This window comes from Corapipo altera, unplaced genomic scaffold (assembly GCF_003945725.1).
Source record: "Corapipo altera isolate COAL_440 unplaced genomic scaffold, ASM394572v1 44, whole genome shotgun sequence".
Taxonomy (NCBI): Eukaryota; Metazoa; Chordata; class Aves; order Passeriformes; family Pipridae; genus Corapipo; species Corapipo altera.
The window spans coordinates 8,084,718-8,373,075 of NW_020884880.1; the positions used below are offsets into that span (position 1 = coordinate 8,084,718).

General features: G+C 38.9%; 6 protein-coding genes and 3 long non-coding RNA genes across 10 annotated transcripts; 4 read left to right on the plus strand and 5 right to left on the minus strand.

Annotated features, from left to right (window-relative positions):
• The first annotated feature begins 1,742 nt into the window (after positions 1-1,742).
• LOC113945158 lies at positions 1,743-14,716 on the plus strand. Its single transcript, XR_003526968.1, has 3 exons — positions 1,743-2,010; positions 2,078-2,164; positions 13,496-14,716. It is a non-coding gene; the product is annotated as an uncharacterized LOC113945158 (long non-coding RNA).
• Positions 14,717-16,517: 1,801 nt separating this feature from the next.
• Positions 16,518-17,931, minus strand: LOC113945157. Its single transcript, XR_003526967.1, has 2 exons — positions 17,725-17,931; positions 16,518-16,808 (listed from the first exon to the last, which is right to left on the minus strand). It is a non-coding gene; the product is annotated as an uncharacterized LOC113945157 (long non-coding RNA).
• A 119-nt stretch (positions 17,932-18,050) lies between these two features.
• LRRC72 (leucine rich repeat containing 72) lies at positions 18,051-36,630 on the plus strand. The gene is made up of 9 exons (XM_027639006.1): positions 18,051-18,145; positions 19,768-19,841; positions 23,142-23,211; positions 25,654-25,735; positions 26,947-27,060; positions 31,242-31,331; positions 33,268-33,432; positions 34,614-34,641; positions 36,164-36,630. Exons 1-9 carry the CDS (start codon positions 18,113-18,115, stop codon positions 36,327-36,329), a joined length of 822 nt encoding a protein of 273 aa, XP_027494807.1. The 5' UTR covers positions 18,051-18,112; the 3' UTR covers positions 36,330-36,630.
• A 1,028-nt stretch (positions 36,631-37,658) lies between these two features.
• Positions 37,659-58,740, minus strand: ANKMY2 (ankyrin repeat and MYND domain containing 2). Its single transcript, XM_027639003.1, has 10 exons — positions 58,554-58,740; positions 55,288-55,352; positions 48,660-48,798; positions 46,745-46,843; positions 44,509-44,669; positions 43,426-43,640; positions 42,111-42,246; positions 40,211-40,339; positions 39,677-39,818; positions 37,659-39,197 (listed from the first exon to the last, which is right to left on the minus strand). Exons 1-10 carry the CDS (start codon positions 58,618-58,620, stop codon positions 38,974-38,976), a joined length of 1,377 nt encoding a protein of 458 aa, XP_027494804.1. The 5' UTR covers positions 58,621-58,740; the 3' UTR covers positions 37,659-38,973.
• Positions 58,741-58,962: 222 nt separating this feature from the next.
• On the plus strand, positions 58,963-113,391 carry BZW2 (basic leucine zipper and W2 domains 2). 2 transcript variants are annotated; one of them, XM_027639005.1, is made up of 12 exons: positions 58,963-59,095; positions 77,168-77,232; positions 83,570-83,746; positions 84,857-84,960; positions 88,286-88,351; positions 94,897-95,032; positions 97,933-98,042; positions 99,702-99,872; positions 100,342-100,488; positions 104,581-104,719; positions 111,180-111,302; positions 112,934-113,391. In XM_027639005.1, the coding sequence occupies exons 2-12, from the start codon at positions 77,175-77,177 to the stop codon at positions 112,960-112,962; spliced, it is 1,260 nt and encodes a 419-aa protein (XP_027494806.1). In that variant the 5' UTR covers positions 58,963-59,095; positions 77,168-77,174; the 3' UTR covers positions 112,963-113,391. The 2 variants fall into 2 exon arrangements, with proteins under 2 accessions (XP_027494806.1, XP_027494805.1); XM_027639004.1 differs by lacking the exon at positions 58,963-59,095 and adding an exon at positions 59,610-59,680.
• Positions 113,392-114,091: 700 nt separating this feature from the next.
• On the minus strand, positions 114,092-124,388 carry LOC113945156. The gene is made up of 2 exons (XR_003526966.1): positions 124,275-124,388; positions 114,092-122,018 (listed from the first exon to the last, which is right to left on the minus strand). It is a non-coding gene; the product is annotated as an uncharacterized LOC113945156 (long non-coding RNA).
• Positions 124,389-130,325: 5,937 nt separating this feature from the next.
• Positions 130,326-148,163, plus strand: TSPAN13 (tetraspanin 13). Its single transcript, XM_027639008.1, has 6 exons — positions 130,326-130,452; positions 143,315-143,482; positions 144,507-144,587; positions 145,454-145,567; positions 145,880-145,990; positions 147,149-148,163. The coding sequence occupies exons 1-6, from the start codon at positions 130,390-130,392 to the stop codon at positions 147,221-147,223; spliced, it is 612 nt and encodes a 203-aa protein (XP_027494809.1). The 5' UTR covers positions 130,326-130,389; the 3' UTR covers positions 147,224-148,163.
• A 4,356-nt stretch (positions 148,164-152,519) lies between these two features.
• AGR2 (anterior gradient 2, protein disulphide isomerase family member) lies at positions 152,520-157,709 on the minus strand. The gene is made up of 8 exons (XM_027639010.1): positions 157,608-157,709; positions 155,875-156,012; positions 155,542-155,605; positions 155,407-155,459; positions 154,402-154,475; positions 153,956-154,019; positions 153,454-153,537; positions 152,520-152,847 (listed from the first exon to the last, which is right to left on the minus strand). The coding sequence occupies exons 2-8, from the start codon at positions 156,002-156,004 to the stop codon at positions 152,798-152,800; spliced, it is 519 nt and encodes a 172-aa protein (XP_027494811.1). The 5' UTR covers positions 156,005-156,012; positions 157,608-157,709; the 3' UTR covers positions 152,520-152,797.
• A 26,668-nt stretch (positions 157,710-184,377) lies between these two features.
• On the minus strand, positions 184,378-193,371 carry AGR3 (anterior gradient 3, protein disulphide isomerase family member). Its single transcript, XM_027639388.1, has 8 exons — positions 193,334-193,371; positions 190,968-191,100; positions 188,794-188,857; positions 187,475-187,527; positions 186,748-186,824; positions 186,427-186,490; positions 185,341-185,424; positions 184,378-184,562 (listed from the first exon to the last, which is right to left on the minus strand). Exons 2-8 carry the CDS (start codon positions 191,071-191,073, stop codon positions 184,513-184,515), a joined length of 498 nt encoding a protein of 165 aa, XP_027495189.1. The 5' UTR covers positions 191,074-191,100; positions 193,334-193,371; the 3' UTR covers positions 184,378-184,512.
• Between the last annotated feature and the right edge of the window lie 94,987 nt (positions 193,372-288,358).

A 288,358-nucleotide genomic window follows, 5' to 3' on the forward strand; every position in this document is an offset into this window, starting at 1 on the left:
TCTTCTATCAGCTGGACATTTATCTGAAAAAGACAGTCATTAAAGCAAGGCGCTATTTTTCTTAGAGTCTAAGAATCTGAGACTATGAAAGCCACAAAAATTGATGCAAATAATTAATTCTAAAGACTACAGATATGGCAAAATACTTGACATACACAAGAAAAGTATTCAGATGTTATTTGTTACTCTTTTTTCATTGGAAGACCAAACAGAGCATGGCTCCAATTTTGCTTCATTTCCCAAAGCTTTTTTTTTTTTTTTGAGATTGGAAGGGGAGGTTGCTAGGTGATTTTATACAATACATCCAGGTTCTTTTGTACTGAACTTCATTACCTGTATTTGACTAAAGAACGTGTTTCAGAAAGACACTGAAATGTGAAGGAAGACTTCAGCAGATGCAAAATCCATCTCTTCTGCTAATTTGGACATTCACCCTTGCAATTAAGAATATATCTCTTATCTGCAGCCTGATGGTTTGGGCTTTCATTTTCTGGCCGCAAAAAGACTTCTCAGCCATTATACTACCTAGCACTTCCCTTGTAAAGGTACAGGCCCACTAGGTTTCAGTGACCTCTTAAACATTCTTTTATTTCTCTCTCATTTATCACTGTTCAGCCTCTCAGATAATACCAAGCTACTCCACTGAACACAAAGGAGTTATTTTTGTCCCTAAGCATACGGCATGAGGCCTGCTATACACAGAGTACAAAATATCAAGGCATTCATGACAAAAATCTAATGTAAGAACAGTGCTGTCAAATTCTTGGCAGTGTCAGAGTGAAGAATACCTTGATAAAAAACAGTTATATCCGTGCCTACCTTTTGAAAGCTTTGCTTCACCATGCAAATAGATACCTCTAGAAAATTATTTAGTTAAGGTGGACTCCCCTTGCCTCTAATAACAAGAAGTAGGTCTGTTTCAGGCTGATTGCTAATTTTTCATTGAATACTGATAATTTGTACCTCTGCACAGTCCATTTATGGGTTCTCTCTAGAAACATCTCAGAGTAGAAAAATCAGATTCGTTAGACTGATCTCATTGAAATGTACTGGTTTATGTATAAGAACATTGTTTTTGGTTCTAAAGCTGTACACAAATGGGAACTTGGTGCTCTCAGAGATATGAAACAAATATGTTCCTAGAACTTGTGAGATGAAAGTTGGTGCCATTTAATGTGAACTGGGAGCAAGGTTATGTCTTCAGGAGAGTACTGTGATTTCACACCAATATTTCCACCCCCTAGATGTCTATTTCTTTTGTATTTTATCAGGGCAAACTCATGAATCTGCAGAAGGCCTTAGCAATTACATTGATACCCCACATAACAGCAGAATGCTACAGTCCAGGTGCATACCAAGGAATAAATGCAGTGAATGCAGACATTTTAAAACACTGAAAGGTACATATAGTTGCTCCTCCTGTTTCATAAGTGCTGTAGAAGTCACTGAGAAGTAAAAAACAACAAACTTTTACTAATAAACAAGGATTAAACACAAAGATTGGAAAATAATCAGAAAATCGGAGATGGAATACAGTGAATCAAAAGGTGGAGCATAGTATTAAATAAGGTGCTAAATATCTTCATGTCATCATTAATCACTTTTATATAAAATTATGAGCTCTACCTCAACCATTTCATAAAAACCTATGACTTAAAGCCAAAAGAAGCCCGAGTTCTTGGGTTTATTGGTTTGGGTTTATTATTTCTTTGTGTAACTGTAACTGTTCTAGGCCAGTTCTCTACATAGGAGGTCACTCACCACAAATCACAGTGCTTGAGAAGAGGCTAAAAGATGGATGAGGCCAAGACACAAAACTGTGCTGAGAAATGTCTGCTGGGAAAAGGACTAATATGCGCAGGGCAGGAGCAGAGGGAGCCATGGAACCATGAAACCACCTCCTGAACTGTGATAGCTCTAGAATCTACCTCCTCATCCAAAATAGATGGAAAGGCACACCAGGAAAAGAAACACTGATGCTTTTCAAAGTTAATGAAATCAATCACAAATGTGAGTGTGGAATCTACATTGTATGTAGTCAACCTTTCTTTACCTGTGACAATGTATCTTCCAACAGAGAAATTGCCCTTTAGAAGCAGTTCTCATTATGCAGAGAAAAGAGGAAACAGCAAAGGAGAATATCTTGGTGAGAGCAGTAGCAAAGGTGAGGGGAAAAGTTTGAAAACCTGTGTAAGTTTTATTAAAACGTTGATCGCTGTAGTTCTTGCTGACTCAGCAGATGTGGTTAGGCACATGGTACAACTGAGAATCAGACCGCTGATTTAAGACCCAGCTTTAGACTCCTCATTTTGAAAAAGTTTTGGAAATGTTGGCTTAAATATCAAGAATTTATGAAGCAGTTTGTACAGCCTATTGCAATGAGCTCCTCCAGTTTAGTTGACACATACATAATGAACAACACACTAGAGGAACCATAGATTCTATTTTTATTTCTATTTGTTTTTTCCTATCTTACTATTTTGCTAGTAGAGAATTTAAAGTGATACCGTATTCTTTCATAAACACAGAACCAGGTTGCACTCAAATACACACCTATAGCCACATTCAGTACAGAAGCTTAAATTCTCATCTTCTGGATTTCTGTGAGATTTTTTTAGTCTGTCACATTTCCTTTCCCTATTGTTACTACAGCCTCCATGGGGTACCATAAGTGAAGATTCACCAGAATGCTCCATTGTAAGATCTTTCTTTTGTGCTGGCTTTTGTCCTGGCAGGAGATAAACCATCTCCTTCACTCTGTCTGGGACACAGATGGGTATGGGCAACATTCTTCCACTATTGAGTCATTAATCAAAAGGATCTATTTTTCCACTTTTTAGTGGCCTCCCTTTTTCAAAATTTTGTCATTGAGTAGACAGTTGAACATTTTCTATTTATATAAGCCTGATCTTTTCCTAAGCCAGCTTGAATTAATTAATTTAGTGTCAATATTCTCTAAACCACGCAGATTTTCTACAGTTTCAATAAAATACGGGCACTTGAGAGTTTCCTGCCTCCATTGCTCATTGAAAGATAAAAATGGGCAAAATGTAATTCATCAATAAAGAGCACTGTTTACCACCTTTTTTCCCAGATATGGCAGTTTGATAAAATGCAAAATTTTTCCTTGAGCATTCAAATATCGAAAAATGTTTGTGAGTTTCAAAACTCTGGTGTCAGTATTTGTGAAATAGACATACAACCCTTCCTCATTCATTCAGGTGGATCCAAAGGGCACCACCACATGGTGGATAAATGTAGTGAAAGCATATGTTTATATTTGCAAACAAGTTCTTCTTTTTTTTCTTTGTTCTATAAAATTCATTTTTGCCTACATATCTTACAGTTTCCCTAGGCTTATCCATTCTTATGCTAAAGGAAAGTTAGAAGTACTATTCTAATCAAAATCCTTCACAAGCACAGCCTCTAAGTAACCCAGACTGTCAAAGACCTCTGTGCATAAAGTACTGAAATGTAACTAATTTTGAGTGTTGTTGATCCCCATGGCAGCATTTAACCACTGACATTTTAGCCTGTGCTTCTTCAGTATTTATCATGCTTTTATACACATCACAAAGCAATCTCAAAGCATAGGAACCAGGTATGAGATTGAACTAGAAGATATGCTCCAAAAGCACACCTTATGTTCTCCAGCATAGGACCAGGCTAGAAACACCTTCCTGAAATGTGGAATGTGGATGTTAAGTTCTCAGCACTAACCTTTTCATGTCACAAATCCCTTTCCATTAGCCTGCACTACTTAACTAATGTAGACATCATCCATGTGGCTCATCTGAACCTACTTACAGAGCAGAGACTACTTTGATGGGCTTTGCAAATCTGACTGGAAATTTCAGTCCATCCAGCAAAGTGAACTACAAATGGGAAACAAAACTGGGGCAGGCTCCTCTGTGCTTGAGAATTTGTTGCATGTACCTCAGGTGTGCAATGTAGTAGCTAAGTAAAAAGCCCTGGATCAAAACTTTTCTTCTTAGTCAAACTGAGTCTGGAATAATTAACTTCCAGAATATGCCTTTTTTTTTTTTTTTAACCCTTGGTGTGATAGGATGAATGTTTTGAGAGATTTCCCTAGAAGCAGGATATTCTACTGAATTTCCTAGCAGCAACAAAAGAATTTTGAAGAATTTTGAAGACAGCATTATTGATAATGCATGTTATACATTTTTGTAGCAAATGTGGGTAGAGTCCTTCCCAAATCTTTGTTCGCGAAGCCTAGTCATGATGATGATGTTTTACATTTACCTGAAAAATGTATTTTGTCTGCTATATTTTTATTTCTCATTAAGCACACAAATAGAGAGATAGGGTGTCTTTTTAAATTAAAAAAATGGAGACAGAATCGCATCTGTGTATAATTACAGCTGAAAACTTGCAGATCTATTGTGAGGTCATTCTCAACAAAACCTCACACAATCACCCCCTTTTTATGGCAACAAACAAGTTTAATAGCCTGAACTTTTCCACATCATATATGTAAAATAAAGTGGCATGTTAGGAATTATCAGCACCACTGTATTTCTAATGAGCTATAATACATTTCTGTATGCTGGTTTCTAGGTTAAGCTTGGCTGTAAATTTGTAAGCACATGCAACCATGTAGTACTTTCCCCTTATATGATACAATAAAGAATCTTAAAATACATAAGCTGTATATTTAAAACAAAGTAACCACAAATTCTTACAATTCAGAAAGCAACAATATTCCTGTAAAGGGAGGACATAATTTACAGAAATTACTTTTACTAGGCACACCCAGTTTTGACTTTTATGAGGCCCAGATAAGTAACATGGATTTCTTAAGTTATTTTAACAACAAATTGAACTATTCAAGCTTTACATTCACTTTTAATATTAATAATGCCTATCAGATTGATGCTTGCACTTACATCAAGCTCTTAATTTCATTTTAAGAATATAAGACAGGTTTTACTGGGTCAGACCAATGGCATATCCAGGCAAGTTTTCTGTCTCCAGCAGTGGCAATAGGAGAAGCTGTTCAGAGACTAACAAACCGAGCTGTTCTCAGGGATCCGTTCCTCTTTCTCTTCCCGCAGTACCCCACTGTTGTGTCAGGGTGGCAAGAGGTGCATCCTCACCCTATCGCGATATTGTCCATCTGTTTGTCTGATCCCTTTTGGAACCTCCTGACACAGTTTGCCCCTGAAATTCCATGTGATAGCAAGTGCCAGAAGTCCACTACTTTGTGTTTAAATAAATGCTTTTTAGATTTATTTTAAGCTGATGTTCTATTATTTTCCAGTTCTCATATTATAGAATAGAGTGAACAGAAGTTCTGCCTCTACCTCATCTATTGATTTTCATGACTTTGTAACCCTTCATCACTTTTCTTTCCAGCCTTCTCCTTTCATGGTTGAAGACTCACAAACTTTTTTGTCTCTCCACATAAGGTAGCTGCTCAACTGCATAATCATTAAAGTTCCCTTTAGAGTTACATGTTTTTACCCAGAATGCCAAGGCATTTTTAAATTTTTTTTGAGAGCTTCTCAGTAACTTTGGGATTCAACTGCCATACTGGTGAAAAGAAAACTGAAGCTTTTGATAGTATCGATCTAATTGTTACTTTTCTAGTACGACAGGTAAATGCCCTATTGTTTATTCGTAGAGGTTTTAAAAAATTACTTTGGGAGAATATAATTTGATTTTCCTCCTTACTCAATTCAACCTACTATTTTATACATAACTATTCATTAACTTAAAATATAATATTTTGAAGAGTACCTCATTTTTGCCGTAGCAGGCTAATAGATTTAGCAGTGCTTCAGTAATATTTACACTTTCCTCGAATACGCTATTTGCTTATTCCTTTATGCATTTATCTATATCTACAGCTCTTTTAATTATGTTAGGCTCTCCTGGAATGTCTTTAAAGTGTTGCTCAGAGACTTGGCATCATGTATATTCATTACCTTCTCTGACACTCAGTATTTCTTCTGCTCTAGCAACTTAGGCTGAACACAGGTGTTGAAAACTTTTGCTTTCATTTGAGCGGTGTTGTGTTCCACCTTGTCTGTTAGAGATTGAATTTTGCATTAGTAACTGGTATTATGTACAAGCACAGAAGCCTATGGCCACAGGTAGCTATCTTTTTTTCTCCCAGGAGAAAAATACAAGCATTGTGCTGACTGTTAGTGATTTATAGAACACAAAGGCCTCATTCATTCTCATTTTAAGGTCATCGCTGTGTGATCTTCTTTGAACAACTTGCAGATAAACATCAAGAAGGCCTCATGAATAACAATGACTAAACTGTCAAGGCAGTAATAGTATGATTGAAGAGAGCATCCTCTAAATGCAACATATACTCAGGAATGTGGAGAAAACTTCCATGTCTTACAGCTGCAATAAAATGGGAAGTGCATTTTTAATATAAAGGTGAAGTGGAATACTAATTGGAATCAAGCCTTAAACGAATGGCTTATTTAGCCAAAAAGAGAGGGGGGTTGCATTTTGAATATAGCAGAGTGATGTGCAGGAAGCTCAGAGAATACAGTATCTTTCTCTGGCTCCTTTGTTCCTCTGTGGGAGGGAACTTTATAGCATTCAAGAAAATTCCTTGATGGTGCTGCTGTTTCATATGAGCATATTGACAGGATGCACAGTTTGGCACAGTTGTCTATTTCTGATCTGAATTACAAATACCAGTGGTGGCAAAGATTCAAACTGACCTATACTGGTGGAATAATTCAAGTAATTATTCAGGGAATTGTAGTGCAAACACATTTAGTTCTTTAGGTCTGGAGTTCAAAATGCCGCAAAAATCTCACGGTATGCTGCACAGTCATGAGTTCCATGCTGCACACGTAGATTAATGATGTGGTGAGGTATCTCATGAGACTGAGACAAGAGACATACAACAAGGTTCTAAGGAGTGATAAACTCGGTTTATTTAATTCCTAAATAAATTTCATAGATGTGGGACACGTGAAAATTGGATGGTAAAGATTCCCATGCCCAGATCAACTAGGAATGTCATGTATACTAATTAAGCAAACAGAAACAAGAAAATAGTTTGTATGTATTTTTGAGGTGCATACAATTCACATTTATACAGGTTTCCAGTCTCAGTGCCAGATAAGCCTAGTCATAAAGGATAATTGATTGGTTTTATGCACCATTGCACAGTGTCTAAAGGCATTCATAATCTATGGTTGATTGCATTTTGAATATTGCCAAAATGAATACAATCCCCTCACTGTTGAACAAGATCATAATATTTATATTGATAATTGAGAACCTTGAATAATTCATAGTCCCATCTTGTCTTTTCTATAAAATTAGGACTCTTTTATGTCTGAAATCAAAACCAGTCTAAATAGTTAGGATTTTGACAGCATTTTTCAATTAAAATTGTTTATTTGCTTAAGTTTTTTCTTTGTCCTATAAAGATGAAAATACATTCTCATTCTCATTTTGGACTTGGATTCAATTCAACCTCCAAGTTTTTTTATATGTTCTTATAGTAAGCTATCTGCTCTCACAAAATGAAATATTAAGGAAGTTCTTAGTTTGTGAAGCTGAGAGAACAAAACAATGTTTCCATTTTAAAATTCTTTCAAAAGTTAGTATTAAATACAAAGACATCTTTCAAGAAGAGTGACCACATTCATTTTGACAAAGCACAGGCTGAGGGAAGAGTATGTTCCTGTCTGAAAAATGTCCTGCTTTTCAGACAAGATTTGGAATAAAAAGTTATTTAAATATTTCTGATGGAACATGGAAACAATCACTATATCCTGTGAGTGTCCCACTCAAGCAAGAACGCAGGATCACTTTTAACGTACCAATTTTCAGGCACTTGAAAAATTATTCTCAGGCTCAAACTTCACTGCATGTGTGAACAGCACTTTTAAACTGCAGTGTTTTAAAAGTCTTAAAAACTATTTTATTAAAGTATCTTTCAATCCACTTTCTTTTTTTCCCCTTCCAATTGCAGAAAGCCCTGATATTTGGGCTTCAAGATGAGAGTCAGTAGATCTTAATTTTATTTCCATCACTGCTGTTCTGTGCTTTTAAAATTCTGTGCTTTGAATTCTGCATTGATAAAAATAAATTTTTTAGTATAAAGCTTCAGGATTTATTGATTAAAGTATCTATTCACACAAACCAATGATAATAATTTTGGTTGCTGGGCTCACAATAAAAAGTTCTAAGGTATCTAGATATCCTAGAACAAATTTGACACCTAAAACCCCTAAGTGGAATAGGTTCACCATTGCAGTATATCCAGCGAACAAGCAGTTACATTTTGCTCATGGAAGACTTTGAAAGAAATTCCTGACACAAATCTGACAGAGGAGCAATTTTGGGTCTTCTGTACTCCCTGGATTTGGGGTGTAGAAGATTTTCTCAGAAGAAAATATACACAGAAAGACTGATGGAACTGGCATGTTGTGCTGATGCTGGACAGTCTTTGTGACAAGGAGAGTCCCTTTGAGTAGTGTGCCCTTGCCCAAAAGTTACCTGTGGATGTTTCCTTCATTCTTTACAGGCAGAGGAAAAGAGCACTGGGCTGCTTTGGGCACCTAACAGATGTCACAGCTGCAAATTGCATTTTCTATTGGCTAGATCAGTTTACAATCTGCCCTGCAAACTGATTTCAATTAATTCCCTTCTAGACAGCTAATTTTTCCAGCATGGCAAGTTCAATTACGAATTTCTGTAAGTGAGAGGGTTTCCAGAAGTCAGGCAAAGCAATACTAAGTTTTATAACTCAGGGTCCCTTTTGAATGTAGGTAAAAGTCTTCTGCTTTTGAGCATTAGATAAAAAGAAGATAATCTTCCCTCTGAGAAGAATGCCAGTGAAGCAAGGCAATTTAGGGATTGTTAAGACAGGGGTGCTTATTTCTGGTGGGTTTGATCTTATCCTTATGTCTCTATTACTTAATTTTTTTCTTGCTTCTTGTCTACTCTTCCTCACTATCCTTGTGATACAAAATGACATGGGCTATTCAGTAAAAGTGATAATGTATCACCGATGTAGATGAGTCTGCTGAGAGTCAGGGTATAGCCCAACGGTGAAGTCCTGAAGGGCACCAGAGCACTGAGGATAGAGGTGACACACCATGATGTTGTCAGGAGGCTGCAAAGGCACTTGTTCATGCTGACTGTTCTGCGAGGGCCGTGAGGTCTGCCTGCCTTGCTGAGGTGGATGAGGATGCTTTGAGGTTGTGGAACACCATTTTGGAATTTTACTGTGGGATGTCTCGGGTGCCAGTTCCAAATACTATTTGTATCACTTTTGAAGTTCTGTGAGAATTCTGCAGAACTGCCTTCTACCTTTGTTGAAGATATTTCCAAAACAATAACTGGGACTCCTTTGGTTCTTTTAGGCAGTATGGGAGAAGATCAGAGAAAATTATTCAGGATGCACTGTTTAATTTTAGCACACACATTGTATGCCAGTTGTTTATGTATGTGGTTAGCACAGCAATATAGGGGAGTGGGGGGAAAACCAACAAAAATCCCAAACCAGAAAGCCAGTTGCAATGAAAGGCAGTTCAGCTTGTTCTTGTTTGTGGTGGGGTTTTTGCTGGTAATTATTTTGGAAAAAACCCAGTACTTAACTACAATCTCATCTACTCTGGAGTCAAATATTCGGCACTGCTTACTAGTGACCTAGCACTAGCAATAAAAGGCATAAGTTTTACTGGCAGTTATTAATGTTCTAATAATATGTGGTTTAGTCTGTTCTGAGAGTTAAGATGGTACTGTATAAAAAGCTTGCAGATACATATCCAGCTCCAGCAAATTCCCAGCAATGCACTGACAAACACAGGAAATCTTGTAGAAAACTATCCCAGTGTAGACTAGGCAATATTTTATTCCTGTCCTTGTTCAACAAAATATTTTAAACACATGAAATGCTTTGTTTCAAAGTAGCATTTTTGAAATCCAAAAGTTCAGCTGTTGCAATTCTTCTTTCCACTCTAAAGTTACTTAAGTTTCCTGGATCTCTAGAACTTCTTAAAAATGTTCAGTTTTAACAAACAGTAATATTTTTTAGGTAAAAATCTTCTTATCACTTTGAATGAGCTCAAATAAACAAAAGCTGTGCATGTGTGTGTGACTAGAATTTTTTTTATTGCATTATACATATACTTTTTAATAGAAGTTTTTTCCTACTTAGCAATAAGAAGCCACACAAAACATGGACTTCCTTGTGTCAGTAAGCTTTAACTAACCAAATCTGTTCCCTCAAGGCAAACAATCAGGTAGCTCTGACACTTGCAGCTACTAGAAACATTCATCTAAGAAGAAATCAAACTGGTGGAAGCCAGAGGAAATATAAATACAGTAAATGGATTGAAAATACTTCATCTGGTGCTTACAGATTGTGCAATCATGAAACATTTTGCTAATAACCCTCCTAGAACTCACTAAAAGTTAGCTTACTGTGGGGTTAGAGCAATTATAAAATATAACAAGAGGACAAAATAAGAGGAGAAAGCAGTATTATGGATTAAAGCTGTGTTTATGCATCAAACTATAGAAAGGTAGAACAGTACTCTAAGATGATAATTCCTTTTAAGGTCTGGTGGTATACACATCTAGCATTTTTTTAAAAAAAAGTTTTCTGTAGAAGTGGAAATGGGCTCTATTCATATGTGATTTTGTAACACTGCATCTTTTTAAAAAGAAATTGCAAACTCATCCTGACAGACAAAAAGTCAAATTCTCAAAGGACCACTGTACTTAGAAGTCCAAGTAGTTCTCTTTATAATCCATGTTATTCAAACAATTCCTCTGCATTTGACAGTTTCGAAGAGTCTACACTGGATTCAAACTGTGCTCTGCTTTGGTGACTGTTACTTGTTCGAGTTCTCCACCACTTTTACAAATATACTCTCAAGTATCTTCCTCCCCAGTACAGTTTTGTGACCTTGAACTCATATCTTTGTTAGTCATTGGCCTAAATAATGCCAATCCATATCAGTACACTTACCATACCTCTACATATCATTGCATGAAAACACTACGGGGCATAAGAAAACTTTCATCTAAATTTATTAAACTGTCAGTGAAGTCATCATGCCTACCAGCTGTAGAAAAACATCTGAAGTAAGTCACAACTGACTCAGTAGTTTGTAAGAATCTTGAAGTTCATGAAGATGCTTTTCAAGCAACTTCCTCTGCTTTCTACCATTCAATGTTACCTGCTCCCTTCTTCTCCAACATGACAGCAAGAAGGAAGAAACAGAATCAGAAACAGTTGTGATTATGCTATTTTCATTCTGCTGCTAAATGTCAGTAACAACTAATTTATGAATGTGATTACATGAACATAAGAGAAAAACAGTGGACTTGATTCAGAAGGTCTGTTCCAAGCTTCGAGCCTATTTTCTGTGCAGGACAGTACTGTAATGGTGGCTTTTGCTATGTACAAAAAGAGGTCACTGAGAATTAATCCATTAATTGCCTTTTATACGCTGCTACAGTGTCCAGATGTCTTTTGATCCTAGCTCTTTTACACGCTTAGCTACTTTTTAGCACCTTTAACTCAGGTACAGAACTGAGTATTTGGTAATAATTATAAAATAAGAATAGTCATCATAGTAACATAGTGTATAAGTAATTCATTCACACAGCCTAGGTCAGTAGACCTTTGATAGACTAAACAAAAGCTACATGATCTCAATATATCGAATCAGTGAGGCAGATGAGTCAGGGTTTTTCCCAGGGCAGAAGGCATGAAGAAACAATTTCAGTGCCCAGTAGCCAAAAAACATAATGTATCCCATTTTCAGATTAGGATGCGTGATTAGTATTACATAAATAAAGAATTTTTATATAATTCAGATAATAATTTTAAGAGTTCTGGTATTGAGATTGCACTCCTTTTCCCTTTAATGAATGTAGATGCAAGTTCTTACATGTATAAATTCAAACTCTTCTTCAAACTTCAGTTTTATTTTGTACTGCATGTAATCATTTGCATCTATTTAATATTACACTATGAATTCACTACAGGATATGTATTTGCCATGTTATATCTTCACAGTATTATCTGACCAATTAAGTTATTACACTTGCTGCTGTCACTGGGAATGCCTATGCTCTCTGAACCCATTTCCTGAACACTTCTGGTTCCACAGGTAGTGTTCAGGGGCCAGCAATGGACACAGGCCCTCCAAACCTCAATGTAGTTCATTCAGATCTGCTTTTGTGCATCTCTGTGTGGCAGAGTTTTGCACCATATAAACACAGCCCCACTGCCAATATATTAAGAAGACAGAATAGCAGAAGTTTACATCTGAAAATTACTTTGGCAGCCATGAAAATTAAAATGAAAAGTTAAGGGCTTTTTTCAGTATCTGCAGGTTATAAAAGCAGCCCAGTGACAAAAAATTCTTTGAATTAATAGGGACACTGCCATCAGTCATTGGTAAGAACAGTATTGACTTCTATTTATAGAGAGCTCTGCAGACATTATTCTTCTAGAAAACAGTTATTACTTACAGGTTAAGGTAATCAACTTTGTTAGAAAGCAGTATTAAAAGTTTTAAACATGCACAATATGTTTTTATGAAAAATACTAACAATGTTAGTAACTTGATTTCAAGTTTTGAATACAGAAGATTTACTCATGTGACTAACAGTGATACTTTTATTGTAACTTCTCTATTAAAATATCTTCCCATTAAGCCTCAGGCATTCCAAGCTTGCACATTACAGAGAACCAAAAATTCCAGTTATCATGTTCTGGATAGCATATGTGATCATAGCAAGGGAGATATTTATTTTATATATAGGATAGATACAAACCATTGTGGAAGTACACATACAAGATTTTGAAAGATTAGGGTGTAAATTTCTGAGACTAGAGTAACAGGATCACTTGACATAATGATGTTGTTTACAAAATTTTGTTTACATACCCATAGCAGAGCTGCAGCACACAATAATTTCTTTCCTGACTGATGATCAGACTTGGAAGTCAATCTGCAGGAATACCCCAGCAGGCAGAATGGCCAGAGAACAAAGTTAAGAGTTGGCTGTGTTGAAATGAAAGATATGTCCAAATTGTGCTCATAGAAACATAAGACAGTATTTATATATATCTTGGAACTCCTCTCCAGCAGGCCTGTCACATTTTTGGTGGTGGTGGTCTTTATTCTCCAGGATAGTATTCAGTTGTCAACTCAGAGTGAAGCTGGATTAGAACAAGGTAGTTCATCCATATGATGCAGTCTGCTGGGAGAATTTTGCCATAGGTTGCATCTGGACTATTTTATCTTCTTCCCTAACACTTACTATTGTGTATAATATATTAATTTATATTACACATAATACTAGAAGAACTAAATAAAGTTTCTGAGGCAGGAGCCTAACCATTCCAGTTAATCACTACCTTCAAACTGAAAATAGTCAGAATTGTTTGGATATAGGATCAAGTTTGTATTATTTATTGGAAAAGAAGCAGTCTCCCAAAAGTCTGCTCCTGAACCTGTTACAGGGTCACTGGGATGTCGTCAGTGCCATCCACAAGATTAATAGCATGAGCGAGAGAAGCGATTCAAATTCCTGAATGTTTCAGACAGTGTGGAGTATTTGAAACATCTGCACAGGGCTTGCAGCTACTGGACCTACAGGAGAACTGCACTCCTCTGGAGGAATAGCTGGAATGCAGGTGGGATATCCTACTGATCTTTCCTCAGGCTTCTGCGTTTCACCTGATAAACACTGATAACATATTTCCGCTTACAAGAAGAAAAGAGGAAATATGCATTTATCTACAATATTTTTCATTTCACTTTCCAAGTGAAATTTATTTAACAACCTCAAAAGCAAGTTAATTGTACTAATGTCTAAGTATCATTACTATAACAGAGCAATTTTAAATTTGTCCTAGATAATGCGGTTTTTGATGGATGTTCTGTAAGTATGCAGAACTGCATAAACATGTGAGATGGAAAATAATTCTGTAGTAGGATCTACTTTTTTGGGGGAGTTGGACTAGATGAGCTCCAGAATTCCCTTCCAACATAAATTAGTTGATTTTATAAAATAAAGATGCAGTTTTTAAAAACACCTTCTGTGAAAAAGCCATACAGCACAGTACCTTTGATGAGAAGTATTTAATCACAGGAGATAATAAAGAACTCTGTGATCACCCTACTGTAATGTTGTATATTGTATCAATTTCTAAAAAAAAAAAAAAAAAAATGAGTGCAATCTTACTACTTTATTTTTCACTGTTAAATATTTTTCTTCTTACAGTAAATAAATGCGCTCTAAAAATGTAGGTTTTGTCAGGGAGATGCACTGAAACTCACTCAACATTAAATTGAGGTCAATAAGACTACAAAGACGAGATTAATGTGCAAGTAGTTTAAATCTTCTGTATGAAAATGAAAATAGATCTTACTTAAAATATTTGGGACATTGCATGAAAGAAAAATCTCTACTTGTATATTGAGAAATGGAGACCTTCAAAAAGGTAATTTTTAGAAATCATACAGACTTGCAAAACAGAAATTGAATATAAACCCTGAAAAATACAGAGCAATTCTAATATCATAGCCAAAAAAAAATTGAATTCTGAAGATAATAAACTTTGGTATTTAAAAATATCATGTTAGACATTGGTTTTAGCATGTTCCTTTGTTCCATCTTTTGAAGCCATTTGAACAACAGGTTAAGTTACAAAGAGCTATTGTGCTATCAGTTTTCCAGTAAAGCCTTGTCCAAATCATTGGGAAGTAAAAGAATGGCAGAATGGTTTAGCGCATCACCTCATTATTGTCCAAGTTTCACTTGCTAGACTGTGATAAACCTCTTAGGTATTTTCCCCAGAGAGGATGGAGAATGTGGGTGACTGAACTAGAGAGCATCCAATAAGACAGGTTATGTTTTAAACCAGGTTTAATCTGAATTTTACTATCCAAACCAAATCCATGTTTCTATAATGTGGTCTCTAAAGTGATACAACGACAATCTCCTGTACCCTTGGTGTGTGGTTGAAGCATGGACATACCAGGAGGCCTCCAAAGTCAGGAAGAAAAGGTGTCACTCTATGAGCCAGATGAACTCCCCAAGGCATCTGTAACCTGGTGGTTTACAAAAGTAAGAATCTCCTGTTCTGCCCTATCCCCTTTGTCAGTAAAAACAGATCTATCTGTGCTTTCCCCTATTTTCATGTTCTGTTATCAAATACTATAAAGTTGCAACTGTGTATCCTTATATAAGAACATTAAGTATTTTTACTACATAAATATAAGGAGAACTTTTTGGAAAAACATGTACAGCAAGTCAGTCATTATTCTGGGTAACCTGAAGGATGTGTGATCATTTCACAGAAATTGGAAGGGACCCATAAGGATCATCAAGTCCAACTCTTACATAAGTGGCCCATAAGGGGATCAAACCCACGACCTTGGTGTTATTAGCACCATGCTCAAACCAACTGAGCTAATCTCATTTGATCATTTATGGACAGTAATCCAGGAACAGGACTAAATAGGTGACAGATTATGTATTTTGGAAACAAAAAACAACACCAAGCTAGTGTAAAATATGGTGATCGTTCAGTCTGAACAAAAAAAAATACTCGTTTTCTGCTCAAGTTCCTTTAAACTTGGTGGGCATTTAAAGTATCAATTTGCAGATGCAGAAAGAAAAAGATATTAAATTTACTGAATTTTAAAGTCTCCATTTAAAGTCTCCATCCAGACTAAGTCTGTAGTTACCAGTTAAAAGAGATAAGCACCTCAAACCCCCAAAACATATCTGAACAAATCTCAACCTTTGTATGTCCCACCTCTGTGACAGAACACACAAAATACTTTCCAGAGGTTCCCTCCCTCTCTCTCCCCATACTTTATTACTGAATTTGCCTGTCCTATCATGTTAATTGGACTAGTTGATATGTCACTGTTATTATCAAAGTTTTCTTTAATAATCATCTTGTCTTTTGCAATTCTAAAATGATAGATCTGTCTTGTTGATTGAAAACACTGAACTTGAATGTAGAATGAAAAAAATACGGATCTCTGTACCAGTTTCTTCTTCTCCACTGATTTCCTCTTTTTATGATTTTAAATACCCTAGAGATATTTTTAGAAGGTAAAATAAGGTATTAAAGACATTTCTGTTGTCAGTTTTATCCCTTTATGATGTCTAGTCTTTCTTAGTTGAGGTTTCTATTTGTTTAAAGCTACCTAGCTGAAATGGAAGCCACCCACATAATTTTTCCAAGAAAATTAAATATTTGCGATGTAATACTTGTACTGTAGCTCCATTCCTCCATTATACATATTACATCTAGCTTCAGTGGTCTGAACAAGCAAAGGCATGCACATAATTAATTCCATGAGGGACAGCTTATTCATACTTTTGCACACACAACTCTTGCTCTTTGTGTATCAGTTGCATATAATTTACAATGACTATTTCTGCTAACGAGTACTCAGTGTAAATTAAATTCTAAATAAAGCCCCAAGTTTTCAGACATATTTTTGTTGTTGCTTGATCAAACATTTTCTATTGTCCTACATGCACATGAGTGCGTGCACACACACATACTGGAAATGGCTTTTTCTATTCTTCAGCTTGTGCTATGCAGTAAAATGGTTATATAAATAGCAACATGGCAACAGTTCCTTGCACATGTGGATGTCATAAACATTTTGTGTTCCTTTACAGCCAAATTCAATTCAAGGCGCTGTCGCAGCAGTGGGCCTCCTCCAGGAGCCGGCACGGGAGAGGGTCTCTCAGGCACCAAGGTGATTTGCAAGTTTCAAGGGAGTAACACATACGGTGTGGATTAGCTGTAAATTAAACACACAAGTGTTTTCTTTATAAGTGACATATATATAGGAAGAATTTCTTCACATAAAGGGTGATTAGACATTGGAATGGACTGCCAGCGAGGTGGTGGAGTCACTATCCCTGGAGGTCTTTAAGGAAAGACTGGATGTGACACTTAGTGCCATGGTCTAGTTGACATGGTGGTGTTGGATCACAGGTTGGACTTGATGATCTCATAGGTCTTTTCCAACCTAATTGATTCTTTGATTCTGTGATTCCAGGGGCATGATGACAGGTCTTGTTCCCCTCAGCCCTGCCCCACCCTCACCCACCATGCAGCTCGCACTCCTTTCCCACACATATACATAAATGCACACAGGATCTGTGCTTTAAACCAACCAACCAACCAACCAACCAACCAAAAAAAAAAACCCCAAAACAACCAACAACCAACCAACCATAGGAATGTTGTTTTTTAAAAAAAAAAAAAAAAAAAAAAAAAAAAAAAGGCACCCTTTTTCAGGATTGTGAGTAAATATGACCCAAGGGGCTTCCCAGAGGTATCCCAATTCCCTCTCAGCTGTTGCCCCCCAAGGCCTTGCATCAGCCCACCCTGGACACCTTCCTGAGCCCCAGCTCCCTGCAGAGGTGCCCCTCGCTCACTATGGAGCTCCTTCCCACCAGCACAAAGCCCTGCCTTGATTAATGCCCAGGCTTGGGCTCCCATTTCAGTGTTATACCATTTCTACTGTGTCCAGTTCTGGGCCCCTCAATTCAGGAACAACATTGGCATGCTGGAGCGTGTCCAGAGAGGGGCAATAAAAGTTGGTGAAAGGTCTGGAGCACATGTCCTATGAGGAGCAGCTGAGGGAGGTGAGGTTGTTTGGCCTAGAGAACAGGAGGCTCAGGGGTGACCTTATCACTCTCTGCAACTACCTGAAAGGAGGGAGTAGCCAGGTGAGGGTCGGACTCTTCTTCCAGGCAAACAGTGACAGGACAAGAGGACAGTCTTCAGCTCCCCAAAGGGAGGTTTACATTGGATATTATAAAGAATTTCTTCACAGAAAGGGTGATTAAACACTGGAATGGACTGCCCAGGGAGGTGGTGGAGCCACTGTCCCTGGAGATTTTTAAGGAAAGTCTGGATGTGGCACTTAGTGACACAGTCTAGTTGACATGGTGGTGTTTGGTCATAGGTTGGACTCCATGACCTCAGAGGTCTTTTCCAACCAAACTGACTCTTTGATTCTGTTATTCCTGCCCACCCTCGCCCACCCCGCGCCTCGCGCTCCTTCCCCGCGGCCGCCCAGGACGGGGCTCTAAGATGGCGGCGGCTCCCGCTGCCGCCGGCGGGCAGGTGAGCGGGGCGGCCTCTCCCTTCCCTTCCCTCCCCCCGCGCCGGCTGCACCGCTCCCCCGGCTGCCGGCCGGACTGGTGGCCACCCCTGGCACGGCCCCTCGCAGCCCGCCCGGCCCGGGAGCACCCCCGCCCTCCCGGTCTGCCGAGGGGGGAGAAGCGGGGAGATTTCTGCACCGCCACCACACCCCCGAAGCGAGGCGTGCTCGGTCCTCCCGCGGCGGCGGAAGAGGCTCGGCTCCCCCGACCGCCCTGGGCGGCAGCGGGCGCGGCTCCTCTGAGCGAGCCGGTCCGATCCTTCTCGGGCACCGCGGCACCACGGAGGTCTGCAGCCCCGCCGGGGCCGCCGGCTGCTGGGGCGGAGAGCGGGAATGACCGGGAAAGGGCTCTAGGGTGGGGAGAGGATGAGATCTCACGTAACGCAGTATGGAAAATACAAATCTTGGGGCACAGCCTTCCTGACTTGTCGAACTCAGAACCCGGGATCTGTGCTGTCTGGAGTAGGTGTGCGTTCCCCATTGGCACTCCACTCTCGCCATCGGTCTGTCCCTCTGTGCCGGGGACGGACATCAGCACGCTTGGGGTGTCGCTTTTCTCCAGAGGAAAACGAGCTGCTTCTCTCCAGAGAACACTTAGTGTTCCCTAGGCAGATTTTGCCCATGTAGACAGAAAACTACAGCTATTTGTCCCAGGTTTTCCCCCTCTGTGACAGCTGCAGTTTGGGAGCCATACCGAGTGCTGGGCAGATGGGCACTGTCCCACACCCGCTCTGTGGAACAAGTGGGCTGTGTGGAGTCCCGGGAGTGCTTGGCTGCTTCAGCTCAGAAAGTCCCACAGGTCCCCCTCCTTTGCAAGTTAATCTGTGTATATTCAGCATGCCCAGAACACACTGGAGTGGTTGTGCAGCCAATACAGGCCATTCTCGACACGCCTGTTGGTGTTCCCAAGGCGTTTTATGTTTGTAAAGTTGTATCAGTTTTGCGGTTTAAACAATAGTGATCCTAATGATGTTGGGCATAATAGCTCATGTAGAAAACTCTTTTCTTCTGATACACATTTTACTTTTTATCAGACACTAGTAACAGAGATCCATAATTCTCTTGTTAATGAGTTTCACTGCTTTTACAAATTACGACACATCAGTAATATACTCTGAAAATAAAAATTGTGTCTGCGTTTTTCAGCGTTTAATGTACAAGCAGTATACTGGATGCATAATTTTAGAATGTCATGCATATAGTAAAGTTGCATAGAATGAAGCTGCAACTGTATTGCAAAGTAAACAGTTTCATGTTTATCACATGTATGGGTTTGGCTGACCTGAGTGAGAAGCCTGTCAACAGTCAACATACATTACTTTCTCACTTCACGTCTATCAACTATGATTCTCCATAGGAAAAGAAAATGAGTGTAAGTCTAGCATAATTGTTGGACTATTTTTATCAATTTAAAATAGAGATTGCCAATTTAATATCTTTATCTCAGACTATATTACAGTTTGCAAGGTGCTGTGATATATTCTTTTTGCTGTGCATATTACTTTAAACACCAAATTTGCATATGTTGTAGTGAATCCATAATGATGCAGTATATTATACTGACAAATGTACTGTATACTGTTAGGCAATAGAAAACCAGCTGAAGATCTGCGGCTTTAAGAGCAATGGGGATGTTGTAGGATTGTATCTGGCTAGACAGTAAGTAAAATATGTTTCTCCTTTTGACTTTAGAGCACACAGTAAATTGTAACCTTTCATAGTGCTTTCTGTATCAGGTACTTTCTGAACATCATTTATATGTGAAATATCAGTAAAATGTATTTGTACCTAGTCCATACACGTTGTGAATGAAGAAATGGTGAAGGTACAGTAAGACATACAGCAGAGCTGTTCTCACAGTGAAGCAGTTACCTGCCTCAGCTCTAGATACACGATCCATCTCCAGCAATCCAGAGTTGCTCCAGGATCTGTGAGTTCACAGAGTTCTGCATAAACTTCTACCACAGGAGCAGAGGAATGAGGCTTGATGGCTAATCTCTGCCTGTTCTAACTGGCTCGTAAGGCTGGGTGGAAGGAATATCAAGAAGGCAAATGCAGAGTCTAAAGACTGCCAAATTTTTGACCTCCCTGAAGAAATCTGTTAACTGCAACAGCAAAACTCATTGGTAGCACCTTCGAAATTACCTGCATCTCTACTGTTAAGAACTGAAGGGAGGGCAGGGCAACATGAAGCGAATACAAGCACAAGAATGCTTGTTTTGGGCAGGCAGTACTGATCACAGAACTGATCTCCTCTTAGAGCTTTATGAAATAGCTTGAGATGTAGGGCAGATGAGAAAAAGAAGCCATGCTGAAGGAAAGCAAAGCTTTCATGAACCTGTGGGTGATCTAGGTTGATAGAGGTGTATATTATAGTATGAACATGCTGAGAGGCTACCATTGAGGGATGGATGCATGACAGGACATACTTCAAAGTTTTTGGAAGGCGTGCTTTGAATTTCTGGCCAGGGCATAATTCCAAGTGCTGCATACCTGTTTGCAGCCTCACGACTGCATCTACTGTTCGTAAGGCTGATATCATATATAGGGAACTAGTGCAGTTTAATAGTTCCGGGACAAGGTTTTCAAAGTCCCTGGGTCCAACGAATGAGGAAAAATAAAAGGTATTATGGAATTTCAACGTTGTCTAGCTTGTTTTTAGTGGAAATCAGGTGGTATTGAAAATCTAAATGTGTCCACTACTGTGTTTGAATTCCTTATCACATCTCTTGATTTACACTGGGAAGGTATTTGATGCTTTGTGAAAAGTAAACTTAAAGCATGTAGTTACTGTCATATTTCTTTTAAATAAGCATTTTAGAAAGAAGAAAACATAAAAATTAAGGGAGAAGTTTAAATAACGAAAAAATTACAAGATACATATATATATCCTAAACAAGACAATAAAATTACTATAATGCGTATGCGTAAGAGAATTAAGACTGTGTATACAGTCTTATTAGGCACATTTTTTGATTTTAAATGCTTGAATGTATGCACTCACTGGCCATATTTTTTGGTATAAATAAAAAGAAATGTTCAGATGGCAGATATAGAAGTGATCTGTCTTCCCATGAAACCATTTTGAGACAGATGATGCAAGATGACTTCTTTGATGATTGGATAGAAGTGAACTTTTATTCTATACCAACTTATATAAATTTGAACTACAGCCAAACTCAGTATCAGATCATGCCTCCTTAACTGTTGGTTTGACATATTTTTCTGCTGGCTGAAATAGGAAAGTGAAAAAAATAATAATTAAAGTCAATCAAATAAGAGGGAATGAGTTTATATTTTTAAAACACTGCTCTTAAAGAGACATGAAACAGTGTAAATTTGGACACTGAAAGCTGTCATCCTAAGAAAACTGATTAACTCAGCAGTAGGTAGAAAAAGAGTGCTGCAGGCCAAAAAGGATCAGCTTATAAAAGACATACAAAGTTTGGAAGGCATCTAGAAAGGGACAGGCTCTTTTAAAAATGTTAGAGGAATTAAGCTCTACCTGGGGCAAATTAAATGCCTTAAATACTACCAAAAAAAAACAGATCAAGGCTTGGAGATAGTCAAAATGAGGCTGTTAGTAGACAGGGAGTAAAACCAATTAAAATGTAAACCTGTAAACTAGGTATAGAATGGGAGTGACAAAGAATATGAGGAAATTTTGGCTTTGCTTCCTGAAAAGTAGTGCAGGGGTTTACAGGAGAATTAGATAGTAGCTCTGTAAGAGTTCTGTATGTCCTGTCAACAGTCATCTGCCTGTCTGTGCCACTTGCAGTAATATCTTTTCTGGTTATTTGTGACAATAGACACAAAAGTATGTATTTGGAGGGTTAGTTTTTATGAATTATCTGAAGAAGCTAAATAAAGTGTTTAATGAAGTAACAGCATGGGGTAATCTGAGTTTCAGAAATAAAGGACACTAAAGGTACAGCACCTCAACTTTGCAGGGTTTTCTTTTGACAGATTTTTTATTTTCAAATGCAAGATCAAAAAAGGCATCCACCCCTTTGTCTATACCTGGAGGGTGTGTTGAAAAAAACAAACAAAAAAACCCAACATGGGAAGCTAGAGACTAGGCTTCACAGCTGGAAAAAAACCCATGATTTTAGGCTGATGATGTGAGGTTAATTTTTATCAGTTCTGTTCGTCCTTTCTGAAACACTGATCCCAGTCTTGCAATACATTAAAATCCACAAGGAAATTTTTATTATGTCAATTAAAATTTGTAATATAAAGGTAATCTACAATTATTCTAGTGGAAATTAAGAATATTTATTTAAAACAATGAAAAATCAAGAGGAGCAATTAGTGAAAATTACTCAGCAGCTCAGTAATATTCTGTGTAATTTGTTATTTATAGTAACTAGCAAGCTCAAAGCGCTAGATACACAATTAAACAAAAAGCCCTACTGGCTCATGGGAGATAGTTTCAGCCTTAGTGGATCTACTAAGTTTATGTGATAGCAGGAGAAGAGTGAGAAAAGGGCAAAAGATTTCACAATATGCACTAATATGAAAAATAACAAGAGATGTGCATTGATGTGCTCGGTGTCTGGCTTCTGTTGGCTTCTTTGGCACTGTGGCTGGACAATCCCCACTGCATCTTCAAAGCAACTTTCTTTTTAGATTTGTGTCCCCAGGGTGCCAAATTTCTCCTCCTGTGTTCTGAGCAGGATTTCCAAAATGCAAAGTACATGGCACTCAGACTCCCTGAGAAAATAAATGCTATTCTGGAAAAGCAATTAATTTATCACTTATTTTTGTTGCTTGCAAGTGTGTAGAATGCTTACACTGTCTCTGCCATCTTGTTCTTTTTGTCTTTCTCTGATATAACTTCTAAGGAGTGTACCTTTTTAGTTCTTGTGTAATATTATTTATAAAAAAATTAAACTGTTTGTAAAATTATTAAGCACTCTTGTTAAGAAATTTGTTACTCTTTTTCTTTTCTTCCACCAGAGGACTAAGAAGTATCCCAAGTCTCTCACAGTTTAATAGGTTAAAGTATTTGTGGCTTAACAACAATAAGGTAATAAGATATTCATTTAAAGAGCAGAACAGTGCATCTATACTCCCCGATTATTATTTTTTAATTTTTTTCTAGCATAAAGCATTATATAATTGTCAAGCTAATAAATTATTTTTAATTTCCAGGCATATTTAACTGTGAACTGTGAAAAGATTTTTTTTTTTAACATCCCAGAGTTTAAGCTAATATATTTTCCTTTAGATTCACATCAGATTTATAAACTGTGTTTATTTAAGAAGCTGAGTTTCTGTGCTAATTCCTTAGCAATAAAAAGAAAGCAGTTCCCCATGTAGCTGGTGTACCCTGCCCAGCAGAGCGGCAGCTCTTGGAACAGACCGAGGGGTGATGTGGCGATAGAACAGGAGGGGGCGGCAGGAAACGCGTAGCTCGTTTCATGCCCTTGCAGACATGCAGAGTTTATTTCCTGCCAGGATGGTGGTCGAAGTGAGGCACCCTCATGCACAAAAGGCAGACATACAACTCTTTGAAATGAGCTTCTCCCTGTGCACGGGAAGCGGCACTGGAATGCTTGGGATGATGGGGTCTCTGCTGCTGTTACACAGGTCGTTGTGTCACCTGAACTTGTTGGACTTACGAGATTTCCAGGCGAGTGGTTAGAGTGGGACCACATGAATTTCTCATGTTTCCAATGGAGTGTATGACCCTAAACCAGTAACACAAGCCACATGCCTTACTTTCTCCTTCTGTGCAAAGCCAGATTATAATATTTATTCTATCCCGTATGGGTTTTGAGACAATGCTCTGTCAAAATCTCGCGACAATACAGTTTCCAGCCAATTGTTACACAAAATCATCTCCTTGACCAGTAGAATTATCTGATTTAGAAATCTCCATATCCATAGCCAACCATTATTAAGTGGTTGAATTGAATCTAAACTTTCCCCATTAGCCACTGGTAATTAAAAAGCAAGAAAAATAATAAAACTCCAAGAATTCTAACCTGCTTTTAACTGTCTTACTTTACAGTAGTTTACATGACTTTCAGAGTGAGCTCAACTTCTTAAAACACCAGAGTTGCTTGCTCAGGTAAATAAGTAGACCTGTGAGCAGCAGGAAAAATCAATTTACATTCCATGTCTCTTTGGAGTGTATGTATATCTGCTGCCCCAGGCTAACATCAATTATATGGCATCTTATATCAACTTCATCAAAAGATCTGTGGTTATCCAACTATTTTCAAAAAAAGCAAAAGTATAGATACATTAAAAGATTGAACACAGGTATAATAAGTCTTTTCCTTGTATTTCTAGAGGACGCTAAAGAATAAGAAGAAATGGCCTGATGACTAAGCAGAACTAATCTTGCTGACCATAAAAGATTAAATCAATCTGATTTTTGCCCAGATCTCAGGTTTTTACCTAAGCAGTAACAAAGAGCATTCTTCTGTTTTTCTATATAACTTGTGTGGAATAGCCACTCTGTGGCTTTTCTTAGGAGAAGTGTCACTTAAATGCTGTAATAGAGGAAGCGTGTTTTTCTGTGTTCAATAGTTTTATCACAAAAAAAGTAAATTTCAGGTGACCCTAAAATCTGTACTCGTCAAAGACAGGGAAACACTGCTATACAAGTGAGTGGAAAAACCTCTGCTTTATGCTCTTCCTTCCAGTGTTCAGATACTGTTGATGCACAGAGCAAAGCACATTTGTTTTAGAGTCAGGGGCACAATTCAAAGACATTCTCCCAGTAACAAATTTGCATATGTAAATTCAGAATTCAAAGTAGTGTCAGGAATAAAATTCTGCTTGTTGTTCTTGCATTTAAGCTATAGGATAAAAACTTGGGCACCCATTAGTACTCCCTATTCTCAGCGATGGTAATGGTCAGCTTGTTCTCTCATTGCAGATACTTTACCTTGCACTGGAGGCACTGAGCTCCAGGAAAGGGGATGTGATTTCATAGGGACCAGAGAAGACTTTTTATGGGAATGCACCCATGCATTTTGGTTTTTTTTCTGTAATTGTACTTGATTCTCTAAATCTGATTAAATGACATTTTGGGAAATTTAGAACAAGGTCAAGGAATAACTAGATGCTGGGTTTATTCTAAGGATATATTTCAGGAATATCCTTAAACCAACAAAGAATTATTATGTCCTACAAGGGTCTCCTAACAATAAAAATTATTTCCAATGTGAATAGAAGGAAGAGAAAATGTGAAGGCCAGTCATTCAAGGAAATTTGTTTCCAAATAAAAATATTAAATTTGTAGCTAAAAAAATTAGGTATGGCTGTACTGCATGTGTTTGATGTGTAATTAGTATTTCTAATGAAGGTTCAGCTGTCAAAAGAATCCTTAAACCAAGTCTTAACCAGAAATATAAGAAACTACCTGTAGTTATGCAGTTTTCAAGAGACCATGTTTGTAATTCTCCAATATTACATTTAGATTGACATATAATTGTTTGCCTAACTCTAATTTCAGATACAAGATTTAAATTTCTTGATCAAAAACTATTGCTTGACTGAACTCTACCTCAACAATAATGAACTGACAGATATATCAGGTACCAATATTCCCTTTTTAGGTTGTTGAGCAGAGGCCTATACTTTCTTTTCTGTATACTGGCATTAAAATTTATACAACTTGATGATAGCAAGTAACTTACTGGTTGAAAGCTCCTATATATGCATAACAATACATGTTAATTATTAGATATTTAATTGTTCCGGGATACTTGAGTGGCAATAAGGTGATATGCTTATCCTGGTTCTAAGGGATGAAATGTCACTCACTTTATGTCAGGCAATTGTAAAATATTTTTGATCTTACATGCACATATTGCATATTGAGAATTTATAACCAGAAGTATTTTGCAAAGTTAATGCCAAACTTATTTTATTTCAAAATTTGCATTTGTCTTATACTTCTATTTCAGTTTTGCTTGCTGTTGTAAATGAAAGTGGCTGTACCAGACTCATGAATTTGTGGACAAAGAGGCCAAAATATAATAAATTTCTGTATATTTTAGACATTTTAAATGTTAATACTTTATTTTTCTCTGTCCCTATAAAATGCAGGGATTAATGATGTTGATTAGTTTCTGTGAGATTTTGAAAAAAATTAATCTTTGAAATACAAACATGGATAAAAGAGACAATACAGATGATAACAAAACATGGTTAAACAGAAGGGTGTCCTTTATAGGGAAACGTGGGTAGGAAACACTGTATAGATTCTGGAAAACGTGGTGTCCAATCCTGATATGGTGTAAGAATGTGAACAAATAGCCTGGGACAGCCACAACAATATTTTGTAATAACTTTTTAATATGTCAGTAATTACTTGAAACTGAACTATGTTCTAAGGAATTCACTATTTACTATTTGAGAGGCAAAGGTGATATATTATTGTGAGGCAAAGGTAATATTAGGTCAAGGTAAAAGGAAGTGAATTAACCAGGGATTACTGGGATATAGGAGTAAGGAAGGGAGGAAGAAGAGAGTTTGCAGTTGATGCTGATTTGTTAGTGCAAGGGTAATGTGGGCAAATGGAAAGAACTGGAATGAAAAAAAGTTAGGCCTGGGTTTAAAAGATGTGATTAGAAATATGAAAGGGATATTCAATATCTCTAATTTTTTTTAAATTAATATCTCATGCAGTGTGTTACCAAAAGGCAAGCATAGATAGATATTGTGTGCAGCATAACAAAATAATTATCTAATAGAAGCAGCCTGTTATGGTGAGAACGATTAATTATTTTTCATTTCATTTCAGGTGCTTTGAAACACTTATGTTCGTTACAGATTCTGTTTCTTCACAACAACGAGTTAAAGAAACTTGGCAAAACAGTGAAGGAATTGAAAGGAATGATAAGCTTGCATACTCTAAGTAATACCTTATTTTTATTCTGCAGAACAGCGACCAATAGCTTTTTAGTTTCTTATCGGGATGTTTCTTGCCTGTTTCTGCATCATTTGTCAATAGCTTTTGAATCTAATTAGAAATTTCAACCAAATTTGACAAATCTGAAGAAAGAGATCTCTAGGACATGAAAATTCCACAAAGAGTACCTCAACTGAGAAAAACCTGCTAAGTGAGTTCAGAAGTTAACTCTTTTTGGCTGCTGCCTAGCCAATATCCTGGATGAATAGCTTGGAGGGTGTCAAGCAGTTTACTGCTGCCTCTTTGTAAGGGAACATGGGAGTGAGATTATCATAGAGGTAGAGTTGAAAAATAGATGTTATTGTTGCTGGGAGTGTAAATGATAGGTTAAAGAACCCAAATTCCTGCCTCCTTAATTCTGTTGCTTATAGAACTCCCTTTCTGCATCTTTTTGGCAGACTGTGGATTTCTAGAATCTAAGAATAAGTACCCTTCGGTATTCTTCACAACAATGTCTGTTAAGTGGCATATTTTCTGATGCACTGGCTGGAAGTGAAAACAGTGCCATCTCTGAAATTTCAAATTAAGTTACACAAGACAGTGTTGATGCCACTAAGTTACAATGTAAGAAGTAGCCTCCAGGGAAAGTAGGATTATATGCTAATAAGATACTGAACATGAAAATGTAAGCAGTGTTTTCTGTGGTTCCTAAAGGAATGTCAACATAGGCCATGACAGACACTCAGTACTTGGAGAAAACAGGAAACAATTTTCACGCCTTAGTGACGGCTAAGGAGGTGAATGTCACCAGGCCATAACACCTCCCTAAGCATTCAGAAAACTGAGTGTCTGATTGTGGGAAAGGAAAATATGACTTAAAAAGTACACTTTTAATTGAACTTGACACTGGGCCAAAACTAAGAGACAAATCAAGTGTTTAGGAAGACAACGTGTCAGCCAAATTATAGTAATTTTTTTCATTATATGCAACATAGAAAAAATAGTCCATTTAAGAATGCAGTTGTTTGAAGTGATTAAGCAAAGTCTGGACAGACATCCTATGTATGAATGGTGCAGTCACTTGAATTTAATGTTAGCCCTACAAATTAATAAGGAGCTTCAACAAGCACAGGAAGTTTGTTGTACTTGTTGCAACCATCTGTGGGAAATACATAGCAGATAGTTAAAGTGCTGCTGAGTTATTATGAATGGCAGTCACAAAGGCATAGTGAAAACTGGGTGCAAATTGGACTGGCCACCACCACAGAAAAGGAAGTGTTTGAAAGAACAATCAAACAATAGATAGAATATACCAATCTACCCTAATTAAAAAAAAAGTTCAAAGATTTGTACCAGAGTAAACAGTAACAGTGGAAGAAGCTTAATAACCTTAATAACCATAACTTTAAAGTTATTTCTTCTTGACCTTTGCAGTCATGAAAAAATCATTAATGTGTTTGTTTCAAGGAGATTTCATAATAATGAGTTCTCAAGTTACCAGTACTCTATTTGTTTAATAAAATGTAGTCACATTGAAGTAAATTACATCAGTTATTTACAAATGAACAAAATAAATTTTAAAAGTCATATTCTATATATCATATTACCATATAATTTCTATGACTCCTTGCAATATTAAGAAATATGAAATGGGTGCAGAATTTGCATTGTGTAGCTTTGAAAAGGGCTGTGCCGGTAACTAACTTTTATAAAACAAAACCAGTGACAGTTCTCACTGTTATGAGGTAGATCTTTTTTATAGCCAGACAATCTCATTTAAGAAAAAAACAAACACTTGCTAGCCTTCAGCTGAGCTCCTGGATACTTAACAAGATTTTATGATTTTGTAGCTCTTGGGGACAACAGAACTATTAAAACACACTATTATTGTTCACTTCAGGAGTAGCATCCAGCTGGCAAAATGTTGCATTTCTCTTCTTGAAGGCTCTCTTGTGACTTTTAGCCACTGCCCTGCACTGGATGTGTAGCAGAACACCATCCTTCCCCAGGCCTTTAGGGAAGACACTCAGCTTTGAAAGATTTACTGCACATGTTGCTCACAACTGCAGCCTTTGGGAGATACAGAGGGTTTCTTTATGGGCTCACCTCACATCTCCCTTTTGGAATCCAAGATTTTTGTTACATACTCTGTAAATTGTCTCAACTGATTTATTGTACTCAGCTGTTAACATCCTGCTGCTAGACCTCAGAAAACTGTGTTCTTCGCTATGTTTCTGCCCCGTGTGGCATAGGCACACTGTTTTCCTACACTCCAAATAGAGAAAACAGATAAAACTGTGGAGGAAGAAAGCATTATCCCTCATTTGTAGAAGTAAAACTGCATGACCTTGACAAGAAAGTAGATAGCTGAGCCAGGAATTAATCCCAGATGTTTTGTAAAACAAGACCATCTTGATCTGTACAATGGTTGGATTTACTGTAAAAATAAGCAGTAAAAAAATTCACATTCTCTAAAAAAACCCTACAAATCAGTGTTGATGAGGAGAGACATGATCCAAGTAGCATCCAGATTCACAAGTGGTTAGTATCAGCCCTGGTTTGTGCCTTGGAAAAATCTCTTTTTAATCTTTATTCCATTCCACTACCAAACATACCTACTTTTAGAGATCTTTCTGAAACATTTTTATCTCTGGAATGCTATTGCATATTTTCTTGTCTCAAGAACAGAATTATCACATATATGCATAATATTCTTTCTGATCAACACTTTCTGGAAAAAAAAATAACTATATACTACTTTGTTCAGTAAAAATGGAACTTTCTTTTGCTGCCACCTTGTGGGATTCTTACTAATTTCAAGTCAGTGACCTATAAAAATTTGTTTAAGAATTAAAATATTTTAAGTTCTCCTCTAAACACGTGAAGAGGTGTTTTCTGTGCAGGAGATAGCAAAAATGCCTGTTCCAGCCTTACTGCATCCTCAAAATAACTGCTAAATCGCATCGAGCACTGAGCTCCCTTCAGCAATCAGACTTGTCCTGAAGAACATGAAATGGCATCTTGTAGTTTAGAAATCCATTTGGAATATTTTCAGACTTTTTTCTTCTTCTACTATCTCTTATTTGCTTCTGTAATACCATCTTCCCCCCCCCCCCAACTGCTAAAATTACATGTAACAGGATTTTTTACCCTAGAGTGAGTATTAGCTACTCAAAAAGAGAAAAGCAGATCCGTGTAGCAGAAGTTTGTCAGAATTGTATCAGAATTGTCAAAATCATTAAGATTTTTTTTTTCTCTCCTCTGATCTCAAGGTGGCAGCATCCTGATTATTTTTACTGTCTTAGAAGAACAGCATTTGTGAAAGGAGAAAAATAGAATTATTATGTCTTTCATTTGGGAAAAAAGCCCCACCCAGCAACACTTGTTTGTTTGTTTGTTAGCTGATCTGGGAATGAGCCAGTTTCTATTTTAATCGACCCTAGATATCACTGTCATGAAATAAACTAATTTGGCATTCAGCTAGGTAAGTGTTCCACATTTGGCAAAGCAGCAGCACGGGATTGATACCTGTCTCTGTGTTGCAAAGGTTTGGCTGTACAGGTAAAGTGAACCTGAACATAAGCATTGTAGTCAAGTTGCTAATGGGCTTTTGCAGCTTAGTGTCTCAAGGTAAGCTAATGGGGACCCAGGTTCTGAAGAACTTAGATCGCATTAAACATTTTGCTCTTAAATTTCTTGAGTTTTCAAACTCATCATCTGTCAAAACACCACAAGACTGAGTATTTGCATTTTATATTGTGTCTATGGGATAAAGCACCTTTATATCAGCTCTTATGTCTTACCTTTAAGCTGTCACACTTAAAAGACCACTGTTATTTAAAATAGGCATCATACCCAAGAAAATCAAAGGCAAGCAGCTAATGTGTTTTTTTTATGTATATCTTAAAAAATAGAAAAATACCTCAAAGGTTTGGAGTGCACGATGACACCTTTACTCAGTTCTTGCCTGTGTTGTTTTGCATGAAGTCCATGTTTAGTTATTTCATGCCTGTAAAGAGACTGTGCTTCTTTTGCCCAGCATAAGAACAATTTGAATTGATAATATTTTGTACAAAATCTTTGGTTCCTAGTGATCTTTAATTTTCCTGCCTTGCAAAGCTTTTGTTCTTTTGCTGGGTTTGGTTTTTTTTGTGACACTGTTTGTTTTTTCTATATACATTTTGCAGACCTATTCCAAAACCCTCTGGCATATGATCCAGACTACCGGCTTTATGTCATATACATCCTTCCTTCAGTTCAGCTCCTTGACAGGAAGTGTAAGGATTGCTTTCCTCTTCTCACAAAGCATTGACAGTTGCTTTTGATTTTAATCAGTTTGGAAAAACGGGTGAAATTATCTTGCCTGTTCTTTTACATGCATTTTTTGATATAGCAAAAGATCTAATGAGCAGATACCCATTTTTTGCAAGATTTGTCAAGTAAACAGAGTTTGCATGGCATAAACAGTTTACTTTGTCAAAGGCTTTTGATTTCTGTCGTCTTAAACTGTGTATGCTTTTCTCATATCTTGGTCTATTTGGATAAAAACCTGTGCTTAGAAACATGTACCTACATTTGTGCATTCTCACTGGCATATTCACATGGGTGAGCATGTTTACTTAGGTATGGATAATATCCTCAGCTATCTACATGTTTCTGTACAGTTTAAATATGCACATTTCTTGATGAGGAAGATTCAGACCATGCTTTCAAATATAAATATTCATAAATCATCACGGGCTCTTTCACAGATTGCCTATTGTAAATTCAGCAGAAAAAAATGTCTTAAGAAAAGCCAGATGTGAAATCAGTGAATCCATAAAATGTCACAATGAACCCAGAAAATCGCCTTTTGTGATTTTTGCCTCTGGTGTTTGGAAAGCTATTTGATTGGCAAGTGGGCTGAAAATTACTCGAGAGCCCTGAGAAAGGGGTTGATTCCTGCCCCAGCTCTACCTTATAAGGAAAAACAGGGCCATCTTGAAAACCTGCTCCCAGCCTCTAAGGGAATCAGGACATAGGACTTGAGCAAGGCAGATGCAGGACATCTGCAGGTGCTGGAAGACTGTGCAGCTCTGTCATGAAGGAAAGATGGTGGATGGGCCACAGGATGTGGCAGGGGTTGATGAGGAGCTGCTGGATCTGACCATGTGGCCATTTGCTTACCCTGTCATTTTGCACTGGTGCCTCCAATCTCAAGTATTTGGTCTCGTGTTACAGCTGTGCTTAACACGTCTGTCAGACTGTGTTACTAATGATCACTTTAGACTGGGGAGTGATGAATGAAGCTTAATGTTCTGAAAAATATGTGTTGCATTTACATGTCTAGAAACACTTCCGTAAAACTTCCTGGACTTAATCTCTAAATACAGTTCTACTGTAATCAGTCCTGGATTAAGACTTGCAATTATTTGTATCAAGCTGCCTCCTGGACTTCCCACTTAGTGAACTATTTCTCTAACATTACAAAGCTTCTTCACCATCTGTGGAACATTACCACAGCACAGTCCTGGCTGTCGCCTTTACACAAGACATGTGCTCACACTTCTGTTACCTTCAGGCATGACTACTGCAGTTCCTTTCTAATTGGTCCCCTAGACACTATGACTCCAAAACTTCCCTGCATTCAAAATGCTTCTGCCAGTTACTTGTTCTAAAGCTTTAGCTCACTTCTGTTCCATAGCTGAAGTACTGGATTAGTATAAAGTTCACATAATTGAAGTTACTATCCCCGATTTTATTTAACAGCCTTAAACTATTTGTTTAAAATTTAAAGTTATTTTTAATTAAAGTGCAAACCAGGAAAATTTCAAGCTTTTTTCTTGATTGCATTCCTAGAGTTTTCTCTGTAATTGACCAATGGGAATTGAACTGGCCTTAAACCAGGATTTGATTTTGCTATTCATAAAGAAACTTCCAAATCTACTGACTTCTGCAGTAGATCTCATTTAAGTAGTATGAAAAGTCTGGCTTTTTAGTTTCTTGGTTTAAAACTTGTCATCCTACTGCACTCAAAAGAAAATATTTTATTGTACAGGGCTTCACCCTAAAGCCTTGGAAAGTATCATTCCGTGTTCCCATTTTGAATTGTTGTGAAATGATGTAACTTACACTGCTATTGTTACAAAAGTCTGCACAGAAAAAAAGTGTATCACCTTTTGCATGCTGCCTTTTCAATTGGTAGAAAACATTTTTTTTATATCCCCTTAACAGTAGTTACACAAAGAGAAAGGGAATCAGCATTTCATCTTTATAACCCTGAAAGGTCTCTGCTCGTGCAGTCTATAGCTTTTGGGAAGAGAGTAAAGACACCCCTGGGGACTCCAGTGGGATCCAGAAGATGCATTCACCCAGCCAGAAGACTGATAATGCCCTCAGGTATTTATAATAATAGAAGGAAAAGCAGACATTTTTAGGTGATTAGAATTAGAAACGGGTTTTTTTCATTCATCTGATAAGAAGTTGCTGGTTTTAGTAATAGAATAAAAATGCATCAGGAACTCAGCCAAATTGCTTCATAAAGTAGTAGTAGCAGCAACAGGAAAAAAATGACTTCTTACACTGACAGTTTTGAGGCAAATAAGTTCTAGTCACTCCCTGTAGTTACAGAATTACCTTTAAAGATAGATGAACAAACAACATTTTTTCCCCAGTATGTGTCTTGCGAGTGTTTGGTTTTACTTTTATTTAACTTAAAACATCTCAATACACATCTAGGCCAGTGACAGCACATAGACTTTTGATGCCCTCTAGTGCTTTTATAAAATAATCTCTCAAAGAAAGTATTTTTTTCTAGTGCCTAGTTTTATTGTGCCTAGTTTTTATTTTATTGCGCCTGGTTTTATGAGTAGATTCCTTTTTGTGTTTTCAAAGCTGAGAATATTTTAATGATGTCTTAAAATAGCATATAAGGCAATTTTTAGAGTTCTTATAACATTCAGATCTCGAAGACAGCATGACCTGGGCACAAGAAAGCAGGTGAATACCACCAGGAACCTTGTGACTTGTACCATATCACACTCCAGAACAAACCTTGAAATCTTGTCTGCTTTTTTGATGTTTTAAAGATAAAAAAACCAATATTGTGCATAGATGAAATCATAGCATTTTAAAAAGTAGTGTAGATGAAGTTTGGAAAGTAATAAAATACCTGCAAGTTTTTTTAAATGTATATATCACAATATTAAAGCTGAAAGCAATATATTTAACAGTAATTTTGGAGAGGTTGAGAAAAGGAGGATAGTTTGATAATATATAATTTATTTGTTTTGCTGATGATTATCAAAGTAGGCATACTATGCAATCATTCACTTATGGAGAGAGTGGCATCATTTTCTGTGAAAATAAAAAAGCCTGGAAATGTATGTCTATGGGGAATAAGAGAGCTACATAAACTTAAAAAAATTCTGACAGGTATTTGCTTCCACAGTACTTTAATAAAATATGATCTTAAACATTTCAAATAATCTGCTAGTTTTCAATTAATTTGAACAAGCAAATTAGGATCAGGATGGTAGTGGTACGGCCATTAATGTCTTAATTTGAACTTTTTGTTATAGGTTGTGAATTTGGAGATAACACAAATAAGTAAGTCATTTTTTTGATTTATTTTCCTTTTGCATCTCTGAAGCATTTACTGAATTTCCTCTTCTTGTGCCTAAAAAATACCCTAACCAGAGAAAACATCCAGCAAAAATGAGCTTTTCAGAGAAATTTCAGGCCTTTGTATTTAATATAGTTGCAACTCTATACTATTGTGATGAGACAGCCTACCCGCTGGTGTCTGAAATTTAATATTGAAAGGTATTCCACATTTGGAAGTGGGTACATACAACTGCCATTTATTTGTAAGATCAAATACTGATCACTAGAAAAAACATGCTCTAAGTATTAGAGCATCAGAATATCTGTTCTATATTATGGCCCAGAAAACATTCCCCTGAGTGGCTGTTCAAGAATACATACTCTCTGAAAAACATTGTGACTTGAAGAATGAAACTTTTTTAGTCTGTACTTGATTTTTTTTTTATTCTTTTCAGTTTCAAAATCATGGAAATAAATGCAAAACTTACCTCGGTTATCTTTGTCTTGATTGAGGCAGGAGAAAGGTTGCATTTTGATGTGATGACATTGTAGATGCAATCTTTATAAGAGTAAATTTACAAACTTTAGATGTCAGGCTTGGTTTTACTTTCTAGCTTTACATATGAAAAGATTTGAAAAACGCATTAAAGGACATAATAAAACCCTACATATCCTATGTATCCTCTGACAGTACTGCGTACAGCTATTTAAAATCAAGCTAATTTGTGTTGAAAGAGTAATTCTTACCTGCCTCCAGTGGAGTTAGCTGTCCTCATTGGTAGAATGGATGTACGGCTTTCTGGAGTCTTATTTATGTACATGATGAAACTTTGCAAGGTGCCTTTTCATGACCAAGTGCTTTAAACTCGGTGGAGATGGTCCTGTGGTTCGTATTAGGTGTGTGTCACTACTGGTACACCTCTAGGAAGTAAGTTCTTTTAAGATTTAATATTGTATCTGAGTTGGAAGGTTTTGGTCTAACACAAAGTCCTTCTCAATCCTACATTGATGCGCATCTGCCGCTTTCCTCTCCCAGACTACAGCTGTGGCAGGATACATGAACAACACAAGCCCACAGTGTTCTGGATTCAGAACCTGCAGAATGAAGATTTGCCTGAGGGCTAGTTAAAAGACACACAGCAAAATAAATTTATGTGCATTTGCATTAATCAGTATCAAATTGCTTGAATCATGCCCACTGAATCAGAGTATTAAAAGTATACAATTCTAATTGTAGTGGGAAAAAAATTGAAAAATATTATTTTGCTTTAAGTTTACTATAAATGTATTTTAAATAATTTATACCTAATTTTTCCCCATTAGAATCCTGTGATTCTAACCTTTTCTCATTTTGTTTTGCTTTCTGAAATTTGGTAAAAGAAGAAAACCTTCTGAAAATTTTAAATCCTCACTGTTAGTGTCATCATGACTGCCAACTTCACTTTCTACACTGTGTGTTGTTTATTAGTTCCAAAGTAGTTTGGAAACATTCAGATAATGGACATTTGCTGTGTTCTTTTTGCAGAGTACCATTTGAGAACCTCGAAGATGCGGTTTTAGTACGGGCCATGACAAGATCTCTAACAGAATTTTCCTCTGTGGACTGGAACAAGGTCGCTACCTGTCAAGAAAGACGTCTTCAAAATAAAGCAGAAGAACCCCTCGAGAAGCTGACAGTCCAATTTAGATGAGTCCTTTCTTCCTTAAGAAAAAAACAAGTCCTCTCTCTAGTGTGGAGCCCCAGAAGTAACAAGTTCATGACAACATGCATCAAATTAAATGAATTTCCAGAAAAAAACTGTGTAATACAATGATGAATTAACATAACAAATGATAAACGTCAATGATACAATAAAAGTGGCTTGAAATGCAATTCTTACCATACTTTTGTTATCAGAAAGTGCTAAAGCTAAACTGCATGCTAATTTTTAAGAAACTAAGGAGAAATACTTTCATTGCTTATAGTTTCTGCTTATTGTGTTCTCTAACAGTAATTTGCCTTCTTCCATCAAAATAAAGATATGAGGAAGCAACCATTAAGCTCTTCTCATTTCTGAGAGGGATTAAAGTTTCAATTTGATAATTTGTGTGCTGCATGAATGTGCTGGAAACTCTCAGTTACATGAGGATACTCATTTGATCCCAATACAGTGGATCCACAAGCTCTTAACCATACTGATATCTCTCTCTTGTCTGTGGCTGCTGATTCTCTCCCGGGATGCAGGCCTGTGCTCACTTGTCATTCTGGAGAGACAGGACTTGCCCAGGACACTGCCCCAAGACTGTCACACAGTGCTGGAGCATTACACCTGACACTTTTGGCTTTTAAACCTGTTACCACTAAGGAAGCCAGTGGGAAGTGTGTATATAGATGGAAAATAATACATTTCCACACATATTTATCCCTCCATTCTGCCAAAGGCTTAAAGTCAGTGATGCCTTTTAACATATCAAAGGCCTTCTTCAGCCTGTGACTTGTCTTCTGAGTCCATCCTTCTCTCCTAGGTTACCACAGAGCCACAGGACAGTCTAAGTTGGCAGGGACCTCTGGAGCTTATCCAGTCCAACCCTCCTGCTGAAAGCAGGTTAGAGATGAGGTTGTCTGGTGGCCTGTCAAGGGCTATCAAATATTTTCTGTGAGCAAGGCACCACCACTGAGAGAATGAAAGCAGGATTTGTGCTGTGGATTTTAGCACACTTCCAAAACCCTGAACCTTTTGCCCTGAAGGGCTGGCATTTTCAGAGAAACCTAGAAGAGCAACACATTCCTGCGGGCCCCAAATGCTATGTGTGGAACAGGGAACCAGGAGCACTTCTGCATTCCCAGACCCAAGAGTGGATGGTGACTACAGCATGAGTCCAGATCCAAGTTCCAGGTAGGCATCTCTTGCTTGCCAATTGTCATGAACTTAAACTTGCACACTCAAGCTACGGGAGGCCTCTGAATGTCACATTGGAATGTCACCGTGTGTGCCAACAGGTGTTACAGACCCAGTAAACAGAACTGTCACATAGCCCCCTTCTTTTAAAAAATTTCCCTTTATTCTTCACAATCTACTAATCCTTGAAATTAAAACACAGGTACGTTCCCTGCACAGATGCATTTATGTATCCTCACTTGTACAGTTTTCAGGATATTAAACAAAAACTTTCAACATATTAAATAGTAAAAAAATTAATAGCTTTTTCCCTCTGTTTTGAGGATGGTCCTTACTCCTCCAATTAGAAGAATATTGCCATGTTCAAAACACCAGTTATTCAGCCAACAATAAGACAGTCTCCAATTTTGCCATCCTTATGCAGCAAGTGATATTTTCAGTTGTGGCATTCCCACTGATTTCATGAGACACGGTAATAAATCTGAGTGAAAAGCATAGTTAAGGGAAGCTATTTTCTAGATCTGGTATTTAGCTGAAAGCCAAAGTGAAATCCCAGCTGTATCAATGCATACATGAATTTCCCCATCCGTGACCAGGTTCAACATGAAAAATATTAAGCATTTTTTACATTTGTGAAATGATTCATTAAGAATTCATAAACAACATCTGTGTACTCTAAGGTATCTTTACCTGAAAACTGATTTAGAAACCATTAATCTCGTCAGTCAAAATACTTTGAGTCATTCTGGTCTTCCCTTCATTAGACTTTGGAATATTTCTGACCAAACCAATAGTGAAATAATACTGTTGAAACACAAATTTCACCATCAGCTTGAGACACCTGAAACAGCAGTTTCATTTACTACAATTTCCACAAAATAGACACTATTATTGTGCTCTCGCTAGCCAAAAATATTTACAGTAATGCCATGAAAAGTTGAGAGTTCAGACGAGTATCTTCAGAAGCTTAACTGCTACTGAATGCCTTCAGATAAAGCTTCATAAAGTGGAGAAAAAAGGCAATTTAACAGTTGGCTTCCCAGTGCTTTAAACTACAGATCTATGTACTTGCAGGAAAAAATATTTAAATTACAATTAAAATAAATTTTAGGTTCTGAAAACATGAATAATCCAAATCAAATGATTTTCATTTTTCACTAAGTGGTTCATTAACAAGAGATACTCATAGAATTTCACTAGGCTTACTGCTGGTATACATACAGATGGATCTATGCCACTCTAGTTTTTAGCAGATAATAAATACCTATTTTGACAATTTACAACAGAATCTGGAGTATTCATAGACAAAGTAGCCAGTATTTCATCTCACGATGAACAGAGACATTCTGTCTTTCAAAGGAAGTCTTGCATAAGCCATGATCTAAGAACTCAGACATGGTCAGCATAAAAAATGTTTAGTACCCTTGAGAATCCTCGGTCCCTTCCTACCCTCTTCTTACTCCTCAGAATCTTGAATTTTCTGAAGATTAATGTCAGCTAAGCCAGTCTCACTTTCCAGTGGACTTTCAGGGTGCAGGGCGAGTGCCTCCATCTCTTTGGTAATTTCAGGTTCTTCTGTTCGGTCAGTAGGATTATTTGGATCAACTTCTTTTGTAGGATCTGGACCAGGATCTGACTGTTGTTCACTTGTAGAACTACTCTCTACTAGTTGCATTTCATCTAAGCAAAAGAGAAATCACACAATTAATAAACACTGAACTCATTTGCAAGCAAACATTTTTATTACTGAGGAACAATAAACACTAGGAAACTTTGCATCAATTACAGATTATTAATTTAACCAAGCTTCATGGAAAACAGACCCAAAACACTAAAGTTCTGCTTAAGTTGGTATAAGGTTACTCTAACTTCTGCATGAGCTTGACTAAAGACCTGGATTTTGAAACAGTGCAGTGTAATTCAGAATGTTTTAGTTGTAGAATTCTGTGTAAGTGTAGCGTTAAAAAACAGGTTTAGAATGTACACAGTATATTTGTAAATTGAAGACCTGAATCTCAACAAATGCAGGCTTGCTGTTATGTTACATCAAAGATTTTTCTTCCAACCTCAGCTGTTATACTTTTAAGACCTGTTAAACTGCTCTTTGTCGAGCAAATTAATGCACAATTAGTTTCTGCAAGCAAACTACAGATTCTAACCTTTCTTTTGCTTCTTTTCCTGTTTCCTTTTCTCTTTGGCAGCTTCTAGTTCTTGTTTCTCATGAATTTCCTTCAGGGTCTTGCAGACTTTTTTGTGCGTAAACCAGTGTATTTTCTGGCAGTTCTGGTCACAGTACATCACCTGAAAATTACCAGAGTTATCAATTAATTTTCATGTACTAAGAAAATATACAATATTCTTGCGTTTCTTAGTGCACCAAGTTAAATCTCACTTATGGGTATTTTTAAGCAAATTGTAAGGTCATATAGAGTGATTCTAACCTATTTAAGAATCTATAAAGAACAGTTTGCTTTACTAACTCTAAACATACAGAAATTTTACTCTTTCTTCATTCTTAAGCATACACACTTGGAAATCCAAGTACTCCTACTCATGAATTTCAAGTATCTTTCCCAGATACTTGAACATTTTCAGTGCAGACACATATGCCACTCTTCCTAAGTCTACATAGTAAATAGGGAACCATTCAAAATTCTTAGCACCTCAATGGCACTATTTTTTTGGATTCTTACCATTTTACACACTGAACATCTTTTGTCTGCTCCCTTTCCCCCACAAGTTGTACAGAACTCAGCATCCACAAAACCCACTTGGCCAGTAATCGCTTGTGTAAGTACAGAAAAAGCTGTAGGGTCAGAACCCTGAAAGACAAGACAAGAGGTGGTAATGAGATTAAAAACCAGCACTGTTGCAAAGAGGGACATGCAAGGGAAAAGCAAAATGACTGCGCAAGCTTCCGTCTCACTGAAGCTGCTGCAGCAGCAAGAACATAAAACTAAATCACAGAACTTCAACTAACATGCACAACTAAACGTTTGTATCATTAGATAAACTTCTGTATGTGAAGTTAACTTAAGCCCTCAGCTTCTCTAGAATTTACTCTGTAACTTATAAATTATACTATTAATTAATTCGGTATTCTTTACACACTGTCACCCACTTGTAGATCCTATGAAGCAGATTTTTGCAGATCAGCCTGTGCTGGCACATACAATGATGTTTCACTTATCACTGATATACTGTTGGGCTCAGTGCACTCAGATGCTACAGATCAAATGGTCAGAACTTGAAATGTTCAAAACAATTATTTGCATATTACTGTTTAGATGTTATTTGCAATTCTTCCCATGCAATGCAAGCAGTAAGATTTAGTATATTTTATTGGTAACCATAAATTAAGACTATTCTTTTGGACAATAATGTAAACATTAGAGAAAAAAAATGACAAGTTGCTCCAGCTCTAAGTAAATCCTTAAACTGTTAGACTACCACGGAATATGCACAGTCGCAACTCCTGCGACAACACTGAGACACCCAGACTGAGTCCAACGTGCACTGAGAAAGGTCAAAGGCTTCCCCACAAATAAAAGTTATAGCATCTCCTCCTTTCCAGTTCTACATAATGGACAGAAATCCAATGGAATAAACAATCACTTTTTTAAAGGCAGAAAAGACTGCAAGCTCTCCTAAGAAAAAAGGGATAGGAAGGAAAATGTTTACTCTAAAGCAAGTCGTAATGCATCACGATGCCTTATGTTTTCACACTGTGTTCCTGGCTTGGACAAACAATAGAGATTGCACTAAATATCAGGACATTTTAGCAGACCTGCAGCCACTTAAAATGGAGGCTATTTTTAATTCACCCAACATAATCCAAACATGTCGCAAAATTGTTCCACTTCCCCAGCATTTGTGGATACAAAATCTCACTCTCAGAAACCAGAAAGAACATGCTTGAAAAAAAGAATGCTAACTCTTGAAAAATTTATTACAAAGTAATAAATAGTACTATAATGAAGTGTGTTAGCAAGGGCATATGAGGAAAACTTAAGATTTTTTTACTTGTAATTTTGATTTCCTAATTTAGATATACATGTCGCTGTACATTGCATCATCCTGCCTCTCTCTGTGATAAAAGGAGACTCACAGAATGTTTTTTTCTTTTTCTACCATCATGTATTACCGACTTTTTGTGTACAATGGAACTAATGAATGCATTAAATCTAGGAAATTATTCAATCTTAAACTGAATTTAGACATTGTGAAAAAGAGTGCAAGATAAGCTTCATTTATGTCTGAATCTACAATTCCTAAAAGCAAACTGGTGGAGAAAAACTGAACAGATGTCCCAGGAAAGAAAAAAAAAAAGCTCTGAGACAAGAAACAAATTGCTTCAGTTTTCTTTAAAAGCTGAGGTGTTTAAGCATTCGTTATGGGCACGTACCAGTCAAAGTATTTTAGAGCATTTTCCTGCAATATGTAAATCAAACTCCAGTTAGCCACAAAGTTCAGGGACATCAAAAACCTGTGCTTAATATAACACATTGCAGAAGCTGAGAACAGGAAGATGGTTCAAACTGAATTTACTATGCAAGTTGTTTAGAAAGCCTTTTCTTGATAGGAAAAACTTACTATTTCAACAGGAGCAATACTTCTCACAAGCTGCTGGAGCAATGTAGCTTCACAGTAAGGAAACTTTCGGATGCTTTCTCGAATTAGCTTCTCTTGATACACAGGGAAACCATCTTTATCTCTCCCTTTTAAGAGACTAAATTTTTAAAAACCCAAGTAAAATAAGAAATCACATAGTAAATATTCAAGAACAAACACACAGCATGCTGTACTCTGCCCGCTTTCAAATTATACAGAAGAACTATAATTCAAAATTAATTGGCACTTTCATACATAAAGGTGTTCAATGCAAATGAAATTACTTTTCTTCTAATGCACAATCATTATGAAATACACAATTAATAAATGTATGCTCTGCAACCACAACTTAGTAATTCAACTACACAGAGAAAAATAGTCATGTACAAGTAGACTAGGATCTACATCTACTAAAATATCAAAATGCTTTGTGGTGTTTAAAAATAAGCATTGTAAGAATAAACACTGACAAATACACAATACATAAAAATGCAAAGTCTGCCTTACTTATGTTTAATAACATATTAAATACCTCTGTATTTATCTGGTTTGCTCCTACTTTTTTATATGGATCACTAATAAACTATTTGATTTCACTACATCAAAGCTGACTTCCTAATTTATATTAAGTATCACACAGGATTTCAGTAAAAATCCACAGAATTCTATGGGGAATGTGATCCTTCTAAAAGCCAGGTCACTTACTTTGATATTTAAGATCAAGCAGCTAGTTTTGTAACTGAGTAGATTCTGAAGATCTGTCTAAGTGATTTAAGAGTCCGAGCCTCTGGATCCAGTCTGTGGGATTTGCAGTTCTCCACTGCTTCAGTGGAGAACTGCAAATGCAATGCTTAAGTGGAGAAGCTTAATTTTTTTTGAAAAAAATTTCACCCTGTATGACTGCTGGAGAGCAAGATGGTACAAGAAATGTTTCCAGATGATCCAAATCAGACATTGAGAAATTCTATTTTCAAGCCTATCACTCCCCTTTTTCTCCATCACAAGTTGCTGCCTGCTGCTTCATAGTGTGTATGTGAATGCCAAGCTCTAACCAGTTCCAGCAGAGAGTTGAAACTCTAGGAATGTTTCCTTTGTACCTAGGAAAGGACAGTGTCGCTTCAGACAGAAAAAAGGGAGTCAGTGCCACCCTGAAGTAAATGAAGCTGGGATTATTTCAAAATTTATTTGGCATAGCCTTTATCCAAGGCAATCCAATCTATTATTGCAGCTCTTTTTTCTGGTGTCTGTAAAGCTGGTGTGCATATGTGCCTTCAGACCTCTCTGTAGAAATACACACCTTTTAATAAATCCATCTAGTTTATCCTCTCGCTCTTTTAAAAATGTAATACATTTCTGGAAGATGCAACTGATGTAGTGCATTTTCATAGCAAGTACTTCATTCATATCTTTCTGCTTCATACATTTCTCACAAATGAGATCCAGAACCCTGTAACATTTCTGCAGTGCTTCTACTTCGGCCAACAGAGGGTTCTCTTTTACTAGCAACACGATCTAGGAGAGAGATTGAAGAAAATGTAATCCAGTTAAGAATGAATATTTTTAAACTTGTGCATTAGCATTAAAGCTTATACAGCTCATTGTAGCTAAATTTCAGTGTAGTTTCTAATATCCTTCTACTTCCTTCTTAGGCAGTCTTCCCTTTCTTTTTTCAGTCATTGTTTAGTATTATTATTCAGTATACTGTAATTCACAGGAGAAAAGAAGAGGAAACTGTATGCTCCACTCACTAAATGAGCTACCTATCGCTATGTACCACAGACACCTGGTTGAAAACTACTGACAAATTCCAGACTTTGAATGGCAAGCCCGAGGAACCTGTATTTGAATTTAGGTGTATTCATTTCTCTAAATTACACTGGAGGAGCAAACCAAAAAAACATTATTTTCAGCAAATGCCCTGCAAAGTAAAAATAAATGTTCTCTTGCACATACTTTCAGAAACAGCAGCAGTGGTAAGATGTTACTATGGCAAACCAGTGATGAAGGTAGGAAAATACATGCTGAGAAAAGCATTGTGAGAACAATGAGATTTTGTTAAGACAGGATATTGTTCTATATTTTCACTTCAAGTGGGGCTAGGAAAAAAAGCCAAAAAAGAAAGCTATTTATGGTTATTGATGTAAGAAACTCTCCACTTAAAGGTGTTAGTTCAAGATTCTCATGTATACAAACACTGAAATAGCCTAATTTTTTAATCACATCTAAATGTTGAACCTGATTCTTCCTCATTTTCAGAAGCATGTGAATTAGTGGATAATGCTTTTGATCTCAGATGGACTATCAGAAGAGCTGAATGCTTCCTGACACAAAGAAACAGCTCCCATGCCAACAAACACATACAATTTACATATTACTCCACCTTAACAGGATGCATGTTGGTAGTAGTAATAATTTTATGCAGAGGGCCAGCTAATTTTACTGGCAGTTTTGGTTCTTTATCTAAGCCTTGTGGTTTAGTATAGTAGTCCAGCCTTTCACGTGGAAAGAAGTTGTTGATGACGGTCACACAGTCATGTTGACCTAAAGGCACACAAGAAAAAAAATCACCAGTGAAATAATAACCAAAAAAGATACTTAAATCCAAATCTGATAGAAGCAATATAAGTGAGAATTACCCACAAAGGAGCTTTGCATGACATACTTTGCACTGAAAACAGGCAACTCTTGTCATGATTTCGTGTGTAGATTTAATGTTCAGTAAGTCTAACCTACCGACTCCCAGCAGGGAGTGCCCTCATGAAAATTCATTTTGAAAACTCTATCTCCTTCCTGCATCCTCTTTACCTGGTAAGCCAAAAATTAAGAGAACAGGTATTTCTCCTCCAAGACTACTACACTAGTAGTCTCATACTGGTGTTAAAATTTTTCAAGAGAAGTTCCTCCACTTTGTACTTTTAAAAATTAATGACGTTTGCATTGAGACTTGTAAGTTTTCAGACCTGAAACAGATAGTAGTGTATTAATCTAAAGTGAGAGAAGGTATAAGAACAAAACATGCTTAAAATTTACCAAAACTAAAAGGACTGTGATGAAAGTAACAAGATGAGAAAGGTTACACCCTCTTGTTTTCTACTTCTGACAATATGATGGATTACTTGGCTATAGGGAAAGTAAAACTTATCTTCTTTAGTTCAGGACTACATTCTTTAAATTGACTGATTTGTCTTGGCAATAATCCTATAATCAGTACAAGACACAGCCAACCAAATTACAGCATTTAAATCCTCCACTGTTTTAGAAGAGACAGTTCTGAGCTAATAGAGCACAGTGTAAGACAAATGACAGGGGAAAAAGTATCCTCACTTCTCACACACAGATAGATGAATTAGTGTTGATTGGGCAGAGAATAAAAAACCAACAGTAATAGATTCCAATATTCAGACTTTTACAAAGTGGTATATCTCAGTATGCCTGAAAATATTTATTCTACCTTGGTGACATGATGAGATTTTAAACAAGAACTCTCCAAAATTACGTTGGAGATAATATTCCCCACTCACTAATAACTCCATACAGCATCACATTGGAAAAGATTTTCCAAATCCAAAGTAATAGAAGTAAACTTCTCTGACACATTAAGTGAATAGTTAAGGTTTTGTTGCTCAAATCTCAAGTGAGCAACCCCATCCTTTTCCTTTTTTTACAAGAACAGAATGAGATAAGATGGAAATTGAAATTTAGCACTAAATCACTAGTCAAGGAAGTAAATCTGAATAGCAAGACAGGCTTTTGAATCCAGAACACCTAATGGACTAGCAAGGTTCTAAAGCATTTAAACACCACGAGAAGGTTGTGTTTGGAAGAAAATACAGGTCTTCATTTTTGGGAAGGTCACCTGGACAGCAATAGCTGTATCACTAAAATGACTCCACTTTGCCTAGTAATATTTTATCAATTTTCCTTGCTAGAAGTAGAAAAAGAGTGAAACATTAATCCAGGAATCTCCTAGTACTGTCAAGGTGAGTAAAAAAAGTAAAAAGGATTTATAAAAACAAGAAAAAAAGACAAGAAAAAGAAACATAACAACAGAAAAAAAAGCCTGTTGCATCTTTTGTTGGGGATAACACTGTATATTGGAATGGGAAATCTTTTATCTTGTTCTAGTGAAGTTCAGGTCAATAAGCAGTGACTACCTCAGAACAGGTTCCAAGACCTCTCCCAGATGCCGAGGGAGAAGGGCAGGTAGTGGCTTCCTACCAGCACACAGCATGCTAGTGGCATAGCTCAGATGAGAGTTCCTAAAGTCATGCTTTCCCACAAAGTAAGCTCCAATTAGGCACTTTGTACTGCACTTCAGACACTTCCAATGTTACCAGCTTCCTCTTACTATTTCCAAAGTGGCAACACTGCAAAAACTTACACACTCAAACAGCAGCATGTGTTCTCACAGGTAAGATCATCTGTGTTTTTATGAAACCAAGCATGGGAATAGAACACAAATTGACTCTTACAGGATGAGATGTGGAAAAAAAAGGTCAACAACTGTGTCAGTTCAGAACAGGTCATTAAAAAATGTTTCTTCAACAAAACGCATCAGAATCTAACATTTTTCTTTCTTTAGGAATTTAGGAAATGATAACAGATTTTCACCTTACCCACAAAAGCAGCCATCTGAGCTGCTGTCCTTCCCACAGAGTTGACAACATCAGTTTCTGCTCCAGCCTCTAACATCATCCAGGTGATTTCTTTATTTCCTGAATTTGCAGGGAAGATATGGGGAATGAGTGACACAAATCAGAACTTATAATTCTTTTTGCTTTAGAAAAACATGGACTGAATTTCTTAAAGACTGGGCATAACAGTGAGGGAAATGAATGTTCTTAATGTCATTATTTTAAGACTGGATTAAGAGAAAGGCACGGTGGTTATTTATGGTTCCAGAGGGTATAACTCTGCTCCCTGTAATGCACATTCAGCTCCCCATGGAGCTTATGGGACTCATATGCAGGTAGCTACACTAGAGCTTGGTCCCTCTGGATACCAGTATAAAAGCAAATTCTGCTAATCTAGTTTGACAGTTCAACTACATTTGCTATTCTAAGAAGAAAAACAAATTCAGGATTATGATGTAGCAGGAGCACAGAGAAGAGAACAGATTGTTCCTTTCTCCACAGTGGGAACTGTGTGTTCAGACTGGGCTAAATACCAAGTAAAATGAAGCTAAAATTTGATGGGAAGATTAGATGACTTAATTGGTGCCCTTCAGAGACTAATAAGGACACTTGCCACCACTCCTGTTGGTTCTGCTTTCAAAGGTATTCTTACTGTATCAGTTTTAATGCGGCTGCTAAGTACAGAAAAGTGAATGTAAAAAGTGGGTGGTGGATGAAAATGAATGTTTCTGGTTTAAAAACAAAGTCATTGCGTCAGTAGTGCTCATGTACCTCATGTACTCACAGACAACAGACCTTAAAGTCAACATTCAGAAGTGTTCACACGCAGGATGACAGGTTAAAAGCTTAGCTGTGAGAAAATGGGAAAAGTCCAGCATTTTCCATAAAGCTGCAGTCATTTAACAACCTCCAAGTGTTTGTTCTCATCTGTCTTCTGCAGCTCTGATATTGCTCAATGCCACAGAACACTGAAATTTCCCAAATCTTTTTACCAAAGTTTCAGCAGAAAAGCAATCTGATCATCCACTTAGGGTTCAGATAAACACATAAGCCTTTCTTTCTTTTATACTTAAGATAGAAGAAAGCAGTTTAAACTCTACCTTCTAACAAATCTTACTTCCTTAGAATCTCCTTTTTGGGAAGAGATAAGCGGCCTAGTAAAGAAGATACTTAAAATAACCTAATATTCCCGAATCTAATCATTTCCCCAGAAGGAACAATGTTTTAATGTACTGTCTTTTTCCCACTCAAGGAAATAACTGTTCCTGTCATCAGGGAAAAAGGAGGAAAGCTGCAAACCACCACTTGAGACAGGAGAAGATACGTACAGCTATAAGCACTCTCATGAGAAGAAAAAATAATGCAAGAGGAGAGGGAAAACAAATGTGGGAAAAAATGTTATTGAAACTTACTAAATACATTTTTAAAAGCCCACAAGATAATTGCAAAACTAATGTAGGAGAAAGATAAAATTTGAAAAATACTGGATTGATTTGAGAAGTCTCAAATATTACTAAAAGCTATGGATTTGTAGTGCTAATAAGGCAGTCTGGTGCAGCAGCTTTTTCAATGTAACACAGTGTAAGTAAACCAAATTTATCCCACTGCACAAGAAGACTGTCACAGAAAACTGAATTTTGGGATCTGTAAAAACAGGACAAAGTAAAGATAGACTGGATGCCTCAAAATGCAGAAAAGCATCAACTTTTATATGAGTCTGAACAGTAGTTCTCCTGTTTCACAGTCCTCCTGATTCTACTGGTCCTGACATATTGCCATGGTTCACATAAGTAACAGTAAACCTGAATAATAAAAACATATCAATATTTCCCTTTGAATTATTAATTTAAGGCAGACAGACATAAAAATCAGTGACCCAAGTTTAGCAAGAAGTTACCTGAAAGTCCAGCAAACATCAGGGCAGTGTATCCATGCTCATGTTCATTGCAGTTCACATCAGCTCCGTGTCGCAAGAGCAACCTGCACATGTCCACCTTCCCCTTGTAGGCTGCGTGCATCAGAGGGGTCATGCCATGCTGGCAAAGCAAAGTGCAAGCAAGTAACACATAAAGAAGAATGTTACATCTCTTGATCTTCATACCATTGATAATTTTTACTTGTACAGGCATGTTCAGTATAACTAATAAAGCCTCGCATAATATTTAAGTTACAAAAACACTCACAAAATCTTCATAAAAATATATGGTTAGCAGATTTTCCACTTCCAAATCACTTTTCTGATTATGCTGTGCTATAGATTTGAAAACAGACCAGTGTTGAATAAATGAAAACCATTTACTGCCAATTTCTCATTGGCCTTTTGTGTAAGATATTAGTGTTAAAGACAACTAATGCTTCTGCTAGCAGAAAAAGCTTGTTTTAGAAAACTTGTTACGTTCAGACATGATTTCCTTCTTCCCTTGCTGCTGCTTATACGATAAGCAACAAGAAAATTAGGAATAGGCTGTTGTTGTTTTAAACATTACAAAGATCTGCAGTTTCTGAAACCCATCTTGCTCATCTTTAGTCAAGATTACTGGTAATTGTGCTATCCTCCTCTCTCCCACTTCTCCACCCTTGTGGTTTTGTGTGCACAATCAGCCAGAGCTCTGAAAGCCCTTGTGCAGATACACAGCTCTCACTGGACTTTAATAACCAAGTCTCAAACCTTGCTGTTGATCAACTGCCCTGGTACCAAAACGGATTTACTTCAGCAGGGCAGGCACTGAGGTTTTATTGGAGTTGTGCTGGTGTAATTATAAATGTAAACCTGGGCAAACCTCTGGGGAAATTTTCAGAACTAGGGTGAACTGTGAGTGCAGGCTCTCTCCCTCTCCAGGGGCAGGGAGAAGCACATTTCTGTTTGAGAAAATTGCATGACATTCCATTTTTAGAATTTAATACACTTTTTCCAATATGCTGTTTATTTTCACATGACATTGAGTCAGGATTCATGTTATCAACCAAGACACACTAATTGCCCAAGAACACTCCAAAACTGAATACATGGGAGTGTGCTTTAGTTTGTTCCTAAAGGAAATCAGAACGGTATTTTGTTCCTTTTTTGCCACTCAAGGCTGTGTACATGAATGCACTCATGTACAGCTCTGTAAATGCATGGTAATGTGATACTTACTCTGAAATAATGTAATTGTCAGTTTGAGCCTTAATAAATTCCTTGTTTCAATTTACAATAGCATAAAACTACTGTAAATAGTTTTAATAAATAATAAATAATAATAAAGTAAACTGAGTTTACTTTATCAGTATAATTTTCAAAAAATTTCTAAAGGTGATAGAAATTGGGAAAGTTAGAACAATTTTGAAGTATTATATTTTGATTATTCTCCATCCTAACTGTAAACAGTAAAAAGTGATTACTTGATGTTTCATATTCTAGCAACCCAAATATTTTGGTAAACTGCAATATAAACTGCCACTAAAGAAACAAAAGACCTGAAGAGATCACTCCACGAACATGAAAAAAACTGGTTTTGCTAGGTTCCACTTGGGATGCCACAAATGTTAAGCAAAGACTTTTTGTCCCAATATATAAAATATATTACATTCATTATGTTACCTCAACAGCAATTTTTAGGGGCCAATCCCATAAAAATGGGAGTCACAGCACGGATTCGCCTCCTTTAGCAGCACAGAAAGGCACTGCTGTAAGGGGATACGAACACAATATGGTTTTCAATGGGAGAAGGAATGTTTAGAAAACAGTTACTTAAGTTTGGTTATATCTCGAATGCCAGTTGTTTCAATTAAGATCTGAAGATTATAGGACAAAGGAAGGAATTGGGTTTGGTTTTGATCATCCCCTCCTCCCAGAAAACTTTTTTTATAATACTTTGATTCAATTTTGGAAGTGTCAGGCTGTGGTGTGGATCAAAAAAACCATATCAAGTAGAAAATACGTGTACAGTTAATAGAAAATTGGATTTAAAGTCACACTAATATCAGCTTTGCACATTCACGGCAAACAAAATAGGGTCAGGCTAGACACATGCTTATCTGAAAAAGCTCAGTGTCCTCTATTATATCCCTACACAGAAACTGAAATGACTGCAAATATTTTTCTCATCCTGAATGTCAAAGACAGGTCCAGCAACAGTATGTTTTCTCACAGATGGCATTGGGATTGTCAATACAACATACTTATACCACAAAACTAGCAGATGGTTTATTAAGCATAGAGATGAAACAAATTATTTATTGTTCCACTACGGAACATCAGATGAAGAATTCTAACAGCTACTATGTAACATTTTTCTGACCAAGAATCTGGCCTTTTAACCTCATTCCCTAGGACAAGAAGGAATCCTTCCTAGTTTCTAGTTTGTTTTGCAGGGATGTTACATGGTAACATCTCCAATCTTCCGCAGGGCTTACGATTTGGAAGGCAGTCAACAGTCACATGCACAAATAATTTTAGCTACAGCTAAGTATGAACTAATTAGAATATGAAATATTCTGTTCAGTGTCGATAATAGCTTTAGTTCTTCTCCTTTAGAGTCATTCTGCTCAACTGTTGGTTTCACATCTGTAATGCATTTCATTCCTCTGATGACCTTTCAGTTCACCTGAAAGTGATGAAAAGCTAAAATCTACATCAGTCACCGATGTGAACTGAAACCAGATAATTCTTAATAGCTGTTGAATTTTCTTTGGCTTGCATATTTTGAAGTAGGATGTGAAAACCACCAAAAGACAAAACTCTCCTCAATGAAGGCCTAGGATCTGGGCATTTTCTGCCAGCATAGGATGTTCATGCTGGAACAGTAAAATACATTAACTGAAGAACCCTCTGCTGAACATAATCAGTACAAGTAAAGCTACACATATCTCAGGCACTAATAAGCAGGCTGCTGCTGTAATTCCCGGGAAGTGTTCAGTTCTGTAATTAGCATATAGAAGGGGATGTTTCTAAAAGATGTATTACAGAACTGAACAGCCGAATTACCAAACTAGAGGCAAAAAGTAAAGCTGCTAATGCCAGATGATAGTTCTGTCTATAAGAAGATTATGAATGACCTTATAACTATTTTAAATACAGAAAAATTGTGAAGCCTTTTCAGGTCAAGTCTCTCTGCTTGATCTGCAGAAAATAGGGCACTGTAGTACTACAGTGCTCCTTTGCAGCCTTGACTACCAACATGACCAGAGGAAACTCATGGCTAGAAAGCCCATGTGCTTCCTCTAGCCTGCCTTTCTGCATATAAGCTGAAATATCTTGGCCACACACTGCAAATGGACGGAGTTAAGTCAGCAAATTGCCAACATGAAATCACAACACTATTTACAAGCTCTGCCCTCTCAGGGGAAACAAAAGTTCTGAATACTTTCTTCCACACTAAGTTTCCAAATTAGCAACCACTCCATGTAAAAGAGGACAATAAAATGACTAAGTGGTGTGCATTTAAATAAAATATACTGGTATTTATTCTGCATTCATTTCCATAGCCCATCTATTGGTCCTAATGTTTTAGGAAACCTGAGCTTAAATGGCCCTGAAGTTTTAAAGTTGCCAAGCTGTTAAAGACTAGTTTTGTGAAACAGCTATTATATTTCTTTGCTTTCATAAAGACAGTGATTAAGCCTAAATACCTTCCCTTTCTTCATTTACCTAAATGTAGAAAGAAACAACAACAGAAAAAATTATTTGGTCAGAAAGGGTGCTGACAAAAAACAGGACTGTATCTAATGGATATCTCCAGCCTTCAGGAAGATGGGCATCTGTGAAAACTCATTTGAATAAATGATCTTATTCTGCGTTCAAGTGACTTACTGCTGCCAGCAGAGCTCTGCAGATAGCAGGAGGTGAAGGGTGAATGAGTCTTGGCATAAGGAAAAGCAAGTAGACTTAGAGTAACTTTTTATTTTTAAATACAAATACCAACAGCAGAAGCAATACTGAAATACTGCGCCCAGCTCATGCCTACATTTTTGAAGTAAGAAGCTGAAACAACTGGAAAGGATTTGGAAAAGAACCACAATTTTAGCTCAATTGCTGCAGAAACATAACTTTAGGCAAGATACTTAAAAGGTCAATGCATCTGGAAGATGTTAAAATGTGTCTTGGTACTTGTCTAAAGGTACATAGAGAAAAGACAATTGATTGTCAGTAGTTTTTAATCTAGAAGAAAGCAGATCCAAGCAGTTAGAACATACGGTCAAACCAAAAATGAAAGGAACAGCTTATGTGTATATTTTTTTAACACTAGGAAGTGCAATATGTAACAGCCTGCTTCTGGATGTGCTGTGAATTCCTGAGCCTGTGGAAATTATTAAATTGTGATTGCATGCTTGCTGTACAACTAGAAGAGAGAATTACATTAAAGCTGTGCTCATTCTGTGGATTCTCTCACTTATAAAGGACTTTAGGGATGGAAATGAGTTCCCAGCTGAATTGTGCTCCCATTTCAATACCTAAGCACTCCATGTTCAGGGCTGTTTCCTTACGTCCTAACATTAGTAAAATAAGTAAGAATAGTAATATAAATAATAACATGAATTTCAGGATAAACAACTAAGGCAACAGAGAAAAAAAGTAAGACCTGATGCACTGAGAGAAGTCTCCAGTTGTGGTGATGTTGAATAATAGATGAAGGTAATGCTTAACTGGGATTTCACACACTTACTTTTGTATAGATATTTGAATAACACATTGGAGCAAAAATGGCTTATAATAGAAAAATTCTAAAAGTTGAGGTAAGATGACTGATGGATTTAAGAATCCTAAACAAATCTGAACTCTTTCCTGTTCAACATGCATGATTACATACCACTCTTGGGAATAAAAATGCGATGGCAGGAAGTCCCTTGCATAAACATTCAAAGTGTTATGTGCCTTGTATTTAGTCAGATGTTAGCATTAGGCAAGTATTGTTAATACAATTTCTTCCTTAACAACAGCTCTGAGCATAACTCAGTTATGGTTTCTATTAATAAACCATATCATCTTGACAGTAATCCTGTATGGTGCACTAATACTGCAGTCAGCAATTCACTACAGGAAAATCTTACCATAAAGCACACTTGCAAACATACTTACATTGTATCTGGGGTTCCTGAAGTTCACTGTAAAGCTTAGTGTGACGAGTTTGTCAGAAGCTTATTAGAATTTATGTAGTGGTAATTACAGTTTAAATATTTAACTGTTATTTAAGAGCATTCAGAAAATGGATCTGTTGGCAGCACAAAAAAGGCTAACAACATTCCATGGAGATATCTGGTAGATGAAGGGGCAATTTTCCTCCATTCAGAATTCAAGGGACCACATTTACAATACCCTGTCCAATTCTGGGTCTACCAGTGCAACAAAGACATGTATAAACAGCAGTAAATTCAACAGAGTACCACCAACACACGGCAGGAACTCAAGCACTTGTGTGGTGAAGAGGGGCTGAGGGAGCTGGGTTTACCCAGCCTGGAGAAGAGAGGGCTTTGATGGAGCCCAGGAGCAGCCTGCCAGAGCCAGCAGGGAGGTCATTGAGAAGACAAACCCTTCTGTTATGGTGGCAGGAGGGCAAAAGACACTGAGCCTAAGTTGAGGTTCTGACATAAGGGAAACACATTTTCACCAGAAGCACAGTAAGGCAGTGGAACAAGTTGCCCAGAAACACTGTGCAGTCTCCATCCTTGGAGGTTTACAAGGCCAGACAGGACAAAGTTCAGAGCAACCTCATCTGACCTCGGAGCTGAAGCTGCTCTGAGCCAGAGGTTGAACTAGAGACCTTCTGAGCTCCCTTCTAGCATGAATGTTCCAGTGATCCTATGAAATTATAAAATTGTGAAAAAAAACCACAAATTGACACTTAAATTAAGAAATTACACATGGATTTAACATGCATGGTGGGGAATTACAGTTTTGCTTGCATGTTACACTTCTTATTAGTGCTGCACACTTCAGAAAAACACTGTAAAAAGAAAAAGAAGAGGAAACATATGAACATCCCACAAGGCTCCTTTCCCCAGGACCTTACTCTCATCATCAGGAAACACTTAAGTGTTTTATCTTCTACATGTCCATCACACCTGCCTCTGAAAAGATTGTGTTTTCCACTTTTGATCTAGCTATTCACCCTCCCAGTATGTTTACGGTTTAGCAAAGACGGGGTTTTGGGTGATGAGATCAAGCACAAGATGGGGGCAGGTATTCTTTATCCCCACTGTCTGCTGCAGAGGAACTACAGGTTGGTGGAGGTGACAAGAAGCCAGGGAGCACCCCTATGTTCTTGCTGCAGTATTTATCTTGCCTTACAGACACCAAAGTTCATGCTGGAAATTGAGAGAAAATACAAACAGTGTAGTACTTTAAGTAACACTAATCTTTAAACTTTCTTAAAAAAAACAAACAGTAAGAACTCCTCAAAGGCTCATTATTCAGCTGCAGTCTGGTAATATCTTCAGAACAACTCTGACTTCTACGAGTCTGTACAGCAATGATATTTAACAGGAAGGCCTTCAGACCCAGTATTTTCCTTGCTAAACTCAGCATAATGCTTGTAGTTTTGCTGTACCTCATCCAAGCAATTGACACGGACATTCTTGCTGCCCAGTAGTCTTCCAGCCTCATCGGTGTTTCCTTAAATTTAAAAAGACAGAGATAGAAAGGGGAGTGAGAAATAGAATAAACTGAGAATCAAGAGGAAAGTTGTCATTTACATTCCTCATTAGAATCGAAATCTTTGCAGATTAACCACGTGGGATGTAGATCAACCACCAGTAAATCAACTGCACTTAGTGAAGAGGCTTAGGAATAAACAGTGTTCTGTTCTGGAAGTTAAAAGGCAAGAAGTCACAACATTAAGGAGAAGTCAGAGAGCATGCACTAGAAATAAACATCCATTTTTTTTGAAGTAACTGATCTACACACACACAAGAACAGGACACTAATACATCTCTTCATAAACAGCACCAGAATAATTCTGAATGAGTACAATGATGCTGAGCATTTCAACACACTTTGAACTTTGACTTCTTCTGGAGCATCCTATGCCTGAAAGAGTTATCTAAGTTCTCACAAAAGGGAATTATCTCATTTATAAGACTTTCTGGTCTGAATGAAACATGCTTCATCATTTACTCGCATCATCTTTCCTGTTTAAATTTGAAATTTGCAACATACCACTTCCCAGGTCCACAAAAGTGGAAGGAATTTGCTTTTGGTAATAGAGAATAGAGGTGGAAAGGACAAGGGCAAAAGTAGCTTGATCGTTGACATTTCTAAAAATTGCCAAATACATAAATAGACTGAAGTCTGGAAAAAAACATGTAAGGAAAAACAGGCCATAACTTTGTATTTTCAATTTGCTACAAGAATCTTTTTGGTTAAGCCACAGGTCTGTGAACCTGATTTAAAGCCCATTGAAGGACAATTCACTTAATATCAATGCAGCTTCTACAAGCATTCAAACAAATAGAAATGAAAGAACATTCAAAGACTCTGAGAGTTTGGGGAGTTAAATCTATTGCAAATTAACAGAAACTTCTGATCACTGAATCAATCGCAAGCACAACTCTTTCAGCAGTGATGTGCTTAATAAAAATGAGCATTGCACCCCTCATTTTAATGACAGGATTCATGCTTGTCTTCACTATATCACAAGGAGGTGCTCTTCCAGCAAATTTTCAGCAAAGTAGCTCTTGGAACTTCAGTTTTGGCCAAAAACCCCATTACAAATACTACAAATAATTTTTTTTCACTAAGCTTTTGGTGTGGTTTAACAATACTACAGGTTTCTTTCTTCCTTTATTGTTAATTTAGGGAAAAAAAATAATCACCTGAATAATCTCACACACTTGATAAAGACCCAGTCAGGGAACTGTCAACCAGCCTACTCCCCCAGATATATATATTCTAAACACTGGGAAACTTCTTAAGACCTGGAGAAATTTTCAGAAAAGCATCCCAGCAAAAGAACGAACATCAGTAAGAGCAAGTCTTAAAGGGGTGATCTTCAAGTAAATTTCAATACAAGCAAAGCAAAGTTGCATTTACAAGTTCAGAGTTCTCAAACACTGAAGGATTTCCAAACATGACACTGAACTGCTGGAAGTCAGACTTCCAGAACTGTGTAGAGCTACAAGTTGGAGCCAGGCTGCTCATGGTGGTGCATGGTAAGAGGCCAACAGACAACAGGCAGAAGTTGAGATAAAAGGAAGCTTAAGACTGGATACATGCAAAAACATTTTCACTACAAGCCCAGTAAAGCAGAACAGGTTGTCCAGAGACACTGTGCAGTCTCCATCCTCGGAATTTTTCAAGGCCTGATAGGATAAAGTCCTGAGCAATCTCATTTGACCTCACTGTCAATGTGTTTGGAGCAGGAGGTTGGCCTAGAGACTCCTGAGGTTCCTTCCAACCTGATTCATCCTGTGACTGTAATCATAAGCAATCAGGTAAGTTAGATGGAAGTGCCTGCAAGACGAAAGCCTGAAACTCTAATTAAAGTGTCTGATTAAAATCAGACTGATTTTGATTCACAATAAATTCATTCCTGGCTGACCTATGCCTATGTCTCTGACACAGAGCAACATTTTAATATAGCTGAGAGTGAAGCCCCAAAACTAAAAATAAAACTTCTTAAGGGTTCAATTTGACTGAAAACTACATATAGAAATGCATGGGACACATCAAGTGTTTTTAGTTTACCTCTGATTAATGATCACTAGTCATGATTTTCAAAATGCCATTTGGAGTATAACTATTTAGACAGGGCTGTGGAATTCATGTTGCTGGACCAGGACACCCAAGTGTAGCAGCAAGCATGACAGAAAGCCCCCCAATAAGCATGTGTGCCACACAGTGCAGTGAAACCACGACACTTGTGTGAAATGCAAAACCAAAGAATCACAGAATGGGTTAGGTTGGATGGGATCACAGAGGGTCATCTGGTCCAATCTCCCTGCTCAAGCAGGGTCATCTTGGAGCACATTGCACAGGATTGTGTCCAGATGGTTCTTGAATATCTCCAGGAAGGGAGACTCCACAACCACACTGGGCAACCTGTTCCAGTGCTCGGTCACCTGCACAGTAAGGAAGTTCTTCCTCATGTTCAGGTGAAACTTCCTGTGCATCAGTTTCTGCCTATTACCTTTTGTCCTATTCTGGGCACCACTGAGAAGAGCCTGGCCCCAACCTCTTGACACCTTCCCTTCAGATACTTTAGACATTGATGAGATCCCCTCTCCTCCCTCTAAGAGAAGAGTAATAAAATAGTATAAGGGATAAGAGGTGCACAACACCCTGGACAAGCTGAGTTCTGTTAATTTAAGAACTACCTGTCTGCAAGGACATCCTGCTCTGGCAACCACACATCGGGAAAACCGTACAGAGGACCAGAGGAACGGATTACTCCCAAGAAAACTTTTTGTTTGTTTTTAGCAGAGCACATTAACACCAAGCATTACGTAAATGTCAACAGACATTAGTAATAAGACATAAGCTTTCCCTGGCAGAGTTAGACCCGCCCAGCTGAGCTTCTCCAGCCCCACTGCACCGCACCGCGCCCCCGCTGCATTCCCTGGGTGACACGGGCCTGCCTGAGAGAGAAGTGGACCAAGGGAACAGTCCTCTTGCAGGCAAGGAGAAGGGTGGCGGGGTCCGAAGCCGGCAAGGCAGGCGAGGCCCGGAGCGGTGACCCCAGCGCGGAGAGGCCCGGGCCGGAGCGGGGGCAGCGCGGCCGGTAACGGGGCCTCACGCGAGAGCCTCCCGGGGCACGGCCGGCGGGGCCAGCGGAGCTGCGGCCCAGGGCCGCGAGTGGCGAGGGCCGGGCGGGCTCACCTGTGGCGATCACTGCCAGCAAGTCCTTCTCCTCCGGGCTCAGGTCGCCCTTCCTGGGGGGAGCCATCGCGCACAGCAAGGCGGGACGGGCCCCGACGGTGCCGGCAGCGCCTCCCGCGCCCCCGCCCGCGGCACCGCCCCCTCCCCGCTCCTCGCGGTGCCTTCCGCCCGCAGCCCCGCCCTGCCGGGGCCGGCCCTGGGGCGAACCATTCCCGCCTAGGCATGGGGGGCACTGCGTGCGGACCGCTCCCCTCCGCCGGCCGCCCCTCTCGGCGTTGCCGCTGAGAAGGACCACTCCGCTCTTTTCCGTCATTTTCAAATTGAGAAACGCGTTTTGGTTTTCTTTCGTCTCCCTTTTTTGGCTTCCGCGCGTCTTCCCCTCCGTTTCTCCCCCCCCGGGGAGGTGCCGGGAGTGGTGCGGGCGGGCGGAGGCGCCCGTGTGTCAATGTGTCCGTCCTTCACTCCTCCATTGTCTCTCGCCGTCGCTGCCGCCGCCGCGCTCGCTCGCCCTCCCCGCCCCGGACCGCGCAACCACCCGACAGGTGCGGCCGGGAAGGGAGAGCGCCAGGCGGGGGCCGCGCCGGAGCCCCGCGGCGGCGCTGCCCGGGCGGCCGCGGCTGCGGTGGGGCAGCTGCGGTGGGGCAGCTCCGGGCGGACGGGCGGGCGCGGCGGCCATGGCGGGGCAGGGCGGGCGGCGGCACAGCCCCAGTGCCGGGGCAGGTCCGCAGGTCTGGAAACGCCGCCGTCCGCGGGTGTGCGGGGCCCCCGCACGGGCGGCGCCGGGTCCGCTGCGGGAGGGTGGCGGTGCGCGGTCTGGTGCCCGCCGGCTCTTCCCTCCGCGATCCTGCTTTTCTGCCTATTTATGGCATCGGATTGTGGGGTAGAGGTTGTTTTTTTCCAAGGCAGGAAAAGCGGTTTGTTCGGCTAAAGCGGCCGAGTGGAGCCGTGGCTCTGCCGCGGCATCGTGTCTCCGGGAGGAAGCGGGCGTTGATGGATCGGGAGGGGAAGTAACGAGCTCGGGGTGTTCAGAGCGGTGCCTTTTGTTGGCGCCTTTCTAAAATTAAACTGTCGGTGGAAAAATGATCTTTGTTACGGATCCAACTTTCCACTCCTCCAGTTGAAGCTCGGTAGGCACTAGGACGATCCTGCAGATCTCCAAGGGACGGAGGCTGAGGTTTAACATCCGTGGTTTCTGCCTGTGTTTGTACCAGAGGGAAAGGCTGGACCCTGATACTTGGTGCTGACTTTTTGCCCTCCTTTGCCCTACTCTTCAGTGTATATTTTTTTGTACCCTTTCTTTTAAAGAACACATTTTTTTCCTGTAACTAAATTTTGAAGGCATAGCTTTGTCAGCAAGCTGATTTTTTTTCTTTCCTTAGTACTTGCAGGTCATCTCATGGTTACTTAGGTATTGGAATTTCTTTCTCAAATACTAATCTTGCTCTGTATTTTGACATCTGTTAATGGCTTGACTGACTTTCAGAAATGGTGAAGACCCATTGTTTGCTTCTTGGGGAAAAGCATGCTCTCTGAGTGTAGTGGATATTCATAACTATTTGGGTACAAACCCAAAATGCGATACACTTCTATTTTAACAAAACAGCAAAATTATGTTTTCATGATTTTAAAAATCGTGGAAATACAGGAGCATACCACCATCTAGTTTTACTTACATCAACAAGTGCAAATCACATAGATTGCTTTGAAGTTCATATTATTACAGATTCCCTTGAGGGGTTTTTTTGTGGCAAAACAAAAATGCCTCTAAATACCCCCAAAGCATTGCCTAAAAGCAAAAGTGCTTTTAATATTCTGATCCAGAAAAATATCCTATGTGGTGCTAACAGAATTCTGTCACTGGCTCAACATGAAGGCTGAAATAAGGGTTTAAGTGCTCTTTTGTTGGTTCACAGCAGGGTGTGACTTTTACCTGCTGTGAACAAATTTTGTGATATTACAGTGCACTGATAATGTCTGTGACACTATTAAATAACAAGTGCCTTCAAACTTCCTTTCATATTCCAGAAAAAATCCCCAAAACCTGTTAGGCATGCAACGTACAAAAGTATGCATATTATATTCCCTTTTTTTAAATATGAAAATGTTAGTACTGTCATTGCACCCTAGCTTGCAGAGTGAACAGACAATCAGTTTTTCCTTGACAGTGTCACTGGAGCTCACTTGGTGAGTAAGGCTGCAGGAGTGCTTCGTCTGCAAGGGTAATAAAATAACACTAGTTAAAAATGTTGCTCGCTCTTACCTGTGGAAGGACTGTATGACCTTCAATCCTGTAATATGCAGGCGTTTCACAGTCTTCAGTTCATCCTTGTGAGATTGTGATGAGGTAATAAAGTGGTGTTGCCTCCATTTTGTGAACATAATCTGAAGCATGGAGGCAACAAGTGATTTTTTTTCAAGGCAGTGTAGAGAGCGAGTGTCAGGGCAGGCAACTGGAACGTGAAAATGTAGGTTTTGTACCTTTGTTTCTTGTCCCTTAATGCGTTTTCTTTTATCTGCTGCATCTGTTTGTTTTACACATTTAAGTTGTGGGTACTACTGTTTGGTAATTAATCATTTACGTTTTGGGTATTACAGAGGGAGAAGGAAACGTTAACCTCATTGTGACTGAGGATATTTTTTGATTTAAAAAGATAAGTGTTCATATTAAAAATTCCTTATTTCCTTATCAGGTGATACATGAGATACATGTGATTTGTGAAAGCAGGGACCGGTGGGGACATTTTTCCCCAGTGGTTTGCTGGTTCTAGTGCATGCAGATGTGTTAGTGGGGATTTGTGATGGCTATTGTTAACAGTGTATAGGTGGTCCTAAATGCCTGACACTTTCTGCAGTTGTTGAGAGCAACATTCATGCAAGAAAATAACAAGTATTTCTTTAATTAAGGAACATTTGTTTTTGGTAAATGTACAAAACAGTAAGCTTTTTCTTGGATCAAGCTGGGGGAGAAGACTGTCCTGTGCCCTGGAGAGTGCACCATGAAATGCTCAGTCTTTGGACACAGAAGAGAGGAAAATGAAATGCTCAACTGGTTTCACTGGTTTTAAGCTGTTTTCTCTGAAATGACCACTTGTGTCATTCACTTGTGTCTTGGAGGCTTGCTAGAATTATGGCTGTGTACTCTGCTGCTCTGCTAATGGTAGCAGGGGTCAAATATCCTATAGCCTCTCTCTGTGCCTGGGCCTGTCAGGATCAGAAACTTGGTCTGACTCACTACATTTTTTTCTAGGGGAAAATAAAATAATAGGTCAAACAAGTACTCATATTTCTGTGACTTATTCTTCTAGCTTACTTCTCACTGGTTCAAGTGCTAGGGATTTCCTCAACAAAACATGGTCTTTTTGTTTACCTTTATATTTGATAGCCTGTGGTAAGTTTTTTGAATTTAGGTAAATTGTGTGTATGCAGCATCCCGTGATTATAACTTTCACAATTGCTTGAAAGAGGACCCCTTTTTACTTGTTTTTGGACTTAGTACTTCATGGTTTCCTTTGATCCCCCAACCTCCAGTTCCTGTTTCGGGAGACAATGAGTCCTGTTCACCCTTGACATGCAGTCATGCCTTGACAGAGCTGTGTTATCCCTGCCATTGTCTTTTGTGAATTTGAAGTCGTAGGACTATTTAGTCATTCCTATGTAAAAGCCATTTCATATGGTTGCCAAATGTGTTTTTGTGAAATGGTTCTGTCTCCTGCATGGCCTGGGCTATAGGAAATATCCTTCGAGTGGAGCTGAGCTTTGCAGACAGACCCCCACTGGGTTTTGGTCCTGCTGTCTCCAGTCCTTATAATTATATCCTGGCCAAAGTTAAGAGGATCTAATAGGATTATTCATTTAGATCAATTCAAGTTCATGCAAGTTCAAGGGTTTTTTATTGCTAGAAACATCCTCTGTTTTTAAATCTCAGATCTCACAAATAGCAATCTGTGGATAGGTTGCTTCCCCCCTCCCCACCCAGTTGATTGGCATTGTATGACTTTGGCTTCCTTAAGTATTTTTGTTTTATTTTACGTGGAGTTTTTTTCAGTTTTCATCTAATTTTGGATCTCAGCACAGCCACTTGATGTGATCTGTCAGCATTGCTCAGGCGTGTTTGTACCTGAAGGTAGACTATAAAAAGACCACAAAAGAATAACTGAAACTTGGGGGAGCACCAATGCATGTTGGAACACAATTGGTATAACCACAATAGCTATACACAAGGTATTCCCATAGCTAAGATGCATACTGAGACATGGATAGGCATCCTCATCTGCTACCTATTCCCTGGGGGACCTTGCACGAAGTTAGGTTTTCTTTACACTCTGCAAAATCTGAGTTATTGTTATGTCAGATGGAGAAGTTTTGTATGGAGATCACTTACAGTTATTGCAGACTCATAGTAGCAGACTAGCAAGATTATTGCTTTTAGTCAGCCTGTAAGAAGGATGGATTGCCTCTGGTGAGAATTAGGAGTGAGTACAAACAGGAAATACTAGACACAGTCTGGGACAGAGAGGTTGGCCAGGGGTACAGGAAGGAAGCGTCTCCTGTGATGTCCTGAATCTCAAGGAGTTACACCCTTCTACAACTCTTTCAACTACCGCAGGCAGAGCAATTAAATGTGACTTTGGAGTTGTACTTCTTTGTAATAACCACTGTTTCATGTGTTTTCCTTAAATGTGTTTTCATGCAGAAAAAGAAGTCTAAGCGGTTCAACGGTTTGTAATTTGCAAGCTAAAGTAATCCTTTCATTTTGGATTTTGTTTCCATAAATAAAATCCTCTAGTTCTCCAGAAATGTTTTTAAGAGGGAAGATTCATTCAGTGCATTCAAGATAAATGTTAGTCGTTTTTCTTCTGATAAGACACAGGGTTGAAATCTCGGGAAAACACTACTGAACGTTAACAGCTACAGGGCTTGTCATTTATTTTCACTATCATTTTATTCCTTGAATGATAGAAAATTAGCAAAACAAAGTATACTATTTGTTTTAAATGCTCAAGGAGTCAACCCTCTAGAAAGAAGAGGGGATGGTGAGTTTCTTTTCAGTCTACAACCTTCTCTGTATGCAGCAATATTGATATGACTTTGGTATGAGTCTTTTTGCTGCACCTCTCCGAGGTCTGTTTTGTCAAATCACTTCTGTCTTAGGTCTGCTTTGATTGCATTGTCTTAATGTGTGCTTTCCTGTGACTGAGACCTGAGGATCCCAAAATCGTCAGCCAGTGCTATTGGAGCCCAGTTTTGTGCTGTTGAATACCATATTCTGCCAAGATGTTTGTGGGTTTTTTCACCTGCATTTCATGTGAAAAGAGGCCCCAGTCAGTGTGTCCCCAGGGCCATGTGAATCTTTGACTCTGCCCTTGAGATTTATCGTCCTGCACATCAGTCTCAGCTCCCTGCACAGCACGTGGAAACACCTGCTTCTTCAGTGCTCAAGCACGTGCTCAAGGTCTTTTGCCAGGTTTTGGGTTTAGCTGTCTTGTTTTGTGGAGCTTTATTAGAAGGCTTCTTGAATTAGAGAACAGAAAGCATAATTCTCTAGAGGAGTCAAGGGAAGGGCTTTATTTTTTCAGTTTTATTCCCATTAAAATGTTTATTGGTGTATGCTAAAAAAAATGCCTTTTTCCAAATGTGCCCTGCCATCAGTATGTCAATTTATTTGCATTGCTGTTGTGCCTCCAAGATCCTTCATGATGATATTGGACTGTTTAGTGACCTACACTGCAAAATCATCAAGATATTAGACTGTCAGGTCTCTCCTGTGAGGAAGTTGGGTGATTCTTGAACGTTTATTTGTAACCAGTGGTCCCCAGCTCCCTGAAGCCAAATGTGTCAAACCAAGGCATTTCATGGGTAGCCTGTTTGATGCTAGGATTAGCTTAGTAGTTTAGTGCCTTTCCTAAGTTGTATTTTGTTTCCTGGGTATAGGAAGGCCTGATTCTGTCCTCGTTTTCCTTTGTCCTGTCAGTTTAAACAGTTGTTGACCTTTTCAGTGGGTATCAGCTCTGCAAAAGCAGTGTTATAGTATGAGGAGACATACCATAACAAAAAGCCCTCTGAAGCTGAGGGAGAGCAAAATGTTGGTGATGGGAACAAGAGCACTGTCTTCCTAGTGCCACATTCCCCATTTATTATTTTCAATGTACTTTTTCATTATTTGTTTGTAATCCCAGTATAAGTTACTCAATTCCTGTTGAAAAGTAGGCTATTACATTACTGAATAAACTACCTTAATTCGTGTCCTTAGCAATTGGTTAATAAAGGCCCATATCAACATATTCTTAATCTGAAATATCAACTTTATTTTTGAAGCGTTGTTTTGAAGCAAAAAAACCCCCACCTATTGCAAAGCCCCCAATTGAAAGTCATACTGAATATCTGCTCTCTTCTAGAATTAAGAAAAAATTAATTTAGGTTGACACTTCTGCTACCTTTGCATTTGTATCCTCCATTAGCTAAGAACATATGACAGTTAAACTCTCCAGAGAGTATCGAACTAGGAAGAGCAGCATTTGAGGTGGGATGCAAAGGCATTGGTCTGCATGGTCTTCAGCAGTCAGTTCATTGACTTGGAGAGTTTGGCTGTGTCCATGATTGAACAGCTCTACATTTTGGGATTTCGCATGAATTCACTTTTTAAAATTAGAATTTTTTTTATTTTCCTCATTTTATGATAGATGCAGTAACTGTTAACAATTTTTTGGTTGTTAAAGAGCTTCTGTTCCTTTTAAAAGGAGAGGCAGCATAGAACTGAAAGGTGTGTGCCCCTTTTTCACTGGAAGTTCATGTATTTTGTAGAATGTTTTTCTAGATCCGCATTCAAGAGCCCCAGGTTGACTGGCATGTCCTTCTGAAGCCTCAGAGAGACCAGGCAAACCTTTCGTTATGGTTTCTCAGTTCAGAAAAAAACAACCTTTAGTTGTCTCATTAGTAAACGTTTTAAATTCTTCATATCTTGCATCCTCATAGGAAGTGAGTTGTAGAAATCTAATGTAGCTTTTATTGGTGTTCTTGCTCTCTTTTATGTAGATGTATACGCATACACCTACAAATACACATTCCGTGGAACCTTTATTGAGTTATCTGCAGAAGTAGGTTGCTGATATTGGTCTTTTCAGTGCATGAACAGTGATGCTGTAAACAAGGAAATAGATTTCCCTGTTAATAGTGTCAAATAGCATTGTGCCAAGCTGACATTGATATAGTCCAAACAACCACAAAGTGCACAAGTGCTTCCTCTGAAGGAAGCCAGGCTATTTGGCATAGTGATGTTTTATGCCCTTTAAAAAAGATACTAAACCTATTCCAGTTAGAAATCCATAACTCCTGCAGTAATGTTGGCTTCAGAAACTGAGTTGGATGTTGGTGGGTGGCTGTGGTCTTACACTGAGCCTATTCTCACAGCATATTTGGGCTACTCTGGATTTTGAAACTTCTCAGCCAACAATGAAAATTCTGTGAATCGTTTCAGAAAGATAAACAAGCAGGTCTACTGAATTAACTATAGAACTGAATAATATACCAATAGTAATTGCCTTATGGTTAATTTTGGGTGGGTAACTAAACTCTTAACTCTGCCTGAGATGTTTATAGGCATCATTGACTTTCACACAGATGGCCAATCTGCAGGTGTGAAGTTTGATCTGGTTCAGATATCTAAAAAGTGCCTAAAGCTGAAGCTGTGAAGTTGTTCACCCATTTCTCTCTAAGATGGGCAAGCAGAATATTTTAGACTAGCTATTTTCTGGAAATGTTTATGTTTCTCCTCATGGTGAAAAGAGGCAAGGATTGCAGGGTCAGGCTGAGATGTCTGTTACCGTTCATTTTCAAAGCTAGGTCAAATGCATCTCATTTTTGGGTTCTGACAGTTGGCTGTTTGTTTGAGGAAAGTGGATATGGGTTTTGGCTTAGCTGATTGCCTTGTGAAATCATGGACAGTGAAATAGGAAGAGATCCTCAAACCCAATAGTATCAATTAAATTGCTGGGTTTTGCATTGAACTGAGCTGACTGACTGCTGTCCGTGCTTCCATTACCAGTGTGTGGGCACAACGTGCTGCAGTGTATCCAGCACTGCCAGCTGGTGGGATTTGCTGCCCCTGTGATGGAGTGGGGTAAAATATTATATACCTACTCTGGTCTACATCTGGGTGAAACAGATGTCTCAATAACTTCTAGCTTCTTGTGATGTGATTATGCTGTTAGGAGATGATGCTAATACTGGAAAATAGATACAAATTATTGACACAACTGGCTAGTTACTCTATTTTTTTTCTAGCTCACATCATTTGCATTGCTTCTTTATTTGACTTCCTTTCATGGCAGTGTTTCTTAATTCTGAGATTTTGGCTACCTGTGTATATAAATTATTTTTGAGAACTGAGTTTTCATCTGAGTGCAATTATTATCAAAATTGCTTATAACTTTTTGAGAAGCAAAACTATTGTGATGCATTCATAATAGCCATTGTTTGAAATGTTGTGTTTATAGATAGACTGTGAATTCTTTAGGTTTAGTTTGGCGGAATTAAAAGTCTTCTGAGTCTGGATTACCAACAAAGAACATATTCTTGGGTTTATGCATTTATATTTTTGGATAAGTGTTGCATTTAATGTCAATTATGTCTAGATAAAGTGTGGAAAAAGATCAAGAAAAGTGAAGTTGAATTGTTAAAAGAGAGAAGATGTGGTGCTTTGAGCACTTCTGCGACTGTGTCTGTGCATGGTGTACCAAAATAAGGGAAACATGACTGCTTAGCATTTGAGTCTTTCATTACCAAACCAAGACTGATCTCCCAGTTCTGATACGTGAGTAATGTCAGAGTCCAGTACTCTCTGATCAGCAAATTTTAGATATTCCACATGTGGAAGGTGTGATGTTCAATATCTAATTTCCTCATCTGGAAATAGTTGATATTACATGGGATCTATGATTTAGCACAGTAATACAGATAATGCCGAAAACATAATACAGTTGTAAATGTAGCAAAGTAAAGCAATTGCAATGCACAATTCAATCATAATATCAATGTGGTTGCTATTATCGGTCTCTATGGTGCTCACTGGGCATTCGCAATCATTGGGAAGAAATATTGGTGGGTTGAATCACAATATTCTGTACAGACTGGCTCAAAACTTTTTGTTTTCATCACTGAAGATAACTAGTTTGAATGTTTTCTCTCATCTTAGAAGAAGCAACCTGAAGTCCTCCTACAGAACTGGTAGTGCAACAAGCTGACCCAGGACAGTCCTCTTGGGATTTTTGTTTTACTTCTCTTCCTCACCTGGCCTTACTCAGTTGCCACCCAGCTCTGAGTGCTGTTGCCGTAATACACCCAAGTGGAGTATGCTGTCATGGGCGAGTAATGCTTGTCTTGTGTGTTTGTGGATTTAAGAGAGCGCCTTCTCATGCCAAAGCTTGGCTTACTGGGAGAAATTTGCCTTTGGTCTAGAGTTTCGTCTCTGAAAGTGGCCTGAAGTATTGGGTAGATGTGAAGATAAAACAAAACAAAAGAATGGGGAGAAAGGAGAATGTGGTGGTATGAATTTCTGCATTTCTTTCTTTCATGCCCTTGTCAAACCCACAGCAATTTTCAAACTTAGAAGGTTTTATCATCCCTGTTTTTAATAGTCGTGGCAGACTTTTCTTCCATGAATTAATCTAAGAGCTTCCAGGCCTCCACACAGAGGTGAAGTGCCTTTCTGAAGTAAACCTGAGAGCACCAGGTATGTGAGCTGCCAAGCAGTGGGTAGGATAGTGAGTGCCCTCTCTCTGTGTGCTCAGTCTGTAATAGTTATTTTTCTGACTCACCTAAAAAGTAGTCGATTTTGTAGGCACCGCATGCCATATACTGTTGGGTGGGCTTTGTTTCTTGTTTTTCCCAACACCTATTGGATATGAATCAGTATCTGTTGCCATAGAATTCTCTTAGCTTGATCTGAGAGGAATTGTGCCCATGACTACCTAGAAAATAATTGCTGGTTGAAGCAGTCTGAGCACTGACTGCTTTATTCCTCACTCCAGGAACTAGTGTGTTCTGTCAAAATGTTCAACCTGCTCTGAGGAGGAAGCAGCAGCTGCAGGGAACATGGTATTGCTTTTGGGATGCAGAGTGGTACAAGTCAGTTATGGACTCTTTTTTTTGTCCCAGTGAATGCTGCTAACAGCATAATTGGTGTTAGCTGGTATCTTTGGAATACTTGACATGGTGCAAAGCATTGTGCCCTTTGTACCATCTCTTTGTGCCAGAAAGATCAGAATTCAGATATCTGGAAGTTAATTCAGTTTTCTGCTGGTAAAAAACTGTGCGTTACCTTGGTGAACTCCTTGCACCATGCTTTGAAGAAATAATTAGGGAGGTCTAAACTGAAACTTGCTTTAATGCTTATAGCAGTTGTTCTGTCAAAGCCAAGGCCTTCACCACTTGCAAGTGTGTAGGAGGTGCTGCTATTAATACATCCCTCCTCCAATTACTGTATTTAGTTCATGAAATAATAAACTGTTAGCAACTGGGAGGCATTGCTTTCTGGAGAATGCAGAGATTGTATTTATTTATTTTTATTTTTTAAGCTTAACCTTTGTAATTTTGAAGGCAGTTTTGGGTTTTCAGGTGCTGCAGTGCTGTGTCCTTCTGCTCTTCCTGCAGTGGCCTTTATTACTGAACTGTTTTGTATTGTCTTGTATCTGACAAAATTCACCGCTTGGAATGAAGCTTCTCTGGTAATTCTTTTGACATGTCTTCTTCCAAATACTTGTGTATATTGGTTTATTGGAGACCTGGTTCAAGGGGACCCTATAAAGCAACTCCATTAATGATTTTTTGCAGGTGTACTGTGAACAGTGGCTGCTGCAGTTTCTTTGCCAAACATTAATGAAGGCTTGAGCTAAGTTGCAGCAGTACCTTTATAAAAATGTTTTTGCGGAATTTCAACTATACCATTTTTCCTGTAGTGAAATCATCTCTACTGCAATTACTGAGACAATAATTCTTTTCAGGATAAACAGGGCATCCAATGTCCCTCTGAATTCAAGAATCCTGTTCTAACATTTACACAGTCCATTGAAAGTGTAAATGTATAAGGTACCTTGTATAAGGAAAAAACCTTGTTAGCTTTGGAAGAGTATTGTCTTCCTCTTGTTTTCTCAGTTTACCTGACCCGGATCTCTGCCAATCCTTTTTATCTCCTTTTTCTAAGAGGTTTTCCCATTGCCAAGGCATGCAAGCTTGGAGTTGGATGACTAGCCATCACCTTAAAATGATTGTTAATTGGATATGAATTGATCTGTAGCAATACCCCATCTCCATTATCTCAGCCTACTCCAGTTAAGAGCACAGCGCCTAAGAGAGCTCTCAGCAGTGAGAAAAGCTCCTACTAATACCTTGTCCTTGAAGAATTACATCTAATTCCTCCTCTTCAGTTGCTGAAAGAAACCTTGTTACTGAAAGACAACATTATGTGTATCAGCCTGAGCGTGTGATTATTTTCTTGACTTGTATTTCTACCTGTCAATTGTTAAGATTTTTTTTCTCTGTTTTTTTTCTTTCTCTGACTTTGCCATGACTAATGCATTTTTCATATGGTTACTAGTTACAACTCAGAGAAGTCCTTTGTCTTGGTACTTCAGTTTACAGTTCTCTTGACATTGTGAAGTGCATCTGGAGTGCTTCAGGAGTGTTATTCATCTGAGCCACTTCTGTAGAAATTTTTGGTTAATGACATAAAAAGTACCCAATCTCCTGAAATAGGTGCAGTGAGGTGAATCTCTAATGCAGTGTGTGATTGTGCATTCATTGATGGCAGTGGGAAGTGGGGTTTTTTGACTGTTTTTCAAGAAACGTCTTCCTACGCATCCCAGTTTAGCAGTTAGGTGATGTGATTTATGGTGCAAACTTTGGTGAGTCTGTCTTCTTGTTTTTTTTCTCGGCTTAGAATCGTGGAAAAGACCTGTAAGATCATTGAGTCCAGCTATTAACCCAGCACAGCCATGGCCATCACTAAACCATGTCCTTAAGTGCCACATGCACACGTGTTTTAAATACCTCCAGGGATGGTGACTCCACCACTTCCCTGGGCAGCCTATGCCAATACTTCACAACCCTTTCAGTGAAGAAATTTTTCCTAATATTCAATTTAAACCTCCCCTGGCACAACTTAAGTGCATTTCCTCTTGTCCTGCCACTTATTACTTGGAAGGAGAGACTAGGCCCCGCCTGGCTACAACCTACCGAGGTAGCTGCAAAGAGCAGTAAGGTCTTCCCTCAGCCTCCTTTTCTTCAAGATAACTACTCCCAGGCTGCCTGCACAATTCTTGGCTGGAGAATCTTGCATGAGCATAGGTTTTTATTTTTTATTTAACGCGTAGTAAGTTTCATTGTCTTTAGGTATTTGTTTGTACTTCCTGCAGAATGAAACCAATTCCACTTGTTTCATGTCTTTGTTTTCTCTCTCCCACTAGGCATACTAATAAAGAACTAGTACTTTTATTGCAGTAGATACTTTTTACTGTGGACAAACACTGTTCTGTGATGAAAAAATAAACATTTTAAAAAAATTAAGTGCCTTGAATGCTTCTAGAAGGCTCATTTGGGAAAGGCAGGGCATTCAGTGTGTGTTGAAAACCTGCTACAACACTGTCTTAAGATTATGTACATGATAGCCACTGGTGACTAGGGCATACTTACAAGTATGCAATCAAAGGTATTTTCAGTGGTAAATATGTGGATTAGCAATATGCTTATTTCTTGTAAATATTAAAACACAAGGTTGCTTGTATTTACCCTGCACATCCTTACATGACTGCTTAGTCCCTACATGTTGCTGTTGAGGCCATTTGTGCAATAAAATCAGTGAGGGAATTTTAATGTGGTGAGAGCCTGGCTCCGGCTTTATTGTGCCTAGTGAATGGCACCTTAGGAATAAAGATTTTATAAACATTGTAACTGGGGGCAAAACAGCAAGATAAACCTTGTGGCTGCCAGTGTTGCCCTTCCTGGTGATTTGTGCCATGGTTGGCGTTACAGACCTCCAGCTTATCAGTGACTTCTTAAAAAAAACTCCTATGTTTTAGGAACAGGGGGCAAGAGTCAGAAAGTACTGATGAAATGGCACGAGTCAACCTGCACAGAGAAAATCTGCTGTGTCTCACTAAGTGTAGGTGCTTGGTCTTGCCATCTCCCCAGATGTGCAGTGAAGGAGAGGAGAGGTAGCTTCTTAACACCACTCTGGTCCTGTTCTGAGCACTTGGGATCCTGGGAAGCAGAAAATAGAGCTGCTTATTTTCTTCTTTTTCAACAGTATCAAAGTGAGCTTTTAGCAGGAGATAGGGAATGTTGGAACTACTCTTCACGTTGTGGGCTAGCCATTGTACTGTCTCGACTATGGCAATAAAGCACTTTTCCTTCACACTGACCAATCCTGGGAAATGTTGGGAGCTGAGGTGGATTTCAGAGCTTTATGAGGGTGCAAAAAACTGTATTAAAGCAGAAGATGCTTCACAGCTGTCTCAGCAGTGAACACTGCAGCAACAATGTAGGCTGCGTGACCAATGTGCAGTGGGATCACTTGCCGCACCGGGGTGTTGGGAAGTGCTTGTGGAAAAAGAGGACTGTAAGAGTCCCCAGAGGGACTTGGTGTCCCAGTGGAAAGTGGGAAGCCTGATGAGGATTTGGCGAGAACTGGTGGCTGCATTGCTTCCGCTCTGTCTTGTCGTCCCCTCACGTCGCCTTGTTCCTCTGTGCTGGTAATGATTTAAATGGTTTCCACCTACGGATTTTGTTAGCTCATAATCTGGCTGCCTGCTGCCTTCCCAGAGAGCAGAGGCGGCTGCTGGCTGTGTGCTGACATGCTTCCTCTCCAGCAGAAGTGCAGGGGCAGCTCTTCCTCCATGCTACTCAAGTTTGGTCATTTGCTCTTAATGCAACTTCTTGCCTTGCTGCTGGAAGAAGAGGAAAACCCTCTTTACGTAGAAGTGGAACTGTGAGAGGATGAAAATGCCCAGTAACATTGGTGGATGAAAAAGACCAAATAAAGCCTTTTAAAGTCCTTTTTAAAGTCCAGTAAAGTCCTAGATAGTCTTTGGAGAAAAAAAAAATCGCCCTTGATTTGTAGGTTGGGGTGTTTCCTTCATAGCAACTCTCCCCATCTATGCTTCTATTTTATTTGACTTTGCGATGAGTGCCCCTGTCTTACATGATATCTCAACAAGGAAAGGAGATGGAAATAATTCCTGCCAAGCATCTGTTCCTGTGAAAGCTGGTGGTGCTGTGTTGGTGGTACTCTGGCAGCTCTCTCCATCACCCTGTCAGTCAAATGCCATGGGTGCCAGTCCCCACAGCAGCAGCGTCCTGTGGAGCATTGCTGCCAAAGCCACCCCTCCGCTGGGCCACCCAAAAGGTCACTGCTTGCCCCCATGGGCTGTTTTTGGTACTCTGTGTACATGGAGCCATAAAATCTTGGTAAAGACTTTTTTAACGAACTGTTGTTCTTATGTTGTCTGGGATTGATTTCCCTCTCTCCATACCTAGGGCAGTGGAGTTTCGCTGCTGTGAAACAGTTGTTCCTGAATTCATCTGAGCATGTTAATGTTTGAAGAATCTCAGGTGATTCTGAGATTTTGGTTAAAGGAAGTATAAAATGATGCTTAGAAAAATCATGTTGCTTTGAATAAAGGTTTTCAGTATTTTTCTTAAATTTGTGCAATATGTTTCCAAGAACAAGTGCTTCCAGTATTTTAGCATGGTAGAAACTTCAGCCTTACCAAGGTTTTAAATAATTCAGGAGTTAATCATCATAAGAATTTCCCTGTGGTATGGATAAAAGACTGCATTTTTCTAACTTGTTAAGCAAGTTCATCCTTGCTGAAGTTCTAAAGTAACTTCTACAATCTGTTGCGGGTTGTTTAAATTAATTTTATTAATTAATCCTGGATTTATTAATTAAAACTGTTACAGTTTTTATTAATTGTGTGAGAAGGATTGGTGGATTAAAGCAACTACTGTATAATACGTGTCTAGTTGTCTACAACTGTAGATGTCCTTCCATTTTATTTTAACTGTTTAGGGTCTTTAGCATGTAAGTGAGGAGCAGCAATAGAGAAAGCTGAGCCTGTGGACTTCAAGCAGTTTCAGGAGAATGTACCAGCTCACCAACTTATGTATTTTTAAAGTATGAATCTGTTTTATACAAGCCTGTTAACAAGAGTGGGAGTGGAATCTGGGAGACTTTTAAGTCATGCATTTTTTATTTTCTGATGAATTTTGTAGCTGTAAGTTAGCAATTAGCAGGCTTAGACATTTGTGGTTTGTGTGAAAAATGAGCCGTTTTCCACAGTCCACACGGGAGTATGTTGCCTGGTTCCGTACTGCTCTCTGACATCTGCTTGAGTATCGAGCATAAATCAAGAGTAAAGCTTCCATTGCTGAGCCTCTCCCGTGTTCTGTAGAAGAGTGGAGTCTGTGAAAGGAATGAGCTCTCATTTTCACACTTGCTCCTTTTCCTGCTGACAATTCATATGCGTCCTGGAGGATGCTGGGCTGCAAGATCCAAGTTTAACTAGTGGTTCGGGTTTTCTTTTGGAGGCTATTTCCTTTGTACCTCTCTCTGTCCTTAAGTTTTTTATTCTGTAACCATTATGATTTTTCTAGCTGCCATTTCAAAATTTGCTATTGGCTTTAGCCTGCCCAGATGCTGTACCTTTTAGAATGGAGAATATGTGTAATAGTTCAAGGCCTTGTGATTTCAAGGTTTTACAGCAACAAGACACCTGGCTGCACTCTGATGCAATCAAATGTGCTGTGCAAGTTTATATGCTGCCACTCTGAATTTACAATCTTCAGCCATTACTTTTGTCCTGTTGTTGGTGTGCTCTTGATTTAAAAAAAAAAGTAAAAAAAAAAATCCAGGCATCTGTTGTGGTGGCAACAGCACTTTAAAGTCTCATTTGCAGGAGCTGCTGCTATTTGTATTATAGATACATCCTGGGCTGTCATATAGATCACTGGGTTGGTTTTACACAGCCTCATGCTGCCATTTCTTGATGAAAGATCCTGGGCCAGTGCTTGAGGCAGTGCCTTATAAAGCCAGACCCTCACTGTAGCAGATTAGAGCACAGTGCATGTAAAGCTAAATATAGAAGAAGGCATATCCTGTCTTCCTAGTAATTAACTATTAAAGAGTCTCTTCTGTTGTACCGAACCTCTAGTCATTAAATCTGCCACAAGTGGTGAGTTTTACTTTAACAACTTCTTTTTTTTTAAATCTTGTTCCCATCTGTCTTAAAGGACACACTTTATATTCCCAGGGAACAGTCATGTTCGATAGTCATGCTTCAGGTGTATGCAGCTCTTGCAGTTTAAAAATACACTGCATCAAAGGGAAGGAGAAGACTGGTGCTAAAAACTTAGCATATGCATTTCTGCCTTTTATAGAAACTGGGAAACTGTACCAATATGGCTGCATCGAAGGCTTTTGTGTGTTCATTAAGGAAATGGGCACTGTGAATCCCAGCCTGATGGCATGTTTGTGCTCGGGAAGATCTGTGACAAGCAGATTAATGCTTACCTGCTGTGTTGCTTGCTTGACACTTTCTTTCCAAACCTCATGGGCTTCTGCCATCTCTTGGGCATTTTCAGACCCAGAACAAGGCATAAGATGTCCAGGCCAAGTATAAAAACAAATCGGAAATGCCTGGGTGAATGTTATAGATGAGTCTCTTTACAAGTACCTGAAGGTCAGAAAGACAAACCAGACAAGTATGTCAAATCTAGCCTGCCACTGGCTAAAGGCTGGGCTATTGCTTATCCCTATAGACTGCTGGATTATCTGCCTAATTAACTTGGAAAGCACCTCCTGTTCTCTGCCACTGAGACAGCTCAGGAGGGGAAAAAGCCTTTCGGGTTCTACTGTGAAGAGAGGCTTGGGTCCTACAGCACTTTAAAAGATCCCGTGATATCATGGTTTGCCATGTTTAACTCTCTTTGCAGATGAGCAAATCATTTTTCCAGGAGGCCATTTAGTGTTGCAGTTGTTTTGAAATGCTCCTTGGTCTGTTAAAACTCCAGCTTTAAACCTCAGCAATAAATGTGAACTTCTCAGTTTAACTGCTTGTTATATCTTTGTGTTTTTATGACTTGCAGGAAGCAAACCCAGTCTTGACTCTGAACTTTACTGGCTATTTCCAGTGCATGTGGGCAGTTTTTGACTGTGGATAAGTGATGAACCTACACTAGAAAGCAGTAGTTTGCCAGGTTGACAATTTGAAATGCTGCAGAAGTGGGCACCTAGGGGTGCTGCAACTAGAAAGGGAAGTCTGGCAAATAGTAACACGTTGTATAGCTGAAGCATTGTTAACAGAGTTAAATGAACTTTCAGGGGTAGAAAGAGCATTACTTGGATAGTAACATGTGATTGATGGAGTCTTTCCAGCCGTGGAGCTTGAATTTCTTTTCATTCATAGTAGGAAGAAATATTGGAAATGTGTGTACTTTTAAACTAGACCTGAAGAGTCTACAATGAAGAAATAGAAATAATACAGATTTTTTAAGAACTAAAGTTATTAGAAGAACATGCTCAAAGTCTTGCATGGGAAGGCTTAATTCTGGATGAGCAAATCATATAAAACAGTGTCCTGATGACCTGCAGAGTGTGAAATAGGTGACCTCTAAGTTTCAGGGCTGGCTCTTGCTGTTGGCAGGACAGGGGGATGACCTGTGATGATTTCTGCATGCAGCAAAGCTGCCTTTTATTCGCTGCTGTTTGCATTCAGCTGTCGGTTTAGCTGTTCTTTGTGGAAGCTGTGTCTGTGTGATTAAACTGACTATATCCAAAGCTGAAAAATAGTTTTGTTTTCTTTAGATAAAATGGCATTAATATATGAGCACTTCCCAAAGTTTTTGTCATTGTGTGTCGAGACTCACCATTAAGGTCTGAAGTTGTACAAGCCCAATATTTTTTACGGTTACATGATATGCCATGTAGATCCTTAACTGTATATTTATGCACAAAGTTGATGGAGCAAGGGATTTGTTTATCTTTTATTATTTCTACAAAACCCACCTGCTTTTAAGAACTAAATGTTATTAAGAATTTGATTGGGATTTGATGATTAAAACGTTGTAATTATGGTTAGACCACAAAGTCACATCTTTAGCAGGACAATATGTAGCCCTGGGATCGATCTGCCTGCTGAACATTCCTGAGGGTGAGACCTGTGCCATGATGAGCCCCACCAGGATGGTTCTCAGACTTTTGCCCCAGTGGCTTCTGTGCCCACAGCATCCCCATGAGCTGGGTGGGCAGTGGTGCTGTACCCCTGCCACAGGAGTAAGGGCAGCGGCTCCATCACCTTCCTGTCCAGGTTTGAACCTTCAGGGTTTTTTACAGAGATGCCAAGAGCCAGGTTTTGGCAGAAGCACATCTTGTCAAAGTCATTTTTGGATTGTAGTGCTCTTCATCTTTAAGATAATGTGAATTACTTTTTGAATATGCATCAAGAACTCTCTTGCCCTTTCACGTGTTGGGATTTTACTACAGTGAGTGTTTATTTTGCCTTTAGATTAAACTGTTGTCTGTAAATGCCAGAGTAAAAATATTTTTCCTTTTTTTCTTTCTCCAGAAATTTTATGAATAAGAATCAGAAGCCGGTGCTAACAGGCCAGCGGTTCAAAACTAGGAAGAGGGGTAGGTTGCATTGCATTTCTTACTTTATTTTCCTGTTTGTTAAAATGACTGCAAACAGGGCAGGTGGAATAGTTTAAAGTTCAATAACGTTGAAGTTTTTCTCTCCTTCTTTTCAGTCATGTCAAGATTGCAGATGTTATGTTTAACTAAGCTCTATGAATTTTATTATTTTCACTGTGTATCCTAGGACTTTATTTAAAATTTGTGTTTCTTAGCTATGAGGTCTTGTGGAAGCCTCAGTTAAAAATGGAATTCTGAGTTTACAGTATATCTACAGATAAGGATGAAAATTTATTAGATGTTTGTTTTGATTTTTCTTAAAATTTTTTTTCAAGTAAGAAAGCAAAATATGAGCTTTTATTTAAAGACTGTGTAAAGAAAATTATCTGACTTTTTGGGGTTTGATTTTTGGTTTTTATTTCTTTGACTCAAATCAATGCTATGTCTATGAATGAGCCTTTCATATCTAGAAAGGAATTCTCTCACCTTCCTTCTCCCTGAGATGGTCAGATCGTCTCACTGGCCCTACTTTCTGTAACAACAGAGGTGAGAAAGCTCCTTTTTCAGAAATACTTCTTTCTACTGTTTAGTGTAGTCTTTTTTTATTGTTAAAATAAAGCAATTAGCATTGTATGAGTCCCATTTTACCCACTGTGATACTGATTTTCTGTAAACATGACCAACACTCTTTCCTTATGTACAATAAGCATCAATTTTTAAAAAAAGCTGTATGGTGCTAATTATACTGGTTATCCAGGTATTCTGTCCAGTGAGTGTGGTCCTAACATGTTTGGTGATACTATACTCGGAGTTCATTTGTCATGTTTTAGGTGGCTGAGATTAATGCCCAACAGTTTGAGGCAGAAAGCAAAAATATGTGTAATAAATTAATTTATTTTCCCCCCACCAAAAAAATGTCTAGTTTATGAAAAAAAAGCTCAGATTTTTTACTGGTATAACAGCAGATTATTATAGCAGACACAGATGAGGATCCTGTCTGTCATGAAACAGATTTTTTCCATCTTGACTTCCCTGTTTCTAATCAAAAGCTAACACCTGGTCTTAATCTCTTGTGACAGAAAATGTAAATAAGAGCATTTTTCTTAGTGTAGTTCAGAGAAACAAAAAGAGTTGGTAACCTTTCTTAGAAAATTGCAAATTCTATCACGAATCTGAAGAGCTGAATGAGTGAGTACCGTGAGATCTAGGATGATCACGAAGCTTAGAAGAGAATTGCAAAATAATTTGATGTCAGTCATGATAAAAAGCAGTGCCAGCTTTGTCATCTTTACTTCCTTGCACCCAGCACTTCTTCAGTTTGTTTGACTGATGAAGTGTCTTAAATGGAAAGTGTATTTTTTATGGTGCATATACAATGTTTGTAAGTATAACTCATTAAAAAAGAAACCAGTATTGTTTGTAATTAAATGTCACGATGTTCCAGTAATTAGTGGGAATAACTTTCCATCAACATGGTGCAGAGCATTATTCCATAGGAGCTGTACACTGCGTTAATTAGCAACCACATAGACATAGCTGGAGGAGTGGAATTAACAATCCCTAAAAAATACATCTGTCGGATTCACCAGTGAAAGCAATGAGACATACACACTTCTGGATTGATGCCATGTATTTTTCAGTCTAGGTCAGTCAATTGTGGTACATGTTATTTGATAAAATTGTCTCAGAAAATGTCCTCTTTCTCATGAAGACTTTCGGCCCGTGTTTTGCACTGTGGCATAATTTGGTCTTTGACTCCTGTTTAATACAAGCAGTAATTAGAGTAAATAGAGAGATCTGATTTGTATTTCAGTGCCTGTCTCTTGGATTGCTATTACAGTGATTGGGAGTGGCACTAGATAACTTGTTGACTACATGGAAGAAGTAAGAGACATGGTGTGGGGTCTGAAAGACTGAGGGGTGGGTTTTTGGTTAGTTTTTTTCAGAGAAGTTACTTAAACAGAATTGTGGATATTAAATAGCTTTAATATAGAAATTTTAATATGCAAACATTTCTTTTTGTGCTCAAAGCATAAAATCTCTTCTTCAAACACAGTGGGATCCTGGTTGCCTTAATATTTGAATATCCTGCTTAGAAAATTGTAGTTACTTGTTTCTTTCTAGAAGCAGAGGGCTTGAAGAAGAGAGATGGTTTCCAAGTACGTTTATTCCCCTCTGCACATACTTTTTGTATCCCAGCAGCGTCACAGACTGTTACGTCTTGGACTTAGACTAGAAGATAGATTAGGCCATTTTTGGTGACTTACAGTATATCTGGGGATCCCAAAATGTCGCCCAGGTAGGACAGAGTGCAGTAGCTGTGGTTTGACCATATTTCAGTTGTCAGAGACTGTTCTGTTGTGTGTAACAGGCAGGCAGGTAGCGGGGTCTGAAGTGCACAAATGCTGCAGGCAGTGTGCTGGTTGAGAGACGACTGTGTGTTTTTACCAATTGACTTGTGTCCCATGATAGTCCTTTTTCCCTTCTGCAGCTCCCTGGAGCACTGCCGTATGGGGAGACAGTGAGGTGTGACACTGCAGTCAGGCAGCTAATAAAATTAATTGCCTATATGAACTCTTATCACTGGTCAGGTAGCTGTGACTGGTCTCTGATTGTGAACAACTTCTGAGCTTTTAGAGACCAAAAGAGGAAGAGTACAATGTTTTTTTCTTTAAAGTTTGAAAGTGTCTAAAACGTTTTTGAGAGAGGACTATGAAGGAGGAGCTTGTAAATCCCACTCTTTCCAGTTCTGTTAGTTGACCAAATAAAAGGAATAAGCCTTGTCTCCACCATATGTAGTGGCAGACATGAAAATTGCTTAAAAAAGATTTGAAGGAAGAATGGTGTTGTTAAAGGAAGAACCTTGCAAGGGAGAGAGGCATCTCGCAGTTCCACATCAAGGTTTTAGCGATTTAGGCAAAGAAAGTAGTTTTGTTAGTTTTCAGTATAGTTTCTGTACTTGTTGAATACTGCTGTTTTGGTGACCATCAGCAGTAGTGGTATCTGGGCAGTACTTGTGTTTATGGAGCAGATACATGGGATGCAGACTGCATTGACTGCCTGCATGCGTGCAGAGTAATGTCTTTGTGTGTTCTGATGGAAGAGCAAGAAATAGGAGTAGCAAAAATGTTGGTAGGTAGAAAGGAAAAATTTATGTATCCAGACAATTGACAAATACTTGAAAGACAAAAAGCTTCACAAAGCATTAACAGGAACAAACAGTGCACGTTGTTTGAAGTAAGCTGACAGGCAATACCTGATACCTAAGTTTATTCCTATGATATAGATAATATAGGATTGATATATGCTAAAAAAATGGCACAAAATAAGCTAAGCAAAATGATGCATAACACTTTCAGAAAGAAAATTATCTAGTAAAAAGTCAATATTAACACCTTTACATTAATATGAAGTAAGAAGAGGGTCCAAACAAGGCATCTGTTTTTTCCCACAGAAATACATTTGTGGGCCTCCTGTTGAGTAGTTAAAATTCATTCTTAAGGAGAGGGGTATAAATGTACTTTGTGATTTTCTTAGAAGCAGAAGAAAGGATATAAGGATCTGGGAACATGGTGAAAATTAAAAGCTGTGTATAGCACTGCGTCACTGGATATTGTGTGCATCACATCTGCAAGCTACACCTGCCTCTGCTAGCCTGTGATTGGAGCTGTGCTTGTTTAGTAATTGTGCTTCTGACAGCTCAACATACTGTCACCCCTTCTAGATGATGGCTTCTTATTCACCCTCTTGTACAACATCAGCATATTCCTCTTCAGTACATTAGCTTGGTAGGAAAATGTTTCAGTAAAATTATAAATAATTTTTCATGCAATGAGTTCTCCTCCCGTGTCAAATTTTTAGATTGTGATAGACAAGAAAATAGTAGGGTACTACAGATGAGAGGAGGACTTCTGGGGCAGGAGAAGAATATATAAAAGAGTTAAGAAATATTAATCATGGTGTTTGTATTTGTACTGAGCATTGTGTACCTATGATACCAAGCATATAACACCTTTCAGTTTAAATATGAACATCTTAAATTTTTAGACAAAATACATTTGAAAAGGTAAAACAGGATTATTTTTTTAACTCCTCTCTTAAGACTGAACTGTATTCTTGTTGGTTGATATATCATTGAGCTTTTTTTTTTTTTACTTATTTGATAATGCAGAAGAGAATAATTATACTCAAATACTTGTTTAAGGGTGGAACTGTATTTCTTCTGAGCAAATAAAACTGCCTGAAGTACACATACTGGAGTACTTACACTTCAGTAAAAGACTGATTTGCTTGTGGGTTGGTTGGTTGCTTTGTTCTTTGTTTTGGGTTGTTTTTTGTACTTCAAGTTGGAAGAGAGCTGCAATTGAGTATTTTGTAGTAGATCTGATTGTTCATATGGGATTCCAGTAGTATGCTTCTCTGTAGGCATTTCCCCAGAGCAAAGGTACATTCCTCCATTTCCCCCCTCAACCCTGTCTGGATTGTCTACCACGAGCATACCCTGCAGATATGAGAGGTGGTTGCTTTAATGGCAGACTCTAGATTTTAGCTGAAGTCAAGGTAACACAGCTGAGAGCCAGAATGTCTCCAAGATCTGGTGTGAAGTAGAAGCCTGAGAAGAAGTCATTTGCACTCCAGAGAAGGGGCATATTAAGTAGTGTATTGGATTATGAGAGCGTGGAGAGGAGAATCTAGGCTGGCACTGTGGTTGTGTGCATCACTTCAGGATAAGCTGGTTTCATGAGCATATATATGGATGTCCATGGAGTTGAGTAATCCTCAGCTTTGATCTGAGGATGTCAGTTTAGAGGATGGGGAAGCAGTCCACAGGGAGATGGGAAGTAGACTTAGTAAGTCACTAGAAGCTAGACATAGCAGGGGATTTCTGGAAAATAAAGGGACACTTCAGTTTTCCAGTGTTTCATGCTTGACAGGCAGCCTTTGAACTGCAGTTGGCTATGTGCTGCCAGGCTCCTTGAAAGGACAGGTTGACTAGTCACCTGAGCTTCCCAGTGGCCTGAGACACTTCAGTGGAAGGGACTGCTTTGTGCCTTCCAGGTATGATTGTTATGGAGGAAGGGGATGCATTGAAAGTGGTGGAGAATGTGCAAGTGACGTACTGAAGATGGTAGAATGAGCACACCCCAAGTATGAGCAGGGGAACAAGGAGAGAGAAAGTCTTTTGTGTATTAGAAATAAAAAAATTATTTAAAGTAGGAGTTATGCGGAAAATAGTTATTGCCATGAGACTACTGTCGCAGGAGGGGAGAGATTGGGGAAGAAAGGCTATTAGAAAGCAAGGTCTCTTAACTAAACCTCATTTATCTTAGTATGTAAAAATCTCTGGATTGATTCTCTGGATATAGTATTTGCAGGTTTTTCAAGAACTTGTATCAATATTTGTGTCAGCAGGTGATAACAAACCTGGATTTTGAGTGCACAGACCAGTTTGCAGTTCTATTTTTGAAGTTCAGTTGTTTTGACAGTAACAGGCATTTCATATGTGCCCTTATATAAAGCCAGGGCCTGTTTTCTTAAGAAGCTTCAAGTGGTAAGCTATTAACAGCCTGCAGAAAAGGGAACAGGAGGTGTGGGTAAGTCTACGTAGATTTATCTGGAAGTTGCAGTTATGTCTCTTGTGAGTAATGACATTGACATAGGGCTTTGTCTGTACCTTAATAGAGTGCAACAAGGGACAGCTGTAGAAAATGCAATGTGAGCGCTGTGTTTCTGTGTTCCTAGTGCTGCTTAGATCTGTGAATATGAAAGATAAATTCTTGGTTACACTGTGTTGCCTGGTCCTAAATGTTTATGCAAAACCTAGTTTTGTTAGTACCTTGGTCTCTTTTCCTGAAGACTTGTCTTTTTGAAAACATTTTAGCTGTATGACCATAGTTATTTAAAGAAAAATAACAAGAAATGAAAAATTGAGTGTTCCTACAGTGACATTATGTACGCATAGCTGACATTCCCTTCACTCTGCTCTCAGATTTAGCAATGCACAGTGATACACACGTGATAATACCTTCAAGAAGAGAAGTAAGAGTATGAAGTTTGAAAACAATTTCAGTAGTTGCTTTTCCTTTCCTTTATTTATTTATTGTGATATGTTTGTGTGTGTTTTGGTCTTGGGAGATGCGGAAGAGAGCTAAGCAAGGGTAAACACTGAAGAATTTCCAGAGGCAGTACAAGCAAAACAAAGAAACTTTTGTTGTCTTGACCAGAATAAGAAGAATATATTTAAGTGCTGTGATCATTTCTGTTGCTGGCTGATACAGAATTTTAACAGTTTAAAAACTGGTTCTCTCCTTTTCTTTCTCTCCTATCTCTGTTTCAGATGAAAAGGAGAAATTTGAACCCACAGTCTTCAGGGATACAATTGTCCAAGGCCTCAATGAAGCTGGGAATGACCTGGAGGCTATAGCCAAGTTTCTGGATGCAGCAGGCTCACGGCTTGATTATCGCCGCTATGCTGACACACTCTTTGATATTTTGGTAGCTGGCAGCATGTTAGGTAACCTGCAGAATATCTGACAGAGAATTTTGATGCTTGCTTCTTTTAAGATTCTGTCTTCCTCTACAGTGGAAATTATAACCTGTATTACAATTTCACTTGTCTAGACACTGCTTGCATCTCGTATCATAGCACTGTTTGTTGTTTGTCATGCAGTAGCACCTCGGCACTTGATGGATACTGCTCTGAGTAGCAGTATCTGAGCTAAACCAGCATATAATTGCAACAATGAAAATGAGAGATACACTAACTAGGGGGAACAGAGGGACCTATTAGCATAAAAAGGCTAATACAGCACTCCAGCTGTTGCAAATACAGCACTCCAGCTGTTGCAAATCTTCCTTTGTAGATGTTGCAACAAAGGCTAGCTGAGAGGAGAAGTGAAGGATAATGAGGAGTGCTTTATGGATGTTCATGGGACATTTCTCCCAGGTATCAGTGGGAACTTTGGCAAAAATGTGCCTTTCACCTTCCTCTGTATTTTGAATAAGTTAGCTCCTTTTACTGGTCATGTTGGTTTGATTCCTGCTTCCTGGTCTTTGGTATGTAAGAAGAAAAGATGTCTTTGTAAGATTTGAGGTAATGCAAGAAACAAAAGCTAGTGGAAATACCTAGGTAAAAAACTCTCAACAAAATAAGCTAGTGTTTTGAATGTTTACATGAGCCTGCTAAGCATTAAAGGAATTAGTAGGATGTTCCAAGTCCTCAAATTACTAAGAGTGCTAATACTTTTCTCTTTGGAAAGGATTTTCATTGGTATTTAAAGCAGTAGTTGAAATATGCACAAGGGTCATCCTCCAGCCCATGCTTATTTGATCACTCTCAGTGTTCTCAAAACCCAGTGAGATGTGAGAGAACTGAATCGCTCAGTCCTGTGAGGTCTGTGTGATCTGAGGTGCAGCATACTGGCCAGGTGTACCTTCTGTCAGATGCCACCATAGCTTAGCAAACCTTGGTCTCTCTCTGTTCCTCCTTTTCTCCTTCCAGCTCTTACTCTGGCCTTTTGCTTTAGTGTTACTAACATAAGACTGACCAGACTTATTAAGTGTTGCATATAGAACATCCTCTAAAGTAAGAAATCGTTTCTTGCCTTTTTTCCCTTTCTTCTAGCTCCTGGAGGCACACGCATAGATGACAATGATAAGACCAAGATGACCAACCACTGTGTATTTTTTGCAGATGAAGATCATGATGCCATCCGAAATTATGCTCAGGTCAGTTATGGCATAGTTGATTACTGTTTTCCATTTGTGTATCAAAAGGGATTACAGTGGAACATGTGCAGACTGTCTAGGCTGCAGTAGGCTAGTTATAGGCCACTTGAAAAATCTAGTTAATCAGTAATCTATCCTAACCTATACATTTTAGATAAAAAAATAGGATGTCTAAGATAATCCTATCACAGTTGGCAATGCTTTCTTTTACAGAAAGCAGTTTTGCTTATCTCAGTCTGCTGTTGTTTGAGTCTATTTCTGGACACCACCCTTTTTATTTTTGTTGACCTTTTCTGTATGCAGACTGAAAGATTTGTATGAATGTATTTTTAGAAACAAATGAACTGAATCAGAAATACAGCCTGTATCAGCAACAGTGTGGCCAGCAGGATGAGGGCATTGATCATTCCCCTATACTTGGCACTGGTGAGGCCACATCTCAAATCCTGTGTTTAGTTTTGGGCCCCTCGCTGCAAGAAAGACATTGAGGTGCCAGAGCATGTCCAGAGAAGGGCAAATGCAGCTGTTGAAGGGTTTGGAGCACAGGTCTTATGAGGAGTGGGTGAAGGAGCTGGGGCTGTTTAGCCTGAAGAAAATGAGGCTCAGAGGTGACCTTTATCACTCTCTACAACTGCCTGACAGGAGGTTGTAGCAAGATGGGGCCTGGTCTCTTCTGCCAAGTAATAAAGGGCAGGGCAAGAGGAAATGGCTTCGTGTTGAGCCAGGGGAGGTTAAAACTGGATATTAGGAAAAATTTCTTCACTGAAGGGGTTGTGAAGCATTGGAATAGGTTGCCCAGGGAAGTGGTGGAGTCACCATCCATGGAGGTATTTAAAAGATGGGTAGACATGGTGCCTTAGGGACATGGTTTAGTGGGACTTGGCAGTGCTGGGTTAGCAGTTGGGCTTGATAATCTTAAAGGTATTTTCCAGCTTAAAGAATTCTGTGAAATATAAAAGTGACAAAAAGTGAAAAGCTCATGCCTCCAACCTTTAGTTGTATATTTAGTTAGGAACTGGGCATATATTCCAAGAACTTTCATTTCTCCTACATATGTGATATATGGTTTCGTCTTGCAGGAATAAGGCTTGCACAAATAGGCCTATGTGAAATTAACACAAAAAAGCAATGAAGCCTCAAACATTCTTGATAAGAAGCTAACTCCTTAATGGAAGATAATGATTATATGAGAAAGTACAGTAAGAATTCTATGGAAAATTCAAATCCACCGTTCAGTTCTGGATACAGGAAGGGTGGCATAAAAATGCAATACCATTGCAACTCCCATATGTCAGAAATCTTTCATTAATTAATATCTTTATCTTCTAAAATAACTAATTATTATTGGAATGCTGGAGACAGCAAGTAGAAGCATAAACACCACTGTCCCTGCTAAGGTGTCTAGAGTGTCAAGCTGCTGGAAAGGTGCTTGGTTGATTTAAGGGTGCTGGGATCAAAATCTGCATCAGTAACAAATGTTTGTTTAATAGCAGAAAGCTCCTTTAAAAACACATCTCTGATAATCTAAAGAAGTGAAATATACTTATTTTTGGAAAAAGGGTCAATATTTCTTGTACATCAGCTTTATAATTTCTTGAAACAGGGTATTCTGCTTCAGGAAAATCCATGTTACTTGTAAAAGCATTGATTCTGTCTCCTTGAATTTTAATATTTTAATGATTTTGTAACAAAAATTGGCAGTACCAGTCCTCCAAGAAGAAATTTAACTTTAAAGTAGAAGCTTGCATACTGGAAAATGAAAAAGAAGGCTTTACTTCAGGATTTGAAGCAGTGGAACTTTCAGTGTATTCTCTGCATTTCAAACCAAAAGCCAGCAAAATAAGTCAACATTTTGTAATTAATGCCTGAAGAGATGTGTGCCAGGTTTTTTTCCATGCATAATAGAAAATAGAGTTCTTGTGCTATTATCAAAAAGTGGAGTTAGTCTAAACTAGTGTTTAGAACTTCCTTATCTAGAAGATACCTATAAGGTAATTTCTTACTCTGGCTCCCAAATGAACCAGTAGCATGTTTTTTTTGTGGATTTAGTCATGGAAACCATTAGAAGAGTGAAAAGTGATCAAATAAAAAGACTAAAGCTAATGCTGATATTTTAGCAGATTATATGCGTATCAAGCACACTTCTGTCATTTACAGGGACTTAAGAAAATATACAAACTTTTGTTTGGAAATATGAACAAGGAAGAAGCTTACATTTTCATCTTACACCTTATTTTATTAGAATTTTTTGTCTCTCTGTTTCTCAGCATAGCCACAACTTGATTTTTCACTTGTTCTGAGCCAGAATACTTCCATTTAGGATGTTAGGATGTATTTTCTGTTCTGAAAAGTGATCTGAAATATTCTAAGCTTGATTCCCCCCCATCCATGACATTATGTGGCAATAATGTCATTTGTTCTCCACATAAACCCTATTACTTGTGACAGTGAGTCATATGTTTTGTGCCTTTGTACGGTAGTGCGAGCAATTATTTGTTTATTTGATTTCTTATCTCTTCCTTCTTCACCTTTAATGCACTTTGCACCTGTGCTGCTGCTGGTTTCATAATCTGTGGTCACACGATGGGAAACAAATGGTGAAAACTGGAGAACAAGTGTTTCCAATAACATAATTGTTGTAAAAGCTTTGTTGAACGTTCTTCCTCTTTCCTTGGCAGGAGCGTGTTTTGTTGTAAACATTTATGCTAGTTGATTTGCAAAGATGTTGCACCTGCTGAAGATGCTCAGCATCCTGACTGCCTCACTCCATCAGGCTCAGCTGACAACTTCCCCAGAGCTGCACTACCAGGGGAAGGGTGCAGAGTTAACCTTCTCCTCCTCTCCCTTGCTTTTGATCTATGGATAGGATGAAAAGTAGAATAGGAATAAAATTCTGAGAAATGCGAAAAGAAGGCTTTCAAACTGCAGTAAATTCCCTGACTCAAGTATCACTCTGTGAAGCAAGAATCTCAAAACTTGTGTTTTTCCGTTTGTGGACAAACTGATAGAGACAAATGTTTCATGGTCTCCATGAGGCAGACAATGCAATAGATAACTGCAGAAATACCATTCTGCAAGCTGCTTATTTCCTGGAAACACGTCTAAAGAAAACTGTGCAGTGGAATATAAGAATGTGAGAAGCCAGCAGTGCTTTCTACATTTCCTTTCCTGCTGTGGAGATAGTTAAAAGAAAAAAATGTCACAGATTAGTCAAAGATAGGCTTTATGGATTCAGTAGTGGCAGTCTTGTTTCCTTTGCCTTTTCTTGTAAAGAAAGATGGCTGCAATTGTTACACTTTTTAAATCAATCTGTGTTTCTCTTTAGGTCTTCAATAAACTTATCAGGAGATACAAATATCTGGAGAAAGCATTTGAAGATGAAATCAAAAAGGTAATGATGATGGCAGTCTTTCTTGGAATGTTAATATTTTTTACCCTATTTCTTATATAATTGTTCATGTACAAATGTGGCACTGTTAGGTGTCTTATTTAGCTCTACTGGAAAAGAGGATGGAATCTACAGGAGGCAGCTTTACTCTGCAAATTTAGCTCTTTGGGAATACTGCAGGCAGCACTTGATGTAGAGTATTTCTGAATTAATGATTCTTTTAGCTGCTCTGACCAAAGTCACCTTCCTATTCCAGGTTTTTTGTGCACAACTTTGGGGTATAGTTGTTAAAGAGAGGTGGTGTTACTGTCCTGCTGATAGAAAAGCTCTCTTTGTTTTTTTCCAAAGAATAAATGCAAATCTGCTGTGCAGACTGTCACTTGATGTATGAGTTTTAAACCACTCCTGCTTTGTGGAATGCATCCTAACCACCAGTTTTTTGTATTCGAGACCAGAGATATGTGCAAGAGAAAGTCCTCACCACTGGCAGTGTGCTGTTAGATTTGGCTGTTAGACTGTAGTGGATGTTTGTGGATATTGCTTTGTTTTGTGATACTGAATTGTAAAGAGACAGGAGAAGCCAGGGTAGAAGTGTTTGAAAAACAAAATACAGATTTCTTTTGTCTATTGTGAGTTCCTAGTAACAGATATAAATATCTTTTTCTAGTGGCCTGAAGGAGTAATAAACAGTGTACTGTGCTGTAACTTAACCAGCATGCTGATAATGGCAAAACCTGTCCTGTGACTAAAATACCATGTTTGTTAAATGTAAAGGTATGGTTTTCGTACTATTTAGACATTAGAAAGATTGCTGCAAGGGTCAAATAAGGGCATGCCTGGAGCATGATGCCTCACCACCACCTCTTGTGGCTGAATGAATTTGGCTCTGATTTATGCATTCTTTCTCATATAGGAAATTATTTTTACACTTGTGGCCAGCATGCCTATCAACTGATGCTGATTGCTCAGTACATCATTCTAAAGACCTAAATTTACCTCTATCCCCACACAAATCTAATGTTCCTGCTGTTAATTACTATAATCACTGACATGAGAAGCGCTGACTCACAGCATTCAAGTTTCAGAGCGTGTTCAGCATATTAAGCAACTACCATGTCAATTCAAGCCGCCTCCTCTCTCTTCTGTAACTTGTTTTTGGTTTTAAAACCTCTAAGTTTAAAATTTCACTTTGCACACTTAGTGACAAGATGAGACTGTGGTTAATGTATAATAATTTAACTCTTCAGCTGAGGAACAAGCGCCTCTGATGTGAAGTTTAGCCATATGCCAGCTTAAAAGACAGCAGTATGACTGGAGCCATGCCACTCATTTAAAGCCATTAGAAACATTCTAGCCATGGCAGCACAGGGTTGGGTGGGCTTGTTCACCTTGCAGACTGCCTTTTATGTACATGCTTTTTTTGTAGTTGTCAGTGTCTGATTGCATCTTGTATGACAAATCACAAGATGAGGTTTGCATAGTGGTCCTAGGCTGAGGGGAAATTTTTCCATCAGCCCTTCCATCACCATCCATGGCACTGGTGCAAATCTTGGTGTGGCTCCTGGGGGTTGCCGGGTGCACTCTCTTCCTTAGTTAATGCAGTTTATTAGAGAACTAGAACCTAAGAAGGTGATTGTAAAGGTGTTTGGGCCTGTGTATTGCACCTGCACTGCTATTGCCCTTAAAACCCTTGAGACTATTTTTAGGTGCCTTTCGTTTACCTTCTCTCTCCCCCCACTTGTGGGAACCCACCAAGTGACTGTATTCTCATTGATGAGTCTGCTGAGTTTTTAACTAGTTAATCCTTTAATCCCTGTGTGCTGTAATTTGTGCAGGAGTAACTGCCCATAGAGGGCCAGAAGATAGGTACATTCGTATTTTTAGAAGGTGTTTCTGCAAGATCAAGTAGTTCAAAGATTGCTGCAGTTAGTGGTGGTTAGAAATGCAAGAGAGTGACTCCTTGATGTTTTTTTCATGGGTCACTGTCCCAGCAATGAAAGTGATTTTTCTGGCATACTCATTAGGCAGATAGAGCACTTGGGGGAAAAGTAGCTCTTCTTGCAGAAAAAGGCATGCTAAAAAACCAGGGCAATACCAGCAATTTCACTCTAAAGAAGCAGATGGTGTCAGTGGGACTTCTCTTTCAAGAGAGATTATCTTAAATGGCAGTATTTGCACAAGTATTTGTCTTCTAGGTCATAACTTTGCCAGTAGGACATTATTTTCAAGCATCTTTCCCCTTTTGGTCTGCTTCTAGCTTTCAGATGTTTTATTTCTTAATTCCCAAAATTACCAGTTATTCTTTTTTCTAATGCCGCAAGCAAACCATATCTCTAAAGTCTTACATCTAAATTATTTTGTGCAAGTGATTTCAACAGAAGACAAATGCATTTAAATACATTGCTGTTTTTTGATGTAGGCAGCTTAAGTTCATATGAGCGCTGCCCAGTGTACTGGCAGACCTATGACAACATTTTGCAATAATTTCAGTAAAATTCTCAGTTCCAAATTTATGTTCATCTTTCTTTACATATGTACTTCTGTTTAGGTCAGTGGTTGAGTAACGCAATATTAGCTGTATGTATAGTGTCTTTGCAAGTATATAGGTTCTATATAGATTTTTTTATTATCAAAATTGGGATAAAGTACAGGTAAGTTTATTTTTGGTCTTAACAGTGGTAAATATTACTGAGTCATGTGAGGACGTTGAAAGTAGTGAGAGATGTTGTGATGTCCTTTATTCGTGTTCCTGTTTTCCTGATGAAAGAACCGTAAATCAGGCTAAGAATTAGGAAATAGGAGGGAGAATAACCTTCTGAGATCAAATGGGGAGTAAACAGAGGTGCTTTAAGTCAGCGAAATGAAAGGCAAGAATCAGTCTACAGAAATCTGTTGTTATGTTACCTGCCTTCTCTACTGCTGACAATTCAGTGCTGTCTATAGATGTGACCGACTGTCAGCAACAGACCAGTTCAGATAATGAAGATATAAAAAGACACCACGCTCCCTGTGTTGGTAGTGTTCCTTAATTTTCACTATTAAGACAGATCACAGGAGGAGAGCGGAAGTTTTTCCTGCGTGCTTTTTAATGTTGCATGTGTGTCTTAACTTGTACATATCTTTTATGCCCAAAATTTGCACTTAAAAGACAAAAATAGCACGGAACAGCACATTAGGTCTGGCCTTGTACATATTAGGTATTCTGAACTCCCACTTACGCAGGTAGGAGTTCTTATAGCTATAATAGAAATACAAAATTGTGAGCCAGAATTGCGCTTTTTATGCCTGCAATCAGTCTATATCTCTAATGAAAGCAGTAATGTCCGTGCTTGGCTAACAGCAGGGAAGCATCAGCTTGGGGAATGTTCTATGGGTGGTTGGGTACTATTCTGAAATGACTTGGACATTTTGTGACCTCCCTGCTGAGGTTTGTAATCGTGATGGTAAAAGAAGAGCTCTTAAATAATCAGCAATAAAAATCTGAAATAACAACTTTGGACTGAGATTTTTGTTCCTTTTGATGTTTTTAAAATGGGTTTATGAAAGGTTTTGTTTCTTTCTATTACCCAGTCTCCCCCTAAATTAGACTATGTTTCACAATTGCTTGAAAATATAGAATAATTGCCTTAAGTAGCAGAAAATTACAAGTCAAAGTTTGAGCCGCTTTTAAGAAACAGTAGTAAAACAAAAATTATGCTAGTAGCACTAACAATACTTTAGGTAGTGAGAGATGTGTAGAAGATGAGGGTGCTGCTTAAAACCTACTGCAGTGGGATACACCAGAAACCACATTCATGCTAAGAGACTTGCAAGGAGCACATTTCAGAGGACAGGGAAGAAGATAAGGCTGCAAACTGCATAGATATGTGATTTCAGACCTTCTAAAACATTTGAACAAATACAGATTTCTCAAAAATAGACTTGATAAATTTTTGAATGTCCTTCTCATAAACTCTGTCTCCATCTTGGACTGTGTAACTCTGGTTTTGCAGATGGATTTCCTGACATCATTGCTTTCCTGACTCAAATCTGGCATGAATGGGTATAACTGTGCATGACCTACACATTACTGGCCAAACCTAATGAAGGTTACAGCTCAGAAGCATGTCAAAACCCAGTCTGTCATGGTAAAGTAGTCAGTGTGGCCAGTTTCTATCAAAATCCTTATCTACTGCTTATATAGAAGCAAAAGAAAAAAGAGTTAAGTAGGCTACACAGAAATCTGACACTTGTTTGTTAACAGTCTTGGTACTTACAGCAAAGAGCAAAAGGTCTAATTCTGATTTTTTTTCTTGTGCGGATCTCAGTTTAGTACAGTGTTGTTGATAAAGCTTGTATAAAGAAAGTTTTAAATCCCCAGGCTTCCATTTTACTCTGGGTTTATATTACAATTCTGTAAAAATATTTTCAATCCTCCCTTTAAATGTGGCCCTGGGGTTCCTTTACCTGCACCATTTATATACATCAGTTAGTTACTGCATTTGGAAATACAGTGCACCACTTGTTTCTCATTCATATATTTAGAAATAATAATTCCATTCTTCTGCATCTGAAATTTTTGTATATTTTTTGGTTGAGTCACAGTTTGTTGAAATAAACTTAACACCTTGAGATTTTATAGTTTCATAATATTTCTTTTAAGCTAAAAGTGCGTGTTGCAGTGAGTTGGCTGAAGCCCACTAAAAAAAATCCCAAATGATTTGTCTGTGGCTGAATCATTCAAGCCTGTGTAAGCTGTAATTTAAAGCTGATGTTATTACGTAAGTAGTGCTGTATGAATGAGGTCTTTTTCAGTTCTGTTCTCTGATACAGAGCAGAACTATTCATAAAACACTGCATGAGTTTTAATAACTTCATTAATTATCTAGATTTTTAAAACATCAGTGCATTCAGAAAGCTTATAGTTAATAAGCTGCTTAGATATCTTGGAGAAGATCTCTCCTGACTATGGTAACAAACAAGCACAAGTACATGTGTGGTATTCTGTCCTTTTGTATGGGTGGAATCTGGTAATTAAGAAATATGTGTAATGTGGAAACCTGGTGGGAATTTTCCATCAAAACAAGCTGTTTTGTTTAGATTGCATCTGTTGCTCATTTGGAAAAGGAAAAAGGGTATCATGACAGCAGAAGGTCATGACAGCCTTTTGAAGGGGTATCATTTCTTCTTTCTAATGAAGAAGAAAATTAATTTCTTTTTAACTCCAGAAAATCGTATTTGCAGTATTTCTTTTTTCTCTTCTTTTTTTCCTTTCTTTTTTTGTGGTGGTGGTAAATTTGTAAGCCAGCATCTGATGGAGTCAGCAGCCTTTTGCACTGAATGAAGATGTCCTTTGTTGTATCATCTCCTTTTACCCATCATCTATATTGCGATTGCTTAACAATAATGCCATTGACAAAATCTCATTTTGCATGACTTTTTTTCTGATGTAAAGGAAAAGGTGTAATGTACTTCATCAGTATGCTCTCAAGTCATTCATCTTAACATATGAAATTGGGATTTTAAAAATAGGGGCTTAATTGCCATTTTTAGACTTTTAAGAGGTGTAGATGTAGTTTAGATCTTGTAGCACTTCAGACAATGAGATTTGCAATTTTTTTCCCAACCTGTTTGTTTCTCTTGTAATTAGTGGTGGGAATGGTAAGAAGGTCTTAAAGCAGCTTGTGTTCCTATCTGTCCTTTGTCAGCTTTATTGAGAATGTCTGAACTTGAAATATATATCTTATTTTAGCCAGTAAAAAATCTGTTGTAATTGTGCTGTGTTCCCTTCCCCAAAAGAAAAACAGGAAACTTTCTCATCCTTTTATTGTTCCCATGAGCGACAGTTTTTGAAAGCTAGAAAATGAACTGCAACTCTGTGTGGCTTGGCTGGAACTCTGAGGATGTGAATAGGCAGGCTCCTGGCTGTGATTTCTGTGCATCTCAAGCCTGTAGCAAGCACTTTTATCTTTACACATATATATGTATATTTGGAGAAGAACGGGTGTTTTCTACCTGACTGTATTCCATATAGAATCATAGAATGGTTTGGGTTGGAAGGGACCTTCAAGATCATGCAGTTCCAACCCCCCTGCCATGGGCAGGGACACCGTCCACTAGACCATGTTGCTCAGAGCCACATCCAACCTGGCCTTGAATACTTCCAGGGATGAGACATCTACAACTTCTCTAGGCACCCTGTTCCAGTGCCTCACCACTCTCACAGTAGAGAATTTCTTCCTAATATCTAATCCAACCCCCATTCTCAGTTTGAAGCCATTCCCCCTTGTCCTGTCACTTCATGCTCTTGTAAATAGTCAGTAGTCTCTCTTCATCTTTTTTGTAGGCTCACTTCAGGTGTTGGCTTGTGTCCTTACAGAAAGTAAAATTACAGGGGGTCAGTGAAGTGGCACTGCTGTGCTTCAGGATAGATTTTGATGTGATTGCTATTATTTGTAGTGGGACTTTTGAGAAATAAAAAAATTGTATTGTTAATATTCATCTCTACCTGTTATCATTGCCTGTGCCTCAAATATATATCTTCTTTTTTTTCCTTCTCTGACCCACAGCTCCTGCTATTTCTTAAAGCCTTTACTGAGACAGAGCAGACAAAACTGGCAATGCTTTCTGGCATCCTGTTAGCCAATGGGACTCTTCCTGCTACAATTTTAACAAGCCTCTTCACTGACAATATAGTCAAAGAAGGTAATTTTCTGTACATTTTTTATTACATTAGCTTTTTTATAAATGTATTTTGTTGCAACATAATATATATGTTGCAATAAAATGAAAGTTAGAAACTTGTGACTGTACAACAGAAATCAGTATTTCAAAGCAGAAGCATATACAGACAGCAATGGCCAACTTACTTTGTGGAATCCAGTAAGAGGACAGTCAAACATAGAAAAAAGCAACAAATAGCAAAAACAAACCCCGAAGGATTTATGTTTTTATGGAAGTCATAGTTGTGCATGCCAAATTATAGAATGTATGTATTATTGTGATACTATAAAGATGTGAAGTATAACATCTATCCCAGAGATATGTCTGCTAGCATTTTTTCAAGCATTGCCAGTATCTTCTGCATGGGAGTGGGAAGTGGGACAGGGAGCACGTGCAGGCTAATGGGATATTGCAGAAGAAAAAAAATCAGTCCCTCGTTTTGCCTTCATACTAGTAGTGATCAGTGATTGCTAAACTTTCCATGGACTTGTATTTACCATATGCTGAATAAATGTTCTTCAGTCTTAGGGTATAATGCATTTTCGAGATTACTTTTTTGAGGATTTTTGTTATATATTTGTAGCCATCCACGTTGGAATCCTGATTTTCCAACTGCTAGCTCAACAATTTCTTTCTCTGACAGTTACTGACTACCTGACATAATTGCAAATGTACTTTCAGTGTGGAACAGTTTTTGCGTCCCTTTTTTTGGTTTTGTTAAAGAGTTATGTATTATCTAAAATGTATTCTAACTTTCATTCAAAAAAAAATTATTCTAACTTCATGTTCTCATTTGCAGCATGCTAACCATTATATTTGTTTTCTAAATGCTGCAGAAAGAAAAGCCACAGCTGCAGCTTTGCTCTGTCATCATTCACAGCTTTTGGAATCAGCATTAAACTAGGAAAAAATCAAACAAAAGCACTAATCTATGTTTTAGGGTGATTGTCTGCAATGTTTTTAAATTAAAGTCTTCCTAGTTATGGGAAGACAATAGCCATCTGAAAATTCAAATTTTTAAAAATCATGTAAATTTTTATGTTTTAAATTTAATATTTTAGGAATACAATTCTTATTTGCATTATGAACTTAAGTTTCTAGGAGCCCTCAACTTTTATTAGGAGCTTACATACACTTTTAGTTCTTGGTTTATATGTACTAAAAATGTACCTGTGACAGCATTTGAGGAAAGATTGTTCAGTCAGTGTCCTGGAATAGATATTGTATGGAAGAATAATTAAAGATGCAAAGATAATTGAAAAATGAGAAGAAGAGCAAGGCAAAACACGTAAATCACATATTAACAAACTTGAAGCTTTCTTTGATTTACAAAAAAACAATACTGCAGGCAATTAAGGTTAAAACACACAAGGAAACAATGAGGTGAGCTGAGAGAGTTGTTGTTCAGCTTGATAATTGTAACACTGGCAAAGAATTGGCTGGAAGTGAGACAAGGGTAGACTGTTCAGACAGGAGAGCTAACAGATCGGAGCGCAAATACCTAATTTATTTTCAGATTACCCTATTTCAGTGTTGTCGTTACTTTTACTGTCATATATAGATGGAAAACAAGGATGTCCTTTGTGGGTTGCTGACATATTTGTAGCAGAGACAGAGAAAGGTCTAGGCCATGGTGGAACCTCATCAGGGTTAAGTGTACCCTTCTTGTCACCCATGCTGGAAAAACAATGCAAATGCAAGGAGCAGCTAATGGCATTAATCAATAAAATAAATGACTGAAGTTACTTTCTGCAAATAGGGAAAAAAAATTAAAAAGAGAAGAGCTGTTTAAAAGCAAAGACAGTTGGCAATACATTCATAGAGTATAGGAACTGGTCAGTGATAAATTTGGGCAGTAAATTAGAAGCACGTTTGAAAATATGTGGGTAGTGAAGCCCTAGAACAACCTCAAATACTGATACTGGCATAAAACTTACTTTGTTTTAAGCTGAAACTTGAAAAAGTGTTTAAGACATGTATTAGGACAGTGCTTGGTGACAGAGACCATTCCATTCAATTCTGATATTTGGCACATAACATATTGGATATTCTGAAGTGTGTTTGCAGGTGGAAGCTATTCCTAAGTCACCTATTGGTTGACCAGGTTTGTGAGTGTTGGTTGGTACGAGTGTAATACAGAGGAGCATAACTGACCTGCAAGAGACCTTCCTCAAGGATGAGCTGGGAGACCTTTCAGCTGCCTTCAGCTCTCTGCACTTGTTGCTTGCAGACAAGAAGCTGGAGCAGAGCTGTGGTGGTGCAGCTCTATGAAATAGGAGATATGAGCCTGATGGTTTATTAGCTCCCCTGCTAGTGGAGGTTTGATGTAATACACAAAATACTAACTTGTGCCCTGAGGAAGGAGTTTTTCCACTTAAAATAGTATTTGTGGCTGGTCCTACCAGCTACTAAATGCCTCCTAGGAGGACATAGTACAATCAGTCACCTTGAAGTTCCAAAATTTTTTAACCCTATTCCAGGGCTTGCTAAAAAACCGTTTGAAAATCTGTTTTTTCAGTTCTTATTCCTGACTATCCTTTATTGTTTTGTGCCATCATTTCCTAACTGATTTAATGCCTAATTTTCCTTTTGCATTCGACTCAGTCTGTGAATTGAGAATATAGGAAAAATAATTGCAAAGAAAATCTTTGAACAATTGAATGGAGATGGGTGATACAGAATGAAAAGATTTTCAATCTCGCATACTTCAGAAAATTAGTATTACATTAAAAAAAAATAAGCATTTCAGCTCTATGTGTTTGGTCCTGTAGTCATAGATGCATTTTCATTCCATAGTCTTGTAACTTTTTTGTAACCTTATAATTCTTATAGTCAACTCTGATTCATGTTGAAAATCGCTGAAACATGCTTTTCTCAAACAGGGATTGCAGCCTCTTTTGCTGTAAAGCTTTTTAAAGCATGGATGGCAGAGAAAGATGCCAATTCTGTTACCTCTGCTTTAAGAAAAGCCAACCTTGATAAGAGATTGCTAGTAAGTACAATATATTTTCAATAAGCTTTATCTCTCCCAGGGAAAAAGAAGGAAATAAAATGCAGATGGTAGTTTGCTGTAAGCATGTTAACTCCCCCTCAGACTCTGTTAGAGTTTTTAAAATATTTTGAATCACAGCAATATTGTTATGGCTGTAGCATTGATACAGGTTCAGGAATATTAAATATCACATGTTTTTACATTCTGTCTATTTTTCCTGTAGTCAAGTGCCTTCTGAGAGACTGTATATATGGGGCTTGGGGATTAATTAAATGGGTTTTTTCCTAACTACTGCTAAGAAAACACAGCAACCACACATCTCAACCATCAGGGCATGAGAAGTTGGGTTTTTTTAATATATTTTCCTTTTGTAAGTGATAAATAAAATATAAAGGATTATGATTAGAATGTAAGTTTCTGAAGCAACAGTGTTTAAATAGTATGGTGAACGCACAGTAAGCTAATTTTCTGCAGCACTAGCCATCTGGGTAGCATAAATGATCCTACAGTGTTTGCAGCAGACCTAGTAGGTGCAGTGCAGGAAGGCTTTCAGCCTTTGGACTCAAAACCTGCATTCTGGGTTTGCAGCAAGGTATTGAGAGAATATATGAATATGTAGCAATGGCATGTGCCTTTCTCTCACAGTGTCTTTCTGAAGATCAGTAGGGTTTTTTTAAACCTCTAAAAGATTGCTGCTGCTATAATCCAATCAAATACACATCCTGTGTAGCACTGCCTGGAGACTCAGCAGTATTTCCTGTTTCTGCTTCAATAATTTATAATTAAGCAAGTATCTTTCAAAAGTGAAGCAGCATTCCAGACCCCTTCATGTCTGATGTATTTGATTTTAAGAGTCCAAGTCATAAATAATTTGCTATTAAGCTGAGAACTGGGCTAATTACGCTGTTTATTAGAGAGCGATGAAAAGCAAACTACATCTTATTTGTATTTCAAACTTGACTGACTAAAACTTTCAGCTGTTGACTCTTATTATGGTGCTATATTAAACAACTATAAATCAGATGATGTTACCTAGCATAGATGCCTTCATAAAACTGTTGTCTTAATCTCATGAGTCAGTAAGTAAACAGATGGAGGGTCTCTAGCTTCTTTGTTAAAAAAAATGTGCCATCCATCCCACAGATCATTGTTAAGACACCAAGAACTGGGTGGTAAATAAATGCTGTTGAATCCTTGCCAATATGGGGCATTTGCTATAGCAATTTTTAAGAATAATTTTAACTTTTCTAAGTAGCTGGACTTTCATAAATCGACAGTGTCTCTGAATGAGAAATACGTACAGGAGTTAATGTTAACAGTACATAGTGGATTTTGCGATTTTTGTTAAATGATGCATCAGTGGTAGGCCAGGGTACTTAGGCCACTTATTGAATATTACTGAGCATATTTTTCTTTTGAGATAAATGTGTGGACTCACTGGGAGGGCATGGTAAACATGCTGTGCATTCCCTCCACTATAATGAAACATAGCAATATGAATGAAGTGTTGACTTTTCCAGTGTGGATACAAGCATTCACTTTTTTTTTAAGTGCAGTACCAGGTTGTTCCCACTGTTCATTCTGAAAAAATGTTTCTTCCATTCTGTCAAGAGTCATAGTTGGTTATTTGTTTAACAGAGAGCATTCCTGTCTTTTTAGGAACTCTTTCCAGCCAACCGGCAGAATGTGGACCATTTTGCCAAGTATTTTACTGAAGCAGGTCTAAAAGAACTCTCAGATTTCCTTAGAGTTCAGCAGTCACTGGGGACTCGTAAAGAACTTCAAAAAGAACTACAAGAACGTCTCTCTCAGGAATGCCCAATTAAAGAGGTAAAAGTGGTTTTTTATAACTTCTGTTTATATAATCATAACCAAAGACTTAAATCAACACTAGGTAGAGATGAACACATTTCCTCTGTTTTCCTCATAGATTTCCTCTGTTTTTATTTAAATTATTTTAATTTATTCATCTGTTCATTCTGTGCTTAAGGCTAAAGCAACAAAATATCCTATGGACTTACAAATGCAGCAGATTATGGGGTGGGTTCTTTTTTTTTTCCATTCCCTTATGCTTGAGAAAGTATTTCCTTTAGCTGCATTAACTGTTAGATTGGAGGGGAGGGACAAAACTTGTAGTCATGTTACAGTAATGTCATGCTAAATTCTTCCTTTTTATTATTCTTGTTCTGATTTCTTTCTTATTACTTCTACACCATGGTGTCACTTTTAAATGACTGCAAGTATTTGGAAAGTCAGCAATTTCTGGTTCATTGGAAATGTCGCTTATTCCCTGCTCCAGGTAGTGCTTTATGTAAAAGAGGAAATGAAAAGAAATGAGCTGCCAGAGCCAGCAGTGATCGGTCTCCTCTGGACCTGTGTCATGAATGCTGTGGAATGGAACAAGAAAGAGGAGCTGGTTGCAGAGCAGGCCCTCAAACATCTGAAGGTGCGTGCATGGCAAGGAAGTTGTGAATTAACGATACATCCTATGGCTGTCAAGTTTTTACCTGTTTAAGTCCAGGAGATGTAGAGTTTTGAAGTATGATGCTGAGCACACCAAGCATTGTGTGTAGTCTGACTTCAGTCAAATGAATGCAAACCTGAGGTAGTTCAGATCACTGAGTGCCCTGAGGCATTCAGTGCAGAGGGCCAGCGGAACTGAGGTGATCACAGCCTGAGCACCTCTCTGTTGTGCACTGGGACAATGCTAAGCAAGTGCTGGGATTCAGCCTGCTCAGATCTGACTATTAAGCCTGCAGGAGCTGCCTTTGCAATGTCTTTGCCAGAAGCAAAGACATTTTGGGAGCATGGTGAGGTGGCATCTGTGCTGGCTTTGCACAGAGCTGGTTAGATCCAGGCAGGAATGCTGAGGCCAGAATCTGTGCAATGGTTGTTGCCATTTGGATACTCAGCAACTTGTCAACTAATGAGCCAGAAGCTGGCTTGGGACTGTGTACACTGTTTAGTGTTGTTACTCTCTGATCCAGGTACTGTCCTTGTGGATGAGGGAATAACCAACTGCATGTTGATACAAAAACTGTCAAGAACTTGAAGTAGAAAAAAAACCCCAAACCAAAAACAAATGCAGAGTCATTGCCATCATTGGTATTCCTCATCTAAGTCTGAAGGAATTGTGCAGTGCAAGACACTTGAGCTGAGAACAGAGGCAGAGAGGCTTTTCAGCAGAATCACTCCTTTTAAGCTGGTAAACCATGACCAAGAGAATACTCCCTCATAGCCAGGGCTGTAAAGATTTGCTCTAGGACAAAAGCAATCTGGTCTTTATTGTTTATGGTAAAATAGATCTTTGTTTTTCATATTGGATGTCTCTCCATACTTGGGAGTTCCCACATTGGTTTAGCTCCTACTACTGCTGTCCTTTCATCTGAATTTGGTTTCCCAATCAGTTATCCTAGAAATGTAGTCACTTGGGATATTGTGTAGTCTTTGATGGTAAGATTGAATGCCTTGAAGTTTTCTCAAGTGACCCAAATAGCAGTAGAGATGAGATAGTTTCTGGAAGGAGGAGACGTTGTTTTTCTTGTTCTTTTGATGTAAAAATTGATTATATCTCTTTGAGTTGTAACAAAGTATCCATTGAGATTTATTTTCTAGTGCTGCAGGGCAAATTAAGAAACACTTTCTGGAGTATTTGAACACTGGGAAAAGAGAAACATAGCTGGCTTTGTGCAAATATTGTTGACTGGATGTTTAGTCCTGTGCATCTCACTGACCCAAGCCATCAGCTTTATATGTACTCTCACTGAATTAGGTAAGGCATCTTGCCTAAGATAGGCAACTTTCTAGCTACATCCACTTTCTAAAAACACAGGATGAATTTGTATGGGGTATTTACTATTTGCACTTACAGGTAAGATTTTAATGGAAGCAGTAGAAATAAAAATTTAAACTTTGATAGCTGCTTCTTTTGCAGTTCAGTGTTCAAAATTAAGAGCATTTGTTTCACATCCTTCCTCAGGATAGGTGGAGGCAGATCTTGGATTCTTCTCTTTTGGGCTCTCAGCTGACCCAGTGTGTGAACCAACTCCAGAAATTGGATTAACAGTGTTAGCATGATACAGACGTTAGTTCTGGGCCCTCCTGTGCATCAACATGGTAGAAAACAATCAGGGGGTTGCTTTGATCTGATGGCGTGAGTCAGGATGTGCATAAATACATACTTGATGTGCGACATGTCAGATGGTGGAATTTATTCTTGTATGGCTCTAACTGACAGATAACTTCACAAAGCACATTCCAAAAGCTTTGACATCTGGGTACCAGTCTCTTTAATTTATTAGATTTCTTTTGGTAAGCTGTATATGAGGCGCCCCTGAAAAGATGTGTCAAGGAACAGGATGTTGACCTAGTTTACAGACCTTAAAAAGCCTTGCTGGATGGGCAGCTACCTAATGGAGGAGGTGGACAGCCATGAACCAGCATACTCAGGCAGTGCAGTAAAAGTCATGTATCCCATCCATATGGCAGGACTGGCAGGAGCTGAACTCAGGAGGAGACAGGGCAAGCTGTTGAACCCTGAATCTTATCAAACAAACTCCTCATTGTCCCACTAACCTCACTATGACACTGGGGCATTGCGCCTAGGCCACCTCCAATGCAGAGAAGAGATGTTCTCTATGGATGGGGAGAATCCTCCAGACAATTCTCACTGGAGGCAAGGCTGTGGTGAGCTTCATGACACTGCAGGTGCTGACCTGCTGCTCCCTAACCTAGCACAAATGGAAAATAATGCCACTCAGCTCAGCCAGCAATGAGAGGAAGCTACTTTTATGGATTCTTAATCATTTAGACATTGTGAAACTTGTAACTGTAAGTCTGTACTGGTTGAGAGGTGAGAGAGGAATGCAAAGGGAGTCAAGCCAGATGTGACAAAATGAAGATATTTTACTTCTAAACTGACAACATAAGATTTTTATTAGAAATTACTTAAAGTTTATAGACAGCAGCTCTTCACGAATGTATGGATGGGGGTGAGTTCTGCTGAAGCTATTAAATAAACCAACTGCAATGTATATTGCCCTGCCTCCCTGCAACAGCTGGATGCTGCAAGGGCTAAAATGGGTAAAAAAGCTACCCAAAACCTGCACAAGTTTTTCAGTGCTTTACCAAAGCAGTGATATTGTTTATTAAGATGTGGCTATACCTGCCAGAAGTGGAAAAACTTAGCCTCTGGTGTTAGCTAGATCTCATCATTTCTCATAGGTAAGGGAGTTTTTTCCATAAGTACTAATATTGTCTGCCTGCTGAGCTGCTCGTTACTGTTGCTGTGTAATTTCTTGCTCTCTCTCTCTGTCTTTAAATTAATAGCGGATAATTATTAAAAAATACTTTTTTGACCAACTGTTAAAATTTCAGTGATTCTCATGCATGTTAATAGTTATTTCTGTGGATTATGTTGGGTAAAACCCTCAGGATTTAATCCCTTTCAGAGAAGTGCTGAAGTGTATGTACTTTTAAACATGCCCATCAGTGATGGGTGAATTTGTTACCTGACCGAGACCATCAGCAGCCCTGGTCTCACATACCAGAACTGTATGATATCAGGCAATTGCAAATGCAGCTGAAAAATGTCAAACTGGGTGTTACTAAAAACAACTAAGAAAGGCTGAGCTGGTTGGTGCAAGAACAATTTAAACGGTGACATTAATGTATATTTGGCCTGCGGCTCTGAAGATCAAGGGTAATTTGTTTTCCCTTCATCTCTGAAACTTGCTCTTAATATTACCTGAAGATTTCAGTCTTAGCTGGACTCATCACAGGCTAAGATGACAGGAAATTAGAGAGATGTGGATATAAAAACTAGCTTTTAAGGAAGAGTGAACACGATATGGTCCTTTAATGTAATTTTTAATTTTAACATATGAAATAAGAGGGGGAAATTGCATAACAAGTAAGTTTTTGCTTTATGTTATATGAATATTATATGAATAGGCTCCGGGAAAAGACAATGAAATGTACCATTACTGTCTTGTTGGAGTAACATTAGCAGTTAATACTGTACTTGGAAAATGTTACTGTTTACTGAAGAAAAGGTTGTCATGATACTCTTGATTGTGTTAATGAGAAAAACTAATGCCACTTGATCACAGTTCACTTGGAATAATTTAATTTATTTCAGTTTCCTGAGACTTCTGAAACCCCTATGAAACTAGAGATTTTTATTTTCATGCATTACATTATGAACCTCAGTAAAGCATCACTCCTGAATCAGCAGCATGCTGTCTTTTGAAACGTGTGACAGCAGTACTCCCAGACTGTGGGCTTTATAAATTTATTTTATAAAATGCAGTATTTAAGTGGTACTGAATTTTAGCTTACAGCATGCAGCACATGCTAGAAAAACCCATGGATATTTATGTATATGCATTGTGTGTGTTTAAGAAAATACGGTGTGCAAGTAAATCTAAGGTTTCAGTGAAACAGATTTTCAGGGATGAAATTCATAATGCGTATTTTAAAAAATTCTATTTATTTCTATTTATTACTGACATTTTTTTTTACCTTCTCTGCCTTTCAGCAATATGCCCCCCTGCTTGCTGTGTTCAGCACTCAAGGCCAGTCAGAGTTGATCCTTCTCCAGAAGGTGCAGGAGTACTGTTATGACAACATCCACTTCATGAAAGCCTTTCAGAAGATAGTGGTACTCTTTTATAAAGGTAAAAGTCTATATCCACTGTTGTATTCTGTGCTTGGATTCTCTCTGCCAACCACTCTCCTATGATATATCACCCTGTATTGCATATGAGAAGACTGTGTTGGAGTTGAACTCTGAAATACTTTATGCTTTGATAGTTCAAAGGAGTGTGTGGCAGCAGGAGAAGCCCTTCTCTCTCTCTGTTGCTCTTATCCCATAGTCAGGAAGCATGAGCAGGATCCAAGCACTGTCCAGACTATTCAAGTGCAATTTAGTCTTTGTATAAAACCAGTTCGAGGTAGACATTTCTATAAACTTCTGGCAGATGTAAAAAGTAGGTTAGAGCTTGGTTTTAAGAAACCTTGAAAGTGCAAACCTTCTTGTCAGGAAGATCCTTCAGGGTTTTGGAGCTGGTTTTTTTCAACTCACTCCTTGCCAGAGGGAGCTTTCCTTTTTCTTCTTTCCCTGCCAATTTCTTATAGGTGATATAGTTTGAAAGATTTAATTTTTATTGTGAAATTGACTTCTTCACAAGTTTATTCTGATCAGGTTGTCATAGAGACTGTGATGGTCTTGCACTGCATGTGATAGGTGGGCGCCAAACAGTTTGTTCTGACGTTCTTGCTATAAATAGTTGAAGAAGAAATATCAGGAGTAGAAACCCAATGTTGATCTTTGTTCACCCTGTTGAGTCCAGGTACATGTTCAAGACAAACAAGTTCAGACTGTTAAAATAGTTTCATGGCTTCAGAAAGCAGAAGAGGAATCATGTGGATTTATTTCCATCCTTGTGACAATATAGTGTGGCCTCAACAATAAATGAAAAATCTGTACATCTTGTCCCTCTGCCCTGAAATTCTACAATTCCTAAATACTATTAATGAATGTAGAACAACTTGAAACTGCAATCTGCAGCAAGCACTTTATTCAGTTTTCTTTGGAAAAGAACATTCACTTCAGACACGATGAATGAGAGGCGTAACTGCTGCGCACTTGAAGCATAAGCGATGGTTAAACCAGAAATAGTCTTGTGTAGGATTGCCTTCAGAATTTTTGTAGATTCATTACTGGGTTAGCCTGCAAGAGCAACCCTGACATTCCAAAGCATTTAAAAATTAAAAAGAGAATAAATCACTAAATTGTGTATTAAGTATCCCATCTACTCTGCTCACCCCACATGCTCTTGTTCTGACTCTGGAGATGTACTTGGGCAGGTTTGTTCAGAGGTGTGAGAAGACTTTAGCCTCAGCACTACAGGTGTCACAATATTGTTTAGGATTCACCTGATGTCTAGAAGAGTGTTTGGAGCTACTATATGGCCTGTCACTGGAAGCCTTGAGTTCAGCATGTCCAGAACGTGCAATAGGCACTGTGCCTGTATTTCTGCTTGGAATATCTGGGACAGGCATGCAACAGCACCTGCCTCTCCTCCATCTGATGCAGTCATGTGGTGACACAGCTGCCAGCCCTTTCTGGCCCCATTTAGGCTGAAGCTGGCTCTGTCCTGTTTGGCAAAGGAAATTCTGCCTGCTGGAAACTGCTCACCCGACTTTACAGCTGCTTCCATAGGGCCCTTCTGAGCTCTGGACACAGTGAGGAAGTAGTCAGCTCCATCTGTTTATGACAGCTTTGGAGTTTAACAATGTCCACTGGGTGAGGACATGCTCCTGCATTAACCAGGGAAGATTCTGGGAGCACTTGTCCTTCAATTCCTATTTCTCCCACAAGATGCTATTGAGCTTTGATGGATCATGGTTTGGATTGTCCAGAGCCTGCCTGTCTCTTCATTGTTTCAGTGCTGGTAGATCTCACCCTCTCTTTCTCCCCATTCATACCTATCCACGAGAAACAAGCCACCAAGTCTTTTTAGAGACATGTCTTTTTAGACACTTTATTATAGATCATTTGCTGATGACAGCATATCTTTTATTTCCTAATAGTCAAGTCCCCTAAAGCTGCTTACTGGCCATGGTGGTGGTGAGGGAACAGCAAACATCCATCCATATTCCCCTTTCTGTTTTAATGAAGTGTAACCTGCATAGGATCTAGAGAGGTTTCAAGGTACATAATGAACTTTATCTAGTGACAAAGGTATCTGAAGTACCTGTGAATTGGCTTTCTACCAGTGTGAATGTGGACAGTTTGCTGCTTGTTACTCATTATGAGGGAGTGCTTCCTGGGCATGAAAACAGTCATCCGTGGTGATAAGCACCAGATGCCAGTCAAGTTTTGACAAATTTAGTTCTATGACTACTCTCATCAGCATGTCCAACATCTTGCATCTCAGTGCTTTCCATATCTCTGTCATAAAGTAGCCCTTGGATTACTTTCTTGTGAATTACCTGGAAATACCTAAACATATTGACAGCTGGGGCTCATTAGCACCTAAAAGGTCTTGGAAGCCTGTGGTGTTGATTTTTGTGTTTATTATTATGTCTCTACAATAAGAAGGAACTTTTTCCCTAATGGAAACCCAAGCCCTATTTTCCCTTAAGTGGTAGCAGGTTCTTACCAGCTTGTAGGTATAATTTGCAAAAGCAGTTATGTAGTCAGTTAAAGCTTGTTGACATCATTATTATTATTATTAGTCTACCTTTGTGTTCCTGATACAGTATAAAGAAAAATAAGCTGTTGTCATGACTGTAAGCCCAGATGGAGTGGATCTGTGCTACCCTAACTCTGTCCTAGCTGAAACCAGGACAGCTCTGCCATTCTGTACTGATCCCCGCTATGATGTTGCTTCTCTGGTTTTCACTTAAAGCCAGTACAATTGTTAATCTGCCATCTGCATTTTGACCAATAATCTAAAAGCCAGTTGCAGAATAAGAATTTCTGAATTCGTTTGAGTGACACCCAAGAAGTTTGCCCATCTCCTCCTGTATGCTGTTTGTTAGTTCATTCTGTGTTGCAGTGTGTTTCATAACTGTGGGTAAAACAAGCACTGTTGTTATTTGGTTACATGCTATATATCATATTCATCCGCTGAAACTCCTTTCTTTTAGTTTGTTTCCATCCTTAAAATTTCAAATGTGAAATCGGTGCTGTTGAAATTAATACCCATTCCTTCATGAGGATCAGAATTTCACCCTTTGAACAGAAAACACAAAACCTCTGTGTACTTTTTCTTTAGAATTCAAGACAACATTTACAAAATACAAAAAAAATAATTGATCACAAATACATATAAAGTAAGGCTCTGTTTTGCGGCATAATTAGGTCTCAGATACACTCTTTTGCAGTATGGAGATACAGTAACCAAATGATGCAGACTGTCAAGAGATTCTCAAACTGCAGGAACTCTGCACTTACATGAATGGAATCTTCAAGTTCCACTTCATAGACAAGTTTTGTTTTTTGATGGATCACAATTATCTTTAAATATCTTCATAATTAAAGTACTTTCTTGTGGTACTGGATGCAAAATTTTCCTGGGAAAAACCCAAAACAAACCATAAAGGCCTTAACTATATTGTGGGTGACATTCCTTGCATTGAAAGAACCCTTGCCCTAAGGCTCTGTTCTCCCAGCTGAGTTAGCTGCAATAGAGTTGAATTTTACAGATTGATTGACTGTGTTGGCAGCTGCCAGGGTGTGCTTTTCCCTTTACTGCCTGTGGCTATGTGGTTTGAGTTGAAAGCAGAAATTCATTTGAACTGGGTGATTGAGTACAAAGCTGAGACCTGAACTTCAAGTAACTATCCAGTTAACCCTGAAGTAAAGACACTGGGCTGTTCAGTCTTTTTGCTGTGCAGCTTCTCCCTTTTATGAGGGACATCCCTGGAGGCTCTGGCCGTGGGTGGTTTGAGTGGCACTTGGCTGCACCTGCAGGAAAACCAGCTCTCTCAGGCTGACATCACCTGGGACTGCAGTGAAAATGATGTGCACACGCCCACAAGCCACAGTGTTCAGCTTCAGCCATTATAATATAACTGTAATCAACTTTAATGAGGAATAACTATATATATACAAAATGAATCATTCCCTTCATCCTCCTTCCATTTTTCCCCAGTGTTCCCACTGCTTCAAAGCAACCCAGAGGTACAATTAACTACACCCTGTCCTGCATGATTGTTGGATTGAGCATCCCTGTGCTGACAGGAGAATGTCATCCCTTATGACCACTGGAGGCATGAATGTATTACACATAATATTTCTCAGAAAGGACAGGAGAGTTGCAGTTGTCACTTTTGTAGTTCAGTGCATTCTGGTCTTCCCTGTTAGGGTCGGAGGTTTATTGCTTTGGAGTTAAACACAGGCAAATTTTTCATCCTCCGGACTTGGAATGTTTTAATCTTCAAGGTACACCTGAGATTGCTTGCTGCTATTATCAGGTTGGTCTTTTGGGGAGAGAGGGAGAAGTTCCCCTTTCCTCTTTGGCAACAAAACCATTGAGCTTACAGACTGCAAATCAAAAAGCCAGACTTAAATTCTGTTACTCTTGAACTGAGCTATGTGCCCACCAGCTTCCTTGTACAGTATCATAATGTGAACTGTAACGCAGCAACAGCTTCAGCAGTTTGTTCTATATAGCAGCCTCATGCTTGTAAATGTCCACAGTACCCCAGAGCTTGAGCTGGGGAGGGGGTTGCTCTACTAATTTTTTATTGTTGTTGGTTTGGGGGTTTTTTTGTTGTTTGGTTGTTTTGCTTTTTTTTTTCTGAAATCTCCCATGATTTTCTTTACCAGTCCTTAAGATTCATAATATGTGTCATACCCTGTGTAATTTTGCAGGTGTAGTTGTTGGGACTTCAGGACTCTGTGGTAAATATAAGCTTTTCACAGGCATTTTTACATTAAACTGCAGATTCATGAGCTCATGTTAAATATTTTCAGGTTTGCTAAATTAAATCTAGATTCGTTAAATACTGTAATGCCTTTGAGCTGTTGCTAAGGACTATTGACAAGTATTTAATGCAACGTGTTAGAAACCTCTGTCTTAGCTCCAGCATTTCTGTAACATTGGCGAAAAAGTTCATTGTGGCTGGTTGTGATTTCAGAAAGGTAGTGGCTTTGTGTGCCACTTGTAAGGTTTACTAAGCACAATTTATATGTATGGAAAGAAGCCTAGAGCTAGTGTAGTCCTGTTTTCCCTGCATTTTCTCTGCATTACTATCAGTTGCAGCAAATTGCAGAAGAGGTTTTATTTTGGAAAAGAGTCTGAGAGACAAGGAAATTTCCAGTCACATGCACTTACTAAATTCCTGATTTTCAGGGAGACTTCAGTTACTGTTGGATGTCTTGGGATAGTTTTGATTAAGTTCAAACGTATCCCTGTTGCTTCCATCTGTTTATTATTCAACAGCATATGTGAAATGTGTCTCCTCTGTCTCATTTGATCAGATGCTTTGGAGTTCTGCTGTCATTTATTTCAGTTGGTTGTCTTCCCTTCCCTGCCACATCTGCTGTAACTTGAGGCTGAAGCAGAAAGTGGTGATCAGGGTCGGTGCTTTGGCAAGCAAATACCCAGTGGGTGGGATGGCAGTGAGGAGCTCAAGGAAGCAGTGAAGTACATAAATGCCTTGATTTTGCAGAGTGAGGGAGAGCAGTTTGTTCAAAGACAAAAAGAATGGAAATTTTAATGAGGTGTAGAAAGCTGTCTTTAGTCTTTTTATAGAACACAGTTTGATTTTTTTTTTTGATGTTGTTGTTTGTTCTTGCCTCTTGCATTACATAACTGCCAAAATACCATTGTCGATCCCAGATTTTGCCTCCACAGCTGTCAATTACTGAGATACTTGGCTTGGCTGGATCACAGGAACTTTGTCCTGGGGCTAGAGGTCTGTTGCTAGACCTAAATTTGCATCTGTTGGAAACAATAAGTGTCCTTGCTGTTTATTAGTATTTCTTTATTCTGAATCGTACTCAGCCTCACATTTCCTCACTGACAGCTATTTTGTTTCTGATGCTTGTCATAAAAATGTCAGCTGTGCTGTCCATCCAAGCCAGTCCCTTAAAATGGATGGTCTGAATAGTGAACTTATAATTTATTAGCTAAAAACAATTTGAAGCCTTTAGGGATTGCAAAAATCCCTACTGGTTGTCTTTTAAGTGTTCAGTCAGGAGGTTTCTGTTCACTTCAGGTTTCTAGAACCATGCACAGTTTTGTGATACAACAGGAAGAAAGAGCATGGTAATTCTTATTGTGGTAACTTCCAAGATGTGCAGGCTGATTATTTTATTTGTTTTATCTAACTGTCTAATGTGTATTTAAAACAGATGAGTAGAGAACTCTTCTTTACAGAGGCACAATATTTAATACTTTATTTTAAGCCTAATACATTACACATTTTATTGCATCTGGAACCCATAATATGCATCAAATATTCTGTATTTGTAGCCTAATATAGATCATGCAAAGCTTGTTCCACTGCGATCATATTAACTTATTTTATGCTGCCTTTAAAAAATCTCCTCTCATGTTTGAAATCTGCTAATCTCTAAAAAATACGTTGATTTTTTACAAACACTGATCTGTATTTCAGCTGATGTTCTGAGTGAAGAAGCTATCCTCAAATGGTATAAAGAAGCACATGTTGCTAAAGGCAAAAGTGTTTTTCTTGACCAGATGAAGAAATTTGTGGAGTGGCTGCAAAACGCTGAAGAAGGTACGTGTTCTTCTATGGTACTCTCTTTATAAAACAATTTTATTTTTTCAGATTTCAGTTGTACCAGGCATATACAGGATTTAGAATAGAAAACAGCAGGCATCACTGTCCAAATTGTTTCTGGACAAGCTTAACAACATTTGCTGCTTTTTAATGATTGTGGTATCCCTATGAAGTCCTTTAATCATCAGGTACCACTTGTCTGTAGATAAGATCTTTAAGCTTCTGCAGGGAGAAACTCTGCACTGGTGACAGGATGAAGTACCTTGGTGTTAGCTCGCACTACCAAACAGTTTTCTGGTGTTTTCTCTGCTATTATCATGTTTAATGGCAACATGAACATAGCATAAGCCTGCCTGTGCCATGGTTCTTGAAACTGGATTTAGCTGAATGTTCAGACTAAGACTATGTGATCTGTATTTGCTGCTTTAAAATGGTTATTTGGGAGAGGAACTAGTTCCTTTAGTCTCTAACTTGGTTTTTCTCATGTTCCGCAAAGGAAAATACTTTGGTTTGTACTGAATACATAAGTTACCTTTTTTTGCACAGAAAAAGAATTCTGCATCAGTTGGGCAGATAAATCCATGTGTAATAGATAGAGATAGAATTGTTAGTGTTCATTTGAATATATTTAATGTAATTAGTTTTATAAACTTGGAGGGAATATGTAGAAATACCAAGGAAGAGATAAAACTTTGCAGCAATTCACACGTTCAGATAGCAATATAAAAATGGCAGCTCCTTTCACACTTGAGATTTTGGATGGGCAATCTTGGTCTGATTAAGCAGTATTTTCCCCTTTTAATTTTCTGATTGTATGCCTTTTGGCTGCTCTTTATTTTTATCCTTTCCTGCATGTCCCCTCTGCCAGATGTCTTCATTACAAAGTCCAGTACAAACGGAGACAAAATGTTTCTGTAGGAACACACAGACCATGTTTGCTCTGAGAAATCTGATATATGGTGTAGTATTTGTTGGCAGTGAACCCTTTCCTGTCAGGCGAGCACAGAAGTACAATATGATGCAAAGTAGCTTTAGGTGACAAAATCACCATGTATATTCCTATTTCTAAGCTACTTCTGCTTCTACGTCTAAATGACTTTTATCTTAGGCTGTGCAAATCATAAAAAAATTTTGTTTTTACAGGCTTCATACCTGCTGTAGGGTAACACCACTTCTGCCTTTCTAGATAGTCTGGATGATGATGCTGAGTGACGTTTGCAGAGCAAATAGTTTTAAGGGTGCTTCCTGGATGATAGCAGTAAGGTCTACTCATAGAGATTAGAAGAGTGAGCAAATAATGCTGATCCTTTATTAAACTCAGCTCAGATATGCATTTTGTGGCTCTGCAGATGAGGGCCAGAATCATTCATAGCAATGTAGTGAAAATTACAGTGATAGATCTGTAAATGAAGAGCTCCACTGTGGAGGGCAGCAGAGTAGGCCTTCCTCTTCTTGAAGCTGTGTGTTTGTTTCTGGCTTACTCTGTTTGATCTGCCAGCCTTTCCTAGGAAGTACTACATGCGATGAAAATTTTCAGTTTGGAAGGATATCTTGTTATTTTTATAGAATAACTCACATCACTGTCCTTGTGCAACCTACATGAAGTGTTTTACTTTATTCTCTTCCAGAGTCGGAGTCTGAAGGGGAGGAGAACTGAGACGGTTCCACAAAGCCCAGTCTCAATCTAGGTTAATGCCAAATGCGCTTCGGAATGCCGTACTGTTCAAGCAAAGAGGCTTTACTTCAGTGTCATACAGAAAACTATAGACTAGACTTTCCTTTTGTTTAGAAGAATAAAGGTTTTTAATGGAGCCCTGAGGCATTAGATGCTTTACTTGGGACTCTTACCTCTGGCTCATCGTACACTAACTTAGGCAAAGACATCCAGCAAGGAGCCATATAGAAAAAGTGAAATTAAATACTTATGGACTCCTTTTTATTAACGGTCTTTTTCAGGTACTATGGTATATGAACACTCCAATTTCTGTTTATAGAACTGTTTGGTCTGTGTTTGTAGCTCAATATTGGCTTGTGTATGTGATTTGACACCACCACATTTTTTTGAATAAATGGCTTTTATATCTTAGTTTTGTGGTGCTAAAGTGTGTGCTTTCTCAATTTGGCTTGCCAAAGTTTTTATGATTCTTGAAGTGAAAATAACACAAGAATGTCAAGAGAGAGTTTTCATACTTCTTACCCAAAAAATCAGCATCCATAGTTAACTGGGATCACTATCAAACCTTTATTCCTGTCCTTCCGTATAACTTTGGACAGATTAACCATATTCCATAGCAAGTGTTGATTCATTCCATTAATTAATTCAAAGAAAATGTACAGGAACAAATCTGTGGAGTTGCAGTTTTGCAGGTACAATTTATATAAATGATAAGTAGAATAATGTGCTCTTCTCAGTTCAAACTACACTCGGTTTCTGGTGATTCCTGAGTTTTGCAAGAGAAATCATCTCGTTTTAGAAGTATTAGCTTCAAAACATGCATGACCAGAAGTCATTACATGTGAAATCTGAAATTTATTTACATCAGGTTTAGAAAAGACAGGCTTGTATTCTTGCAGGGAAAAAGCATGAAAGAGCGTATTTAACTAATGAAGTGGTGTATTTTGTCATTAGAAACCAATAAGCTAACAGATAGTACAGATTTTTCTATGGGACACTCAGCACTTCATATTAACCACAGGTCATATCTAAGTCTCTTATCTCAGTATATATCTAGCTTTTACTGGAAACAGCAAATAGCAAGTGGAAATAAGTGCTGTTGAATGCCAGCTTTTCATCTAGAACAGCATTTATTTTTGTAACAGGTATTGATCTTTGGATGGGGAAATATGTCACGGGTATATTTCCAGTAACTTAAAGGAAACCGTAAGATAGTCATATTAAAAAGCAGAACTGATGCATTAGCTGTGCGCTTTGCATTTTGGTCTTTGTTATTACAGAAAATAAATTTGCCAGGCATGACTGTCCTGGGACCATCTTTTCACAAACTCTGCAGCAGTGACATGGTACTATTGAGTCATTGATATGGAGCCACTATTGCTAAAAACATTTCAAATTCAAAATTGCCATTTTCTGAGGTACTAATGAATATTTAGCTTGGTGTACATAAAACCACTTTTCTGTATAATTTGAAACTTAAACTGACTTCAAAGGTGCCAGTCTTGAATAATACAATGTGCCTGCGGTGAGATTGCCAGGGAGAGCAAGGCTGGCTGCGGGCTGGCTGGGCCATCTGCTGGAGACAAGGATCATTAACAGCAGGAGGCACTTTGAGGCCAAAGGCAGCAAATCTGGGGTGCTGCTGTGACTGTGTCCCTGGCATACTGCAGATATAAGCAAAGTTCAGTGGGATGCACTTCACTGAAGTTCGGGTACCTACAAGCCAGGCACGCTTCAGGTTGCGCCCAGTGATCCTTATGGGTCCCTGCCAAGTTGAGATATTCTGTGATGGCTGATGCAGTTGTCCCAGCTCCATTTATAGATGTTGTGTTGGAGAGAAACTAGTGTTTTTAGCACAGGGCCGCTGGCCAAGTTGAGACTTGTGATTTAGAGCAGAGTGAGGAGTTGCACTCTGGGCTGACAGGAGTTGTCCATTTTTCAGTCACAGATCACCCAAAACCCAGCATCTTCTGTGTTCTTATCATGTCTAATGTGTAGCTCCTGGGAGCCCCTCTCAGCTTGCCCACCTCCTCCCAGCAAAATTATTAGGCACTAAGTGTTTCTGTATCTAGTTTTCAGGAATTTTCCCCACCAAATCTCTGAGATCAGTTCAGATGGGGACTTTCAATGCACGTGTATTTTTTCATCCAGCATTTTGCATGTATGCTGGTAACTGAACAAGGTAGGGGCACAAATATAAATTGATCTGGTTTGTATCAGACTGAATTTCAGTACAAGTGTGTGTAATGATAAGGTTTTTCAAGAAACCTGTGATTTAGAAGCCGGGTGGAAGTTCTGATGTGACTCTCTTCAGGCAAAGTGCCCTTCCCTGGAAGCCTTCACAGAGTCTGCATTTCAGTTAAAAATGTTCCCAACTCAAAGCATTTCTTCAACACAACCCTTGAATTAGTGTTTCTCTGCTAGAGAAATGAAAGCTATAGTCAGCACTAAATATGTTTTTCAAATAAGGAATCAGTCTTGTAAAAAAACAAAGATACTTCATAGAAAATGTGCTTCACATAATATATTGCATTCAATTTTGAAACATCAGTGCAATCTAAATGTCAGAATGTACATATATCTTCTACTTGACAATAAATTGCAATAGGGTGCACTTCAAAATGGGGATTACTGAATTTGAAGGTGATTCTTCCCTTCTGGCCTCTCCCTTCTGAAATCATGTTGAGGTTTTAACTAAGAAAGCCAATTATATTGCTTTAAAACATTCCTCTGGTGTGCAAGTGCTCTCCAGGAGAGAGATCACATCATCGTTGGGATTTGAGTGGCACAATTTTATTTTAGGACAGTTTCTGCACTTCAGCAATGACAAACCAGGACTTCAAAGAGCAAGAAAAGGTGGCCCAATCCCTTACATTCAGTGATGTAAGGGTGGGTGTGGGGTTGCTGTTTTGAACCCCTTGTTCAAAATGTGACTTTCCAGAACCAGCTATTTCAGGCCTAGGGTGGTTGCAGATGTAGGGCACATGGTGATTCAGCCTTGCTGGGTTTGTCTAAACAGTAGGTGGAGAATAAAACCTGTCTTTCCCAAGCATGCCCTTACCAAGCCCCTGGTAAACTGCCTGCTAATTGTAATGGATCTCCTCTGGCATCTCAAGGGCTTTGCTTTAAGCTCCTATCACGTTCATGGACAAAAGTAACAACCTTTAAAATCACAGTTGCACTTAAAATGGGGATTATCTAAAATAAGGCTTGTAGGCTGAGACAAACCAATTCTTTCTCAAAAAGAGCCACAAATAACATTACATGGGTTAATTGCAGCCAACCAGTCAGCAGTCGCTGAGCTGTGCTGGTTATTAAGAACCAAAATGAGGACAAATTACGTAAGTATACATTTTCCAAAAAAAGCCACATCCTTTGATTTTGAAGGGGGAAAAGCAAATCATCAGAGCTGGCTTCATCCACTTTTCACAGGTTTTCGATTTTGTTTTTGCTATGGTATTTTAAGGAAAAGTTAATTCTTGCTCCTTACCAGCCACATGGGCCTTTAAAACTTAATGTAACTGGAAACAAATCCCAGGAGGGGAAGTTAGCGCCAACACCTGCAGAAGACACAACTGGGGCAGGTGAGCACTCACAAGCTGTACACATAACCTATATTTGGCCCATGTCACAGAGTGCTGTGCTGGTGTCCTGGATGACCTGCTCACTTGCTATTTTTTCTTGTTGGGAATCTGATTAACAGCACTGTGGTGGCCTAGGTTTCCTCCCACAGAGGCCTGACAGCTCACATCACACCACACACTAGCAGGTTCAGATGCTTGGCCCCCTCTGGGTCTCTCTAGTTTACCAACGTTGTTCTCTGATGAGAGAGAAGTCACAGGATTACAAGGGACCTCGTGAGCTTTAGTAGGAGCTGTGCAGGTTGGACTCTCACCTCACCACTGCTCCCTGCTGCCTTGGGGCACCAGGGGGCATGCTGTGAGAGCAGTGTCCCTTGTACTCATCTGAGGAGATGTGGATTAGGAGAGTGAAGTGTGCGTGCTTGCTTTCCCACCGCCTTTCCTACATGGATGCAAGAGAGAAATGCACTTGTCCGTCTCAGCCATCACGAAGCAGGACCACATGGATGGCTCTGTTTTGCAGACATACAGGACATGTCCCCTACCCACTGAAGAGTCGTTGCTGGACTGGTTGCCAAGATCCACCATCTTTTCCCAGTTAGCATGAGGAAAGAGGCCAGTGCTGGAGCTGCTAATATGACACAGCTGCAGACAGACAGGTAGCATTTTGGTACTTGGATCTGTCACTCTCTCATGGGTGCTGGCTCCCAGAAACTCAATTACCTCAGCCCAAGTACCTCATTTAACAGTTCAACATTAATGACTGCCACTTCATCCTACACTCATCACAGCTCTTCTACTAGTGGTGTTACAAGACTCAAGTGTCTGCTTCCATACTGTCCAGCACCCTTCATCCAGGGGACTTCAGGGAAACTGCAAACTGTTCTGAAACTCCACCAACAGGGAGAAACACACCCTGAATACCAAATTCCTCTGATATAGGAAAACACAGGAATAAAAAAAAGATTGATTCAATCCAGAATGAACAAATGATTGTATCATGGCAACTTCATAACAAGAAGGTGCTTTTACATTGAAGTCTCTTCCAGTACATCAGTTGCCTGAGATTTTTCTGTTTATTTTTCCCTGATGAAGATTAGGAACATTGCTGACAGGCCAACATAACACTGTCCATATCATTACTAGCTATTGCTGGGATATTTGCATAACACTGACAGCCATAAATTATTCCAGAAGAAATAACAAAACAGTGTTGTTGATGTATCCAAGAATATGACTAAAATAAGGCTTTTACCAGACCTATGTTATTAAACCCACTAGTCTAGCTGGGAAAAATCAATAAGCTTTCAAATACATCAGTCCTTCCCCAGGTCCAGAATAGAAGCAGCAGCCTTGAAAAAATAAAAATCAGCCAAGAACAGCTGATCTAAAATTTAGTTAGATTTGTATTAATAAGATCACCTGAGAGAAAATTGATGGTGATACTGTGATACTGAAGGAGACTCTAAAGGGAAATGAGAAGGCAGATAATTTAGAGTTTGTGGAATAAGTAGGACATGTCAGTGAAAGAAAAGGTTAAAAGTTGTCACAGACTCTTTTACTGTGTTGATCACCTAAAGAAGTTTAAATAAAGAAAATTCAGACTTTTCCACCTTTGCTCAAGAGTCTCAGCCAACACTGCACTAGCTAGGAATAAAATGGTATTTATCATGAGGCTTGGTGCCCATCCCTGCATCAAGTCTGTCCCTATGATCCAGGCCCTGAGATAATGCCAATGCAAAGATATCATCTGAAAGAGCCTGGAAATCACACTTATACTTCCACAACCAGAAATTTTTCTGGTATCAAGAAATTGAAGCAGTATATTGACAGATGTGGAAGATTGCACTTTTCCTACCTTTTGAAAATAAACCAGTTTTCTGTGATTTTATCAAGACAGTGGGATTTGGGGGTTAATAGAAACAACCTTGTATTTCTTCCTGTTATCACAGACTTCATATTTTCTGCATTTTGCTTTGAGCTTAAGACATTAGTGAATCCAGAAAACTGAACCTGTAAAAGCTGTTCCAGAAGAATCCATTAAGGCTGATTTCTAACTAAAGGGTATGTCATCCTGTCCCCAGCTGGGAACATTCTGAATTCTCTCCCATCACAAACCACACATAATTCAATAAATCCAACATGGAAATGCCTTCTGCTCCCAGACAGATCACCTCTCACTTTCCTCTTCATCACAGGTTGGCCCAGATTTCCAGAAAGACTGGGAAAACATTTTGTGGCCCTCAGGTAAACTTCTGGACTTGCAATCAGAGCTGTCTGCCCTCCCATGCTGTGCAGCCTGTGCAGCAACATGTCCTGCAGCCCTTTGCCTGGAGGATGGAAAGGGGATCCCTCCTTTCCCAGGGCCCAGGACAGGGACCAAGTGCCATTGCTTCAGTCCCCTCTTGGTGCCCCTCGAGCTGGCACACAGCCTCCCTGCCAAGCCCAGGGGAAGCAGAGCACATGAACCACATCTGGCACAATTCCACTGTTCCTCAGGGAAACCTGCATTGAGTGCTAAAATAATCACAGCAGCCCAGACTTGTAGGGATGCAGTCTCCAGAGACACCAAATAGGCCAGTAGCTTGTCAGGGAAAATGCCAGCAAACACTGCACAGACAGAAGGGAAGTAGCAGTCCTAAGAGAAGTACAGCACAAAAAAAACAGGACAGAAAGATAATTCGGAATACTTGTATCATTCAAGGTCATGTGTGTCCCTTCTGCACCAAACAGCAAGTATGTGCTGCTCCTCTTACAGTCACACCTGTTACTGATGAGCAGAGACTGCTTTATCTCAATTTTTTTCTTCTATTTCAGCTTTCAACAGCATTTTGTGCATTATCACATTCACAGTTCCCTTTGTATGTTTTCTTAGTTTTGTTTATGTGGGTTAGTTTTAGTATTTTTATAACAACTGATTATAGTTTAGTGATTTCTTTAGCATTTGTGTCATATTTATGTTATAATTTAGTGGCTGTTACAGCAACTGAATTTTTTATTTTTTTTTAGAAACCTTCCTGAAACAGCAGCTCATGGTGCTCCTTTAAACTGAAGGATTCTTGGGGCAAAATGCAGCTCAAATGATACAGTCACGCATCTGGATGACTTATTAATAAAACAATCTTCCCTTCAGGGACTAGAAAAGCAAACAGACACTTGTTTGTGTTCTGCCTGTGTGCAACTTTACCTTTATACATTACTAAACTTGAGTAGGATGGATGAAATGCAAGAATCAGATGCAGGCAAGAAGAATCAGCATGGATAAATCAAAGACATGAATATATCTACTAAAGATGTCCTAAAGAAACTGGTTCTCATGACCCTAAACTCCAAATGGCTTCCACGGGGTCTGGGAGAGGTCTGAAAGCTGTAAGCAACATATGGACAACTGACTGAAGAGAAACACATGGTGGTGCTGATGCTGCAAAGCAACCCTGAAGCTGTAACATGAAAAAGGCACGGAGGAGAAGTGTGGTCTTCCTGAGAATGCTAATCCTCAGAGAGGAAGAAAAAGGACAGCTTCTTCCCACATCAATGGAAGAATCCACTAGGGCCAATTTTAATAGTATAGATGGGAACCTAAAAGTAAACTAGAGGAAAAGCATAAAAGCATGGCCTTCTACAAACATAAATGAGAGTGTGACAGCAGAGCAAAAACCTGTCAGTCCTGCAACAATGTTCAGTCTGTTCAGTCTGTTCAGTCTGAATCAACTGAACCATGCTGTAGATGACATTTATGCTGGAATTTTTTTTCCATACTGAAATTCATGCTAACCGTTCTCACAAGAAGTCACTTAAAAGATCAGGAACCCAGAGATATTCTGATTCCCAAGGGTTCTTACTCCACCCCATAAAATGGAAGCATTGGAAATTAAGATATTCCCCCAAGATGAACCAGATTCCCCTATCACAAACAGAGACTCCTTCTAGTTTTGGAGAAATATTTGGAGATGGTATCATTATGTTACTCAACCACCTCTCCCCAGCCAGGTTTCACTGCTGTCTAGTCTATAATGAGCAGAAATACATTCTTCTTCAGAGGCAAACAAAAAACAGAAATCACTCAGCTCAGGAAAATAGTATTAAACAGATCTGATAAAGTACTGTGAAAAACCTCAACTATTGAATAAAAATATCAAGTGTGCTCTGCTCCACAAATGCAGAGGTGCCTACAGTATTTGGTTAGTACAGGGTACCTGCCTTTGACACAGGAATGTCAAATAAAAAAACCCATACAATTTGAATGACAAACTGTCTTAGCAGTTAAGGATTTACGCAGTGTTTGGAGTAAACCCTCTGAGGGATCTTCTGCTTTTTTATATCAGACCTGTGACCTTCCTGTCCTTTGGCTCAGAGATAAAGATGACAATTAAGGCAGACATCAAGACACCAGGAAACACTTTATGAATTCTGACAGCAGAGACTTAGGGGGATGAAGCTGTGGTGTCTCAGCCCCAACACTTCCAATGGGAAGCAGGAAAAAGAGATCTAAGTCCATTCCTTTCTTTCTCAAAGAAAATCTTTGCACCAATAGCTGGAGTTGAGACTAGAAATAGACACTAACCTGCTGCTGACAAGGAGAGAGCCGTAAAGTCTGTCTGACATTTGCTGGCCTGCTTCTATCACAATATCACTTGTATTAGCTGATAGCACTCATAATATGTTTTATCACTCATGCCAGCAATCCCACTGAACAGGTGCAAAGCAGCATCACAGTGCACCCACAGGTTTCAGCGCTCCAGATCTGTCCACTCCTAGTATGAGATTGCTTGCTCTTTCTAAATTACATGAAGAAATATTTCCTGGGGAAAAGCAGCCTTCAAGAGCACTTAATCGGAGTACACAATATTAATTTAAGGCTGGATCCTTTAAAAGGTGGGTTCATGTATAAAAAGGTTTGCTACTGCTGAAGCAGCCTTGTTTTTCATCAGCATCCCAGTTATTGCTTTGTCAGCTGCTGTGGCTCTCTCGGTGGCATCAACAAGACAAGCAGAATCAAGCATACTGCAAGCTGCCATGACTTGGGCTACTATAGGGAAACCGTGCCATTAAGTTTCAAAACACCTCTAGAAGAAAAGCCACTCCTGTAGCAACAGGCTGGCAGCTTCCAGAGCTGCCATCTCTCATTCCAACATAGGTGGAAATAAAACACAAGATGGTGTCAAAAACACTTTCCATCTGATACTAGGAAGTAAACTAATTATTTTAAACTTTTTCAGCAGAATTAAGTTTAGAATTAAGTTTAGATTTACCTTTAGATATGATTAGCAGTCAGTGTACATTCTGTAAAGAACAGTCACTGCAAGTATTCTCTCTATTTAAGGATTCTTCAGTTATTCCCTTAAAAAAAAAAAAAAGAAAAAAAAGAAAAAGAAAATAGAACAGTACAAAACCCATTGTGTCCTTTCTTCATTCCTGTTTGCTTCTCTTACTTTCTTGCAGAATGGTTCTTTATACCTGTGAAGTACACCATTAAATGGAAACTGTATTAGCACACTGACAAAACACTCTTCTCTGTGTGTAAACTGTACAGTAACAAAAAACTGCATAGAAAAAAAGAACAACCCAAAGCTAATACCTGTCCAATTCATGTAAAACCATTTTCAAATGATGGCTGTCTTGACCAGCACCAACTAGAAACACAAACCCCACAGTTTCAAAAGGGCAAACCCTAAATTGTGAGGGCAGGTTGGGTAGGGCGACAACAAAAAGAGGCAAACCTTGGGACTCCAAGAAGAAATTTTGGTGAAAGATAAACCATGCCCCAGCAGCTTTATCTCTCCTTTAGGGAAATTGTACCAAGTCAATTCAACTGATAGAAAATTCCTGTGTGTTTAAGGGATTAATTACTTATTGCAGATACCAGTGTCTGCCTGTCAGCTTGTGTAATGTCCCTAATGCAGATGTTTTGGCAGTGATAGCAAAAAGCACTGACACTAGACTCCATAAGCAGCTAACTTGTAGGATAAAATATGAAGCTAAGTTTAAATGTGTAAGCTTATATACTGCTTATTTTACATAAAGTCAGAAGTGCACTCCACACCAGGACAAATAGGCTGATTTTCAAAGTGTTATGTCTGCTGCTATACTGGAGCTGGATTTATATAGCTCAAGAGCAAAGCAGAAAATTCAGAATAAACATGAGACTTTAGGGTTCCACTGTCAAACTCTGGATATCACATGACACTTGAAGTAACAAACAAGGTTTGTTTCTTTTATTTCCTAGTTACTAGATACCCATTCTGCTGTTAGTGTCATCTGCTTGCAAGAAGACTACTGGAAAATAAGGAGCTGTTCTTATAGATGAACATACTCTTGAGCACTCATGTTGCTTTAAATTTTTATGTGAGGGCCTGATATGCTTTTAGTGCTGTCAAGGGAAACGACCAGATGATGAAACTGCTTCCCAGCTTGTCCCCAGCTTGCGCACAGATGATGGCGGTGATGCAGCAGAACTGGCTGGCAGGAGCAGGTTGTTTTCCTAACTAAAGAGTCATAGCTTTTTCTATATGCTCCTCACGCCTACTCAGAAGCACTGTATTCACAATACTGGCAGCTCGTGGCTGTAGGTCTTCTCTTTGCAAGAAAAGAAGCTAGACTGTTCTAATAATGCGACATTTTAAAGAAAGATGACTTGCTAAGGGCATGTATTTTTATCACTGAACCAGCTGCTTCAAAATGTATGTCAGGTGTCTAAATTAGTTATGATACTGGTTTAAGATCTGATATTAAGAAAGAAATTATGTTCTTTAAATTTACCTTCTGAATTTTGAGCCATTTACTACTCATGTTTTCAAGGTTTTGCTCATAGCCAAATCATCCATTTCTGAAAGATTCTTACATCACCACAGGATGTAATAGCTAACTTTACCACAGCTAAGCCACACTGATGGAGCAGGGTGAGCACACTGACTGTGCTTTATATAAACCACAGAAAGAAACAACAGATACAACAAAGCTTGGCATTCTTTTTCTTTATCCTATGAATTTGTTTCACCTGGGGACTGCTGGCTTGAATGAAATGTTTCTATTCTCTCAGAAGTGATCTACCCCACATTATCAGGATGTCAAAGGAAAATACCAGCTCATGATGTCACAGGGAAAAAAATTACTGTTCTGGCTCCTGGACAAATGACGTAGGAATGACAATGGAACTGTGTTTATTTAACCTACACAGAAGAAGGCTGGGGGTAGATCTGACTACGGTCTTTCAGTCTCAAAAAGGAGTTAGACTGAAGACAGAGCCAAACTTCTCAGATGGACATAGCAAAAGAACAAGGCAACGGTCACAAGTTGCAGCGAGGTTAATTCCGATAATGGAATAGTTTTCACAGTGGGAGTACTCAAGCACTGAAACAAGTTGTTGTGGTCCTCCATCCTCAGAGATGTTCAAAATTTGACTGAACATCTCTCTGACAAAACTGCTTTGGCTTTTGAGCAGAAGGTTGGATCAGACAACCACCAGGAGTCCCTTCCAACCTGTGCTCTCCATGGTTCTGTGATGGGCACATCACAACTTGTCATAGCTCACATGCACAGGAGGAGTAGTGACACAGCCAAAAGACAGACCTGGTGATTATCACTTAAATAATCAGCTTACGTCAGAGCCTTGATGCTCAAATTTCCTTTGTAACACCGAGCTTTTCTCCCCACCCGTATGCTTCCACTGTACAAGGTCTTGCTCAAACCATCCTTTACTGTTCTGCTACGTACTTGTAAAGACTTTGGATTTCTGCTTCTTAGGATTTCTTGGAAGTCTCCCAGGGAATCACCTGGGAGGGTATTGGGCAGATGGTATCCATTTTCCCTTTAAACCAAAATCAAAGGGTGATGGTTTCCACCTGAATGTGATAAATAGGAAATCTCTGGGATGCAATGGTAATGAGAACTTCCAGCAGACATAACATAAAACCAATAAAACCGGCAATTAATCTGAAAACTATTTATTCTCCTGCTGCTTACACCTCACTGTTAGTCCACAAGCATTAACATGTCCTGTTAATCACAAAGTTATTGTCTTAACTTATATTTGCTGTTGAAGTTTGCTGGGTTTATTTCAGACCTGAAGAACAGACATGGGATGGGTCAGGTGCCAGCATATTGCTCCGACCCACTTCCTGTGAAAGCAGAGTATGATACACACAGTCTTCCAGAGGCTACTTTCCCAGCAGTTATCCACCTCTCCAGAGAGACATGTGAGTGCCTTATACATAACAGGACAAGTAAGTTTGGATTTGTCTGCAGGAAGCACTAGGTCGCTTCACTTCCTGGATCTAGAATTCTGCCTTTTTCTCTTCCAGACTTCCCTAGAAACAGCCCAATTTCAGAACATTTCCAAATCTTAGTCTTGAACAGAAGAACTGGGCTTTAGGTCAAGCCTTTCACGTATACTACTATTTGAAATATCATTATACTGGTATTTTCAGCCTCTAGATGTTTCTTTAATACATCAGATGCAACAAACTCTCCTTATCCTAATCCTCTATAAGTTTAATTAAAAATGGATTATAATGTGCCAAAAAGCGATTCCTACAGTTAAGGACTTCAGAAATACCAACACCTAGCTCCTGAACCTATAAAATGAGTATTTGTCCCTTTGACTATTTTTAGCAGGCTGACCTCGGAAATATGCTTTCATTTTAAAGTCCATGTCCTGGGGCTATTTTAGCTCTTTGTTTTGTTCTTTTGTTGGTTTTTTTTTTTTTTCCCCTCACCTGTTTGTAAACATTAGAGGGAAAAAACAAGCCTATATTTTGTCTGGCAAGTGCTACTCATGAGACAATCAAAAGACATGGGCATCAACTGAATTAACAAATAGACATGCTGTTGTTACACTCCATGGTAGATCTGGTGGAAATCATAAAGAAAGGCTTAAAATGCAAGACTGGAAATCTGGACACTCCATCCAGAGCAACAGTTTTGCACTTGCCTGTAACTGCTTTTGCTTGAATGAGTCTCTCTTCTAGGTAGTTTTCTAATAGAAGTTTAATTTCCCAGGCTTAATGCGAGAGCTTTATGCCATTTGGATTTTGGTCAGAAAGTTTGCCAAAGAACAGATTCATTATCTGTCTCTCCAAGAGCAAAGATGAACAAACTGTTATTTCCTTTGTAACCACTTGTTAGATTTATTAAATTGAACATGTGCTATGCCTTTGTGCTTTTGGAGGAGCTAATTTCTGACCTAGTTGTGGACTGCTCTAGCCACGGTACTTAAATGGCCTATTTTCCTGTCCTAATTTCCCTTTCTCAATCTACAATGCTCCACTGCACTAAAAAAAAAAAAAAAAAAAAAAAGGCTAAACAATTTTGTACATTTTTTCTTCTCTGCAGAGAAGTACCTCCAATCCAAACAACACAAGTTTATTCTGTATGCTTGCCTTGTCTCTCCATCGTGTCTGGCTCGTAATCATGAAACACCACCACAACACCTTTGTGTCAACCTGTAAGACAGCAAAGATTAACCCAACAGCTACACTTACCCATGCTATTCCTCACTGCCTGGTGCCAGAAAGGGCTTCTTTAAGGTGGAGGATGGGATGGCACAAGCGCAACAGCAGTGCTGGGAACTGGTTTCGTTCCAGGAAGCAGGGAGGACGTCATGACTGCATGGAAACAACATGGCACAGCCAATTCATTACTAATACATCAGGAAATAACTGCGGTCTATCCACAGGACATTTGTGCTGAATTAAAAAAAAAAAAATCTCGATTGTTACTGCAGATAACATTTCAAGTGTATGTTTTATTGACTCCGTATATTCAGTCATAGGTTACTGACAACTAAGGTGACTAACTGACATGACTCAAAAACTGAGGCGGTTCAGGTGACTGAGATGACTCAGATTTCCCTGTTCAACGACACAACAAATGACAGGACTTTGGTAACTCTACATCCATTGAGAGACACGGTTGATGACAAACAGCATTTTACTTCACAGACTTTGCTGACAGATTCTACAGTTGTCATCAAACTTCAGACATATTTAACTGGCCCAGGGACAGGAACATACTTTAACGGTCAACTGCAAAGGTAAGATAAGGCCTTTATTTACTCCAAGTTAAGCCAGCTGAAACCCTGCCCCTTTGTGTGTATACACTATTCATCTCAAAACTAACATCTAAATATGTCAACTGTACACAATAAATACTACTCATAGAAACAACTGGCTTTTTTTAACCCTCTTTTCCCCCTCCCTGATTTTGATGTGCATGAGAGACTTCATACAAACAACAGGGAAAGAAAAATGACTTTGCAAAACAAAGAGTGAAATAAAATACTCAAAGTGCTGTCAACAACTCATTGTAAACCTGGGAAAAATAAAGTGATAAAAATCAATTTCTGCAAACAACGTTTCAATCACAGTTTCAGACACGCCATAATAGTAGAGAGAAAGAAAGGAGGTCACACATTCTTAATTTTAAGACAATGTATATACTTCAGGAGAATTTTGTATATATTTGAGCCTTTACATTTCAAGCTTGCGCCTCAGAAGTGATACAGACCTTAAGATTTCACACACATAATAATAACAACAGAAACCAGCAGCAATCATGGGGTCACAGGCTACAGAAACAGAAAAGATTTGCCTACAAGCTGAGTTTGCATTCACATTGTTTCAGCAGAAGGCCCCATGCAGAAAACCTCCTAAACCCAATGTAGCTGATGTGAGTTTACCGGGAAAAGAAGTGTAAACTACCCAAACGACTTCATTTGAAGCTTTTCTGACTTGTAAAAAGTGTGCCAGCATTGAGACCCAGTAACTCTATGTTTTCACTCCCCTTTCCCTTTGCAGGAGCGTTTACTTTTTGTACTGACTTGTAAGTGCACATCAGCAGCATTACAAGTGCCCAGTGTACTCTCCCCCCGCTGCAGTTTCCCATGAAAGAAAGACTAATTCACGCTGTTTGTAGCTCCTCCTGTTGCCAGCAGTGCCATTGAAACACACCAGAGAAGGTCAGGAGAACAAAGACTGTGCAAGGAAGCAGAGAACAAGCATCAAAAAAGAAAGTGAGGGAAGAAAAGGAGAAGGCGTATTCTGCTCTTGGTTATGTCTGGCAGCTCTGAATTCATGTAACAGATGGGAGATACAAAAGCTGAGGAGACAAACACTTAGAATCCTCACTTGGGCCAGCTATTTAAATAACCTGAAAAAAAAATCAAATAAACACTATCTATGTTTTCCCTACAGTGGGAGAAAGATTTCCTTCCAACTCTAGGAGACTCTTTCCATAACTAATAAATTATAATTAGCCATTTAAAAGAATTAAGCCAATTTAGTTCCAGCCAAAATACAAGCTAAGTACTGAAGTCTGATGTGGAATAGGAGCACAGATGTACTCCTAACCACTATCAGAAACTACAGCAGTCAGCACAGATGACTGCTGTATCAGCAAAAGTATTATTCTAAATCCAAATTTGTACCATAACTTGTAAACAAAATTGGAAGGGGGTGTGGGAGGGAGAACTAGACCCCTGCTACATTCATTTGTCATAGCTCTATTTACTTAATTGGAGCCTTTGATTTGTTTATACCAGCTGAATTGGTATAAATTCAGAGTTTATGGTCAGAGGTGGGTATGAACCAAGTTGCATTAGACATAGTTCGATGCCTACCTGAACATGAAATAGGAAACATGTAAGAGGTACTTCCCACACACAAAGGGCTGTAGGAGCTGGGTCCCTTAATAGGAAACACCAGCATTAATTAAAAAAGTGGAGGTATATCTTTTAATAATTAACTGTGAAAGAGATCTCCTAAGACTAAGGGCAGCGGATGATAATATTGAATAATTCAGCACTATAACCAAAGGAACAATGGTACAGTAACTTTAGACGTGAGCATTTGCAACAAAATCCAACAAAAACATTTGATATGCTGATGGTTTCTTGTGTTCAGGAACGGGTATACGCTCAAGATAGTCTTTCCTATTGAGTAGACATCAAAGAATTTCTGAAACTGGTATTTTCAAAAAAATTAAAAACAGCCAGTAAAATTGCACTGAACCAAATGACTTTATACTGGGTTTATGTTCTGCCAGATTTGGGCCCAAAAGATCAGAAGCATGGACCAGTAAAGGCAGTAGTTCCAGTCATTAAATCTGCATTTCCAATAGGCCAAATTAGCCACAACATCAAGTCAGTTTAATTATCAAGGTGAAAAAAACCCCCAACAAACCAACAGATTTTTAACTCCTCCTGTCACTTCACAAAACTTCAGCAGTAGGGATAGTCTGCGTCTGTCAAGTTTAGAAACAAACATACATAAAACTTCAGCAGCTGTTGAGCATTCAGATTTAATTTGTGGTCACAAATATTGGAGAATTTTAATTTGTTGCCTGTCTACCAGCTGAGAGGTAGATATACATCAGTAAAAAAATGAGTGTTTGCTATGGCATGAGAAAAAGAAGTGTGTTATATTTAATTGCAGAAGTCTGGCAAAACATCAAAGAGCATGGAAAAAACATGTTTAAAATAAAAAAAGAAAAACAAAAGATCTGAATGACAGACTAGGAAAGACAAAGCTGCTGTTCAACCACTCTCTGTCTCACTGCTGGCAAGGATTATTTGCCTGCTGGGGCTTCCCTTAGCAGATGAAGGCCAGCCAAATTACAGAAAACAAAATGCTTTTGGAATTTCCTCCTTGAACTGTTTTGATGACAAGTTCCTATTAAGAATTGTTGTGAATTTATCAGAAAGTAGATGCAGCTTCCTCTGCTTACTAGGAACTGACCATCCCAACTTCTTCTCTGACACCAAACCCCGATAAAGTAAAACTACTGTGCGATGTACCCCTACAGACATCCCAAGTGAGAAACACGTGTCTCCTTGTCTCTTTGTGAATCCCAGCAGAAAAGATAAGAAACTGTCTTGGACATTAATCCTGCAACACATGTCCATGTTGAAATAGCTGTCAGTTATTAAATTTATTGTAGCTATTATAAAGCATCATCCAGCAGAGCCCAGCCCATGGTGACTGCGGAGACAGGATTTTGGAGAGTTCTAGCAAAGAGGGACACCACTCGAGCCTATTGAGAACAGCAATAAGAATTAGGTACCGAATAGCAGGAAATTACTGATAGACGGTTTTGTAAAGTGAAATAATTGTAAGTGAAAATATTTAACCCTCAAATTAAGGAAATGTACAGATTTAAACATGTAACGAAGCACACTGAAAACACGACTCAGTAAAAAAAAGGTAAATAAAAAAATGTTAAAAATACAAATAAGCAGACAGTGGTAGTGTTAGGTTGCTGGTTGGACTTCATGACCTTAAAGGTCTCTTAGAACCCTGATGATTCTGTGATTAGCTGGTAAAACTAACAGCACTCCGAACACTTTCACGGCCTGCACAAGTAAATCCCTGGATGTCTCCTCGAGATTCCACAGGCCATCGACTGTAGGTACGTGCCGCCCCGAGCGAGCCGCGAGGAACCGCCCGTGTCCCGTACGGAACGCTCCGACCCGCAGGCAGCGCACGCAGCTGTGGCCGCGGGGCAGGCGGCGCTGCGGGACCGGGGGCGCGGCGGGGCGGAGGGGGCGAGGCCCAGGCGTGTGTCGTCACAACAGCGGGGAACGTGGCGCGCTCCCGCCCCCGGGGACGCGCCGGGCCCGCCCGGGATCGCGGAGCGGGATCGCGGCGCCGCCGGAGAGAGGCCGGCGGCGTGACGTCACCGCCGACATTTGCATACATTTACCTTTGCGCCCGGCGGCGGCCAATCAACGGGCGCCGCTCACCTGCTGCGGCCGCACCCGCGCGCGCCGGGGGCGGGGCTGCGGCCTCCTAGCGCTGCCGCGGAGCTGCCGAGCGGGGCCGGTGGTGGAGTCGCGATGGCGTGCGGGGGCTTCGCCTGCTCCAAGAACTGCCTTTGCGCCCTCAACCTGCTCTACACGGTGCGTGCCCGCCGCTCTCCGCCGGGCCGGGCCGGGCCGGGCCGGCGGGGACTCCCTCGCTCCGCCGCTGGGTGGGGAAGGGAGGCTCGCCGCGCTTCTCCCGGCGGGCCGTGGCTGTGGGGCTGGGGGCGTTCCGGGGCGCGGCCGCCGCTCGGTCGCGGCCTCCGTCTCGGGACGATGGGATGGAATGGGATGGGGGTGGTGTGTGCGAGGAGGTGACAGCGGTTAGGCCGAGCTTTGTCACCTCGCGGACGTGGCTTCTCAGGATCAAAATCCAGGGCGGTCCGGGAGCGCTGCCCGCCCGGGGCGGCGGGGGGGGGGGTGTCTCATCTCCCGGAAAGAGCGGCCCCAGGGCCCGGCCCACCCATGCCCTTTTTCTCCATCTGGAAAGGGCGCTGCAGCAATCCAGGCGTGAGGCAGAGAAGGGTTTGTTTTGTTATTCCTCAGCCAGGGAGCAGCGCCGACATAAGTGCAGCTCGGTTAGTCACAAGGCCCCGAGGCCCCCCCCCCCCCCGCTGTCCCCTGGGATGGACCTGGGAGCAGCAAAGTCCGGCTTTGGGTGGTGGGAACATACGTGAGAGGGAGGGAAAAAGTCGTATGTTAAACTGAAATAACTGACCTGCTGAGGAGCTCCAGACAGGTGCCTGGTTTTGTTCCAGCATGTTGGAGGACCTATTTTCAACAGAGAATAATAAAATCTCCAGTTGTGGTATAGCTGTGAGGTTTTTTTCTCCTCACTGTCTATTTTTAAATGACACAGAAATAGGAAGAAACAGGAGTAAGTGTAATGGCTTCCTCTCACAGCACATCTGGAGAGGTAGTATGTCCTCTAAAGTTTCAAGTTAACAACTGTGCTTGGGGATGACTTTCAGCAGACTGAGACTGGGGCCAGCCGGTGCTTGTGGGCAGTTCTGTCGGTGCTTTTCCAAAATCACTTCCTGATCTCGACTGAAGGCAAGAGGGGAGAACAAACAGGTCTAATGCCATTCATCAGAACAAACAGAACAGCTGGTGTTTACTGGACCTGATGGTGATCCCCAGGATGAAGCATGAATGGATGTAGAAGTGCCTGTGCTGAAGCCATAGCTAGTTGTTGTTATATTCTTTGGTGTATGAGGTGACCCTCCCCTTTCCTCAGGAAAGAGCAGAACAGAAACCTTTATGTAGGAGAGGCTGCACTACTGCTTGTCCTCTTTCCTTGAAGGAGCTTGCAGAGTGGAATATATCCCTGAAAAAGCATACTTAGGCAGCCCAGCCTACCCACTGTAAAAGTCAGCTGGAATCCTGTGATACTTTCTGTTGCCCATGCTACCCCCAGCCAGAATGAAGGTGAACAGATAGGCATGGTGTTGTTTGGTATCTATAGCTGAAGGTAAGTTCAGGGTATGTATACTGTCATGATTGCAGCTGAGTTAGAATCATAGAATGGCCCAGATTGAAAGGGACCCTGAGCATCGTGATCAACTTTTTGTGGGATTTTCCAGTCCCAAAGGGTGGGTTACAGTTGGATTGTCCCATCCCAATTTCACTTTTTGACAAACAAGAGGCTAATGCAAGACTTCCTTTGTTATTATCGTTGTTATTCCTTGAGTGACAGAAGAGTGAGAGAAATCTCGTTCTTTCTCGTATAATAAGTGCACGAATCTCATTGTACTGTCCTATGCACAGCAGGTGTTTTTGTTGAAAGACTCCATCACTTAATTCCTACAGCCATATATTAACCAGGTGTCAGGAGTCTGCCAGGTCTTCTGGGTATATTTGGCCTCAGCAAGGGTGGGTTGATCTTTCGGACCTCTCTGGTTCTGTCTGTGATACCTGTACAATGCACCTGTGATCTCAGTCTTGCTCTGATGAGTAGAATTTACTTTTGTGGGTGTCACTTGGTATTCTGCCATTTGACCTGTACAGAACATATATTTTTACTGAAGAGAAGGAATGACTTCTTTGAATGATAGTTACTAGAATATCCAATTGTTATTGCTAGTCTTGTTTATAAGTTACAGACAAGTTAAAAGACTAACACTTTTAAATTCAGAGTTGCAGAAATAATATTTAAGGTGCTTACTTGGCCTGGTGGGTTGATCTAGTAAAATGTGTGGGCTTCTCTGTTCCTTGGTTAGACAGAAACTCAAAAATACAAGACTTGGGTTACAACAGCACACTGAATCATGGGCTTATTTTCTCTCAACTGGAAAAGAAATATGAAAGGCAATCAGACCAATTACTTCGTCATCTTTTTAAACAATGTTAATTCACTAATAAGTGGTGAGAAGGGAGTAGTGGGAGTAAGAAGGGATAGGTAACGCTTCTTAAATGTTTTTTTAGCCAGCACTAATGTCTGTATGACATGCTTGGAATGAATTAAACCTCAGAACTGTATATTGGGGGTTACAGCTTACATTTTGCTTTTCTTCAAAACACTCCTAGGATAGGATGTTATATTGGAGCTTTTTTTTTTTTTTCTTTTTTTTAAGTGCTGTCTTGTTTTAGTTTTTATAGTAGTACATCAGTAAAAATATATGTCCTGGCAGAAAGAAGTTACTGGTTTAAGGCAAGAAACCAGAAACCCAGTAACCTTATTGCTCACTTAATGTTTTTTTCAGATGTTACTTTGCTGATGGCTTTTGGTTCTTCTCTGGATTAAGTTAATGTCCTTAAGCCCTGATTCTATTTTTAAATTTATTTTATATTCTGGCATTATACTGGGCCTTACTGACTTCAATATGGTTCCTTATGGGTAGAGGAAGAGTAAAGAAAAAAAATTGAGCCTGTTTATTGACTCTGTGCATATAATGACGTATATTGCTGGAATAAAGCTTTACATATAGGTAAGGTATACAAGGACCTTTAAAATAATAGTTTTGGATATCTGAGCAATTTTGTCTTTATTTATTCGGTCATATCTACATTTCTCATCAAATGGAAAATCTATACAAATTGCTAAAAGTGCCTGTCTGCAAAATTAATCCAAATTCAAGGATGTATTGGCAGCTGAAGACTTCTAATCTTCCAGGTATGAGAACTCTAAATGCTCACTTGAAGTAGATATTTGCTCGCTTTAACTAGACAAGGATTTCAGGACAGTGTTCCTTCCAAGGAAGTCTTCAGTAATTGTGTTTAAGTGTGAACAGTTAATATCCAATTTCAAATCAGATTTTCAGAGAGGAAAGGGAAATTTCCAAGTCCTATCTAGCGGTGAAAGATCGAAGTGGTAGGTGGGCCACAAGATTAAATATTTAAATATATATTAAAAAGATACAGTTCATTTGTATGTTGTGTGCTGGTTTTGTCACCCAAGCAACTACTTAATTTTTGCTGCAGTACCAAACATGAAATGTTTGTTGTCAGTATGTAAACATCTCATATTTGTTTTGATGAGCAGGCTTTCAGTTTTTCTAATACCTAGAGCAACCACTTGATTTAAAGTAAAATGTGTGGTACCTGTACCATTAGAACACCATTTTTATTAGCACAAAGCTCATCCCCCAAAAGCATCCACATTTCCTCTTAGTGCTAGAAAGTAACTTATCAAAGTAATTTTCTTTTTATATTACTTTGCTCTCTGAAACTTTTTTATTTGCCTATTAAGTGTCCTGGTTTTTGCATCCATTGTCAAAGCATTGTGCTTGAAAGTTTGGGGGTTTTTTCTTTTTTTTTTCCCCCCTGTCACTGCCTCTGGTTCTCTGGGTGCTGTAATTAGTGAAAGTGCATTTGTACTTTCTACCCTCTTTATCAAAATTGCTTTACTGGTATTATGGGAATATGCAAACATGAGTACAGAAATTCTCAGATTGTCACACAACGTGTGCTTGGCATCATAGACTTTTTTTGGGTTGGAAGACCATGTAGATCCAATCCCCCTGCCATAAGCAGGAACCTTCCACTAGACCAGGTTATTGAAGGCTCCAGCCAACGTGGTCTTGAAGATTTTAATAGAGTTTTTAATTCATAGGGTTTTTTGTAATGTTTGTCTTACATGCAGAGTTCCTAATGCAGAGGAGTGACCATGTTACATCTTCCATGCAAATCTGTCTGCTCTGTCTTTTTGCTGCATAGGGGAAACCTGGTGTTAAGAGGCAGGGTGAACATCTGAGTTTTCCTGGGGAAAGAGAGTGTGACTGTCCTCTGTGTTATCAGATAATTCCTGACTAAGGTAGTGGCTAGATGGAGCCAGGTACAGGCAGCCAGGAATAAGAGAAACACAGTTCTTGCCTCAAGTGGCAATTTCTTTCACAGTGGTAAGTGGATCTGTGGTCTCTGAGTGCAGTTCTGTTTTGGTTTGTGTAAGTTTGCTTTTGGCTGTAAGAAGTAAATAGGCTGCTGTTTGCTCTGTCTGATAGTCTGCAGTCAGCATTTAGGAGTGCAGCATCAAGAGTTGGCCCCAGCACCAGCCAGTGCTGTGCTGGTCTAGCTCAGCATCATGACTGGATGCTCAGCAAATGGGACAGGGTTGCTTTGGAGCCATTTCTGTTGCTCTCAAGGACGGGTTGAAGGCGGCAGTATAAGCTCTGCTATCTAACCTGGACATGTAAATAAAACAGTGGTACAGAAGCTGCCAGGTATTTGGCAAGGAAGGTCGATGGGTTTTGTTTTCCTTGGCATTTTGGAAAGGTTTCTATGCTCACGCTTGAGAACACATAAGAGTACAGCAAAATTACAAATACACATTGGGAAATGTTTTGCCAGTGCTTGGGAATCCCCTCAGCTACACCACGTGTCATCTTATAGCCAAAGGACAACAGTTTGTGGTGGCATCTCAGAACTGAGTCATGTACTGAGTCTGTAGACCCAGGAGTGGTTTTTGGTTTCTCATTTGTCTTGCACACAGTGCACAGTAGCATTTAGAGCTATGAAGGCAGACTGTCCTTAGGGAAGGAACAGGAGAATGACAGGGCACAGAGAAGGAGGCAATATGGAGCATGGTATGGTTTGATACTGCTGATCTTTTCAGCCGAGAGGTGCAGATGATAGACACCTTAAAACCAGTGCAGTTATTGAAAAGCCCTTTGAATGCCCTATAGTAGCCTTGTAGTACATCATTAGTTGTGTTCTTTGTAGTGTTTTTGTGTTGAGGGAGATATATGTATGGAAGAAGGATCTGTGGGATCACCAGACTTTTGTGAAAACATTTTGCAGCCTCTTAAAAAAAAAACCAAAAACAAATACGAAAACGCAAGTAAGCATTTTAGGAGACAGTTGTTACTTAGTGAAAAGCTTTGGTTTCCACAGACCAGGGAATATTAAACAGTTAAATTTCACTGACATTATAGCATGAAAGTAGTTACATGGCCAATAACATAACTCTTTACTGGGCCTGAAACTGAAAGAACAGGCTTTTGTGATAAGAGTCAGGAATGCTGCCTTTCACATAAATTGCTTTTTCACACTTCGTGTCTCAAGGTTGTTCAGTAACCAGACTACTGGTCACTCTTCCTTTAAGTAAGTCATGTAGTAGATTTTGCTTTCTGTTAGAAACCCTTTGGAGATACCAGAGCTTTCCTTTTCCTTGCAATAGAGCTGAAGAAATACTGTAAGGAGATAAAATTGCTTACAGGTTAAGTAGCTTACAGCTGTGATAGAAACCATTTTAACGTAGTCTTAACTTGCTAAAGGAACACCACCATATACTGTTGTTTTCCTGTTGTTTTAATGTGATGTTTTTAGATGAAGAAGTGCAGGGAAACAGAATTGTCTTCTCTGTTCTCTCATTGATTCTCTGTGGCTGTGCAGAAACAGCCAAGTTAAAGGGGAGAGCGGTGGAAACAACTCTACTTTCAATATTTATGCCATTTGAGGTTTAAACTTTAAAGCTTCCTTAAAAGTAGTGAAATATGAACTTACATGTTCATATGGAGAGGGAGGTTAGGGAGGATGTATTTCATCATCTGTGTAATCTTTCTGCTTTTAGTTCCTGTTCCATATCCAGCCTAACAGCTATTCTGTAAATATTTCCATTGTTGGTACCAGTATAAATGCTATCTAATCTCATTACCTGGGAATGGTGAGTCAGTATTTCATGAAATTTAAATTCTGAAATGCAGTTTTTACCTCCTTGGGCTGAGGCTGTAAGAAAGCAGTGGGAACATGAACTTCTGCATATGACTTCCTTCCTAGCCAGCAGTCCAAGCTAGTTGAAATATCAAAAAGTTGCCAGTTAGTCAAAACAGCAGATTTTCTGGTGGCTTACTGTTGTGGGAAGGACAAAGCGGTTTTTGCATTTGAATTGTTTCTCAATGGCATTGTCTGGAGAAATCATGTGTTGATATCTTGGTTTCTTTTTGTAATTTAGACTGTAAGCTTGTACATAAGTATACAAAGGGTATGTGTGAAGAGAAATACATTTTTTCTAGGAGTGAGGAAATGAGAGCTATGTGCACAAGTGAACTTGAAGAGTATAGCAAATTAGGAGATTTATTAGATTTGTTGTTTTTTTTGAAACATCTCTGAAGTTCAAATGTTTGTATATATCTGTATTATTAAAAAAAAAAAAAAGGAAATCCCCTAAAGTGGAGTCTGCTCCATTCCTCTCATCTTGAACTCACAGTCCTTAAAATCTTCCCTGTACAGATAGTGACATGGTAGTAACATTTTGTCTAATGACAATATGCTTGATTTTCTTTTTTTTTGACTCCAAGGAAGAAATACTCTTGTCTCATGTGGAAAACTACTGATCTTCACTTAGGATTTGTGCTATCTATAGGTTTGTTCTGGTAAAGCATTTTCTTAATTTCAAATTTATGAGTTTATATGGATGTGTTTGCCTCTATTTGCATGTGTGCTTTTTAAGTAAGGTTGCTAGGGTTTATATTGATGAAGGAGATAGTACATAGTAAATGAGGATGTTAAATTTTTAAAATACTGTCACCCCTCCACGTGTATATGCTTCCCGTGGCTCTGGGCTGCTTTTCTGGTTTGTGGACAGTATGTTGTTCTAGCATCGTCCTGTACACAAATTACTCCAGTTTGAGATTACTGTAAATTCTTTTGCTCTTAATACCTGTTGGTTTTCTGTGTGAATGTGCCTTAAGTGAATATGACCTTTTAAATCACTTCTGAGAACAAGACTTGTTGTGTTTTTGAAGGTGTGTAAGTACTTCTGGAGAATCATTCATTGCTCTTTTAGTGAGAGACTTCCTTTCATTGTAAGAAGGTGCTTTGTTGATACAGGATTTAGGAGCTATGTAGTGAGCTAGAAGGTACTGAACAGTCCTTTGTCAGAGCTAAATCCATCTCTTATCTGCCTGTTGCAACTTTGATTTTTGATGTGGAGAGTGGCAGAGTCTCCATGTGGAAAAGCTGGCTGTGATGTGTGGGAGTGTTGGTTGGAAGGGACTTTTGAGGCTTATCAGTCCAGGCTCCTGCTCAGAGCAGGTTTATGAATAACACTGTCTTGCCAGCTGTGGCATAGTCTGTGGAATCTTGTGAACCTCCTAGAGCACAGATTATGAGCTTTCTGAGTGAGGCACCAAACCACCTTGCAAATGTTTCTGATGTGCAGTCCGAACTTCCCAAGCTGTTACTTGTGATACCCAGAAGAGTTTGCCTCCATGGTTTTTGTGTAGTGTGCCTGCAGCTTCAGTTACTATTTGATTATCCCCAGGCTGCCTCTTTGTCAGGCTGAACAAACCCAGCTCCATCACCTGCTTCTCATCCTCAAAGCTCCAGGCCATTTTCTTGACTCTTATCAGGCTCTCAAATTCCTTTTCAACCTGGGAGGCTTGAAATAGAACACAGTATATGAGCTTCAGTCTCACTAGCATTGAGTTTCCTTTGATTGCACTCCTTGGCTTTCCCTGTTTGCAGTGAGAACTGACTTTTGGCTCGTACTCAGCAACCAGTTTGATCTCCAGATCTATCTCAGTAAGGCTGTTGTTCAACCAGTCTGATCCCAGGCTCCACTGAAGCACCCCAGGAGCAGAATTTTGCACTTCATGAGATTCCTGTTGGCTTATTCCTTGGGTTTATCAAGGTCCCTCTGAGTTGTCAGTCACTCTTCCTTGTTTAGTATCATCCACAAATTTTCTTAGGATTCATTTTGTCTTATGCTCAGGTTGTTGATGAAGATACTGTATAATATTGGTCATAGTATCAGCCCTTGTGGTGCTTCCTACCCTCTACCAGCTGGATGCTGAGCCATTGATTATTGCCCTTTAAGCTTGGCGGTCCCTGTTGCCATCCGGTGTAACAGGCCATTTCTCCAACCCATGCCTTTTCCACTTAGTAGTGAGACTCCTGTGGGAAACTGGATCAGCCCTAATCACTAAAAACTGGACTGTGATTTCATGTATTTCTGGTAGATATATCAAGCAAATATTTGAAGTGTTTGTAACCAAAGCTAGCTTTATGTTTGTAAATTCTTATAGGTAAAATGGAGTTTCACATGTACTTCAGTCTTCCAAAGATGAGACTGATTACTTTGAGGGACTTCTGGTGCTGTGAAATGTGGTCTCAGTAAAATAAAATGTGACATTCAAAAGCTCCATAGAGAGTCCTTTTTCCCTTATTTAGTGGAAATATTTGACCTCTTTGTATGTAGGTAAAGCTTGTACGTTTAGAATGTACATTACATTCGTGGCTAGGCTTCACGAACAAAGATTTGGGAAGGGCTCTACCCACATTTGTTAGAAGCACGCTGGTGGCTAAAAAGGCCAATGGGAGACAGACAAGTCCGGTTGCAAAAGGCACAGCAGAAAGACTCCTTGGACGGTATCAGCAAGACATGATTTTTTCTGCATTGTCTTTTCTCCTCGAGAGTGATCCTGCATGCTTTCTCAAAGGAAACAGCAGCGTTATAGATGGTGTGTCTCCAGACCTCCCGACTGGAGGCCAGAGTAGACCAGTTATGTTGATCAATGTGGCCAAGGCTGAGATGTTGTTTCAGGGAGTCCTTGTATCTCCTCTTCGGGACTCCTCTCTTGCGGCAGCCAGTGGCAAGTTCACCACAGAGCACGATCTTAGGGAGGCAGTGGTCCTTCATCCTGGAGACGTGTCCTTCCCAGCGCAGCTGTGTTCTCAGCAACATGGTCTCAATACTTGTGACTGCTGCTTGTTCTAGAACAGACATATTGGTCACATAATCTGACCAGTGGATGTTTAGAATTGTTCGGAGGCAGCGTTGATGGAAGCGTTCTAGGAGTCGCAGGTGGTGGCGGTAGATGACCCATGATTTGGAACCATATAAGAGAGTAGACAGCACAATGGCTCTGTAAACACTGATCTTTGTGCTTTTCGTCAAGTGTTTATTTCACAAAACTCTTTTATGGAGTTTTCCAAAAGCTCTATATGCCTTTCCTAACCTGTTGTCTATCTCTCCATCAATCTTACCATCCGAGGAGATGAGGCTGCCGAAGGTAATTAAACTGCTGGACTGATCTGAGCTCTGATTGGCCAATGGTGATGTGGGGATGATGGACGACTTCCTGAGGTGCAGGTTGATAGAAGACTTCTGTCTTCTTTAAGCTGACTTCCAGCCCAAAATTAGTAGTTAGGGTCTCTTTGTTTCAAGTATGTTTTACTATGAAGTCTTAGCAGCTTCACTTTTAGAAATACTGCATTTAAATCCTTTTGTGTCAAAACACTGGAATAAGCACTGTTGAATAGTCAGTTCTAGTGGCTAAACAGCGTCTAATGCTATGAGCCTTGCATTGTTTTACAGACTTGTAAAACTTGTGCTCAAAACAGCTTAAGACGTTTTTCCTGTTTGTAGTTGCATGCATTTACTTTAGTTTTTCACCTTATGGCATTATAAAACTTTATCTAGAGTTATTGCTCAACAATCATATAGACCATTCCAAACCTGATAATAAGAGAATAACCATAACTTCATCTTTCAGTCAACACATGGATGAGTCAGGAACTTAATATTGAATCCATTTCTGGAATGGTTTGTAAACCTGCAGTCTCCATTTCAGTTTTGAAACACAGAGTCAATTTTCCACAATTTCAAGTGGCAAAACAATAATGTAACCAATAGTGGTTTTGATCCTTATCATGGATCTGCCTAACTGGATACAGCATTTTCATATAGTTTCAACCAGGGACCAGTAGCACAGATCTGTGATCACACTGAATTTCCAGATGTTTTAAGAAATTGGACAACTTTGTGAAGTGAAAGAAGAAAAAATACAGACTTGGTGTTATGGAGGTAGCACTTGAAAAGGAGACTGATGGCTCTAAAACTTTAATGTGATCCAAAGGAAAACTAAACTATTTTATGTTACTTTATTTTTCAAAGCCATTTAACTGATTCCTGAATATTTGGGGTTCAATAATGTGTTTAAAAAACAGAGATGCTTTTTTTTTTTTCACTTGAAAACCCGAGCTGGTCTCAATTCTGTATATGACTGTTCCTACTAGAAAAGCTTTTTGTGCCACAGGGTAATAACTTATAGTGTCATATGACTAATTTCATGCACATGTCATCAGATTAATATGAGATGAGATGAGTAACAGCAGCAAGAAGGAACTGGTACCCTGCAGTTCATGCACTGCGTTTATCCAGTAGGTGTTATAGGCACAGATTTTGTCTCTTCTTTTAATTCCAGTATTTTAAGAATAAAACTAGTTTCATCTAATTGTTTTGGACCTCTTATCAGATAAGCAAAGAACTGAACAAATACATGTTTTGGTATCCTGGAGATAAATTGGTCAAAAGTAAAGGTTTACGTTCAACTCTGTCAGAAAGATATTGTTGAAAATCATTAGGAACAAAGTTTCATCTGGTCTTTGTGAAATAAAGTGAAAATTCGGCATTGCCTTTGAGGTTTTTTATAACAGTTTGAAGAGCTGTGTAGTGGCAATGCAAGTTCAATGCTTAGAAGTTGATGCAGAGCATGAGATGTCAGTCAGCATTTTTTGATTTGAAGTTGGGTTATGGAATTTCTTTTTGTTGCTTGCTTGTTTTTGGTGCTTACGTGGAAAAATAAATCTTGCCAGTGAAATGAGACAATGAAATAAAGTGGATGAGCATAGATGGGAACAGGCAGGTCTTACATATAACTGCTTAGCAAGGCTAATTTTTCATGTACTAACATCAGAAAGTTTATAGCCTTGTGCAAAATGGATTCAGAAAATTTATGTGTGTCAGAGTCGAGATGCTTTGTTTTGGTTTTTTTCTTCCTCCTCTGTAATTTTGATTCATGACACTTTGGCCTGTTGTTTTGGTTCTAAATAAACATGGCAATTAAGGCATTTTGTTTAAGAGAAACAAATGTAAAATAATCCCAAAACTCTGCTAGTATTGAACAATTCCTTTGAATTTTTTTTTTTGTCTCTTCATGTATTGAGAGAAGTGTAGGTATGACAAATATCCTACTTTTGTTCTTGCAGACTCTTTAATTTCTTGTGTGGATTACTGGCATTTGGTAAAAAGTTTTTTGAGAAGTGTTGCTGTGTGAACACATAAAAATCCGCCCCCCCCCCGGGTTTTGATCTTGATGAACATCTCAGCTTGTTTTACTAACTTTCCTGATGTTATCCTAGATTTCTATGTTTCAAAAGCAGCATTGCATACTTCAGTCTTCCAAAATGTAGTTAAAGTGAAAAATATGTGGATGTATTTGGCATTAAAACCAACAAAAAAGCCCAGCTGTAAGGTAAGTATACTGAAATGATAAATTGGAAATTGGCTATTTTTTTTTAATCCCCTCCCCCACCTCTAGGTAAGCAGTAAAATGTCATGAGATATGCCTTGTTTGAATGGAAACCAGTGAGCAGGTACGAGTGCTTGCTCTACATCTGTTATCAAATAAAGCCAAGTAACTGGACTAGACTAAGCACTTACTGTTTTATTTTTTGGGGGGTTGGGTTTTTTTTTAAATAATTATACAACTTCTGGATATTTTTTTATGAGGTCAGAGTTCCAAAAAGTTAAAACTTGCATATTGAATTGGTGTCATTTAACAGAGAGTGTATGAGTGATGTGTTACACATAGGTCTCTTTCAAACCAGAGAATGTATTGGACATCTGGGTTGGCTTTGTCTGCTGCCTCACTCCTGCTGTACCTCATTACAGATTTCTCTTCAGCTTTTCATCTCAGATTTTTTTTTTTTTTTTTGCTTCTGTGCTTTTTGGCATGGAAACAGGAAAGGCTGGAGCTTCCTGCCCATATAAACAATAAATCCCAGTGAACTAACAGCAACCGATTATGCCTGCCTTCCCTGAATACCATCTTTAGAAGGAAGGAAACAGCATAAGTATTTTGGGTGTCAAAATAGGATTGGGTTAATAGTAGAACTGTTTTCTTGAAGAAATATGTAGCAGAGACAGGGCACCTTTATTATTTTACTGCATGAAGTTCTTGAGATTCAGATCTAAAAAGTATTTTTGTGTGACCTTGTTAACTGTTGTGTTATATCATGAACTGTGTGAGAACTTCCCCAGTTAATTAATACAGCTGTATACCTGATTACGGTTAGTTTTGGCAAAGAGCTGTGAAGCTGTATATTCCATTTTCTTTAAATACACTGCCTTAGTTTCACAAAACATCTGGAATTTTCATTCTCATTCAACTGTTGAATTAAGGCCAATGATTTTTAGCTTATTTGTCAGTTATGTTATAATCTCGGTTAGTGTCTCTAGTCAGTCACAGGTAGTGCAACATGGCTTGACTTGTAGGTAGATTAAATTGTTACAGTCCCACATCAACAGTATTGAAGAATATGTGTGGCTTAAAACATCTGGAACTGAAATTACCTCTGCAACGAAGTGGAAGATTGGTTTGTTTAGGGTTGTGCTTGTTCTCTTTGCACTGGAAAGAAACATTGTACCTTTCTACTAACAACTTTAATGTAAAAAATTGTATCTGTGTATAGGAGCCTCTTTTAATACACAGACTAACTTTGTGTTTTCTCTTCCCTCCAGCTGGTGAGCCTGCTGCTGATTGGAATTGCGGCATGGGGAATCGGCTTTGGCCTCATTTCTAGTTTCCGAGTTGTAGGAGTGGTAATTGCTGTAGGAGTCTTTCTCTTCTTTATTGCCTTAGTTGGATTGATCGGTGCGGTGAAACATCATCAAGTATTGCTATTCTTTGTATCCTTCTGAGGCATTGCATTGATTGCAGCTTGGTTCAAGCCATGTAAACAGCCTGCTCGGTCAGCTGAGACTGATGGGGAATGTGCTTCAGAAACAGAACAGAAATTCACAATCTTACTTTGGTCAGGTACAGTCTAAATTAGACTTCCTTCCTGTTTAAATTTATTTCAGCTTCCTTTTTTTCCTCCCTTTTCTGTGCTCTGAAGATAGCATTCACATATTGTGATTTTTTGACAGCTTTTTATGGTGGCTTATATTGTCACAGGTGCCTCTTACTGTGTGCTCAGTCCTACACACAACTAAAGTATGTGAACTGTTAATGTTTAATGTTTGCGGTCTATGAAAGAGTACTGACCTCCACTTTACAGACAGCTTAATTGTGTGAGGTAAGTATCTGCCTCTGAGCACAGCAACCAAATTGTGAAGGTGATCCCCAACTTTCAAAGTGTGATCTTTAATGTCAAAGTTTATTCTTTCTGTTTTATGTTGTTTTCAGATGCAGTAGTACAAAAGTGTGTGAGGCTGTGTTCCAAGAGCAACTCTTAGCTTTTTTTTCTTTTAAAATCTAGGCTAAAGTTATTTTTTGTAATTAATTACAAGACTATGTAATTGAAAAGCAATGTTCTGAATATATAACACCCAGAAAAATATTTTCTTTACTACTTTATTTAAGTGAAATATTTTGAAATGACAACATGAGTCTCTAAAACTGGAGGAATTGGCTGTAGATTCTCCTCTCAAAGCTCCTCTTATTAACCTCTCTGCTGATGTTTTCTTGCTAGGCAAGAAACATCTAACCCGGCAAAACCACCTATGTGTGGTAGTAGCCAAAAAGAGACAATGTATGGTAATTGAGTTCTGGGAACATTATTTAGGTCATGTTTTCTACATCCAGCCAGAATTTGCTTCTGTAGTTTTTTTGTGTCAAAAGACTTACCCAGTGAAATACTGAATATCATTAGATGTATATGTTATAAAAGCAAAATTAATTTGAGAGTATATCCTTAACTACTGTTTCCAGTACATGATTATTCTTCTGCTAGTCTTTATTGTCCAGTTTTCTGTCTCCTGTGCCTGTTTGGCACTAAACAAGGACCAGCAGGTAAGAAAGTATCTTGATTTCTCAGTTTATCTATAGCATAATACTGTAAATACATATGTACACAGGCACACATCTTTGTATATAGTCTTTTACAAAATGGGAAGAGCGCATTTGAAGAAAATCAGCATTATCCTATTACTTAAAGACTAGACTTTGGTCAGTGCTTGGCTCTGGTACCTAGAAAGAAATACATCTGGGTCCTAAAATGACTTTCAGATGTTGTGGTTTTTTTGTTTTTGTTTTTTTTTTTTAATTGATTTAATTTTAAGCTTCTTTTCTAGGTTTATGGTCACAGGTATAGCAGCATGGTATCTTGAATATATCATGTGTTCAGCAATTTAAGATAAGCTAATGAAATCTACAGTAATTATAATGAAAAGGTGATAAAGCCACTGAATTCTTCTTGTGTAGCTAAAAAGGTTGTAACTGCATTAGGAACAGAGGTGACCCTTATGTATGAGAGTAAAACAGTTTTCCATGTGGTATGAGACTTAATTCTTACTGCATAAGAGGTGGGCAAAGGTACGGTGACTGAATAATCGGCTTTTACATGTGAGCACACTTTTTGTTTAAAGTCTGAGCAGTCCCAGTTAAATCCATTGCATGTCTCATTACTAGTGCTCTTGTTGGGTTTAGGAAAAACAAAGAAAGAAAATTAATTATACCCATGGATGTTCTGCTGTTAGGTGCTGTTATTTCATTAGCTACACAGGCTGTTTGGGCACTCAGGTAATTTTTTAGTATATTATCCTGTTAAGCATCAGTATCTGAAGGTTTTAGTTATAGCATTATCAGCTTGGCCTCATATTGGTTTGCAGTGCAGAACAGTTCAACTAATATAATGTGTATTTGCTTATGCCTTCTAGAGTGAACTGCTAGAGGTGGGATGGAATAACACCAACAGTGCAAGAACAGATATTGAGAGAAATCTGAATTGTTGTGGATTTAGAGCTTTTCATCTGAATGAAACCTGCGCAGCTGTAAGTTCTTCAAGTGTGAAAAAAACATAACATTTTCATACTTTGTTCAAAAATTTACAACTGTTTTCATAGTTACAGACAGCAGCCTTTTACAAATGTGTAAAATAGTTGTTATAGTGATACCGAGCTCTTCTGGTAATTTACTGGAAAGACAATCACAGAGCACCCTGCACAGGTTGCTTGCTTTTTGGGAGCCTTTTAAAACTGTTAGAGTTTGTCCGTGGCTAGCAGTCTCTTCTAGAGCAAATTAGATGCTGTCAGTCAATGAAGGGTCATCAGAAAATGGAGTGAAATTCTCTGTATCTGCTACAGGATTGTTTTAGAACTCGCCAGTGTAAACCATGTGCACCGATAATAGAGGAATATTCTGGAATGGTACTGAGATTTGTTGGAGGCATAGGACTTTTCTTCAGTTTCACAGAGGTGAGTAGGAGGTTAGAAAATGGAGTGCTTTTCCCTGACTTTTAAGACTTTGTTTTGTGAAACAATCAATTTTAGGGGATTTATTACAGGAAATTTCAGTCCTATCTCAGGAGTCAAATAATTAATTAGGTAAAATTTTTCAAGGCTATCAGCTCTCTTAAGTCTGCCAAAAGGAAGGTTTGTCTTTTTTCAGCACTAGATGTTCTTGCAACTCTGTTATTTAGGCAACAAACAGCAATGTTCAAATGTAGTGCTGTAAAGTTTTAAGTTTTTCAGAAAGTTAGTTATTCAGGCTTACTGTTTTCCAACAGTAACAAAAGGAGTGCCATTGCTTTATTTACCTTGTTCCCTCTTCTTCCCACCTACTCCCCTCTCACCCAAACACACAGTCTTTGAGGATTTTTGTTTTTGGTGCCACCTGTAGTGCAAAGATAGAGTTGCAGGATGAGTGAATTGAAAAAACAGGTTAAAATAAAAAAGGTCTTTGATTCTTTCCTTTAGTACCATGATGATACATAACTTGCTTTATTGATTAGTGTATAAAAATCCTCAGAGGATGTCTTTTGTGACCCCATAGTAGAGCATGTGAAAATACTCCTTCTGCTGCATAGTGCAGTTTTTAGAAGGTTTGTAGATACTACAGCAACCAGAGAGATACAGCAAGTTATACAGAATCACTCTGATATCAGGCTTCAATTTCCCTACTAAAAAAAGTGAAGCTGCTGGGAAGGAGGGATGTGATCTGGGGAATGTCAAGATTTGAAAATAACTGAAGTTATTTTTCTCATGTAAGTGGTAACTGTAAAATGAAACAATTTGGAGGATTTGTTAATCATTATACTAAAAACAGGTTTGTGAATACTGATCATTTGGGGAAGGGGAAGAATAATTTAACTCTAGACATAACTATAGGTAATATTTTGTATTGCATTGTGGATACAGTGTTGGCTTTTTTTTGTTGTTATCTCTGTTGCCATGAATGAATTTTTTTCTGAGAAGGTGCATTCTTGTTTCTAACTGAGAAAGCTGGTGTGTGGCTCTACAGTTTTAGCAGCAGTAAAATATCCTAAACTTATGTTTAAAACAAATTTTGTAAAACTGATAGAAGATGAGGTGGAGACCCTCTGCCTAATGATATCTTTGGTTTTGTATTTTCAGATTCTGGGAGTCTGGCTGACTTATAGATACAGGAACCAAAAGGATCCCCGTGCAAACCCTAGTGCATTTCTTTGATAAGCTTATAAAGGACTGAATCTTCTCTCTGCACCCTCTACTTAAAAATACTGATTCTCCATAGTTTGATATTTCTCCATAATAGGAATTCTACATGTACCCAAAATAAAATTTAATTTCCATAAGAAATGTGTAGTTTTCATATTTAATTTTTGCTATTTTTATTCTAAGAATCTCTATCTTAAAGTAGATGGGTGCATTCAGTAGCTGGGCAGAGTTTAACTGCTGGTTAAATAACTCTCTTGAGACTTTGTTAATTGATACAGTGAACTCTAAACAGTGAGTTTTATAGCACTACTGGCTTATCTGGTGTCAAAAAAAAACCCAGAAGTATTTTCTGCTGTATTCACTGATTACAAAAATTCACATGCATTCTCATTAAAATGATAAAAATGTATGGTGGATGGTTGGGTATGATTTGCCTAGGTTTTAGGATGAACTCTAGTAAACTTTTTTGTCTCCATTTTCCTGTTAAGGTAAAAATAGAAGCTAAAGATGTTATTTTCTGTAGTGCACATACATGTATGTTAATGACTACTGTAGTCTTCACCCTTCCCCTTCCCTGTTTGTTTAGGCTTTCTGTAGCTTTAGAATTTTGTTGAAAATAAAAAATAATTTTAATGGATATTGTCACTATGAGAACAATGAATGAAGAAAACCAGGAGAATGTAATCTGCAGCTGATTAACTTGAAACTTTTTTTTCTTTGACAAGTGAATGAAGTCTGGTATTTGCACAATCAATGTTGGAATCAATGTCTGTCATCTCTGATGTAAGAAACTTGATGTCTGGAAAGTTGTTGTACAGTTACTTTTTTTGGATGGTGTAAAATTATTGTTGTAATAACTCAGCAGTGTATATTTCTCTGTCATCCAGATAACAGTCTTGATTTCATGAGAGATTGAATGATGTGTAAAAAAGAAAGAACAAACAAACAAAGATGGTTTCCAGTAGTTTGTTTTATAATAACAAAGAAAAGAATTCAAGTTAGAACAGTATGTTATCCATGTAGTAAGTATTGTCTGAGGTGAAGGAAAGTATGGTCCCTCCTCCTGGCTGTACCAGAAGTGTTGCATCAGCTGGAAACAGCAGACATCTAAGCACCTGAGTTGCATAATGTTCCATTTGTTTCTAATCACACTGAACTGCAGAGCTGTGCTCCACTTTCATTTAGTTGCTGCTTCTGGTGTGGTAGGCAGGTGCTGTAGCCTGATAGACGGCTCTTCAGGAAGAAAAGGGGAAGACTGTTACGGACCTCTGCCAAGGAATACAGCACCTGAGTGAGGTGGAAAGGAAACCAGTGAGGGCAGTCACAAGTAGGTTCTCATAGTCTCCCTTTACTGGGGAGATGCCTCCTTATCCTGAAGAGGAGGCAAAAAGAAATTGAAATACATACCTAACAGAGAATTTTCAGACTTTCCCGGGCTGAGTGCTCCTGAAGAAGGGATTATCTCTGAGGTTTTGAAGGGGGAGAGTGGAACCTGAATGCAGAGGGATGTCAGGAACTTGCTAGAACTGCTGCTCTTCAGGTGTAGCTGGTTCAATATCTGTGGTCAGCGCCACCTCCTGGTGCTGCTCTAAGTTCCTGCTGTGCCTGTCCAGCTGTTATCTGGCTTGAGCACATACTTGCACTTTCAGGGTAAGAGCTCTTGTGCTGAAAGACCTTAAGAGCCCTTAGACTTACATTACACTTTAGTAAGTGTATGCAGCGCTTTCCCACCCCCTGCTGTTACTGTCCTTTTTAAACAATTAGCTGTTCTCAGTATATGTCAAGAGGACAGTGATGATCTTGTGGCTATCTTTAGGAACAGTTCATTTTCCTGGTCGAGACAGGCTGTGTATTTTGTACATTGCAGTAAAAAATTCAAGGAAGAGTCATAGGGAGAGAGTTAATGAAAATTAAAATAATACCATGTTGCTGCCTCAGTTTTGACTTTTTTCCTGATTATTTTGTTAGTTCTTAGTTTTGGGTGGGTCTGGTTTCATAAATATGGTAGATGATGTTGGAATGCAAATATGCATCAGTGCGAAAATACTGAAAATACTGCCACCTCAGAAGCTCTCATGTCTCATAATGTGAATTTGGTTTAGTGGTCTAAAGACAGATCAGTGAACCATATGTTTGATTAAAATTTTTCTATCATATTAGCAATAGTTTCTCCCTTCAGCATTGTGATTAAAAAACCTAAAAAACCAACCCATACAAACCTTGACATTTCCATTAGAGATATGGATTCGCTTTCTGAACCTGATTCTGAAGGGGGGCAATAAAACACACTGAGTCTGACTTTGGGTTTGTGAGGGGAAGAGGGTAGCCTCTCAGGGGAGGTCTGGCTCACATGTGAGTATACAAGAAATGCTGTGGTGTTCTGACATGCCAAAATAGAGCACTTAAAAAATAATTTATACCTATTTGTGATGCCTTTTGTCATTGACATTTTTGTTGTTCACTGCTTTCTCTTTGAAAAAAGAGTCTTTGTCATATAAAGATTTTTTTGTTGTTGTTTGTTTTCTAGAGAGGCATTTTAATTTTTAGCATATTGCTTGAGAATTGGACTTCATTGTAACCAGATTTTCTAGAAGCTATTTACAGCAGCAGAGTGTACAAGTATTGGAGTGATTTAACTCAGAGCATTCCTTTTGCATACATTAGATGTCTTTTGACCCTTGTGTTGAAATGCTCTCTTAAAGTTTGTTATTCTGGGAAAAGGTAGAAAGATATCTCGACTTCCTCCAAAACAGACATTTTTATCATATTAAAATAACTGGCTGTAAAATAATAAAATCTCATTCTTCTGAATCTGTATGAGAAAGTGAGTCCAGATCTTAACTAACATACTGATATTACTGTATAGTATCTGCCGCCTTTCACATGAAGGTAACTGTTACCAAAGGAAAAGCTTGCATAACTTGAAGTGATACCTGTAAAAATGTACCTTAAAAACTATAGCTGACAAGTGAATAGGAATGTGCTAGAGTTAATAAATTGCATTATTATTTTTAGGTTGAATTATTTAATGAATGTCTGAATGCTAGTGGAATTCCAAAAAGCCCATGTCCTGCGTACTTCAGCTTATTGACTGTATGTGTTTCAGCAATGATTTCCTAGGTTTTCCAAAGACATGGAAGGCTTTTATAGAGAGCTTGGCTTGGTGGCTCTGTAAACCTAAATAATCTCTATTTAGAGGAGAGGATTAAAAAAGCAGATTAAGTTGACCATTTATGTATTAAGATTCTCAAAAGTTTGGCTAAGGTGAAAAGCAAACTACAAAAGCATAGCTTTGAGTGCAAAAAAATTATTTCAGTTTCAAAAACTAATTTCTTGGTACTTGTAGGCTGAACTATTGGATATTTGCAGCTATAGCGTGTAGACAGACTACTAGACCCTTGTAGGTTATGCCTTATATCCATTCACTGGATGTTATCCATAGGATTAGTACATCTGCTTAAGAAAATGGTCTACTTCAGTAGTGTTATTAAAACAGACTTGTAAAACATGATGGCACAGGAAGCTTTTGTTTTAGGTCAGATACAGAGCTCTAGCAAGTGTACTTTGGGTTGAGTAGGTAAAGATGATTCTGATAACCAGTTGCTCCAGCCTCCCTCTGTGCTGTCCCTCTGCTAAATGATGTGACCACTTTTTTTGCTCTTTGTCACTGATAGCTGCTTATATGGAGTATTTCTGCCCATCACTGCATCTCTTTTTCCTCTGTCTTCTGGATGCTGCAATAGAAAGGAGCATCTTACTGAACTGCTGAAGGAATGCTGGATTGCATGTCTGGAACAATTTGCAGGTACCACTTCAGATTTTTTGGTTGGTAGGGTTCACGTAGCTTGCCAAAACATATTAGCAAGTACCTTCCTTCTGATTTTGCTGAGATATTCCCTTGAGCTGAAATTCTTGCTTCTCTCACCTATCCTGCCTTCCCCAGTGTTTTCCTCTTTTGTAGTTCTCACCGTGACTGGTAGTGACAGTAAGGGTAATAGTAGTGATAAGAACACTGTCATTGCCCAAGAGCTGAGAAGATAATGAAGGTACAGTCCTGGGCAAAGCTTTTCTCACTTATGCTGCTGCTGAGTTCTTAGATATTTGGGGATGGAAAGTCTCCTTTTTGCCTAAGTCTTAAGGTGGTGTACACTCTCATGGTGTTCATCTGCAGCGTTAATTTTAGTTCAAACTTCTCTTTTGTCCGTTTTGGGCTTGTAAATAAGCAGTCACAAGCTGTAACACAGTCATGAAACCAACCACATACTCAGTATGGCATCACTTTATTAATCATCTCAAGGCTTTACTGAAATCTGATGTAAGCAGGGACCTTTTAAGGATAGCAGTTTTATCTTAAATCACTTCAGAATGCAGACAGTTTTTTTAAAAAAAGAAATAAAACCCTCCATGCAAACAACCCCATTCTCTAGTCTCAAGTACTTTTCTGGGAAAGGTTTGCACTTCCCGTTATCTTAAGTGTAAAGGAAGGGCTGATAATGAAAGCTCTACATACACTGGTGCTACAAGAAAATAAATAGAGATAAACCAGAATGAGCAATACTGAGCTTAGCTAGCTGCTGAAACTGGAGATAAAAAGCTGCTTTCCTCTACTGGGTTTGGCTGGGTAGAGTTAATTCTCTTCGTAGTAGCTTGTATGGTGCTGTGCTTTGGATTTGTGACTAAAACAGTGCTGATAACACAAGGTGATTGCTGACACTGACGTGGAGACAAGGTCTTCCCTGCTTCTCACACTGCCCTATCAGCGAGTAGACTGGGGCTGCAGGAGAAGGTGGGAGGGGACACAGCTGAGACAGTTAAGCCCAGCTGATCAAAAGGGATATTTCATACCATATGGTGCCATACTTATATAAACTAGGAGAAGAAGCAGGAAGGAGGGGGATATTTGGAGTGATGGTTTTGGTCTTCCCAAGTAACCATCCCATGTGCTGGAGCCTTGCTTTCCTGAGGATGTCTGAACACCTACCTGCCCATGGGAAGCAGTGAATTAATCCAGTGTTTTGCTCTGCTTGTTCATTCAGCTTTTGCTTTACCTATTAAACTGTCTTTATCTCAACCCACAAGCTTTCTCACTTTTACCTTGCTGATTTCTCTCTCCCATCCTACTGGAGTGGAGTAAGAAAGTGAGTGACTGTGTGGGGCTGAGCTGCTGGCCAGGATTAACCCACAACAGCCCTTTTCCTTCCAAAGTGCTTAAATGTAAAATGCAAGCAGTGGTCTCAAGCAACACAGTAATTTTACTCTTTCTAATAATGGTAGATGAAGACAAGGAAAAAAACCCAACACAACAATGTTTTGTATGTAAACACTTAAAATGGATTTATTTTTAAAAAAATCATTTTTACAGTTGGATCATACAGTATTCTTCTGTACGCCTTAAATTAAAAGCCTCCAGCTTTTAAAAATGCTGCCCAGTACAAAAGGGCTAAGGTAAAACTGTAGTGTTTATGTATAGAAACCATCACTACACATCACTAAATATCACTCTAAATAGTCTCTTCACCAGTGTCAATGCATGGAGAAGAGATGGAAGATGAGACTTTATAGTATTTAAGGGCTTCCTTCTTTCTCTTACAGTTCAGTCTTCAGAAGCTTCAGTGCCTTCTGCATATTTGAATACACTAGAAATGAAATATTCATGCATGTTATTTTTGCTGCAACTTCCTCTACCAGCAACTGCAAATGCTGTAGAGAAAATGTCATTATTATTAAAGCTTTTAGTCACATGTCTATTGCTACAGGGATTCTGATGCACCCTGCTCTTCCAAGCAATTTGTGAATGTCATGTGTTTAATTTTGACTGGTGAGAACATACATCTATTAATGCAAACGCATGGGCACTCACAGGGCAAAGAGAGGAGCTGTGCAGCACTGAGGGAGGGCTGTAGCAAACATCTTTCCCTGCTCCCACGTTTCCTGACCTGGCCTGGCAGGACTCATGTGTGAGTCCTCACATTACTTGCAGTGAACACTGCTGAATTATGCAAGTTCCGACTGACGTATACTTGCTTTTAAACCAGATGGATGCTTAAGACTCCAGGGCTCTGGCATCATTCTCTTCACCTCACTGATTTTAAGTCTAGCATCCTGTTTAATTTTAATCCTAGTTAAATGTCTTTCAGCAAGTACTGATTACAAGAGTCTGTAATGCCTGGCGTTATTCCTTGTTCCATGAAAAATGTGACTGCTTGAAGAATATTTTCAGAATGTTTCAGAACACTACTTACACAATGAAATGTCGGAGGGTTCGTAGGCATAGAGACGGTTTGAGTATCTTCCAGTAATATCTGCTCTCACAGTCAGGGAAGGATCTGGAAAAATAGGATGAGAGAAGTTGTAGAGGACAGGACTAACCTTCAAGTGGAAAGAAATAAAAGAAAATCAACTTTTTTGCACTCCTGCTTGCTTCCTAAATGTTTGTGCAAGACACATCTGCTTCTGCTAACGACCAAGAGATTGGTCTTCTACACAGTCACTGATGTTCCAATTGTGTTTGCGGGTTTATTAGGAATGGGATGGGTTACCCATTCTAGGGACTGTGGCATCATGTCATTGAGAGAGGAATGCTGGAACTGTAGAGCTGGCTGGGGTTGCTTTGATGTTTCATCCACAAAACCAACTAGAACCGTTATACTTCTCATGTATAAATTCATGTTAATCAGCCCGAGGATTTGAGATGTATGATGCAACAGGGGCTCTGTTCTGAGCTCAGGTACTTGAGGTACTCACCTATGAACAAAACCCGAGGGACGTACTGGCCATCAGGTGCAAGATTCTTGTCTGTGGTTTCATACTTAAAAAAACCAGAGAAGGTTCCCAGTCAAGGAGAGCATGCTACATAAATATTTTTTTCCTTCATTGTACTTTGTGTTGTGAAATCCTGCTCAAACAATATATTGTGCAGTTTAAGAGATTATTTGTCTGGGATGCAGTTTTTTAACAGCTGGAATTGCAAATTGATAACAACAGTTCATGCTCTTGTTAAACTTTCAATTCTGTCACATTTTGAGTTTATGATAGCTACAAATGAAAAAAGACTTAGTACTAAATCTATTATGCTTCAGCAGTGGCCATTTTCCTAGCCAACTCTAGCTCCTAAACTGAAGCTAGAGAAGCCATAATTAAAAATACAACTTTATCGCTTTTATTTAGTGAAGTTTAACTGGGAAACTTACGACAAGGTTCAGGAGAATGAATTTTTCAGCCAGTTTCTGTATATCTTTGTGCTCAGCAAAAACCTTCTTGAGGGCTAGAGTGCAAGAAATGGGAAAAAAAAATTAAAAATATGCCCCTGGAATTGTTTGTCCTCAAAAAAAGAAATTCAAGCAAACTGGCAGAATCAAAATGAGAATTCCCAGTTTACAATCGCAGCAAATGAAGGTTTCCAGTTCATTCCACCCACTCAGTTATATTCTGCATTAGAGAGTAATTATATTCATACAAAATGCCCCATCTTCAGACAGTGCAGCTGCCTCTCAGATTTGTCTGCTTAGGTTTGAACTTGAGCATTTGACTATTCCAACATCTTGTTCTACTATTGCAGTTTCTTGCAGTCCTTAAGGCACTTGACAATACAACATGTAGGGCTTCGGCCTGAAATGTTTGGAAGGGCTTTATTTTTTGTAAAAAGAGTCTTCTGGAGTTACTGGACCTCTGGATGGATGCAAAGGTCTTGCCATGTGGATCAACTTGCAGGAATAAGGGCCCCCAGATGAATTCAGAGACACTGGGAAAAGAGCAGTCCCAGTTGCCAGAAATCCTGCAAGAGCTTAGTTTTAGCCTGGTTTGATTTAGTCCCTGGGTGGATTCAGTCTCAGTCATTGATGATACTGAGAACTGACTATGTCCTTTCCAATAAATTATTGTTTCTCACTACTTCTGGTCTTGCTATTGGTTTTGGCTGATTGTGATGTGAACCAAAACCAGATTTGTCAGAAGTCAAACCCTGCTGACCCATGCTCATTTCTGTATCCATTCTGTATCACGTAATACTGACTTAACATTTTTATTTTATTTCTGCACATTAGGAAATACCTGTGTGGGATAGCAACCAGAAGAACATTCCCCATGCTTGTGCAACCAAGCAGAGTGGTGGCTGATTTTTTTTTTTTTTTAAACAGCATTTATCCAGAAACTGAAAACAATACTATTTCTTTTTTCCCCCTGTGCAAAGGGATTACCTTGGCTGTGTGGGCAGTCTTCCAAGTGGTGGATAATCATCAGGGGTTTCTGGCTGGAAAAGAAGAGCCCTCGTTAGGAACAGGGGAGGCACAAGGGGCTCGGGCTGGGCGCAACAGGGATGGCAGGGTCTGTACCTGTGCTTGGCACGGAAGAGAGCTTCCTCATAGGTCTGCGTCCAGATGAGCTGGTCTCCCCAGCCTGTGGGAGGGGAGGGGACACACACAGACAGAGCGTTATAAGCCAGGCCTGTGGCATGGGGTTTGAATCCTGCCAGCCTCTGCCGGGAGAGGGTTGGAACAACCCCGCTGCCAAGGGGCTTTAAATCAGGAATAAAGGAGAGGGGGCTAGGAAAAGGTATTTGCAAAATGAGTTGCAAGAAAATTACTTTGTTTAGAACAGCGTAGTAACCAAAGCATTCACGATTGCACTTTTTTTTTTTTTTTTAAATTTGGTTGGTTGGTTTTTACCTCTGGAGAGTGTTTGAGGCAGTTTTGGCTTAGCAGTAGTCTCCTTTGTATCCTTCTTGCCTGCATCCTTTGCCAGAACACAGGAGATGGCAACGACCAGCAGGAACATGGACATGTAACTCTTCTCCATGGCTGCTCCTGGAACAAATGAGAGAAACTCCCAGTCACTGTGGTGCCTCCCAGGCTGGTGCTGGCTGTGAGGCAAACAGCAGATAAGGACAGGTAGACAGTAAATCAAGTCACAAATATGCAGTGGGGGGAGTCAGGGCTGAAACAAACTGCTCCAGGCAGAGGCTTGGGGGAATGGCGAGGAAATGGAGGTTTGCTTAGTAAAGTGCCCTGAAGGAACCAGCTGCTTCTCACTGCCCTGCTCATGCCATTGGGCTGTGGCCCTTCTAGGATGTGTGTGTATGTGTTTATTAGTTTATCTCTCTTCTTTTTACATGTATTGAATATGCTCAGTAAAATAACTGAGTTTTGGCAATTCCAGAAGTACTTGGAAGTCCTAATAATTTCACAATTCTACCTTGATCTCCCAGCTATAGTAGGTTCTGAAAAATTAACTTGTCTTGGCTGTGGGAGCAACTCAAATGAGAAGTCAGAATGTTAAGCCAGGCTTTACAGTGAGCATTAGCACAGACACAGCTTAATGGTGGTGTTGAAACTGTCTTCTCCCTTAGAAATATCATCTAATCCTTAAAACCAGCAGAATCTATAATAAAAAGGGTGGGGAGAGGTTGCTGTGTGGCTCAGTGAGAACTGAAATGGAGGTTGAGGGTAGAAGCAGCATAAAGCAGAGGGCTTTTCCTGAGCCAGACTCTTGAGACATGTCTGCTGGGAAGCTCCTCAGCATTTCAGCTGAGTTGTTTCTCTGAAGGGATAAAGCACTTATGACCCTGTGTTTACTCATTACATGTCCTCCTGGAAACTAGAACCAATATAATGGTGAAATAAGAAATTTTAAAATACTCCAAAAGTGATACAGAACATTCAAAAGATTAAAAAAAACAAAACGCAAAAAAACCCCAAAAAACCAAACCAAACCCAAAAAACCAACAGGCTGACAGTTTTTAAAGTTCAGACAATGAAAATTAAACTCCAGGGAAACAGAAGTGTTTTTCTGGGTAGGAACTGCAGGAGGAGACATTAGCTGAATTTCCATTAGTGATACAGTGCTCTTTGCTACTGGGATGTCCAGTAGAGCTCAAATATCCAAAGAGTCACTGTTTCAAGGGTCTGAAATACAGCTTTTCCATCAGACGGCCTTCCTACCGTAAGAACAGTTTCTTTGGCAAGGAAGAAAATTGCATGAAGTTAAACTCTGTGGATTGTCAGGGTTTCCTCAAGGGTTGTATGACGGAGGTAATGCTTCTTTAAAAAGAAAAAAAAACGAAAAAGGTATAGGACAACCAGGAAATCGAAGACCAGGCACATTTTGTGCTGTTGTGGAGGCAGAGAGACAGCAGAACATTAAACCTGCTCCTTAAAAGCTTTGCCTCTGGAAGAATATGTGCACTTTTGAAAAATTTTCCAAAATAACCCCTCCTCTGCTAGTTCTTTTAGCCTGCAAAGCCAACATTTCTCTACACATTTTCCTTCATATCACAGTGTGCTGGACTGTGCCTGCTTTGCTGCAGTCTTTTCTTTCCATTGATCAGGTCCCCCAGCCCCAGGTAGCACGGCTTCACAGCTCCCCCAGCACTTTTAGAAGCATTGAGCGTGCGGTGCCTTACCTTATTTACTCTCCCAGACGCCTGCCACGGTGCGAAGGTGTTCCTGGTTACAGTGTGAATGCTGCTGTTCCTACTGCCTATTTATGCACCTCGACAACTCAACTCCACCCACAAGATTTGAATTTGAATACTACTTCCCAAGAGCTAAACTTTCAAGTTTTTTCCCCACCAAAACATTCACAGTTAATCTCATAATTAAATAACATTACAGTTTCCTGTCGTATACTGTATCTAAAGCTCAGAGATGTTTTGAGAGACTTTTGGGATATTTATTGAAAGGTGATTTTCAAAGGTTGGCGAAGTTCCAAGTCCAGGTAAGCTGAAGTCAAGACTCCTGATTTGCCTGAAGAGTGATTTGTCTTTTTTTGATTGGTTGGAAAATCGGTATGGATCACTGTTCTTTTAGTCCTTAGAAAAAGTTAAACTGATGACTCAGAACTATAGAAGTTAATTGGATAATTAACTATGCACATTATACAGATGTGTGTGTACACGTGCACATGTAACAACACATAGAAAAATTGTCATAAGACCCAAAAGAAAGTTTGTAAAAATCTCCACAAAAATGTATTTGGAAGCTGTAACAAAAAACTGTGTTCATAAGCAGGGGTCTAAATCAGCATTTAATTCAAATTCCATGATTAATTAGTTGTTTAGACATTTATTTTTAACTACAACATGAACACCAAGAATTTTAGCTTTCAGATACACATATAATACAGTGCAATGCTCTGGAAAATGAGACTTTTTAGGGTGCCTGGAAGGTTGTTCCTACTGTTGTGCTGTCCGCAGACAGTCCTTCTGCAGGGAGGTCAGTATGATTCTGTCCTCAGCAACATATGTTAAAACTACGGTATGTTCTTCTTGGTGCATGCCTCATATATTTCAGTGAGATTAAAATCACATGTTCATGGGCAGTGAGTACTTAACATTACTCAGCTGGGTAGATGAAATCCATCAGATATGGACTTTCCTGTTTGAAATTCACAGTGCTCTCTGATGGCTGCGAACAGCATCCATTTGTTACAAATATACTTAAGAGAATTAAGAGCTTTGGATCACAGTCTGGATTTGGATTTTTTTTTTCTTTCATAAATAATTGGGAAAACATGGTGCAGAAGCCAGATGGTGAACTCAAGCTGAAAAAAATTATTGCTGTTCCTTACAAATATTCAGTAGTACCATGCTTTACTTAGCTACTTCACTAATTCAAAGGCTGAAACCAAAGCTCCCAGTGACATCAGTCATTCAAACTTCCCTTTCTGTATGTTTCATGATATGTGTATGTTTTCCTGATAAAGAAATGAGAGAGTTTGCATATAAATTTCTTCTTCTACAGCACTTCTCCCTGAAGATTTAGAGGTGTATTTTGTTAACTTCTATATTGTCTATCCAAACAACATCCATTCAGGTTTTCTTCAAAACATACACCAAAATAAGTTTCCAAGATTCATATTTGGATATGGGACCACTCACTCACTCAATCAGGTTACACACTTAATCAACCTTAGTATAGATGTAGAAGTAAACCTTGTCTACCCATTTCTGAAATCTTTGTCTCAGCTCAGACAATTCATAATTGCAATTTTACATGTTCTTGCTGACTGTCTTCTCAGGTCACACCTAAGAGCATTTTGTAGTTTTATAACCTGCGACAGAAGTTCTAGTTGCTCTCTGGTGATGTGAAGAGATAATGAGCAGGTAGGCTCTCACACACTTTTTTTTAAAAATTGGGTTTTATCTAAAAATGCATCCTCAAAACTAAGCCCCCACGCACTCCTTGGCTCCAGTATCAGATGTGCCTCCATTTCCTTTGCACCTTTGCTTTCTCCTGGTTTCGGGAGATGCATTTACCTTAGCCTGTTTCCACATAGCCTTTTGAAAGAATTATTTCCTACAGGAAACTCAATAATTCAAATACAGCTACTCACAGGGGCTTCCCTGTTAGCTCAAACCCAGTGATCTCAATGCAGACAGTTAAACTTTTATCTAAGTCAACCTTGTACCTTGTTAATGAAAAGAGAGGGGAGCTCAGCCTTTCCCGCAGCTCCCTGCTTGGACCCTGAGACTGTACCCAGACACTAAGTTAGCTTCTGGCAGTTTATAATGAGCTACTTTCTCCACTTTACTGACTAAATCCTTCAGGAATTGCCCCAGAGAGCTTGGAACAAAATAGGACTACTCCAGAAGGTTTTTCGTCTTTTGCTATTAAGATGTGGTAAACCCTATTACCATTAATATTTAACACCTTTACAAAACTAGTAATTGAATTTTTAGTATGATTTTGGTTCCTCCACCTGAACAGGTGCCTTTGTTCATTAGGTTATGCACAAATCAGCACAGCTTCAGGTGATTGATGTTATAGCTGTTTTGAAAGCATTCTCTGAAGTGCTTTGTTTTTCCTTGTGTTTTGTAATACGTAAGTTTTAGAATCCAGTTGTTTCTCCTAATTTCATAATAAACACATGCTTCGAAGTCTTATGATCTAGTGCTCAGAATAAATATCAAAACTTTACATTGGATGAATGAGAAGTAATGAAAGAGATGTATAGTCAATCCCACACTAACAACGCTCTGAGTCAAAGACAGAGACTGGGCCAAATCTGGGAATCAGCAAGTTTCCAGTGCTAAACTAGTAGTATATTGCAGGATACTGTGATTGAAAGCAGAACAAATTTATTTGAGAACTGGTCAAATTTCTGCTGTCAGTGCTTTAACCACATGTGAACTGATTAGTAACTTTTTCATCATCTAAAAGCTCTTTGGAGGAAATTTGACTGAAATTTTCTGGAAAGCCTTGCAACCCAAAATTTAGGAGCTGAAACACCTCTGACACTTACGACAGATGCAGGTCCCATTTTATTTCTCTCTTGCCCTGAAATAACTCAAATCCTTTTCATGAATATTATGGGTAGGTGCCGTCTGGATTGGGATATGGCATGATGACCGATGTCCCCTGTCATGCATGTCAAAACTGTTTCTTTTGTGTAATAGTCATTTATGCTGGAGCAGGTACCAGACCCCAGATACCCCACTTCCCAGCTTAGTTGTGGTCCGTTAGGCAAGAAAGCAATTCTTTTCACATTGGCTCAGGCAATGTTTGCTAATACATGCAAATGGAGTGCACACTACTAAGGGAGAGACTAGAAAGGACCTGGTGTCTTATAAGTGGCGAAGACATTCTCCTGAGAGTTGGAAGACCATGGTTCAACCATCTCCTTTCTACTTTATTTTCAGTACAAAGCCACCTTTCAATGCAGAGCTGAAAACTCAGAAGTTCTGCAGATTTCTATTACTGAACACTTAAAGCTGGTAACTGAAGTTCAGATAAATATCTGCTAAGAATCTGATGATTTGTTCTGAAGGATGATCATTTCCCAAACTATGTCAACCCAACACTTTCCTCTTTTTTGTTGATTGAATTACTCAGTTAACTTGCATTACCTATACTTTATTGGTAAGACTTTTCAAATTGGCTAGCAGAAGAGGTGGTGAGGATTTAAAATACGACATTCTGATGCTTTAATCACTGCTTGCAAAACAAAAGACCAATCCATGAGGATTTTAATATCTCTGAAGGCATTCTTTTTCACTTATATGTGGATGTTTTTAATACAAATCACCACCACTTGATATAGGCTGGCATGAAAAGCATGGAGCATCCCTTACATAGTTTTAGATACAGATATAGGTTTATCATGTAGCCAGTTCTTATACCATACTCTGTTTCGAGCTCTGAAATACTGGAATGTCTAGGAGGCATTGCTGAATGACATGTTTTAAAATCACTAAGTCATTTGAAGACCCATATTAAATATACTTGCTCTTGCATTGTTTAATGCCCTTTTTCACACAATAAGGAAGCTGTCATGGTCTGTTACACCAAGGAGTGTCAAGGTTTTCAGCATATGTGGGACTTAATTGCTCAGCTTGTGTTTAGTAAGAGAAAGCCTGGCAGCCTCCACAGTGAGGCAGTGAATGAGTGAAGAGGGATTCTGTGATAAGAGGGACTGGTAAGCTGGAGGTCTACCACAGCCTGGGAAGAAGATTGTTTATCTGGTCTTTTTAACTGCGAAAGTCAATTATGATCAGCAAAGCTTCATGCCTGAAATTCTTGTACTTAAGTACATGTGTTTTAATTAATTGAAATAACTAACTGTGTCTGAAACCAGAAAGTTTGCTGTACTCCAAGATTAAGGCCAATGACTCTTCCCCTGTCTGAGCAACTGATATTCAATTTTGAGTATGGCTTGAAATCTGTAAGATAAAAGTTTCCTATTTTTGATATACCATAATATATGAGAATGGTGGGAAGACCTTAATGTTTTGGACAGCTTATTTTTGTACTTAGTATCACATGAACAGTCTTTAACAGACAGTTTTTAATTAACCCCTTTTTGTTAATTAAGCCCCCTTCTGTTTCTGGCCTGCTTTGGTCCTTGGATGATAAACTCTGTTACAGGCCAATAGCTGAGCCACAGCATCTGTAATTCAGTGAGTTTTCAGAGCTGCCACCTTGCTGTGATCTCTCTGTGTGCCTCCTTTGTATTCATTGTTCTTATGTCGAATTTATATTTGTTTATCTGTACCCCAAACTCTCTCAGTTTTCCAAATACTTTACCTCAAAGATCAGAAAACTTTTGTTTCTAGTGAGTACCAGTGACACAATGTCCCACCTCTGACTCCAGAACTGGTGGTCCTTAAGCAGTAAGGGATGAGAGTCTCTTTATTCTTACTAGCTCGCCTGAAAGTTTGCAAAGATAAAGGATTCCATCATGGTTTGGGGTTGTTTGTGGTTGTTTGCTTGGTTTTTTTAATGAATGACCAGTAAATACATCTGCTCAGTGAAATTCCAGCTGAACCCACTGACACAACTTCTTTCTTAGCCTCACTGCTGCTTGTGTGCTACTGTCACATTATTTAATATTGCTTTTGCTTTTGGGTCAATATCCCAATCAGCATTACCTCTGAAATGAAGGGTATGCATTCTGCCAAGTTTCTCTCTGTTCCTGATAGTGTTGGTCTTTTTCTCCAAGCTGTGCAGACTCTTGTGGTGTTGACACCCTCTGGCCTGCATGATGTGCACTACAGTGCTCCATCTTCTCCCAAATTCTTGACATTGCCTTGGCTTGTGTATTTGTCTCAGAATGTGCGGTTTTAGTCAGTCACAGACTGCACAGTTTTAGGGGACTACAGTGTTGAGGTTCCTCCACCTTTGTGCAGCAGATCTCACAATTGTCATGTCTCAGATGTTCTATCATGTGCCCACTCTGTCCATATCATGATACCGTTTTTTCTCCCTCTGCTTCAGTCTGGATGAGGGTCTTTGCTTGGACAGTGTCAGTTGCCTGGTCAAAGTTAAATCTGGGATTTAGCAGTCTCATTTCTGAGTTGGATTTCTAAGATCATGAATATTATCTTTCTTTCTGCATCTTAGCCACTGAGTTGTAAAACTATTCAAATTTAGACCAGGGATAAACTCCTCTATGTCTTTACTTTCTTTTTGTTTGTTTGTGGTTTTTTGTTTGTTTTGTTTTGTTTGGTTTTTGTTTGTTTGTTTGTTTGCTGATTTGAGTTTTTCTGAGGAGTGTAGGGAATGTTTTTTCTTTTTTATTCCCCCTGTCCCCTAGAGTGCAGTACTCTACCTTTCTGTCCAGTGTAACAACTGAGCTACTCTACTAAAATTCAAGAAGTTGGCTGGGCTTGTCTAATTTGTAGAGGAGGATGGGGCACTATATAATAGCAGCCTGCAGCTACATGGGTGCTATACAGATGAAGGATCCAAACTCTTCCATCAGTTTGAGGACCATGAGCTGTGGCTTAGGAGATTTGTAGTGCACATCAGTAAAATCATCTTCATGAGGAGGATAGTGTAGCACTGGCACAAGTCACCCAGAGAGGTGGTGGGACAGCTCTGCTGTCAGATTTCGAAGAGCTGTTTTGACAAAGTTTGATTATTAATGCCATTATTCAGTGGTCATGCAGAGGGATGGGGTTGGAAAGAGCAGCATCATCCTGGCTGGCCTTTGACTTTATAGTGTGAACTTTGAAATAATACAGCAGCCTGTTCCAGCTGGTTCATGCTGTAGGGTAGTTCCTAATGCAGGATGCTGAATATACTTCTGAAGGCTTCTCACTACAATCCTTGTCTGCAAATATTGACATAATGTAGTTCCTTTTGTTACACAGTATCCTAATGACGTGTCATAGACCACTGATTTATCTTCCCATTGCATAAAGTTATTCTATTGCAGAATGCCTCAAAATTCAAATTTTTCTTTCATTTTTTATTTTTAGGTTGCTCTCCTGCGGTTATGTTCTGGCTCTTAAAGTAATCATTTATTTACCAATTAACTGAAATGTTAAGGACATATACCTTTAAAAGTTCTTAACCACGATCACCTTTAGAAATCCCTACAGAGCTACAAATCCTGGCAATAGTCCCAGAACAGAAATCTTCCTCTTTTTGAATTCTATGACTGTGCAAGTAAAACCTTTTGCTGAATTTTCAATGTTCCTCCTGCCTAAACCCCACTTACTGCAAAAATAGTCCATCCCAGAGGGTTGAGAATCTTTCCCTCTATTTCTTTGAAGTACAACATTTTACTGCTAATAACTTCATAGCATATGTTACCTGTAAACTACCCTGAGTTTCTTGCTAAGGAATGTGTTTGTGAAGAAAACTAGCCCAGGAGCAGGATCAATGATGGTGGCTTCTCAAAGACCATCTTTCTGGAAGGAACTGAGCTGTTTTCTGAGTCAGGGAATGTATCACAACACAGTGACCTTACATGAGAGAAGATACATCTCCCATAACATCTCCATGGGAAAACCAATAAAGTATGGACTAAGTAAGCAGAGTGACATGAACTGCTAGGGTTGTAATTAGCAACATACAAGCTGGATCCCAGTCCAATGGTGTACTCCAGGGGTCAATACTGGGACAAATATTATTTAATATCTTTATTAATGGATAGAAAGAGTGTACCCTCAATAAGTCTGAAGGGGATACAAGTCTGGGAGAAGTGGTTGATAAATGAGATGGTTGTGATACCATGCAGAGGGGCCTTGACAGCTCAGAGAAATGAACCCCATAAATTTCAACAAAGGGCAATGGAAAGTCCTGCATCTAGGGAGGCACCACTGAATGCTGGGGATCAACCAGGTGGAAAGAAGCTTAGCAGAAAATGACCTGGAGTTTCTGGTGGACAGCAAACGGGACATTAGACAGTAGCACACCCTTGCAGCAAGGCAACCAACAGCCCACGGGCCTGCATTTGACAAAACATTGCCAGCAGGACAAAGAAAGTGAGGCCACATCCAGAGTGCTGGGTCCAGTTCTGGGCTCCCCAACACAGGAGAGATATGGATGCATATGAGCAAGTCCAGCAAAGGAGTTCAAAGATGGTAAAAAGATGGAGCATCTATCATTCAAGGAGAGGCTGGGAGAGCTGGGACTGTTCAGCCTACGGAAGAGATGGCTCAGGGGATCTCATCAATGTGTGTAAATACCTGATGTGGGGACCTCCTTGTTCGGAGGAGGGCCACAAAGATTATCAGAGGGCTTGAGCATATCTTTGACAGGCTGAGAGCTGGGGTTGTTTAGCCTGGAGAAGGCTTGGGGAGACCTTATAGCACCTACCAGTACTTAAAGAGGGCCTTATAGCATCTACCAGTACTTAAAGAGGGCCTACAAGAAAATTGGAGAGGGACTTTTTCCAAGGGTGTGTAGTGATAGGACAAGGGGGAATGGCTTTAAACTGAATGAGAGTAGGTTTAGATTACATATGAGAAAGAAATCCTTTACTGTGAGGGTGGTGAGGCTATGGAAGAGGTTGCTCAGAGAAGTTGTAGTGCCTCATCCCTGGAAGTGGTCAAGTTGAGGTTGGATGGGGCTTTGAGCAACCTGGTCTAGTGGAAGGTGTCCCTGCCCATTGCAGGAAGGTTGGAACTAGACGGTCTTAAAGGTCCCTTCCAACTCAAACCATTCTATCATTTTTTGACTCTAAGTACAGAAGGCAAAGCCAGACTCTTCTCTGACATCAAGTGACAGGATGAGAGTCAATGAGCCCAAAACGATATTTAGGAAATTACACGCAAATATAAAGTAGAATTGTTTTTTTCCTTTTGTAATGTGGGGGGGATTGAACACTGGAACAAGCTGCACAGAAAAGTGGAATCTCCATCCTTGAATGTATTCAAAAGTCAATGGGGTACAGCCCTGAGCAACCTGCTGTAGGTGACCCTGCTTTGAGCAGGGTCTTGGACAAGATAGCCTTTTAGAGGTGCCTTCCAAATTCAACAATTCTGTTATTTTGTGACTTTACATATGTAGTATATATGAAAGAAAGATTAAATAATACAAAGGTGAACTTAGAACTGAACCTACACATATCCCACTCTCAGCTACAGCTGACTTGTTGCCCAGTATAAGTTAAATAAATGGAAAGATGCCATACTATGTTCACAAATTAGGATATTATTGCTGGAAGAGTAATGAATGGTTATTAACTTTTACCCATGAGGTGCTCATGTTTTCCCACTGTGTGGTCATACACTGTACAAATATAGTTGTAATATCCCTATCAGCATAGCTAGGTTGGCTGTTCAGGCCAACCAGAGTGACTTAAGGCAACGTGTACTTAAAGTCTTGTTTAAACGTTATGGCCTGGACATGGTAAGCACACTCTCGCAGGTGGTGATACTAAATAAGCAGTAGCAGTCACGGGGAGCTGATAGAGGATGGGTGTTCCTATTCTTCTGCTGGCACAGTTCCAATTGGTGGCTTGACAATAACGTGGCTCTATCTTGGCATTCAAATGCACAACGCTCATTTAAAATTACTTTTTTTTTTTTTTTTTTTACTAGCTGGCATAAGTAATTCTATCCCAAATCTTGGGAAATGCTTAAGTTATAGTCATGCAAGTGCTGAGATATATTTCAGTTATGCTTAGCGTAGAAGCTCAGAAGCTGAAACAGAGCAGCCATATCTCATTTGCTCTCCCTCTCCATAAGGTGATTCCAGTAGCTGTGAGAATGACCAAAACAGAATTGAGCTTAGGCAATGCGGTCTTTTTGCATCCAGCTGTTCCCTGGATCTAGCTGTATCCCTTGGAGATTCCCTGGGAGGCAGGGAATTCCCACATGGTGAAGGTCGTTTAATCTCTGCATGCCAAAAAAATGATGTGGAAATAGATGGGAATGGCAGTATGATCTGAAAATAGACCACTTAACACTTCACGAGGAACCATACATATGTAAAAATGCACAAACTAGAGTTGCTGTGTCAATTGTCTGTTAGGAGCCATTTCTGCTTTGAACATGTATGAATGAGAAGAAGAAATGAGGTGTAATTTCTTGTTTTCTCTTGAAGGATCTGTAGCTAACCTGCTTTGGCTAGCTGAGTTTTCAGAGTTGAAAGCATTGAGCCATTATGAACACCAGCAGCTTGGGGTTTCACTTCCTGCATTCATATTTTATATCATGCAGCTGCTGGAGCTGCAGACCAAACAGGCAGCTGGCAGAAAGCTGCCTGCAGCTGCCAGCCTGCTACATTCTGCAGGTGTTGCTGGGCAGAAATAACCAGAGGCCAATTGGTAGCACCCACCTGCTTTCTGGCATGGGTGGAGGGAATATAAATCAGCAGCAGAGGAGGAATGGAGGAAGTGCCTGTCTTTGACTGTTGTGAATATCTGATGTCTGCTATTTTGGTGGCTTGGCTGGTAGTGCTGAATCCAAGTTGCTAATTCCATACACAGTGCTGCTCCATACACAGTGCTGCTCCGTCCACTGACTTAACATTTTAAATGTCAGATTTATCAAAAAGTTAAAAAGCAAACTAAGGGTAATGAACAGCAGTCAGGTAGATGATGTCAGTTACTTGGAGAGAAGCAGTAATTCAGTGCTATACTCATATTTGTGCCATATGCCAAAAGACCACAGGCATGGGAGCCTGTAAGTATTTTCATTAAAGGTTTATATGATAGGTGCTACTTTCACTTGTTTCATATGATGATTAAATAATAAACTGTAGACAGCTTGTGTACTCCACCATCTGTTCTAGCTCCCCATACTTTCTATTTTAAAATCCTAAAAAGTTTAAAATTACTTTCAGTTTTGGATGAGCTTCTTGTGCACATTGGGACATTGCAAATACTTGTGTATTTGCAAAGCTGTTCTCTGTGGTTAGGAGTTGAGACCTTTGGCATGATCTCCTGTAAAATCTTTCTTTTTTTCTACTCTTTTAGAAGATACTGAGTCTATTGGACAATGGGTCCAACTAAGATGCCCTTCGTTGTTTTGAGAGATGTTTGTTGTACTCACATTTCTTTTCTCTGTTGACCAATAAGATTGTCCCACCTGTCTTTCCTTGCAAACTTCCTGGTTGATGTGTGCAATAGATCAGCATCTAGTTTGCTTGACTTTGTCTCTCACGTAGCTGCTATGCAGAACCAGTCCTGCTTTCTGCTCTTAACTGTCCTGGCTAAGCCCAAAAAATAAATAACATTCTTATAAATGGTTAATTAAAGAAGAGTATTCATAAAAGCCTAAGAATTGATGTAAGCAGTAGCAAGCTGCATCTTGAACTATGAGACCATCCTTTTGGTGACTGATATTGCTGTGTTAATGAAACTTGAGCATGAATGCATCATAATAACAAGAAATTTCCAACTTCTCTTTGAGGCAGTCGGAGTGGTTTTGAAGTAAAACCACTCAATTTTTTCTGTTAAATACAGCAAACGTAGGAATATAAAACTCCTAATGTGAGTAGCTCTAGTTTCTGGGAGCTGCCATATTGTTTGAATCTATCTGTATGGTCTTGGCCTGCTAGAACCTGTGGTGTGAAAACGTCTTGTATACACACATTGTGAGGTGCTCCAGTGAAGTCAGCAGGGCCATTTGTTGCATGTGCATTTGTCTAGCAGAGCTCAAGTCTGCATGACTCACAGTCCTTTTAGTTCCTTTGGACTTGGAAAATGAGGAAAATAAGAGTTTAATGTAACAAATCTTTTCCAAATAACTGAGACGTGCCTTGGAAGACTAAAGATACTTAAAGGTGCACATGATGTGATTCTTAGGGGTGTCCTGTTAAGGGACAGGAGCTGGACTTTGATGACCCTTGTGGGTCCCTTCCAATGCAGAACATTCTATGTTCATGTTAAAAGATTAAAGACGTTCATTTAAGGGAAGAAGTGTTAAATTCACAGAGTCTGGGGAAAATGAAACCAGTGCTTTGTGTTTGCAGGTAATTTAAATTGAAAAGAAAAATTATTCCAGGAGTATTATTTTTACTTCACAATTGCAAGGATTTCTTCCTGTCACTAAAGTTGCTCATGTAAAGGGTAATGACTCGTTTTGCTCTGCAGCATCTGATTCTGTTAGCAAGGTCAATCTGTTAGCAAGGACCCCTCCAGGAAAGTCACAAGAGTTTTGCTTTCATGAGAGCACACCATGTTGCCATGTTTCTTTCCTGTTGCCTATTTGGTGAGCAAACAATCCTTCTGTGAGTTCATCCAATGATCCGGTTCACAATAAGCAGAGAGATTTAACCTTCGAACTTCTATATCCAACTATCTCTTATGTCTGTCTTACTGCATTTTCTAAAAATTTTAGATTAAAACCAAACTTTGTTCTTGACCCCTTGTCAAAAGTTCTGTTTTGTTTTGTTTTGGGTTTTTTGCGCAAGAATCCTACTGTAGTGGTCTATTAGGGCACTTGAGTCTGAAAGCATCTCAGTTTTTACAGGTGATCCCTTCTCAAGTGATTCTCAGACTGAATACTGTTTACTTTTTCTGACTGCATCAGCTGATATGATAAATTCAACTCTCTTTGCAAGCTGGTTTGTAGAGAAACCAACCTTACTTGATAAAATGCTTTGGTTCAAGCGGAAGATGCATCATGGTGAGAGCCCAATTCTGTAAAGCTTTCTAGCCAGTTGCAGGTCAATGCTGCTCTCCAGTTTGCTCAGTTTCATTGGATTTTGCCTGGTAACTGCGTTTCACCCAGGATGATTCACAGAGCAGGCAAACAGGAATCTGTAATAGCAGCAGCCCTGGGTGTTGGTTCTCTGCTCTGTGGTACCATAGCAATTTGGGAGTGGCTTTGTTTAATTAATAATCAAAATATTCTACTTTCTGCCTTTAGTTTGACTAGGGAAGTGGAGAGAGAGCCTACCTGTGGCTTAACACAGTAATGAGGTTTAAATATTATGGCAGATAAATGGCAAAGGCTTTATTCTGTCCACGAAGGATGATACCATTTCCTTTCTCTGTGTGTGTTCCTCGCAAGACAGTATTGCATTATGAACCTGCTAGAGAGGGCATCCTAATGCAGGAATGCAGTTCTCAGTCATCAATTTTGAGACAGCTGAAAATTAATGCTGGGTTTGCTGTGCTGGTTAAACAATAGCTTGCAGCTAGGTTGCACCAAGAGTATGACTGCAATTCTTCTAACAGGAAGTGAATTGGATATAAAACTAAATGTAAATAAAAGCTCCACCCTACAGTTTTGGGGTTTTTTGTTATATTATTCTACATTTTTAAGATCATTGTACCCTCCAGTTCATGCTAAGTCAGGAACTTGCCAAAGATTAATGAAAGACCCAGCAACATCTCTTTCCCCATTAGCTGCAGGTGTCAGTGTTGATATTTTGGAAAAGAAATGCATATTTGGAAGCTGTAATAATAACACTAGTTCTTTGTTTTGGTGAAGGTACCCATGCCCTTTGGCCTATTCATTGGTTCTGCACCGTGCAACTTCAAAATAACAGTGGAGTCAGATTCAGACCACTTTTTTCATTCATTCATTTTTCTTTTTTTTTTTTTCCCCAGACTTTTGCAGAGGGATGAAAACTATGATTTAGGCAAGCTTTTTGTAAGGGGTGACTGTAGATCCAGAGTTATTTATTGTCAACCAAACACTTTAAACAAAAAAACCTACTCATAAAAAAACCCCAGTGAAGCTTTCCACTACTTACTTCACGGTATTGAGGTTCAATCTGAAACATAACAGCTTTACAGTGGTATTACAAAAGTATTTTGGGGACTACTAATGTTTTTGTGGCTAATATTTGAGTGCTTGACCAAAGATAGGGGTTTTTACTGTGTCAAATTTTCATTTCGGAAAAAAAATAATCTGGATATGAAAAGTAAGAGTTTTTAAAGATTTCTCATTAATGAAATAAAATTTGCTTAGAAAAAGTAATTATTTTGGCTTCACTTCCCAAAATGGCATTGTGTTGTAGGGAATTGCCTGTGCTGCCTCTGCTCGTGGAGATCCAGTAAGAACTGAGAGTGTGAAGAATTATGTGTGAAGAATTCTTTAAGTGAAAGCATGAATCAGTTACAAAGTCTATGTTTTAGAAAGGATTCAACCAGTTGAACAGTCTAGTGGAAGATTGGTTAGGTGAAATAGGTTAAGTCAGATGGTAGTGTAAAACATGGCATGACAGATGAAATTTGTAGTTTTCCACAGGACTCTCCCACCTTTGGTAGAAAATCAGATAGCAGAATTTTGCCTTGTGGAGTAAAATCAAGAATTTAAGTACTCCTTGAAGCTTAGTGAGGCTTTTGAAAATGTTAGAGCAGTGGATTCAAATTTTTGAAATTGTTATTCACTCAACCTAAAACTCCAGGACAAAATGTCACTGAAATTTGAGAAATTTTGGACCCAAGACTTGGATGCACAACCCAGTTCTGCATTTTGTGCCTACTATTACTGAATTTACTCAGGGCTTTCTACTGTCACACTCATGTTCTTGTTGATTAGAAACACTTCGTTAAACATGGGTTAGTTGTTTAGCTCTGCACAATGACTACAGCTTTTACATTCGGAAGGAGTTTGTTTTGGACATGAACCTGGGTCATTCTAGAGTTCTTGTGGGGCATCTCAATAAGACATCTAAACCTTTAGTCCAGTTTTTCTTAGGACCTCTACCATTATGTCTCCAAAGAGAAAATCAAATAACCAACAACTGTAAACCTGTAAAATGATTCACTTAGATTAAATCAGTTATGAAACTGTTACTATTACAATAACAAAAAGGGAAGTAATATAAATGGAGATGTGAGAGCACAAGGTGCTTGTGAGGTTGATGGTGTACCCTATGCCAGACCTACCAAAGCAGAGTGAAGTTGTAAGTACACACATCAGTGAAGGAAGTGGCAGGTCACAGCATGGCTACATGAATGTTTGGAAAAGCTTCTCCTTTTGAGTGGTAAATCTTGGCTTATCTGATATAATACTGTGTGATACTTTAATGCCCAAAGGAATAAAATTGGCCTATGCACCACTGAGGTTCTTTGGGGGACAGAAGTGATCATACCATCATTTTGACAGATGGAATGTACTGGCCTCATCATTAAGGGTGATCAGTTAACTGCTTAACCAGGTGCCTTCATTTCTACACTGTCCCTTTCAGTCAGTGGAGAACTTCCCCTTTCTCCTTGGTTGAGCTTTACTATATTGCTGAGTAGCCCTTCCTTTGCCAGGACTATATAAGGAGTTTCCCTCCTGCCGGACATGGTTTTCAGGTTAAGCTGTCTGAGGTATGGCCTGTGTGTCACGTGTTAATGCTCACTTGTGTCCTGGTTCCTGTCCATTTCCTGGAGACTGGCTTTGAACTGAAGCACCAGCTTAGAGCGAGATCTCAGCCTCATCCCTGAATGACCTGCGGGCATGATAATGCATATATGTATATGTGTGATTATAACCTCTGGTTTAAAATAACATGGCAGGGCAACTTTTTTGTTACCTGACTCAAGTTTTTTTAATTAATTCCTTCATGTTTCATTTTTCCCAATTATACTGATGTCAAGATATAATAATCTTTGAAACACTGTTCCTGTAGGACAGAATGTGGAAATATAACTCCATATAATGCAAGGGTGGAGCAGGCATGTGTTCAGGCATTCTGAACAGGATATGCTGGCAGAAGTGTCCTGGAACTACCTTTCTCTTAATTCCTGCATTTAGCTCACTTGCAAAGCTAATTGGATATAGTTTCTTCATGTAAGCAGTAGCTTGGCTTGCATTTCTACTTTGTTTAATGACTAATCTCTTCCAATCTATATATGTTTAATCAGGAGATGACCTAGGTCAGATAATAGGTCTGCTGCAAATGCTGTTCTACTTGCAGCATGTTGTGCTAAGCAACAGCAAATCTGTTGAGAATTCTTGTAATGCAAATCCCTTTCAAAACACTTTTACTGATAGTGAGAAAACATGTCAGATTGTGAATGGCTGCCACCCTACTCCTTACTGACTTGATGATTTCAAGAACTGTTTCAGGGGTTAAATATACCCATGCTATATTTATCCATGATGGTTTCCACTTCTCAAGCTGCTGCTAATTCAAGAACTTCCTTTACTATTACAGAATTATTTATAGGTTGGATAGTTTTAAATAATTTGTCCTAGATCTCAGACCTATCCTAGATCTTGTGTACTTTCATTCCTCTTTTTTCCTGTTCTAAAAATACAAATCTCTGTATATCATTCAGATCAGATTTCAAATTACTGTGTCTGTCTGTTAAATCTACATTTTAAAAACATCTGTCTATGTATGACTATACACATGTAGATTCCAGAAGGGACAAGGGGTCTTGCTGAAGCAGTGATGCAGAAGGCCTCTTTTTCACTTAATATTTGGGAAGAGGAAACAAGCTTTTTTGCATGGCCATTTAAAAGATTTGATATCTATTAAGACTGCTGCTTGTTCGTGCAAAATTTAAAAGCCCCTGTACTTTTCTGCCTGTTTTGTGAAGTGTGACATTAAGAGTATCCATCAGATGATCTTTCCATCATGGTCAACAGGCAACCCTGCTCCTCTAAAGGTGAATCTATTCCAAACTAGTAAGTCATGCCTGGTAATGGGGACTGTCAAGTTGGATGAATCTGCCCACTGACAAAGGACACACTGTCTCGTTACGGTGCCTAGCGTGATGTCCACGTTCGTGCTCCGTGAGATCACTGCTTCTCTGATGAAGGAGAGGGCGGGGGGTTGGCTCTGCCAGCCCAGGCTGAGGAGTGCCTCAGTGCTGGCTCTAATTGTATTCCTGTGGTGAGGAGCTCAGAAATGAGATACGAAACAACTGCACTAAGCTGCCTCACTGGGGGGAGTATCAGGAGGTTTTTCATGTGGTAGCCTGTTCAACAATGCCCCTAAACAGACCCACGCAGGGGGATGGCTGTCATTCTGACCCAGGCTATTTATTTCCTTCTTGCCTGATTATTGAAGATTAATATTCTGCCTTCTTGCCCTTGTAATATTCTGGGCTTGAAGGAACATAGGAAGCAGCATATTCTATCAAATAAAGTGGCAGGGAATGATTCTTGAATGCTTGATCATTCTTGTCACACTGTTTGACCACTGTTTTTGTGTTGTAAATGTGCAATAAGACCTTTGATCCCTGAGCTGGTCACATTAAGTTCACTGCTCAGGGTGAGGCCCTGCTGTGCATTCAGTGAAGTTTTTGTATCTGTGAAAAAGAATTAAGGGACACAGACTGCTTTGTGCAAACCAACCTGGGAGGATAGATGTGTTCTGGAATTAAGTTCAAGCTGTGCCTCTGCAGAGGGAGTGGCATCGCTGTGCAGACTGGCTGCCACTGCAGCTGAACAGTTTTGCCTTGCCTTGTTTGCCTAGCTGGGTGGATGCTGGAGACGTGGGGAAAGTGGATAGGCGCTTGGACTGGTTTGCCTGCCATGGACAGGATCCTCGATGAAACACAGGAATCATCATGCTGTGAAAAGGGGAGAAACCTGCCCTGTGCTTTCTGTGACAAAAAGGGAGGGTGTGATGCTCACTAACAGCTCTTCCTGGCTGGTTGCACCTCTGCACTGGAGGAGGAAGAGAAGAATCAGGGCGGTGATACACACTCTCATGGTGTGAACTTCCTGTAGCATAGGAAAGGATGCTGTTATCTCTGACAAGGCCTCCCACAAACCCAGTGGGAACAATTGCAGCCACTCCTTACTTGAGTAACCTTGAGTGACTGCTTAGTGCAGTCCACGGTGAATAGCTGCATTGTGATGGGTTTGGCTCACTTCTGTTCTGCCAGGTGTTTCAGAAAAAAGAATCTCTAAATAAAGATAAATAGAATCAGTAATGTAATAAACCAGACAATGACAAAGAAGAGTTGAGCAGCAATCAAAAATCTATGCAGGGACTGGAAGTTTGCTGTCATGAATATATGCCCATTTCTGGGTTATTTTAATTGTACAGTTGATTTATAATTCAGAAAACAACAAAAGTATGTTTTAGTGGAACCCACCCCCATCATACTTATTGTTTTATCTAAAAATAAATGTCTTAGTTATAGCAGTTTTTCTATGATTGTGAAAATCCTTTTGCCTTATGATATTACTTAGATGATGATATAATAATTTTCTAGTAACTTTTGAGAAAAATCAGCTACAGAAGTATTTCCTTATTTATATCCCTTGCTGTAGAAGCTGCCACTCTTACCTTCTTTGATTAATTTACCAGCTCAATTAATCTAGGTATCCTTCCTTTGGTTGTGCTTATAATTCCTTTTCTTCTTTGTTCTGGGAAGGACCAAGCCATAGGCACAACCTGCTTACTTAAGGAAGCTGCATGGTCTGATGATATGAGAGAGAAATGTGTAATCACTGTAAATGAGGAGGCCAGATTCTTGAGCTCCTTCCTTAGCAAATCCGTGCTGGAAAATGGCAGCTTAAAATAACTCAGACCAGTGTCTTTGATGCAAAGAATTATCTTTTTAATTCCTAGGTATAGACTGCATGGAGAAAAGAACCTAAAAAGGTATATTTTGCATGTTGTTCTTTACTACCTATGATAAATTTTTTCCCCTGTCACTCCATCTTCTGTTGAGTAGGACAAGACTATAGGTTACAGTATTTCTTTTAAATATCTGTTAATGATGACCCTCCCTCCCCTGGGCAGCCACTGACAGCTGGCTCATACTTCTCTCCTAGAGAACAATAGCCTCAAGGCTTTAGTTCCTGGCTTCATTTTGGCTCAAGTTCAGGAAAATATAAGATATGCAGAGGAATATTTCAGTGAATAGCTTATCCTTTCTTTCTCCACTGCTGTTCAAATTTAGCCTTACTTTTTGACTTGCTTTCTTTCATGTTTTTCCTCTTAAATCAAGGAAGGATAAAAATTTTATGCAGACAAGGTAATAATGACCAGGTGAATTGAGATGCATGTGTGCTTTTCAAAAACAAATTAAGAAAATTTATCACTGTCATGTTTCTTAGTATGAAATGTTTTGCAGTAAATTAACTAATGATTTAGTAGCATGTTTAAATTATCACGCCCAACTATATTCTCTCCTGCTATCTTATCCAAATAATGAGTTGAAATATAAAGAAGAATTTTAGGTAGAATTTTAGCTGTAGAAAGAGAATATATTTTTCAAGTTTAATATGTCGAATGGCTACACTTATGTAAGTTACTTATATAAGTCACTACTTATTTGCATGAATTTGAACCTAAAATTAACAAAGGAATTTGTGCTTTCATTCAGCATCTACTCTTGCCTACCATCGACTTCAACTGTGTAAAAGCTGTCCTTTTTATTTTAAACAAGCCAATTTCTATCTTCTCTTCTACTTTGGTTTCACAAAGTCTAGCTTATATAGGAGAAAAATTTGAAAATTTTCTGTAATCATTGCACATAAGGCCTTGGTAACTATGTGGATAATTAGAGATATGTTTCATTGCCTGAAGAGGTGTGTGGAGGAGTGATTAAAGCTAACATATACCAGGAGGAGGCAGCCTTTCTATATCAAGATTTTATAAGGAGATTATAACCACTCTGACAATGTAACTGCAGAAACACATGACAATGTGTTTGGTGTTTCATGCAGTAAGTTGATATCCTTCTTACATTATAAAATTAGTCATTAAAAATACTACCACCCAATACAGAAGAGATAATGTGTTACAAGTATGCACCTAAATTTTATGAAAGCACTTGATGTAGGTAAATCACACAGAGAGTGATAGGTCTTCATGGTGCTTGTGCACATCCACCTTTGGGTAAAAATGAGGAATTTAGGAATCTGTTCTGATCCAAACACTTCATGCTAACACTTACTCTGATTTTGCAGTCATATTACCAATATAAGAGAAAAGAACTTGTAAGGAAATTTCAAGACTTGGTTGGAAACTAGCTGCACACTGAAGGCCAAGGCTCTGCTCTGAGGTAATTGTTGTTCTCTAAATAGAAGTTAGCTTCATATTTGGTGGATACAGTGCCAACCCTTCACTCCTCCTGCAGCTTGCCTTGGGCTGTAGTGGATACTCTGCCTTCAAAACATAAGCCTCGCTGCTTAATTTGGACAAGCCCAAATAGCGTTTAGCTACTTGTTAAACCTCAGATAAGGATTATGATTATTGTTTAATCATGTGTAAAAATGAACCAAGAAGAACAATAATAGCAGCTACCATAGCTTCCCTTCATCAAGGAAGAGCCAGTATTGTCTACTGGGAAAAGTGCACTTCACTTGTGCATTAATCACTTACCTGAATTACCATGTGAGAGGTATAATGGCCAAAAAGGGGAAATGTGTTCATGTCAGCTGTAATTTCTGCTATTGGGGCCAAGTTCTGTTCCCCCTCTTCACCCCACTTCCCACCATGGAATCATAGAATGGTTTGAATTGGAAGGGACGTTAAAGATCATCCAGTTCCAAGTCCCCTGCCGTGGACAGGGACACTTTCCAGTAGACCAGGTTACCCAGGAGCCCAGCCAACCTGGCCTTGAACACTTCCGCTGGAGTCCTAGTAAGCCCAGCAACTGCATGCAGATCTCTAATTCCTCCTGTTTGTTCCCCATGCCATGTGCATCAGCGGAGAGCTGTTTTCAGAGAGGCACTCAGTTGTTCCGGTTATCTGCAAAAGGCATGGAAACCAAAATCATGCCACCTGTCTTTCCCCCACCCCTGCATCAGCAGAAAAAGCAATCTACACTTCCATAAATGAAATACTCTTAGGACTACACTTTTTATTCCAGATTTTGCAAGTGTATCCAATACATTCAGAAACTGTGCATTCAAATAGATGAGTTTTTTGTTTTTTCCTGCACTGTTTTAAATTATAATAATTACTTTTATGATGGGTTTTACTTGGTTTTCAACTTTACTGTTTCAAAATGTGGCTACCAGCCTCACATCTTTTTGGCAACTTGTCCCTGTAGTCCCTATGTAGTTTGAATATTTCCATGATATATCAGCATACCACTGAAAATGTATTAAGTCTATACGACTGATATATACACATTGTATAATGCCAGAGTATTTACTGGCACTGGCAATACTTGCTATTGTCAAACTTGGAACCACAGTTTCTTCTTTAAATGAATTTTAACTTTACCTGGAGACATGATAGCTACTAAAAAACCTCTACCATTCTGTGGGATTATGTTTACCACGAATATTTTGGGAATCTGCTCTTTCTCAAAGATGTTGATAGCACTGGTTTTATGGCTCAGCAGGCCATGTTATGAAACTATATACAGGAAGAATTTTCTTTAACTTTCTTGGTGAGTCATCCTCTCTCTTGAAGGACACGTATCCTCTGATTTGTGTCACTGCAGGAAGGAAAGGTTTTAAGGTTTATGTGTTGGATACAAGATTGTGGATGCTCTCTTTTATTTTTCTCAGCACAATGCCTTTTCCCTCTTAATTTCAAGAACTGAAATGATGAATTGAACACATTTAACAGTCAGGAAGAGGTAATGCTAATTAGTCTCTGCTTATTTTAATTCATATTAGCTGGATAAATGCACCTTCAGTTCCTTGTCTGGCCATATGCTTTTTGTGTGTTCTTAACCTGCCTTTGTTTTAGTTTATTCTGTATACTCTCTTTAGGGTAAATAACCAAAGGAGCTATCAATCTTGTTAATACTACTTCCGTATCATAGGGAACCTTCAGGCAGCACACCTGCCAGTGGATACAGCTTTGCCTAATGCTTAAGATGTTTGGTCCTTTGTGCTCCAGAAAAGCCCTATAGCTGTACCTAGGGCTGTACGAGCTCAGCTCACCATCTGTGTATACAACACATTTGGTCAGGAAGGGCAGCCTCGACGTATCCCCCGTTGTCATAGTCACTGGTCTTAATATAGTGGATACCACATAAGCACTTAAGAGAGGTTCTTAAGTGCAACATTTGCACTATTGCCTTCTAGAAATAGCATATGAAATAATATTTATTCATTTAAAATTCTCTGCGAGATATCAACAAAGATGTTTCTTGGCTTTTATAAACAACAACCAAACAAACACTAAAGGTTTCTTTCTCTTTAATGGAATTGTTCCACATCCCGTATCTTTAGTCAAAGAATGCTGGACAGCCCATAATACATTTTCACTGGAGTATGACTCCCTGTGTATTCATTTGTTTGGTAGGTAAATAAGAAAGGGCGTTTTTCCAGGGAAGGAAAGATTAAGTCTCCAAGCCCAGGGTAACTGGTGCTCTGAATCTTTGAATTCCCTTTTTGGAATTCATTATGGGATTTGGGAATTTTTGTCTTTTCTTCTGTCAAGGTCGAGAGTATATGACTTAACGAGAACCAAACCATTGAGGCCATGGGGGAATATTTTTTTCAATTAGGGTAAGAATCCTTCTCAGTGGGAATGGATATGTGAAAGTAATTTGTAATGTCTGTTGGATGTGGAGTTGTCTTCCAAGTGAAGCAGTGAAGGTCTTGAAGATGTGAACTTCTGTTCTGCTCTTATGGTGCTCTGTTACAAATGCTCAAGAGCTGTTTAAAATCACACACGCACCTGCTTGTAGGCTTGGAGCAAAAAAAAACTCCTTAGCAGAGCAAGGCTCCTGTTCTTTTCATCCTGTACAATAATCCTCACCTTAGGGTATAACTTCTTCTCCCTGCAGTCCCTGTCCTCTTCCCTGTATGTGAACATAAGCAATGAAGCCAGTGGTTTGTATATATCTGTGAACTTGTTTCTCTGCAGCTGGCTGAACCCTAAATAACAGAGTGGGTTCATGTGTACCAACCTTTTACAAACACTCACTTGAGGACATGTAGCCAGGGTTTGCAAAGTGATACTTCAGAAAGGTAACAGAAGACACAGTAGATCTTTTTAAAGTACTTTTAGGCTCTTTCCTGAAGCAATGACCAAGTATGAGCACCAAAACACCCCATGAGGAGTGTTGTCACATGAATGTTATAACCTTGAAAAATTATTGCATATGATATTTTTTCTCATCCTCACAAGTCATACTTAGACATGTACAAAGGGTGACTTGATGAATGTCTACTAAGAACAGCTGTAGTTGAAATTATTGGGAAATGTCAAAATGCAGTATGACAGCATACACTCCACTGTATTTGGGTTCTTTCGTATTATACAATGATAGGAGAAGCTGTTGTTTTTGTGTGTCTTTTCTTATTCTGAAGAGATAGGAAATATCCAATACCTCCTAAGTGAAAACAGTTTGCTGAAAGATTCACTTTTACTGACTGTCAGTGACTTTACAACACACGGTAACAACTAAAGATGTCAAGTGATGAACATGAGAACCTTGAATGTCAAAGAAAAGTAATAACTATATAGACTGCAAATTCTGTAGATTTTCTGATGAAAACGTAAATATTCCTCCCCTTCTGATTGGTGGTTTTGGGCTTTTTAATTGCCACAGACTATTTATTTCCACCTGAATCATACTGTAGATCTGTACATCCGTTTGAACAAAGGAACAAATAAAAGGAAGCAGATCTATGACTTGGCTGACCCTGTGGAGGACACCTCAGCATTTGGAAATTTCTCTGTGTCAGCTTTTGGCAAGAACACGTGTAGTACATGAAACAAGTCAAATTATATCAGTCTTATTCTGCAAGATCAAGTCACTTTTGCATTTTAAGTGCTGAGGTGTCCCACAGTCTCTCACCTCCATGGTACACAAAGGTATGGTGCCTTTCTTTTGTTCTGGTCAAGCGCAAATATTTGCACATGGGAAAATGTTTTAGCTCTGCAGACCAATAGATCAGCCATCTGCCTGGAAAAGGCAACGCCTTTCTGCGCTGAGACGGATACATAGGGGAGGATCCTGTTCTGTCAGTTCTCAGATTCCTGTGCCTCACCTCACTGACGTTAAGTCCACGTTTGTTTGACCACTCTTGGTCTGATTACAACAGATAAGTCCAGACAGTAAAATAGACACGGATATGTGAACAAGTGGCAGTAAAGTTTGTTTCCCAGACTGTGTTGTGTTCATAGTAAAGGCAGAACTCAGAGAAGTCTTTTTGTGTAAAACATGTACATCCACAGGTGATACTGTATTATGCTCCTGTTAACATTAACATCCAACGTATAGTATACAGGATATGAATTCTGTAAAAGCACACAGTCTGCACAGGTAGGTTTTCTCAGCTATTGATCTTTATGCTGTGACTGAATTTATTCAGTGTAAAACAACTTCTGCTCTCACATCCACATTTTCCGTCTTGTTTTCTCCTCCTTCAGCTCTAACACAAACAATGGAGGTTAAACAAACCCAGTTGGTTTAGTTCCAGATAACCAAGGAACAAAAGGAACAGTTTCCAATTCTTTCTTAAGAAAAAGAGAAGTAAAGAATATGAATAAAACTCTGCCCACTAATATTGTGAATAAATCTGTGTGGCATGCAAGCAGATAGAAAGGGAAGAAAAGAGAGACTAGTGTGTCATGCCATTTATTATGCCGTTTATTTCAGAAGAAAAAAGGTGAAAGAATTGCACAGGTTATTGCACAGGTTACAGTCTTATTATCTTCTCCTGGAGCAATGGGACTTTAATCTGAGATCTGAGTGTCTGTTCCATCAGGAGAAATATTACCTGGCAAAACAGTCTTCAAAGAGGAGAAGACAGAAATACAGTCACAGCTCTAAAATTAAGGATGATTGTTGAATGAAACTGTGAATAAAAAGTACGTGTGCAACATACAGGGTGTTTTTTTACCTGAATATCTAGCTCCACCAAAAGGACTGGATCTGAATCTTTAAGAATCACACAAATTTAGTCTCATTTTGGAAGGCCGAGAACAGATTTCAGCCAGCTACCTACAGGGATTTTAGAAAGGAAAGAAGAGGGTGAAATCCCCCTTAGGCACTCACCAAAGAGATTTCATCTGACCCAGTGGTACTTATGTGCCTGTGACATCTCTGGAAAGTGGCTGCTCTCTGCTTGAATGAGTGGTTTGTTAAAAGTGTTACAAACTTCTATTTCAGTAGAAAATATTGTTCTAGATTATAGGTGTAATCAGTATCAATAATACCTTTGGAAATTCATCCAGATTTTCTTCAAATGTTAAAATAACATGCATTGCAGTGTAGATCTAAAGACTAACTTTTGTTCAACAATGAAGTAGGTAATCAATGTATTATTCTGAAAATTTGGTTATTTATTTTATTTCATTCACACAATTTATTTCCTAATTGCTGACTCAATATTAAATGTCAAAAATAAGCAAAACAACAGTAGCCTTTTAGGCCCAGGCCTTTCATTGCTTGTTTCTTCCACAATCCAAATAAATGGTAATTCTACAATTTATTTTCTCTTGCAGCACTGAGGTAAGACAGACTATGGAGTTTAGCTTTCCCAAGCCCAAGCAAGTTCTGGACCGTGGTTCTGTATCACAAATCTTTTGGGATTCCAGCTTTGTGGATTCTTAACAGACATCTCTTTGCTTATGAGTGAATCCACTAAAGGAATAGAGAATTTTAAAATAGATTTGAAGGGGATAAAACCATGTTCACTAGAGATAAGCCTGGTAGTGGCTCACAAATATTTGAGGGACAGTGTGCTAGCAAGGTCCTTTGGTCTCAGTGGAGATAAGGAATGGAGATCCACGAAGCAGCAAAGACACAAGGGTTATTGATGTGTTAGAAAATATGGAAGTGCCTGAGAATGGTCATGTAGGGATCAGGACTTCTCCCCTAAAAATGTGGCAGGATCAGTAGCCCAACTGAGGTGCATCTACGCAACACATGCAGCATGGGCAACAAATAGAAAGAGCTGGAAGACAGTGAAGCTGGAAACTATGGTGTAGGTTGCCACCATGGAAACATGGTGGGATGACTTGCACAACCAGAGTGCTGCAATGCATGGCTATAAGCTCTTCAAAAGGGACAGGCAAGGAAGGAGAGGTGGTGGGGCAGGCCTATTTTTTGGAGAGTTTTTTGATTGTCTAGAGCTTGATGATGTTGATGATAGGGTTGAGTGTTTATTGGTGAGAATTGAGAGGAAGGCCAGCAGGGCAGATGCGTGTCCAGAGAAGGGCAACGAAGCTGGTGAAGGATCTGGAGCATGAGTGTCATGAGGAGCAGCTGGGGGTACTGGGTTGTTTAGCCTGGAGAAAAGGAGGCTGAGTGGCTGTCATGACTATCCTGTGTCATCTCTGGCAGCTAGCTCACATCCCTTTCTCCTGAACATCACTGCCATGCCTGCAAGAGCAATGCCTACAGACTGGGAAATGTTGCCAAATCTGGAATAGATAAAGACAAAAATGAGTAGAGCTAAACACAAATCAAAGGAATGTGATTTCCAGTTTAATTTTACTTCTAGCATTTTCCCTATAGGTTAAAAAAATAATTTAACTGATTATTAAGATATTGTTATTATTAATGACTAATACAGTAATTTTTTCCTCTTCATGTACAGGTAATTTATCACCACTCTGTTGGAATATACACTTATATCCAAATTTTAAATAATTCTGAAGACATAGATAGGTGCAATATAACTAATTTATGACAAATAACTACTAGGTATTATAAATTAGCAAGGCTGAGCTGCAGAAGTCCTTCCTTCATCTTTTATGTATGTATTCAGGCAGCCCCATAGGAAACGGCAGGTAGCACGAATGACACTGGTGTTTTGCATGTCACACAACATACATGGTGCTGCTGCAGGTGAATTGATGACTATTTTGCTCTAACAAAAAATTACATTGCTGGGATAATAAACTACTTCAGCTTTTTATTCAAACAGGTGTCCACCCTTGCATAGGGAAATTTTCCAAAGGCCTTGTATTTACAGATACTCTCAATAAACTGCCACCTTCATAGTGGAACGCTACAGAAAGAGGGAACGACCTGGGATGAGTTTCCCATGACTCAAGCACACCATTTGAATGAAAAGAGCTAGGAAAAGCCTCCTCATTTTTCCTATACGAGACTTTACAAGCATCACTTATCCTCACTTAAGAGTGGGGTTCTGTGACTATTTCCTTCCATCTCTCTTGCTTCACTGTATCTTTATCATAGCAAAACCTGTAGTTGCTCTTTGATGGTTATCACCTCACTGAGACCACATGCTCAGTCTGGAATGTCTGTCCTGTTTTCAGCTATCGGAACAATAGTTAAAGGATTATACAGGGGAAAGCTAAGCCCAGATCACTGTTTTTTTCTGCATAACCTATTCCAAAATCTATCAGAAGAGCTTTCTTGTCTGATTTGACACCAAAGTTTATTTTCTTTTAACAAGAAATAAATGTATAAAGCAGAGGTACACTAACAACTAACAAACTTCTTGCAATAAAAATTAAAATGGAGAGTCAACATGCAGCTATTCACTTATGTAATAAATTGCAAATAGAGATCCAAAAGATTGTTTATAATTCCTAGTCAGAAGTCATAGCTGACTTAATAGGGTCAGAGTTGGATTGATAAAATACAGATCAAAGTTGCCGCACCTTAAACCATCACTTTCAGTTATTCAGATAACTAATTTCAAAGTGTTTAATATATTTATCTTCTTGTTTTGCAAATGAGTTTGATAGTCTTTCTGTATTTGTTCTCCAAATTGTTCTTAAGAAATCTGATATACCAAACTGCTTGGTAAGAGTTCAAAATTCTAGTAGAGACAGAGGTGCAGCTTCACCTCGTAGAGGTTGTGGTAATTTCACTGTTGTTGGTCACAGTTCAGTCTGAATGAGGTGTAGTGCTTTCTTCATGTTCTCTATTACTGAAAGAAAAATAAATAAGAACTGTAAAAATATATTAAAAGTGCATTTGTACAATTAAACCCCCCCTTCCTACTTTGATTTAGTAAATTGTTCACATTGAAATTAATTCATGGTCACACATTATATTTTAGAGCTTTCTGTTGTGAAAATTCTGGCATTGTTCCTAAAGCAGAAGGTAAAAAGTTTAATGAATTAGAATGTTTAACTTAAAGGGATTTGACAAGGCCCCTTTCAACTCCCTCATTTCTCAAGAGCAAGCCTGGTAATCAGATGTGATGTGCATATTTGTGGTGAGATATCGCACTGGTGTCAGATAGATGGTATAGAGTGAGGACTGGTTGAACCTGAAAAATCACATTCCTTTCTGAAATATGTGTGTTAGGTGATACCGAGGTAAGCACCAGCATTTCTTTACTGATTCCCTCCCACCACTGGCTATTTATATTGTGCAGTTGGATACTTTTGAACGTCCAAGTATGACTTGCATAAGTATAACTTTCACTGTTCTTCAGCAAACTGCTCAGATCTTGATCCTGAAAGTTCTCACCCACGATCTTTCGATTTTTCTTGCCTCAGTAGCCCCAGTAAATTCAATGGGACAATAGGTGTGATTGTTTTGCTTGAACAGGTTAGACCATTATAATTTATTGCAAATGCTCACCCACAGTATTTATTCTTTACTTTGAGATCCTAATGGATTCTCACGCACAAATGACTGGGATGGGGTATCCGGCTGCTTACAATGTGAAATGCAAACTCAACAAAGGGGGCACTCACAGAATGGTATGTCTTGTGGTTCATACGTGTAAAGCCGGTTGGAGTATCTTCCTGTGATATCAGCTCGTACTGTGAGAGATGGGTCTGAAAAAGTAATTGTATTAATCACTGCCTTCCATTCCCACAACAGCTGTGGGTGACTGTGTGGCTCTGCTTTGTCAGCCCTGTTTCTGATATCATCAACGAGGCAATTACGAGGCCGTTACACTCTGTTCCAGCCAACTGCTCTTTACTTGGAGAAATCCTGAACAAAAGCTTGTACTTATTTTTATATTATGTAGCTATTTTTAAGTGCTAGGTTACACATGCATTTCATCCATATTTAAAGGAAAATATCCTGTTTTACAAGTTCTGGGTTTACATCAGGAGAAGCTAATTTGGCTGGATGCATACACAGTGAGGGTCATGCATTCCTAAAACAATATTAGCATGAGCTACCTAGAGACTTCAGAACCAAAATCTCACGATTCTTAATGTTCTCAGCATGGGAACAGGTTATTGTGGACATATCTTCTTCCAGTTTCCCTTCCAAAATTTTTGGTAATTAACTGACTCCTGTAACTGCACTGCTCTCTGTCTGAGTGTGGGCTTCATCTCACTGAACTTTGGCTGCCACCAAAGAGCTAGTCACTCTAGGCTTCCTGTTCAATCAGTGAAAATGAACAGGCACTCTGGGGCATAATTAATTTGATCCATTCCAGAAGTCTACTTTACAATGGGATAAATCGTTCCTTAGATGCCACTGACTATTGATTTATTCTGTGGTAATATCCACACTATAGACATCTACATTCAGTCAGATATTCGACTTTTTCAGTGAACTTTGTCTTGTAACAGCACTAGCGAGAAGCACGAAGAGCAAAAGCCCAGATGTTAATAGATTTTTAAGCATCTTGTCCCCAGGTCAAAATTAGGTACCCTCCAGAACACATCTCTAATTTAAGGAAGTTTACAAGGGTCAAAGTATGCAACAGAGGCAACGATCTGTTTACCTCTTGCAAAATTAATGATTCTGATGTCCCCAAAGGAGAACACTGGCATAATTCAGATATCACATCCTTGAAGATACATAAATATTGTACATACCTACAAACATGATTCGAGGCACGTATTGTCCATCAGGTGACAGGTTTTTATCTGTGGTTTCATGCTGGCAGAAAAATGAAAGCTAGTTATTAAAATACTTCTGTATATTTTACTGAGTAGTACCACCTGCGAATAACCTTGTACCAGAGGAAAAAACTGGATAGGTATTACTTGTATGCAAATACACATGCACAAATGCCTCTACTTATATAACTAAAATGCCAGAGATATTAGCTAAAATGACATGAAAAAGCAAGACTAAGAAAGAGAAAACACAGACCATAAAAAGATATCAGTTAAATCGCCCCAAACCCTTCATACCATGAGATTCAGCATAACAAAGTTATTTTGGGCCATTTCCTGTATTTCTTCATTTTCTGCAAAAGCTTTCTTCAACGCTAGAAAAGACAGGATAAACTTTGAAGTCCATCTCAAACTCTGCCTTTCTGTCTGCGTTTGGACACCATATTGGCCAGAGACTGGCCACATTGTTCCTGACTCTGCTGATTCACATTCCTGAGGAGACACTTAAGGGCTCCATGACTGCTTTTGGGGGTTTTTTGACCTATGGCAGTACAACCTCCCAGCTGTGAAAATGGAAGCTCTCTTCTGTTATTTATGAAGCCTGTCATCTCAATGGATACCATGTCTTGGCTTGACAAAAGTGCATTATTCTCAGAAAATTCTTGTTAGATCAATTTCAGCAGCCCTATCCTCGCCTCCTTCTTTAGTTACCAGTTCAGGAGACCCAAACAATATTAAAACTGTTTAATGAGTCAGTAGCAAATCTGTGCCTCTTAATTTAAACTGATGAGTGCTGCATTTGGGATAGCAGTACAGCAGCGCTGAGTATTTTTCATGTTCTTTATTGGGTAGTTTCATAGTGGAGTTTTTGTAAATAACAGTAATAAATTCTTCAATTTTCAGATACATTTTCATTTGCCTGTTTCTTTAGATAATTTTCCTAAGTGTAAGGAAAATATATGGATAGGTTCAGTTTCTTATAAAAATATTCACAACATTATAACATACAAAAAATCAAAATTACCTTGGCAGTATTGACAGTCTTCCAAATGATGAATTACCATCAGTGGCTTGTTACTTTATTAATAAGAATAAAAAATGTAGTTAGATGATTTGACAAGTAGGCAAACGGATGATTTTACTAGCAGACTGAAAAAGGCAAGTTGTGTTTAATCCCATGTTACCCCACAGTAAAACCATACAGACATTCAGTAAAGTATTACTGATATTTTTGAGCAAGGGAAGGGAGCATAAATACTTCATAAAAGAGAAATACAAAAATAGAGTTTCTACATCTAAATAGGTTGTCTATAGTAAGAGATTCTAGAAGAAAGAAACAACAGTTCCTCCATAATTTCATTCCCAGATAATAAATAATCAAACTGAAGAGCTATTTAATGTTGCTTGGGTATGAAGTTCTCCATGATTAAGAAAATTAAAATAATCTGTATGAACAGGAATAAAATAATTTTTATAAGATTTGGTTTATCATCGAATACTTCCCATGTGCTTTAAGTTTTCTTGAACAGATATACAGTATATTATTTTTTTTCTGTAAATATTGTGGTAAAGTATCAAAATTTTATATTTTGAATGTCAAAAAAAAAATTCTCTGCATTTTCTCCTGTATTTTTTTAAACTATATTTACTGTTCAGCAAATCAGTTACTAATCCTTGATCTGCTATCACTGTCAAGAGTTGTTAGTTTCTAGCCACTTTCACCTGTGATACATGATATCAATCCTCTTTTATTTTAAAAATAATTTGCCTTTAATTTAGCAATAGCTGATGCTACATTATTGTGATTTAAAATGAACTGTAAAATATATTTGAATAGGTGTTGTTATGAATTCTCAAATATATTTTCAGCAGAGTTCCAGAGAAAATTCAGATTGGAACTTCCATTTCTACCAAGACAGTGAGAAACTGTGAGTATATCATGGACATATTCCAACTAATAAAGTGTTGGGGAAAACATCAGAGGCAGCATATCTCCATGCAAGAACAAATGCAACTGATTTCAAAGAAGTAATCAAAGGTACATGATATTAAAACACAACAGATGTAATTGAAAAAATTATGGTATCTATTTATCATTGTTAATTAAAATGACAACACTGCTCTTGTGACAAAGAAATGACAGCATTACATTGTCAGCCCATAATGTTACTTCAGAGTCATAAGGTCCCTACAAGGGCTTTTATTTATAGACACAGTCTGTTTTATTTAACTGGGTGGTCTGCAGATCAGCTGTCACGGTGTTTCTTTGTTCTGTTTTACTATAGTATATTCCAGCATATCAGAGTAACAACTTTGCCTTCATACTACTTTTTAATCTCTTACCTTTTTTTTGCTTGATAAAGCCCTTCTTCATAAGTTTGTACCCAGGTAATTTCATCTCCCCACCCTAGAAGTATAACAAGCGGATTAGCTGGTGGCCAGGAAAGTAACTAATAACAAATTCCTTTCTTTTTTTAATATTTATCAACACTTGTACACAAATAAGATTTGGATTTTTTAGTCAAAGGTTCTCTGACATTATGGATATACTAATTCTACATCTCCTGATAGGTACATTGAAAGATTAAAAAACCCCAGCCAAACAACCAACCCCCCAAAAAATCTCAGCTGGTTGTGTATCCAGCTCAGGTTCTTTGATAGACTAGCTGGCTATCTTTCTAAATGCTCAGAAGTCCCTAAATGAGCACCCAAATCCTTTATATCTTTTTGTTGTCTGCTCCATATTTCCTGTTGACCCTGGGACTTAAAGAGAAGCTGGCATATAAAAAAGAGAAAAATAAAATATGACAGCTTGAATAAGATCAGCTTTAATATGAATGTCATTAGAACAGTCTAGGGTTATAAATTTCATTCCAAAGTAATGAACTTCAATCCCTGGAGTTGCAAGTATGTAATTTAATTAAATAATTTAATAAAAGAATGGCTGTTAAATAAAAGTTTCCACCAAAACAAAATCCCAATAGATCATCAGCTTCATAGCTCATCCGTAGCACAGATCTCAAAAAGGAAATTGTCCAGTTGGTTTTACGCCTTCAGCTCCCAAAGGTGTCAGCCCCTCTGTAGTAGATCCCTGTATCCTAGGCAGTGTGGCTCCATTCATGACAGCCCTCATGGGAATTGTAGACAGTTGCTGGATCTGGACCAGGTTAGAGCTCTGTTTCTTCTGTGCAGTCTGGACAGTGCTTGAACCAGCCCAGATTTGCTGTTAGATTTCTCACAGGACAATTGCTTGTGATTCTACTGCATCACCTCTTCTTTCAGTAGACAGATATTTCTGCCTGATGATGGGATTCTGGCATGCTGACCAGTGCCTTCCCAACCCTGGCTGCAGTCAGCTGCTAATGAAGGCATCTACACAGAGGAGTAGGAGTCATTTTCGAGCAGGTTTAAGTATTCCCCTTTGATCTGTGAAAATTACTTGTAAAGTGTGCAAGGCATCCAGAAGGGCCTGAAATCAGAATTAGAAAAGTAACACCTGCTTTCTGTCACTGCTTTTTTTTCCAAAACCACCAGAATGTAAGAGTTTTTGCTATCTTCCTGTGCATTCAGGCTTAGTGGGAACAATAAATCCTAATCTACATACTGGGTTGATTATAAACTTTCCCCCAGGATACTGCTTACAAAAAGTCATTTGAAATTTCTCTTTGGATAGTCCAGGTGTTGCATGATTTTGTCAAGTGGTCTTGGAGCAATTAGGCTCAGATGGAACCTCTGTGACAAGTGCAACTTTGCTAGAATAGGGAAACCTCAGAGGTGAGCTGTGGGATCTGCAAGCTTTGCAGTTTGTAGAAGAGGTCAGGAAGGGAGATGGAGATATTTTGTGCTTAATAGTTCCAAAAGGAGATGGAATATGGAGAAGGGGGAAAGAGCTTGCTGAGCTTTTTTTCTACTCGTATTTCTAAGGATTGGTCAGACATAAATTACTTGAAACAGGGTCTTTATTTAACAACCAGGTTGAAAGTTATGCACCAAGAGGAAGTGAATTACTCACAGTCATGCTTTGCAGTGGATATCTGATTAAAATTAAACGGAAAAAAAAAGTCACACAGAAAACCACACCAATGGTTCAAATGGTTTTGTGTAGAAAAATGGGTCTGTAGAAAAATTGTCCCATAGCAACTGAAATTATGAAACTGTTTCAGCAGTTGCTAAGTTGCCATAATAAAATATCTTTCAAATGGCACATGAAAGAATATTTTTTCACTGATAGTCCTACAAATACATCCTGATTTGAGAGACTCAGTTTGGGTTATTTGCTTCTGCTGGGTCAATGTGAGTTACATAAATTATGCAGCTTATATGAGGCCCTCAGTCATAACCTTAAGAATAAAGTGGTGGAGTGAAATGACATAAAATACAAACATGCATTACTCAGAGTGTCACTTAACACTAGAGAAATGCACCTTGGTAAATGTGAATGTACATTTGAAAGAAAAATATTTGCTGGCCCATATGGTGAGGTAAGGATGTAACTACATACAATAAATATACAATACCTCTTGACAGTGTCTGAGGTGCTCGTTTTTCCTTTTTAATTGCCATTGCAAGGTTGGAAGTGACTGCAATTAACAGAAGGGATAAGGCCAATGTTGAATGGAGCATTATTTCCCTTTCAATGCAGCAAGGAAACTGGAAAACAAAGCAACAACTTTAGTCACATGGATTTGTCACCTCCCACAGTGTAAATCAATGTGTTAGTGGCATTCTAACAATCTATACTTCAGAGACAGCTTTGGTTAGCTCTAGAAACGCCTGCTTTTGTGAGAAAAATGCAAAATGGAAGTACTTAATTTTACAGTGAAACACTGCTATCAGCTGTCAGAATTAGGCTGCAGGGGACTGTTCTCATTTGATTTTTATGGACTAGCAAATGTTATAACACTGGATCATGACAATTTCAAGACAGTGCTATAGGTTTCTTAATTTCAGTGAAACATAACAGCATGGGATTTTTTTTTATATTAGGTTTTTTTTTGGCAAAAGATGTCTCATGATATCCTCATTAATCAAATAGGAAAACTGGCAAATATTTGCCTCCAACTATAGTACATTTTAAATTGGCAAATCCATCCAAAATGTCGAAATTACCATAATTTTTAAAGGTCTGCACTCTGTGAACCAGGACGTTAAAGACTGTGAGATAAATATCAAAGAAATTTTCAGCAGTTTCTCACAATGAAAACTTGAAAAATTTCCCTATTCTTCACAGCTTTTTTTTACACTGACTTTCAGCTGAAGTCTGTCTGAATAAAACAATTCATCTATGCTCCTGGCTGCTTTAGTATTCTCTTCCTGACAAAGATCATTACAAGAAATTCAGTAACATCTGTCCTTGATAAAAGTCAGAGAACAGAAGGAAGAGTTGAGGAAAGGCATTAAAAATCCAATTTTTTTTTTTAATTAATAGGTCTTTCGGTCCAGTGCAATCATATTTAGGCATGAAAACTGTGATATTCAGGTGGATACTTGATGGTTTCAACTGAGTTAAAAAATGTAATGCATATAGCCCAGAATACTACCCAGTCTTATCAGTTCTCAGTAGAGACTCCATTTTTTGGAGGAATGATATTCAGTGCAGAATTATGACTCTGAGCACTGGCAAAAGAAAAGGCTTCATGTTTTTTAGGACTGAAAAGCAAGAAAAGTGATGCTTTAATGAATCTCTTAACATTGCAGAATCATTGTTAGCAGTTAAATTTCTTGTGAACAAGTTAAAAAAAAAAGTTTCCAATAACTGGCAATCTCAATCTGAGAAAAGCATTCTATTCATGTGGAGAAAAATTTGTGTATTAAAATATGCAAAAATTTAGGAAAAAATATCATCTTGTAGTAAGAATCTTATATTTCTGAAAAATTTCCCTATGTTTCTAAAATAATCAGTATATTCATTATAATATTTTTCTCTTCAGTCTTGTCCCAAAACGATTCCCTTTACCCACACATGGCATCACAACTGTAGAGTTGTTCTTTGTTTCACACTCCCCTAGGATCATTCTTGTTGGCTACTCTTGACTGAGTTTTAGAAAGGAGTCTCCTTTGGAGCTTACTTATTATGCTCAGTAACGTGATGACTGGAGATTATTGATGTTTAATGAGAAAATGAGAAGTTTTCCAGTGTTTCCTAAGGAGAGACTGTAATTTTTGGTTAAGTCTGGGGGATGAGAATATTTGAATATGTCCTCAACAAAAATTCCATTCAAGTTTTCCCCATGTTTGTGCAAACCACTAACTTCAGTCAGCTAAAGCAGGTCATTACACCATACTACTATAGTCTTGAAAAATGAGTATTTGTAGCAACTCTGTGTGAAAATCAGCAACTATCTTTAGTATCAGTTTACTAATTAGCTGTTGACAATCAAATTATCATTTCTATTAACATGTTAAAATTATATTTAAATACAAATAGATATGGCTTGAAATCACACCAGATAATGTCTTTCTAAGGCAGACATGGAATGTGCAATTCAGTTCTTTCTTTCATTATGTATTCATAAAAAAATCAAAGTGTAGATCTCTTCAAATCATAGGTATATTTATCTGAAGCTTAATATTTGATTATCATTCTATTGAAAATCAGTAGGGTTTTGGAAGGATAATGTATCGAGCTGTAGATGGAGACAGTTTAAATTTAATCTGAATTTTTGATACAACATGATACAACATTAATTAATTGATTTAGAGAAAACAATGACAGATAACACCATATAGATTACCTTCAACTCTCTGCCAGAACAAACATTTGCTAGCTAATCTCTATGCATCTATCAACTGTCTTTTTGTATAACTAACTTTGTAAGGTATTTGTGAACCAAACCTCATTGCTGTACTAAAGGAGAGTTAAGAATGAGAAATATTTGCTCACCAGCAGCGATCAATTCTCCTGATTGAAGGTCCTCTTCCTGGAACTGTTAGTTAAAAATCAGTGTGATTTAAGCACACTGTGATTTAAGCACACCTGAGCTGTCCAGGTCTCTGTGTCACAACAACAGTGCAGTCACCTGGGAAAAAATGAGAAGAACCTTTGAGCTGAAAAACAAATTAGTGTGTTTCCACCCTCCCCCTTCCTTTTCTGCCATCCTTCCAACTTTCACCCTTGTGAGTTCCCATGCTTATACACTGAATCCTTGCATTTCTCTTCATCTTGCTTGTATCAGGTGTCTTGTTATGAGGACTGGAAATAAATAGTGGCTTATGTGTGTCTGCTACTTCCCCCCTCAAACAGTTTGAGTCTGGCTTATATCCAGTGTAAAAAGAAACTGCCAATGAAAGCGGGAACTGTAGGTGCTTTTGTTCCCAGTGAATGGCAGGGTTCACTAAAGCTTGAAGACAGGTATGAGCCTAATAGGAAGACACAAGGGTTACTTTGTGTAGAGAAGTGTAATTAACAAATAAAACAAACTTTTTTTTTTTGAGACAGAAATAAAATTATTTAAAGAATATGGTTCGAAGTACCTGATTATCCTGATTATTACTCCTGGGAATTGTAGTTTAAAACTGTCTGATTCTTTGAATATGATGCTTGATATAATTTTACTGAACTTGACAAATACAGGAAAAGTCCTTTACTCACCATTTTTGCACAAGGAAAGAATGAGCTGGATCATCTTTTCCCTCCTCCTTGGACGGCTTTTGCAAGGGAATCAGAAGCAATCCTCTTTTGGTTCTTGATCTCCCAGGCATTTGTTAATATGGACTGTATGGTTACACTTCTTATAGTTAGAAACACAGAAATTTTCCAAAATTACTGAAGTGTATTGTTTCTCATCCCTGACGTATTGTGTTATTCATCCCTGAGGTATTGTGTTTTACACGGCACAGGTTTCTTACTGTAAGAAGTAAAGGGGTAGATATTCAATCAGCCTAAATTTAGTGCTGAGCTACCTGCGAGTGCCCTTTGGCAGGATGATCAGCAATTTGTCTGTATATTTGAAGGTCACAATTTCAGCCTTTGTCAGTCTTGCCACAGAATGATTGGGAGCTCTGGTGAAAAAGACCTTGTCAAGATTTAATGCTGAAAGAGAATGACTGTAATAATTTATAAATCCAAGCTGGATGCCTTCAGTAAACCTATTCAGTCACTGCTTGTTAAGTGGGATCTTATCAGCTCCCTGTCCTTAATTTCTTCTGCATGTGTTCAGCATCCATATATGACCAGAGTGTGAAGCCAGAGCTCCATCCCAGCCAAAACTGTCCTGCCTGACACTCAAAAGGCCGACCTGTGCAGCAGCAGTTACGAGCCAAATACTGAATCTCTGAAATGTAGAGCACATGCTTCCGTACTCCTTCATTAAACTAGTGTCTCTTGCTCATTGAACTTGGCCAACTTAGTCTCCAGGGGAATGTGGGTGGAAGGTGTTTGCATTTTTCTTCTCTAGTCTAAAAGATTAATTTTGGATGTACAAGTAATTATGGATTAACTGTGTATATACATTTCTATCCAGATCAAAATTAGGAAATGTAACAATTAGCTAAATATAGGGCAGAGCAAAACAGCAATAAAGTATGTGAAGAGGACAGACTTTTAGAAAGAGAAAAATGTTGCAGAACGACTGACACTTGAAATCACACACTACTGCTTTCATGTGAGTCATGCAGCAGCAGATTTAGGTACGTATCCATACATTGGATAGCCCATTTATGAAAAGTGAAGCTGACTTTTAAATTTTAATTTACAGAGTGCTGCATATATGACATTGCTGATGAAGTTCTTACTCTGTCCAACTCTGCCTTAGTTCATGTGTGAGCAAGGGATAAGATCACAGCTCCTGTGACAGGTGTAATTCAGAGTCATTCCTGCAACCTCTGTTGATAACTCTGCAAAAGGCTTTTATACGATCAGTTTGTCTCTGTAAATCAATACAAAATTAATTAGGAGATTACACAGGGAGATTGTAGTGTGGCCTGGAGATGCACCACCACAAATGCCCAAATAATTTTTACACTAAACAGTAGGAGAAAGCTTCACAGAACACATATTTTCATGGATGAGAGGTACTTCTGACTCCTAACACAGGTATTTGGTGTGGAGTGGGTCTGGACCTCAGGGTGCATTCAAGCAGCACATGGTACCAGAGCAGAGAACTACAAGCTTAGACTGCTGAGCATTAGCTTTCACTGCCAAAAAGGAATAAGTGGAAAAACCCTACAAATGTCTATTGGACTCAAGTTTTGATGGACAGCCAAAAATCCTGATTAGAAAATTTCTGAATAATTTCAACAAAGTCATTTAGAGAAATCTAGATATGACATGTTGGTTTGTTTCTGACTGTGTCTTTCAAAATAGTCACAACTGTGGAAATAGGGCTTCTGGTATTACAAGCTGATTCACAACAGATGTACTTCCCCCTAGCCCCCTTTCCTAAAAGGAAAGCTCCAGGTACTGCTCAAGTGAACAAACTACTCCAGTGTCGTCTGTGCCCCAGCAGTTTGCTTCCACTGGACCACTGTACTTTTGTAGCTTTGTATTCCTGTAAAGACACTGTTATGGAACACAAGTATAATAATATAAGTGGAAAAACATTTATTGAAGTAGTTTTTACAGTGGTTAATGCTGGCTGCAACCCGTATTGTCTGCTTCCCAGGCCAATGTCCAGGCTTTCACTTCTAAGTCTACATCTTATTCCAGTATTGTCACCTCCAACCTCCTCCAGAGGTTACTCTGCTTTTTTTTGGAAACTAACTCCTCCATCCTTACACTGCCCTGTGGCACAGCACCTGGAAAACTTGGTTTCAGGCTTAATTGGTGCCTTACTTTCAGCTGTCTGCAGTTCTGTGCCTCTGTGAGTCACTACCGTCTATTGGCTTCCACTTCCCAACAAGATTATTTTCCTGCCCTCTAGGCTTCTCAGATTTCCCAGAACTTTTTATAGATACAAAGCTTTGAAGACTGCAAGGGGAAAAATGTAATTTATTATTTTTCATAAATTTTGCTGAGATTTACGGAATAAATGTGTTTTGGTAAATAAAAAGAAACCAGTGCTAGATGTTGGTTCCTCCCTTCAGTCCAAAAGTACAAACTGTTCTGGACTGTTTATTTAATGTTGTGTGAGCCGTGGCAGGCAAAGCTTGCCCTTCTACCAGTGGATCTTCCTCTTACAGTGTGGTTCTAGTCATGCCAGGGGAAGCCTTGGAAGGCATTCTGGCCTCCCAAGCTGCTGGTGCACCCCAGGGCACACACTGCCAGCCCAGAGGAGGGGTACAGTGCACTCCATGCCCATGGCTGGAGAGATCCCGGCTACTGAAAAGGGGTGTGAAGGCTTGCCACCTTTTGCAGTCCTTAATTAGAAAAGGGGAGAGTTGCATGTCCTGCATGCTGTAAGTCTGGAGAGTAGCGATAAGCCTGCTGCATGCTCAAGGCTCCCAGTTCTCTCCCTGCCAGCAGACTCCGCCTACACACAGGGTTGTGTTTGATTTGGTCATATGGCAGCAGAGGGATGGGAGTGGCTGGAATGACTGTTTCCCCAAAGCTTCATTGGACCTTGGTTGGCATGAGGACCTGCAGAAGGTACCTGTCCTCCTCTGTTCCAGCTTCCTCTTGCTGCATCCTGGGTAGCTGTGGGCTGGTGTTCCCCACCATCATGGGCATGGCAGGGAAGAGGGCAAGGGCAGTGGCACGGAGCCCAGGCAGCTCCAGTCTGTGTGTGGTGCATGAACATCGAGGGCTTTGCATCACGTCTCCTCTCATACAGGGAACTAACAAGCACATACATGTCAGGGTACCACATGCAGCAGGCTGTGGCTGAGCCTTTCTGGTCAAGGGCATGTTTTCTCTATTTTCAGTCTTTCAGTCTTTCTCTCTTTTCAATGACTGCTTCAGCTGTGAATAAACACCTTCCTCAAAATGTACGTCATCTGACAGAGCTGAAAGCTTATACAGAAATTACCTTTCAGACCACCTGAATAGACTATAGTTTCTTTATTCCAACAAATTATGAAGTCTTACTGAAATTGTGGGCTGAGAAAATGATATCTAGAATTTACTTTGCCCTCAAAGTCATAATTTTTAATTTTTTTTTAACATTCACAGTGTGTTGTGGAGGGGCATATTTCCAAAAGCTGTTAGAATGGCTCAGTAACTCTTTGAGGAAGCCAAAGAGTTTGATATCTGACATGATTATATTTGAGTTTCTGGATGATGTGATGAGGTGTTTGGATTCAATAAATGGTATACTGAAACATCAATATCTAAAGAAAATGAAATGCAAGTACTGCTGTAGCTGGAGGACTTGGGTGGGATTTCTCTAGCGCAAATATGATCTTTTAGTATTTACAGGTTATGCATCTCTTTATTGATGTGGCCAGTAAGACAAAAATTTGATTGTTACCAATGCCTCTAGTTGGCAGTGTTGCATTACTAATAGCAAAAGGACAAATCTTTCTGTTTCAACTTTGCTGGATTCCAGTTATAAATTCATAATACAGATCATTTAAACATAAAAGTGATTGCATATAAAAATTCACGAACTAGTGAAAAACAGTTGAAAATTAATTTTGAAAAATCAAAATGCTTTTTATTTTGTTTTTTTTTTGTTTTGTTTTGTTTGTTTTTAATTTATGTGCACATAAAGTAATTTGAGAGGTGACAGGGGTAGAAACCCAGACCAGATTTTAAGGAGGAGAGCCAGGAAATTCAGCATGTGTTTTGGAAGAGATTGAGAGCTCAGAAATATTCAATGAAACTTTCTGACTGCCACAAGAAATGAAAAGCGGCTGCATTTCCCTGCAGTCAGAGTGTCCCAATAAAGACTTCACAAGCAAGAATGCTCTCCAGAAACACATTGGACTACTTTGCTGCAGCTGTGAGAGTGAGTCAACCAGGCCTCTGTTGAAAGAGATCCTGTTGCTGCAATGTTTTTGTGATGTTTTCCTGCAGTGACATCACTGTATCTGCTTTAAAATGTACTGCCATCTAAAAATCAAAAGACATTGTGTGCTGTAAAGTGAGTGTTTACAGTATCGTTTAGTGTTTCAGCTTTCTGCACAGGTATTTCTTTAACTTTTACTATAATGAGAGGTTTATCTTAGGGCTTGCTTCCGTGAAGGACTGACACAAGAGGGCATGAGAGCAACTCAGTATCTCTGAACTTTTGTCTCCCCTTTTACTCTCTGTTCTTCAGCCAAACCTTGATCCTGTAAATTTTTGAGTCCTTGGTTCCTTTCCAGAACAGTGCCTGATACATATTTAACTTTAGGCACATTAGCAACCCCATTATGTCCATAGGACCACTCATATGCTTAAAGTAAAACATGTTCTCGAGTGTCTACACTGGATAGAGAATATGGGATTGAGGTCTCTGGCAAATCTCCAGGCAGGTTTCTCCTGAAGAAGACAGACAAGCCTCTCTTCTGATGCAGACCTGTCCTGGTGCAGCCAGATTTATCCCCAGCAGCCAATTACTGGAAAGGGTCTCTAGCAGATCATTTCTCACTGACTGAGCAGACCTTACTCTTTACCAACAGAAAGGTTTCAGCTTTGGCCATCACAATGCAGAACTGCTCACCTGAGCAGCTCATAGAGCTGCAGCCTGAAGTCCCTGCACTAACCCCTTCGGTGGCGCTTACCCTAAGTCGGAGCTCGTTCAGTGCAGTTGGTCCCTAGAGCTGTCATCCCTTCATCTGAAACCTGTTGTCACACTGAGCGCTTTTCTTTCAGTCTGAAAAAGATAAGTGACAACAGACTTCCATATTCTTAAAATGTCATGCTGCTTTCACATATATTATTCTCCAGAATATATGAGAATGTTTAGTATATTCAGAACACTTTAATCGGATTGTTTAAAAAACACAAAACAAACAAAACCTTAATGGCTTGTTATGGCCTCTTGTTATCACAATTCATATCTGAGAAGCAGAATGAATTTAACATTACCTGACTGAAAACAATTTCACTTTGAGTGGCAGAGATGGAGATGGGAAACACGTAAAAGTACATGGGAGTACCTTGAAATGTTGAGAGGTATCCTGGGTCTAGCTTTTCTTTATCTCCATGGCCATTAAAAACTGTTAATTATCACAGTCTGGCTTCCAATGAGTAACAGTTTGTTTTTAGTGTTGGAATATATTTTTAGCCTGGCCAAGCATAACCTTTTGTTATTTGGTTGTTACATTTATAGCCCATATAATTGATGCAGAAAAATTTTTTGCTTCAGATTAGCTTCTAGCTACAGTATTTTCTTGTTGCTGCTTTTTTAAAGCCAAGGATTAATAGGAGACAGACAGAAACACAAGACTGAGTCATCAAGTGCTGTCTTCCACTGGAGGCAGCCACACTAAAATATCCTGCTTATATATACGTTAAAATTACTTAGGAATTTTGCCATTCTTCTTTTTCAAGCCTGCCTTTGAAACTCACTTCTTTGGAGAAACTCTAATTAGCCTGAACTTACACTTAGCAACTTCTTATCAAGTGTTCTTCTACCAGCATTACTCCAAATGCTGTTTCTCTCTCTCTCTCTCACATTTCTTCAGGGAAATCACATCTTATCTTGGTCTTTTTTCTTCTGGTTGGAAAAAAGAAAGGATTTTGAGTTCCTTCATTTACCACATCTATTTGCCCTTTTCTTCATCTACATGAGCAGGAGTTCAGAGTTCCTGAACAGAGATGTACCACTGTGTTCCAGATATGGTCCTACATGGGCCTGTGCAACTATTGTCTCTCTGAAAATACGTTGTCTTACACCTCCTCGTGTCCCATTTGCTTCTCTTACAGGTTCTTTTTAATATACTAGTTACTAATGACCTATCTATAATCTGATCTCACCATGTGTGCACCCAGATCTTTTTTCTTCCAGGATTTTTTCCAACTGACAGGGCTCAAACTTTTAGCAGAAATATCTGCCAACAGTCTCTGTAAAGAGAATGTTTTATATAAGTGCCTTTTCCATCTTTAACAATTTTTATAAGATGTGGATGAGCTGGCCTTGAGGCCACTGAGAAAAACTGAAACATCTTGCATTTTCCTCTCCATGCCTAGCCTAAAGCAGTTAGTCTCCCTAAAGCTACTACTTTAGGCAGTGGAGATGAACAGAGATGACTGCAAGCATATGGATTAAGTCTACTCTAAATCACCATCTGGAGAAGCCAGATGGGACCCGGATGGGAGGCACCAGATAAAGACACCCTAGGAGACTGGCTCCTATCAGCTGATGTTAGTCTTTTTAGATATCTTTCCAGTCACATCTCTGGAAGATCGCATTATATCTGTGTTTTCTTTAGCAAGTACATCATGATAGATGTACCAAAAAAAAAAATTCTTAACAGATTTCAAGCCCAAAGATCTAGATATCTGAAACACTAAACTCTGTATTACTGATACTGAAACTAACCTTAATGAGTCTATTATATGCTCTAGCCATCACCATACACCTGTTTAACTGATAACCTGCTGACAAGCATTTCCAAGGCCTGCATAATAGCTTCCAGCTGTGGCACATTCCGTATGTTTTTTCAGAATAAAGGATGATTTTTATTTGAATTAGTGAGGAGTCTCAGTAGACAGCTATAACCTGACAGTTCTTTGTTATTTGTGATGGCAATGTTGCACAAAAAATGTTAGAGATTCCAGTGACTTTATCTTTTTCCCTTTCTTGAATAGGCACTAGGTTATTGTTACATATACATGTAAAGCATTGCAACTGGTATTTGGCTGAAAGATTTCGGTGCAGTGGTTCAGGAAGCATGGTTTGTGGGGTACTGCTCAGCTTCTGCCATGTTGCATTTCCAAGATGAAAAGGAAATTAATGAACTTTCAGCTTGCACCACTGCAAATGGGAGACAGGTCACAAAGAGACCAACGTATTCAGGTTGTGAAGTGGTAGTCACATTTCTTAACTTTATGTGGCTAGGGAGGAAGATACTATGTCTAGGCTAAGCTAGACTTAGCTAGGTCCTCTTCTCAGTCACTCTCTTGGGAGACCCCACCTTTCTCGTAAGACAGATCCTGAGAAAATTGGCCTCTTCTGTAAAGAGGGTCTTGGACTTTCTGACTGTAGAATCCTCCATATTCTGTAAGGACTGTTACCTAAACAGAAAAAAATATGTTTGGGAAAAACGTGATCCTCAAATATATGGGTAAACACAGATCATTCAAAAGCAAGTAGGTCTAGTATTTATCTTCTTTACCCAAGATTTTCGGGCTATTTTCAGTACTTTTCTTTCATTTCAACAAAAAAGAGCAAAATCTGGATCTCACTGTAAGAAAAAAGCAACTTTCTCCCTTATGTCATGCTGTCACTTTCAGCAGTCTTTTTCTTTTGGCAATGTGATGATATGTCTTCTGAAACATAAGCCTATCTTTTGACAGCATATACTTTTATCCAGAAAGTTTCCTAATGTTTTTTAAAAAAAGTTTTAAAATTCCTTTTCTCTCATGATTTTCCTAAGTGATGGAAAATCCTTATTTTAACCACTGTTATTCAGGATAATATATAAGAATAGTTCTAATCCTGACCCTCTGTAAAACAGCAGAACTGGGCTTTTTTTTTTTCTTAAGGGAAGACCATATGGGAGGGAGAAGAGAAAAAAATTTTTAGAACAAGTTTACGGGGTAGGCAATTGGAAGAACACAGAGGGACATTTTTACTTGTAAACTGAGAAATGTTTTCATAGTTTGTCGTTTGAGAGGTGCATACAAATCGCAGGGTGCTTTGTGGTGTTCCTTGGGGTGTTAAGACAGAAGGAAAATTACCTAGTTTTCACAGTATTTGTAAGATTTCAGTGGTGAGACTGGAATGAAAAAGAGTGTATGCCAATGGCTGAGTTAATTTGCTCATGTTGCAAGAAACACAAATTCAAAAAACTAATAAAAATGAAAGAAAATATTTGATTATAATATTTAATTTTGTCAGGAAAATCCAGCACAAATGACATAGCAAAGATCAATGGAAACTTGCTGAAAAGAACATCTGTTGTTTGTCAGAAGAGCACAAACTAGACTGAAGGCTGAGCTGGGTCCACAGTGTAGTGTTACTGCAGAGGTAACTGGCACAGCTCATCATCAGTTGGAACTGGATTGTGTGGTAGAATGCTAGTGGCTTACAAATACTTTCTCCTTCTCTTGTATGTTGATTTAATTCTAATTTAGCTTGCCAGTAGCCATAAATTGCATGGCAGTGCTATATGGATGCCATAGCACAATTGACCATGCTTTTGTCTTCTAGTTGAGGGAGGAGTTGTGGGGATTTTCCCTCTGGTAAATGCAGATACATGCACTAGATTAGATGCCTTCTAACATAGAAATCTATAACAGTAGGTTGAGGTCTCTAAATTTTGTATTTACACTGATCATAAGGCACTTTCATAAAAGTTGACCAACTCAGATATGGAAGTCTGCACTGTGGACATCTGTAGTAAAGTTGTGTGGAGGGAAATCTATCCCATATGTTTCAACTGTGGATGACAGAGGGAGAGCACAGTGGAGGAGCCGCTGAAGAAACTAAGCACCAGAATGAACCCATCCTCAGGAATACAAAGCTGACCCCGGGCTCTTACTGAAGGGAGGTCTCTTAGATTGACAATATCCACCAAATTAAAAAGGAAGTAAAGGCACAAGTCATGACAGCAACAGCAAAATTCAGCTATTGTTGTACTACACAACACATTTTAGAGGGATCACATTAGCTACAGTGCTGACATGGCATTTGGGTAACAGGATGATGTTGTGAAACCTAGCAATTTCTTGCCTGTTTATTTTCTTCTCATCTTTATAAAACTCTCCTTCTTGGCTGTCAGGTCATGCTATTTTGACTTTTTCTAAAGTATGCTTTTTAAAATGGAGAAATAAAGGATTTCTTAAATTATTTAAAGAGAAGTGTGTTTCCTGTTTCCTAGCTGAATCCAAATATGTTAGGTGGGCTTAAATACAGAAACATTCAAGTTGGAAATGGCCTTGGGAGGTCTTTAGTCCAATCTCTTGCTCAGGGCAGATTTAACACTGAATTCAGACCACATTGTTCAGGGCTTTGTCCAGTTGGGTCTTGAAAACCTTCCAGGAAAGGGATTCCATGATTTGTCTGGGTAACCTATTTAAATGTTTAATTATCTTCAGAGATTTTTGGGTTTGTTTGTCTTTGAATCCAGTTAGGACCTTCCCTGATCCAGTTTACAACATTTTTTCCCCCAGTGAAAAGCTTGTCTCCTTCTTTTAACCCGAGTAAACACTGGCAGGCTTCTGTTAGGTCCTCCCTAAAACGTCTTCCCCAGGCTGATCAAGCCCAAATCCTCTGGGTTTTCCTTATGGGTCAGTTGCTCCAGCTGTTAACTCTTGTATCTTGCTACATACACTTGCCAAGGCCTATCTTCATCTTTCATGTAATTGGTGGTACAAAACTGGATACAGGTTTACATATTCTGTCTAATAAATGCCATGTAAAGGGGAATAATCAGTAGCAGGACTCTTATTAATTAAGTCAGGTGCTGTTGGCCTTTTTTTTCCTGCCAGGGCACGCTGTTGGCTCATGTTGGGCATATTGCCAAGCAAGACCCCAGTCCTTTTCAGCAGAGCTGCTACTAAAGATGCTCAGTCTCCAGACTACACTACTGCATATGTTAGCTCTTCCCATGTTCAGGACTTTGCATTTTTTCTTTGTGAATTTCATGACACTCCAGAAACATAATCACGTTAAATTGGGCTCAGAACAAAGCACATCTAGTTTCTCACCCCACTCAAACAACTAGCAGAAATGCTGAGAGTGGAAAAGTAGAAATGGTTAGAATAGGACAACCACAGAACAAGACTATGTGATTAAAACCAGGCAGGGACCTAGAGGCAATCTCTCAGTTTGATTTAGCAGTTCACAATTAAAGGCTTAAAGCTCCAGTCTGTTACATTACATCCATAAACATTCTCTTTTCACAACCATGCCCTAAAGTAATGAAAAGTTCTTGGGTATGAGAAGAACCAAATTGGTTTTATGTTTTGTACTTGGCATAATCTGTAAGCACCTCTTAAAACTACCTCTGATATTCTCATGTCTCATGTATTAATAAAATCAGATGGAAAACGAGTTTTGTAAATTATATCTATATATCTATATATCTCAGAATTTATCCCAGGGGTGATTCTCAAGAGCATTTTTAACATTACAAAAAACAGAAAAACCTGGAAAAAATCATCTCAGCAGGCATAATTGAAACTAGTAAAGTAATTGTGCTGAGAGAAATGCCATTCCAAATGTATAAAAGTAGGTATTATATGGAAAAATAAGGATATTTTATGTAGAATTAGTCATCTCAGACATGCTAAGTACCCAGCCTACATGTTTTTGCAGCTGTATCAGTCTTCCTTTGCATTTTTTCATCCATTCCACTACTCTTTGGTTCTGACTTTTGCATTTTGTCAAAATATTGTACGTAATGTCTTTGGTGAGTGTTGTGTCCAAATTTTATTTATTTCTCTGTGCAATAGGGGCAATAATGTAACTTGATCTATTTTTTAATCATTACGCACAGCAAATAATAAGTGTTTTCAAAACCACTGAGAAACTTTAAAAATGAAAAATTAACAGGGGAACATTTGAACAAAGCTATTGCATAAAGAAAAATGAAGGTAGAGAAAGAGAAAAAAAATATGAAGTACTCCAGCCAAATTTCAGATTGCTTGGTACTTCACTACCAGAATGCCAGTACTCTGCTTATAAGCTATGATTGTCACAGAAACTCCTGAATAATTCACAAAATAAACTCACAGTATCTAAATATAGTGTTGAAATAACAAAATCGTTCTATTTCTTCCCCAAGTGAAGTAATAAATTTAAAAATTATAGTTTAGGTTAACCTAGCTCAGGTTATTCAAGCCATCTCTCTGTGTCTATCCAAAATGCACACAAGAGAAGTCTGGAATGCAAAAAGGTTCAAAGTGTACTTTATGCTCTTTTAGCTGTTGCATTATTTTATGCACAACACTCCTAACTCACAGGTGCCTGCAATACCACACCACCAGAACACAGCACATGGTTACTGTTCCCCAGTCTCTAGCCATGTCCTATTTCTTTCAGTATAAGTTTCATCCTACACCAGTGAAGTCACCTCTGCTGTGGAGGAGGCCTTAAGCTGGTGACTGAAGAACTACGAAGACTACTTGCGTGTCTGTTCGATGTCACATGGCCACTGCAGGAATAACCCACTGCAGGATGAGCCAGTGGGTTGAGGGAAGCACAGGCAAGGCAGTCAACAGGTGAAGATCAGGCTCTGTGTTTCCTTTGTCTATGGACAAGACTGGGAGTGAGAGTATTTTCTTTTATTCTCAATCCTAAAGGGTTACTATCTAAGCCAATACAAGGAGAAAAAACCTAAAAATATCTTTTATAACTGTGAACGTAGACATGTGAACTTCCTCCCTGATAATTGCCACTCCTCTGTTTACCGTTTTTATATAAAGATAATTTACATCAGTGAGGAAGTAATTGAGAATGTCGCATTCAAAATTATGTATTCCTGCATCTTCTCTATGACCATCTTAAAAATGCATGAACATCTTGATACTCCTTTATCTTTTCTACGTTAAAAGTGAAGATCTCAAGTAGGTTACTTATGACCAACTTCTATGAATGAAAAAAACCAACCAAAAATTCATATAGTTTTTCTGTAACGACACATTTCATTAACTTGCATAACTTATTTCATGGTATTTTATCATATTTACCATTTGCTTCACGTGCTTCTGATCCCTGATATCTGGAAATACTTCTTGAATCTTTGTCCCTGTGACTTTGATATTTTGCTTTCCAAAGAATTAATTAAATCTTTCGATTTCCATGTCACATTTTAACAACTAATCAATATTTTATAGTTTCTGTAAGTATATTTTTTTGTTGTGTAACATTGGTTTAAATAATTTGCACCATGTTTGCCTGAGCTATACTTTCTGTTACTCTGTGGTGATGCCTTTTGGTTATACTCATGAGGAGTCTCAGGAATTGCGTTTTCTGCTGCTTGTGAGCTGTCACTTTCATAAAATTCTTTGAAAATACCCACTTATATGTTATGGTGTCACAGTATTTTTGATGTGTTTATGCCCCTTGGAAATGCATTATAATACATTCATAACATCTGTGTCATGATGACACTGTCTACCAGTTCTAACTATAATTGTTTCATGTTTGGTGTTATGACCATCCAAGCTTTCACTGAACAGTTCTGACACAGAGATGTAAAGTCCATATGAGTTTTTATAGCACATTTTATTGTAGCTCAGTTTCAGGTTGAGCAAAGAGATGACTCCTGGAAAGTTGAAAAAATCAGCAGTAATATTCTCACTATTAGTGTTTCTTATAACAGCTGAACTGTAATAGTGGTTTTTAACGTGAAATGTTTAATTAATTTAATTTGTTCCTCATCATGTGAAAACTTCATCCTGATTATTCATATTCTCATGGTAAATGATTGTGACAAAAGCAATCACCTAAATATGAACCACATAAGGAGATGAGCCTCTAGAAGACAATGCAGGTAAGGAACAGTATTAGAAGACAAAGAGAAATGCAATCTCCTGCATTAGCGAGAGGGAGATTAACTGGTGAAGTATTTTTAGGAAATCTCTGAAAAAAGAGTGTTACCTGGAAGTTCCATGTGCAGTCAATTGAGCCTCTCCCCAGCCAGAAGCACAGTTCCTACTACAAAAAGTTAACTTGTTTGCAGCTTTTTATAGTTAGCTTTACTTCATTCTTCTTCGGTTCAGAGAACAGGATGTGCAAGAGAAGTCTTACAAACCACTACCTTTATCAACCAAACTACATTTACCACAAAGGGCCCTAATTTTTTTTAGAGATTAATAAAGTATAGATATGTCTAATAATGTCTAGACTGAACTTTCGTTTCACAACTATGGTAGTATTGTGATACAAACAGCAACATTTTTGATGGTTCTAAAAAATTGCTATTACAAAAAAAGGAAGGACTGTTTTAATTTCTAATAAGTGTTTAAAGTTTGAGTTGATTTGTTAAAGCCACTGGTTACTGGCAGTTCTCCTAAATCCTTTCACAGATGGGGGAGATCCCCGGTTCTGTTGTTGGTTTAGGTAATTTTGTGAAAGAATGAGCAAATGTAAGGGAACATATGTAAAGAGCTCTGTACCTGCTCCTGTGGGACAGATTTCAGCTTTGCAGAAACACCTTACATTAAGACAGGGTAGGAAAGAGATTCTGGAAATTGACAATTAAGAGTTCAGTTCATAGGATTATTCAGCTAATGTGGAGTCCATGGCGGGTTTACAAAGATTATCCTTTTGAGTAAGCAGAAGAGCCATTATTCATGGACCCATTCAGCTTTGTTAGAGGCTATAGATAGAGAAAGGAATCTTCCTTCCTTTGTAACCACCTCACCAGCAAGCTCTGCAGCTGAACTAAATTATCCCAGTTTGCAGGAGATATTTAAATTAATGAACTAACAGAGGTTAAGTAATACAGATCTATGCCTACCTGACAGATTTGGTCTATGTTGTGTACCTCAACAAGATTCCCAGCTCTACCTCACTGCTGTCTCAGGTTTCTCAGGATGCATGTCTTCCAGATCCTTCTGACTCCAAGAATGGGTTTTTTAGATCGAAACCTAGGGAAAGAACTGAAAAAATAACAGTTTTGTACATGACCATCTACAGTGACCAGCTGCTTATGTTTTCTCTAAGTTCTTGGCTAAATCACAGAAGAAATCATCACATCCCAAATTCTTCATTGTCCTTGAGACTGCATTGACTTCAGAAGGTGTTGCCTTTTGCCCTTAAGAAAGTACACCTATTAACCCTCACCTGTCCTTGCTGGAAACACTGGCATGGTACGACTGTAGTTCTGTGGAGCTCTAGCCACAGCTTTACACATCAAACGAAACTAAACTCTCCAGTTCAGGCATTCTCTTGCCATGATTTCCATCCTTTCAGTGGTAGCCTATGTATTTGAAGTAATTCTCACAGTGAAATGCTCTTTTATGTAGGCAGTCTGTTTTTCCTTGCCTTCTGAGACGTACAAGTTTAGAAAATTTCAATAATCATGAAGTCTGCCTCTTGACGTGTAATGTGACCCAAGCAGCTGCCCTTTAAGTAAGAAGTTGTGATTGAAAAAGCATCTTCTTGAAACAAGTAATTGAAACTATCTGGCCTCACTCTTGACATTTATGGTAGCATACTGGATTTTTATAGGAAACATGAAGGGATGACAGGAAACATTTTCACATGTGGTCATGGAACTCTGAAGGCATTTAGAGAAAAACAGTTCATAGAGTTCCTGCATATGGAAAACAAACGTTTTTTTACATGCTTCTGTATGCACAAAAAATATAATGTATTTTGCATCTTTTTCAAGCCATGTGGCATTATTCAGGAAACATAGTGCTACACTGTTAATAAGTGTGGAAAAATCTAGTATATACTGTGATGATACCTTGATACCTGTAAGACCCATTCAGTCTCAAGATCTCTGTGTCCTAAGCTCAGAAACTTAATTTACCTTGAAAAGTGACAGAGACCTTGTACCATCCAGTAAGACCATGTCAGTTTGGATGGAGAGCTATTTCCCCTCACATGAAACAAGAATTGTAAGAGAAGGAGTGCAAAGAAGGAGAAAGATGGAAAGAGTGAGAGGAGGACCAGATGAAGGGTGCAATAGACAGGACTTAGTTGGGTATTTTTGGGTATTCATTATTAAAAGGATGAATGCAAATGTGCGTTTGTGTACATGGTGTATCACAACACTGGGTAGAAAGACATGAATTGGAGTGAGGTTCATTTCGTGTCAGACAGTCATTTGAGCTTCTGCCTACTATTCTACATAAGCCTGTGTGCTAGTGTGGTCGGAATAGAACCATTTATACAGGTCATAGATTCACAAGGGGGTGGTGCAGCTGGCATTAAGTACAGTCACTTCTGACCTTCCAACTTGATTGCCAGGTAGCCAGTTCTAAGCTGATTTACTGTGGTGAAGGTGTGAGGCTTTGACTCATGCTCTTAGCTCTTGCAGTTAGACCTACTCAGCTAAGTGGATTTATAAACACTGCAAATCAGAAGAGAGACATTTTGAGTGTGATAAGAAAGTTTAAAATCTGACTATTCTGCCTGTCCTGCCTTTCCTGGTTTCTGTGGGTAAAATGCCTTCTTATAACGCTGAAGTCCACTGGAGCTTCCCGACTCTCAGTTCTCTTGAGGAGCCCTGTTATTAAACAGAGATCTCAGCAAATATGTTTGGCCAATATGCATCAGTAGTTAGCAAAACAAATAGGATGCTTGAATGCAGTAAATTATGGCTATGAAATAACAGAGAAAGTGTTATGGACTCAAATAACATGAATTCATCCGTTGACACGCAGTAAATCTCTTCTCAAGGCTCAAAGGCTTTGCTAATTAAAACATATTTGTAGAGGAGGAAAAAAATAGGAAAGACTCTTACTCCAGATTTTCATAATGCTAAATTCAAGGCTGGAGACTGTTCTTGAGGGGATGGCTGGACGGTGTGAAATACGTGCAACACTTTATGAGTTGAAAAAGAAGAAGGATAAACTGATGTAATTAATGCATTTTTTTGAGATGGCTTCTTAGTGTTTTAGCTCACATATTTATTAATGTATTGGGGCTGGCAGAGGCTGAGAAGAGATTTGTGTATGAAACATCTTGAACAACGGAACTCACTTTTTAGCTGGGACTTTGAGATGGTCATGCAGTGCAACTGATAGCCAGTACCAACAGAAAGGTATTCAATTGTGGTGAGTTGACCGTGCCCATCAGCCAGACATCCTCAAACAGCTTCTCACTCACTTCCTTTCCTCAACAGTAGAGGGGATAAAATAGAATTAAAAAACTTGTTGTTTGAGATCAAGATGGGTAAATTACTTCTGGTTCCTATCTCAGGCAAAACAGACTTTACTCGGAGAAAATTAATTAAACTTATTGCCAATGAAAATATATTTGGATAGTGAAAAGCCAAAACAAAAATTAAACCAACACTTTCCTCCTCACTTGCCCATTTTTTTCCCAGGCTCATATCACTCCCAAATCCTCTACCTCCTCTCCCCCCAAGCAGTGCAGGGAGGATGCGCAATGTGGGTTTGTGGTCAGTCCATCAGAGTTCCTCTGCTGCTCCCCTTTCTGATACTCCTTCCTCCTCACAATTCTCCTGCTGCTCCAGCATGGGTCCTTTCTGCAGGCTGCAATCCTTCAGATAAACCAGCTTTTGTGTGGCCTGTCCACAGGCTGCTGTTCCTCCAGAAAATGTCCACTAACTTTGGAATTGGGTGCTCCATGGTCTGCTGTGTGGACACCATCAACAACAACCCAGTTGATAATCCTTGCCTTGTAAGTAAGAGCATCTCTCAATACATCTAGATAATGGTCACCACTGTACTAGTCTGGACACACTCAGAAAAGCAGGTGTTTAACATTGCTGTAGGTGTGTTTCACTTGAATTCAGATCAGTTGTGTGTATGCCATGCCTTCCATTGAGGAGGAGAATTACACAGAAGCCCAGCAAGGTGATCTTCCAGTATTTCAGTGTTGGTTCATTTCAACTGAATGGACAGACAAGGGAAGAATTATGAAGGATAATTCTTCAAGCTGTCATGGGTAACCATGTGTGGTCCTTGTATACCTTTATTTGATCAAGAAACAGCTGAAGTTTTCTGTTTCTGCTCAAATGTAGTATTTGTTTGAGTTTTAGCAATCCTGCCAACATATTTTAAACTTTCTGAAGATATTCTTAGACGCCATGTAGTGTCATTTCTGCGTTTCTGTAATCAATTTGTGTGGAACATCAAAAAAAGCAAAGGAGAAAGGAGTGACTTGCTGGGACAACAAAGTAAGAGAACTAACTAAGATTGCTACCTCTGGGATCATTTGTCCCCTATTTCTGGCAGTCATCCAGCTTTCCAGGTGGGCCAGCTCTCTGATCTGACCACTGTGTTGCCTTCTTGAACACACTCCTGCTTTATGCCATTTCTCATATTTGTTTTCCAGGAAAAAATAAAGAAACAAACTAAAAAAATTTGGGGTATGGGTGAGATGAAATATATTTATTTCCAGCCTTCTCCACCAAAAAAAAAAAAAAGTACATAAATGAAAACAAATGGTCCCAAGAAAATTTCACTGTTATTAGAAAACAATTTTTCATTAAAAAAGTAATTTCACTGAAAAAAAATTAAATTAAGCATTTGTAATTATGTTTTTGTTGACTCAGAGCAGGCTGAAGCCAACTGGGAGCTTTCCCACTGATTTCACTGATTTTGCACGAGGTCTCTTATGAGCTAATGATGTGTTCTTTATTTGGTATTTCTTAAAAGAGAAGCCAGAACTTTCTGAAACTTTTCCTCAGAGTCGTTATCCTCCACTCTGTTCATTTCTGCATTCCTTTGATGAATGTATGCATGACATCAAAAGGGACAACAAAAGGGACAAGGGAGAGATGAATGTGAGTTTAAATTTTCTTTTTCCAGAACTTGCAAGGAAATTTCATTTGTTGTCTGTCATTTTAATGTATAGCAGGCTCATGTTACTTTCAAGATGGATGCAGAGATTTTCATTATTCTATAGGAAGCATATTCACTGCAAGATCCTTTGAACATTTTCCATTCCAGACTAATGGGGAATAGGAAAAAGCCATGGGATACCACTAGAAAATCTGATTTCATACCATTTTAAAAAGAAGACTTTCTTTTTAATCAGTTTCCTAGAATCCTGCTGAGGGTTCCTCTTGACATTTTGTAATCTTGTCAAAAATAAAGTTTTTTTTGCCTTCGCTCTTATAGAGGTGGGGCCACTTTTACAGATGGCTTGGTAAAATGCGTAGGAGCCAAGAAAAAGGGAAAATTATTCATAAATTACATTTCCCATTTCTGTGGGTTTTCTTGAACAAGACAGATACTCTAATGTTCAATTCTAATGACAGGGAAGCATTTATGGCCTTTCTCTCTTATCTCCTGGGAGTGTAAATGCTTTACTTTCAACTTTGGAGATGTTTCAATTTTTTAAAAAAAAATCCCAAATGCATCCTATTTTAATTTTGACATTTAACTCCAGTCAGTATTCAGATCCTGATTGTGTAAAGTCAAAATGTAAGATAACTGGACAACTGTTTAGCTTTCTAACATATGCCTTTCATAACAACCTCCAGGAGCACACCATCTTAATGATATCATTTCTTAAGGTTAAGTTGTACTGGATCTGAAGCCTTAGGTCACACTGCACATTTATTTTCAAACCCAGGAGGTGTGTGACGGGAAGTGTTCCTTTCTGGGATTCTGTAAAGCAGATACATGGTCATGGCAAGACAGACAGATGAGTCACAGGTGGGAAACGATTGTGATACTGAAGAATTTGACTGTAGCCACTTTCAGCATTACCTCAGTTTGAGGAGACTTCCTCTACCCACACTGTACCGTTCATGTCTGACTCATCCTCACTCAGAGAGATAAACCTGCAAGTCGCCATACAGACCATTGAGCTAGAGCAGAGAATACTTCACATCTCTAGGTAAATGCGGCTCGTAGGACTTAGCACAGCTGTTTTCTCCTTCAAGACGTGTGGATTTAACAGCCAAATTAGACCAGAGGGAATTAGATGAATTAAGAGGGAATTAGATGAATTAAATTTAACCTTTTGTAACTTGGTTTTGTAGCTCATTGACCGGAGACATGTTGCACTTTGGGAAGTCTGGAAGGTCCTTGAAGGCTGAGCATCTTCTCTGTAAGCTGTCATTGAGGTGTTATCTATTGCTCCAATTAATAGTCTGCCTTTCTTCTTATGGCCACCCACTAAAGGGTTGAAAATGGTCTAAGTCCCAGTGATAATAAATAAGAGACAGGAACCAGGGAGCTGTATAAACTTGTTACTGAAAGATGAATTTAATAGAATAGCAATCTCCCCCTCTCTCTTTCCTTTAAAGGAAATAGTGTATCAGGCTTTAAAATACCTTATGGCAGCTACACAGAGGGGACTTTCCTCACTTTCTTGTGCACAAGGGACTTGAAGATCTCATATGAAAACCTTACCTTACCTAGAAGACCTAGCAGAGTCTCACAAGTTTCCAGTAACTCACTTAAAATTTATAGATAGCGTTGGTAAAGTCCACTGATGAATCATGGGAAAATGGATGCAGTCAGTTGTGTCTTAAAGTAAACCACAGGAGATTATCACTGTTAATTTTGAAGGGGAGCTCAGGCAGAAGAAGAGAAACACCCACTTCTCCATTCTAAGACCATGACTCATATAACTTTCTTTTCTGTCTCCTCTCTCTTTCTTTATTATTGTTATTATTTAAGGCAATACTTTCTTCCTCATATACAAAATACAACTCCACTCCACAATTTTCTATGTCCACCACACTGTGATTTTCTTTTAATCTAACTGCTGAAAATTCAGACTGTTTTGTTCTACTCATTTTAAATCTTTTTTCCTACATGAAGTAACTGTAGAGTTCAGCTTCTGTAATATAATCCTCAGCTTGGTGAAAAAATGCCTACATGGTGCTCTATCAAATATGTTGTCTTTTATTTGGTAAAAACATCTTCTTAGAACTATTTTCAAGGAAAGGGATTGACTGAAAAAAATAGAAGAGCCAGAGAGTCATGAACTACATTATCTCTGTGAGAATGGGGATTTTCAGCACTCTTTCAAAGCCAACTTCCTACACATGTGATCACCACCTGCCAAGCACATGGAGATTGTATGAAGGGAGAGTTTATTTAGTGAATTAGCTACTCATGGAAGGAGGTACAACAACAATGTACTTACTCAAGAAGTATGTGCACTAAAGGCAACCACAATGCAAATGAAGGTCCTGACTTCTCCAGTGCATTTAACATGCAATGCATGCTCTTCACTGCTAAGGGAGAGACAAACTCTGCTTCAATACTTGCTACAGCTCTGGTCCCTCCACTGTCCCTGCCAACCAACTAACCTACTATTAAATTCCCTGGTTTCATTAAGGAAGCCCTGTGGGCTGGGTTGTGCCCACAGCCGCATTTCACATATATCATCGTATTACCAGCAAATACACTGTTGACATGAAACAAAATACTATCAATAACTTTGGGCTGTGTTTCCTGCTCAGTTCCTTTGAAACACCAGTAGACACGTTATTGCAGAAATTGACTATTTTTATGCTGGTCTGAAATAAAATTATTTTAAATGCAGGAATTTAGAAAGCTTTTTAAGACATATTGCTAAAGTACAGTGACTGCCTTTGTGCTGGATTATCAGAGCAGGCTCTATTGAACAGGTTTGAAGTAATATTATTTTTTAAAAAACTCTTTTTTATTGTAGAAATATTAATTCTGGTTTTTCCTAAGATGATATCTCTGGACTAAGTGATAGTGTGCTTGTATACCTATAGGTAACTATGCATTAAGCTCAGGAACATGGTTGCAGTAGACAGCAAAGCTAGACTACAGCTTTGCTACTGTCAGTCCCTGAGACAGCTCCTACTTCTAGAAGCCTTTTTCAGGTGCCCTGTAACTTGTCCAGCTACATCTGTCCTGATTTCAGCTAGGACACAGTTAATTTTCTTCTTAGTAGTTGGTACAGTGCTATGTTTTTTGGATTTAGTATGAGAATAACATTGATAACACACTGATGTTACAGTTGTTGCTAACGAGTGCTTACCCTCAGTCAAGGACTTTTAAGTTTCCCATGCTCTGCCAGCACAAGGAGCTGGGATGAAGTATAGCCAGGGGAGATGGCCTGAACTAGCCAAAGGGATACTCATGCCATAGAATGTCAACCCCAGCGTATAAACTGAGAGAAGCTGGCTGGGAGGGGCAGATCACTGCTCAGGAACAGGCTGTGCATCGTCAGCAGGTGGAGAACAATTGTATTGTGCACTACTTGTCTTTCTTGGGTTTTATTTCTCTCTCTCTTGTTAATTACAAATATTATTATTATTGTTGTTGTTAATGTTGTTATTATTATATTATCTTTGTTTCAATCTTTAAACTGTTTTTAAAACCCACGAGTTTTTACTTTTTTTCTAATTCTCCTGCCCATGCCACTTAGTGGGAGAGGGTGAGTGAGTGGCTGCATGGAACTCAGTTGCTGACTGGGGTTAAACCACAGCACATCCCATCTTGTACACAGTGAATTAAGTTGTGCAATGAGAAAATGATGTAGCCAGCAGAGGGCAATGAAGGTCAGTTTTTGAGAGGTTACATAAAACCATCTCAAAGTGGTCTAAAATGTAGGGCGAAAAGGTCAAACAAGAGAATGTTGTGAACTGCTGCTATACATCCATTTCTATTAATTACTGTGAGACCCAAATGAACCCTTGTGATCATGTGATCTATAAACCTCCTTTTTAATGGCCATATTAAACAATGCAGTTCCTTATTTATGACAATGTAGTTAATAGTCTTTTCTACAGGGCAAAAAAACTAATAAAAATTATACTCTCCTAAAAAAGGACAAACAACTTAAAGCAACAGCCAATAAGCCCCCAGCTCCTCATATAAATTCTATTTTATTGGTCTGTTCTGGAGAGCAGTTGTTTTGTTTAAGTTGATAAACATGTCATTTTTCCCAAGACAATTAGGTGCCTGGATGAAAAAGAGAGAAGTCCAGAGAAGTCAGCTGTTGCTCTGTTCAGAGGAAAAAATATGCTACTCTCAGTCAGACACAAAGCTCTTTATCACAGGTGCTAATCCAACACGCTAGGAATAATGTGAATTTATGGGAAAGAACAAACTTTTTTTACTTGGGTGACATCTGCTAGGGATATAACTTTTATCTAGGCACTTGGGCAAGCAATTCATCCCAAGAGAGAGCAGGCTGTAAGTTTTGTTTGCCTCTGACAGTCTGGGCAACATCTTTTTGAGTATAATTGTGGATCTAGGTGCCAAATATTCTAAAACTGATCTCTTGGCATTGCTATGTTAACCGAAGAACAGCTTAATAGCAGGAAATGCCTGGAGTGTTAGTGGGAAATTGTATTTATTTATTCTGTGGCGAGATCCTAAGGGAGCCCTTCTGGAGAGGGACCCTGTTGCAGCTCTGCTGTGCTGCACAGGAAAGCTCCTGTGTGCTGTAGACCTGGGTTTCACTGCTGTATGTGTCACACCAGCTCAGCTATCTGGGGCATGTCACTTGGCTTTACTGCATGGAGCTTCCCATCTCTAAAAAGCATTAGTAATTCCTCCAATTTAAACTGCTGTGACTGAAATGACTGTATAAAAGCTAAGTTGCATTTTGATATGGGACAGAAGAGAGAAAGCAATACCTGTTTTATGAATGTATTAATTCCAAGAGGAAGGTCATGGGCTGTTTGAGTGAAATGAGTTATCTTTGCCTCCCAAGCTTTCGGGAGAAACTGAGAGCTGTAACTGTCCTGGTGAAATTCCTGTCTGACCATTCAGAATAACAGAGACAGGCAAGTATATCACAGGACTCCAGGCAAGAAAAAGAATACTTTTAAAAATGAAAAAAATGCAAAAGAAAACCTAATAATGATGATGTGGACTTCAAATACTCAGGAGAAGGAAGAGCAAAGTCCCAGAGGAAGAGGAGGGGTGAGTCACCCACCTTGTCTCCTAGCAGAGATTCTCATGTGGAGAGCAGTTGCCTGGTGGTAAATGCCCTAATGTTCTGGGCTATTAACAGTAACAATAATTATAACTAAAGCTCTCAGTACCTGTGTGTACTTATTTCAGGAAGAATACAGTACCTGCTGTACTGTGTCAGACTCAATAAGGAGATGTTAATAACTACCTGTTTGCATATGAGGTAACTGCTGCTTCTGGGTTTTTATGAAGTCTCATCAGCTAACAGCCAGAAGTTAGACTAGCGCCAGATTGGATGTCAGGTGGGATCTACCTGGAGAGATGGCAAATATTTGACTTGGTGCTGATGAGCTGAATTTCAGTCATGGCTCTCTGTCCTCATCAAATGAATTGCGGCAGAGGCAGTGGGTATGTTTCAACCCTGACGAGTCTTCTCTTAATGGCTGCTGTGTTTTACCTTTTCACTTGTCTGATCATTACAATGCAACCAAGAAGTTATGTTCATATGAGCACAACCGAAGTGCAATTGGAGTGGCCCTGCTCGAGGCTTTGCAACTGCTCCCTCATGAGCAGAGATGCTGTATCCAGGGGCACAATATCCTCGTGAAGGTAAGAGTCAGTCCCCCAACGGGAGGAATAACTGGGACTACTTTTTGGCAAATGCAGGCTTCCAGGTGCAGAGGAGGGCAGCCTGCCTATGCTCCGCCTTTGCTAAGGCTGACTTCTCTCCTGGGTCAGTGGGGCCAGCTGAGGATTTCAGAAGTGCAAGGTTGCCCCAGTTTAGTGCAGTGTTTTAATGGAGTCAATGCACTGTAATGTAGCAGCACTTCTGCCAGGCTGACGTACTCTGCCAGCGCAGATTAAGTGAAATCAGTGAGCACAATAGTTGTAGGCAAGTCACAAATAAATTATATTCATAGGCTTTAAATATTTTATTATTTTTTTTCCTGAGGCTAAGAGGGGTGGTAATTCAGTCTCCTATTTCTCTCCCACAACACATACTTTCACCCAGCTACTCCTAATGATTTGAGGACAGATTATAGACCTTAAAGAAAAATGTCAGCATTCATTGTTACCTACTTAATTGTGTAAAATAAAAATCCCTATCTCCTCACCCATTAAATTAATCATTAGGGAGTTTTATTTTGTTTTCCAGTGTTGAAATTCAGGAGGAAGAGGAAAATGCTGAAATATTTTTCTCTTCTTTTTTTTATCCCCTTTCTTTTAGGGTGTTCACACATTAGAGTGAAACAAAAGCACTAATCAAGGAATATCCCACCCTTCTTACTATTCCTTCCCTCACACTCATTTCTTTCACAGCCAGACCAGCATCAGCTGTTTGGAGAATGGAGTCGACAGGCAGCTCCAGGAAAGGTGGTTCATATCCAGGAGAGTGTGGCAGTGGCCTCCTAGGGTCACTCCACAGGACATGGATGAGGTGGAGGGCAGCTGAGCCCTGCATGGGTATTTAAGCATGGCAGTACTCCAGCAGGGCTTTGTGGCTGGTCACAGGTCATCACCTTTGAGTTGCATGGAGATCAGAAACCATGGCCAAGCAGTCCCTGTGCCAAACTTTTAATAAGAGAGCCTGTAATAATAAAGTAATGAAGAAAATTTTGAAGGCCTATGAGTTTATGATAAAAGTGCAGGTGTTGAAAGCATTGGGCAGCATACTTGGAAGAAAGGAAGTTTTAACACTTTCCAAAAATCAAGATTAAAATTCTTAAAATTGTGACAGAAGCACAGATTCTTGAGGTTTACTATACCATTCTTGCTTTGGCTTTGGTAAATCACAGCCCATCCTTTTTTTAGATGTAGAGAGTATTTTCTTGAGCCCTTTTGCATTCAGTCAAAAAACTCTTATCCTTAGCACTTACTCTCCCTCTGAATATCTAATATTAGAATTCTTTGCTCATAAGAACTAGGTTATGCATTTTAAATAGAGGAAGAGAAAATAGCAGAATAAATAACAGAATATCAACAAATAATTTTTGATTATTTTTGTATTCAAAGACCAAAAAGTGAAAGCTTAGTTTATTTTGTAAGCCATTTTCTGCCACTGCAGCTACAGTAAATGGCGTTTAACTGAATAACATAGAATAAGAAAACCCCCCAGAAGAACTATTGATCAGAGAGGTGAATGAAGTTTTTCCGTTTTCTGTATTAGACAAACATGAATTTGACAGTGACAAAGAAAACATCTTAAGGGAACAGATTTGTTAATATTGAAAGTTTTACTTCTAGAAGGTTTTTCAGCTTTAAAGAACAAATGCTTGCTTCTGTTCAAGAATCAACTACAATGTTTTTAGTATTTTCAACAAGGAAATTTATGGTTTAAAAGTGGAGAAAGCAAGACATAGAGGTGTAAAAATATTTTGTAACTGTAACACCATAGGGAGCTAAGAAGTGAATTAGAGTTTTTTAAACCTGGAAATATTCATAATCAAATATAATTAGTTTATTTGCAGGTAACTGGAATATTTGTTTGTGTAAAGAATTCCTTGTAATCTCATACAGAAAGTAGCAGTGCATGCATTCTTTAAAATGAAATTGCATGCTCTCGGTTTAGGCTTATCATGTTTTACCAAATACCTTTATATAGAGTTGGTTTTGTGTTTCTTAATTGTGAATTATAACATGTCTTCTTAACTGAGAGCAGTTGCTCGCTCTCTGGTGAAAAGGTCAAAAATAAACTGGAAATTTCCATATTGATAAGAAAGTCCGAAAGCAAAAAATAGCAAAGGGGAGATAATGCAAAATGTATGTTGCTGTGACAGGCTTTTATCCAGACCTGTTCTGAGCTGATCCTACCTTTTTTCTTCCCTGCTCTCTCCTTCCCCATCTTTTTCTTCTTTCCCATTCTTCATTCCTCCAAACTTAAAGATGGCCAGATATGAAATACTGCCAGTCAGGACTCCTAAACTTCAAAAGGATCTCATCAGCAGAGACAGAGGCTCTTTTGTGTAGCTTTTGGAAGTGGTTCTATCTGCTTCCACGCAGGCAGGGAACTCCGGAGCTTCTCTTCACTCCAGCCTCACAGTGCACCATCTGGATGTCGGAGGGAGTTTTGTGTATCTTTCCCCCAAGGCTTCAGGCGAGGTAAGACTGCAGTCAGTGCGATGGTCTGCAGGGAGACGTCATTCTAGATGAATGAATGCAAAGAAATGGGTCTCTGCATTTCAGTGCATCTCCCCAAAAGGTACTTTTGGCCATGTGTTTTGCCGGCTCAGAGCAGTCTTAAAACTACAGGAAACATGCTAAACTTGTGCTGGGAATTCATCACCAAATGGTTGCATCACCATGGGTACTGTAAGGGCAAAACTGTGAAAAACAAATTAAAGAGAGGAAATGCTAAAATATTTAGTTTAATATCATTGTTGTGAGTTTCTAAGGGTCAGGAAATACTGCTGTGCTTTCTGAGAGGTGTCTGGGATTTTATAGGAGCTGTCAGCTTGGTTTCACAAGGCTGTGCTCTAATTTTTTGTGTCCTGTTCTGTGAAAACATGAGAGCAAAGTTCTGCTATACCGACAGGTCAGTTTATACTTAGCAAGATGCACACAATGTGCCAAGTGCAAGAGCCAAGAGGAGGTGACCCTTGTCTTTTGAGCAAGTGATACAAATTGGATGAGAAGGCGTCATAAGAACAGCCACAATCAGTCAAACGTCCAATCTGTTTAATTCAGTAATTTGTCAGCTAAGGTGGCTAGTGCGGAATACTTAGCAAAAATATAAAACACAGTGTAAATACAGAAACTGTCTTTCAGTAATGTGGTTCATGAACTGGGAGAGAGGGAAGAGAATCACTGAATGAGGCTGTCTCTTGCAGTGCCGAATTTAAATTGCCTGTGATCTACTCTTATGCAGAAAGATAGTGTTTATCAATGGCTTTGCAAAAGGCAAACCTTGCATTTACTTCCTTTCTGCTTTCTGGAAGTTGAAGTTTAGCATTACTGCTCTCTGGGGCCACAGGCTCCCCGAGGCAGGTGCAGCGTCTCTCTGTGTGTCAGCAGCAGAGTGCCAGTTCTCCCTGGGGCTTTCACACACTCGCATTCACCGCTGTTTCTTCCACTTCACAGATCCAGGAGACCTTACCTCTAGTCAGCGGTTCACAGTATCCACGCCTCTCTAGATCATGTGAATGAGTTTTTTGCTTTTGATGTGAGTCTATGGGACTAGGACTGTAGGAGTGAAGTTGAGAGGTGAGGCAGACAGAGCCTTCTGTACTGACTTCAATGATCACTGATCACCAACAAAGCTGGACATACAATTTTGAGAAAGAAGCAACAATCTGGAGAAAGAAAACCCTCCTGTACCCTTCCTTGTGGATCTGAGGGACTTGTGAAACTTACCTTGGTGATCACTTCAGCTCCCCTACTCAAATAGAAGGTATACAGACATACAAAGTTTCTTGCACAGTTTTTTTGGTTATTATTACATTTTTCCATGTGTGTTTAATGAGTGAATGCAATTTGGGATGTACTTTCTAGGATTCTAACTAAAGGGGAACCTAAAAAATATGAGCCGTGAGTTATCTTAAAAAAATAATTTTAGATGCTCTAAGAAAATGCTTCTGGAACATTTGACCATTGAAAACAAAAAATGATATTGAGTCTAAATCAGCACGGCGTTTTTACACCTTGAAGCTGAAAGATTTTAAGGGCACACACAAAGGCACCACTGAAGGCAGAGTTGGGCAGTACAGCAAGGAGAGGGTTTGCTGACAGTGCACCGTGCTGTAGGCACAAAATGGTGCAGCCCTTTACCCTTCCCCAACCAGCACTCTAGCATATTAACATCTTTTATTCAGCATTTAGCAAGACCATTGCTGTGTCATGGCTGCATTTCTGGGTGATGCCAGTTTGACACTACCTCAGGGTAGAAATGCTTTAACTATAACACAAATGTACCTTACAATAATGGAAAATCCTTTTGCAAGATGGAGAATAATGCACTCCAAACAGAAGAGCTACTCTGGCGGCCTCAAGGTGATATCTCCCAGAGCAACCAGAAAGGTGAATGCACAACAGCAGCAGTATTTTACAATAATTTACATGAAAAAAACCCCATAAATAACAGAACTGGGGGCTGTTCTGAAAACAGATGAGATTGTTTTTTTCCCTGGCACTAATGGTAATGAAATATTCTGTGTAAGAATTTTTTTGAAACTACATGTTTTGGGGAGAAAAAAAATCTGGGTATATGCTATCCTTTTCCTTCTATTGGTATTTAGAGGAATCTCATCTTCTTTAAGATACTCTATGCAAATGGTAAAGTTGCTTCATAAATAGAGGATACAGAAGGAATATTAATTTTCCTTCTAATGTATCTCACTGGCCAAAGTAACTGAGAGCTTTTCCCCATTGCTTTCACTGTGACAGATTCGTAGTTGGATGCATGGCAAAAACAACACAAGTGTGTTACCTTTGTACTGTAAAAGGGCTGAGGATCATTTTGATAGCTGGGTAAGGTCACAACATTTAATGTGTTGTTCAGCAGCACCTTGGAGCCAAGGAGTCTCCCACTCTGTGACTCAGCTCATCCCAGGTATGTGCCTTGGCTGTCTTCCAACCCTGCAACAATACCTGGGCATGCACCAGCCCCAGCAAGCTGTCCCTGCTTATCCATGGAGTGCAACCATGGGGACAGAGGCTGTGGGGGTACCAAGGCATGTCACATGCTGTCTGGACAACTGAGGAGCCTGTTGGAGGATAGGGATATGGGAAAGGGAGGTGCTGCAGAATGCAACAGCCTCACACTGTCTACAGTCTAAGTGTTACTCTATAATAAAGGCTAAGGGGTATCATACAGATGGTTCCAAGCAACTGGTGTCAGAGCCTCCTGAAGGTACTTCTTCCTCCACCCTTTTTTCTCAGAAAATATAAAGGGATTATTAACTAACGGTGGATATTGGCAGGCAAGGGAATTTCAAATACTAACGAGATCTGTATAACCCAGACCAGTGTGGCCTAGAAAAGCTGGCTGGGAGCACTCGTCCATGGATGCCATTACAACAAGATGTGGAAGGGCCATTGGGCACCAATGGTCAGTACCTTCATCTACATTTGCAAATAGCCTGAGACAAAGCAGCCAAAACCATTTGCTGTTTTGGCCTCCACATTAAGGGGACGAAGTGGGAGGCATGTAATATCTGAGGCATGTGGTGCTCGCCGCAGAGGAGCCAAGAGTTATTACCATCTCAGTGGCCTAAGGCAGTAGAAGGATATTCTGGGAAACAGCTGCAGTGGCTAATGTGGTTGAGCCTATTTAGACTTTAGAGAAGTGATGTTTCCTTGATGCCCAGGGTTTAAATCCAAATTTGCAGGTCTTTCCTACAGTGAACTACAGCTTTCTATCAAAACTAATGTAATAGCTTCTGCTTTCAGTGTAAAAGGGTAGTTTGATAAACTCCTACCGCAATGGTGCTTTTTATTCCAGGAGTAATTGCCCTGACCTAGCAACTCTGATGCCTTTTGTATTTACCCAAGTTTTGCACACTTGAATGGTAATGCAAACTCAGGCACAGAGATATAAACAACAGCGCGTCTTGTATTTTTTCCAAACATCACATGTCATCTTGCTGTCTGCTTTTGCTCTAATTTGTGGAACTCCTTGTGCTGAGAACATGGCTTTGGAGATTTTTGCCTCAGGTCTCTTGTGGTATTTTTGATTCCTCATTGTGTTCACAATGACAGAGCCCCTTTCAAGATTCAGTCTGAACTGGTAAATTTTTTGCCTGTAATATTCCAGTTGCTGAAGACTGACTTTAGGGACTTGCCATGGTCTAAAAAGCTGAGTGCTAGTCCTCAGTTCCTAGGAATGATTAATGGGGTCCCTTCATGTCTCAGCTACAAAACTGCATGATCAGATCCAAGTCTGACAGGTAATACTTTTCTGGGTTATTTGATAAAAAGCTCACCTCCACAGGCATGACAGAGCTCAGGGACACAAAGGCAGGCAGTTATGGAAAGCACTGGGTCCCTCCTAGGGCTGTCCCAGCAGTGCCTTCAGCCCCATGTGCCGAGGATGACACCCAATAGCAATGACAGCTGCTCTTCAGAGCACCTTTTGGACTCTCAGCCCCCCTCAGGGGCACTGTCTAGGGTATGAGACACATTACTGGATGCAGGGGAAGAATATTTGGAGATCACACAAGATTTATTATGGGAGGTTTAGGGAAGGAACTAAAGAGAGGAAAAGAGAGGGATCAAGGCAGTTAGGGGAGGAAGAAATGTGGGAAAATAGAGTCGAGGCCGGTTGTAACAAAACAGCCTGATGGTCAGTGGGCTTATCTGGCCATTCCCTCTGCCTGACCATCTCATTCTGTCCTACCTTCTTTTTAACTCAATTTCTAACTATTTTCCTGTGTGAGGAGACTGCCTGCTGTGTGCATGACATTAGCTGTGTGCATGACATTAGCTGTGTGCATGACAGGTCTACATGACAGTAGCTGGATCTGGGCCTTGGTCAAGTGAGCCACAGGACTGTGGTGCCAGCAGCCACACTGGATGAGACTACATACGCTAGCAGATATCAAACTGGCCTAGTCAGCAAGTAGAATCACTGTCTTGGGAGCCGGATTTCAAAGCAGCCATCAGATATGTGTGTCACTGTGTGTGAGACTGACAGAGTAGTCAGCTACATGGGGATCAGGAGGTCCAGAGCAACTGCCGGAAAGATGATGGTGTTTGGGACCGACTGAGAGGTGTGTGTTGGTGTATGCAAGAGGGCTCTAAACCGGGCCTGTGTGCCTCACTGTCAGCAGCCCTGGAGACTGGGATCCATGGATAGCTATCGGACAGACCAAGGGTCTGGGCTGGACAGCTGCTGCAGGGATCTCCATTGTACCTATGGACATATCTACACCTGTTAACAGACCTTCATCCTGATCGGCCAGTGAAGTGAACAGAATGAGGCTGCTGTGCATGCTGAGGGTGCCTGTACATGTTGATCTCTGTGACTGGCTTTGTAGATATGCGTAGTGCAGTGTTTGTGTGGGTGCCCGCCTCTCTCGCTGGGCCTGGGGGTGTGCCGGGGACAGCCTTGCCTTTCTTTGGCTGCTAGATTCAGCAGCTCCCTATTAGGCTATTTTTTAATCACCTTCTTTTAAAAGTCATTCTCATATGAAGTACAGCATTCAACTTATTGTAATATAATTTCATAACTAACCTTCTTTTGTTAATAGAAATCTGTAAAATCTTGGTTCGACAGACAGTGCCATAATAAAAAGCTGCTTTTGCAGTCTTTCTGACTCTTCCCTGTTTTGCAGGCACGTGCCGCTAGCAAATAAAATGTGAAACCTTTCTTTGACACTTAATCTGATGTCTACACTGTTTCAGGATTTCAACTGGCTTCCCAGGATTTTCATCACCTGTTAAGTCCTAGCATTAGGTGTTGATCAGCCGTTAGTGAGACCCTAAGTGAGAGAGCTGATGCACACACACGTACAGGCATTTCTTAACTTTTACATGAGACAAAAAGCGCTTCTAACTGGCTTGCACCAAAGCTTCTTAAGAATGTAGCTCCTCAGAAAATGCCTTTTCTTGCCTACTAGCTTTTCTTGGTGGAGCAGGTCCAGGATAAAACACATAATTCAAACTTGTCATGCCTAAATCACTTGAGGGCAAATAATCTAGATAAGTATTTTGGTTTTACTAGTGGGTAAGTGGGTAAATTTGGTATTTCCTGTGACATGATTCAAATTTATGGCAGCAGACTTATTTGTATGCCAGATCCTGTATAGGGCGCAGTCAGTTTGGTGCCACAGCTTTTCTTGAAGATGATTTATATCAGACTTATAAAAATAACATGTTATCACATCAAACAATGTCTAATATCTATTCTTGGAAATGAACAAGAGTGGTGAGATAAGACCTGTAACAGAACATCACAGATTTCAGGAAATCAATCAGTTCTTTTTCACTCAAAGTCAAAAACTGAGTCTAAAGACTGGGTTTATTTAGGCCTATATATATACATACATACATACATACATACATACATACATACATATATATTTACCCAAAGGTCTCTCAGAACATTATTCTTACACTGTTTCACATTTAATGTAATTTTTTGAAGCAATATCATGTGGTTTTTACCTGTCATACATGAATGGAAAAACTAAAAAGACTTAACTGCAGAAATCTTTCATCTACATGGTAGGTGGATACCATAAAACCAGTCAGGTGTGGCAGTTGAAATACAGGCAGACCTGAAAACAGAACTGTAGCATTGCTGAGTTAAAACCAAACCAAATATAACCTTGATCCAACAGAATTGGCTCATCTCAAGGCAGACAAGGGTTATGCAAATAATCCTGGCCAACATGATTTCTGAAGATATCATATTCTATTCAACTCATGATAAGGGAGCACTGAGGGAGGAAAATGGTTTTGATTTTTTTAAACCATTTAGCTGATGCACTGCTATTCATACTGGAGTTCATCCTCACCAGAGTGTGTTCTCAACTTGGTGCATGCACAAAACCTCTCTTGGAAGACCACTGTGAGCATTTCGTTTTCTGTTCAGCACATGAAGCTGCCTTTGTCACTCTACAGTATGCCAACTTTTCTCAGAAGACTAAATTACTAATTATGCCATCAGATTTCTATGTTATTGTTTATTAAGTGGTTCCATAGGAAGGGCCAAATTTTAGACTAAGGTTATCTGTGTTCTTTCCATATTTCCAAGTACTTGACTTTGCTATATTTATAATATTTTGATGTGATCATGCCTGTGTGGAAATGCCAGGGAACACTGAGTTTCAGCAGATATCCTTTCTCAGGCTGCATCCAAGACATTTCCAACTATGTCCAAATTAACTTTTACTATAGAATATACAGCTGTGTATAACTAATTTGTAATGTCAAAGTATAAACTTGAGGAACTTATTCTTACAACTGAGAGAAAAGTATTATCAAGTTTGGTGCAATAGCAAATTATTGTGCAAATTATCTGTTAGATGTGCACCACAGAAATGAACCCTTTCCACAAAAAGAAGAGTAAAAAGCAGTTAAAAATTTTGTAATGTTTACTTGCTGATTCGTTTTCACAGAAAAGTTGGGAATCCAGTGAAGATTGCACTGTTTATGGTATTCCTTCTGACCTTCTGCAAACAAGAACCTACCATGCCGCAGTGACATTTTTATTATTTCCCATTAGATTATCCTCATCCAAACCTTATTTTTTTCTCTGCAACTCCGAGCCATGCAACTAAAGTGGAAATCAAAGAAGCAGTTCAAATTACTCTCCAGACTTTCCATACTAACATGTTACTCTCAGAATTTATAGTAAAAAATTAATCCCATCCTTGCAAATTGTCATCTTTTTTTCGGATATTTTAGAAACATTATTGAATCTTCTGTTTAGATAGCAGATGTCTTATACAGACAAGCAGAACAAACTCTAGTGTGGGATGCTAGCTCACTCTCTAGTCCTCCTTCAGGGCTCTCACAATGTATGCTGGCTTGTGTTTAAAGGAATAAATTGGAGTTTTTCTGAATAAAGACTTTGTCTGAGTAAAGACTTCAGCTGAGGACTTCATTCCTACAATTAGAAGCATCTGTTCCCATGTAAAGCTAACATGATTATTGAAGCAACCTTTGATGACCAAGATTCTCAAGCCTGAAACAAAATTAGTCTTAAACAAATTTGGTTTGCTGCCCAGGGTATAGTTAAGCAATCAGATATCAAGTGACTGGTCTCAACCTTTATTCAGCTTGAAAAATTGGGGGGACTTAAAGGCTAACAGCTCTAACTAAAACAGCATAAGTTTACACAATTGATCATTACAGATGAATTGGGTAGTTACAAAAGATTTTTGGTATCTGAAGTTGTGCTAAATATTGCCACAGGGTTATGGGTGTTTCAAGTTCCTATATTATATAGCTCAGAAAGAGCAGGAACAATCAGGTTAGTCTGCTCAGTACTACAGCTTGAACAATATGCAACATATTTCTGTAATAAAATAATTTTCAGTATATATTTTTAATGATTTTTGTATCACCAATATTTGAGAGAAATAAAAAATACTTTACTAATAAGATATTTTATTGTGATAGTGTTAAACCCCTTTATTAGACTGGTCCTTGCTACCTCAGCTCTTTGGTTGTCTAGTAAGCAAGTAGGGAAAACACTCCAAAAATATGCAAAGGGACAACTATATTAAGAACAGACACATACACTGCCAAAGTTGTGCAGTGTATAATAAGGTGAAGTGACAATGAGATTTTGGGTGAAACAGAAATCAGCATGTACCATGAGAGTTGTCTGTGAATCATATAATGAAGATAATATCTTTCGGAAAAAAATTTGTATTAATGCCAGCAAAGATAGGGCAGGAATTTAGAACTGTGTGTTGAGAGTCTTGAAAGTAATGTCCACAGTAGCTTCCTGGCCGCTGATTTCAAATCTGTAGATAGAGCCAGTGATTCTTGCAGGTGAGCCTGCATTGAAGCTATTTTCATCTCCCTAAAATCCTTCTGTAGTCGTTTGCAAAAGAGGTGTCTCCAGTTACTTGTTAGAAGATTTCGAGTAGCTTTCTCTCTGGCTTGTGTTTGAAAATTATGACTTGAGGTCTGGTTTTACTTGCCGTTTTTAGACATACAGGTCTGGAATGAAGTTCAGTCTATTGTCTCTGAAGTAGTGTCTCCTTGAGTAGCCAGCCAGGGTACATGTGGTGCTCACTATTATGTGTTTTACGTGTTCGCAGTATTTAAATATTTATTTCCTCAGTCTCTACCCCGAAGATATTTCCCACCAAATTCAGGACTGTCTTACTCAGGCTGGGATGGGCGGTGACCCTAGCTTAATGACTATGTAAAATTTGATTCATTTCTTATTATACGGTATGTCAGATTAGATGAGTAAGTGCATTATCCTTGCAATCCTGTGAATTGTTTTAATAATAAAGAGTAATATTGCTAGTAAAACTATGAGAAAGGATCTGGGAAATAGAATTATTTCTGTATAATTTAGTGCACACTTCTAGTCCCAGCCAAGAGAGGATGTAAATATATTGCATATCCACTGTACAGCCCTGACATTTATCCTTGGCAAAGTCCAGTTCCCTTTCATGTTGCATATACATATACATACATACATAGCAACACACATACACATATACATATATATGCATACATATATTTATACACATATATAGTTCATACTGAATCCAGATACTAGTCTTCATGAGTCTCTGGGCTCATTGCTGGGCAGATGCTTGAACTGGTGTGTTTAGCTAACATCAGTGGTAGTCATTGCTAGATCTCTGCTATATCAGTACTCTCTCTCTATTGCATTATGGGACCAAGCCATGCCTGTTCCCTCTGGGAACAGACCTGGGGTGATCAAATACTTTGACTCTTAGCGAGAGGTGTTCACTGTCATGGTGCTTTTCAGACTGTAACAGCTGGATGTGCTGGGTGCCCCAGCCTGCCTTGCTCAGGCAGAAGCTCAACATCTGCATTGCACAGGAATTTGCAGGCACAGAGGTAGAATCAGGAGTTATCAGAGTGTGGGTCAGGAGGTTAATGGTCTGAATGGCCCAGAGGTCAGGGCTCAGCCTAACTAGCCTAGGCACAACCTTATCTTAAATGGTAAAGAGAGTTACCTCCACTGTCACATTTATTTATATTTGGGCAAATTCTGCCAAGCATTTTAAACTAGCATTTTATACTTGCCTCTGGGAAGATGTTGAAAGCTTTCAGCTCCCATTAAACTCATGCTTTGCATAGGTATGGGTAAACCTTTAGTGCACTTTTCACTTCTCCAGTCTCAAGACAACAGGAAATAAATTTTCTCTGTTCTGTAAAAGTATGGTATCTTCTTATGCTGTGCCTAGGTTTTGGGGCCTGGACATACTCCATAGCTTGCAGATGTGGGTGAGTGCCCCAGCCTTCCTGCTCTGCACCTTGGTTTCCTTGAGGAAGGAGCCCAGATACAGTGGCCAGTCCCACACATCATGCCCGAGGCAACAGGGATTGGGATTGCAAAGGACATGAATGTGCCTGCCTACCCTTCCTACAGTCCTATGCTGGTATCTTGCAATTGACTGGCATATTAATTGTACTTTCCAGCCCCACCTTTGTCCCTACCTGTGACCAACATGCTCTTCCTGAGTCTTGAAGCTACAGGTAAATTCACTGTTTAACCTATTTTAATGCAGTTTTCTGCAGCAGGCGCTGAAAATCACGTCCACTCTTCACATCTGGTATCCCCAGTGATTCCCACAATGGTTGCTGTCTTAGAGGAACAAGTCCAAGTCTACAGAATTTGTGCAGCTATGTTCTGGTATAGCCTAGCATAAATTGCTTTTTTCCCGTAAGGGGACATGTTTGGACATGGAAGTATTAAATCTCTGAAAGAAAAACTTTGAGAAGGTTGATTGTGTCTTTTGCATTAATCATCACCACCCACACTATTAAAAATATTTCAGAAAATTCTGTGTTAGATAATACTATATGTGGTTAAGATACAAATTCCTTAACTTTTGAGTATAAATAAAGAACAATGTACGTACAAAAGTATTATGCTGCTAGTCATGATTTAATAAACTATTTTATCACTGTTAAATATTAGTGAGACACAGAACAAGACAAAATGGTTTTTCTTTAACTGTAATCTCCTATTGTTCCAGAAAGTTATTAAGCATAGAAGAGAGAATTTCATCATATTAACTGCTCTTGAAGGAGATTTTTTGCACTTGTTAAAAGTGGGGCAGAATGTAGTGACACTCTGGATTATTTTGATGAAAATTCTCACAAGTTGCCAACTTAGTGATAAATGTTCTGTGATACTGAAGTGATTCTTTGCCATTTTCCTTTTTTTTCCCTCTCTTCTTTCCACTTGGACTACTATCCTGCTTAACTGGCATCTGGAATGAAACCAGAAAAGTAGAAAATTTACGAAGGAGAAAGAAAACTCAACCCATTCAATTGAAAATTTCCATCTGTTTCTAAATTTCTAAAAAAATCCACCCAGCAACTTAGGTCTCAATAATATTACAAACTATGTCAACTAAATTTGAAAATACACAGGTAGTTATGAAGTTCTCATGCAAATGAAAATATCTCTCCATTCAAAAGAGAGGCAAAGTATTTAACTCATTTGCCTAATCTTATAAACACTAAGGAAGTATGTGCTCCACCTCTCTGAGGAACAGCTCCCTTTGGAAACCCTTATTCCACATGCTGGGTACTCTGTTGCAACTCCCTCTGAGAAGATGCACCTTTCCTCTATCACCCAGCAGGAAGAAGAAAAGATAACCCTTCAAATGGGAATGGTAATTAGAAATCCTACATCCTACTACCAAGAGAAGAGAAGATTAAATAGAAATTTCACATACTGAGTTTCTATTTCCTTGGATCAGTAACAATGCTGCTTCCTTGGTTTGCTCTGTATTGCACAGTAGTGTATAAAACAAGAAACTAGCTAAAACTGAAAGCCATATTTGACTAGAAAGACTTTAACACCCAACAGTCACAGTTTTTAGGCCTTTTCCTCTCCTATAAGAGACAAGCCACCTGTGTGCAACAGATTTATACTCTATCTTTTGTGTCTATAGATGATATCAAGATAATATTTTTGAGTCATGTGAGACACAAGGAACCTAGTTCTCAGACTGAGATCTTTTTTAGAGGTGAAGCTAGGGGATGATATTTTTTTCTGATTTTTCTACGACAGTTTGTCTTTTCTCCAGACATAGCATGCTGCTTTTCTGCTTGTTGAGCTGATCTGAATCTTATGTATTTCTGATGAAGTCTATTAAAATAGGAAGTGTTCTTGCTAAGACCTTATTTTATATCTTCCTATCTGTGCCCTTTAATTTTCGACCCATTAAAATTTCCTGGAGTACATCGCTTGCTGAAAGTAGATATACTATCTAGTCCAACCACACAGTGCTTTCATAAGAAATGCTTTAAAGCTGTTTATGCAATATCCTTGCATATTATCATTCAGTTATCTTGTCTTTTGATCTGTATTAATAAGTCAGAAGATGCTGAGTAAATAACTTCAGCCCTTTGAAGTGCTCAACTTATTTCCATTCTGCAGTTGGAAATCACCAGAGTGTAAAAAACAAGCATTTCAATTACTTCAAATTGCTTCAAAATGTAGCAGTACTTAAAATATAAATTTGTGTGAGCAAGAACTGTGTTTCCTATGTGTTCTTGGTGCAGTTGAGGTTGTGGGGCTCCTTCAGAGTATTAGCAGTGGTGTAATGTTTAGATACACAGTGTGACGTGCAGAGAAAACATCCACCCGCAAAGGCACACCCCCCCTCGTTTTCTTTACTGTTTAGCATAATGGTATCTTGAGCAAAGAAAGAAAAATTCAGCAGAACATTTCTGAGGTAAAAAAAGGCCTGTAATTTAATAATAGCAATACTATTAATCCAGGAAGTATGTTTTATATGTATATTCCAGTTATAAGTTCCAATCAGCAGTGCTGCTAAGCTTGTTGTTTTAGAAGACTCTGCATGTTTGTTGCAGCTTAAGAAGTGGAAGTAAATCTATTACAGTAGCCTGATCTGGCCTCATTTGTGGTCCATGATAGGACTTTCATTGCTGTCAGAGGGAGCTGGATCATACCATTAATGCCATGGTCATTTGTTCTGAGAGACTCACTTAAGAGCTCTTCAGTTACTGTTCTGGAAGCTTTCAAACTGTTGAGTTTAAGAGTTTGCCAGGGGTTTGAAACTGAACAAAATCCTGGCATCAGACACCTGGTAGCATCATTAATCACTGGAGCAAAAAATTAAAATAAGAGATCAGGGACAATGCCAAACCCTTGTTTGCCTCCATCAAGTGCCAAACCCTTATTTGCCTCCATCAGATGTTTATGTAAGGTGTGTGCATAATGCCTTGTCAAAGCATAGAACTTGCCTTTCCTTCAACATGTAGACATACAATGCTTCAAGCATTAAGAAACAAATGAGTCCTCTTCGCTGCCAAATGATGCTTCTCTTTTGTTTTCTTTCCTTTCCGTAAGAATTCTAAATTACATTACAGGCCATTGCTACTATATGGTGAACAGGTCTGCTTGGGCCACAAAAGCGTGTATGCATCTAGGATCTCTCTTTTGTGATAATTGCCACGATATTAAGGTTTGCTTCAGCAGTGGTAGGAAATGAAATTCAAATTTTGCCTTTCTGCTTAGCCCACATAGATATTTAGCCAGAGACAGTAAGAAAACACTCTGCAATTATGCTAGCTGAGAGTCTATTATCCCTTCAAATCCATGGTCTGCACAGACGGGAAATCTGAAAGGACTATTTGAGTTGTTTAGGGTGTATGTTTCTCTGGCACACTCATAATCTGACCAAAGCCATTATTTGGAAGTCAGTTACATTCAATCATTTTGCCTGTTAATGAGGAGTTACTGAATCCTCCAAGCATTAATCCCATTTAGGAAAACACAAAGGCAATCTGTACCTTGTATCAAGCAATTATGATTGCATTGAGCTTGAGGAATTCAGTTATTTGTTGGGGGTTGTTTTTCCCACAACAGACCCTGTAAATAGAATTACCAAGCCTTTCAAATGTTAATTTGTGAAGAAAAATATAATGGCTAATAAAGACAATTAGGTTTGTATTGTAAATACTGAACTGCAGGACTAAAGCTACCATGGCTTGTGAAGAAAGCATGGCACGACTCTAAGGAACTGCTAAGGCTGGAAACTAACTTCCTAACTGAGTAAAGAAAATATGGGTATTAATATCGGTCATAAAAATATATTTTCTGCAAGGTAAATGTAACACAGGGTCAAAGAAAGTGTGACCTGATCTGAATGCTTTTTTCATAAAATGGGAGTTAAGCAGGGAGTACTGAAGATCTGAGACTGCAGATGAAAAAACACGGACAAAATGTCCAGCTGGCAGCTAGATAAATACAGCATGCAATGGGTGAGCAACTGGTTTACAAGTCAGGCACAAAGAGTTGTAGCAAATGCGGTTACATCAGGCTGGTGGCTTGTCACTAGTGGGGTTCTACTGGGCTTCTTTTTAGGGCCAGTGCTCTTCTAAATCTTCACAAAAGGCTTGGATGCAGGACTCGAAGGCAAGTAAGTTTGCAGATGATACAAAACTGGGACGAGCTGTTGACTCCTGCAAAGGCAGAGAGGCCCCATGAGAGACCTTGACAAATTAGAGGACTGGGCAATCACCAACCACATGAAGTTCAACAAGGGGAAGTGTCAGATTCTGCACCTGGGATGGGACAACCTGGATGTACAGACAGACTGGGCAATGAGAGACTGAAAAGCAGCCCCACAGAAAGGGGCCTAGGGGTCCTGTTGATGGCAAGATGAATGTGAGTCAGCAGTACCCTCGCAGCCAGGATGCCCAACCGTGTCCTGGGGGGCATCAGGCAAAGCATCACCAGCCAGACAAGGGAAGGGATTGTCCCACTCTGATCTGCACTGGTGCGACCTCACCTTGAGTCCTGTGTGCAGTTTTGGGCTCCTCAGTATATGAAAGATAAAAATTGTTAGAGAGGAGAGCCATGAAGATGGTGAAGGGCCTAGAGGGGAAGCCATATGAGGAGCAGCAGAGGCCACTTGGCTTGTTCAGTCTGGAGAAGAGGAGACTGAAGGGAGACCTCATGGCTGTCTACAGCTTCCTCACAAAGGGAAGCAGAGGGGCAGGCATCTCTTTTCTCTGGTGACCAGTGATAGAACCTGAGAAAATGGCATGAAACTGTGCAGGAAAGGTTTAGGTTGAATATTAGGAAAGAGTTCTTCACCCAGAGGGTGGCTGGGCACTGGAACAGGTTCCCCAGAGAAGTGGTAGCAGCACCAAGCCTGACAGAGTTCAAGAAGTGTTTGGACAACATTCTCAGCCACATGGTGTGCTTCTTGAGGCTTTCCTGCATGGCCGGAAGCTGGACTTCAATGATCCTCATCAGTCCCTTCCAACTCTGTAAATTCTATGATTGCGTGATTCTATGATAAGTAATATGGCACTTCTGGAAAAAAAACATAAATAATTCAGAGATAAGGACACTCTATAAATGAAAGATTGGAACTTGTAACTCTTTACATTGTACTCTCTATGTTATACTCTTTGTATCTCAGCAAGAACCTGTCTATGCTTATTTGCACCAAAACTTCAAAAAAAAAAAGTGCAAAATTTTTAGGTCTGAGTTCACAGATGTTAAAGTAGGCTTTTGGAGGGAAAAACTGACAATTCTTTTTCTCCCCTAAAGAAAAAAAAGAAAGAAGTGATTGTAGATTGTGATTATTCCCTTTCATTCAGAAGACAAATGGTTCATAAAGTTGTGGGGTAGATGTAGAATGTCATACAGTGTTTATAAATCATGGAATTCAAGTCTGTGCTCATGTTCATAACATTCCTGGTCCCAACTATGTTGCTATAGAAGCTGTTTACAGAGTGCAAAACTGGGCAGAAGATTTCCAGAGGTTGGTGCTTCCGTTTCATCCAGAAATACTGTGAGAAAAGCGTGCTGCTGTTTCAGCACTTCCTCTTTCAATCTCACTTGGAATGCAGGAGTACAGGGAAGTGAGCGAAGGAAGAGTTAGCAAGAGAAGGGCTCTGCTACAGCTGGAGAGAACAGGAGAGAGAGAGAGGCACTTGAAAGGAAAATAGTGCAGCCTATAGTAAGGATTAGGTAGAAGATGCCTTAGTTTCTCCTGTGGTTATAGAGGAACTTTGACTCAATGCCCGTCCTTCAAAAAGACAAGTGGAGTTCAGGTGAACCTCATCCCTTCTAGCCACCCTTACTCCCTGTAGCACCTCTGAGACAGTTTCAGGACACAGAGGTCAGGAAGTAATCATTGAAAACTGTAACGGCATGGAGCCTGTCCTGTAATCTCATGTATCTTCACTATTGGTTTGTGTTAACAGATGAAACACGGGGCTCACTAGACTCCTCCAGCAAAAACCACAAGCATGTGCTGTGAAAATTCAGCCAAATGTGAAAGGTGCTCTACAAATTAACCGGATATAAATCACCTGTCCTTTTTTTGTTTGGTCCCTACAGAGATCTAAAATATTTTTGAAGCTCTTTAGCATTTTCAAAGGCCAGATTTATATCTAGACAAAGCAGAAATACTGCCAATGTATCACGCATTTAATCTCTAATGTGAATGACAATAGATCAGCTCTCCCCAGGCTGTGTCAGACTTCAAACTGCTCTTCCTGAGTACGAGCACAGGAACAGATGAAAAGGTCTCCATATGTGTCATGAAGCCACTTTAATGACAAATAAAAACTTGAGAAAAAACAGTTGTTGGATGCAGGTGTTCTTGTCCTTTATAGAAAGCTGAGACAGGGTGCTGAGATATGCCTGAAATATGAGTTCCCTCTTACCAAGAAACCTCTGACTCCAAAGCTGAGCTGTGTATTTCCAATTACTGCTCCATGTAGCTCATGTGTACAATTCTCCATGTTTTTTTTTCTAATTTACTGTTCTCACAGATGAGGTATCTGCTTACACGACACACTCTGACTTCCAAGGACGTGAGCAAGGTCCATTTTCTCCAACATCCATCTTGTGGGTACCAGCTCTAAATGCTACTGAGACCCCATCCCTGGGTTCACACTGTTGATCCCAACAATGGAGAAGGAGCAGACCTCTCTCAGTAGTTTGTCTCAGCAGTGATTCACACTCATCTCTGTAGGAAGAACACCCCAGCTTAATGAATATAAGTCCAGCATGAGGAAGGAAGTTACTTGGGTCTTTCCACTTTTCCAAGAACAAAACTGACCCCACAGGAATTACTCAGGTTGAGTATGGGTAGCAGATTTTAATTCTTTAAAACTTGAGTTCACTACAATGAAACATCCACCTGTCTATATTCTAAGGCAGATCCTTGTGTTTCTAGTGTCTATGTTTTACTCACTAAATAATATGTTCGTTGTGTTACTATCACTTGTTCACAGTGGTAAAATATTTTGATTAAAGATTACATGTAAGTGTTCTGGAATGGGAATATGAAATGCACATATGTAAGTCTGCATCTTCTACTTTTTCTGGTCTCCAGAGGTGATATAGCATTAGGCTGAGACTTAATATCTGTTCTTTCACTAAAAGAATGCAAGGACAAAGCTTGAAAATACTGAGCTTGAACAACTGTTAAAAGAACATACTTTTGTTTACAAGTTTTTTTAAAAACATGAATGTAAAACCTTTCATATAGATAATCACACTAACTAAAGATACGCATTTTAAATTAGAGTTTAGCAATTTTCAGGGCTGCTAGTTCAACTTTAATTTGAAAAACAAGCAGGACTGTATGGAACTCATTCAGAAACAACAATGAAGCACCCAATGTCAGAGAAGACGTATGCTATAAGAACAAGATAGCACAGTTAACAAGAGGTTAAAATAGAAAAAGGTTATATCAAAACAAACCATTTGAGGCAATGATTGGATGGTTTGAATTTTACAAAACTAGAGTAAGTAAAAAATGAGACAAGGACCTTCAAATTTTTCATGACCTCAGATTTTAGCGCAGAAACATTTTTGTTGTGGCACTGGAGTCACAGGAGATGATGGAATTGATAATTAAATTTGCGCCAGGAAGCTATACCTTTTAATGACTTTGCATTTCCTCTCATTATTTAAAAAAAAAAATGTTCATGCTTATTATGGAAGTTATTGAGGGCAACCAGGAAGAGAGACAGGCTGTGGCAGTCACCCTGCTAAGAGAGAGAGTTTGTAAGCTGAAGAGAATTACCTGACAAAAAAATAACACCATGAGCCATTTTTGTCCCCATGTGAGATGAGGGGCAGTGGGCGTCAGTGCTCCCTGAGTGGAGAGCAGGGATGTTCCCTCATTAGCACAGTGATTAACAAGACCTGCTCAGCCAGTGCTGTACCCAAGAGAGTCCATGAGCACGGTATACAGAGGCTAACGAGAAACCATGAGGACAAGGATGAGCTGTGAACTCTCTCTTCTTACTTGCCTCCCCCTTACTCTGGGCTGGAGGGAGAAGGATTTTTCCAGTTGTGATCCATAGCTGGAGCTTCTCTTTCAAACCAAAGGTTTCTATGTTGTGACTTTTGAGGAAATTAGCTGGCCTTGCTTTTTTCTTCCAGCTTGTTTGAAGGGTAGGGTTTGAGTACGGGAGGTAGGACTATGCAGTAGTACAGTAATGGTTGGGGTACCTAGCAAAATGTGGGAATCCTGGGATTCAGTAATTTTTGTAGTTTAGGAATTTTAACCTGTACATCCTATACATCCCAGAAAGTGGACTAAAACCTTATTTTAGGGGAATGATACTCTCTGTCTGCACTGCTGAAACTGGGGTTTACACTAAAAGGAGAAAGTCACACCAGTCCTTCTATAGCTAGAAGTGTTTATAAGGAAGTGATGGCTTTCCTGGCATTTTATGAGGACCTCCATCAGCTTCATGGGTAGTACATTTGCTAAACCCAGGGCAATCCCTTCCCACAGCTGTTTGTGTGCTCAAAGGAACATTTGGATCCTGGGCCTGGGTGCAAGGGCAAAGTCAAGTGACCAGTTCTCTTAAAGTCAAGGTACTTTGGAACATCACCAACAGCAAACCTTTCAGGCAGATAGAAAACTTAAATAAAATAAATAAAATAAATAACATAAAACCCAACAGCAAATGCTTAACTAAAACACGTCAAATTGGGAGTTGTTTCAAAGCAGGAATGTTTTCCTAGATCAGGGCCTCCAAGATTTTATAGGTAAGATCTTAACACTTCAGGCCCTAAAAGTCAGTAATCAGCAATTGCTATACAGAATCTATTATTCTAATAAAGTCTTTGTTTGCATTAATATGAAAGAACAAAATTGTTGGACTGTGCACAGTGTTGTTTTTAAGAAGGTAAAATGAGGAAACAAACGTGTAAGATGCAAAAGGTAATGCGAATAGATTCTGAGACAGTTCCTGGAATGTGTGGCTTACTAGGCATTTACAAATCCTGAGGTATGAATAACTACTAGAATGGGTACTGAAAATCTCTACTTGTTATTGGTGATTCTAACAAAGAGAGGAACTACTGTAGAGGGCTTGTTTCTAGTCTGGTGTACTCTCACTAAATCAGAATACGGTGACAGTCCCTAAAGGGGAAGCAGTCATTTCTTATAAATTGCCAGATTTTTAACTTCCTTTTTGCAGTCATCTCATTCCTAGCAATCTTACAATTGCAGACTAGAAGTGTGATTTCCTGTGATCTGCCTTTTCCTTTTTTTTTTTTTTCTTTTTTTTTTCTCTCCAGAATGAATTGACCACAAATGCTTAATGTTCTTGTTTTACTTTCATTGCTGATGCTGGAGAAAAAAAAATAAACACATACATTCAAGTTTTTGTATGGCACATATAACAGCTCTGAGAATATTTGTGGAGCAGAGTCATCATTTGGTTCCAAACACCAAAAGGATATTTATTCAGCCTTTGGGCATAATATAATCTAAAGAGGGGCAAGTGAGATTTCAAAAGGTAAGACTGCTTCCTTTCCCAAATTTCTGCTTCTAATTAAGTGAAACGCAATGTGAAAGTTCCTTTCATTTCCTTTCCCCCAGTTTTCCTGTCAGTCTGGGAGCCTTAAATGCTGCACCAGCACTGAAGAAGAAGCTGTTTGTCATCAGACTTTGTGGAATGCTGCCATTATGTCTAGTAACATTGGCATATTTATCACACTTGGTAAATTGTTTCTGTCACCACTGGATGCTGTTCACCTTCATTTTAATGTGTTCTTTCCATTTAGCTCTAAATAAACAAAACAGCAATTTTGTGATGTCTGCTTTCCGTGTTAAGATACAAATGTCCCAATTACACATCAGTAGAAATCCCTGGGTCACCTCTTCTAAACATACCTTTTTTGTCTAGTTTTGTCTAATTGGCTTTACTGATCCAAAATATTTGCTAAAACAGAAAGACACAAGGTCCTTTTAATTGCATGTCATTTAGGTCTGGTCTGCTTGTGGTTTTCCAGTGTAATCACTAACGAAGTCCAAAAGTAGTGGAAATAACATTTACTGTGCGTGGGCTAAATGGTTAGCAGTCTTTGATGTGCTGCCTGAATTTTCTCTATGTTCTTTCCATCAATATTTCATTAGGTTGTGCTTACAGGTGAGGCACACCAATTCACTTCAGACTGCATAACACAGAGCCCACCTTACACTGTTTAATGAAGATACAGCTGATCAACTTTTTTTTGCCTGTGATTTTTTCTCTTGGGAGAGAGGAGGAAAAAGATCTCCCACAGTTCATGGTGGAAAAAACAATGGGTCACATGTACTCAAGTGTTCCTGTGTAACAGAGGTTTATGCATTGGCTCAATTGAAGTCTGCTCCAAGGTTTTTAAGCTATTTCTCTCTGAATCCTACTGGCATGGCTAAGCTGTGGCACATCAGATTTGTTCTTGGTTTTGGGTCCTTATTCTTGCTGTCCAACCTCTAACTCTGAATGCCGCTTTCAAGTGCTGATTGCTTGTAAAAAGCATCCTAGCATAGTAGCGGACAGTCACACAGCTTACACAAAAATGACATTGGACACATACTATGAAGATTTAAGGGAAAAAAAAAATCAATTTTAACAGTGATTTTAAGACTTCTGTTTAAAATCTGAACTTCTCTGAAGCTCACGAAAATTTGATTAAACCCTTCCATTCTTACCTATGCTGTCACTCACTAGGTATCCTCGCCTGCCGTTACGTACTTTCTGACGTTAATCAGAATGAGAAGTAAAATGTTGCTGGGCTGAAATAACTGTTACTCTGAACATTTTTCCCCATCTTAATTAAAAAAAAAAAAGGAAGTACCAGAAATTGAATTTGAAAGACAACTGTTGCAAAATTTCCAACATGATTTTGCAGACCCAGTAGATGAACATATAGAAGTTACAGATGAAAAGCTATTGTTTGGGTACTTATTCCTGCATAGGGCTTGTGAAAACATCCAAACCTAGCCAGTGTATCTTAAGGTTAAAAGTTTTGGAAAATCAGCTTAATGACAGGATTTACTAAACTGTGAATTCAAATCATTACTTGTTTCTGAAAAACGGGATCTGTCTCTCAAATAGCTTTAGATGAATATCTGTTGTCTTCATAAAATATGAATATTTGAAATAACTACTAGTCATGCTAATGTGATAAGTGTGGAAACTGAAAATAAAATTCAACTCTGAATTGTATCTTGCACTCTCCATCACTATGCTGATAGCTATGAAGCATATTGCTACTACCATTTCTGTTACATCATACAAAAAGATATTTACACTCAAGTGTTAATGAGCAACAGATACATATACTCTCTCTGAGGATCTTTAGATTTTTAGCAGGAAAGCTGCTAATATAAATTGCTTTTATCCTAACAGGGGTAAAATTTCATAATGTCCCAAGCACATTGTGTAGCAAAACTGGCAAAAAAATTATTGCACATGTGGCAGATATTACTGCCTTCATTATATAAGAAGTTTATGTAAGATAGGGCAAAATGTGATACTCAATACTATGAAGATGTTGCAACTAATTATTAGGAGGCAATAGAGTGAGAAGCCATTCCTAAGACAAAACAGGAGGACAAGAGGAAAGGAAATCTTGGCCTAGCTAAAAGACCAAAAGGAAGGATAATTAAGGGCAAGATAAAAGAGGTACCTCAGTTGGTTACAACATGGTGCTAATAATGCCAAAGAGTGCTCTTCTTTGGACCTGTCCAACTCAGAATATTCTGTGATTCTGTGAAAATATCTTGATAACTTTTGGGAAGATCAAGTCTGGAAAGAAAAAAAAATTTATATAAAAGATTCAGTGTTAGTGTAAAAATGTGGAATTGACTAGTGTGAGTAGGGAGTGCTAAACAGTGCCCATGTGCAGCCAGTGGTGCTACTATCTAATAGCATGAAAGATTGCTTCCTGGTCTGCATCCTCACCAGATATTTTCTGTCAGTGCACATCATGCCATTTTTTAGTGCATTGTTGTGGGTGTTGTAGGTACAAACCCCAGCAGGACACTGTTAGCCTCGTGGGGTGGAAAAACCACAGCTGCGTGCCTTTGGTAGGGATCTGGCTTTGAGGAAAGGCAGACTGGTCCCAGCTTTGCTGTGTTACCTCCTTCCTGGTCTTAAATGAAAGATGAGCTCTGAAACTCATGAAGTTAACTAGTATTTTGTTCCTTCTGATGAGAATTTAAAGGCAAAATTATCATTATACAGCATCTGGATGCTGGGTGAATGAATACTTTCAGTGAAAGAGCTGTGCCAGTGGAGAACTTAAGTTGCTGACTTTTTGTTTATGCTGTTGGTACCAGACAGTGGATGTAAAAGAGCTTCCTTGATTTATCGACTTTATGTAGGCATTTTTGCCACCAATAAGAAATCCTTGGAGCCTGTCTTGAAGCATATTGTTAATGGCACCCATATAGAGATGAGCACACTTGGTATTTATGATGTATTTCACAGGACCACAGAATATGCCAAGTTGGAAGGGATCCATAGGGATCATTGAGTCCAACTCCCAAGTCTGCTAATCAAACAGCTGTGTAGGCAAGAAGAAGGAGAGAGATCACATTTCTTTAGCACTGACTTTGGCAGACCTGGAGCTTGAGTTAGAGGTAAACCAGTACATGCCACCAGTTAAAGAGAGCTGGGAATGAGATACAGTGTTTCTGTCTTTCACCTCATCTGGGATGTAAAATGATGAGGAACAGATTTAGAAAAAAATCACCTCCTTATCCCATTCTTACTTAAATACAGTTGAGTATCTGTGCATTTCAGCTACTCCATTAAAGGTGTGCTTTTGATGATAGCCAGCACTGCTTGGCAAATAAGCAGCAGTATGTTGATATTGGCACCATACACAGACTGTTATACTTTCCATATACAAGGAGCAACACAGATGTTTTCAGCTTAGTCCCTGTACTCCCTTTAATGCTATGGGAGAAATAAAACATTCAAGTGTTAGAAAGTGTTTATTCTCAGGTTTGAGCACCTTACAGCTTTCTTTGGGTGATGAATTTCTTACATAAAAAAGTGTAATACAGAGAGCCAGAATCTATCTGTGTAGTCATTTTCCATGAAATACAGCATATTGTATTCTAGATTTTAAAAATTAGTATATAGGAGAGTATTTTTATAAAACAAGAAAGACAGTAAATTTTTTTCTTGGTTCTACAGCTTAATGAATTAAACTAATGGTTATTAGATATTCTATTTTCAAGTCAATAAGTCATTTAATTTTTATGCATGTCTCAGATACAAAATATTATTTTTATTTAAATAATTTTATTGATTCAGAAGTCTACAGATGTTATTTATTTTACTAGTAATAAAATCTTGTGCAAGAGGTATTAGTAGTTGCTGAATTACTCAAGAAAGCGTACAGGACGCTTTTTAATCTCACTCCAATTTGGTAAACAAATCTGCTTCCATCTTGAGATAGAATTGGGGGGGGCAACGTGGGAGTGTGTAAACAGTGAGAAAGCAAATGTTCTGTGGTGTCATGGCTTTAGGTAAGTCACTGCAGTGTACTTTGTAGCAGCCAAAAGCAATTTTTGCAAGCAACTGTTGCAAAAGCTTTTAGTGGACACCTGGCTGGGTAAAAAAGAAAACGAGTTTTAGAATGTCTTCTGTGGTGATCAATAATCTGCACTTTTAGTCTGTTTATCATGTTTCAGGTGAAACATCAGATGTTATGATGCTCTAGTACTTTCACAGAGTTAGAGAGGTTAGCTCTGGACTCCTGGGCAAACGCCAGTTGGCACAGCACACAACAACACTACTGTTAAATGGGCATATTATTTCTTCCTCATACTTTGTTCTGCACTTCTCTTCTATGACATGCTGTTCCAGAGTTTTCATTGCTAAGTGATATTATCCCTCTGATATGCAGTTTATAAATCAATTTGTAAAATGTGGTGAGTGCCTTGATGTTCCGTGGATTAGAGGTTATCTATAAATAACCACCTTCATTATTAATATATTATTTTTAATTTCACAGACAGCTCTGTCACATTGCCAAATGAATTACTTTTATAGCTTATTATTTTGGACTGCTGTGTCTGAGCACATAAATCATCCAAATCTGCTGGATGAGCTTTCTCCACGGACAGAGAACAGGTGTGGGTCACAACAGTACCAGCAGCATTACCAGTGGCTGGGCACTGGAGACTGAGCAGCACAGCCCTTGCGCTGGCCTGCATCTGTTGAGTTAAATACCAAATTTCCACTGACTTTGCAGCTTTGTTCTGATCCAGTGACTGCAGGGAAAATGTCTCCAGGGTTAATTTTTATTAGCATTTGCTTACAGGGTACTGGTCTTTATTTTTTTTTTTTTTTTTGCAGTAGCTATACTTGATAGTACTTCCCAATGTCTTCCTATGTCTGAGCTATGATTTTAGCAGGAAAAGTATTGTGATGCTGAAAAAGAATTATTTGAGGAAATGAGTTCATTTGGATTATCTAATGAAACCTCTTATATGGGCAGGTAAAGATTAACTATTCATAAAGTTGAAATAACTTTTCTAGAAAGTAACGAAGCAAAAAAAAAATGTTAGTTTCTAATGAGCCTGTTGCAGCAAACAATTTATTCCAATGTGCATATCCCAAACATGGAGGCATATAACATAGCGAGCTTTTCTTTTGCGTGTTTAATTAACACCCAGTGATTCCCTGGCATAAAATTCAGAGTTAAATCTAGCACTCAAAATATTAGCAAAAAAAAAAAGTTTTCATTTGAATATTTGAATCCGGGTATAAGATATATCAAAGTGCAGGAATTACACATTCCATGAGATGTTATTCTTTCTTTTCAGTAATTTTCCTCTTATTTAGTTTTTTTACTCTTTAGCTAAAATGTGCCTTCCACTATACTGTGGAGAAATTATTCTTATTTGTCAAGAGAGAGGTTTTTTTCCTTTTTCTTTCTAATGTGCTGAAAGACAGTTCCTATGATTATACTGACCCAAATTTCTGTGCCTAACAACTTTTTATTACCTCATTTCAAGCATCCATGGTGGTGTGGAGTGGCTGGACCACCTGTTCTGAAAACTGTCATCCACTTGCACCCACAAAATCACAAACTGTTTTTTAAAATGTAGACCATAACTGTATTTTATAAGCATTTGTACTGACTGTGATGCCTTTTGAATTTAAGGGCCACTCCACTAGATTACACATTTTCTGTGAGATTAACAGGACTAGTCAGGCACCTAAACAAAATGTGGGGAATGATCAGATGGGGGTTTAATCTCTCAGGTTGTGTAGATTTATTATATTAAATGGTCTCTGTCTTCAACAGATTAGTGTTGACCTTCCCAGGAAATATCTGTGTTAAGGAGGAATTGAATGAAGGCTAGTCTTTCTGGGGAAAAGACTGACAGAATATCTAAAAGAAAATGCGATATCAGAAAAGCTTAGAGACAAAAGTGAAAGAAAGTTTTTGAAAGATACTGAGAACAGTATACTAGGCATATTCCTGGGTACAGAAATTAGGGAAAAGTAAAAATGTGAGCCACAGATAGAATTTCATTGCTCTGAACAGGGAACAGAAAATTAAACACAGTGATGCCATCAGTGGGAACAAGGCTCTGTTGCTCCAAGATCTGAGTCAGAATTACTGTGTGTAATCACAGATACAGGTTGCTAAATATGACAAAAAACATTCAATAAACAATATTGCAAGATTTCCTTCTTGCGAAATTATATATAGTTGATAAACATATACATATATGCATATATAGATATATGCATATTTGGAAGTCTGACTAATCTGAAAATTATCTGCACTGTCTGGTGTTGAGTGTCTGCTTTCTTTCTGAGTTTTCCTGAGACATGGTACTTTTTACTAAAGTATGAGTTACACTGTCTGTGTGCTATTACCCATAAAACTTCATTTTAATTAATGTTTTTGTCAACTTTTTAGCATCTTTTGCTTCACAGTACTTTTTTTGTTACGATTTGTTAATAACAACTACAAGGTTAGAAGACCCTTCACATTGCTATCAAGTCTTTCAGCAGCCACAGCTTTCCAAGAAAGGTGTTCGCTAATTTATGAACACTTAATAACAGCCTATTGTATCGGCATAAACACTCCCATTTTTCTTCTAAAAATAGCACCTCTTTTTGACATATGGTTCTCAGTGTGGTCATTTTCAACTTTAGCATTTTTGGAAGAGAAATAGTTCACAGAGAAGACGGTCACGAAACCAAGCTTTTTTCTCTTGTAAATAAAAGTCCAAATTGCTGGGAATAAACTATATAGCTGTATTAATCATAATGGAATCACTTCACTTTCAATAAGTGATGGCCAATTTTAAATTTATAAAATTATAATGCAATACTCTCTGTTTCATGCTTCTCTTTTTGCATAGATAATTGCTGCTTGCCACTAACCAGACTCCTAGGTACTTTATCAATGTTATACTTTAGAGCAGAGTTCATAGGTCCCTAAGAAAAATGACTCAATCCAAATAGGATATCTCCCAATAAATGGGGAAATATTTCATTATTTTTTAGTGAGTTATTGTTTTTCCTTTAGCATAATTCAAGACTGCAGTCTGTCAAGTCATTCAAACCAAATGTAATAAGCCAGTCTTGATAAAACTCCTACTACTCTAATGTATTTTGAGGTGAGCTATTAAAGCGGTTCTCACAGTTCTTGCTTCTGGCTTTCAACCTCAGGCTCCCAGTTCAGTAGAGCATGGTTATATTCCTGGAGCATGAAGCTTGAAGAAGCCATCAACAGTATGAAGTAGTTGCTAATTATTTTAATTGTCAGTAAAAAGCACCATAAAGATGAATTTTGAAGCGGAACATTCATAATATTTGGGTTTATATTGCTGAAATGTTTCCAAGAACTCAATGAAATAGGGCTTTTTAGTACTCTGAGCAAAGCAAAATATTCTCCCAAACATTCAGAAGTGATGAAATCTATGTTTATGTTAAATTATGTAACAAAACACAGACAATTCTGGGAAAGGGAGCTTTAGCAATCTTTCAGGCCTCCCATACCACATGATACAGCCCTAAGGCAACTCCAGGCAGCAGAAAATAAATGAGAGCCCTTGTCAGAAAGAGTTTATAATCTGTGGGTCTTCTCCAGAGCTGAGCAAATGCAATCAGAACATCACCAGGAGCCCAAAAGGGTTTGTGAGAAAGCATCAGTCATGAATTTTCTGAATTAGAACTGAATGAATGATTAATTTTTTACTCTGTTTGGTTCACTGGCAGTTAAAAGAAGAAATAAAAGTAGTTTCACGCAGGTTTCTACCACTCCCTGGCTACATGGGCAGGAGAAATTGTGAACTATTTTTACAGTTGGTAAAATCCGTCCTGTGAAGGGTCATCCAAAATACTAGTCCTCAATTTTCTCAAGGGAGCTAGGTTAAAAATAGCTCCTGGTCAAATGAGAAAAACTGAGGGACATTTTAAAAAGACATTTTGAACATTAAAAGAAGTATTTATCTCACAAAAGTGTTGAAATGGAATATTTTGACTTTTGGGAAAAATTTGCTGACTACTTCCCTCACCTCTAACATGTGCGAGTCACATAATTTATCCAGTTGGCAGAATCACAAAGATTTTCACAAGCTTTTTTCCACTTCCACAAAGCATCTCTAATTCTGATGTTTGCAACAACGAAATTTGACTTTAACTGTCAATAAACTGTTTTCTTAAGAAACGGAATGTGTTCCAAATTACTGATCTAAAATGTAACTCCTTTTCTTTCTTCCTTTGTTTTTGGAATTGTTTTCTCACCATTTGTGTGTCTATCTCTTTCCTTCTATCTATTTTTTTGTCTCAGAGAACCAGTTTATGACTCACACCCTGTTCCTTTTTCTGTGGCCAGCATTTGCCTCATCTGATATATTTGCTGCCTTTACTGTTTCCTGTGTTCTTGTTTTGGTTTCAGCCCTTGCACATTTGTCATTTTAGCTGTCTTTGACCTACAATCATCATTCCCACTTGCTCTCTGATGGAGACTTGCAGCTCTAAGTTTTCCTGCTTTTCTTGTGTCCTTCCTCCACAGCATTTCTGTTGCTCCAGTCCTCAGTATTTCAGCCGGGGGACCTGGAAGGCAATTAAAGCAAGGTGACACTTACCCTGCGGGATCTAACCTGCATCCTGACTTTTGGGCTTTGTTAAGAGAAATTACAGATCAGTGTTAGTGCTGCCAGTGTGAGAACTGAGCTATGTTTCCAATAATTATCAGGGCATTATTTGTGGGAAGTTTGGGGGAGAGATGAAGAACAGCTGTCAAAATTTGTACTGATTTGACATCGTGATTCACCTTGCTAGAGTTTAACCCCTTGACATCACTGTATGACATGACTCCAGCCTCACTTCTGTGATTTTTCTGCTGAATTCTGCTTAATTTTGGACAAGTCCATGTGTTCCACATGTTCCAATAATAAGGGAATATATCTTCATTTCAGCATTTGGCATGAAAAATCCCACCGAATACTCCATATAACCAGTATTAATAGTACTCTCTGGTATGTTTACTAATATAAATATTATATCAAGCCTCATAAGAGCAGATGACCTTAAATGCTGCTGTTGCTGTACTGCAAGAGGATTAAAGCACTTTAATCTAAGGCTATTGTCTATCCTTTGTGATCTAATGAGTGTATTTTATTACTGATCTTAATATCGTTGGACCAGCGAGTTTACGAGATCATTCTAGATGCTTAATGACAGCGCATTACTAATCATGTGCCCTCTTTTTGACTTAATTAAATATTGATGTTTTATGGCAACCTGGCAAGTATAAGCTTTTCAACCTTGTCAAATCTTGAGAGGTTAAGGGGAAAAATAAACTGTCATGACTATAATCAAATGGCATTTAAAATGCAATTTCTGATTCTTTAGCTAAGCTGCCAATTGCACATTTGATCCAGTTTCTGATTAGAAGGATAATTGGACATAGGATTTCTAATAATTTAAGTCTATTAATTTACACAAGTAATAAATTTGGTGTATTCTCAAGAAAAATAAATATGAAAGACTATTTCTGCACCTATTCACTTGTGAAGGGATGTTTTACCTTTGCCAGACCAGCCTTTCAGTGACTAGGAGAAGTATAAAGTCTATGTTTACCCTCTCAGCTCTTTTGCTGAGGTTGATCCCAACACTGAGCACCAAATCTAGGAGTGAAGAGTAAAATGGTGCAGATGATGGGCTGTTCATGGCTGGGTGGTTATCAATGGGAATACCCAGAAAAACAACAGGAAAACCACTGCAAGAGGGGGTTTTTGAGTTCAAGTACCTTCTCTAGTCACCCCTTGTCCAGCTAAACAGCACTTATCACCCTACCAGTCATGTTTCTGTTGTCATCATAGGAACCTGATATTGCATCTTGAAGGTGCAATACCTTGAAGGCACCTTAATTACCTTGAAGGTAAATAAGATTTTCTTGCATCGATTTCAAAGGTAATATGTTGGGATATTTTGATTTCTCTATATAGACATAGGTACAAATGATTACAGATATGCTTCAGATAGATTTGCATTATGTGCAAATGCTGACTCTGGCCCTGAGCCTGTATTATGACCTCATATAACTGATAGACTTCTACTGCAGCATTAAAAAGCCACCTGTATTTGTCTTAAAAGGTATGGTCTTTTCTACCTAACTGTTGACCAAAGTGATCTATAACAACATATATGACTGTTACAGAAGATATTTAACAGGGCTAAAATTTTTGGTCCTGTTCTCCATACAACTCTCTCAATATTTTCTTTCCAATGTACACATAAAACCGCTAGACTATTTTACCATTTTATCTCTAGCTTTAGTGAGTATTAAATGAAATATATCTTGACCAGCACAGAGCCAACAGGAAAAAGTCAGTTTACACTTTAAAAAAAGAATTGGAAAGTAACATTTTGGAAACTGTTTTTTGTAACATGAACACATCAAACACATTTCACAACATAAAAACTACTATCACTGGAAAATGTAAGCTTAACAGATGTGTTTACTTAGGTGATTTCCAACTTTCTCTGTGAATATAGATTGCAAATTGAAGAAGAATGGTACAGATAGTGTTTTACTCTTGTTTAGTTTACCTTGACATTTCTCATATCTAATTATTGGTGATTCAAATGAGATCAGCATGCACACTTAAACAACTAAAATAAAAATAAAGTCCTTGACTATGCTTTTGTTCCTATATGTTTTGAATACTAAAACACTAAGGTAATACTTAAGCCCCTTCAATAACATCCCATATCTATGGCATTCAACACTCCTAAACTACTCCAACACCAGACTACAGGCACTACTTTAGGTGACTCAGACCTAGGATCCAGGTTACTTTGCTTCACCTTCCAGTAGGTAATATTAGGTTATAGGTCCTGGTTCTCAAGTCCTGTACAGATATCAAAATTGCTGCTATGTGTAGCATATTTCCATTATTTTGGTGAAAAAACCGCCACAAGCCATGCTTCTTAGACATGTTATGATGCTCTCATACCAAACAGACTGAAGTATTTGTATTTTGTATTTGTATATATATATATATATATAAAAATATATATATACAGTATTTCTCAACAAGCAATATTTGACAGTATATTTATATTTGATTATATATGAAAAATAATTATAGTTGGATTAATTTGTGGTAAAAGGTTAGTGTGCTAACAAAACTAAAATTTGATTAAGAAAGACACTTTTACTTTAGCCCCATTACCTTGAAATCAGTAGAATATTTGACTGTGACTTCAGTGGCCTTTGGGTCTGTCCCTAATTTCTTGTTCTGCTTGTGACATGGTCTAGCTTAATGCTGGCATACAGCCTAGCAGTGCCAAAGTCCCTTCAAGTTTTTTTTCTAGCATTCAGGATTTCTATGTATGTTCTTCAATGCTCTTGCTGTTCTGGTGTTAAAATTTGCACAAACTATATTTTTGAAATCTTACAGGAAAAAAATTCTTGCCTGAGGTCTCTTTTTGCATAGTAGGGGTCAGGACTCTCGAAAAACTCAATTGCTAGGGACTTTTGTAACCCTCTGTCCACCCATTCCATCCCTTCATAAACTAGAGTTATGTCAAGGCAAAAAGCCACGAGAAGCAATACTACCTAGTTTGTATGTCTGTAATATGGGAAGACTCCATCTTAATCACTGTAGTAATTATCTATGTCTAATATTTCAGTTGTGCATGTTCTCTGGATGAGGCATTTTTGCGAACTGGCATTTCTTGGTTACTGTGGTTTGTAGTTATAAACCATGGACTTTGAGTTAACAAGATGGGTGAAGGGGTCTTGAGGAGCCCTTATTAAGAATTTCACAATAATGTTAGGAACTGTAGCCAGGGAAGCAGCTAATTTAATTTTCCTTGATCAAATATGCTAAGACAGGGGATTATTCTTAAATATAATTGTTCCCTGGGGAAATGAGGAGAGGAGAAAAAGACAGGGATGGGATTATGTGAACACTCTTCATAGAAACTGTTTTTATGGTGTGCATTCCTACTCTCCCTATTTTACTCTCTATGTCTGCAGCTGAATTGCATGTAGCCTGCCTTTATCATTGATTGTCGTCACAGGCACAGAGGAAGTCAACCACAGAGGAAGTGGAATAAGACCCAAACAGGGCAAAAGTGAGTATAAACACATATTAATTCCTCTAGGGTACCTGGAAGAAAAGTAGAACATGTCTATCACACTCTACCCTCATTATATCTTCATCTTTGAAGCTGGACATTTTTTGAATTAGAGGGTATAGTTAATGAGGATAATTACAATAAGTTTTAATTATTTAGAAGCCAAATCTAAGTTAGTAACCCTAGAGTTAGAACAAAGAAACTGTGTAAGCAGTCTTTGTGCAACCCAGTTTCCCATACAGGTTTAGTTCAGTGGGTTTTTTATAGACATTCACTTTTTCCCCATTCTGTTAAATGCTAGTCTGCCATGGTACTCTCAAAACTATGTTTTATTGGGTTTGTAATTTGATATACTGCATGTTAAAACTTTAAACTAGTTTATATAGGCTCCAATCCAATGTGAGTTTCTTCCTATTTCTTTCCCCAAAAGCTATGGAAAAATTTCTAGTTATCAGTTTTCCATGTCATGAAAGACTTAAAAATTAAAAAATAAAATCAAATAAAGAATGAATAGGCACAACAAACCCAAACTCGTCTTCCCAAGTAGAAAATTCCTTCCAGATAAAAATGCTTAGAGATTTTAAGTGTAAACCAACACTGTACAGTGTGTATTATCTGTACTGTGTGTATTAAAAGTAATCTGAAAAGTCACCTGAAAACTAGCTTTGATGCTCAACTATAAGATCATGTGCAAGTTGTAAGACAAAGCCTTTCGGTATTGGCTTATTTCAAAGCAAGTGTTAAAGCCTGTACTGAAGCAGAGGCTCAAGAATATACTGTAGCAGAATATCTTCCTGCTAAAGAAAGCTAGCAGAGCTAGAAGAAAGATAGAGAAAAAGGTTAGGCAGAATTCCTAAGAACTATAAAAAGTCCCCAAATAACTACAGAGACATCAAAATGTCAGCAGGTTGTTAGACTTCAAATTATAAAAGGGTGTTTTAGTGAAGTGATGCAAAACCAGTCCAAGTCCCTGAATTTCAGACCAAGAGTCTTTTCATTATTTTCTACTAATTATGTTGAACCGTGAACTACATTTAAATTAAGCTTGTCCTGAACTCTATCTGCTATGAATCTTCTGAGGTCATTAATCAGGTACTCCAAAAGCACAATATTATCAGTAAATGTAAGTTGCTTTTGGCCTTTTTTTTTTGAGTTTTGATTTTTTTTCCTGCACATCTGCAGGTGCTTGGCTCTCTTCCATCTCAGCTGATGTGCTGACTAGAGCTGAAGGTGGAAATACTCTCTCTGGTGAATACTGCACAGAGGAGGTGCCCACAACATGAGGTGGAGCAGCCCTTCTATTACAAGATGTTGCAAAACTTGAGCTGTTGTGGGGGGGCCCCCTGCTTGGGTCATCTGGGGGACTGGATGTGACACCTCCCAATGAAGAAAATAGCCGCCTTCATTATTTGCATTCAGTTATTTCATTTGCATAATTTTGTGCACTGCCTACAAGAGCAGATATAGCTAAATTATAGCTCTTGAAATTTGTGTTGCATTTGAGCTGTTCCTGAGCATTTCCTCATGGGGAGTGCCTTACGGAAGAAAAGCTGGGAGAGGAAGGAAGCCTGAAAGACATCTGAAGTACAGTTCCCAAACTGTGCTGGGACACAGATGCTTGCTCAGTGAGCTGTAGAGGACGCCTGGAGAGCCACTCTCACTTCTTGCCAATTAATTTCCCCCAGAGTCCCTGTTCTGAGTTTTTTAAGATATGCAGAATGCCTCCAGGGGCTTGCAGCCTTTCAGCCTTGTGAATATTTTTGGTAGGAGTTGCAGCCCTGCAACAGCTGACCATCCTGATGTCAGAGAGCTCTATATACAGATGCTTCCCAATTGTGGCCAAATGGAAGAAGATTTGCTGTGGTTCTACATGTTTCTCCTACAAACACTGTCAGATGTGCTGCTGTTTGGTGATGATTCTGAAGTGTTCAAAATTACAGAAGTCACCAGCAAGTGTGGCTGAGGATTTATGAACTCTAGATTTGTAGCTGAGACAGCTTCTCTGAGTAACAGGAAATCTTCAAGGAAAGCTGAAATGAATTCTTCCACCTTCCTTCCTCTTCCCCTTACCCTGGTAACCTGACAGCTGAAACTGTCACAGGAGGCAGAATCAGGTTTTCAAGACTCCTTTGTAGACTGCTATTTCCATTCCTTACTTCTGCATGTGCAGAGGCAGCACCTTGAGGCCAAAGACAAGTGGGTTTCGATCATGTTTCTTGGCGTAGTTTTCTGTGAGCCACCAGGTAATGAAGTTGTAGTACAACCACTGTAAGAAGCAAGAAGACTGTGTAAAGAAGAGGGAAAATGTAGGTACATAGTAAAGAGTAATAGATTGCAATAAAACACTACATAATGTTTGGAGAAACTATTAAAAAGAAGATGTTACCAATATGGAAGCTTCTGAACCCTAGATTATAGTGTAGGATAGTCTAAATGATGTTTTCACAGTTAAGTTGTGGAGTTGGGTGGCTGGACCTCTCAGCTCAGATGTGTCAGGGTCCTTGCCTGGTGTTGGAAAACTCATTGAAATTAATACAGAACTTTAATTCTGTCAGGTTTTTGGATACCTGTTCATCACAAAGGCTGTTTGTTTCCTTGCCAGGGGACAACATGTACAAGTCTATCTGACATACTGCAGTCTCCAGCTTTTTGATACCTCTTAAAAATCTGTATCAGGAAGTTTATTACAGAAGGTTTGAACTGAGAATTCCTTGAAGAAAATAATGATTCATGTCTTTCAAAGTGAAATACTGCCTGTTTTATATAATCATCATGAAGATTAATTCAGTCATCTTTTACCTGTTTTGGGAACCTTGGAAGAATTAATAATAATTCATCATTTTTGAAACTCTGGGATACATTTTAACATGATGTTTGACAGGTTTGTATAATGTATGATTAATCAATTAGAAATTTTGTACATATGCATGACACTACATGAATATTTCTCTGATCTTTCTCCAATACACTTGTAGACACAGGATTCTTATACAGTAGTTAAAAAAGTAAAACAAAATCTTTTCATTCAGACCCCACTTATGAAAGGTTTCAAAAAGAAATAGTTTTGCGTTTACTAATGAAAGAAAAAAACCCCCAGAAAATCCATTTGCCTATCAGGAAGTCTGATATGTTCTACACTTGCTAAATCCCCTTTTCAGTGAAATGGATTAAGAGACCTTATAGAAAAATGTAAGTGAGAAAGTGGGATAATAAACTGCATGTTTTAAATAAAAGATAGGATTATACTTACTGCTGTGGAAAAAAAGATGTTCTTTGTACTGTGGAATAAAAAAGCAGTTCTATACACACTTCAAACCTTACCTGACCTGTTTACTAGTTTAATATTGTTGCTTAAAATTGTCATGAGATTTCACCTCATTTCAATTGACATGAGCTTACACCTCATTCTCTGAAATGCAGAGGAATCTTCAGCTGGTACCAGTGACATTCATAACTGTATACCAGTGGGCAGGTACTGCATAGGAATGCTACCTATTAGTCACAATCTACTAGTAAGATCCAAGATGAGAATAGCTCCAAAATCTAGAAGTATTCTAAATGGTTCTGGATCCAAGACAGACTCAAGGGTATTTTGATCTAACAAACTAAAATCTGCACACTAGATCTGGTGAACAAAACTACTTTTCTGTTGGGAATCTCCTTTACCCATTTCAATCTGGCATGGATGAAGGTGCAAAAGCAAACCATTCATCTGACACTAATTCTTGTATAATAGCTCAAAATGGCTGACCAAATACCAGCTAATGGATAGAGGAATGTGATTTGTTGACAAGCACTTCAGTTAATACATGCAAAGTGTGTGCTTATGCACACCAGTTTAGTGGCCTCAATGGTCAGTTTGAGGGAGAAAAGGGAATAGTAGTGAAATTAATCACACTGATGCCTGTCTGTCTGATTTTTTTTGGCATATTGCAGAACATTTAATACAGTGAAGTTTGGCAAGGGATTCTGATTTTCAATGAAATAATCGATTTTGCAACGTGCTCTCCCCTATCTTATTATTCTTTGGCATGTAACACACTTCAAGATTGGAAGGTCAGATGAAAATATTCATTAGTCACTTAAAAAGGGTTACAGTATCTGACAAGGAAGAAATCAAGTCACAAAAATCCCTTCCAGAGCAGACTGTGAAAGGTTGCACTTGGTGCCAAACGTGAGACTGGTCAGACCTATGTTTAGAAACCCATGATAAGTTCTAAATAGAGTTTGATGAAAACCTGATGCAAGCCTCTCCTTTCCCTGTCATCCATTGACATTAAACTGTGAAACTGCCTGTGATGTCAGTTCTGAATTATTCCCTCTTGGTTGCTGACTCAAAGGCTGGATACTAATGGAGAACCAAGATTTTTAAGGTTCATCAGAGAAGGCATTATAAATCTGAAAAATATGCATAACTCTGGCTGGAGTATGCTCACATGTTTTTTTCTGTGCTCTGTTAACTATTCTTTAACAATAATTTTTCAAGAGTTCTATTTTTCCAAAGGCTGATTTCTTTTTGGTTTTGTCTTCATACTCTCTCCATGGAGAGGGAATATTGGCATGAACAAAGAAATTCTTTGCCTGAGATTAAGGGAAATTTCATTCAGGAAACGCACTGGCCACTCTTCACTAATAAGAAAGCTTAAAAACAATGTTAAAACTACTTTAGGGAATTTCAGAATATTTTAAATATTCGGAGGCATAAGTCTCATAGGTTATGAGATTTTGCTTTTGAATTGACTCAGATGTAAACCACAGAAGTCACTGCAAAATAACCCTCTGGTCCTGAAGAAACACATGTTCTTAGCTTTAACTTGATGGGCTACTTTCTTGATTAAAGTTTTAGATCTTTGTAAACACAGTGGGGTCCTGCCCAGATCCAAGCTGGTGGTCCAGGGTTGACTTTGTCAGACAACAAAAGGAAGGATGTTTTTGTCTCAGTCTTGTTCCCAGGGTGATTCTCTTACTTTAAAATATGCTGCTGTTAAAACCTCTACTTTTCCTTGCTACCTAGGCTCCTTCTTGTCCTATTATCTTCCTTTTTCCAGAGAAAGGAGACTTATCTGTCCTATTTTCTTCTATCCCAGCTGGTTTTTTTCCAACTAATAAACGACACCAATCTATCCGTGCAGTAACTATTCCAATAAGCAGGTCAGCATCCAGCATTTGTAACTATTACAGGGCATCTCCAAATAAGTTCATGTTCAACCCACGCTTTTCAGTTTTGGCATGCTTTCTCAATGCTGGAAGCATTTCACAGATATTAGCTGGCTATACTTTCCAAGGAATCTGGTGCAATTAAAATAATATAGTTTCCATTCAAAATAAACTTTTATCCTTTTTTCCCTTTGTAAATGGAGGAGGTGGCACTCTGTGGAAATTTCAATACAGATGTGATGTAATTTTGAAGGAAGGGTACCTCTTTACAACTTCTGAGAGTCACACACAGTGTAATAGGGTGGTGATATAGGAGAAAAGATACTGGAATAGAACTCAGAATGAGGAATTACCCTTTGGGGGAGTGTGTAGTGATGAATAAGAGGGAGGAAGAGAAGAAACAGAGAAAGATGGAAGAAAAAATGCCAACTAGGAAATCAAATGCTGCCCGAACTATGAGAATGAAACCAAATCTAGGGAATTATAACAGGATGAAAAAAGAGAACAGCAAAAATAATCAAGTGCTCGAAAAAATAGTAATCCAGTTATGCACAAAAAGTGTAGAGAAGAAAAACAGATAGAACAGAAGTTGTCAAACAGACTTTAAAGAGTAACAGGAGCAGGAGATGAATGGAGTAAAGTAGGAGGGAGTAAGTTAAAAGCAATACACAAAATCAGCTTGGAATTCAACTGTCTATCTGATATTTATGGGAAAGAGTCCATAAAGGTCATGGAATATACAGTATCAAATAGATTTTTTGTCATATTTCTTGGTGTTTACACTAGTATAGTACATCTTCCTGGCAGAGTACAATGGTTTCAAAGAGAAGGAAATTGGATGATCCATTACTGATTTTCCGCGTGGTGAGAAAGAGAGGCCAAATGTGGAACCTTTCCATCCTTCTTGGTCTCCAGACTCTGCATGCAAGCAAGATGCAAACCTCCCTGGCTAATGTTGGTAGAAGGAAACAAAACTTGACAAGCTTTTTTGTAAATGCTAAATTATCCTTGTTTTCCCGTTATGTGGCTAAACCAGACTGAAAACTCATTTTACATCTTGAACATTTCATAAGCTAAATTTCCAGTCATGATTGGAGTAAAATCAAGCTATAATCTTTTGAGGTCATCTCTGATTAAGGGCGAGGTATTTCTTGACATCGGTCTGTGGTGGAGAGCTCTGCATTGTTGGTATCGCACACCCCGCACAAATTTCAGTTCTTTGCATGGTAAGACACTGTTTTTCTCGAGTGCCCAAGTGTAGGGGCAAGCCCCAGGGCCAGGCTGCACAGGCCCCCTCACAATGTCTGTGAGAGCAGGAGTGGAGTGGAGGCTCCTGAGTCTTCCCACGTTCGTGCTCTTTGCCTCATAAGCCAGCTGCCCCACTCCAGGTCCATGCCAGTGGATGAATCAACATGCACGTAGAGCTTATGACCAGAGAACTTGAGCCTGAGACCTGCTCTGGTTTGACACCAGTAGGTATCAAAATTTGATCTCCACTCTGTTAATTTACATCTGTTGAATGAAGCCATTTGCACTTTGTGAAATCAAAGGAGACAATACTGCGTCAAAGATATTGTTGGAAGGGATAGTGGGACAAAGTTATCTGCTGCTGGAAATCCACCCAAATCAAAAGTTGCATTAACTGGATATTAAACTCAGGCTTTCAGTCTGTTTCAGACTGCTGCTGCAGAGCTAAACCTTGGAAGAGAGCAAGAGAGAGGGGAAAAAAAACCAACAAGGATCTAACTTCTGGCAAAACTTACTCTGTCTTCAGGACTAAATATAGAGGTTAATGAAGCCAACAGAAATCTCTTAGTAAAATCTCCTCTGGATCAGAAAAGTGCCCAAATGTTCATTTACAGACTCAAGAAAAATCCAAAATGATGATGTACTAAGGGGTAAACTTTGCCTCTTCTCCCTTCACTTCTGTCAGGGCAGGCTGCCTTCAGCAGATACTTTATTTCCTTCTTAAAAAGAGTAATAATATTGCACATATTGGGCCAGAATTTATTGGTTATTTCCATCATAACTGCCATGCAACACTCACAAAGGCTCCAGTTTTAATAGCTATTTTTTTGGTATGACGGTGTAGTGACTTTTCAATAAGATATACACAAATAGAGTTTTTATGAGAAGACTGACACATCATACCAGCATTGTGTTCAAACCAGAAATACAATATCTTCTCTGAGATTTTTCAGGACTCTGTTGCTGGATCTTTGAACTATATTACATCCAAACTTTGTGTAAACAAATTCTTTCTACTAGAATTTAGCCTGGCATTGTAAGTGTCATGAGGGAGGAAAATGGGCTAGTATTACAGCGCAATGATTTCCAGATATATTTTCCTCAGAGCAGTGTAATTAGGTGTAGTTGTGTATGTGTGTCTGGAACTTTATTGTTCACAGCTATGAATGAAAGATACTGTTTAATTAAACCATAATTTACACTTAATATCTGAGATCCATGTTAATTTCAACATTGGCAAGGAGATAAATCTGCCACTTAAAATATTAATGGTTGTATTTCAGAAGATTCTGAATTGTGCACTTGCACTCAGAGTATTAGCAACTTCAGTCATCACTGGCACCAGAGAAGTAGTTTTCTTTTTGCTTTTTCCTTTTAATTTTATTGGTTAGGTGTAAGTATGCAAAGATTGCACTGAATCATAAAATTGGAGTTTAGATATTTTAAGAATTCCAAATATTTACAGTATGTTAACAAAAAAACCCACCAGAATTCCAACTAGAAGATGAGATAAGTTGTTTATAAACTGGGAGAGCAATTGAAAAGATGCACACTGACAGAACAAGCCAGAGGTTCTCCTGGTGTTCAGAGGTTGCTTCAGAAGAAGAATGCTGCTGGATTCATATTGCACTTTACACCTGGTGAAAGCTCAAGTGCAACATTCTCTTGGATCCAGGAGCAAAATGGAGTTTCCTAAAATGGAGCAGACTGAAGACTAGGGAAAATGTTTCCACGCTCAAGTCCAGTTACAGATTTTAATATCATAGGCTAAAATTTCTAACTTTCCGGCCAAGAATGCATTTTAAAGCTGCAAAATATGCACTGAAAATGAATGCCAGATTATGGGCAGTTGGACTATTTTCAATGAAGAACAATGCTTAAGCCATCGTTTACATCATAAACAAACCATGGTGGAAAATGTGTGCAGCCTTTCCATTTAGTCAAAAGGGGAATCTAAAACTTTCCCTTGCATTCAGCTTGTTAACTTACAGCCGGATTATCTTGGAAGCTTCTGCACAGAAAGGGGCCTTTGGCACACACATTGGCCTCTGCCCAAGCAAGAGAAAAGAAAGACAGAAAAAAATTACAGCCGTGGTATCTTTTACACAATTGTTTCAGGTTTCTAAGCCGTTTCTCTGCTGAATTTGTTCATTAAAGATTTAATTTAAGAGATATTGGATTGAGTGGATTTACTGGTCTCCTCCAAGGCCGATGGATCACAACCTGGCCACCTATTGTGCAAGAGCACTGCTAAGAACAGAAGAAGAAGGAAAACCAAAGGTGCAATGCTGTGGCGTCTTGTGTTACAGGACAACTAAAAGAGTTGCACAGCTTTATTGGAAACTAGTAAAGCTGCTGTTTCAATTACAATCTGGGCTAGATTCATGGTGTTTTGAATCACACCTTCATACCATTTGTTTCTTGCTTGCTGGCAGTTTAGGTCCCACATTAGATTACCTTATGGTTCTTGTGCTGATAAACTAAACTCTGTGTGTACTTGAAAATGCTTTGTGTTTGGGGTGTCTGGCAAAGGGGACTGAGTGACCAATTTGCTTCATCACAGATATTTTTGAGTCTTAAGAATTCAGTGAAGGGTAGGCAGTGGGCTTTCATTTCCTGTTATTTTTGTGACAGTTTTCTGTACAGACAATTTGAAATATGTTGTCGCAGATGATATGGCAGAAATGTTTCCATCTTTTCATGTGCTGAGGCTAGTGTGTTTTTGATAAAAACTAGTGAAGGAATTTTCACTCACTGAAATCCAGTACTTGCTTAACTTTCCTGGTTGAAGTCAAAAGTTCACTTTAACACTGGACACCTGGCTGGATTGGAGTCTGAGAGTCCTCTACTGAATTACTCCTGTATGCCCTACTGTTACAGGTGACATAAAGGAGGAATAGCAATTGCCCTCGGGAGATTCCAGCTGGCACTGGTAGCTGGCATAAAATCTCATGAATAAAAAGTGGTCTTTTCTTGCAGCAGTGCAGAGAGAGATGGAACAGTACAACACAGTACAGCACAGCACAGTACAAGGATGGTCACGTCTCCAGAAGCTCAGCAATGTCTTACACATGTTGAAACAGTCTCTTAAGCTTTATCATTCAGGACATGTGGGTTATAAATCAGAATTTTGTTTTATGGACTTTCCTTTTTGATTGTTTAGTGGGTTTTTAGTTCAGATTGCTAAACTTTCTTTTTTCAGTGAGGGAGGAAAGACTAGCTTTTAATCTCTTACTGTTAGTTAAGAGGACTGTGTGGCAACATCTTTTTTTAAATTCCTTTGGTGCATGCAGGGACCGAAACCACTAAATTAGAACTAATTCCACAGTTTCTTCTGTAGTGTGTCATCTAGTGGTTCTCTCTGATGATGCTGTTCTTTGGAGGCTGGGTGGAGATTGTAGTATGGAGACTGAGCCACGAATGAGCAGAACATTGGTGGAAATAAAGTTCAAGAGCAGAGAGACCTTCAGAATTCAAGGGAAGGAGTTGTGACTGGTCATGGATCACTCTGTGACTCTACAGCAAATACAGCTGTTATTTAATTAACAGTAAGCAAAATCGCTGAAGACAACCATGAAGGAAAATTATCTGCATTGAGATCTGCATCCAGGCCATATTCAGAGACTAAGGCTCCTGAATTAGCTCATTCTCTTCTTTATCCCAGCCTACATTACTGAGACTTTGAAGTAAGAGCAACCTAGGTCCCTCTGAAAACTTGAGTCACTTTCTCCGTATCTCCTCATCACCTGTTCCATGTGGGTGAAAATGGCAATGAAAAAGTAGACTGCACTGGTGCAGAACCCTGTGATCTGTGGTGTTGACATGCTTTTATCAGCAACCTGATCTGGTAAGGAGTTCCTGAAAGTCTCTGCATTCTGTGAAGGTTAAGTTCTGCAGCAAAGTAGTGCGTGTTCTGCCTAAATCTAAATAAGTAGGAGGAAGAACACATCTGAAATGCTTCTCTGCATAGCTTGTTTCCCCTTAAATACCTTCAAGTCAACAGGAAGCATCAAAAAAATGCAAGCGTACTAGTACCATATTGTCATTTCAGCTCCAGAATTTAGAGTTACTTAGAGTTATTAGAGGTTGGTTTGGCCCACAACCTTTTATGGAAAGAAAAATTAAAATTGGAAAAGTGCTACCTTTGTTAAGCATTTGAGCTGAAAATTGGTGCATAATGAGTAGCATCTTTACATATGAGTACTGCATAGAGCCAAGTTTACTAGAGCTGCATCATGACAGCCTCCCAGGGATTACTGAGGTGAAAGAAGGGAGCTTCAGGGGCCTCTAATATGAGTTGTGAATGGCCTCTCCCTGGTCAAAGAAGGAGAAAGACAAATCTCGAACAGAAACACAGCTCCTGCCACCTTGACAGCAACCAGAACGAATGCATGTGGAAATCTCACCAAGGGCTGACTTTTTATTTATTTATTTCACCTATTACCACTAAATCTTCTTGGGCTCTCTGAAACATCAGTTCTTTTTAACCTCCAGAGCTCCCATCATCATTGTGTTTGATACAACTGCACAATGAAAGGAATCAAAGGAAAGATTTAATGTGTGGACACAGTTTATTCAGTAATTCACAGGTAAATAAGTTCCTTGAAATTTTACGGAAGCTATTATACATAGTGAGTAAGTAGAGGAAGCAAAATGTTATTTTAGGAGTGATTTTTTGCTGCTTAGGGACAGCTGCTTAGAATCCTGAATTGGAAAAAATGATAATTCCGAAGAGGAGGAGGAGTATGTGATGAAAACACAAACCAGAAAAAAAAATCACATGTTAAATATATGCGTACAGATATTGATCAAAAGAGAACGAGTCTTTTGCCTCATATTCATTGCCTATGTCCACTTTTTTGAACAATTTCCTTAATAAGCCAGAATGATTCATAAACATTGCCAAAATGTCTACTACTCTGCTTATGACTGCCATTTTAACGTAGCCCTTTGCTCACATTCATGTAAATTCACACATAACTGCATACACACATAATTTTTAAGTGTCAGTGTTAGAAATACATACAACAGTATGATGTCTAGCTGGCAGTTTGTGTCACTTAAAAAATGTAAAAATAATTTTTTTTTCCTGGAAAACATCGATAAATGTATGGCTATTGAAAGTGACACAAAATAGATGGCAGAATTTTTTTATTCTACAAAATCAGTTTAAAAAAAAACCCTTCAAAATGCTTTGACAAAATGCAGCTGTTCTTTGGAATTTGTAGCACTGTACTGAAGTATTTGAATTTGAGTCTGGGTGGCATCACAAACATTTTTTTCCCATTGATTTCACACTTTAATTGAAAAAGTCTCCCATCCTAGGGGCCTAAAAGAATAGTTTGAAAGATCCTAATGTCAAGCTAGAACCAAAAAAAATTTGAGGAGACAAATCATTAAAAGTAGAAACAAAAAGCTTTAGCACTGCAAGGCAGTTTAGCCATAGTCATATTTATTTCTGCATTTGCAAAGCTGGAGTTATACTGCATATGCTAATCCTGTATAGAGCTTGATCTCTCAGTAAACTGTCTGATGGTCTACTGGTAGAGTATCAATAGACTGGACAGTAGATTGCTCTTGTAACTAGAGTGTTCCCCACTGCCCACCACAGTGGAGCGATCAGCCTTTCCACTGATCCAATCCACTCAGCACATCAGATATTACCTCCTAGCTGATGTTGACCTGGTGAATTTGTCATTCTTCAGACCTCCAAGGAAGGTGCAGCACTGACTGTGCACGTAACACCTGAAGCACAGCAACACAGTGCTTTTGTTCTTCAGCACAACTCCCCCCACCCCCCCCGATAATTTTCTTCTCTTCAAAGAAAATTAGCTTCCAATTATTTCATAATTTGGGCATTTCTTGGGCCATGCCAAGGTAAAGGAAGCTGCCAGAAAAGGTTGTGATTCATCTCTCTCTGCATCAGCAGCATATGAACCTTCTTTTTGTTTGACTGGAAGCTCTCTGGATTAAGCAGATGTGGTTTAGCAATGCCTTGTACTAACAACTCGGAGCCAATAAGTGAATCCATCTTCTAGCTTTGTTTCATCTTACTAAAACGATGATTATTATCATGCCACTGGTCTCTTGAGAACCGCACTTCTTACATTCAGTTTCCAAGAGTGTGTGAGAGAAGATGAGGGTAAGAGTGAATAGCTAAGAAGAGGATAAAAAGTACCTGGCACTAACAACTGAAGGTGCTGCTATTCTAAAGAGAAAAGTACAAAAGTTCTGCTGGCAACAATACCCAGCGGTGCTTATGAAATGCCTTTTTCTACTGTTATTGAAATAGCTAGTCGACTGAACAAAACTCCGTGCAAGTTACCAGTTCGTATCTTACAACAGCAAAACAGTAAAGAGTAATTTTACATAATGGAGGAGTTCCTGTACCCTAACCTCCCATTTGTACTTTTGTTATTAAATTTGCAGTATCACATTTCTGGATCAAAATGCTATAATATCTCATCTGCACAGCAACCCAGTACATGTTTTATAATGTTACCCAGTAACATTATAAACTGCTATATCAAGCCTTCAAATTTCTGATTGATTCAGAAAATAATTAAGTATTGGTTAATAACTAATTTTATTTATAACTAATTTAATAACCTCTTTGGGGCTTGGTAAAATGCAACTATGGTTAATAACAAGATTGGTAAAAAGCGTGTGAGGCCAGAGCCAGTGCTGACTGTCCCCAGCTCTGCTAACACAGTAATGGCTCTGAGCAGGAGGAGCCTACTTACCCAGTTCCTGCAGCCAAAGTCATTTTCCCACTGGCAGGCTGTTGAATATCAAAATGCCGCTATCATACAGGAAACTGCCCCTTTGTACTGGCTTCATTTGATTTGTTGGACTATAAAATTGAAAAGTCATTAGCTATTTGCTCTAACTCTGCCTGGCTGTGCTTGCCAGGGATAGCCATAAGAGAGAATTCTGCCCTCTGAACAGTGGAGCTGTGTAGGCTGGCACTTGCTTTGGCATGCCCCTGAAAATAAGGAGCTGACTTGATTCTTGCTGTGCAAACATGTCAGTGACAGCATAAAATCTAAGTAAAATATTTATCTGCTAGGTTCAGTATATGCTTGTCAGCATGAATTAGAAAAAGAAAAAGAACTTGTAGAAACATATCTGAAAGGAGGAGGCATTTTACCTACTCCTCGTTCACCTGGAGTATGCTGTCCTTTCGTATCTGTCACTAGTTTAAAATATATTTCCTCTCATATTTGTCATCAAAATTTGGGACAAATCGCATCCCTTCCTTTTGTCATTGTGAGGAGGTCATAAATAATCACTCTTACCAGAATCAATATATTTGAATATATTATTTCTTTGAATGGTGCAGCAGATGCAGCAAGTCCATATGCTGGGCTGTTCCGCCGTCCGGATCTTAGTAGCTAATGAAACCTTGACTTTGGAAAGTCAGACATGGTAGGTCTGAAGAAATAGTTGCAAAGAAAGTACTCAAACCTTCAAGGATTTGATTAGGCAGAAGAGGAGAGTCCACATTCCACTTACTTTTCAGCTCAGCTGGAGAGTGTGTTTGAAGGGTTTACACGTCATCCAAATATGAATAGAAATTCACAGAGCTACAGGACAGAAAAGACTTGGAGATTCTAAACCAACTGTGGATGTATTGAGGCATCCATCTTCAGGACACAGTTGTCTCACAGGGCTTCAGAGGGCAGCAAGCCAAAATAGAGAGAGGGAGTAGGAAGGGGCATTTAGTTAGCAGGTATAGTTTCTTGTGGTGGAGGAGTTCATTTGGTCTGCTTTTGGTGGCACTGTTCTGAACCAGCTTTCATCTATTTATTCCCTTATAGATATTTTTTTCTTAGTTAAGAAAGAAGATTACTGAAAGTATAATTTTAGCATACTATTTTTCTTCTAAGCAATTTGTATATTTGAATGTTTTTGAGCATTTAAGAGAATGGAAAACCCAGAAAATTCTAGTAATTACATTAAATTGTTATAATCATTATCACCACCGTAATAGCTCAATCAACGAATGCTATAGCACAGTCATTTTTTTCTAATTGTATCTTAACTCTCAATTCACATAGCATTTCATAGACAGAGTTGCCTCTTGCTACTGACCTGAACTATTCTCCCCTCTTGCTCTCCAGACATCTGACTGTGTTCCTCATGGTATCCTTATTCTGGCAGCTCCTGCAGTGAAGGCTGTCCGCAGTGCTGGACCTGCCGTTGGCACAGGGCCCTGCAATAGTGTGATGAGTACAGGGCAAAGCGCTTCTCCAGGCACCTTGTGAGGATGCCACACACTGTGCAGCCTGCACTGGCAGTGTGAGAGATTTGGGATGATTCTGACTTGATGTGAGCATGCACTCATTTGGTATTTATCTATCTGAGACTCACATTTCACCTGCCTTTATTCCAGTGTAAGACCCTGGTGTGTGGAGCTCCCAGTGGAGGTTCCTACATTGCACCAAACCTGGCCACTGAGCCATGTCCAGAGCAAACACCGCTTCTGGGGAGGGTTGTTTTTAACTCTGGATCTGTTCATTGGTCAGAGATCTACAAACACATTGTACTTCCCTGTCAGGGAGGGTGATGCAGGAGCAGGCTGATGAGGCTAAGGGCTGCCCAACCTGCTGCGGCTGCAGCTTGTGAATTTTGTCTTCAATACTCACTTGCCACCATTTCAATCCACTGGGCTATGCAGAGGGCAATATGGCAAATGATATGCTGCGTTAGAGAGACTTCAAAGGTAAGCATAGTGCTGATGCTATGCAGTCATCCAAACCTTCCCTGACATTCTTCAGACTGAAAAGCCAGGGTGGGCTACTCTGAGCACATAAGCTTTGGATAAAAATTTAAAAGTTAAAACAAAAATCAAAGCTCGGAAACTCTAAAAATGTCTTGCTGTTAGCACTATAATCACTTTCTTTCATTGCCAGAAATCAGTTTTACAGGTACTTCTACAGTGCTCACACAGCCTTGTTTCCCACTTTAAAAAGAGAAGAGAGAATTAGGGGGGAAAAGAGCTGAAGCAGCCATAGTTAAGCAACTGTAGCTTCTTCAGGATTGTCTCTTTTCTCTGTAGCTGTCACACGCGATTATGTTTGTAAGTAAAATTAGGTCAGTATTTGCTACACTGTTTTGGAGTGAGGTGTCTGGTAGCTGTAAATTACAAATATGCATTTAAAATAAAAAAACAACCTGTGAAGGAATTACAGTTATAGCACAAGTCTGACAGACAGGTCAAAATACTTATAGCTTTTAAATAAGCATATCAATTTTGAATACTCCCTTGAAACAACATCAGCAGTGCTGCTCACTAACCCAAACTCCCTTCGTCAAAAACTTTAAAAATCATTTTGTCTCTCAATTTGATTCCAAAATTCATGTAACATCTCTAAAATTCAGTTCCCTATTTTACAATTTAAAGAGCTACTAATACTCCTGTAGAGTGTTGGGAAAATTAAGTCATTGGCATTATGATGGCTTGACAGCCTCACATCTACAGAAAAAGGAGGGGAAAAAACGTCAGCTCTGCTAAGTTCCTGTTCTGATGGCTCATAAGATCCAGATAAGCCAATAATAGCCCAGTCCAAAACAGTAATAAGCAGCTACAAAAGTTGCATTTCTTTCTTTTTGAAGTGAAAAAAATCCCCATAAGTTGGAACTTTCGGTGAAATTGAGAAGAGAGAACTATTTTGGAAAACCAGGTAGGTTTGCATTCATCAGTATAGTATGTGGAAGATAAATGCAACCATTTCTATTGGAATTCACTCAGGGCCCCAAGCTCTTACACTGTTTGGTTGTTTTATATTAAAAAGTCGGAGACACAGAAGTATACAACAGTATGAAATTAAGTTATGAAAATTCACAGCAAATACCTTTCCTGACATAACATTTCTGCAATAAATGGTGTTTTGTTTGTATTGGAAACTTACAAAGACTCCGCAGCTTCCTTATCTGTAAATGTCCCCTCTCCAACCAATACACGTGAAAGAGAAAAGACTTAGAGAGACAATGAAGTCATAGAATCAGGAAAAAAGACTAAAACCTTATTCTTCTGTTTTCCACCCTGCTTTGAGCCAGATTAGCTCAATTTACCTACCTGGAGTTCTGTATACTTTAGAAGAGGTAAAATGCATGGCCTCCTTGCTTTGAATAAGCTCTGCCATGACCATTTTACAGTTTAGGCTCCTTCTCTTAACATATTCAACCTGGTATTTCCTTTCTATCCATTATGATGTTGTATATCAGGGAGTAATGAGAAAGACACAGACCTCACAGTCTGTCTTTCTGTTTTGATTTGAGTTCATTCAACAAGGCTTTATTTTCTCTCCTTAGCTTTTCCTGCCTCCTTGACTGGCTCTACACTGCATTTGAAGCGAAGACCATGCTTCACTTAGCATCAACCTTGATCTGCAGTTGTCAGAATGGGCACACTATGCCTGGTGCCTGATGTGTCCCTGTTTTGTTGTTTTTACTGTTGTCTAAATATTATGACAGCAGAAATCTTCCTACAATTGTGGATGCCTACAGCCAAGCTTTAAGTTTTCAGCAGGTAGTAATAGGGAACATGATTTTGGCTTATCCTGGCTGCATGGCCAAACATCACAAGGCCGTTGGCTGATGATCAGAGAGGCTGCTCGGCTGCAGATAGCTGGTTAGTAGCCAGGGGGGAGCTGGTTGTACACAGTACTGCCAGTTCTTGTAGGCCAGTCCATAGTCACTGAAGCATACCTGCAATCTGGGACTGATACCTGGAAAATATAACATGACAGTGGCTATGAGGAGCACAAAGAGTAGATGGGAGGAAGGAGCTGGCATCAATACACATCTTTCAGGATCAGACAGACAGCTTTACAGGCTGATTTCTCAATAAAGATGATTGAATAGCTGTTTCTTACCAAAGATGGATATTAGTTTTGATACCAGCCCTAAAGTTTGGCTGCAGATTTCAGGCAGCCTTTCCTTACAAACCTGTCTCCTTCACAGCCTGGTGCTGTAGCGCAGTGGGGAGGGGACAGGCTTTCCCCTGCAGTTAAATGCATGCAAGTGCTATTGAAACTGGTGGCAGTTGTTCATGCTCATCAGCAGACAGCAATAAACTGGAACCATGAGTTGGAATATCCTCAGTTCTCCACACAGATGATCTGTGACAAGGTTTCTCAAAGACTGGTGTTTCACAAACTCATCATTTGTGCCTCCTGGTATTCACAATAGCCACCAACTTGATAAGACATTAGCATGGCTGGTCTAAAGGTCACACTACAACTTGCAATTGCACAGAGAACTTGCCTTTCCCTTTACTAGTAAATGATGCACAGGCTGCTGTGCTCAAAATCTTGCCAACTACTGCTTATCCCGAGGAAAGCTCTACCTCTGATGGAGAACACGATAACCTTTACAGCTTCTGCATTCATTCTGCTGGTCTGTCTTCCAGGCTGAAGGTGGGGACATCACCTTCCATTGGGTTGATGTCTTCCATCCCTCTAGTATTCAATTTCAGCTTTATTTTTACTTCCAGAATTGATAAGTGAAATTCCACTCCTCACATCGAATCAAAAAATTTCCTGGAAGCTCTCTATCTGAACTGAGTCTCATGGTAACTTTTCAGCCTCCAGTCCCTGCCTGCCTGGTCTCCACAGATATTGTTATAAAAGAACCAAGGACTTCCTCTGCTTCAAAAGCAAACTGATGCATCTCTGGAAATCATTTATGGCTAGAAAAAATGTTGGGAGGGGAAGAAGAGAGGGAAATCATGGCTTTCTTTCATGCAGTAGACTTCCTGATTGCGTACCAAAAACTGACTACAGAGACAACATTTCTTTTTACTTGTATTCACAACAGACTGGGTTTTCTGATTTATAAGCAACACTTACTTTTGGCTGTTGTTGTGTACAACCTAATAGCAATCATGCATTTTTAGAAAAGGAAGAAATCTTGAATAAGGAAATGGGTGATGGTGAAGTTATCCACCATGGTCTGTACAAGATCAATTAGAAGAAAAGAACTTCTGTTACCATCTGAGAAGAAAAGGCTTGTCTACACTTTGAAGGGCTGATAAGTCAGTCCTCTTTGAAGGGCTCACCCAAAGGTGGGTGAGTCGCTGAAATTTGCAGAATCAGTTGCATGTTGTGCTATCTGCTCCACAATTACTGGCATTTCTGAAGAACTGGCCTTCCTACTGGGTTTTGTACAGTTTGTTGTGGTTTATACCACTTCATTTCTCTTAAGAATGGAAAGAACTAATAAAAAGAGAAAAATAAAAAACTCTGTGTATTTAGATTATATGTAGCAGACAGCAAGAAACATAAAAACCTCTTTACATATATATAAAATCAAAGAGTCAAAACCCACATTGGTTTACCTTCAAATTACTTGGTTTATTTTTTGTAGATTATGCAAAATTACACAGGTTTATCTTATTCCCCCCCCCACCAAGGCAGTCCAGAAAAAGCTTCTGTTGTGGAGTCCATAGTCACTGCGAGGAAATATTTTTCAGAAAAACCATTTTCTTGAAAATGTATAAGATTAAGAGGACATGAAAGCATGAAGGGAGAGGAAATACTAGAGTGAAACTGTTTGGTGCCAAGTTTTTTAACTGATTATTCCTGAACTCTTTATAATTTCTTACTTTTACAGCTAGTTCAAAAAGCATGAAAAAATCATACAGTTAAATAAATGAATGGCTGTAGTATATGCTGCAAGCCATAAAACACCACCTAATCTTTGTAGTATTACAGATAGAATCAATGGGTAAAAACTTCTGTGCCAAATCTAAAGATATTGCTGTGACCCAGACAGATGCTATCAGAAGAGGCTAGTTCTTTTCAAACACCCTGTCTGTATCTTTGGATGGAAAGAAAGAACTGACTAAAAGACAAATAGAAGTTAAACTGACATGAGCTAGGTTTTTTATAATACATGTAAGCTACACTTAGAGGTAGCTGAGACCCTTGTTTAGTAGTGAGATGAATAGAGTGCCAATGGCTGTCTATCAGTTCTTGTTAAAACTTGTAATTATTTTTCCTAGTTTATACTTCATACTAGAAACCATTCAACAGGTGCAGAATCTTGGGCATATTGAAGAAAACAAACAAGAAAGTGCTATGAGAATTTCAGATTAAAATACTCAACTTTTGTAACCGTAATGGGGTGTATTAATTTTATTTTTAAGGTTTAAGGTTTAAGGAGAAATCTTTTGAATTTCTATCTTGTAGACAGATCCCTATTTATGCTTAAATTATGCAGGGTATGATTACAAAATCAGATTGCTTGGTCAGCCAGAATATCACATTAACATGGTAGTGACTAAAGACAGAAAATACACATTTAATCACTGATTGAGATTGTTAGGGATGTTTTATGTACTATCATTTCTTTGTATGTAAAATACTCATCTCAAAATGTATGTAAGGAGTAGAATTTGGAGTTGAAGTCTCTCTCAGAGGTTTTCAAAAGCATAAAAATGTGACAAACCCACAACCAGCTATTGGAAGAAATGGGAACTTGGAGGGATAGGAGCAAATATGTTCTCTCCCCAGTCTGTATGAATTACTATTAATAAAACATGAAATGCCTTCAAGAATAGTATAACCAAGAGCCTAATGTCAAGTTGAAGCTTGTTCATTCTCATAAAAAGAGCTGATTTAGAAGAAATGGTATTTTCTAGCAAGAACACACTATAGAAGACCTCTCAACCAGCTTTGTTTTAAACATAACACAGCCTGTGAAAATGGAACAAGAACTGATCTTAACAGAGGAACAAAACCAAAATGTCTCTTTCCAAGGCCAACTTCCATGGGTGTAATTCAACTGATAACAGTACATTTCAGATTAATCTGCAGAACTGAACAGTTGCTTTCTGTAAAAAAATAGAAAAAAACCCTTTGGTTTCCCTCAGCTCTTACACTGATGTTTTTCTTTGAGCACATCACTTCAACTTTGTCGTTTGGTTTCTTTGTTTCTTGTTTGAATCTTTTCTATTTACAATTTCTAGCTACAGAATGGTCTTTTTAATGAGAACTTTGTTACTCCATTTATGCAGTGCTTAGCTCAGTAACTCAGATTTCATCACTAGCAACAAATAAGAAATATATATGTATGTCTTGGCAATGCTCTGTCTGGGCAGACACCGTAAGGATGGGACTTAATTGTATACATTTGCTGCTTTTTGCCTTTAACTAGTAGTTTGCCCATTTTAATCTCTGCCTATGCTCTACCTCCTCCTCTGTCTTCTAAGACTTCTTACCGATCATCACAGTAAATACTGCAGACTTTTTGATTAAAATCTTACAGAGACAGGTGAGGACATTGATTTTATCTGTGTTAGGAAAAATGACAAGGAGCACCAAGTCACAGGAAACAAGGACCCAACAAGGACTGAACCCACAAAGCTGATCTGAGTTTGATCATGCTCAGAAATCAAAAGGAGATGAAGAATCTGTCTGGTGGCATAAGAATAGGTCCAAATGCTTGGATCAAGAGAGAAAGGGTACCATAGTTTGAAGCACTCCATGTGGAGACAGATTATAGTAGCTGTTCAGAAAAAAGCTAAGATTTCAACCTCTGCTTGGTATGAATCAGACAAAAATTCTTTCAGAAGAGATCTGGAATCCTACAACTCACTTTGATTCTTGGGTTTTTTTGTCATGTGGATACTTCTTAGCTGTCAAGTATAATTTAATTTCCCCCTAGGAGGCACTTTCTATTTTATCAAAACCAGCTAACCTTTCCTGCAAATTTTGCACAATGCAAAAAATCATACAATGTTGTTAGCTGAACTATTTTTGCAGAGTTGGAGAAGTTATACAGAAGTAAATCACTCGTGAATTTCAGCCCCAGAAGTGCCAAAATCCTAACCTCCTTTAGAACCATATAATTCACATGAAGTCAGTAGTAATAGCCTAAATTTAGAGCCCTGCTCGTTTTGTCAGAAAAACAGTTTCCAGATATATGATTTACCTGGTTTTCTTATTTCAATGCCTTCTTATCAAAGCATTAGAGTTGTATCTCATGTTGCATTTCAAAGAAGTTGCGTAATGTAAGAATGACCCTCTATCTTCCACTGTCTCTGAAAATGTACAGAGATTGTGAAGACAGTATAAGACACTTCTTCACAAGCAATTGTAAAAGGTGTTCAGCAAGTTTGGACTTGCATACTCTGTGTTGTAAAACTCGGTAATGTGCTAAAAATGTGTGGGAGTGTGCCTTTTTTGTCGGTCTCCTGTATGTTTGTGGAATGTTAGTGGTGGGATGGGGTCAGAAGTGGAGAAGCTTCCTCCCACCTACTTTACAGTTCTCCAGGGACACAGAGCTGCTGAGAGGGCTAAACTGTACGGAAAAAGAGAGTTACTCATTGCAGATCTGGCAGAAAGTATACCGGAGATTTGCAGGTTTTGGCCATGGAGTTGCAAGCAACACCCAGATACTAATTTGAGCAGTGTACTTCATTTATTCTTTGACAAGAAATAATTAATATCAAAAGTATTCAACACATGAATAGAACCATTTTTCTGCATGTTGTCAAATTGTTTCTGATCCTAATGGCACAAAAATACACAACTAGTGTCTCCATTCTCTCATACCCGTATGGAGAAATGAGTCAATCTACTGGGTCTTAATACTTACCTAGCACTAAAATCTGTGAGGCTTGTGACACCAGCTCTACAAGTACCTCAGGCTGATAGACATCTCTTTCTTCTCTCCTCACAGGCCGTCATGGCAACATCTGAGCTCTAAATATACTCCCCAGGGGACTAAACAGAGCTTGTTCATCCCCTTTCCACTTTATCAGTTGAAGAGAGAAACCAGAACTAAGCTACCACTTCCAGTTCTCTGCAGAACACTTGATGTATTGAGAATGGAAAATCTGTTTTGTGAAAGACCGCTGGATTTCAACATTTTTTTTTTTTTCCATTTTGGGACAGATGTTCCAGAATTTAAAATTTCTCATGTGGTAGAGGTGGGGGAAGCCAAAAAAATAAAAGATGGTTTCCATTACAATGTGCAATATGTGTAATTACCTCCTACTTAGGCAAAAAGGTGTTTAATGTCAACTATTTCATTCGGTAGCTGTAGAGCATTCATTTTGATATTTTTCAGGATGCATTTCTGTTTTAGTGAAAGAAATTATGGTTGAAGGGGTCACGATTACAGGAAGCAGTTCTCTTCTCATGCCAAATGGCTCCATCAAAGATTTCTCAATGAGTCCTAGTTATATCACTTGGTAGTCTTGTTTTTGCCCTAGGCAAGAGAGAATAAACTGTGGTTCAGCCTAATACATCAATGAAAGAGTGCAAAATCCCCATAAAGTTTCTTCAGGCTCGTTACATCAGTAACAGAAAAGAGAGTATACTCTCTGCTCTTCAGTCAAATAACCAAAAAGGCCTCTCCATTTGGAGCAGAAAGAGATAGACACCTACCTGGTTCTGTTCTCTCTTTGAAGTGCCATAATTAGAACTGATCTGCTACAAGAAAAGTGTACTGAATCTGGCTAAAAATCATGTTAGCTTTTTTCTTTGGAAATCAAGAGCATTTCATGACATAATATTAAAAATACTTCTTGGGTTTTCCCTGGGAGTAACACTCACTATTACTCAAAGGCTCTCTCCAGTCCAAACCAAGGCTTTTTGCTGTTTTTGTCATTAATATCTAGAGCAACAATAAAAACATGAAAAATACTTATTTTCAGGATGAACTGGAATGACTCCTAGAGTTACTGGTGATAACTTATGCTGCAAATACATGCTTGAAAGAGTGTTTATAAATATCCCACTTAATGGAAAAAAAAATTATGAGTGGTGATAGAAATCTCTCTGGCAAAAAATCCCTATGCTATCTGCCAGCAAGTACAGATTCCCAGTACAATTGCAATGTGCGTCCAGCTCTGTTAAAATCATATATTAAAGATAATTAAAATATTATAAATCACCACTCAAAATGGTTTTCTTCAGAGGTAGCCTTCTGACTCAACTGCTACTGAAGCTTCTTTAAACTTGTTTCTTACAGACACTGATTTTCTCTGCTAATAAAAGGACAAAGCCAATGCCTGGGGGTGAAAATATCATCAAAAGAACACTTGCAGCTGATCCCATAAGCAGTCCAACAAGACTTTAGTGGAGGAATCTTAACTTTCTCACACACTCACAAATCTGCTTACTATAGTTAGCTCTACACAGTGTAGAGCTGTGATTTCCTCTGAGTAGTACACTTCCATAGTAATGTCATTTTATTCTGGTTTATTTACTTCTAGTTTTCTCACATATATATATATAAATATATGTACATATATATAGATAGATAGACAGATATTTCCCAATGAAAGGGAAGCTAGCACTAACTGAAACATATCTGCAATGTCTGTCAGGAGCTGTAATAAGAGTTAACTACAACTGAATACCAAAAGGGGACAAAACATTCTCTCATGGCAAGCAGCACTTTTGCAGAACATTTGATAAGCAATATTATGCAGTATAAACTACAGTCAAACAGAAACTATCGGTTTGATGACATATACCACATCTGGATCATAGGCAACTTGACAGTGTTTTTGCCTTGAGCCATAGCTATGTCAGCTCTAATGTGACATTTAGCATATTTAACCATGAACATATGACACATCTTTAGAAATCCTTATTGCCTAAATAGGTTATTTTTACATGCATAATTGTCAACAAAAGTAAATAAAATTCAGTGTGAAGTGACATTTTGTAAGACCTTATCAGTTTTGTCCTGTGGCATTAGTCTAGCCTATGCTATATAACATGAGGCATATCCTGGATTGTTTTTCTTAAAGTCCTGCACATTGACATTATCTTTAATATTCAACGCTAATTTTAACAAGGAATGTGAACTTTTCCTGGAATTGATCTGCCTTTTTCCTTTGTATTTTCCAGTCCTTTGGACAGAGCCTTATTGTGTAAAATCCCTGTGACTACCATAACTTCTGACCAAGAGTAAGGGGTCATGACTTGGAAAGAATCAGTAATTGCATATACAGTGTGTAGTAGTAGCTGGACAACACGTCTGGCGACGCTAAAATCTCTAACTCTGGAGTCAAGAGTTTGACATAAGGTACATCTTAAGTCAATTAACTCATTACATTTAGATACTCAAGTAGGTTCTCTGAAGACAATGAAAAATGCTATTTTTTCAGTTTGTAGTGACATTGGTTCTAAACTTAGAATAAAACATGAATATTCCAAGGTATCAAACTTCAGATTATGTCAATACATATATAATTGCTATGAATTTGATTTTAGCATTCTGGTATTCCCATTTATTATCAGTCTTTCTTGTTTGATTAGGATATACTACTCCATAGAAAACCACACTTCCAATATAATTATCTTGCTGAAAAATAGTATGAGAGCATCAATTCCAGACTCTGGGAAGATTTAAATCTGGATTCTGATCAAAAGTTAAAAGAAACCTGCTTTTAGCTTCAGTGCTTTTCTTGGTGGTATTCTGGTATCAATCTTCAGCTTTGAAACATATAATGGGGGTGTGTAATTTCTCCTCAACAAAGTTCTGTGACTAAAACTTCTATGACCTTTAATAAAAACTAAATTATTTTGCCAATTCTATTTGTATATACACAGCCCTCCTAAGGAAATATTTCCCATCCTTATATCTGTAATGTTATAGACAATAGAAATGAGTAATTTTTGTCCCCTTAGTCACACACACACATTTTAAAATATATATATAAACACACATACCTAAGTGCAGAAATCATTAATTCTTTCTAACTGTATAAGCCAAAATTCAGCAGTTGACACTCAAAATTAAGAAAGATCATGAAATTGGATTGGAGATCTACTTTGGCTTTGGTTTCTAATTGAAATTTTAAGCACTGATTTGCAGCTTTCAGAACCTTTTAGGACTGGGTCATTTGACACGTGTCAGCTCTGTGACTAATATTTTACATCTTAATTGTGGTTTTTAAGGAGACCAATCATTTTGGTAACAGTCATAAGCACTGCAAATACAAATACTTATTTCAAAGGAGTGTACTGGTATTGAGGACCTCATGAAGGAAGAAGGACATGCCCTCCTCAATATATCACTAAGCTGAGCTCTATCTTTATTAGAAAGACAAGTGGTTAAGCCAGCAAAGGATACAGTGATAGAGATTCAGACATCTACCTCTTCTTAATCAAAATTATACTTGGTTATATAGTTTGAATTTTGTGTAAACTAAGAAGGTATATGAGAGGGAAATGTGTGCTTATACCTCTATATAGAGAACTTATTTAGTGAACATATTTGACAGAGCCATTATTGCAATCTGCACCTGTCTTTTACTCAAATGCACATACCCAAAATACCCAAATGGATGGCAACAACAAAATATCTCTTGTCATCCTTATGCCTCTGGTGTTGTCTACATTAAAAATGAAGTGCTACTACACAGACTTTATTGTTATGGAGCCTAAATTTCTTGCCTGTACATATGAGATAGAAAAGCAGGATAATGTGCATTGCAGTAACAGAAACAGTTGATAGAAGTGTTAACATATTGATATTGCCAAGATTGTCTCTGTGTCATGCTTTGTGCAGCTTGGAACTTCTTCATCTTGCTATAAATCCACCGGTTGAAATACCTTAAACTTCATGATTTCATACAGAATTATTTATCTGGTATCCCACCATAACTTCATTTGCTGTTACAGAAACTTATTTTTTCATTTAGTCATAGGAAGCTTTGTTACATTTCTTCCCCCATGTGAATTAGAAGTATTTATCAATGAGCAGCTGATGACTCCTTTGTTCACAGACTTTGGCTCTTTAGATCAGCAGGGCCTCCAGAGTCTATCTTCATAAAGACAGCAAAACTGGTAACTGTAACTTATTCACATTTTTAAATTAATATCAGCATTCTTCTTTCTTGTCAAACTTGTTTATATACATGAGGTGGATAAGGAATTTGTTGGATGGTTGCATCCAGAGGGTGGTGGTCAATGGCTCAGAGTTGCAATGAGCATTAGTCATGAGTGGTGTCCCTTAAGGGTCTGTATTGGGAACAGTGTTATTAAATAGCTTCATTAATGACATAGACAGAGGGATGGAGTGCATTCTCAGCAAATTTGTTGATGACACCAAACTGAGTGGTGCTGTTGATGCACCTGAAGGATGGGATATCATCCAGAGGAACCTAGACAGGCTCAAGAAGTGGGAGCATGGGCATCTCATGGAGTTTAACAAATCCAAGTACAAGGTGCTGCATCTGGGTTGGGAAAACAGGCTGGGAGATGAACAGATTGAGAGCAGCTCTGCCACAAAGGACTTGGGGTGCTGATGGATGAGATGCTGGACATGACACGGCAGTGTGCACTTGCAGCCCAGAAAGCCAGTTGTATCCTGTGCTACATTAAAAGCAGCTTGACCAGCAGGGTGGGAGAGGTGATCCTGCCCCTCTACTCTACTCTGGTGAAATCCCACCTGGAGTACTGTGTCCAGCTTTGGGGTCCCCAACACGGGAAGGACACTGACATGTTGGACAAGTCCAGAGGAGGGCCACCAGCTGATCAGAGGGATGGAGCATCTCTCCTATGAGTAAAAGTTGAGATAATTGGGATTGTTAAACCTGGAACAGAAGTCTTCGGGGTGACCTAATTGCGGCCTTCCAGTACCTGAACAGAACTTATAAGAAAGATGGGGTAAGACTATTTACAAGACCATGTAGTGACAGGACAAGGAGGGATGGGTTCAAATTGAGAGAGAATAGGTTTAGTTTACATATCAGGAAAAAATTCTTGACTGTAAGGGTGGTGAGGCACTGGAACAGGTTGCTCAGGGAAGTTGTGGATGCCCCATCCCTGGAGGTGTTCAAGGTCAGATTGCATGGGGCTCTGAGCAACCTGGTCTAGCTGAAGTTGTCCCTGTCCATGTCAGAGGGCTTGGAACTAGATGATCTTCAAGGCCTCCTTCCAACTCAAACAATTCTATGATTCTATGATTCTATGATTCTATGATATAGATCTTTGGAATAAACTCTGTAACCTGCATCTTCCTAAAATACAAAAATTTCTAGCCTGATCAGTATTTCTGGGCTTTTTGAAGGAGCAAAGCTAAAACATGGCAACAGGGCTATGGTGGAGGCAAGGTGATGATCATAATAGGATATTCTGACCTGGTGAAAAGGTTTTTTTGGTAGAACAGAGAGAAGAAAACAACTCTGTGAAGTAAGTGGATTTTCTTTGCTACTCTTGAACTAGATGACAAGATAACTGTGGTAAACTTCAGCAGTACAAGCAGGTCAGAACTGTATAAACACTACTGCTTAAAAAGTAACTGGTACGTTTTACAATTCTAAATTATGTGTGTTTTGGAGTTTGATTTACTTTTTTTTTTGTTCATTAATGAAATACACAGTTAGGTTTTGAATAATAAAAAAATCAGAAGTTTCACAGAGAGTCAGTGTCTATCCCAGCAGGAAAAGAGTTTCAAAGCCACTATCTGAAGAAAGGGAAATTTGGCTTCCCATCCCCATCACTCTGTACTTCAGTTCTCCAGGTTTACAGTGAGGATAATGATGTTCACATAACAGCATAAATCAAAGGACAGAAACGGTACTTGTTGAGTGTCGCTGTCACAGGATATAACAAAATGCCCACAAGCAAGCATTTGGCTTTGTATTGTAGATGGGCTTTTCTGTCTTAGCTTACAAGAACGTTTAAGGATTTTACTATATTCACCCTTTATTTCCTAATTCTTGACTAACGATAAACTTAAGCTTATATTAATAACTCATCTATACTCCCATTATTAATGTCTTTCAGGTATGTTCCTTAATTTGCTTTGTCCTGGTTTTCACAAAATATTTGTTTTTTTCCTTCGTGAAAGAAGCAATAAAGTAATTGGCTTTTTAGAGTTAACCTACTTTATTACATCATCTCCAGGTGCTGTATGTCTCTTTCCATTAATTAATCTCAAACTGTTGGTTTTATCAAGCTAAAAGAAACTAACACAAACAGTTAAACAGCAGATTTCAAACATGGGATTAATTTAATGCAAATTTCAGGTTTTTGGTATTTTGTCACTCTTGTTTAGCCTTAGGTTGTTGTATTTCAATTTGTAAATCATTCTCTACAAGTGACTTCTTAATATCTGTCTTTCAGAAGAGGACTGATAGATTTTTTTTTTATCAGAATGACTTTCTGACAACAATAATATGTTTTCAGTAAGACCTGATGGAAATACATTTTATGAGATAAAATGATCTTAAGGGAAATAGTCTCAAGGGCAGGTAGTGTCCTGACCAGCTCTAATAATGAAAGAATTTGTAGAGACTTGAACCTGGAGGAAAGTGTGGTTAATAATTTCTAATTTATTTAAGTCATTGAAGTTATAACCATGTGTAAAGTGACTATCAGCATATTTTTTATTTTCTTTCATTAGTGATTTTTGCAGTACCCATTATGTTTTGTTGCGACATGTCTATAATTTCTCTTTTTTATTGATAGGCTTTATGGGAAATACTCTCATGAGGTCAATTTCTGATTGAAAAGACAAAAGAAATACCTTTCAGCTTGCCTACTACATATTAGTCAATGAACTGCATAAAACTGTGCAAGCCGACACTCTGCCAGTAATAAAGAATGAGGAAATGAAAGGGATTTAAAAAAAAAAACCAACAAACCTTAGTATAAGAAAACATTCATGTCTTAGTTTGATTTCTGTAATCTCCCCACATCTTCCTTCTTCGCCCAAAATCACACTGCATGTTTTCTTATTCTCCAGCTGCCCTGGCACTGCATCTCTCTACCTCTAAAGATCACCTCATTGACTTTACTGGCTTTTACCACATAAAGCTCCTTTTCCAGCTTGTTTGGCTTTACAAAGGCTCTAATTTCCCTGATTTCCTACTTTCCCATTTTTTTGTCATCTTCCTTCTACAGAAAACAAAATATTGTAACCTGCCAAGGGTAAGCCAGAGCAAATAAAGTAATTAGCAAGTCAGCATTAATAAATTGCTCCAGGATGTTTACAAACAAGCAGCATGGCAAGCCCGAACACTCCAGTGGGTAAGAGGGGTGATGATGCTGTCTTAGAGCCCTGCTCCAAGCCTCTGGCTTCATCCCCTGACACATGACACAGCGCCCCTGACACAAACCTCCTAGACTGAACCAAGAGATGCTGCTAGTCCCTACAATCAGGGTCTTCATGGACATCAGAGTGCACTAGCTATAATTCATTGCTAATACATGGAAACATACCAAAAAAAGGGAAGCTGTTTGAAAGAAACCTTTTTTTAATCAGTTTTAAATTGGTTTTAAATCAGTATGAATTCACTCCATCAAATGGAAAGCTTTTTTCAGACTAATGCAACCTCCCTCATTACACGAGAGTTTGCCCTGCCTACCCCTGCTCTGTCCCTCAGTGTAACCTGATCTCTCTGGAAATAATAGAGAAATCTGACAATATTCTGTGCTCAAAGAAGTACATGCATATATATAAATATGCTTTTTTTATGCCTTGGACTGCACATTTTTGGATATTTACTACATTTACTATACAATAAGACTGGAGTTATTTTTTACCTTTACATTAGTTAAAAGCAAAATAATTGTTGTTCTGTGTATTTTATATCCTTCCCTGTCACCTTTGTTTACATTCGTATGATGTAGCCATTTATTATTCTGACCAATAATTCAGCCTATTTATCCTTTGTTTTTTCAGTTTTATAACTTTATGTTATGGGGACAACATCAAGGAAATTAAGTAATTTTGTTATTTCATTTATATAATTGAATTTGTCTGAACTATAGTTGAACCAGAGTCCAAACTTGAGTAGGGAGGACTAATATTTGTTTGCAGATTTAACATGAAAAGTACTATTTTTTTGATCATAGATTTATTTTATACCAAGACTCATGGGTAAAGATAATGGTCATAAAAGATCATGGAAACTTGGGGCTGCTGCTACCCAGAGGATGGTGGATGAAGTAGCACAGAAGAGCAGCAATGTGAGTCAGTCATACAGTAAATCAGCTGAGAGGAAGACACTGCTTGCTTACAGGGATAAGGAACAGACCTTCCTGGAAAGATAAATTCTCCTGCCTATCTTCAGGCTGTGTGTCTGCCTCATGAAGGACCCAATGAAGAAGTGTAGGACAACACTTCAGATTTTCTGGTGCTGGCTCTACAAAGGGTAAGAAGTGGGGAAGGCTGGCGGATTAGCTTTGATGCCAGGACCAGCTGGAGCTCTGTGCTTAGGGCAAGCAGTCTGCTGTGGCTGCTGCAATATGTCATCTTGAGGGCAGATTTTGGCATCTTTAGGAACCTGGTTGAAAGAGTCCCTTGAGAGAGAGTCCTGAAGGACTGAGGAATACAGGAAAGCTAGATATGCTTTAAGAAGGAAATCTTCAAGGTGAGGGAGCAGGTTGTCCCCATATACCAACAGATGAGCTGAGAGGGAAGAAGGTTGGCCTGGTTGAACAGAAGCTGGAACTCGGGGGAAAAAGTGTGTATCACCTTTGGAAGACAGAGCAGGCAGCTCAGGGGGACTACGAGAATGTCATGAGGTTGTGCAGGGGAAAAATTAGAAGGGTCAAAGCTCAGCTAGAGCTGAATCTTGCCACTGTTATAAGAGAGAATAAAAATGTTGCTATAAATACATTAGCAACAAAAGGAAGGCTAAGGAGAGTCTCCATCCTTTATTGGATGTGAAGGGAAACATCATGGTAAAGGCTGAGGAAAAGACTGAGGAACTAAATACTTTTTTGGCCTCAGTTTTAAACAGTAGGACAAGTGGTTCTTTAGGGTTCTCAGCCCCCTGAGCTGGAAAACAGGGGCAGGGAGCAGAATGAAGCCCCCATAATCCAGGGGAAAATGGTCAGTTACCTGTTACACCACCTAGACACACACAAGTCTATGGGACTGGATGGGATCCACTCAAGGGTACTGAGGGAGATTGCAGAAGTGCTCACTGAGGCACCTTGCATTATTTACCATCAGTCCTGGCTAACAGTGGAGGTCCCAGTTGACTGGAGGTCAGCAAATGTGATGCCCATCTTTAAAATGGGCCTGAAGGACAATCCAGGGAACTATAGGCCTGTGAGCCTGACCTCAGTGCCAGGAGAGGTCATGGAGCAGATCATCCTGAGTGCTGTCACATGGCATGTACCGGACAACCAGGGGATCAGGCCCATCCAAAATGGGTTTATGAAAGGCAGGACCTGCTTGAGCAACCTGATCTCCTTCTATTACAAGGTGACCCACTTAGTGGATGAGATTGAGGCTGTGGATTTGTCTACGTGGATTTTAGTAAAGCCTTTGACACCATTTCCCACAGCATTCTCCTGGAGAAACTGGCCGCTCATGGCTTGGGTGGGTGCACAGTTCACTGGGCAAAAAACTGGTCAGATGGCCAGGCCCACAGAGTAGAGGTGAATAGAGTTACATCCAGCTGGCAGCTGGTCACTAGTGGTGTCCCCCAGAGATCAGTACTGGGGTCAGTTCTGTTTAATATCTTTGTCAATGACCAGGATGTGGAGATCGAGTGCCCACTCAATCAGTTGGGCAGGAATGTTGAACTGCTGGAGGGAAGGAAGGCTCCAGGGAGGAATTTGGTCAGGCTGGATCAGTGGGCCAAGGCCAGTTGTGTGAGGCTCAACTAGGCAAAATGCGGGGTCCTGCAGTTGGGTCACACAACCACATGCAGTGCTACAGGTTGGAAAACTGCCTGGCAGAAAAGGGGGTGTTGGTCGACAGCTGGCTGAACATGAGCCAGCAGTTTGCCAGGGTGGCCAAGAAGGCCAATGGCATTCTGGCTGGTATCAGCAGTAATGTGGCCAGAAGGACCACGGTAGTGATAGTTCCCCTGTCCTTGGCACTGGTGAGGCCTCACCTTCAGTTCTGTGTTCAGTTTTGGGCCCCTCACTACAAGAAAGACACTGAGTCAGCAAGTTTGCCGACAACACCAAACTGTGTGGTGTTGTTGACACAGCTGGAGGGAAAGGATGCCATCCAGAAGGATCTTGACAGGCCAACAAGGTCAAGGTTAAGGTCATGCATTTGGGTTGGGGCAATCCCAAGCACAAATACAGGCTGGGAAGAAAATTATCTGCAAGTAGCCCTGGGGAGAAGGACTAGTGGGTGTTTGTAAATTGAAAGCTCAATGAGCATCTTGGGCTGCATCAAAAGAGGAGTGACCAGCAGGTCAAGGGAGGTGATTCTCCCCCTCTTCTCCACTCTTATGAGACCCGCCTAGTGTTCTGTATCCAGGTTTGGGGCCCCCAACACAAGAAAGACATGGACCTATTGAAATGAGGCCTGAGGAAAGCCATTAAGTTGATTAAAGGCACCTCTGCTAAGAAGAAGACAGGCTGAGAGAGTTAGGGCTGTTCAACCTGGAGAAGAGAAGGCTCTGAAGAGACCTTATAGCAGCCTTGCAGTATGTAAAGAGGGCTTACAGAAGGCTGGAGAGAGACTCTTCACAAGGGCACAGAGTGACAGGGCAATGAGGAACTGCCTTAAGCTGAAGGAAGGTAGGTTTAGCCTAGATATTACAAAGATGGAAAAGGTTGCCCATAGAAGTTGTGGATACACTATCCCTGGAAGTGTTCTGACCCGGGTTGGACGGGGCTCTGAGCAACCTGCTCTAGAGGAAGGTGTTCCTACCCATGGCAGGAGGCTTGAAGTTAGATATCTTTAAGGTCCCTTCCAACCCAAACCCTTCTATGATTCTATGATTCTTTGAGGTGCTGCAGCATGGCCAGAGAAGGGCAACAAAGCTGGTGAAAGGTCTGGAGCACAAGTCTTTTTAGGAGCAGCTGAGGCTCAAGGGAGACCATATCTCTTTCTACAAGTGCCTGAAAGGAGGTTGTAGTAAGGTGGGGATCAGTCTCTTCTTCCGGGTAACAAGTGACAGGACAAGAGCAAATGGCCTCAAGTTGTGCCAGGGGTGATTTAGAGTGGATGTCAGGAAAAATTTCTTCACAAGAAGTGTGATCAGGGATTGGAACAGACTGCCCAGGGAAGTGGTTGAGTCGCCATCCCTAGAGATATTTGAACACATGGAGATGTGGCACTTAGGGACCTGATTTAGTGGCGGACTTGGCAGTGCCAGATTAATGGTTGGACTTGATCTTAAAGGTCCTTTCCAGACTAAATGATACTATGATTCTATGATTTTCAAATATTTACATGGTTTTAGAGAGCATGTTAGAACACATCTAATGGTCATTAGATTTGAAATGGAATAGCTTGCATCAGTGATGGCAAACCTTTTTAGCATCTGGTGCTAAATTTACTTTAAAAAACATTGTAGTTCACTGCCACTAATGCTCACCCAAATCTGTCAGTGCAAAACTTGGCATCAGTACAAACACTTTGTGATTATTGGCTTAGACAATGGAAAAGTTCTTTGTAATTTGAGCTGCCTGTTGAATGTGTGTGCTATACAGTACTGCTGGCCAGGCTGCCATCATCCTTTTAAAGGAATATTTTTCTTTCTAAAATGCTACACTAACACAAAGAATTCAGCTTAAAAGAAATATATGATGTCTACTGCATTTTTTTCCTGCTTATAGAGGATAAAAAATCCTCCTAAACTACTCAAATCATATCACTATTCTCTACGTCCAATCTTCAGCCCAACAGAGACACATTTCACTTGTTTCAGAAGAATATGGATAAAGCTGTACAGGAGCTGGTATGGAATAGTTTCCCATTCATGTAAATTTCCTACTGACTCTTGTTAGTCTGGGATTATTTTACGCCTTTAAGCATGATAGTTCTCATGCATTCCAAATTTACTTTTCTAGTTGACACTCATTCTTAATGAGAACAAGGGTTAGTTTAGAAGATTTAATTTGCAGACGGTATTGCAAAAGACACTCCAATGGAAAGGACATTACATTGCCTAGCAATAGATCTTTGTAGCTGACTTTCAATTATTTGTTTATGCATTCTGAGGTCTTGTTTGTCCTTTTTGTTTTGTTTTGTTTTGAATGTAGACATACACTAAGCTTGATTCTGCCATTCAGTGGTTTTTTAGTACTTTATGACTTATCTATTTATGCATAGTTGCTATTTTGGTTCCTTGTCCTCCAAATGTATCCAGTATATTTACATTAGTGTACTAGTTGCATTTTTGACTGCTGAGCCATTCACCTAAAAGCAGGATGTAAATGTAGAGGATGAAGATGAAATGCTGTCCTTTTCCCTACAGCGTAAAAGGGACAAGACAAAAAGATGATCAAATCTGCTCATTGAATGTGTGCCATTCCAGGGTAGTGTGAGTCCAAGGAGACACAGAGCAAGAAGATGTGCATCACATTTAGAAACTAGTCTTTAAAAATGTTTGGACCAATATTGAATAGCACACTCCCAGTGAATCAAAACCAGAGTATAGTCCTTTCATTTCAAGAAAAGTGAGAAGTGTTGTCCCAGATATGAATAATTATAGCCATTCTACATGATCTGCAGTAGGTACTTCACTTCCTTTCCATCCCTGTGCTCTCTTTTTGGCTTTTATATTAACTTTCAGTATGCTATAGATCAATTTCCCAGCAACTTTGGTATACATATATCATTTCCCCATCCATTCCCTCCACTTACACATTTACTGTGTAATACATGGTCAGACAAGAGACATGACAAAATTTAACCACAGAGAAAAATGAAAGAGCTCTATACAGCCATCACTACTCTGAATTTCAATGTAAGAGCAATGTTACAAATGAGCTCATGACACCTCATCAGAAGGCGAGGAACTTGCTACTTGATTTAATGCCATCACAGCAAGAAATGCCCAAGAAAGCAATCAAAATCTGAGAAATGGAGCTTCAAGGATACCTCTATGCTGATTAGTTGTCCTGTATTTTTTTCTGAGCTACACTACAGATTTTTAATATAAGCTTAGTTGAGGGGTGGGGTTGGATGTATATTCATTTCTCTGTTGCAAATTCAGCCAAAAGAACAGAGCTTATTGCTGGTTTTTGCAAAGCACACTTGCCTTCTTAGAGGTGTGTGAACATCTACTGGTTTTCTCACAGATATTCTACAAGGAACTAGGAGATCAAGTGGAGCATATTTACTGCTCTTTGTTGTTATACTGAAAGCATAATTTTGTATTTAGTTTTTAACAGTTGCCTAAAGTGGTAGGAGAGCCAATATTTTAGTTATAGTTAACACGATACAAACATTCCACAAGCAGTTGATTAAATGAAAAGCAGCACTAAATAACACTCTATCTATAGCACATATTTCATTCATTGCGCAGACCTGGCCTGAGGCTTGCTTAAAAAAGCACCAGATGTTTCTCTAAGACAAGTATTTGTCTTTGTGTGATGACAGATGCTCTTTGAAATCACAAAGTATGTAATAGCAGAGTTTGCCATTTGAAATCAGGAAATTCAATTTGTTTTCTCAGAGGCACGACTGAAGGGCAAAGCCCAGTAAGAATTGCTGTATAAGCTAATGCTTTTCAGCATTTTGTACTTGTCTTGCTGGTTTGAACCTCATTCCCAACACTGTTCACAAACATAAATGGGAAAATCAGCTTCCAAATACTTCTGCCAGTAGGTTTTTTTCCTCTGTACTTCCTTAGTATGTTGTTTTACTTAAATGCGAGTTTACCTTTTATATTAGTCACCTCACATAGTCTTGTAGACTTGCCTTTAAATGAGCTAATTGAATGGCTCATAGGAGAAACATACTGAGTATGAACTAGTAGAAGAAATTTCTGTATTCTATGTAGCATATCCTCACAGAATTTCTCACATTGTTGCAAGCTGAAATGCAGCAAAAGGTCAATGTATGCCTAAATTTGATATCAGAAGGGTTTTCTTTCAAAGTTTTCAAAACAGACTGTCATTCAAAAAATCAGTGATGTGATAAGCCCAGTCCGTGAGTTCATGGCTATGTATTAATAACTCAGAGAAAGTGATGAGTAAGCAGAAATAGGAATGTGACTAAAACCAAGTTTTCAACCTAACAGTCATCAAAAATTGTGTAGAGAAGGCAGGCCTAAATTTTCCCTGTTTGGGCTTCTGTTACAAATCCATAACTTCTGCCTCATTCATGGCAAATTTTTTTGAGGTTCAAAACTTGGAAGACTTTCATGTGTTCTTAGTTCATTAGTGGTATGGACTACAAATGGCATAAAAAACCCCAGTGGTTTGGGCAGAAGTTAAAGCATACATTTTAGGTCATGCATCCTTAGGAGTACAAAGCAGGATTTAAATACTCTCTCATAATGTGTATGTCCTGTAACATGTTTGAATATGCAGGACATAATTCCTGTCACACTGAGAGCAGTGGAGTTGTTTCAGGCTATAGCAATTTAAATCTAGATTACTTTGAAGTGTCTAAGTTCAGTTTGTTAGCTTTTCTCTTTTCAATCTTTCAGTGGTCTCAGTGCTAAGAATTTGTTTTGGAATAACCTCTGAAGAAATGTCAAGCTTATAGGAAAACTTTTCAAACTCCTTTTGCTAAGAAATAATTTTTCTTGTAAGATATTTGGCAACCTCTCACTTGAGGTAAAAATAGCACAAACCCCCAGTT

Coding starts and splice junctions, on each gene's coding strand:
- LRRC72 (XM_027639006.1), top strand. CDS start 18,113: ATGGCGGCGGCTCCCGCTGCCGCCGGCGGGCAG. Junction 31,332..33,267: donor TCAGCTCCTTGACAGGAAGT/GTAAGGATTGCT, acceptor TCCCCTTAACAG/TAGTTACACAAAGAGAAAGG. Junction 34,642..36,163: donor TTTGGAGATAACACAAATAA/GTAAGTCATTTT, acceptor TTCTTTTTGCAG/AGTACCATTTGAGAACCTCG.
- ANKMY2 (XM_027639003.1), bottom strand. CDS start 58,620: ATGGCTCCCCCCAGGAAGGGCGACCTGAGCCCGGAGGAGAAGGACTTG. Junction 46,844..48,659: donor GATGTTTGCTGGACTTTCAG/GTAACTTCTTGC, acceptor CTGCAAATTCAG/GAAATAAAGAAATCACCTGG. Junction 39,198..39,676: donor GGAAAAGAAGCAAAAGAAAG/GTTAGAATCTGT, acceptor TCTTTTGCTTAG/ATGAAATGCAACTAGTAGAG.
- BZW2 (XM_027639005.1), top strand. CDS start 77,175: ATGAATAAGAATCAGAAGCCGGTGCTAACAGGCCAGCGGTTCAAAACT. Junction 100,489..104,580: donor AGGCCCTCAAACATCTGAAG/GTGCGTGCATGG, acceptor TCTGCCTTTCAG/CAATATGCCCCCCTGCTTGC. Junction 111,303..112,933: donor GCTGCAAAACGCTGAAGAAG/GTACGTGTTCTT, acceptor ATTCTCTTCCAG/AGTCGGAGTCTGAAGGGGAG.
- TSPAN13 (XM_027639008.1), top strand. CDS start 130,390: ATGGCGTGCGGGGGCTTCGCCTGCTCCAAGAACTGCCTTTGCGCCCTC. Junction 143,483..144,506: donor ATCAAGTATTGCTATTCTTT/GTATCCTTCTGA, acceptor TACTGTTTCCAG/TACATGATTATTCTTCTGCT. Junction 145,991..147,148: donor TTTTCTTCAGTTTCACAGAG/GTGAGTAGGAGG, acceptor TTGTATTTTCAG/ATTCTGGGAGTCTGGCTGAC.
- AGR2 (XM_027639010.1), bottom strand. CDS start 156,004: ATGGAGAAGAGTTACATGTCCATGTTCCTGCTGGTCGTTGCCATCTCC. Junction 155,606..155,874: donor GCCTCAAACACTCTCCAGAG/GTAAAAACCAAC, acceptor CCCCTCCCACAG/GCTGGGGAGACCAGCTCATC. Junction 154,020..154,401: donor TCATTCTCCTGAACCTTGTC/GTAAGTTTCCCA, acceptor GGTTTTTTTAAG/TATGAAACCACAGACAAGAA.
- AGR3 (XM_027639388.1), bottom strand. CDS start 191,073: ATGCTCCATTCAACATTGGCCTTATCCCTTCTGTTAATTGCAGTCACT. Junction 187,528..188,793: donor CTTTATCAAGCAAAAAAAAG/GTAAGAGATTAA, acceptor TTATTAATAAAG/TAACAAGCCACTGATGGTAA. Junction 185,425..186,426: donor GCCTCGAATCATGTTTGTAG/GTATGTACAATA, acceptor TTACTTTTTCAG/ACCCATCTCTCACAGTACGA.